General features: G+C 40.4%; 3 protein-coding genes across 10 annotated transcripts; 1 reads left to right on the top strand and 2 right to left on the bottom strand.

The window, feature by feature from the left end:
* Positions 1-40,502: 40,502 nt before the first annotated feature.
* On the top strand, positions 40,503-68,055 carry FRMD1 (FERM domain containing 1). The gene is made up of 13 exons (XM_066545636.1): positions 40,503-40,598; positions 45,317-45,407; positions 54,128-54,207; positions 56,294-56,370; positions 57,981-58,167; positions 60,350-60,505; positions 62,788-62,853; positions 63,062-63,130; positions 63,320-63,494; positions 64,357-64,692; positions 64,833-64,961; positions 65,691-65,770; positions 67,768-68,055. Exons 1-13 carry the CDS (start codon positions 40,503-40,505, stop codon positions 68,053-68,055), a joined length of 1,830 nt encoding a protein of 609 aa, XP_066401733.1.
* A 15,650-nt stretch (positions 68,056-83,705) lies between these two features.
* KIF25 (kinesin family member 25) lies at positions 83,706-124,749 on the bottom strand. 2 transcript variants are annotated; one of them, XM_066545635.1, is made up of 15 exons: positions 124,660-124,749; positions 123,867-123,932; positions 119,916-120,032; positions 117,930-118,068; positions 113,088-113,191; positions 111,792-111,874; positions 110,242-110,284; positions 106,436-106,503; positions 101,379-101,453; positions 96,938-97,087; positions 95,693-95,869; positions 90,502-90,653; positions 87,854-88,051; positions 85,296-85,451; positions 83,706-84,104 (listed from the first exon to the last, which is right to left on the bottom strand). In XM_066545635.1, exons 1-15 carry the CDS (start codon positions 124,735-124,737, stop codon positions 83,947-83,949), a joined length of 1,764 nt encoding a protein of 587 aa, XP_066401732.1. In that variant the 5' UTR covers positions 124,738-124,749; the 3' UTR covers positions 83,706-83,946. The 2 variants fall into 2 exon arrangements, with proteins under 2 accessions (XP_066401732.1, XP_066401731.1); XM_066545634.1 differs by lacking the exon at positions 124,660-124,749 and adding an exon at positions 122,050-122,177 and having other exon boundaries at positions 123,867-124,262.
* Positions 124,750-129,484: 4,735 nt separating this feature from the next.
* On the bottom strand, positions 129,485-244,646 carry AFDN (afadin, adherens junction formation factor). Of its 7 annotated transcripts, XM_066546699.1 has the most exons (35): positions 244,452-244,643; positions 210,694-210,889; positions 209,061-209,176; positions 207,365-207,528; positions 206,764-206,924; positions 205,630-205,787; positions 201,144-201,255; positions 200,574-200,741; positions 199,170-199,214; positions 194,970-195,064; positions 193,977-194,239; positions 192,403-192,472; positions 190,167-190,282; positions 185,361-185,422; positions 184,221-184,426; positions 180,510-180,530; positions 179,622-179,767; positions 178,485-178,579; positions 176,307-176,572; positions 175,676-175,819; positions 174,350-174,548; positions 172,649-172,752; positions 171,101-171,187; positions 152,326-152,391; positions 152,078-152,151; positions 151,447-151,565; positions 150,214-150,408; positions 149,857-149,948; positions 149,231-149,419; positions 145,607-146,629; positions 143,752-143,787; positions 139,101-139,235; positions 136,617-136,908; positions 132,399-132,477; positions 129,485-131,640 (listed from the first exon to the last, which is right to left on the bottom strand). In XM_066546699.1, exons 1-35 carry the CDS (start codon positions 244,560-244,562, stop codon positions 131,496-131,498), a joined length of 5,550 nt encoding a protein of 1,849 aa, XP_066402796.1. In that variant the 5' UTR covers positions 244,563-244,643; the 3' UTR covers positions 129,485-131,495. The 7 variants fall into 7 exon arrangements, with proteins under 7 accessions (XP_066402796.1, XP_066402797.1, XP_066402799.1 ...); XM_066546700.1 differs by lacking the exon at positions 143,752-143,787 and having other exon boundaries at positions 209,061-209,173; positions 244,452-244,644; XM_066546702.1 differs by lacking the exons at positions 143,752-143,787; positions 180,510-180,530 and having other exon boundaries at positions 139,101-139,229; positions 209,061-209,173; positions 244,452-244,645.
* Between the last annotated feature and the right edge of the window lie 43,712 nt (positions 244,647-288,358).

The raw sequence follows: 288,358 nt of genomic DNA, 5'->3' as shown, positions 1-288,358 counted from the left end.
GTCTTTTGACCATCCTGGCCAGGAGCAGAGTCTTATTCATATACCTCTATTTCCCAGATGCACGTTAAGATAAACATCGGGGTTTTAAGGTAAGAATAGAAGCTTCCAGGCCGATAATCGCTGGTTTCCCCGGGTCGCCTTGCCGATTACATCTGCCAAGGTAACTGACAGAGCCACCCTGATGCATGTGAATACATGGCTTCTCTGGAGTTGACTGACAACATCGAGACACCTGGACTGAACCATTGTCTACCTCTGCACATGTATAGCCACGGTTATGCCTGTGAAGAGACACAAAGAACATTCGGTCATCTCTGCCTCGGGCAGAATAAACTGTATAAGAACTCGCTGCGCGAGGCAGCATTTGTGAACAGGGGGAGACTCTGACATGCAGAGGTCAAATCCATGTGTTCACCCAGCGCCGATCCTGGGCTCGACGCTGACCCTTGGCTGTGGTGGTTTCGGTGTCCGAACTTTGGTCTCACGGACAAATTAATAAATCTTTGCTAAATTTTCTTATAAGTTTGGCTCTCAATTTGATAATTTATAACAGGCAATTATCACAGAGAGAAAATCTGAGAGAGCAATACTCTGCCCCACTCTGCCTATCAGCTACTTTTCTAGTCAAGGCCTGTTAGCCTTAGCTGTTCTTACCAGCAGTACCAATGTGTGGGCAGACATGCACAGACCACATGGCCTTGACAGAGAATTGCTGAGTCTTTGTTATTTGGCTGAATTCTAAACAAGAGCAATGAAAGGCAAAAAAAAGAGCATGAGGCAACAGAGCTGGATGGATATGGCTGCAATTCTCAGTTGCAGTCCCACAGCACAGAGGGTGCCTGATCAGCTGTGGATGCTCCCAGTGTGTCCTCCCAAGCATTGTACAACATGCTTCTTCTCCCTTTCTTGCCACAAGGCCTCATTCCTGCAGATTTGTTGGAAGTAGGAGGTAAGCAAGCTGAAGGTGCCAACTGGATGTACACAATAGCCTTTAACCAGTTTCTTGGCCCCTAGCTATGTTGTAAATACCGCAGCAGCATGGCCACATGATGCTTGGAGATCTGCCAGTAGCTGAGGCTCTTACTGCTGACCACCCGTTATGGACAGCTTAAGATACTAAGCTGTAACACGAACTAAGAACATGAACCAGGAAATGACATCCAGAGCAAGTAATCCCTCCCACTCCTTTAGTTTTTGTGTAAATGTGGTAAAAGATGCCAACTGGAAAGCTGCAGAGATGTTTCTGAGACAGCAGCTAGACACAGTGAAGTGTGTATAAGTTAATAGTGATTTTAAAATTACTGAAGCCAAGTTTTCTTAACGTGCAGTGGTGGTTGGAGAGAGCATCCCTACTCTACATTATGCTTTGCTATCTCAGTCAGGTTTAGACCTGGTAGAAAAACTTATCTTTTGAGGTTTATCAATGAATGACTACTAGCAATAACTAAATACAACCCCCCTTTTGGTAGTAGAAGGGCACTTAGAACAATCATTTAGAATTTCTGTGGAAATTTATCAACTCCATCAAAGCCAGTTATTTATGACTTATGAATAAGACCTCTGTTTGCAAAAAAAACCCCAAAAGACCAAGAACCTTAGCTTGTCTGGCAACAAGCCTGTAATTATTCAGAGCTTTGTGTGGGTGTGGTGAATCAGTGAAGCATACTCCCTGTATTTATTTAACAAATAAGTACACCTCCAGCATATTTGGCTGCCAACTCACGATAATAATGAAGTTTGCTTCTGAACTTACTCATCTTGCCTAAGGAAGGGCAAAAACCAGATCAAACATACTTGAATCAAGCTGCCCCTGCACATTTTCCAATGTGCCCTTATTTCAAACTTTGAGTTCCAGCCATCTTTGGGAGGAAATGCCTCACACCATTCTGTGTGTAAAGATGCAATCTGTGAACAAATATGCTGGTTTCAATTCCAGGTGAGATACTTTTAACACCAAGTAGCTGGAACCCAGGATTAGAGCCCTCTGGGCAGTAGCCACATGGCTCTGGAAGGCACACCACAGAGATTTTGCCATAGCAACAAAGTGAAGAGCTTTAGCTTTTGAATTCCAGAGGTCAATAACAACTCTCTTTGTCTCCCACAAAATTCCTCTTTCAATATATCTACTTTTAGTCACTCAGCTTCAGCCATGGAGGTGGGAGATAATGTTTTAATGTTCCTGGTCAACCTTACTCCATAATGAATCAAAGATGTTCTTCTTAAGACATAAAAAACCTTGGCAAAACATATAACTACACTCAGATATAGAAAAGAGATGCTTTATTTTTTTACCAAGCCAAGACATGTCATTTGCAGAATGTGCTCACACAGGAGTTGCACACATATGTTGACAGGTTGTACAAAAATTATCAGATGAGTGAATCAGGGACTTGAGTGCAAGTATTGCTTCAGCAGGTGTTCTGTGCCTCAAAACATGTGTTGCTGCAGTTCATTAAATTCTAGACACATTACATTTGATAGGGAGAATTTCCACACAGATCATCAAATCACAGAATTGCCTCGGTTGGAAGGGACCTTGAAGATCATCTAGTTCCCAACCTTGTCCAGTTGTCCTGGGCAAGAAAAACTTTAATTAGACAAGGTTGCTCAGAGCTCCATCCAACTTAGCCTTGAACACTTCCAGGGATGGGGAATCCACAACTTTTCTGGGCAACCTGTTCCAGTCCCTCACCAACCTCAGCAAATAGTTTTTTTTATATGAATAATCTAAACCTGCTCTCCTTCAATACAAACCATTCCCTCTCGTCTGTCATGATATGCCCTTGTTGAAGATAGAACCATTCTTCAGATTACTGGGAATGCCTACACATTGAAATTGGGAATGCATACACTACTGGGAATGCCTGGTGTGAGGAGAGGAGATCTGGAAAAGTTGCCCACAAGTTGCCCACATTGTGGGAATGCCTCCTCCAGAGCCCCAAATATTTTTTAGTATATTTTGAGAAGGAAAATATTTTGAAACATTCAGAAGTCACACCTCTTGAGTTTTACTCTTATTTCAGGTAACGCCTACAGTAGAAAACGCATTACCTGTAGTGGGAATTACAGCTCAGATTTGCAGTCATTGTCAGATAAAATTTCTATAGATCAAGAATGTAACCACTTGTAGTTGTCTCCCTGCCCCACTGCTGTGATCAAATGTAAAGCTTGACCTCTGCTTCAGGAAGCTGTGATTGGATATGATGATACAAACTCCTGGAGCTTGTCCCAGTCTCTTGGCAATCAGTGTTCCCACAGAAGGAGAGCTGGCAGAACAGGTAGCCTGTCCTTGCTGAAGTGCCCCATTCAGCACTCAAAGTTCAGTCAATCACTATTGACAGAGCCTGAGCAAGGCTGGCTGAGGAGCAAGCACAGCATCTGTCCTGCCACTGCCCTGGAGGGAGGGATGCTCTGCAGGGAAGGTGAGAGCAGGCAGCTGAAGCCAGGGCCAGCTTCAACAGGGGACATTGAGCTCTCCCTTGTGCTCATGGGAGTGATGAGTTTGGGCTCCCAAGGTCAGAACCAGTCCAGATATCACAGAGGGGACTGCCGGCTCTGTGATTGCAGCAGATTGTTTCTCCTGGCACAGCAGTGTGCTGGCTCTCCTGTCTAATCTTTTCCATTGTTTTTCTTAAAGTTTGCTACTGGAATAGGAAAGGTCACAATGTACTATCAGACACAGACAGGACATTATGAGTGTTTATATGTAAGCTGGAGAATGTATTCTCTGTTCATCTTGGGGAAATCTGAGACTGTGTCTATTAAATGTCTCCTTTTTGTACTTTTTCTTTTGTCTTGAAGTATGTACACGTGTTTTGCTCTCAAAGGCTGACAAACGTTGGTCTCAGTCTGCTTATAACTCTATTCTTTGCCAGCATGCCAACACCATCACAGAATCCTTCATCCTAACCTCCTGCTGCTTATAGTATTGATGGAAATATATGGCTACAAACTCACCCTAGAGACATATATTATTGCCTAGCCAGTTTCAGTTTGTGTTTTAATACAGATAGGACTTAAGTTCTGCTTTTAAGAGCTGATTTCAAATTAAGACTTTAGTTCCCTAACTATTTCAGTTTAAGTCTCTCCAAGGGATCCATTATTGTGAGAAAGCTGCTTAAAGTATTTAAAGATAAGATTTATTGTACCCAAGGCAGCTATGCTTTCCTTGTTCTCTTTCTGTACTGTGCCTGTCTGGCATTTTATTACACTTCTTTATTCCTTTTTATCTTCTTCCTTTACTCCATCTCCAGTAACTGAAATGGATATCAGATACAGCACAAACACCACAGGCAACACAGAGTAGTTGGGATTTCTGGGATTTCTATCTCCTCTTGCCTGTCCACCAGCTATTTCAACATGGAGCAGTGTTCAGAGTGCCACTGAGAGGCATGTTTGCTCCAGTGCTCATCCTCATGGGCCCTAGCTGTGCAATGCTCATTGCCTAGGCCGGAGCACAGCTTCAGGTCACTCTCCCAGCTCCAGCACTGCAGCACAGCCCATCTGCCCAGGGCTCATTCAAAGCTGGGAAGTTTGTTGTGAACAGGACTGCTGGAGCCAGAGTTGGGCTGTCAGTCCCATAGATGAATGGGTTAAGTGGCTCCAAATCCTCCTTATTTTCAGGTTTGCCTCTTCTCTTTTTTCCTGAGATATTGCAGGTAGTACAGATACATTTGAGAGGTGATGTGATAAAAATACTAACAAGATAAACCCACTGAACCATATCGTCCTGAGTGGAAAACAACTGGCCATTGTTTCAGCCTCCTCCTCTGCTTTCTTATCTTGTGTGAAAAGTACCTGTGGTTCTCAGAGCACAAACATGAAGGATAGAGTGAGGCCAGGTCTACAGCACAGGCTTCTGTTCAGCAATGATACATCTGCCAAAGTTGTGAAGGGCAGTGTTCCCTGACAGACAACCGTGCTGGTCAAGAGCTCCTCCACAGGTATGGCTATATCAACAAATCTGCACTTTCCTTGATTTTAACCACAGAGTTTCTGACCAAATTTGGTGTGTATTAGTGCTTTAAAGTACTGGTATTATGACTGGATTTACCAGGGCTGCATGGGAGGCTGTCACCCCAGTGTAGTGCCACCAGAGCATGAGGCTGTTGACTCCCACACCAGGCCTGGGAACAGACTTGGGGGGAAGGTGGGGGTCTTCATCTCCCCTACTTCTCTCTTTGAGGCTTTGGAGAGAAAGCATTTATGTCTGTCCTGTGTAAACATCTGCAGGACTGAAGACAGATGTGTGAGAAACTGGGATGGCAGCAAAACCAGGGTGTGATTCTGAGTCTGTACATCCTCCTCCCTGACAGTGTGCACAGGCACATGTGTGGGGTCACATACTCACATTGGGGTGACTGTCTGGCTCACAGGTTTACAAAGCCTAGTCCTTGCTCTCACAGATCTCACCAGCTGCCAGCAATGCCCCTTCATTCCACAGAAGCTACTTTTTTTTCTCTCCTTCTCTTCCACTGCAGCCCAAGAGAGTGTTGTTCAGCATGAAATGCATCAGCCCTGTGCCAGGCACAAATCCCAGACATCTGTGGAGAGGAGCAGAACAGAAAAGCCTTCAGTGAAGACTGGAAAAATATTTGTATCTTTAGCTGTACTGTAAAAAAAAAGGAAAAAAAAAAAAAGGAAGATTACAGTTTTGACAAAATTCAGGTCTGAGCTTCTTGCTCAGACTTCTTGCACATCTTTCTGAACTCCCAGGACTATCGCTGAAGTCTGTGAGTGGACACATCTTACACATGTAAGACTCCCAGACAGATTTGGTAGCATAGTTACCTCAGCAGCCAAAAATTAAAGAGCCCTATCTCTTGCTTGTAAATTGTGTCATTTTCATAACATCTTTAAACATAATATTGTTAAATTACTTTTATGTCAGTTATGTCCTGAAGCCGCATTTGGGAAGAGGCTGTGTGTAACCAAGGAGGGAATGTATAGGGAATAGAAATATATGAAGAATTCAATTACACCTGTACACAGCATATACCCTGTGCATTCACAATGTACACAGATGGGAGAACTGGGTATGCTGAGGGGCTGCTATAAGGTGTAACCCGGAGCCCCTGCCATGACCATTGCAATGGCTTTTCAGTGTTTTCTTCACCATCTGTCAGGAGGGACTGAGGGGTGCTTCTTTCAGGGATGCAGAGCTGTAGCACTGCCAGTTGTACCTGTCCCAGTCAGATCCCATTTCAGCCTCCCCAGTGCTTCCCACTCTGCCCCTGGCACAGGACCCCATGTCAGTCAGTCCTGACAGTCCCTGCAGCAGGACTGGTCTCCAATTCCCTTCAGTCCTGCCTGCCTGGCCATGGACCTCAGACATCCCTAGATATAACAGCACAGTTAAAACTCAAAGGCAAGTTTCACACCTCATTTCACTCCTGTTGACAAGCACACTCAGATTCTGCTCTCATCCTCCTCTTATTCCTGACTGAGCATCTGGACCACATCGAATGCTGGATTCACAGAATGTGGTGCACCAGCCCTGGAACTTAACTGGCTCAGAAACTTCTGACTGCAGCCTTATTATCTTTATACTCTTTGGTGTCTGAAAATTTATCACAATGTGGCTAACAGGAGCTTTCACACCTCTCAGATGACAAGGAGCTGAGATAACCCCAATCCAAATAATTGTCATTTTAACAAATATGTAATTTCAGTGAGGCTCAAATGATTTAGATTTAAATAGCCAGAGGATTGAAAATTGTGTGCTTCAATACACTGTGTAGGTCTTGGAAGGCTCCTCAGAAGTATCACAGATAATAAGAGTTCGATTCTAGGCAAAGGGAACCAAAGTTTCAGTATCACAAATTAGTCATCTTGTCTATTATTTGATCATCTCCAAGGAAAACTGGAAAGTTCTTGGGATCTTTTCATTACACATCGTTTTGTCTGCCTTGTTATGAAATTTCAGCTTCAGTCATGCTCTCTGGTGCAGAGCTTCAGCTCAGCTGCCTGCACGGTGAGCCTATGAGCACTCTCCCAGGCAAATTCTGAACCCAGCATGTATGGATTTGAGCAGCTGGGTATCTCCAGACTGCCAGTCAGTTCCAGGGCAGAAAACAGCCCTGAGCACCCCTCATTTGCAAGAAAAACTATAGCCCCCGAGTCTTCATTGGCCTGTCTGCCATCAGCAAGATTTTCCACAGGTTGAGCAAGGCAGGATTTCACCCAGGGGCTATCCCACAGTTGTGCCAAAGGCTCTCACACTCGCTTGGGATGCATCTGTTCTCTGCTGGCAGGATATCAGTGCCGAGAGCGCTGCTCCCGACCACACATATCCCTGACCTCACCAAACAGGTACCGGGCTGTGCACAGCAGGTAGCCCACACTGGAGGCTTTTGCCTTGGGCTTTGAAGAACAAACAAAAGAAGGGGAACAGAAAACTGTGAAACTTCTCCATTACATAGGATCCATAGCTTAAGACTTTTGTTGCGAGGCAAGGAGGGGTTGACTTCTGTGTTGAATGCAAAGAGGGTTTGGGACAGGAGTGTTGTTTACAGATATTTGCCATGTTCCCAGTGGTCAAACCACAGGTATTTCTTTAACTCTATAGAGCTTGCTTACAAGCTATAGTATATTCACATACTACTTAAGTATGTGAATATATAAATAGCACACTGTAGCCTGGGCTCAGCAAAACAGATATTCTCTCCAGCACAGCTAAAACCAGTTGTGACTCTCTTCAGCTCCACTGATAAAGTATGAATCACAATGAAGCAGCACAAAATACCTACCTTGCTGGTTTTGAGGTCTGTGACTATAAAAAGAAATGTTTTATTCCACCTCTGCAGAACCTAAACTTTATACAAAAATCTTGAAAAAGCAACTGAGTGACACTGGCTTTTAAAACTTCATAAAAATTTGGAAACATAACTTGATAAAGTTTTCAAAAATACTACACACAAGGGGTAAAAGAAATATTTCATACAAGGTGAAATCCTTGGTTTAAAGGATTTCATGTCCCCAGGCATCCTTCAGTTCCAGGCCAGTAACAATTGCCCCACATATCTTATCCTCCACGCATTTCCTTCCTGTACTACAGCAGAGCAGCATCCCTGGACTGATTGTGTGGAGCAGGGCCTGCTGCAAGCTGATTGTCATCCTCTTGCACCTCACTTTTCATATTCATTCAGCCCTCCAGTCTGGCATATGATGGAATACTCATTTTGTAGAACCATCTCTGTGTCATGAGAGACCCAGCCACTGACTGAGCTTGAAAATGCCCAACGCTGGACTGTGGTACTGGTCAGGCTCCTGGAAAGCCTTCCACCTTCTCTGTAACTTTCCTTCCATCCTCACAAAAGCCCAGGAAAGTATCATGTACAAAACATCTGAAGGACAGTCCTGTTCCTCAATCAGTAAAAAAGAAAGCAGCTTTATCCATCCTCTAGGCATCAACACTTCTTTAGCCATCTAAAAAGGTGTTAATCTAGTTACCTGAGTTTCACCTACAGTCAGTGGAGACAACATTAAAAGCACCTCAAAAGGACAATTCTTCCCATATTTACTAGACATCTGTTTTAACAGGATCAGTTGCCCTCTGGAGAAGGTTTTTGTCTTCATTGATTAAAAAGACAGACAAGTAGCACGGACCAAGTGCTTAACTTTTAGAGGACAAAAGTTAAGCAGATCTTATCCCTGATCACATGTTTTCCTACCTGAAGGGAGGCACAGAGAAGACTCCCTATAAAGAGGGATAGATTAAAACTCTGAGGTATAAAAAAAGTAAAATCCAAAGATAAATCTGTTTGATGCCAGTGGTGGACCAATCAAATCACTAGCAGGCATAACTAGGTTGTACCAGGTGGGGACTGAGCAAGTCCAGGCCCTGTGATTGTATCACAAACCCTGGAAGGGAAGTCTGAGAGGTAGGTGATTACACCAGGATGGCTGGGATGATTTACAGCCAAGGTAACAAGAGCTTTTTCTCATTATGTCATTTTCTTATGGCAATCATAGACAACTTCTTATCTTAATCATTAATAGAAATTGGAAAAGCAATTCTGTGATGTAAGAAAGGCTTTTAAGCTGGCACAGAAAATTCATCACAAACTGGTATGACAGCAGTGAAATGGGAGAAGCAGGACAGAGGTCACTGCAAGTCTTATTGCAAGAGCCACTACCACATCAGCTGGGATTGCTGCAGCCACTACATTGTCAATATTCTGGCTTTGGTGATGATGGCCTCTCATGCATGGATGAGGATGTGTAAGAACAAATTTTGCTTTCTAGAGCTATGTTGAGGACAGATCTGGTCAGATCTGGTCAGATGTTCCTCCTCCAGGAGGGCAATCATCCTGTGCCAACAAACCCTACAGGTCTTGCACTCCTAGAGAGAAATTCTAGACTGCAGAATAAGGACTTTGGCAATAGTCACAAAATCTACCATTCATATAGGACATTTGCTAAGAGGACAGGTCAAGCTTGTTCACTCAGGTGAGGAACTAATAGTCTGAAACAAGCCTGTCATGGATCCCCACTCTCCTTCTCCTCAGGGCCATGAGAACCCCTGGCAATCTCTTCACAAAAGCTGGTTACTGAAGAAGGGATGCCTGGAATTCCTGCAGCAGGGCCAAGGTGTTCTTTGCCTTTTCATTCCTTGCAGGAGATAAACATAAATGGGATATGATAGTAGAATAATTATGACAGTAGAATCATTTGCAGTCCTTGGTGTTTGAACCAGTATAGCAAATTCACTGAAAATAAAAATTGGCAAGAGAAAGAGGGTCCATCACTGGCAGGAAGAGATCTCTTTCCTGCTCTTTACTGTTTCCAAATACCACATAAACTCTTTACTCTACAGTAGAAATTCTGGAGTAACCTTTTCAAAGTGTTCTTGGCCATTTTCCTGAGTATTCTTGTATCATACAAGGAGGAGTAAATGCTTGTCTGTATAAGGAGAGATGAATTTCAGCTATACCTTGCTCTTCCCATGCCTTCCTTGCATGCTGCATTCCTTTTCCACTATCTGGCCATTCCCTGGAAAAAATTAGTTTCTTTACCTCTCAGTCTCACTTAAGATGTGTTTCCCCATGCATAGCTGGATTTCAGCAGGGGGGACCTGTGTGGTGGGGACCCGTGTGCCAGTCACAGCTGGGCCAGCCATTTCTGACACCAGTCTGTGCGACCACCACTCACCAGAGCTGATCCAGGCAGGCAGGGGGATCCCACAGCATCCCACCTCAGACATATCTTGGGAAGATTAGCAGCCATTGCAAGCAGGAGATACACAGATAACACTTTTAGGGAGACAAATGAAGACAGAGATAATTGTGGGGACATGGAGCTGGGGACACACTCCTAGAAGGAAGAGCTCAACGTTAAAGGGAAGCAGCCTGTGGCTTATAGGCAACCCAGAGTGGGCAGGGACAAGCCTGTGGGACTGTGGCAATGGGTGATGAACACTAGGGAAAGGACAGTTCTGGGGGACTGTGGCCAACATGCAAAACTGTAAGAGGCAAGAAGGACAGAGAAAAAACAATAAGAATGACAGATGGCCAAAGGAATACCACTAAGGAGTGTGGAAAGGCAGCAGACTAAACCTACTGTGTATATGGCCCCAGCCTCTGGGATTATTCAGTGTAACCCACATCAAAAACGGGGGGGGTGAGACTAAGGAGGAGAAAAGGTGTTTTGCTGAATAGTGCCTGGGGAAGAAGAGTCAAGAAAGATGCTTACCCAAGTGTTTGCTTAATTGTTCATGGTTTCTTTTTCTCAATACCCAAATCAGTGATTAGAAGCTTCTGTTCATTGGCAATAAACTGAAGCAAGTAAAAATTCTCTGAGTTGAGCCTGTTTTGCCAGTAACATCACACACGGCATTTTCTTTCTTTGCCTCTTTCACCTTTAGCAAATAATCTTGCACACACTGCCCTGGTGACACCAGAGGACCAGTTTTTCCACAGATCCACCTTTTTCCTACCCTCTCTTGCATCTGACACTTCATCCATATTTAGTCTTTGTTCCACCTGGTCTGATCAGCTCAGCCTTGTGAGAGCCTGTGCTTCCAGCTAACAAAAGACAAAGTCACAGCAGGAGTCTGGTGAGCAAAGACCACCTGGACACCTCAACAAAAGACGGTAGCTTCATCTCTGTACCCTTGTTGTGAGCCCAGCCAGCTCCAACAAAGGACAGTTTGGACTGAGGGCAGCTTGTGGCTTCCTGTGTGATGAGTGACAAGCTGTTGGAGCCCATGATGCTTTCTTCTGAACTGAAGCATTACATTCAAGTAATACAAACAGTATTAAATACAAATAGGAAGGAAATGGTTTGCAATACTCTCTCTGCCTGCGGCATCTCTTCTTAGATTTTTCACAAACAATTTCAGTATATTAGACTCCTCCTGACCTTTAAAGACTCCTGAACAATTTTGGTCCTTCTGCTCCAGAAATATTTGATAGCTTTACCTGAAGGTGCTTGAACTTTCAAACATGCTCTTTATTTCCCATTTGAATTTATCTGCCTGCTTTTTCCATTGCTGCTCACCTACCACTCTGTTCAGAAACTGGGGAAGAAATTTCAGGTGGTGTAAAATGCAGCATTGTCTCCTTACTGTTTAGCCAGAGTAAAGCACTACACTGCACTGCTGTTATTCAGACAAGAAACAGAACAAGCAAGAAGTAGTGGATTGGAATAAAGGGCAAACAATGGATTTCACTAATATGCAGAAGGCCAGCACAAGTCTTATATATTCATTACATGCTGGTTGAGAAAGAGTCTGAAATCTGTTTGGGATCCAGGCAGCATTCAGCTTTGTACTGGCTGCTACTCTAGACTGTGAGTTTCACCCTTGCAGCCCCTGCCCTTGAAAAGAGTGGCCCCTTCCTTGTGAAAGGCCACGGGTTCCCCCTGTCTGGTGAGGGTGGTGGGTGCCCAGCCTTGCTGGGATCTGCATGGAAAGGCAGGGAAGGAGGAGCTGCTGAGTCCAGTAGTGAGATCTGTTGAAAGATATGAGCAGCCCGAGGGTAAGGAGACGCTGGGAGAGACAAGAAAACTCCTAGGGAGTGGTCGAGCTAAACTAACAAAATTCTTTCCCATGCACATGCTTAATACTTAAAATAATAAAACACCTTTTGGGGACTTCTGAGCCATGGGAAAACCAAACAAAATCTGTTTTGGATTTACTTTAGTCAGCAGCTCAGGAATATCAGAGACCCTGCTACATGAACTGGATATTTAAATACTACAAAATTCCAGAGAGTGCGATAAAGATGGGCTTTTATTTGGCAAGAGGGGATGTGCTTGTGCAATGTTCTCAGCAACAGTGCATTTACCCTCACCACTGGAGTAGTGCTTATCCCAGAACTGGTGGGATTGCCTCCTTTACTCAGGCATTCAGCCCAGTGCTGAATCCCTTAGCAATAACTTGGCCATAAAGCAAATGGCTCAGCTATGGCCCAGCCCATTCTCTCTCTCTCCAATCTCTGCCACATTTACACACACAGCAAAGCAGCTTCTAAATTTTGCATTAAATCTTGTTTCTAAATTTTGATGGGTTTTCTCCAGGCTGTCCCTACTCCCTGCAGCACTGCAGTCAAACCTGGACATCAGAAATGCAACAGCTGCAGCAGCCAGCGGCTCCCACTCTAGGGTGGGCTGCATAGTTGGGTCAGCTCTGTTCTGTTTTTTGCTGCAGTGCTTAGGCAAAAAGGCCATGGTGAGCAGATGGGCCTCAAGCTGAAAACCCTGGTGTGGTCTCCCAGTCACTGGGGAGGATTGCTCATCAGAAGGATACTTTGTGTAGAAAAGGTGTTCTTCAGTATGTTTGCCTCTCATTTGGCCTAGATTAGAATTTGCCTGATGGTACACCTGGGCAGATGTCTTCAGGCATTCCTTTTTCTCAATGCGAATATATTCTGGCTCTTTGAAAGACTCCACATTTTTGCTGATTGTGGCTTAGGTAGTGGCGTGGAGACATCCCTGTGGAGACATGGTGTGGGACTGGCAGATGGACCCTTTGGTCTCTGCCTGCCCTTTGAACAGGATAAATTCTTGAGGGTGAAGGTGACTGGGGGCAGACAATCTGGAGGACTGGCTCCCCTTCCATGCTTTCCCCTTCCATGCTCCTCCTTTTGCTTTGGGGAGTGCTGTGAACACTGCAAAGTACTCTTTGTGTCTGCCTCCACCCATGGGAACAGAATCAGACACAGTGGGGAACACGATATGGGGACATCTGAAACTGTTAACTCAAATTCAGTGCAGTGTAAATATTGCTGGGCTGCTTCCAGGCTGGTTGCAGAACATCTGTGTACGGCTGCACACAGCCAGGCTTGGCCTCTCACTGCTCACCAGTCTTTCTGTCACGGGGAAGGCAGCCTGCAAAGATGTGCAACCACTCAGCTGAGGATCAACTGGATGAAGAGATGTGTCAGAAGGCGAGGAACAATAGCAGTATTCAGTCATGACCAACACGGTTTGAAAGCACTGAACTAGAGATTTAAGGGATTTGCCACAGATGTGTCCCCAGATTCTTTGGGGCCACAGGAAGGATCCAGGCCATAGCTTGATGATGTTGTAAATACACCTTTAATTCTCTGATTAGGTAAAAAATACTGCATCCTCATGCCAAAAAAGTTCTTTAAAAAAAAGGATGAAGTAGAAGTAAGCCTTGTATCTACTAACCAGCCTACTTATTAAGTGTAACACATTTACAGACATATGGCACAGCAATTTCTCCCCTCAGATGCTGTGTGAAAGCAAGATATAAAGAATCTCAGAAGAAGACTGAAGGGGGAGGAAATAGCTGAACTGACAGTGCATAACATCATGTTTACAAAGTAAACAAACTGGGAAGACAAAAGCAAGGTTTCTTTCAAATCTTTAGTTGAAAGAGCCTTTGTATAGCATGCAGCTATTAGCACCAGCACAGCACAGATGAGACAGAGAGATTTGAAACTGATGTTCCTTTAAAGAGCTTGCCATGTGGTGCTGCAGCATTAGCTGCCTCTTAAAGTCCTGATTTAGGAACAGACACTATTTACTGGATTATCACCAAGCAAAAGCCTGTCACCAAATTTATTTGCAGCAGTTGAATCAATGGGCACTGAGTTGCAGGATCTGAGAACCACTGTCAGTGGTAGATTGAACCTGCATCCCCAACAGCCATCAACTGCAAACCAGCTACACAAACCCTGCCCATCACTTCTCCTGAAGGTGCTTTTTGAACCAGCCATGGAGGGGATTTGGAATATTTCAGTGCAAAAGGATGAGAGCTGCCTTGTGCAACTGCAGCTTGCCTTACACAGGGGATGTTGCACGTTTTTCTGTGTGTAGAAGAAAAAATCCACAGGTAAGTGCTGCACATGGATGCCTTGAATAATTAGAGGTCCATGAACAGTGTAAAAACTGGGCTCACTAATGCATCCTGCTAAGAGGATCTCCACATCATTGTTCCTTCTGTTACACCAATGTGCTACAGAGACACAGAGGCTGTGCCTTGAATTACTTACTCAACAAAGTTACTGTTTAGCTTCTTCTTAAACAAAGATGAGTCAGGTTTGCCTTTGCTGAAGCCAGCTCCGCCCGTAAGTGAGGGCTAAGGTGAGAACTCCACGCAGTCCCATACTGATGCACTCTCACTTAGTGAATCCTGAAGTAGGAAATGGCCCTCAGTGCCTTCCTTGGTCTCACTCGTTTTTTTTCTCCACAAAAGCCTTGTGGTGATATCCAGAGCTACTGGTAAATATCCACTGCTTCACTGTGGGGAGGTGGTCTGGGGGCAGCCAAGCCATGTGCTCTTATTGCAGGTGATAATCTGCAGGAAAAATAAAAAGGAGGCTTGAGAAAGGCAGGTGGCTGATCATGGTCAGACAGTGTCCCAGCCATCCCAGATCCAGGTGTTAACCTTCCACAGGAGGGCCTGGCCAAGGATGCCTGGGTGCCCTGGTCTGAGAGACTGTAGGAAATTACTCTGTAGGCATTCAACACTAAGGCCATTCTTCTCCCAAGACGTGGAAAATTCACTCCTGGATCAGAACATATCCTTGGTTCATTTTATTGGCAAAATACCCTGGAAATGAACCTCCTAGCTCTCAGACAAAGGCCCAGAGAGCTTTGGTTTCGGGGGGGGGGGGGGATGAAGGCGGTGGGGCGAGGGGTGGGGGGGATTATGCCTGGCTGTTGTTCTGTTGAAAGTCGGTTTGTTTCTGTCTCATAAAGTATGCAAGAATGTTCCCATGCTCTGCCCGGGCCAGCCCCCAGCAGCATGCTTTGCACATTAGCAGCTGATGCTGGAATGCGGCGTTCCCAGGGCAACTGGGAGCCCCCCATGGGGCACAGCCAGCCCCCAGCATTGTGCAGCCCCGGCTGACGCGGCTTTGTTGGGTGAGGTAATGCTGTGTGTATGCAAACCAAGCCGGGGCACAAATGGCACTTGGAAACTGTTCCATGACTTCAAAGTGCGGGCTGCCTGGCCCCCAGGAAGGCTGCCTCACTCCAGCCTGCACCTCTGCTACTGAATTTCACCTCCTCTCCAGCCTGCTGCTGCTGTCACAGTGACAGAATCCTGGGCTGCAGCATTTGTACAAACCTTTGTGGTGTGGTTTAGTGGGCACACTGGAATTCGGTCGGAGGCTGGGCTTGATGATCTTGAATGTCTTTTCTACCTTTGACGATTCTATGATCCCATGAAAAGAAGGGAAACCAACAAGTTAAGGGAGTGGTGTCTACTCCACTCTGGTGAGAGCCTACCTGGAGTGCTGCATCCACCTCTGAGGCCCCCAAGCATAAGAAGGACATGGACCTGCTGGAGCGAGCCCAGAGAAGGACTGTTGTGGTTTAACCCCTGTCAGCAACCAAGCTGTACTAGCTACTCTGAAGAAAATTAACTCTACCCCAGCTGAAACCAGCACATTGGGCCACTCTGTTGATCACAGGGCTGGAGCATCTCTCCTATGAAGGCAGGATCAGAGAGCTGGACTTGTTCAGCATGGAGAAGGGAAGGCTCTGGAAACACCTTAGAGCAGCCTTCCAATGCCAAAAGGGTACATGAATTCTGGAAAGGGACTTTTTACAAGGGCATGTAGTGATAGGCCAAGGGGGAATGGCTTCAAACTGAAGGAAGATATATTAGATAAGATCTAAGAAAGACCTTTTCTTTAAAAAGCAGGTGGTAAAACACTGGGACAGGTTGCCCAGAGAGGTGGCAGATGCCCCATCCCTGGAAACATCCAAAGTCAGACTGGATGCAGTTCTGTGCAACCTGGTGTAGTTGAAGATGTCCTTGCTCATTGCAGGGTTGTTGGACTAGATGTGCTATAAACCTTTCCAACCCAAAATATTCTGTTCTATGACAGGCCTATCAGAAGTGTGGCAGGAGCTCTGCAGTGGACAGGACTCAGGTGCTGCTATCAGTTTGTCAGCCCCAACTTGCTCATCCATGTCTCCCCACATGGACCTCTAGCACACAGCCAGAAGGCTTTGTTCAGAATAGTTTTATTTCTAGATGCTGGAGTCCCCTTCAGTGTGGGACTGAAAAGAGTGTTGCACGGTAAGAAAGAAGAACTGTCCTCTCAGATCCATATTCCAGCCATGGACACAGCTGAATTCCTACCCACTGCCTTCAATAATTCAGCTAATTCTACTACACTGTATCCTCAAGAGATACAGCTTCATATTGATTAGAGGCTTAGGCTCCAGCAAGCAGTGACTTGTTGTATATCTAATGCTGTGTAAATGTTAAGACATTATTCTTATCCCCACAACTTTGCAGTATTCTACAGGTAATGAATATTGAGAGAGGAATTGGAGGTTTGCCACCAGATACAAAAAAGAGAGGGCAATGTTATTGTTGCACTTAAAACTCTTTTACTAGATAGCTGTCTAAATTACATGCAGAAACAGAACATATCAGGCCATTAAAGGGACAAATCAATTCCTTAACACTACCTTGAGCTTAACAAGGATGTTGGCATCAGACCATGCACCTGCCACATTGATTGAGAAACAACAGAAATCTGCCTGTTCCGTGAGCCCAGTTTCTGTTCTCAACATGAAAGTGGAGGAGATATTTCAAAGGATATTTTAAAAAACTCCAAGTGGAAAATATGCAGTGATCAAACCAATCTTTATGGTATTCTTTGGTTGTGCAACAGCAAACCAATATGTAACTACAACTAGGACCGAGAAAACTACTGCCTGGGAACCAAAGGCATCCCAGTTCCACACCTATTTGCAGACTGCAGAGAGCTTTAGCACTGACATTGTGTCCTAGTACATTTTGGCCCAGTTTTTTCAAATATGCATAGGATGTCAGAACATGCACATATGCATCAGTGAATTAAGTGTCTAAGACCATGTGTCTTTTACTACTTTGACTTTGTCAAATTCTCAGACATTTCTGTCGCACTTCTGAGAGGCAGGCAAGTCAAGTGCACCCAGCACAAAATCAGTAAGCAAAATGGCTAGCACTTTGGTCACTGTCAGTGACAAAACAGAGACAAGACATCCTCTTGATTCCAGGAGGGTGAGGGCCAACATTGCTCCCTCAGCTTTCTAGCTCACCTGGCATGCATTGAGGTGATTTCATGATCACACAGTGCTTCTCAAGGGAGCGAAAACTGAATTACAATGTTCTCTGTAATAAAGGCAAAGCAAAATCAAATCAAACTACATTCTTGAAAGCCAAGAAATTCAAAGATACTCTTAGAGCAAACTTATAATGTGGAAATAAAGATTTCTATAAAGTATTTAGCTTTCCAGTGTGTTCTTACCAAAACTGCAGCAGGAGGGCTTCCGCATCAGTTATCCAGCTCCCTAAAAATAAAGCTGAGTAGTGAAACTTCCTGACCTGCTCTAGTGGGACTCAATTCTGCTTCTCTTCAGCTTATACAAAGCTTCCATTACTTTCAGTGGGAACAGCTTAGCAGTTCTAGTAGAGTGAATGGATGCATTATAATGTCAGTAATAACAAATGTCATGCACATTCCATGATTAGCTAGAAAAATGATTCCAGGGTTAAATAGGCATGTCTTATTCAGATGCATGTCACTGAGCTGGGCCCATCACCTAGGTACTGGATGCCATCTCTCTCTATTTCTCCTTCTCCTATTGCTAAACATGCTAATCCTGGGCAGCAACCAAACATCACTATTGCAGGCTTGTCCAAAAACTATGCAGGGACAATTAGCCTCATTGAAAAAAGATATCAAAGACCTCACAGTATCAATTATCTGTTTCTCAGTGCACACACACACACACAGGCATCCAAGGGATTTTAACCATAGCTAAAGACAGTTCACTGTGAATGGCAGTGACTTCATGCATTAAAACCTCCGCATCTCCCCCTGTGATGTAATGCCTGCGCCCTGAGATGAATGGCTTTGCTGCAGCTTTTTGTCCTGAAAGGCTAGGAGAGAGATACTCCCAGTCCCAAGGGACACTGCAGCTGACCGTGCCCTGTTACAATCACACTGGCAGCATCTGTCGATTGCAAAAAGCAGGTGGCAGCATCCTCATCAAAATAAACACAGGGATGAATCAAACACCTCAAAGTGGACAGCATGGAAACTGAGAAAGGAGAACTTAGAGGAATACCACTGTTTTAGCATCTTCTAGGGTGTAAGTAGTCTGCAGCAGTAGTAGTTTGTACTTGCAGACTGCTTTAGTAGTATGAGCATCCACAGTGCTCCTGAAAAGAAGAAATGACATCCTATGTTTATTTCCTTTATGTTATAAAGGTAAGAAGCAGGAGGTGTATTCAGTTAAGATATTCCCAAATGTAACTCTCAGCATCCACAGAATCTGAGGGGTCAGAAAGATGCAGTTAGGCAAGGGGGTGCAATAAGGATCTAGATGTTTGCAGAAAACTTTAGGTGATCTGATGTGGCTATACGGTTGTGCAGCAGTTTCCACATAAAATTATATTATTTAAGGAGTATTTCTTCCTTAAAAAATGTTTTTAATGTATTTTGAAACTGGTTTTTATGACCACAATGAATATATTCTGTGGCATAAATTAGTTATTTTCTTGTTCAGTGTATGTTTATTACAAGCATGTGCTGTAATACAGTTGTGACAAAATGCCTGAGCCACTAGAGTAAAACTGAGTGAATCAGCCAACTGAACAAAATACTAAATCACTTCTCACTTTTTCTTTGCAAGAACTTGTCAACAGAGATTGTGAAAAATCCCACAACTATGGGGAACTATTACAGCTGTAATTTTTGTTGAGGACTTGGCAGAGCAGTCACAGGTCCACCAAAGTCATGGAAGCTGAGCAATCAGGAGCAGCTTACTCTCTGCAAACCTGCTGAAGAGCCTCTGGACCTAAAAGCTCACTCACTTTTTACAACTGTATGAGCTCTTAATGCCACATAATAGCCTTTCTCTGGACCACCGAGGCTGCAATAGTCTCAGTGCTGCAGCTCTTCAAACAGGTGCCTTTCACAGGATGATCCGAAATTGATGGCCATAAATAGGCACAGCCATTCTAAAAACTTAACTCTTAAGTCTGCTTGAAAAGAACAAAACCAAATTTTCCCAATTTCCTTTAATAAAAATATTTACATGCTCTGAAATAATTTACAGTCTACTACCAGCACCATAACAGCCCTGTGGAAAATCACTGTTATTCCAGATAAGTACATTTTTACATCGAGCTGCTTTTTAAGGGCAAATTAAACCACACTGAAGAGGCTGTCCACAGCCTTTAGGAATCTGCTGTTGTTAATAATTAAACTACACACCATTTCCTAAAGGTGGTGCTGCAGCCAAAATGCAATTCATAGGTGGGCAGTAGAAACCAGGCAAAGTAACTGTTCTTCTAATAAAGAACGATTACTGCCTTCAGGCATAATGCTTTTGACAGGCTGCTCTAAACTCTTGTCGGGGTCACAAGGTTAATCTCACAGCAGCCACAGGCCCCCTCACTGCTGAGCGTGAACAATATGGTTAACATTTTTGGAATGGAGTTAAATTTCTTTGTCATTCCTAGCCTACACCTGACAGACACAGCCCTCTTCTCTGCTTTCATAACCTGCCATCTGGAAGATAACAAATTCTTATCTAGCCGGTTGATCTCTCCTTCAATCACTATGAATGTTTCCCACCACTGACCAAAAGGCCAGAAAACAGGGTTTACCCACCTGAAATAAACTCTGAGCTTTCCTGAGGCTAATTCCTTCAGATCCTTCGAAATACCGGAATGTGTGACACAGCAAAGAGCTCTTAATACCAGCAGCATTCCTCCGGCTCATCACCACAACCACCACAGCTCTCATTCCTGGGCTACTGACTAAACACAAATAAATTTTGACATTGTTTTTTGTCCACTATCTCATTGTATTTGGCTTCATTCACCAGTTTATCCCATGAAAGGCTAAGTTAATACAGGATGGATGATGTTACTTAGTTTACGTCCTAACAAAGAAGAGGTTGCACTTTGCTTGAGCTCCTGCAGTGACAGTACAATATTTGCCTTTAGTAAATAGCATGTAAACAACCAGTTACTGACAATTTCAATAATGGAATGTACCTGTCCTCATAAAGACTTGTGTCCCAGTCAGGGGGAATTCTGTGGATCAAGTCCTTGCAAACATCTACAAGTGTTATTTACAGACATAAGTTTTACCCAAATGTATACATGGCTCATCGTACCTTGCACTTGGCCAAACTTCTAATCCTCAGAACTGAAGGTGTCACAGACAATGTTTCATATCCCAACCTCTCTCATTCCACCTACAATTAACCAAGAAATTCCAAATTTTCTTTGCTAGCAGTGCAATCAAGTAATTCAGGTCCAGACAACTGTGGCCTTATTTACATGTTCAAATATATTCAGGTGATTGACATCAAGTGCCTATGCAGACCTGGACTATTGAGAGCTATTAATGGTGCCCAATTTTAGGTGAGATTATCTGCACAGTAACAGAAGAGAAAGGGGCCCCCCATGGGCAGTCAGAGATAGGGGTTTTTGTTTCTTTATTATACTGGCTGATGTGCCCCATCCAGGGAAGAGGGGAAGAGAATGTACACTGGGAAAGGCAGGTACATATGAAGCCCCAAAACTCTTCCAGAAGAGGCATGGTATGAAAAGCTGGAGAATTCCCTCTGCTAATATCTTCTCTGTTAGAAACATGGATCGACTAGCTCCCAGTTGCAGCTGCCCCAGCAATCCATTCCTCTTCTTCTGCTTCACATCAGATCTAGAAAGCAGGAAATTTTAAGATTTAGTCCTTTTCTTTCTATGAGTTAGGTGCCACTTGACATTTCAATAAACCCTAGTAAGCAGTGGATTTCTGCTGAAAAGACAGAAAACCATAAACTACAACTTCAACTGCAGTTTTTGCCATCCCTCCCTGCATCTTGTTGGAGTAAGGTTCTTCAATTCAGCACAGAGTTAGAAAAATAGATCAGATTTTCTAGGGTAGGCCAAATGGACCAATTCACCCTGCAGCTGTACAATCACTAGAGTGCACTCCAAAGAAGCAACAGAAGAGGACAGAGAGAGGGAGAGGAGCAGAACATTGTTTTTGGCTGGACCAGTTTAGCTGTAACCTGAAACCATATCATAAATTAGGTGCCATAAAAACAGAGAGCGGGAATTTGCCCCTTCCCACCCAGGAGCTTAGACCACAAGGCAGGGACAGAGTCAGCCATGAGTCTGCCCTCTCTGCTTCCTCAGCAGGTCATGACATCCCTGCTTTCAGGCTCTCTGTGGGCACACAGAAGAGCCATCTTTACCATGGGCATCCACCATGCATCAGTGCCAATGATGCTTCCCTCCTTTGAAATGGAGGATAGGCCTGGATGCACATGGATATGGACATTTATGGATGAAGTAAACTGATCAAGTTCAAGTACTTTGGGGAATACTATTTTCTGTTTCAGAGAGGTGAGCTTGCAGGGGAGGGAGCAGCTAGAGAGCAAAAATGCTGTAGATATGTGAAATGACCTTACGCCTGTCAGTCCAGGGACACTGGACTGGCTTTCTACACCTGACATGTGACTGAAAGCATGACAAAGGTATCTCTACTTACTTAAATGCATTTACGCTACTTATTTTTACCCCTGCAGAGTCACAGTAAAGTAAAAACAAAAAAAAACCTGATGAACATAGATGGCCATGTAACTGGCACGTGCATGGTGATTGGAAATAACTACCTTCTTCTAATTTCCTGATAATTCTTTTCAACCAAAAAAAAAAAACCCACAAAAAAACAAACAAACAAACAAACACAACCCCCCCCCCCAAAAAAAAAACCTGAAAAAAATGTATTTGTCACCTGAAAGGAAGAAAAAGACTAAAAGAAATTGAAAGAAATATGAGATGGGCAATATAAAATGCTAGGTGCCTTAGTATGAAATTTCTCAGTGGCCTGAAAAGGAAGATACTACAGCATAGGATGCCTGGTTGAAGTGCTTTGGCCTCTTCAGAAAAGGCCTCTTTCAGCAGCTTGCTCATGTCTGCATCACCAAGAGCTATGTTTGGGGCAGTGTCCAGACCCCATTGCACCCCCTGAGGATGAGACCCACCCCCAAGGAACTTCAGTGCCAGCAGGACTTCCCTCTACTAGAGCTCAGCTTTACCACTGGGGATGGCAAGGAGTAACTCTAAAAGCTGCTTTCAATGTTACTAAGATGAGTATTTCTTCTGTCATTTTAATGGAAGGAGGAGAAACAGCTATTTTTAAAAAGTAGGACTCCTCTGTGGGATCATTTCCAAGAGACTGTGGACATCATCCCCATGGAAAAAACAGTCATACAAACCCCCATAACTCAATCCTCAACCTTGAATTAAAAGATTTCAAGAATCATTAACAGTAACAGTATTTACGGGACATGCAAAGAATTAGAGAACACTTCCTACCTTTTACAGATTTTGAACAATTTTACATTTTGGAAGTAACTTTAAGTGAACCAGGCTGACTTGTGTTTCTCATCTTTACTTGATGTATGATGACAAAAGGAGATAACCTTGGTATAGATAGCATGATTTATTCAGAACTGAAGTCAGTGAGACATGCTTACCGTCATTGCAGATTAGCAACCCCTTGTGTACATTTTTTATTACTTTCACCTTTTCTCCACTTACCAGCCATCATCTCCAGCTTTTACTTTGTCTTTGCCTGTCTCAAAGTAATGTCCTTTCTAAAGGACAGAAACCAATCCCACCAGGGATTATATTTCACAGTCACATTCTTTATTTACAAGAGGGTTTCAGTGCTCCAGACTTTTTATACTTGTAAGATACTTATGTTGTTTTTATAACTTGATGAAATGTTTATAATGTGATGAAATAGCTTTCAATACAGAAATAATTTAATGAGATGAGTTCCAGCAGACATTTTAACACTTCCAGGCAGCCTCTAGACCTACTGAAGTTTGGTGAAACGCGATTATTATTTCTTGATATAAGCTTTCATATCAGCTCTGTTTATTTTCAGGAAGAAAACATTTTTTTCTTCCTGAAGAATGACAGGTTGAAACACTCAATTCTAGGTAAATTGTTTTGTTCTGGCAGTAGAAGAACCACCACCCCCTGCAGAGACAAGAAAAATACTAAAATAGGCAGGAGCTCTTATGGCAGCTGAGCAAGCCTCTGACCAGAGTGGTGCTGGTGTGAAGGGAAGGGGCAGAGCCCTCTCTGTCAGAAAAAGGAGGGCTGTGTGGAGGTTGTGGAGCACCTTTAAATTTGAGCCCTATTTTCAGAGGAAAGAGCAAATCCGGACTAAGTCCACCCTTGGGCACCCACCCAACCACTCAGCAGGAATTTCTCAGGAATAAGGGGAGATCTAGATGCCTCTTTTTCTACTATACTTAAAAGCATACTCTCTGGGTGGAATAAATCCCATACTTGAGGCACTTTTCCTAATCTCAGCTCCTGTATGGACAGGTTTCATAGCACTCTTCCTGGTCATCTCTTGGCTTTGCACAGGAGCTGGGAATTCATTCAAACCCCTTACTCAGTGCCTGGTAAGGTGATGAGGAAGAAAGCTGACAGGACCTACACATTAGTAATTTTATCCAGAACATGGTGGAGAGAAGAGTTTTTATGGAATGTGTCTGTGCAGGAGATTCACACTGTACAGCAGAAGATAACATTTCGTGAATTTCAACAGCATTTTAAGTCAGGTACAGGCAATGACTTCTCTTTGTGTTTGCATCTGTTTTGCCCCAAGTAATGCAAAAATTGGACTTTTTGGCATTTTAGCTAAACTTTTCACATTTGACTTCCATTTGCATTGGCATTGCTGTAAATTCAAATTATTTCATTCTAAGATCTTAATTTGCTAGAACATAACTGACTTCTAGTGACCATTTTTACAAACCTTTGTTTACCGATTTCACTGGTTCTTTCCTGTCATATATTCTGCTTCTGCTGCCTAATTTCAAAGCTCTTGCTGCTTTGACACAGCATACCAGTGTTAATACATAACTGATGCATTTACTAAATGGGCAGGAGGGAAAAACAGATGAGCAAGAGCACGGTAAGCACTTGACTGTAATTATCTGTGAATAGGCTTAGGTTAGCAGTGATAATGGCAGAAATAGATTTTACACGTCAGGCTAAATTCATCCTGTGGGTAATTCAAATCATCTTAGTGCCATTACTTCATGGAAATTTTCAGCCTAAATGTGCCCCTTCTCTTTTCTCCTTTCATCCCCCATTTCTCATTAAAGAAGCAGGATGACACAGCACACAAGGGTATCCCTTTGCTTCCCTTTAAATTGCAGGATTGTACGCTTATTTTTGGCTTTCTCTCCATTTTTTCCCCCAGTATTTTCTTTTCTAAGCACAAGATTTCCCAGGGTAGGGAAATCTGCAGCACTGCCTGGTAGCAGAAGGTAGAGAAAGGGCCCGCCGGGGCATTTGCAAGCGGTGGCCCCTGTTCAGCCAATTGTTTCCTGCACGTAGGATTTCGGAGCTGGTGGAGCTGCTCCCAGGCACGTTTCCCTTCCCATGCGCTCCAGCCCCCTCCCCATTCCGCCTCCAGAAACACCAGCTCTCCTTTGTGTGGCCGTGCAAGGTGCTCCCCAGGCAGGGGGCGGCAGGCAGGACCCCAGCGGCCAAGATTACATTTCTTCCACATCCCAGTTTGCTGGGGGGTGGGGATCAGAGGGAACATGCAGAATTTTCAAAAAAGAGGAAAGGCCGATGCTTTGGGCATGAAAAAATCTGTGGTTTTGTAGAAAACTCTTTCCTGGCCCTACTGCCTTTGTAGCTGGATCCTTCCTGACTCTACTGCTTTTTTATTAATACTCTTAACACTTTGTAATTGCAGACATTTCTATTATTAGATCTAGGGAAGAACAGATAAAAACAGATTTAAAAAAAAAAAGAAAACCTCCATTTAGTATTAGAAAAAAGCTTAACTGTGGAATATTCTTCCAAATATTTCCAAAGTTGATTAATTTATGGAAAAAAATCCATCCTTCCCTATCATCTACTGGTGTTATTCTTCCTTTTGTACCAAGAATATATAAGTCAGCTAGAGAGAAAAAGTTAAAAATAGGAAAACAATATTACAGACAGTAATTCCAATCAAAACAATAGCTGAAAGGAAGTAAAATGAAGTGAAAAGCCTTTGTGAAACCCACATTCAGAGACGGCAGAGGCCATTTACTCCTTTGCAAGGTATGCTTTGGCAGGATTGCTGTCTTTAGGGGTTGAGAGAAGAAAACTTGAAGGGAACAGACAGCCAGAAAGAGTTCTTTATTAAGCAGTGAATAACAATGTGTGTATATGTTTGCCATGCTGAGGATATGAAATTATTTTAGTGTTGTGAAGGAGACCTATCAGAGACATGATAAGCCCTGTGAAATCCTGGGCAGGGATTTAACAGCTCTGGCGTGGTTTCAAAGTCGTCAGAAAGTAACCAAAACTTCACAGTTTGAGTTTCTGTGTATGGTGAAATCAGCAGACAACTCCTGTCCCCAAAAAGGAATTTGTACCAGCAGTTTATGCACTTTGTGTATATTTAGCTGCAGATACCAACTTGCCAGAGCACCTGTATAGGCAAAGATACACCAAATGGGTTCTGTCAGAGAGAATGTGACAAACTCACTTGGTGGCTGTGCCACCACCAGCTGGGATCTCAGGAGGCTGTGTAATGAACACAGGTTTGGGCTTGATTACAGCTTGGGTTAGGAAATCTTGAAACCAAGGGCCCTGGGAATTTGGTCAGAGTTAGAATAAAACCATAAGCCTATAATGATGTTAAACGATCTTGTGTTACTGAAAGATTCTGTTTCTCTTTAGAATGAAATGCTGCTTGTGACCATTTTAGTAAATACAGTCCCACAGAGACTCTGCCAAGGGTAAGAGTTACAACCTCTGTGCTCTAGGGCCAAATTTGATTTATGAACCCATTCTCCCTACCCAGATTACCCACCTGGTTTTCAAAGGTTGCTGACGGAGCAACATGATGCAGCTGTTCCTTTGCTACCTGAAGGCGTCTCTGTTGAAATGTCAAATGAAAAACTTACTGAAGAAGAACATCAGGATTCTCTGGGAGGAAAGATGCAATACACAGTGACATATATGGCACCAGAGACAGCAGGGTATAAAGGAAAACCTCCCATGTCCTACCCAGTCACATGGCACATCCCTGGCACAGGAGCCAACCTTCAAGTGCCCACAAGCAGTTTATGGCTCCAGATCTGTACCTTGGCCTCACTTGCAGAGTAATGTGGTCAATGATCAGCACAACAGCATTTGACTTTTATTTAATATAAACTGGTGTCTTATACCTCCCCAGTTACACCTATACTTTGTATACGGTGTTTGGTATAATGACTAATTGCTATCAATAATGTAACCAATACTGTACCAGCAGATAAGCCACACTGCAACTTTATTTTTACTGTTTACATACTATTTTAGATAAATTTCATATTTCATTTGTAAAAAAAAAAAAAATCTTGACCCTGGAGCTCAGAATTAAACCTGATTTTGCAACATGTTAATCATGAAAGCCACAGCATGATGAATAGTGCCACTGAAGCTATTGATTATTTTCTAGAAATAAGGCTAGAGCCAGCAAAATCAAGCTGTAACATGCACTAAGAACATTACCAAATACGATTTTGCTTCAGCATGTATGCTAACAGAAAGCAGATTGTTATAATTTCATGTATAACACCTATGATGACTGTATATGCTATGAAAAATACACAATTATTATTCCTGCAAGAGCTGCATCATGGCTGGAAAGTGTCTGTATGCAGCTGATTAGATCTGACTCTGAGAATGTAGTTCTTCAAATAACCTTTCATGCAAGACATTCGAGTAATTTTTTTAGGACTCCGTGACTGCCAGCTCGCTGCAGACACAGTTAGTTCAAACTTTTCTTTAGGATTCATTTCATGCCCTCCTTTCTGCTAATATCCCTGAGATCAGTCCTTTCTCTAATGAATAGCTGACCTATTCTTCTTTGATTTGCCATTGATTTTGTCCCCTTACCTCCCAATGCTTTGCCTGTTGATTAAAGGCTAGACATAGGAATGCCTCAAATTTCTGACTTCTGAGTCATCCTCTCATGACTTGAACAGCTTGAAGCCAGCTTCAGCTCCCCGACATCATTAGTGAAAACTCCTTTTGTTTTTAAACTCTACAAGCAACCCATTTCTCTCCAAGCTGAGGTGCTGCTTGTGAACTAGACAATAAATAGTGGCAACAAAATTATCTCCTACATGCACCGCGATAATTATCATAAGAAAAGGAAAGGGATAGTTTTTCCGAGACAGAGAAGGCAAGCCACAGCTTTCCCTTTTGCACTAGATCTCTTTGCCTACATGCAATGCAGACAAGACCATGAGTAAAGACACCTGCTTATGCAAACTTTTATTTTTGCATGGGGTCTGTCTGACTCCAGAATGACTCTGCATGAGGCATCAGCTTATAAAAGCCATTCTTTTTTCTGAAGACATCAGCTTTTAAGAACCAAACCACAAATCCCTCTCTCCAGCTTCCACTTTACAGAGCAAGCTAGATGAAACTGCTTATCAGCACTGCAAGAAGGAGACCTGGAGCTGATGCTTTGAAAACTTGCAGTGGTATTTCCTTGGAACACAGATATCTTCAGACTCCGACTCCAACACTTTGATGTCTCCTTCAAAAACAAACAGGCTGACACTATCTCAGTTTTCCTGCAGTCCTGATGTTTCTCAAAATGCAGCTTGTTTTCTCTAGGGTGCCACACAATCCTAGAAGACCAGCTCTGTGCGATAATTGCTATACTTCCAATTAAGGTAATGGTACCTGACATTCTGTACTAAATTCCATTTCAATCACAGCCACATTGGGAACACCACCTGCACATGACCCACACTTTTCTCACTCTCCTACTTAGATTCTGTGGGAAGGAAATAGCCTTAAGGATTCTAGTGCAAATGATGAGGAGAGCAGGTTAAGGTGGTGTGCCACGGAGCACACCCCTGTCTCAACAGCCTAGGCACAGTGCTGGCCTCCTGTGATAGCTAAAGCACCTTTTCACAGAAACTGAAGCATGAGCTTGTAAGCTACTGTAACATTTTATTTTTCAAATTATCAAAACCCAGAAGAATACAGCAGAGCTGTTTGCTAACATTTCAAGTTCTCCACTAGCTGTCAGAGTATGACAGAAAGTCCTACTGTGACTGTGCTGGCTCTGCTGCAGGCTCCATGCATGGTACAGGGCAGGTTAAACAAGAACAGGTTCAACAACAGAGCCTACACTTGGGCACTAGATCCTGTGCCCTTGCATTTTTCATGCTGGAAAATAAGTAAGGAACAGTAGGTGATATTACAAGATGCTGACTCCAGCACTGGCTGGACCACTCCATGAGACAATCAAATCCACCAATACAGCAGACTGCTCTTCCAGCAAAAAAACCAAAAAACAACAAAAAGCTGGAATTTTCTGTCCATTTAGTGAGATTGACCAGTTAGCAATCTGAAGTGCTCCAGTGCTGGCTTAAGGAAGGTGCTACAACCATGAGCAAAGGGAGTGAAGGAGAGAGAAGATGGTACAGAATAAAAATGGACAGTGTGACATGTTTCTATGGACAGAAGGAAGATATCATGCCAAGTCAGCTGCCCGTGAAAATATGCATTAGGCACCTCAGAATAGCATTAGAAACAGCTGGCATGCTGAGAGGGCAGCTACATAGATCAGCCTTGGCTTAACAAAAGGACAAGCCCCAATGGCCAAGGTGAAAGATTTCATCTTTCATTGAGAGTTGCCTCTATTCAGTTAGGACCCACAGCCCTGGAACCACTCCTGAAATGAGGTGCCTGTCCATTTGCACAGATGAGTATGACACCAATATTTTCTCTCAAAAGATTGTTGTGGGATGAGATGTTCCCTTACTCACAGAGCAGTCTCACTGTTACAGTCCAGCTGGAAAGAGGCAAAAGTAAGCTGTCCTCTTTATTATCTGTGCCAGCAAGGCTGAGATTTTAGCCAGTTTCGTGTCCAACCTCAAATGCAAGATTAAAACCTGGGGGTCAGTACAGGTGACCTGGTGCCCTGCTCAGATCACCCTGTCAGGTGGCCATACCTGACCAGCAAGTCAGGCTCACTCTTGAAGTTCCTCCTGGACAAATCTCTCTCTCTTTTTTTTTTTTTTTTTTTTTTTTTTTTTTTGCTATAGAGTTGAGCAACACTGTGCAAAAGCCTTTCCACCTGTTTCCCTTACAGCCTGCTGCCGGCCCAGCTCCCATGCCGGCTGCAGCCTCACATGGAACTGGATACGTGGGGAAATCGAGCAACAACCTGCTCGTGAGGGTGCATCTCAACAGAACTTGAGACGATGTCCGCCTTCTTTCAGAAAATTGCTACATTAAAAAGCAAATTATAACACAGAAGAGGGAGGGAAACAAGAGGGTTTATGCCATGCGTGCAGCACAGCACCTCCCTCTCGACCACTGTGGCTCCCAGCGCCTGAAACTCCAGGCGCGGAGTTCCCAGATGCGATCCCGACTCTTACACTGCACCTCTTCACGCTTTGAGCCATCTCCCCCCGCCAGCATCGCCCGCTCAACCTGGCTGCGGCACAGCCACCCGGACCGAGTTCCAGTGACTTGCTGTGGTCTTAACTGCAATTTCCCCTACGCAAACTTCATTGCTGCCCGCACGGCGGACTGAGTACCCACCAAACCAAAGCCGCCTGGCAGCCCCGCCAGCAGCCCCCCATCGCCGCAAGCAGGGCGCTTCCCCGGCACACACCACCCGTCCCGTCCCGTCCCGTCCCGCCCCCGCGGCTTCCCCTCCCCGTGTGCGGCCCCGCCTGGCCCCGCCCCACCGCCGGTCCTGCCCGGGGCTCCGGCGTGCGCCCGCCGCCCGCCCCGCTGCCTGGCTGGGCGCTGGATGCCGCGCCGAGAGGCCGGAGGAGCTCCGCGGCGGGGGCACCCCGCGGTGAGTCCGCGGGCTCCGCTGTGGGGACAGCGGCGAGGGGGTGCCCCAGGGCTCCCGCGGCTGCGCGGGGGAGGCGGCGCGGTCCCGGTGCCGGTGAGCTGCCGGGGGACAAAGGCGAGCGGGACGGGTCCCGGGTGGGAGCGGTGCCGGTGCGGCTGCGAGCGGCGCTGCGAGCGGAGAGACCCGCGGGGCTCCGGCTGCGCCCGCCGCCCGGGGCAGGGAATGGTGGGGCCAGGGCGCCGGGACGGTGGAGCGCTGCCCGCCGAGCCGGGAAGGCTCCGTGCTGCGGCCGCCGGTCCCGCCGCGCCGCAGCGGCTGCGAAAGTCTATTTACAACTTTGTGGCTGGATGGGCGGTGCGAGCGTCGGCCGGAGCGATCTCCGGCTGTGTCACGTTATCAGGGGGCTTTCCCGTCGGAGCCGCCGCCGTGGGTGTCCCTGTGCGTTCTCGGGCGGAGGCGGCGGGAGCGGGCAGGCACAAGGTGGGAGCAGGAGGGAATAGGGCTCTGGAGGAGCCTGGGGTCGTGGTAATTTATCCGTCCCTCGGTGTCGTGGACCGGGCCCCGCCGGTGGGTCTCGCTGGCGCTGGATGATGGGGTGATGCTGGGGCGGGATCAGCCATACACCGGTGCGCTCGGAGCGACACCCGAGGCGGCTGGCCGTGTCCCAGGGAGCTCCCCTGGGGCCGTACGGTGGCACGAGTGTGGGACGCGTCCCAGCTGGTGCTCGGCTGGCTGCCACCTGCCCCGCAGGTGCCGAGGGACGCTGACAGGGACACGGCCCCGTGGGTCCCACCCTGTGGGGCAGCACCTGGGCCGCCTCCTTCCGTGGGGCAGCCTCGGGGAGAGGGGCTGGAGGCATCTCGTGGGGCTGGTCTGGGTGGTCTGGCTACCCTGAGGAGCTTGGATGCACACGTACGGGACAGGACAGGACGGGACGGGAGGAGAGTGTCCCCGCAGGTGTGTGCTTGCGGGAGAAGGGGTGGGCGTCAGCAAGGCAGAAATCTCCATACCTCGTTGTTTCTCCACCTCTTGGAATTGTTTTTTGGTAACGATTTACAGGGAAAGGCTTTGGGTTTCCTGGGCTGAGAAGTCGTCATCGTCTGCATGGAGAGATGTTTCTCCTGCTGTTCGGCAGTGACAGGCTCTCAGGTTAATTCCCCTGTGGCATTTAAAATGCACATCTGTGTTTTTCCACCACACCAGAAAACTAGTACACTGTCTGAACCTTGTTCCTTCTTCAGAGTACCGCTGTGATGCCCTGGCCCTGACAATAAATACTTACTTCAAAAATGTTTTAAAAAACCCAAACCAACAAACCACAACTGTTTGAACATTGGTGACCCATTAATTTGTTTAGCGTTTTTAATTTTTATTTTGTTCCTGGAAAATTTCGAATGACAACAGAATGCCTTGGCCTTGCTGTTGTTTATTCCTCCCATTTAATTGTACAATTAAACACTCTTAATCTAAGTGTTCTGCTTTCAGCACTGGTGGTGGTGGGAGTCTGTGTAGTAGCCTGTGTTTTGGCTTCAGATAAGAAGGGTCAAATCAGAAAAAAATGGAATCTAAGAGGTGAGTGGGGGTTGTGTTTCTTGTAGAGATCACCTTGAGGAAGAAAAGAGGGGAGGAAACAAAAAAGAGTAAGACGAAAATAAGTCTACACAATGCTGTTGAAGAGCATGAGTTGTAGTGATTCTTTGCTGTGCTCTACCAAAAAATCTGTCTGTGCTTTTTGGACATTTTTTTCCCCCTTGAATTTTTGAATTTTTGTTGTTGTTAACTAAATTTTTTATATGAACTTGATAAAATGGGATAAATACCATTGACATCAAAACCGTTTGAATTTAGATATGCTTTTCTCATCAAGTCTTTTTCTGATAGAAGGTTTTAGACCCAGGTGAGGGCCGTATCATTTACATTTTTTTTTTTCCAAAGCTGATAGTACTTTAAAGCTACAGCACTTTTCTCTTCCCAACACTGCAGGTAAAAAACATATGGATCCAATGATTAGCTCTCTATCAGTTGGCTTTTGTAGTAAAGTCGTTGCCCTACTGTTCCTCCAAAGTGAGACAATGTAAATGACTTGCATGCTTACTGTGCTCCAGGGTTACACTTCTTGCAGAAAGTCCCCTGTTACTGTGCTGCTGCTTGATTATCTTGGTGGTGTTAAGCAGTGGTACCTTAATTCCTAGTGTGGTTGGTAACTCTGCACAGACAAACGGTGGGCTTGGCCCAAACAAGATCCTCTGGCAAGGAGGAGCTGCTCCCTGGAGAATCACAGAAGATAATTTGCTTCTTGTTTAACCATTTGTTATGTTTGCCTTTTCTTTTTTTCCCTCTATTTCCTCTTTTTGCACAATTCAGCATGGCCTCAAAAATGCAGCACTCTGTAAGGCTGGGGGTTTTTTTTGTTCTGTTTCTTTTTTTGTCTGTGTCTTCCCCATTGCTTTGCTAAAGCTGATGTCTGACAGTGCTGTGTGCAGTCTCTGAAACTGCATCTAATCATAAAGACCCTGCTGGTTGTGTTAATTTTATCAAGGTATTGGCAGATTGGCATTTTCACACTAGTAACAGAGGCAAGCTGTGTTCCAGGTGGAGTTTTATCTATTCTTTTTGTCCACTTCACATAAATCAGTATTCCTTTCTGTTCTGAATATTTGAAGACTAGCTGTACACTTAAGGCGGAAAAAGTTAGAAGCAAACTGATGCAGAAACTGCCTGGTTGGTCTGGATATTTAGATAGTGATTCAAATGCAATGAGATCAGCAGTGGACTTTCCCCTTCCTCAGGGGAAGCAAGCCAATTTATTTTTTTACATCGTTATTACTGGTAGGGAAGCTATTCCTACTCAGAAGAATTTGTTACATCGTTTAAAAAAAAACCAACCCCATGTCTCTCCTTATTTGTCCTGCAGCTCAAGGTATTGCTTGTGAAATTATAATTACGCTTTGCTATTTATTTATTTATTTATTTATTTAATAAAGACTTTGTAGTCTGCTGCTTCTATAACTGTTACAAGATCTTGGTGAGAATAGCAATGAAGAAATTTTTGGACAGTTCTGCAACAGACTTCTGGAGTCTTAGGGATATTTTCCAAATCAGTCTAGTGTAGCTCAAGTGAAAAAATATTATCCCTGTAAAATAACTTGTGCAAAGACAGGCTTGTAGAAGAGTATCTCTCATCTGTTGTGCTTGAGGCAAGAGTATAATGGATACCCTTGGGAGAAATCCTGTTTATAGCCTTGATAGACTAAAAATGGAATATGTTTCCAGTTGGAGAATTAACTGATAGGCTTTTGGGGCAGGACGTGTCATGCATTTGCAGTTTGCACAGTATAGGAAGGTGCTTCTCTTCTGAGTTGCCAGTAGAGAATCCAGGTCTTGCTGCTGCTCTCCCGCTCCTCCTAAGTTTCCTGACAGTTGCTGTGCCTGTGAAGGAAGCCTGGCTTTCCCTTATTGTAAAGAACTTGCTGCCTGTACTTCGCCTCTCCTGTTTCTCATACATAGAAAAGATGAATGGTCTTTACTAAAGAGCTGCAATTTACAAGGCAGAATTGCCAAGCACTGGAGTGCTAAATTGAAGTATCTCTGTTCTTGTTCTTACACAGATCCTAGACCAGCATTGTCCTTACTGCACTCCTGGCTGTGCACTTGTATGCCCATAAATGAGATTTCCCTACGGGTCCATCTCAAAAGGGACATGTCAGTGTGTTTGAGGGGTGACAAGGTTGCTGTTACTGAATGGCTGTTCCAGCAATTCACTTCTCTTAACTTTTGTAAGGTCTCATGTCACGTGTGTTGGGTATCCAGCTGAGAAAATGGAGCTTGGCATTTCTGACCAGGCTTCCTTTGCAGCTGCTCTATGTGAGCTGTAATGGATACTGAGGCTGGCTGATGCCCAATGCCATATTTTGCTGGTTCTTTCTCATGCTTCTGCAGTTGTCTAGGCCAATTGATACCTTAAATTGCCACTTACTCTTAAAATTTAATTAATGTGCTTGATTTATGAAATATGAGAAAGACTTATTAGTGGTTGGTATTCAATAAACAAGTCCATTAGTAGATTATGCAGCAGTAATGAAATTCATTGCAATAGAAACTGTCGATACTCAGATGCTATAGGGTACAAAAAAAGTACTGTGGTACTATAGTACAAAACATACAGTAGTACTACAGTACAAAAAAAGTACTACTTTTATCAATCAGTGAAAAGGAAGGATCAGTTGATCCATTTATCTTCCCACAAGAAGATTTTTTGTCTTCCCAGGTAAAAAAGTGTGCTGGAAAGGAATTGCATGATCTAGATGCAGACTTTACTGTTCGGGCATTCTTTAAAATGTGTACATTGCGAAGTTTTGCATGTAGTACTGATAAAATAATGTATTTTAAAAGGCTGCCTGTTTTTGCGTACAAAAATTCAAAGCCACTTTCCATCACTTAAAAGTGATGGAAAAACATGATCCCTGTGAGATCCTAATTCGTCCCTTTTTGCCTGAAGCCTTTAATATTCATTGTCTATGTTTTTCAAAGAGCTCCTGAACTCAGTTTTGTTTCAGCTAAATATTAAGCTCATAAAGTGATTAATGTTGTGCTGTCCTCAAAGGGAGCAAACTGCTGAGGAGCTTTCTTCTTCCCATGGGAGAGGTGGATGGAAGCGTGGCAGCTACCCTGCGTGGTCCTGCCATTGCTGCCCTGCCCTCACACTTCCATGCGCTGCAGGAGCAGCTCCTTTGGTGCTCTGTCCTTTGTTAGCATTTTTTCCTCTCCTTCAGGACTAGTTAGTGCACCCAAAACCATGAGTCACTTTTATTTGGCTGCAAGAGAATGCCAGCATCCCTGGGTTAGGAGAGTTTGTTCCTATCTTTGAGTTTAAGGACTAGGGCAGCCTACAGTGTCATAGCAGCATGGTCTCAGGATAGGAAGGGGTGCCCACAGAATTTTGGGAGATCCCTTCTTCCTAAACACATTGTGTGGGGCTGCAGGACAGAAGAGTTATAAGCACTAGAGCGCGTTTCCTGTTCCAGGATTCACTTGTACTGCTTGATGTGGGACAGGAAGACTGTATAGCACAAAGGTGGGGAGCCTGAGCAGTCATGCCTAAGAGCTGCATCTAATCCTGCAATGAAGACTAGTGAGAAAGCATTTTCCTTGCTATTGTTACAGCTCAGTGTCACAAGGAGTGCTGCTTGTACAGGAAGAAAGGAAAAAAGGATGTTGGCTGGTAGCTAAAACCAGTGCTCGGCGATTTCTCCATCACATCTGCTTGGGTTCACAGCCCTGGAGTTTTTGAGGGCATCTTGCCGTGCACCTCTTGAAGAATTCTAAAGGAAAGGTGGGGGCCAGGCCCATATCCCTGTCCTGTGAGAGGACTGTGGTCACACCTGACCAGGTGCAGAAAGCCTGCTGAAGTTGATCTCCCACTTCCTTGGGCTGAAGCCAGCTGTCTCTGCTGTCAGTGTTGCATCTATCAGCCAAACTGCACCAGTTCTGGAATCCAGTTCTTCAGAGCACCCAAGTGACTGGGATGTGTCTTGGTGTTCCTTGTTCAATGGCTTTGAATAGGGGTTTCCTACAAAGTAGTGTGCAGTGTTTGAAGACAGGTGTGTATTTTACCCATAAAGCAGTGTGTGGATACCAAATTTGGTACCTTACCTCCCTGTGGCATCTTTGCCCTTGGATGTGTTGTGCTAGTCCTGGAATGATGCTGAGGTAGACACATTTGAAAAGTCAATGTGCTCCTGGGAGTTTGCTGCAGGATGTGACCTAGTTGTCCTAACTGCTGGTCACAGGTGGCACTTTTCACATCATTTTACAGCCATGACATAAAGCTATTTAGCTTCAATCTTGTTTTCTGCCCTGACAAGCAACTTTGTTTCCGCTCCTTCCTGGCTGATGCATCTTCTCAGAGAAATTTTCATCATTGCAGGGGTTAGTCAAAGGAGGTGGGTGGAGTTTTTTAAAATTGCTGAGAAAGGCTTATACATGCCATCATGACATCTTTTACTTGCTCAGGCTCTTTGTTACTCTCTTTTGCAGATAGTACTCGTGCCTTAAAGTGGGCATCTGAGGGGGCAAAATAGGAAGGTGAGGGGGGTTTTCAGTTCTATGACTGTGTTTCATCATGAGTATGAGGCAGCCCAAGTGTAGGTTGCTGCCAAAGGCAGATTTGTGTCCAGGCAGTTGTCTGTCTGTCTTGCTGCAGGACTGCCTTGATTAAAGCTGCTTAAGCTGTTTGTGAAACTGCAGCCTAAAGTCTAGTGTTCTTAGAAGCCTAAGAGATCTCTGGATGGTGTCTGGAAAATATTAAGAAGAGTCTTAATGTTTCTGGACAATTTTTGATGGGAGGCTGTAGGGCCACTGTGGTAAGGTTTCACCAGGAAGATGCTTGGTGCTCATTCTCTATCAGCTCTAGCAAAAGCAGATGTTTTACTGTAATAAACCTTAAAAAGCATGTTTCCAGGTGTTTGAGAGAAGCACAGAATTACCTGTGCTTTTTTTTCTTGATAGATAAGAACTTTGTTCTGCTTTGCTGCTCTGAGTTGATAAGTTATGGCTCATTCATCTTTTCCCTTTATCCCCCTTGAGATGTGGTTGTAGCTGTACCTAGAGGCTGAAATGAGACTTAGGACCCAATTTGCTGTGGTGTTATGAACTCGTGTGTAAAACAAATGGTTCATTGCAAGTACCCACATGGTGTCTGGATGAGACCTTCTCCCAGACAGGCTGGCAGTGGCATGGCCCCAAATTCAGTGGTGGCAGGACATCCCTGTGCCATTGGGTCTATGGGGGGTGAGGTGTGAGGTGTTTCAGTGAGCCATCCTGCTGATCCCTGAAGCAAATGGCTCCTTCCTTCTCTTTCAACTCCTCTTCCTCCCATGGGGGGCTCTGCTGCTCTTTTCTGCCTTGCTGGGGCAAACCTCATCCACTCCTGCTTTGATCCAGCAAGTGCTGACGTTCTGGCCCTGTGCTAGGAGGCAACCTGAGGGTCTGTGGAGAGAGGAGGGGAAGATTTAATTGAGTTTTTATGACCATGTTTGAGCTGCTTAGTGAGAGAAGGCTTGAAGTTAATGATAGGCATGTTTTCCAAAGATCCTCTGCATGTGTGTTTAGGTAAAATAAACACTGCTAAATAAGCTGTGCCACCACTCTGGGCACTTATAAGCCTCCTGTCTGATACCAGAAGAATACAAATAAATAGTGGCTTTGACTGTTTAATTGATAGACTTGCTGGGCCTTTGACCAAGCAATTGCATCTCAAAATGTACTTCTTCAGGAGCTAAAACATAAATGTTAGTTAAAAAAAAGCAACACAACAAAAACAAACAATGTGTAGGGTGTCCCAGAGGCTGATGATTGACTTCAGCTTTTATTAATTCATCTGCAGTGCATTTGCTGGAGCTTTTATGGTTTAATTGAGGTTAAGAGGTTGGAATTTGTGGTAAACAAAGGAATGGCATATGGGTAGTCTGAAATTGTGTACGTTTAAGTAAGAGCATTCCTTCTGGTCACTTGTTTTCATTGGGCAGTTACTCCTGACTCACAACTTTTTTTTTAAAAAAAAGTAAAGGTGTAAACATGCATTGCTAGCAAGTTAATGATTCATTATGTTTTATCACATCCTAACATACCTCTAAAGAAGAGAAGGTTGAGCTGGGCTTGTGTTTGACCTCCCCCTTCAGATTAAGAACGTTTTTTCTTTAATCCCTTACCTGTTGTGGGAGGGTCCACAAACTCATTTGTTTTGAATCATAATAAAAAAACCACTTTCTCTTCTGCCTTTCTCATTCCCTGTTCCAAGGGTCCACAGCTGTTCTCTTAAAAATTCAAATGGAAAAAGCAGGTGTGGGGAAAAACTCTCCAGAAACTTTTTATTGTAGAGGGTACAGGGAAGTGGGAGTCAGTTTCTTCAGCTGTCCAAAGGAATCTGTGTGCCTGTGTTTGTGTTTTATGGTAACTTTTTTGTCCTACTTTCAGTTCTGTTTTGAGCCCCATGAGTGTCTTCACTGGCTGTGATATCCCTTGTGAGAGGGAACGTGTACTGGCCAGTGCAGCCGTTTGACAATTAAGATAAGTTCATACTGTAGGTCTTTATGCTGTTGATAAAGTTTATGGCATGAATTACATCAGCTGGCAATAATAGTGGTGACCTGTTGCCCTCAAGTCATTCTGTAGACATCTGCAATTTATATACAGCTGTTAATAGTGTGTAATCCGGACCCTAAGAGAGCATGTGAGTATAATTATTTCAATGAGAGAAGATAAATCAGAATTTTCCTCTTAATATTTCAGTTAATAGCAGCTTTCATGTGTCCCATAAAGTCAAATGCCTTTTTCTCACTTGCTTTAGTTTAGAGCAATCTTTAAAAACTCTTAGGTCTTGTTAAACTAAATACTGGTTCTGAAAAAATACTTTAATAACTCCCTTGTCAGCATTTTTTGGTGCACTTCTGTCCTATAAGGAATGCTTTATACAGCTTGAATTGAAAATTGCTTTGTTTAAGAAGCATTGTATATGCTGGCTCTGGGAAGGTGATGCATGGAACAGCTTCTGAATTTGCAAGAGGACACTCCTGGATCTATCTTCTCTCTATCTTGTATTTGCTTTAAAAAATAATTAAAGAAAAAATTGATGCTTGAGCACAGAGTTGAAAGGAGAGGGATAAATCCAAGTTCTATTTGCTGTACTCTACATTATTGTTTGCTTTTCCCGTCTCCCACACAAGAATTTGATTCTGCCATAATTTTCTCCTGAACCAGGACAAACACTATTTTAAACACAAAACAATGCTTTTAAAACTATTTGTAGTGCACAGGCACACAAGTACATGCATATATGTGTATGTGTATACAGGCAGGTATAAGCAGGCATAACATGGCCTGCTTCCCTGCTGCTTGTGATCCCTCATCTTTTATGTGCTGTGGAGGGTGAAGGAAAAGCCCATGGCTCCCTTCACAGCCTGTCCCCTGAAGGTGGGCTGGGCTCTGGGTGGTGGGAGAGGGTGGCACTGCCAGAACCCGTGCATTGGGCTGCCCTTGCTGGCGTCTGCACCTGTCCCCGGGTGTGTGGGGACTTTGGGGACAGGCATCAGCCAGCAGCACCTGTTACTGTGCTGCAGGTGAGTGCTCAGGTGTTGCTGGTGGAAGGGAGTCAACCCCTTTGTTCAGGGCAGTTGGGGGTTGACTTACATCAAAACCTGTACAGGCATGACCCCATGGCTGGTATCTTGCTGGTTTAGGTCTCTGCTGGCATTGATACCTAACCCACCCTTGAGGAGCCTCTCCCCTTCCTGATGGATTCATCAGGTGCCACAGGATACTTCCTGAGAGGAATGCTGAGAGCATTAGGGAGGAGAGGACTATACATAAAATGGTACAAGTTGCTGAGGAAACTGTCTAACCTAGCTGTAAAGTCAAGATGATGTTGGCTTCTCTGCATTTGGCTGCAAAGAAAACTTCCATCTCTTATTTCTGTTAATATCTGAACTTCAGCTGTAAGGTGCTTGTGCAGCCTGTGCTCAGTGCTTGAGAGGAGGGCAGTGCTTACCTCACAAAAGGTGTTATACAGTGGCTGAGTTTGTGTTCCACCTCCTCCTTTGGGCTGAAGTATAGAGGATTTCAGGCAGTGGTTTCCCAGGGAGTAGGGACGGAGTGAGGGGGAGGACAGCACAGATGAACTCCTCTGCACTGACATGTGCCTGTTGATAGCCCATTGAACTCTCTGCTTTGGGAGTGAGTGAGGTGCCTGGCTGAAGGATGGGCGCTCCCCCATGTCACGGGTGTTTTCAGGCAACAGCCCAGGGTGCCACCTGCCTTATCGCTTACACGAGTCTGGAAACCTTGAGTCTGGTTTGTTATTCCAGGGAGACCTCATTGCTTTATGGCACTCTCGTGGGACTTTTGAGCTGTTTAAAAGGTTGACACTGCCTGGTTTGTGCTGTGGTGCTGGTGGAAACACTGACTGGCCCTGGAAAATGGATGACTGTTGGGAGTGGTTTTGTTTTTAAACATCTCATCATACGCGTGCTGTGAGCTGCTCCCAGTACCAACAGAAGCACAGCACTGATGCTCTCGCCTTTTCAACAGGTACATGGGATGAAGGGAGCCTGACACGTGTCTGGAGAGGAGACCCCAGCCCCCGTGGAGCTGCCCACCATGAGCAGGACACTGCTGGCAGGCAGGATGCAGCCAGAGATCCGGAGCGTCTGCGTCTTCCTGCCCACCCGCGAGCAGCTCAGCCTGGCCGTCGGGGTGAGTGGCTGGGAGGTCGCTGCATCGTGGCCACGGTTCAGATTTATTAGCCCCCATTGTTCTCCCAAAAGCCTGGTGCTGGTCTGCTGACCAAAAGGCTATTAGCTAGCTTAGGGTAATTGGTGCTCCATTTTCTAATTGGGCAGCTTCAACTCATTCACAGAGTTTGTTAGAAGTCAGGCCTGTGTTTGTAGGGTGGGGGTCTCCTCTGCTCTTTTTCTGTTGTTATTTACATTTTATTATCTCTGAATGGTTTTGCTGCTTGTAATAATCCAACAATTTTTTAAAAATTTAACTTGAAATACCTTGATTACTTAGCAAGTGTACCCAACATATGACTGTTTGCTCTTGTAAAGAGTCCAGCTATCCCTGGTTTTGACAGCCTGCAGATCCCTTCAAAGAGTCTAAGGCAAACAGCCATTAAGGGTGGGTTTTTTTCCCTCCTCTTGAGCACTTGTACACACAAAAAAATCAAGGCAAGTCACTTCATTTCTTTGATTGCTGCCTCAAATGTCTCAAAGTGTGCGTGAGTGACAGCAGGGCCAGCTCAGCTGGCAGCCCAGGGTGGCACGGTGTCTGCACAGCACGGTGCCTCTTTGTGCAATGCCGGCTGCTCCTTGAACTTGTGAGAAACTGAGCTGACAAGAGGCACTTGGCGTTCAGAGGACCAGTGAGTTTCAAAGATAAGTGCTCTCTTGTGAGCGTGTGCGTGCACTCGTGTGGGCTGGGGGGATTTGGCTTTGTTTTGGGTAGGTTTTTTTCCCCTGCTTTGGGATGAGGAGGGGGAGAAGACAGTTGAGGTGAACTGTTATTTTAAGTACTTGATTGAAACTGTGGCTTTTGAAACTATGCGTGCTAATCTTCAAAATCCGTGTCGGAATTTTCCTACCTGCTGTGTGTAAGTGTAGCGTCCTTAACTGAAACAGCCTCAAGGGTTGGATGGAATAAAGCTTTAACAGAAAAATCTGGGACACTCTGCTTCTAGGTTACTGGTTCAAACCCAGCCCATCCACTGCCCCAGAAGGCTTCTGCAATCTGCTGGCTTTTGTGCAAGGCAGAAAACGATGATTTAATTAAGTTTTGGGCAGCAGGTGTATGGGCCTCGGTAATGGTCTGTTGCAGCTGACCCTAAATCTCACCTTCTTATAGCTCTTATCAGGGAGGCTAAAGATGGGAGATAGCAGAGCTGCTGGCTGTGGAGAAGGTGCAGGAGGGCAGTGCACAGTCCAGGGCTGACACTGTCACTGCTACTTGCTCTGCCTGTGTCTAAGTGGAGCACACAGCTGTTCCTTCACCGCTGGGTCATGCTCTGGTAAATCAGAAAAACCTGCAGTTTATTGTAAAATAAATTTGGGGTGAGAAAGACTCTTGAGTCCAGCCATAAACATGATGCTGCCAAGCCCAGCACTAAACCAGATTCCTAAATGCTGCATCTGCATGTCTTTTTTAATACCTCTAAAATATTTAATATGCATAAGAAATAGTCTTGTGCATTGAGTACTGACAGGAACAGAGGAAAAGTGCTGTGTCCCTTCCTGTTCCCCTGTCCTGTCCCAGCCTGCTGCCACTCCAAAAAGCTGGGGTGCCTTGTGCATCACTATGTTGTCCTGCAGAGGAATCCCCTGCAGCACCCCTCTGTATTCCTTTTAAAGACATTTGCCCTTGTCATTTCTGATACCCCTTTCTTTCGTGTCTGGGAAATCAGGAAAATATGTACTTGGAGATGCCTGTGCGTGAAAGGGAATAGCTGCCTGGGCCAAAACATGAGACCTCAACACATGGTTGTGTCCTAATTGCATAGAGAGTGAAACATGACCTGTTACAGCTGGGCAAGTCACCAGAAACAGCTTTTCATTTGGCTTCGGACCTTACCACAACACTCATTCAAAACAGCAACAAAAATTAAGATTTCACAGCTGGAGAGATCTTTCTTTTTTTAAAGAAACATCAAGGCAATTTTCTAGTGATGTTGGTAGAACCCAAATGTAATTAGCACAACTACAGATGATACTTTGTGCATTTATTAGAATAATAATGCCACTACTAAAGATTTCCAAAGCCTTTTAACCTCTTCAGTGTGGAATGCAAATACTAAACAAGCTTGCAGCTCATTGAGGTAGGTAGAAATAGTTATCTTTCCAGCAGAATAAATTATAGATCCTTCCCATGATAAGCACAGTGTTTATGCAGGTAAGTCCTCCCTCTCCCCTCCCATATAAATTCCACCCTTCCAGATAAGGGTTTACCTGTATGTGTTTTATGTGGTCACATACAGATTGAAGCTTACTCTTTAAAATGTATTTGTCTTACACCATTCAGAGATAGTGCTGTTGAAGAGGGAAGAGCAGGAGCCATTTTACATTCTCTTCCCCCACATTCAAGTATCTCTTAATTAGCTTTGATGTCTGCCTTTCTGAATGTACAGTGAATTTAGGGGGATGGTGAGCAGTAAAACTACCTTCTTGAGACCAGCTGTGGATGTGAGGAGAAGCAGAGCTGTGAGGGGAACTAGGGGGTGCTGCAGCTCATCAGTTGCTCTGAGGAGGGCAAGGCAAAGTGGGAGAAACTTTTGGAGTGGAGGAAGTCTGGTGAGGTCCTGTGGGTTGGTGAATGGCAAACATAGGTCTGAAATCTTTCAGTTGTTCTGTGGACAGGAGAGCCAATGTTTCAAAACATACATATCAAGAAGACTAGATATAGGCAACTAATGCACATGAATATCTGTACACAGAATGACCTTGGAGTAGCAGTTACCATCTGTAAACTTGCACTTGATTTCACTTTGGACTAAATTTCATGTGTAAAGAAGCCCTGAGCCCGACATGGGGCAAAGCTGAGTATCAATGGAAGGAATGAGTCATAACATTTCTGAGATCAATCTTGGCACAGGAACCATATGCATAGGGAGGAAAGTCCAAAGATAAAAAATGCAAAGGGAAGTATTGGTTGCTTTGAGTAGAGGGGAGAGTAGGAGGGAACAGCAGTTGCAAATGTAATTGGTATTGCATAGCCTTTAAGGCTGGGAGTAGAACTTGATACATAAGGGAAGTGCCAAGAGGAGAATGGACAAGGTGCTAGTAACATACCAGTTGTGCAAGAACTCTGCCTAAATCACTGTTTAGAGCTATATGCCACAAAACTGCCACTTGAAGTACTCAGTTTCCTAGAATTAAGTATCTTAAAGCGGGTTTTTCTTCCCTTAGGTATGAAAGCTTGCCACTTAGAAAATTCATCTCATTGTGTAGCATTTACAGAGAGTCCTGTGCTGCCAGTGACTCTTGTATGCCCATAACAATTCTGGCTAGAGGAAGGTCACATCTTTCTTAGCAAATCCTTCCCAGGCAGGAGAACATGCTCAGAGCTTGCTTCTTTGGCAAAGGAGATTGCTCTGTGCCCAACTTTCCCTTCCAAGTGTGTGTTCTGGGTGTCTGACCAAACATTGCATCTAGCTGTAGACTGAAAGGGTGCAGTCTCACATGGAGACTCAATTATAAGACCCAGATGTGGTTTTGGGTCTTATCAGAACTTTGCACTACCTCCTCCCTGCTCAAAGCTTACATGTGTTTGCATTGGCGTAGTGCAGGGCTTCAAAGCTCCTGATAAAGCAGTAGTGAGTGTCTGGCTACTGATGCCTTGTCAAGGTAGAAGAAAATGAGTACTTAAATGACCTCCTGTTTCCCATTGTCCATGTCTAGTGACATGGTACAGCCTGGGGCAGGGAGGTGAGTGGAAGCCAGTTTCTGGGGTGTGTGACATGCCTACACTAAAAGAGCTTTAAAAATTAGGATGGTGATTGGTTTGTAGCAGAGTTAAACAGTCGACTTCTGCCCTGTCCTCTCTGTTGCTCAGTAGGTAGCTCTGCACTGTACCCCTGCCGGCAGCTGCTCCTGGCACTGCTAATTTGCACGGTCCAGCAGTGGGGTAATGAAATTCCAAGGTCTTGGAATTTTGCAGCTGGCTGCACCATAGCCTGAGCTGAGGTTGTCTGTGTCAGTGCTATTCTGTTCTCCTCATCTGCTCTTTCTCTGGACTCCTTCCCCTGTGCCTCTGTGGGCTGGGGGGTTTCTGTGTTTGTCTGTCAGTACTCCTGAGATGGTGCAGTGGGACAGGGAGAAATGAGGCTATGGACAGGGAGATGTTTAGTGGGGGAATCTTCCTATCATAGTACACATCCAGGTCTGCACATGCAGTTAACCAGAACCATGCTCCTTCTGGGGCAGTCTGTGCATTACAGGAGGCAGGGATATCGGAAGGTCTCAGTGTGCAGGGAAACAGGCAAGGTCTTACAGGCTTTTGGCTGCAGCTGCCAAAGATAGAGATGTTAATGGCTGTGTGACTAGAATGCAGCAGGAGACAGAAGGAGCTCCTCTCTGTGGGGTACAGAAAAAACACATCTCTAACCTATGAGCTACTCAGAGTCTTTGTGTTTGTTTGGGTACTTTTGTTCCTAGTTCTCCCGAATGAAAACTTTTGGGTTTGGTTTTTTTATTTTCTCAAAAAAAAAATTGTAAGGGAACAGTATTTTAATTTCTGTAAATATTAATGATTATTATTCTATGGTAATAGCAATAATACTGAAAACAAAGGATGTTCTCTGGTGTGGTTGTGTTTGGGTATTTTACTTTGGTACCCAAAAATGTACTGGCCTGCAACTCTTCTTTAGAGTTCCATCCAGGTGCGTGAGCCATCTGTAATGTTGGATTGGTTGTGTCTTTCAGGTCAAAGCCACTGGACAGGAGCTCTTTCAGCAAGTTTGTGATTTAGTGAAGATTAAAGAGCCTCACTTCTTTGGCCTCAGCATTGTTAAAAGTAAGCAAACTCAATGTACAAGCAAGTGACTTGGCAAACATCCACAGACCCGCTTGTGTATTTACAGTGTGTGCATATATACACAGTGGCTGTGCCTGCAGGGGGAATTTGATTGTAATAAGGTCACAAAGTATGTAGATTATGCAGAGCCTTCCCAGAGCTCTTTTGATCTTTGGTATGTGGGCAGACAAATTGAGTAAAGGGGGGAGCTTTTGTTCTCCACCTTTGTTCTTGGATTCCACCTCTTTGTGGGGCTTTCTTTCTCTCCTGTAGTGGGAGTTGCTAGTCAACATATTTGTTACTATATTCAAAACTATAGGTATTGAACAGGAGGTGGATTTTAAAAGGATTTTGGGGCTGAAAGTGTTACTTGTCTTCTGAAGTCACATGTGAAGAATGTGGCACTGGGGAGGAAACTCAAATGATTGTAAGGGACTGAATGAATGCGTGGGACACATTGGGTTTTGAAATATCACATGGGAAATACAAAACTTCTAATCCATGAGTTAAAGTCCAGTTTGCTTGGTCCTATGGCTTAGCATTGGCCAGGAAATGGTGTTAAGTTGATGCCTTAAAGAAGCAAATTGATACGAGAGATCACATTTCTGGTATGGTGTAAGCATTGACATTCCCTCTCACACCCCAAGTCTTAGTAATTAGAAATGGATCTGTTGTCTTGTTTATCTTGCCTCCCCATATTTCCAGAAGCACTGAAAGACTTGTCTCTCCTCCAAAAACTTTTCTCAAGTGTGTTATTTACTACTGCAATTCCAGATATTTCATTGAAATTATAGTAGTCTTATAGAAGTCCGTCTGAATAAGGTTTCTTTTGCCTCTTTATAAATATGTAGGATAAAATAAGGTGTTTTTTCTAAGTTTGTCTCATTTCCTTCATGCTCTCATTCTGTAAGAATTGCTTTTTTGAGTGCAGCATTCAAACTGAGAGGAGCGTAAGTTTTTTATCACCATAAGGTTTGTAGAGTCTCCAAAAGATTCCTTAAACCTAATATACCTGTGCTTTAAACCAGCATAGTTTTTTTAATGTGAGGAGACCTGAATTCTCTTAACTTTTTTCACAAATCATCTCTGTTTCTGAGGCCTCCCCTTTGCGACATTTTTAACACCAGGTTTTGCCTATTCCACTTGCAGGACGTCTTGGCTGACATTGGAACCCTTGTCCTCTCCTGTAAGACAGGGCAATTTCATTCCTATTTTCTTTGAATTCTTCTGCTTTCCCCATGTTTTTTTCACCTTTCCCCCCCCTTCACATGTTTTTGTTTCGTATTTTCCATACCCTGCTTTTGCCTTCCTTCACACCTTTTCTGTGAAACAGTTTCCTTTACCCGATCAAGCACAGGGCTTCTGGTCCCAAAATACCCGGTAGTGGCAGATACCTTTCAGCCTGTTGGAAATACATTGTAACCACTGCATGCCAAAGAGCATAATAAAGCTGTTCTGACTAGACTTTAGAGTATATTGTCCACAACTTTAAGTGGAAACAGTCCTCTCACTTCATGAAAGTATTCTTCCTTTTCATAGCAGCTAATTCTTCCAGAAAGCTCTTTAAAAGTCAAGGAAAAGAGTTACAAGAGTCCAGTAGTATGAATTAGCATCTCTTTTTTGTTTGTTTTGGGAGCAGTTCTTTGCTTTCCTGAAAGGAAAGACTTTTTGTGTTCCACAACTTGGTTTCTCTCCACCTTGTTTTGGTCAGCAGACTGTTCATCATCTCTCTTGCTGCCCGTGGTAGCTGAGGTCTTGCCTCTGTAGCAAATGTAGCACTGAGTGTGGCATTTGGAAGTAGCCTTTAAGGTTTTGCCTGCTTCACAACAAGCTATCATCTCAGGAAAGGGAAGTGCTCAGGTCAGGTATTGGGGGGGCCTGGGTAAGTGTTGTATTCCCAGGTTACCTTGTGGGTGCTGAAGTCGACTGCCTTGGCTGAGTACCAAGTCAGTGTACATCCCACAGAGGCTGTGGAGGGGGGAAGCCTGGGCCTGGTCCCTCAGGAAAGGCTAGGTGTCCAAAAAATGGAGAGGAAGCATATACATTTTTCAACGAGGTAATCCTCTCCTTCATCATGCTTTCACCTCTGTGCTGCAGCTTCAAAAAGATGTTTTTTAAAAAACAGCCACCCTGTTTTAGTAATGATATCTTTCCCAGTTTCTTAATGTGTATTTATTTTTGGCAGTCCGATACTACCACATGCAAAACAAGGTATTCTAATCCACCTGCATCCATTACTTTGCTGCTAATTTGTCAACAAAACCCTGACTGTCAGCAGTAGCAAGAGAATGAAAATTAAAGGATTTCTTCAGAACTGTAGCCAATCACACTGCATGGATTATCTGGATTAGGAGCCCATTTGACCTGCAGACGTTGTACAGATACACTAATGCTCAGTTGGTCTCATACTAAGTATGTGTGTGGGGGGAGAGGTTGGGGTCCTTAATCATAAACAGAAGTTTAACCCCTAAATGTGGCGAAAAGGGAAATGGCACCACAAAGCACCATGCAAGCTGCAAACCATGAATGCTGTAAGATCTAAGCTGTAGGTCTTGGAGTGTGTTTCCCAGCATTTGATACCTAAATATGTTGCCTTCTCTTCTGGCTATTGTAGATGCTGAGGGCAAGCTTCAGGATTAAGGGTAACAATTACATTGGCAGGATAGCATTTTTGATCCCTTCTGCTCTTGAACTGTTTTTTTTATTCTCAAGAGGAAAACTGCTTTGACCCAATATATCTGAGAAGAAAAAAAACTTGTGTCTATAAGAAGTTGATCACTTTGAAAATCAGGTTCAGGAATGTGCATTAATGGGAGGTCCTACAAACCTTGGGACATGTTGCTCTTCTAGTTTTGTCATGGATCATCAGGCAGGCTATACTTTGTGTGCTCCTGCTGCTGAAGTGCTTGGTTTTTAATTTTTTTTTTTTTTAACTTGCAGTTTGGTCAGTGAAAGATCCTGTGACCCTGCCAGGTTCAATCTGGTTCCATAGGCTTCAGCAGCTGGGTCTTATATGGCAAATCCTCCTGTGGGGTCAACCTTATCTTGTGCCCTGCAGGAAGGTTCCCTCTTGTTATTGGAAAGTGTGTGCAGCAACACATTCAGTCTTCTAAAACAAAACTGAATGTCAGCAGACAAAGAACAGTCAGGCTTCCTTTGTTATTATAACCCAGATCCCTTAGATCCTGAGTTTTGTGCCATGCCTTTCTACGAGCAAACCTTGCTTGACCTAAGCAGATGGAAGCCTTCAATTGGGAAGGAGCAAGACTGTAGCTCCTACACCCTGCCACTGTCTCTATGTCCTCTTAGGAGTTTGTCAGGCTGGCTTTCTTACGTGACCAAATATCTCTGCTTCAGCTCCCCTGCCTCAAGAATAATACTTTATTTTTTTAAAGCTATGGCTGTTCACCTTGCCAGGCCCATGATTCCCAGCACATGCTTACCAAGGAGCTCAGTGATTAACTCTGCCAAAACCACTCTGCCTCCAATTAACTCTTCTGCATCTGTATATCCTCCAGTAGTGAAGTTCATGGAGAGAATATGCTAACAGGTTATCTTTATATTACATGAGTATGTCTTATAACAAAGGGTCTCTTAGGAGACAAATAACAAAAGTTCTCTCAAATACCTTATGATGATTTCTACACACCTTCCTCACTATCCATGCTTCTTGCCTGTTCTCTCTTAAATCTGCTTACATAGTTGAATCTTCTTTAGGAATTTCTCCTGTATTCTAACCTAAGGTACAACTCTATTACACTTACTTTGGTACCTCAGACAAGTTAAATGCAATATAAGATAAACACGTGCAGAAATGTACCGCCTAGAGGGAGTTGCAGGGGCTCAGATGTCCAGAGAGTATAAAGTACTCCTTGAAAGGACCTACATGGTCTCTTCCTATGTAGGCAGTTTTTTGCCTGTATCTGCTGTCAATTGTTTCTCCTTTGGTATCAGTACAACATCCAGCCAAGTGCTCTCCTGCCTGAGAACTGCAAAGGGTTTGTTTGTCCCTGGATGAGCAGTGCTGGAAATGGTTCTGCAGCTTTTCTTGTGCAGAAGAATCCCCCATGGTGCTGCTGAAGTCTGAAGATGTTTGCCTGGGCATGCCTTGTTACTAACTGTAAGATGCCAATGTAAAATTCTGGCAGTACCTATCCATTACCAGGAATGATTGAACCTTTATCTCAGTGTTCAGACCTCGACAGTTCCTAACACCACAAGATCTCAGGCTTCTTGATATTGTCTCCTTTCATACTACCCTCCATAGCCTTGTGTCCATCCCAGGTAAAGTGACCTCAGCCAGGACCTCCCTTGCTTTACTCCCAGCCTGGGTTGTGATTCTTCCCTTCATTGGGATACATGTACTTTCCAGCTAAAGCTAAAAACACAAGGTTTTCCTGAACCAAGTTCTTTTAGACCCTTTACTAAACTGATCAACCACTTATCAGAAAGTGGACAACATTTCTTTCTATTGGCTTGAAAGGTAACACCAGGAGCATTGAGAAGCTATGCAGAGGTGGTGGGAGCAGGTGCCATGTGGGTAGTGATTTCCCAAATCACTAATGCTTGGAAGCTTGGGGAGATCCACATGCAAAAGGGGGTGTGTAGCCAGCTCTTCTTCAATAATCAAACAAAAAAATCCATGCTGGTGTTCAGGTTATGTGAGGGCTACAGCATGTGTTGTGAGGTATATTTTAGTGTGGGTTTTTGTTGTTTTTTGGTTTTTTTAAGCTTCAGCTCTCCCCTAACCCTAGCATCCCTCTGTCCTGCTCCTGCTCTTTCCTGTTACACCTCAGGAGACATAGTGGTGTTGCCACGAAGCTTCTTGAAGCATCTGGGAAAAGTTAAGCGCAATAGCCATGGATCATTTTTTCCCTTCTCTTTTAGGCAGAAAATGATTGCTATGTGGAAATTTGGCTTCACACTAATTCATATTTTATTTGAATCCTATTCTTCTGGACTGTCTAGTTGCATTGCTAAAATATATATGACTCAGCCAAATTTGTTAATGGGATCTTCCTGGCTGCCTGTGGGGCTAAGCACCGACTCTTGGTAGGACGCCTTTGTGGAATTTGTTGGTGCTCCTAGCCCACAATGGGCACAGGAGGAGAACAGGTTTTTGGCATCACCATTATTTAACTTTTATGCAGAGAATTTACTTTTCATAAAAAATGAGATGAGGAGGAACTAGTTAATGCAAAATAATGGCCTTTAGGTTAACAATTACTCAGAATGATTTGACCCTGTATTACAGCCTTAATTTTCCATTCCCATTTTTCCTGCAGTGTAAATAATGCCTATTGTAAGTCTGCATCACTCACTGGAACTGTGTCATTTTTTTCTAACTGGGGACCTGGCACATTATTTTTTTGCAACAATGCATGTGCTATATTTTTTTAAATACATAAAATGTGCTGAGCTGATTTTGCAGAGTAGAAGTGTTTTATATTTCTGGTAACAGCTTATTTTGAAATGTGATTTTTACAGCATAAACTTTCAATCTCATTTGAGAATTCTCAAGGTGAAATTGGGAGAAGTGTGTAAATTTCTTTACTGCAAAGCATCTGGCTGTCCAGATGCATTTCTTGGGATTGCAGTGCAGTGCACTGGTGGGTTATGCCAGGTCTGGTATCTGTACATATGTACATGAGGGAACCTTTCAAGAGAAGATGATGCATTTGTAAGATTACCTGCAGTGCTGAGATGAGATTCATGAACTCAGTGTCAGTAGCTGCAGGTGGATGAGAGTGTATTTTTATGTGTGCATGCTTCTCAGTCAGGTTCTTATTACCTTTCACTTGTCCTTCAAGTGAGGCCAGTGTAAAAATGACGGTTTGTACCTGCTGAGTATCCAGCCCTGTTTGGATCCATAGATCAAATTTATTCTTCCCTGGAAAGGGGGCCATCTGTGCATTTCTATATTGTCCTTTACAGCACTGCTCAGAGATGCTGCAGTTTGGTGCCCTCATATCTGTTAGAGATGCTTATTTTCAAATAGCATCTGGCAAAAGATCTCTTAGGGTTTCATCACTAATCCAGTGTGAGGAAAAAAAAAACCAAAGCCATCCACAAAGCAGTAGGGCTGTGGAGGGAAATAGCTCTTTGTTTTTGTAGATGGAGGCTTACATTGCAGGTTGACATTCCAGCCATATTGACTTCATTAAGGCAGGAATGCAGTGCTGCATTCTTGCACGGGAGGGAGGATGCTGAGCTGGGCTGGGGAGGACCCCAAGAAGAGATGTACATTGGGGTGTCCTCCTGTAGCCTGGCTTATTCTTGTGGTTTATGTGTATCTCCCAGTAGGCCTGATAATAACCTGGAATCCTCAGGTGTGACATCTGTGCCCTCACGAAATCATCTCTAACCTAATTAACATGACAGATAAAGAGGGGCTCTGGGGTGTGGGTAACAAATTGCTTTACTGTGGTGTAACTGTTCTGTCACACCTTTCCCTTTCTGACGTACTATTCAGGGGTGATGGGATGGTTTGGGGTATGTCACTGTGCTTGCTATTGCAATTTTTCCCTCCTGATTAAGGAATAATAAATGTGTTTCTCTAAATACCTCTGGGCATGGGATCATTACTGAAGTAGAAAGGAAAACAGACCCTTCAACTTGTTATAGCCTCTTAACAAGGTGTCAGCTGAAGACCACAGTGCTGGCAGAGCTGACACAGGCTTTACCCACCACTGCTGTGCCATCAGGATCAACCCTGTGCTCTGTGGGGAGCCCATAGTGGAGGGTTTGCCCTGCTGCAGGACTGCCAAAACCCAGGGAGGGACTGAGTGGTGTGTTCGTGTTATCCCACTCCAGTCACTTGCTGTGCATTGATTCCCTAAATGAGCTTTTACTTACTTTTTAATAAAAGCTTTATGGAGTGATGCTTACCAGCTTGGCAGCTGATTAGGGACAGAGACAAGCCTAACATGAACAAGCCCTTCTCTCACTCACTGACTGGGACTTCTATCAGCCTCTTCCAGGCAGTGTTATCTGATCTTAATGGACCTAGAGAAGGAAGGGCTGGAGCCAGTGTAGCCCCTAGCCACCCTATCTTAGAAGTGAAGAGGCAGGTACAAGATGCAATCTCTGTGATGATAAAAACTCTTCCTCTCCTTGTCAAAACAGCAAAAATAGCTTCCATATCATCCTGTGTGCTACAGCACTTAAATTGGCCACCACAGACACTTTCAGAAATTCTATACAGCCACTTCGATGGTGCAGTTAAATACTGGTTTCTGTATGTGATATGTCAAGTAATGTGATAAACAGAAGTGTAGGTATATTAAAAGTACAGCTGCAAGTACTACAATGCAGGAAAGAGCATGGAGACAGAAACAGGCCTTTTTGGGGCATTGTACTTTTTGTATCCAGTGTTACTGCTATTTTACAGGAGGTTTCCTAGTAGGGTGATGTGTGAGCCATTTGTGGATAGCACCAGATGTGGTTTCTTGAGGTGGGAGCTGAAGGAGGTAGTGATAGGAGGTTGTTTTGCTTGCTTGTTTTTTGAAAGCTAGCAAAGAAAGTATTTGTTGTATCTGCCCCTGTAAGGATCTGCAATGCTTTGGAAGGGGTGTGAGGTAGCTTAGAGCCCCCTTCAATGCCTACTATAACACTGCCCATGCCAGGCCTGCATCTGCCATAATACAGACATGAGTGCAGGCTCTCATTTGGAAGTCTGGGCTGGTCTTAAGGAGCAGGAGTTTGTTTTGTGAAGGGTTCTTTTTTCTTTTTTTTTACCCTCTCCTTTTTACTCCTGCTCCTTTCATGTTTAAGGAGCAAGCTCTTCATCTTGGCACTTGTGTCACCTGTCAAAACACTGTCCTAAGCAAGATCAAAGTGTAGAGAGACTGGTCAGGTGAATGTGCTCAGCTGGCATTGCTACTGCAGCCTGAAACACCTGTCAGGTCTTGTCTTTTATTTTTTTCTTAAGAGACTTGAAGACTCAGGAAAAAAATCTTTCACTGGCTGAGTTGTTTGTATTTGATAATTGGTAAGCAGTGTTATGAAACATCAGCTTTGAAAGCAGCACAAACCTCTTTCAAGATGATGTGACATTCAGGCTGTGTCTTGTTCACTCTCACTAGGGTGGAGAGCAAGTCGTGGTCCTTTAGTGTTTTGAGGCAGGCCAGGTTTCCCTTCCTTTCATTCATCTTTTCTCTAAATGAAAGAAGTTGGGTGTGAGCAGGACGCAGCAGACCTTCTGAGAAAGGCGTTTGTGTTTGGTCCTCTTGTTTCTCACCCTTTCAGAGGATCCCCTTCACATGCAGAAGATGAAACCTGTCAAGTACCCAGCTCTCTTTACTTACTTTTGCCGTGTTGGACCATGGTGCTACATGATGGCAGAATACAAGCTTGGGTAGGGCTTGCTCATTTAATAATAATAAAAAACTGAATCTGGTAAGCTGCCAGTACAATTAGCTGGGTAAGATGATGTTTCTCTCTTTTGGAAATGGCTTCTTGATTATAAAGCAGGAATTCTGCATTTCTGGCTAAGATGTCTGGGAACCTTTAGCTCAGGATCTCTTGAAGGAGTGAATGACCTTCCTTCCATGCTGTCTGGAGTCACACATGTACTTAAGAGTACTTTTTTCCCCCCCCCCGCCCTGTCTATTTCCTGGTCAGCAAATGTATTGCTTGGAAATAACTTGTAGAGTAACCTAAATATTTAATGACTAAACATTTCCAATTATTTTATGTTGAATTCCTTTTTTATCTTTCAGATAATGAATATGTTTTTATAGACCTGGAGCAGAAGCTTAGCAAATACTTTTCAAAGGAATGGAAGAAAGAGACCACCAAAGTAAGAGAGGTGTTTAACTTTGGAAGCTGCTGCTTTTTTATTGGACTGCACAGTGAAATGAAAACTCTTAAACTAAGGTCCATAAAGCATCTTTTGAAGATGGTCTGCAGAATACTTTTCATTAGCAGGATGCAGTGACTTTTGCATAGTTGCACAATTAGTTAAACCAGCCCCTTATGCAACTTTAGCTGAGCCATAGTAACCACAGGGCTGTTGCTTGGCTGCTGCAGAAGTGGAGAAGGTCAGTTGGTCAGTTTTCCATTTGAATTTAGTCTGGAGACCTCATTTTTATCCTTAAGCAAAACAGCCTAAAATAACCTTTTGTGACTTGAATCTGGTACATGGGAAATGACTGGAGCTGTGACTCTTCCCAGAGTATGTGCAAAAGGACACTGGAGGGAGAGGAAGGATATTTTGTTTGAGACAAGTCCTAGTTCTTTAAGGCTAGCTAGCCCTGATAAGGGAGGGAAAAACTACATGAAATAAAGACAAGCTTATGTAATTGTTTAATACTATTCATTCAGACCTGATAATGCCTGTTTGTGTGTGTCATTAATAGAGGAGCCATAGTCTAGAGCAAAGTATAGCATTGCTTTCAGATATCTTAATTGGGTCATTGTAAAAGTTGTCAATTACTTTTTTCTACCTTGCCTAAGCATTTTCTTTTGCAGAATAGGCACACTTGCCATTTCTGCTCCTTACAGAAGTTTGTAGATAATTAGTGAGGTTTGGACATCTCTCTTATCCCCAAGCATGTACTCTGCTTTTCCCAAACAAGTGAGAGTTACTTCAGAAACAGCCAGAATCATGTGGAGGGGCTGTCTGTCCAGCCAGTGAGAGCTTCCCAAAGCAGGTGTTTGTGGTCACCTCAGGACCCCAGGATGGGGTATGCTTTGAGGTCTCTCTGTGATTGGATTCTTGCTACACTTTTCTGGTCAGGATAAGTGTTGAACCTCTGGTGTGATGTGAATCGCAAAAGACTCAATGAGTTGCTATTGGCAGTACTACAGTCTGAGATGAGTTAGCCTATTGGACTGGGTTAGTTGACAAGGATTTACTCTCTATGAAGAGGTTTCAGGCGGAAAGCCCAGTCCAGCTGATAAAATAGGGTGGCTATGAACAACTTCCAGAAATGAAATGGAGATTTTTGCATGGTCAAGAAGCTGTCTGCCTCAGATATGGAGGGCATGGACCTTGTCCCAGTGAGATGGATCTGACCAGCAAAGCCTTGGAATTGCCTGTGGGAGCAAAGTTACCTGTGTGAACATGAAAGTGGCGAAGTAGGAAAGATGAGAGAGTGAGCTAGTAGGATGTTCCTTTATTCTTTTTCCCTTTTTTCTTTTTTGTTCTGTTCAAACAAGCCTGTAAGTCGGAAAGATAGGCTGTAGCTAAAACAACAGGACTTCTGCTGGCTTTCTTCTAGCAGCACTCCTCAGTATGAAGCAGACAGCACCACTGCCTTTTGCTCTATGGCTGCAGGAACATGTGAATAACTAACCAGGAGCCCTGCCAAACAAAAGGCATAGAGCTGATACCAGGCCGGTGCTCCTGAGCCCCAGGCAGTGAGCGCTGAACATGGCAGTGTGTCTGTCCGTGCTGGGTGATGTGGTGTGGTGCAGGGCTGGCTGGTTGCTCCTAGGAGTGCCCTGGAAATGCCATGGCCATGCCAAGGTGGCACACTGCACTGCTGCCTTGCCTGGCACTGTGAGAGAGGCTGGGTTAAACTTGCTGCGTTCAGCACGAATATGTTTGTGGTGCTGCCAGGTGCTGAGCTAGGTAATTCTGGGCCAGCCTGGGTGTCCCCAGGCTACTCTGGGACTCTTACACCAGCTCATCCCTCCTATCCAAAAATCTTCTGCTCTTCCTAGGAGATTTTGTCGTTCAACCTGTCTGATTGTTTTGTGATGCCTCATTGTCATGAGCCTCCAAGACAGTCAGACTCCCTCCTAAAACTTGCCAAGAGCTAAGAGTAGAAAATGAAAAGCAGTATGGGGAGTAAATTTCAGAGGAGAGAACATTACCAGATAGGGTAACAGGAATTTTGGATGCTGATCATAATTTAACTCGTCTTCTGTCTTTGCTCTAGGGGACAGAGAAATTCAGCCCTCCATTTGTTGCATTCTTTAGAGTACAATACTATGTAGAAAATGGAAGAGTAATAGGGTAAGTTCTCTTCTGTGGTAATTACTGTGTTTTGAATTATTCAGTGTGTTCTTAAAATGAAAGAAAAAGAATGTTTCTTTGTTAAGCTCATTTCTGTGAACTCATTGAAATAAGCTTTAAAAATCAGCTTGAATTTTTTTAAGACCTTCACAGATGTCCTCACTCAGCTATGAATGTTTTCTGCCTGAATCATACTCCACATCCCTAGGAAAATTATGACTGCTTTTCCATCTGTGTTGAAAGTGCAGGTTGAATGATGACATTATCAAAACACTCTTTTGCTTGTGTCTTTTGGTTGTATGAAAGGCACTGAAAAATAGTTATTTATACTCCAAAGCACATGCTTTGGATCTATTTTTTGTATTTGAGCAGTGCTCTGTGCAGTCTAATCCTGGAAATGGACTTTCATACATGGACAAAACAAATTACTTCATAAGTTAGACTTTTTCATTTGTAGTCCATTCACATGGAATATGGGCTGCACTCAAAACAGCACCACCCTCACCCATGGTACAGAACAAAGGATGAGGTAGTTAAAAATGAACAACTGACAGAGTTAATTTACATCAATGCTTCTGGTGTGGCTCTGTCCCTGGGGGAAGCCAAGAGCTGGGGTCATTTAGGTGGATTAAATCTTTACCAAATTTTTGGCATTCGTTCTTGTCTTGAGCAAAGCTTGTGGTTTTCTATGTTTTCTCTCTCCACAGTCTTTCACTTTTGGTTACAGGGGACTCCTTCTTATGGAGTCTGTCTGGCTGATAAGTGTTTTTTGTTTCATTTTGCCTTTTTTGTACAGAGAGAGATTACATACCATCCCGCCACTCCCAAGTTATGTATCCTACCCCATCACAGGCATATTTCTCTTGCACTAGCAGTTTAATTGGAGAGGTTTGTAGAGCCATGCAGAGATAGTTATCTGGCCCCTTCAAACTATACTTGCACACTTTTACAAGCAGACTGTAGTGTCCAGCACCTCATCTACATGCACATGTCAGCAGCCTGCTTCCCATGATCTCTGAGGGCAGGGGGTGTGTGGGTTATCAAGGCTATGCCATAGTAATTCCTTATCAGACAATCCCTGTTTAGCAGCTTGAGGAAGAAGACAAAAACAAGCTGAGGGCTCCCATGTCTTTTGATCTACCTTGCAGGGAATTAGCTGTTAAGAACCATCATGAGCCTAAGGCAAGGTGAAACAAAAGCAGTGCCAAGTTTAGAGGGAAAAGGAGGACAGGTGTGCAAGAAACAGGACTGGGAGTCCAAGGGAGTTGACTATCCTGGCTGCTACAGGCTTTCCAGGGAAACAGAAGTGCTTGATTGTAGTCAGTCTCCAAAACAGGTGTGATGTGATTTTTCTTTCATCTACCTTCTGCCCTAACTTCTTAGATCTCATGCTTCTCAAGGTAGAAGCTACCATTTCTTGTGTTTGTACAACACTTAGTGGGAGAAGACCTTGATCTTGGTTTGGTGCTCCTTATACACACAACTGTATCAGGGTGGCATTGGCACACATCAGACATGTCAAAGTTTAATCCCTCTTCTCAGCAGGATGATGTTTTTGAGGGTCCTTATCTGAACTTTGTTCTTGAAGTAAATTTGCCTTTGTCTTGCAGCGATAAGGTGGCACGGCAGCTCTACTACTGCCATCTCAAAGAGCAAGTGCTTATGTCTCATTGCAACCACAAAGAAGAAATCTACTTCTTGCTGGCTGCCTACAGCTTACAGGCAGACTTGGGCAACTACAGAGAGAAGGTCCACGCTGGCAAATATTTTGAACCTCAGGCTTATTTCCCACAATGGGTAAGTTTGGGGGGAACCTTTCTGTCAACAGATCATGTATGCAGCAGGAGCTATGCCAAGGTGGTACCTAACTGCTGCCATGCAACTTCCCCCTCTCCTGCTGTAATGATCAGGCAGATGGATAGAGTATCACCCTGAAGGTCCCTCAGGAGATATCTCGTCTTTCCACTGGATGTAGGTGCACGTTCCTGGGCTCACTCATCAGTGAGGTGGGTGATACATCCTTCCTTGGTGATGGCATGTGTAGGTGTCACATGAGTAACTCTGACAGTGCAGATGTCTTTGTTTAATTCTTCTATGATTTAAAGGGTTGTGTGTTTCTAGTGGTACATTCAGCAAGATCTGCACATCCCAAGCTCTCCAGAAGACCTCAGGACTGCAAAGCCAAGTCTATTTCCCTCTGTTCTCCTCTCTGTAATGCTTGCCTCAGTGAGGGATGGATAGATCCAAACCCTACGGGGTAATACTGCAGTGCAGTGCCTCTGGTGCTTGCTTTGTCATTAATCTCTGCCTCAAGTGCAGTAAGAGGAAAGAGAAAGCGTTTGCATGTTTGTTTATAAGCATGTGCATGTGACTTGTGCCCTTCAGGACTTACAACCAAGAATTGATTTAATTATCAAATGAAGGCAAATTAGCTAAGACTTTGTTAGCTGGCTGCTTGTCCCAGGCAAGTTGCATCTCCCCAGGCAAGTTGCATCTCCCCTGTAAGATGGAACTGTCCTCTGCTTTGGGGAGAAGGTTCAGATCAGTGACAGGATTTGTCCTGAAGACCGATAGTACCTTTTATGCACAAATCCTAGTCTGGCTGCCTTGCTGTGCAGCAGTGTGCCTTTCTCCCAGACAACAGGCCCTCATCCCGTACCATTCCTTGTTACTGGGTGCCTGTCAGGAGGTAGCTAACAAATGGAAATGGTGGGTCTTGTGTGCTATTTCTGAGGCAGCTAAAGGGCTTATCACAGACTGTTGCTCACCTGCATTGAGCCACAACCCCAAGCAAGTATGTGGGTGATTTATAACATCATTACAAACAGCAAAATCTGGCAGGCATGGGGACGCTTCTCTCCCTGCCCCTGGGGAGATAGTGAGTAATCTCCTCCTCCAACGCAATAACTTCCTTCAACACGTGCTTCATATCATATGGCCAAGGGCTGCCCCAAGTCTCGTGCCGGTGAGGAGAGGCACTGCTGCCCTGGGCTGACCCACCCAGCTTTGAACTGTGGAGCTGGCACATCTCTTTCTGCTGACACTGCACAGCTGATGGCATCAATATTGTCTTCCACCAAGGCCAGCCTTCCTCGTGGGAGGGCAACCAATCTGGCAGGGCATGCAGAGGTGTTAGCAAACAGTAAGCAAGGGCTTTAATATTAAATGTAAGTGGGAACTGGGTGGTGATGGGGTCTCGTTGGTTTGAGCCAGGACAGGTTGTTTCTGGCAGGATGTTCTCAGGTACCTGGTGCAATCTTAGTTTTAAATGCCCCTGGTGGAGGGGGATGTTGGGAAGTGAATTCAGCCAATCATCCCTCTTACCTTTCACTGCCACTAATGGCCTGAAACGAACCAGTTGAGTATGGGAGAGGGCTGAGCTGCCCACTAGCCTTGTATGGAGAGGGCATGGGGTAAACGTGGGAACTGGGCACTTGCAGGGCAGGAGCAAAAGGCCCAGGGCAGGTTTTTCCTACTGCTTAGTGAAGCCACGTGCCTGCCAGCCACTCCTAATAGATAAAAAAAAATACCTTGAGATAGTGTTATCCACCCTTTGAGAATGGAAATGCTAAATAAGCCTAATGTGTAGTTTCTGGTCTTAAAAGGAAAACCTAGTATTTCTGCCTCTTCAGAGATGTTACTGCTGATTGTGCTGGCATGCAGAGGAGTATTTGTTATCTGCCCATAAACATTTATGGATGCCAAGAGTTAGGAAAACTAATTCCAATACTTAAAAATGAAAAGAGCTGACACGACCTCTGTAGTCTTGGTCTGTTACAGTTTTGCCACTAGGATCTGTTTGGAGACATCAGTGTCATCTGGGCTGCTTTAAATGCTTATCCTCCAGGGAGGCAGAGGCAAACACAGACCATCATCTTGAGGGAATATATGAACCTCCTCCACCTCCAGCCACTGTTGTTGATCACAGCTGCCTCTCATGGGGATTGCTGAAGACCTGTTTGTTTTCTTTGTGGTTTAGATAATTGCAAAGAGGGGGAGCGACTACATCTTGAGACATGCCCCAGAGATGCACCGAGAGCAGCAAGGGCTGAGCGCTAAGGAAGCGGTGCTGAAGTTCATTAAGGAGTCCTGCCTGCTGGAAGATGTGCCCGTCCACTTCTACAGGCTGCAGAAGGTTAAACAAAGAGCTTCTTATTTTGAACTTCTCTCCCATCATTAATTGAGTGCACCATGGCATTTTTCTCCTTCTGTTTGTTTGAGGGACAGTTGCCTCTGATTCAGAGAGGCCAAACAAATCTAAAATGCTCAGTCAAATGAGGGCTGTCCCCACAAACAAATCCATCACCAATGTACAGATGTAGCTGGAATTTAGTTTTGTTCCTCAGCCAAGAAACTGGCCACAGGAATGGCAAAACTTCATATTTGTTCCTGCCTGTCAGTAGAATTGCACCAGGGAAATCAATGAAGTCTCTTTTTTTCCTGTTGTAGTTCATCGAAATTATGACAAGAGGTCAGCCAGCTTTCACACAAATGTCATGTAACAACTGAAGGTGACACTGAGTCCATTCCAACTTTCATATCCCATTCCTTCTCCAACCCTGCCAGAGTGTTTGGTGTTTTTTTCAGCTATATGCTTTTCTTGGCAGTTTTGGATTCCTACATTGTTGCTTGTTAGACTCTTTACCCAAACCTGCTTAAACAGAAGATGCTTCATTTTGACATGCTGAGTGCTTAGATCTAGAAATGAGAAGTTTTCTGTTCCACTTAGGTGAATGAAACCTGCCTATGCAATTAGGAATGGCTTGGGTTTTTTTTCCAAATGGAGATGAACTCCTCTGTCAGACTCATAATTAAACTTTTTGGGTTTTTGTGCTCAGTGGCAATTATGTCTGAGAAGTATACATGTCCTCTGAACATATCTAACAGCTCTAGTTACTGAAGAAACGTGCATTTTCTAGAGAAAATAAGTTTTGATCAGTAGTCCAGGCTTAGTTGCTTGCAAACCAAAGATGCTGGCCTACCTTTCTTCTGTTCTCTGTTTTGATTCTTAATGCTGTTAGTGATGCAGTCATGAGAGAGTTAGTTACACTTTAATGCCATAAGAAGTCCAGCTGGCAGGACATGATACATTTTATATCCAAAAGCATCAAGGCTGTGAAATTGGTTGCTCTTAATATTTAAATTCCTGGTCGACTTGGAATTTAGGCACCATGTACTCTTCCATGTGTCGTTTGATTCTTAATAGAGTCTTATTCCTGCTGTGTGACACAGTTATCTCATTTTGTGGTGAGAGATGCTCCTCCTAGGTGATGCTTGGGTCACCGATTGCCTGAGCCAAGTGCAGAGGACTTGGTGAAGGTGTTGGTGGGCTGGTTGCCCTGAGATTTCAAAAGCAGTCACTTTTGTCTTAAGACCCTCCTCATGGCTTCTACTGAGGTTGGGAGCTAAGGAAAACACAACACACCCCCTATCTCTCATTCAGACCAATACTGATTTACAAAGCTCTTTGTCCTTAGGAGGCAGAAAATATTTCTTATTATTTCTTACTTTGAGCTGAAGACAGGGATGGTACCAGGGATAAAGGGTGGGGTAATGTGATGGCATAAGGCTTGTATCTTGTAAGCCAGATGAGGAGAGACATTAATAAAGATGAGTTGTGACATAAAGTTTGAGCTTTGTGAGCCCATACATTTTTACCTCCAAATTTTCTTTCTCCTTTTCTTCCTAACAAAAAAAAATGTATGCATTCCACTCCCTAACTCTGTCGTGTTAGGAGAGGCTGAAAGAATTAGCTTATGATATTTTTGGTCTTCAAGCAAAAGAATATGAAAAGAGACCAAGTATGTCATACCAAGATGCAGCAGGAGTTAAAAGACAGTATTTCAACCCAGGTAATAAAACTCATGTAAAACCACCTACTCCCAACACCAAGATAGAATGTTAGAATGAAAGCCCCAATAACTGGGCATTGATTAGCTCTCCTCCAGCCAAAAGCAGTTTACCTAAGATCTAGCAAATCCCTGGATGGGAACAGCAGTGCTGTGGCAAGGAGAGGGGAATGGGTTCCCATTCTGTTTTGGGCTCTCTGTCACCTGGAGAGCAAGAGTGGTGCATGTTCATGGGACAGCAGAGACAGTATGTGGTTACAAGAGAGGTTACAAGGTACCCCTGAGAACAGTAATTGTCCATATTCTCAAATCCCTAAAGCTACAGGATTCTCTGTCCAGGACAGCTAGGACATACGCTGGTGAAATGCCTGAGCCTCCCAGCATGAGGGGATTTTAGGTGTAGGTATTTCAGGGGTCAACAAGGCAAGGTGCACTTTACAAACATAATAAAAACCAAATGAGCTGATGGCATCTGTGTGATGAGGAGTCCTGCTACCTCTCCTACAGTAGGTGCCAGAACAAGAGCATGGTCTTTGTAGATTAACCTTTGACTCTTCTGTTCTTTTAGGATAAGAAGGAGGATCGACCGACAGTTATCCTGGGCCTGACCCTGAGAGGAATGCACATCTATCAGGTAACAGACTGCTGTGAAAGCCTTCTGGTGTAGCATTAACTCTGCCCAGTTCCCTGTCCTCCCCCCTCACCGTGGCTCCTCTGCCTCCCCTGCAAACCCCAGGCTCCACATATCTCAAATTCTTGGTTGTTTGCAAATTCTTTGCACATCGCTGATTCCACCCTGTACCTGCCAGTCCCTGTGTCACTCTGGGTTTGATGTGTTGCAGGAGGTGAATCACGTTCGCCAGCTCCTCTACGACTTTCCCTGGTCACACATTGGGAAGCTGGCCTTCCTGGTGAGTATGATGGAATGGAGGCCATCTGCCAGTGGCTGCCAGCCTGGGATGTGGCAAAGCTGTCGGCCTGCCTGTGCTGCTGCGTCATGTCCTGTCACTTGCACGCACAAGACCACAGCTATCTCTGGTAACTGTGTGGCTGAATACGTGCTCCTGCTCATTTCTTTGGCATCTCTCCTCTTTGTGCAGGGGAAAAAATTTGAAATCCAGCCAGATGGTTTGCCCTCTGCACGGAAACTGGTTTACTACACGGGTTGCCCCTTCAGGTCACGCCATTTGCTGCAGCTACTCAGCAACAGCCACCGGCTCTTTCTGAATATTCAGCCAGTTTTGAAGCAGATCCAAAAACTGGAGGAGGCTGAAGGTATGCTAGGGAACACCCAAGTGAGTTTAGTAAGAGGAAGAGTACAGTGTGTTAGTCTCTTCTGTTGTTTCATGGTGCCTACTCTCATCTAATTAATGGTGTTTCTGCCTTATTGGGGAGTCAGTGGTAGAAGCAGAGGTGTTAGGCACCTTTCAAGTCCACTCCTAAGAAGTAGTTGTGGCTCCCACATTGTTGACTGTGATCAGAAAGTTGTTTTGTGATATCACCTCTCAAGTGGTTTCTGTCTTTCCCTTTAGTGGGGTTACAGCAGTGGCCTTGAGCAGTGTGGGTGCAACCAGTGGCATGTGCCAGTCACCTGTAGAAAGGCTCACTGATCAAGTGCCTGTAGGCAAAAAGCCCTCGGTTGTTTTGTGTCTGTTAGTGTCACATAGATTTCTCAACCACCCTCAGCACATACATGCCATGGGAGAAATAATAAATCAGTACTAAATACCAGCCACAGAAATGTTGTTCTTAGCTGACTTGGCATAGTGGCGAGTATTTCAAGAACCAGTCAGCGCATCTGATTTTAAAGATTGAGCACCAAATTTTACTAGGTAATTCCCTTTTTTTGTTTGCTTTTGTTTTGCTTTATTATTATTGACCGTCACTCTGAAACCTACTGTTTTCTGTATTATAACTGCCTGTTCTAATTTAGGAGATGCTGGGTTTACTTCAAGTATGAGTAATTCTTTTACAATTACCTGAGTATATATCTGTTGAGCAAAAAAAAATACAAAGCTGTCACTGTATTTGTTCAGTAGCTGCAGCGGTTGTTTCTTAGTTGTTGGCTGATGCCAACAGAACTTCCTGAATATATTTTGTTACCCTTCCTTAAAGTTCTCGCTGGTTTCTCTCTCAGAGAAGAAGCGCTACCGGGAGTCCTATATCAGTGACACTCTGGACATGGACCTGGACCCATGTGACAAGAACTCCCGTGGCAGCGGAAGCAGCGGGGGCAGCCGCAGGGATAACCGCCTCTCGCGCCAGTCCACCGGGAGTCACGGCAGCTCCCACACCTCGGGCATCGAGGCTGACTCCAGGCACCGCGTGTCCGTGGAAATGTCGGTGGACGAGCCCTTTGGCATTGACCGTGTGCATAGGAAAGAGCAATCCTGCAGCTCAACCATCAGCTATGGGAGCTCTGGCATTGACAGTGGCAGCAAAGGGCGGGCTGAAGATGACACTCAGGATGATGGTAAAGAATTTGGATGTGTGGAGCAACTTCTAAGCCAACTTTTGTCTTCTCCTGCAGGAGAGCAGGGAGTAAGAGACTGTACAGCAGCTTGGAGCACAAGTGTAATGCTAACCATTCTCCTGCTGCTCTCTTCCTCCTAGAGCTTGAGCTGGCAGTAGATGAGCCAGAGGAGATGCCTGTAGATGAGCCTTTAGAGGGAGACCAGTTAGAGGAGGCCACTGTGGGAGAATCTGTTGAATCCCTGCCTCTAGATGCTGCTAGCTGCCAAGGTGAGATGGCTTTCTGCTGCTGCTCAATGCTGTTCTTTAAGGCTCTAGCAACAGGCATGATCTGAGGGATCTACAAAAACTCTTATCTCCTTCTAAACAGCTGTCAGTGCTATTTACTGCCCTACTGAAACAGGATTTGCAGGCAGCTCATCTAGAGTTTACAGGCCAGCATTCTGTACCGTATGTACAGTGCTGCTCTCCTCTGTGCTCCTCAAAGTCTCCCTTCTCTAAATGTGCCAAGCTTATATTCAGTTAATGACAAAAAGATAATTGAGGTAAACCTTTTGTAGGGAAGGAATATGCTTTAATATCTTGTATGCCACAAAACAGCCAAGGGGTTCAACCACAGAATAATGGGATGGTCACAGGAATTCTTAGGTAAAGTTTTGTGGCTTGTGATACAGGGAATGCTAGGCCACAGGGTTATGCAAGAGCTGTCTGGCCTTAATATATACAGCCTTTATAGGAAAGCAAGAAGGGTAAAAAAATGGGACAAGTTGGCAAGAAACTGTTTCCTTGAAAGTTTTCAAATGTTGATCTTTAGAGCCAAAAATGAGTACATAGGAGCAAAACTCCTCGAGCGTTGAGGGTGCTTAATGATGTATATTTGTCTTAAGAGGACACTGTTTGTCACTGTTGGAATGTGACCTGTGAGAACAACTTCCCTTTTCTATTGCCCACAAAACCTCAAACTTGAAATGCTTTTCACTTCCTGCTTCTCCTTTGCAGCTATAAATCAGGAATCTCTGTCCGTGGTGCAAGTCACACTAATCAAAATGAGAGGACAAAGTGTGGAATCCCTTCACCAGGTAAGGGAGAGGTTGCTCAGCAGGATGGTCTGTGTGTGGGCATTGAACCAAGGTCCAGTGTAATGGAGACAGCTGTAAATCAGGACACATGGATTAGTTTGGATTTGACCGATTTTTACATGGTGTAATCAAAACCAGCTGCTGGTCAGCTACTTCTCTCAGGAATAGGATAAGAGCAGCATTTGGGGTCAGAATAGTATAGAAAGGTTTGGAGCAATCAGCAGGGAGATCATGCAAACCGGTTATTATCTACCTTAGTCTTCTGGATGAGACATGGAAGATCAACCACATCAAAATTTTCGGTGCAATACAGAGCAAAAACCATCTATGCAGTTTGGATGTGAGTTGCAAACTTGATAATCTTGAAGCATGAAGTAGCTTACATCAGAGCAAAACCAGATGCTCAAGCTCTAGTTGTTATATCATTTGTGTGATTATAGTCTGTGTGTACGGAAGTCTTTGTTGTCAAGATTTTCTTTTCACCAAACACTTGAGAAAGGGAAACTATATATGGTAAAGTACGTCAGAGAAGAAGATATATTTGGAAGAAGCTCATTAAAATGTCTTTTTAAGACTTCTTTTCTAAGTATTGCTGTACTCACTGGGGTAAAGATGTGGTTTTTGAAAAAAAAACAACCAAACAAAAAAAAAGCCCCAAAAAAGCACCTCTACCCTTTCTTCCCTCTTAATCCAAAATTACCTTATCTGCTGAGAGAATTCTAAAACTCTTAACAAGGTTTTCAGTCACTTCTTAGATTTTGTTTTTAATTTTCCATGTTTCTTTCTGGACCCAGTCAAAAATGATAAGAAATTTTCATTTATCAGCAAAATAGTCCATAAAGTGCTGTAGGAGACTTGAGCAGAAGCTAAAGACCATACAGTACAAATCATAATGAATTTATTCCTCTATTGGAGTGGAAGACTTAAGAGCTCATGTCTGGAAGTGGGCATCTTGCTTAAAGCTGTAATATTTTTAAAGTTACTGCTGTATCATGCTTACGCTGTTAAATGATCATGAGACATCTGTTTTATACAGGAGTGTTAGGACTGTCTATATGATTGCAAAGACCTGGCTGCCACTTTAGTGCATCACATACTTGGTGGCTCCTTAGAAAACTATCAAAATATTCCTTACAAGGCCATGTAACTAAATGCTGCAGGGTTTCATTAGCATTGACCAGACAGTGCAACATCTTCCTGTTTCTGAGAGTACAGCTGAGCCAGAACAGGATTTCCTCAGGGTAGTTTTTTAATTCCCCTCCCATGGCAGTGAGAGAAATTATACTGGGAGTAAGTTTTCTGTGGTGCCAACAGAAGTGTCTTGGTTTCAAAATTATATTTTTGAAATTAGCCTTAATGTTAGCATTTAACAGGTGATTATTAGAAGAGGCAGAGCAAGAAAAAAATATAAGTGTTGAAGCTGGAAATACTCTCAAATGGTCAACAATTCCTTCACAGAGGCTTGTGTAGCAAGATGGTGCCTCTGGGAATTACTGCTGATTTGTTGCTACTCTTTATGGAACAGTGTTATGTAGATGAAACTGTTTGTGGCAGTTACTGGACACTGTAACCCATTAGTTTGCATGGTTGCCTTCTGAACCTTCCTTTCAGCTCATTAGACTTTGTGTTTGAGCACTTGGGGTAGTTTTTTGTTAAGTGCACTTCATCCATTTGAGGACAACTGCTTGGGTCTGCCAAGAAGTGTGAGGTCATTCAGGTGTCAGTATCTGTCAAGTGTTTCATACATTGTACTGGACACTTGAGGACACATGGCAGACAGATCAGGATCCAGCTCAACATGGCATGGCAGCTTAATGCACTTGTAATTTCTGAATTGTACAGCTCCTTGTTTAAGCCAACATCCTTCAGAAGGCTGGTGGGGCTCTTTTGAAAGTGGGGAAGAACAACTTTGAGAACTTTTGGCATGCATAGGCAGAATCCTTAGGCTGTGTCTGAGCTCATTGTTTTTATTCACGTGTGTCTTGCTGAACTGGCAGGTCAGATCGCCCAAAAGCCGGAGCTGCATGGAGCAGCACAGCCAGAGTTTGGATGACATCCGCTTGTACAAGCGCCGGCACCCATCGCTAAGTGCCACGCTGTCTTCAGACACGTCCCACAGCTACACCTTCGGCTGCAGCCTCGAGGACAAGCTGTCTGTCTACGGCTGCGTCTATTCCACAGCGGACTGCAAAACCAAGTCTGCCCTTTACGGGAAGCGATCCATGAACTGCCTCTCCTTGGATCTTCTGGGAGAGGACCAGCTCCCAGAGGAGTTTGTGGTGTAATGAGATTGGAGCTCTTCCATACCAGGAAACAGCTCATCATGGCAATATATACCTCATTAACATGTGTGATGTCACTCTGGTTCTTGCAGGAGATGGTGAGCGGCTTTGTTATTCAGCTCCATATCAGTAATTGGCATCACTTCTATAGAGCTGGCTACAGGGCAGATCAAATGGAGTGTAGCACTTAACACTGGCATTGGTAGTGTCTGTCTGAGCAGAAAGTGGAAGTGGCCTGCACCCTTGGAAGGGACACAACCAACGTAAAAACCAAAAAACAGTGGACCAAAACTGACACTGAGCTAGTAAAGCAAACTTTGTCTAAATGGACTAATCAGAAATTTAAACTTTGTCATGTTCCTGCCTTTCTCTTGTGGTCCATGTTTCTTAATTTTAGTGTACAAATAGTTTGTCTTCAGTTTGTGCTGCTGCAACATTGCCAACAGCTGTCAGGCCAGGATATACTCTAAGCACATTTGGAGTGCTGTGTATGGAAGTGTCTGGCCTGTTTCAGTTGTAATGAACACAAGTTGCTTATTCACTGCACTGGGAGCAAGACCTGCTCTGCCAGGAGTTTCTTCTTTTGTTGTTGTTATTTTGTTGTAAGCATCCAGCCAAATAAAATGTGTGGTCTTTTTTTTTTTAATTGCAACAAATGGAGCTGACTGTCAGCTGTCTACCACTGCTGTGATGCAGATTGGCATTATATCCTTGGGGAGATAGGGAGGAGATAAAGCAAATGACTTGGCTGCTTCTGAGAGTACAGAGGGCAAGAGCATTAATTGACAAGCTTTTGAAAAGAGGAGTGTGACTGGAGAATTTGTCTAGGCATGATCACCCCTTACATTGATTCATACTTTAATGCTGTTCTTTTATTTGTTTTTAATAAATCTGTTCCTTAGATTTTTTTCTGCTTAGGAGGCAAGTAAGGATTGGAGAAAGTCACCTTGCAAGGACAGACAGAGTGACTGTGTCCTACTTAGTCATGGATAGGTCATGCAAATATGTGTGTGTGGTGCTGCAGGGCTGATGATGGTGCAGGTGTAGGGTGTTTGTGTGCCAGACCAAGGGTACTTGTTTTGGTGATCTTGAGAGTGGTGGATCTGGCTGTGCTGGCTCTCACTAGGGAAATAATCATAATTATGCTGTTTCATTCAAGCATTTGGTGTGGAAAACATCATGCTACCTTGTTACACGCAAATGAATATGTGTTTGGTTTCCTCCCCTCATCAATTGCCAGCATTGGGAAGCTTGTACTTGAAGGCCCAGCTTTGTGCCCAGTTTAGCTTTTCACAGCCATCTAGGTGTGTTCTGGCAAACTAGAAGGAAAGGAATACTGTTCTGCTGGCTGGGGAAGTGTGTGTTGTGCAGTGTTGGTCATCAAAAGCTGAAGATAGCCTTATTCAGGAAAGAAAGGAAGCCAGACTATGACAAGAAAGGTTTGAGCTGCTGCTTTGATGGTGGGCAAGCTCAGTAGTTGTCAGGTAAATTGCATTCCCGTAAGTCATTAAATAGCAAATCCTTGAAGTCCATCATCTTGCTACTTGTGTGTGAATGCCATGTAGAGACAGGCCATGCAAGTGCATCTGCATTCACTGAAGTGGGACCAGCTGCTCTACATCCTCTGAGATGAATCCAGCACCAAACCCAAGCTGTGTGCACTGTAGCCATGACTTAATTGACTGTGCCCTCTTTGATCACACTGTTCTTTCTTGTTGTAATGAACAATTAGGAGCTGTGTGTTCACTGTAGCCTCTTTTCCTTTGTTCCAAACAAAGCCAAAATGCCTTTGCAAAGTACTTGAGGTATGTTTACTGCATCCAAAATAAATTCTTCTAAATGGATCTAAATGGGTAAAGGAAATCTGGTTGGCTGCTCTTGAACAGTCCAGCCAAGCCTCCCTCTGTCAGTCACTCCCTGTTACCTGGGTCCTGTTTGGCCATAAGCCACAGGAGATGGGCATGGCCAGGATCCAGGAGGCCAGTGGCTGTACAGCAGGCAGCAGCCTTGCAGCAATGCAGGAGCCTTGCTCTTGCAGCCACCACAGAGCTGGAGGGATGGCTCTTACTGCAGCAGTGCCTGTCCATGAAAAACATGAGAGGGAGGGCTGGAGTGAGGGCCCCACTAACCTGTTGCTCTCCCACCCATGTAGATGTACAGTTATTTGTGGTTCTGAGAATGGTTGTTAACAGGAAAAAAGGTCAAAATTCAGTGGGTATAGTTGTTTGGAAAAGGGTCATAAAATGTGTGTGCACCATGTGCACCCTTCTCCCAAAGACAATCACATCCTTATCTGCTTCAGCCTAACCACATCACAGAAGTGTTTATTGCCACCAGGCAGCTCACTGTTCTGGTTTTGCAGTTAGCAGGCATCCAAAGGATTTGGTGAAGCACTGTAATCCTGTAATCCTGCTGCTGCTGGTTACAAAATGCACCAATGCCTGAAAACAGCGTAACTGACTCTTGCATGAGCATCCACTGCCTTGTACATTCCTGAGTTCTTGTATTTATTCATGGCTGGTAGGGAAGGCAAACTCTACAGGTCTGACTGTCTTCTCTCTGTGGTCTGTGCAGCTCCCTCCAGTACTGTAAGTGATGTATGCATATGAAGGGGAGACCAGACACTTTGTGTATAGACTGAGAATAAATCAGTATCTTATGAGCACTGTGAATATCTATTATGCAACTTTTGTATTCATATTAAAAAAAATCCACTTGTTTCTGCTAGTAATACATTTATTTTTTGTTTGGATTTAGAAGATCTCTTATTTTTGGGTTTGATAGTTTGGTAGATTTAGTGTGTGAGCATTTATCAGCTGATGTTAGAAACTAGCTGCCAATATTTGTACATATTTGTAAAATACTCGTGTTATATTCACTCTATTTTAATGGTAAAAGTTTCTCCTTTCCATGAAAGGATTTTCTTGTTTAAAATAAAACATAAATAATTATATATACACCTGCAATAAAGAATGGATAGAAAAAAGGTAAATGTGTGGCTATTTTTGTGTCCAAGGAAGACTGTGTCTTCCATTTGAGATGGGTTGTGGAAATTAATTTGCTGCCAGACTAATCCATACGAGCTCAGTTTGTGATGACAAACTCAGAGGCACTGCAGTCACTGGAACAACTCCTGTTCCTCCTTGCTATTCTCAGTAGCACAATGCCAAAGGGTACCTTTGTCAGGTATTAAGACACAGCTGAGCAGGTTGGAGTCAGCAGGACACTCAAGGGGGCTGAATCTGACTGAAGAGACAAGTTAAGCTGCTCCTGGTGGTTAGTCAAGAAAACCAAGCGTGAACTCCCAAGGAGGTAGAGAGGTCCTGCCACCATCCTCCAGGGGCTGCATCCAAGGACAACTGCCAGCCCACGGGATGCAAAGGGCTGCTGAAGAGCACTCCACCAGAGTCACCTAACCTGCTGGCCTGGAGTCTGGCATGGATAAAAGAAAGGTTTCTTTGGGTCATAAATCTATGAAGGAGTGCTGCAGAGCTATCTGGATCTCTTCTTGAAGAAGCTTGCTCACTGAGAGCCTCTTATGAATGTGTTGTTTGGTTTTTTTTCATTTTCTCTGGAAAAAAAATACTTTTTATGTACTTTGGTAGGGTAGTATTGCCTCTATTCTTAATATTTCCTTTCTTGTACTTCATATTTTTGTCCAGTACCTGCTATGTTTCCAATACACAAATTTTCAAGGACTTTGGAAACTCATCCAACTTTGGCTTGGGGATGCTGGGAGAGGCTGATTTGATTGCACATGGAGCTTTGTATGGAGATAAAACTAAGTAACAGATCGACATCAGGTCACTCAAATTTGAAGGACATGGTCACTTCTCTTTGTTTTGTTGTTTGGCAAGTAATAGCACTCTTGCCCTCTAGGGTGGAGTCCTGCTGACCAAGGAGTCTGTCTCAGAAGGTGGGGCTTCTCGTGGTACCAGCAAATGCTGTATGGGTTCAGTCAAGTGCTGCAGTGTGGGATGAGGACAATGTGGTTACTTCTCTGCATCTGTTTTGAGGCATGCCACCTGTGGGAGCTGTACGGAGGTAAGGCCTGAAGGTGTGTGCTAAAGCTGATGGGTAAAACAACCCAGGTGTTTTGGGTGAGCTGAGAGCAGTTCTTCAATGGATTTCTTGGCAGCAAATTCTGAGTCACTGGAGGCTGATACCGTATTTTAAAAGTCTGCACATTTTTGAGCAAGTCCTAAAGCCTCTCACTGTAAAGCTGTAGCTCCTTGTTCCCCAGCAAGGTGCTTCCTCTGTCTGGGTCGGGTGATTCCTAGTTACTTTGCCCAGGCTTCTCGTGGCAGCTCTCTTCCCTCATCCCCGCCCTCGTCTGCTCTGCCTCCACCTCGGAGCTCCTGCTATGATGCTTCCCCTTTCTTGGAGCGTATTCCCGAGCTCGTGGTGCCCAAGGCCTGGCTCCTGCCTTCATGTCTCTCCTGGACGCCCACCAGTTGTGGCGTGAGGTGGAGGGAGGGACTCATCGTGTCCCCTGGCGGTTCTGCCCGGCCCGTGGCGGCAGCGACACGCCATCCATGGGGCAGCGCGGCGGCCGGGCCGAGCCGGGCCGAGCCGGGCCGGGCCGGGTGTGCGGCCGGGGTGTGCGGCAGGGCCGGGCCGGGGTGTGCGGCAGGGCCGGGCCGGGGTGTGAGGCAGGGCCGGGCCGGGGTGTGCGGCAGGGCCGGGCCGGGGTGTGAGGCAGGGCCGGGCCGGGGTGTGCGGCAGGGCCGGGCCGGGGTGTGAGGCAGGGCCGGGCCGGGGTGTGCGGCAGGGCCGGGCCGGGCCGCGCGGGGGCGCCCAAGGAGCGCGGCGGCCTCAGGGCCGGGCCGGGGCCGGGGCCTCCAGCCAAGTGGTACCGATTCCCCTCGGGCAGCTTCTGTCAGCATTCTGCGGGGTCCAGGCTGACCGTTTCCCTTGGGACAGTACAGCCCAGGGTGATCGGAACTTGAGTGAGCAGAGCCCAAAGCCAGCGGTGGCCATTCCTCACTGAATGCCGCACAAAAAGCCTGTGGAGTGGTTACAGGTTTCGGTGGTCCAGCTCCTGCAAGGAGGGATGTGTACCCAAACTGCGCTGGGGAGAAAGCTGATGCCCTTTCGCCTCTGGTAACCCTTGGCCGGGCATAATATAGCCGTGAAAGGCTGATACAAGTTCAGAACCTTCCCTCCCTCTGACAAGTTGGTTTAAGAAAGGCAGACGGGTTTAATGGGATGAGAAGTCCCAGAGGCCCAGGAGCTGCACCCTGAGATGCTGTAGCTGGGACAGCATGGAGGTGTGTGTGTGCTGAGCCTTCTGTGTCACACACATGGCCATGGTGGGAGACAGGACGGGTGTGAGGGAGCCCCAAACACCACTCAGTGAAGCGCCTTTTCTCTCCGACTTGGACCGAGCTTCCTTTCTGCAGAACCTCTGCAGTGTCAGAGCAGCACCACTGGGTATTTCCCTTAGGTGCACCCAGGAAATCAGAAGTACTGAATTTTTAATTCCATACTGAATTTTTAATGACATCTGAGTGTTATTGCAATCACTTGCCCACCCTCCCAACTCAGGCTCCATGGCCCCCTGGGTAGCTGAATATTAGGGTTGGGCTGCTGTCTGTTCACATCTGGGCCCTTCTGCCCTTGCCTTCAGCCCATCTGGAGTAGGGGCAGCTGGCACGGTGGCTGAGCCCACAGCTTGGCGAGACATGCACAGGTGCCTCTTGCACAACACCCTCCTGACATGGCACACCCTGGGTAGCCCTGACTGGTGCAGGGCTTCAGCAGGAGTGGAGTGCAGGACGGGGTGAGTCTGGTGTCAGCGAGAATGCCTTTGATCAGCAGGGATGGGCTGGAGGGAGCAAGGAGATGATGGAGAAATGTATAGAAAGGGTCTTGTTTCACTTCTCTCATCCAAACAGCATTTTATATAAAGTAAACCCAGCTCAAAGTAGTTCCTGTCCTTCCTTTGTTGGCACTGAAGCTCATTTTTTTGGCGGCACACTCCAGCCTATGGCCATGCTGTATTTTCATGCTGCCAGTCAGCCACATACTGGCTGTATCTGTCCTTCTGACCCTGAGTTTATCTTTGCAAGCAGGAGATTGTAGTTGCTAGAATAAGATCTAGGTAGCAAGCCTTGCATGGGAAGTCTGTTGTTCTACTGCACAGATGTAATGATGAAGAATCATATTTATCCTTTTTGGCAGTCTGCAGGGGCAGCTGAGTATGGGTTATTGAGGAGCATAGCTGTGGTGTTCTAAAATTCTGCTTTGTTTTTACTCCTGGAAATATAAACATCACATTTTTATTTTAAATCTCATAAATAAATTTATTCCAATCTTTGTTTTTCTTTCTCCAATCAGTGCCGTTCTCATATGCAATGAGATAATTGAATATGGTATATGCTGCTTTCCAATCTGCAGCCTTATGTCTCAAGACACCCTATGGAAAATACCACTTTAATAACAGCAGGAAAAATGTAGGAAAAATCATTTTCAGTGTAGGAAAAATAATTTTGTGTCAGCCACGGAAAGCATTCATCCCCTTTGCTACAACCAGATGACAAACAGTCTGAGCTGTCTGACAATCGTCACAATGGAGACCAATTCCCACATCCATGTTCTCCACCCTTGTAAAAAAGGAAGCCTTGACTATGGGTGTCTGTCAGATCAAGGGCTTTCAGACTGGAAGAGTTGCATCAAAGCAGCCCTTCCCTGCTTTTCTGCTCAGTGCAGGCTTTGGGGTTACCCTCCCCTCTGCACCCTCTCAAACTCAAGGGCATTCAAAAGAGCTCTGGCTATTGGGATGGAGATTCCTGAGCAAAATCTTGCACTGCAGGAAGCCAGGTACTTTTCTCTCCTCCATGTGTAACTTCTGGGGATGAGAGGGAGGAGATTTTGCCCTGTTCTGAGATACCCACTGCTGGAAATAAGGACTGACATGCAGTTTATTGCTGTTCCTGAGAGTGGTATTGAAATCTTCCCTGTATGGCTTATGAGCTGCACTCCTTATCTCTAGGGTGAAATAGCTCTCTGGGTGTATGGGGGAGGCATGGGAAGCCAGCCTGGATTTTACATGTATTCTCCCCTGAAGTGGATCCTTAAACCCTCTGCGTTTGCAGGACCAGTGACACCAGCAGTGTCCCACTCCTCTCCTCTGGTGCACATAGTGCACCACTACTGCTATCAGGGAGGGTTTTGTGCCCATGTGCCCTTTCTGTGGCCAATGCAAACTTTCTGCCTATGGTATTTCTAGTCAGATGTGAAGAGAGGGCTCCCATAATTCCTATGATAAAGTGCTATTGGATTATGTGATGCATTTTTGGGAGCTTCTGTTCTTGGGATGGTCAGGAAGGACGTGCCAGTCACCAGAGTGGATGCATTTAGGCCAGCAAGGCACCTGGGGGCAGGGGATGGAGTTGGTATTGCCAACTTTGTCCCCACATGTGTGCAGGTGTTGCAGTGCTCTAGGTTTTCTTTGGAAACCCAGGTCCCTGAATCATGCTTCTGCATAAGGCTTACAGCTTGTAAGAAGGAAAACAAGGAATGCTTTGCAGCATACCTGGCTGAAGGGAAAATCTGGCAATAGGAGTGCTTAAGGGGCCCATGCCAGAAGGGCAATAGACTGCCTTGAGTACAGGTATGTTTTGGAACATCTAGATCCAAGCCCACACTTACACAATGCCTTGAGACTGGGAGTGGGGACAGCTCCCCTGGAGCAGCTGTGTCCCCAGCCTGTCCCAGCCCAGCCTGGCTGGCAGCACTGGCATTCAGCTATAGCTATATCCTGCAGTGGGATGAGCAGTAGGGTTTGCTGTGGGAGCAGCTGGGTATGACTTTGCTTAACATGTGCTCTGCAAATAACAGAGCAGGTACCAACCATTGCTTTCCAATCTGCTTCAGCACAAACCCATTTGAGCTCCAAAATTTTCAGCATTACTACTAAAAAACATAGGGCAGCTTAAGCAAACTTAGGGAGAGCTCCACAGCCATAATGTCAACTTTAACCTGTTTTCAGGAAAAAGAGGCAGATAGGAGCTCTTACAGACTTCTTTTTCCCAAGGACACAGCTGAGCTTTTGGACAACCCAGTATCTTTAAGATTAACAAACTTTAAAGACTCCTCAAAACTGCTGCCTCAGACTGCTAGTGCCACCACTCTGGCCCTGCTTCATCAAGGCCATCCTTAGCTCAGAGCTGCCTCTCTAACTACAAGCAGGTGCCCACAAAGCTCCAAGTACAATTTCTTCCCATTTCAGCATGAATGCTTAAAACAGAAATCCTAACAAGGCATGGTGACAGCAGGGACAGTGAAGTGGTGACTTCCCAGGTGTGGAGGAGCATGAAGTGGTTTCTGGCATTTCTAAGCCACTCTCTTACACCTGACAGCAGGGACCACAGAGTGTTCCTAGTGGCTCAGGCATTTAACTTGCTGCAGCTGGTAGCAGGTCCAGGAGGAGGGTGCTCCAGAGAAAGGCAATTAGGGAAATCAGCTGTCTTTCTGAGACAAATAGCCAAGTAAGAGAGAAGAGCTCAGCAGAAGCTCTGGGAGAAGTGACCAGAAGGCTCTGTTGTTGTGGTCCTGTGGATGAGCTGCCCAGGAGAGAAGTAGGGAGAGACTTGCTGGGGTAATGGGGTAGGGCTTGTTTGCTTCCTAGTCTTTTCCAAATGTTGTTTACTCTAACAGTCATATTAGTTGCTGGGATGTATCCTGCAAAATGTTTCTACCTTCCTCCTATCTGGTGTTTCCTAATGGTGAAACTGCTGACTCTTCCCTGGGGTGTGATGGTGTAAGGAATAACTTGCAAGGACTACAGGCAGCAATGGCATGGATGAGGGCAGCAGTAACTTGGCAGGACCTTGATAGGTCCTCTGTGTTCACTGTATCATTAGGCCAGGGTCTATTTTACTCCTGATTGCCCTTATGTGGCTCTTGTGTTTCCTGGAGCTTGGGATTCTTGTGTGAGAACAGCTCTGCAGTCCTGGTCTTGTGGGCTGCAGAGGACCTTGGCCTCAAACATGTCAATTGTTGAAGTGTCTTCTCTCAGGGCACTTGTGCTGTATTTGCTGAGTACAAACTGGGAGCAGCCCTGTCTGGATGTGGGCCACAAATGCCTGGCAGCATGAGCAGCTGGGTGAAGGCAACAGCAGGATGTAGCAGTGGGACACCCACAAGATCTGACCTGGTGGCAGTGCCACTTGATGAGGGTAGGTGGGAGACACTGGAGCCCTTCTTTAGGGGGCACTCAGACCTGCTCTGTCGAAAGCAGGTGCCTAAGCTGAGACTCTGGCCAGGATCTGGCAAAATCTCAGCAATGAGGATGGGACCTCAGCTGTGTGGTGCTAAGTGCCAATGAAATCTGATCTGCCGAGGTTGTCTTCAGGACTTCAGTGAGTCAACATTTGTATGAGTCAGTGTCACAGCATCTCCACTATCTTGTGCCTGCCATTACTTTATCAGAGCTCCTTCAGGACTCTGTGGCATTTTCCCTTTCACTCTTTTTGGGAAGTAGATGGTGTCCAGATGTCCCTGGCCTTTTTTGAGCCTGGATACTTTTACTTTCTTGTGTCTGTGGTGAGGTTGCCTTGCCTTCAAGCTTCCCATCACCACACCGCCCTGTAACTGTAACACTGTGTGGCCCAGAGCAGGACTCCTGTGTGCTGTCCATGCCTGGCCTTGTAGTGTGTAACCTTCTCTGGCTCTCCCAGAGCATTTGGGGATGTTGGGATCCTCTGTGCTTGGCTGGTCTCTCCAAAACAATGTCCTGGGCAAAGGCAGTTGTTCCTGCCTTGTGCAGCACCAGACTTGCCTGCAAACAGGCAGATGCATCCTCAGTGGCACTGCCCCTTCCCTGGCTCGGCAGGGATGTTCTGCAGAGGGACCACCTCACCATGCCATGGCAGTGCAGGGCTCTCTTCAGGAGAGACACAGCAGGAGTACTCAACTCTAGTAAGAGGAGGTGGATGGAGAAATATGAGTGGAGAGAGCAGCTGCTCTGTTGGCCTGAATATGGCTTGAGGTAACACCTGTAGTTACTTCTAAGCTCATACAAGGTCCACAACCAGACTGGGTGCAGTCCTGGTGATGTGAGGATCAGGAGCAGTACCTGTGTGCTCAGCTTCCCCAGGTGTTGCATTTCCCTGCTGTGCAGCTTGGGAAGATTTCTTTACCAGGATCCTTCCTGGGACTGTGCAGGTAGCTTGCCTATTGTCCTCTGCTCCGTGTCCCCATGCAACTGCACATTTTAACATTTTTGTTATTCACCAATTCTTCTGCCTTTTGTCTGTATGCCACAGGAGCTGAGCTCATGACATGCAGCATGCAGCTGGGACTGCAAAGGTTTTTTTGCCCTTCAAAATGCTCCCATTTCTGAATTGTGTGCTTTTCCTGAAGCTTGTATAATTTAAAACAATAGCTCAGAGACAGTAGTGGGCAAAGTCTCTGTGTATGTGTGCATGCTCACAAGGAGGTGGAGGAGGCTCATGCTACCCAGACATCTGAAGTGAGGGAGAAGCTATCATCTTCTGTCTCTTGGAACTTCAAAGCTTCTGGTGTGGCTTCCAAAACTTTTTATAGTAGTGGGGTGGGGGGTTTTTTGTTGGTGGTGCCTTTGGTTTATTTGTTTTGTCTTGTTTTATGTAGAAGAGGAACAGAAGTAAAGTCCAGAGGAAAATGAAAAGGAAAACACTCCTGGTGCTGCTTTTAAGTGAACTGCTGGGCACTGACTCATCCCAGGCAGGATAGCAATTTCATGTAACAGAAAGAGTAAGAGGGATAGATGATGGAGGAGATACTTGCAAAAATGAAGCTGGGAGAAGAAGGGGGTGATAATTTGACTTAACTGAAGTTCCCCAGGGAAATGAGCAGAGGTGCAACTTTAGGCCTGAAAGTCTGTGGATAAGATGTGCTAATCTCATGAGATATGTGCATGAATTCAAGAAGGCTCAAAATTAATCTTAGATTTTTTTAAAAATAAACAAAATAAAAAGGGGAAGGTGCATTGCAAGATAAAACCTGGTTTGATAAAGGTGGCTGTACAAGATGGCAAAAATAGTTATAGACAATGTTTCCTCTCTCTTGTGTCCTTCAATTAGATCCCCCTGTGCCCTCCATTAAATGATATGTGGCATTTTGATCTGGCTGGGGCTATGGTTAATGTCCTTGTTTAAATGCCAAGTTGGTTTTGTGAAAGGCTGCAGAACCTTTGGCATCCCTGTATTCTGAGCCTGTTTGCTCCTCCATGATCAGATGCTGCTGCTTCTTCTGGCTGGAAGGGACTTGCAAGCCCATCAGCTTGTGACTGTTTCTTCTCAGCAAGAGCCAAGAGCCTTCTCCAGTAACCGCTTCATTCTGCCTGTTCCTCACATTTTGCAAGGGTTTGGAAAAGTGCTTCATAAAATGGAATCAGCAATTTAATAACAAATTTTTGTGAACCTTCCAATGCTGATTATGGTTTTTCTAGCCGGGCTAAAAGCAGGCTCTCTTTGTGGTGTGGCTGCTGCCAAAACACGAAGCCACATATGGAAATTAAATATATAATTTTCAAACGTCAGCATAGGTCAAGGTTTTGTTTAAGAGTGGGCTAAAGGCACTGTCTGGTTTGATTACTGGTTTGTTTTAACCCCATGATGATATGCAGCTCTCTTAAGCAATGGTAGATCACAGTGCTTCCTTGGGCTCTGCTAAAAAGAGTGTTCCTAGGTGATGAGGAAGATTAAGGGCTTGTCTGGAGGGGGTGCAGAGTGCTGTGAACTGCAGTGTGGGTTTAGCACTCAAAGCTAAATATGGTGAACTGCCCTGCACAAAGATGTATCTTGCAGGTGCCAAGTAAAACATCTTCAGAGGGAACTGGTGGAGACCTGGTCCTGTGCCACTTGATTTGCTCTGCCTCATTTCATACAGCCTCACCCTGTTCAGAAAGCTGGCTGCTGCAAGGGAGCTGGGGCCAGATTTGCAAAGGCTGAAAGGTACATGAACCAGCACTGCAGAGCTGGGCAGGCACGGCAGGGTTCAAGGCTGAAAAACATAAGTGAAAACCCTCCACAGCAGTTGTGTGTTCTTCAAGATTAAGTCCTTGTGCAATCAGTTTCCCTGGCTGTGGCAAACTGAGAGCTGGTGTTCTAAACCCTTTGCCTGGACTCCCTTGCTAGACTATGGAGGCAGAGTTACTGCTGAAAGTGGATCTGTCCTGTTAATCTGTTTCTTTAGGCTGCAAGGCCAAACACCAACCTCAGCTGATAAATTCAGTCTGTAATGATAAATCCACAGAGAAGTGTGGGCACCAAACTGTACTTTTGGGCCAGATTTTGGACTTGTCCTTTAAAGGTCATTGTGTGATTCTAGGTAAGTCTAGATTTCTGCTAACTTTGTGTAGGTTTATGTGTACACATATCTGTGTATATTATCTTAAACAAGCACTTGCTTCTACTAGGCCTTGGGGATTGCTAAATGACCTTCAAGCCAGAGCATCCACATGTACTGGGAGAGACAGGAGCTCAGAGAATTGTCTTTGAACTGGATCCAAAGTTTCTGCTGTCTGGGAGGATGCTTGGCCTATGGGTTAGGAGTGTGGAAGCTGCTTCTACTTTTAAATAAGGTGCTCTGGGGTACATCTGCATGACTGTGGGACCCTGAGCCTCCCAGGCAGGTGCTGTGCTGGTTGGGCTTCACACCGTTGGCTCCTTGGCCTCCTGGACACTAAACCAGGATGCTGAGTACCAAAAATATTCACAAGAGCAAATTCTCTTGTGTTTGCTGTGGTTTCTGCAGTGGGCAGGCTCTTTGAGGAAGGGTTGGAGATTTCTGGATACTGTTGCTGATATTAGTTGCTCAGCTCCTCTACAGGGAGCTGCATAAATTCAAGAGGAGCTCCTGAAGGCCAGTCCCATGGGTAGCTGGGGTTTGTGGTGCCTTGCAGCATCACGTGGATGTGTGCCTGTTTCCTAGGGCCAGCCAGGGGACAGTGTGAGATGTGACATAGGTGAGCACTGACTGAAATTAAACAAGAGAAAGTCAGGGCCCAGGGGAGCACAACGAGAGCCCAGCAGTGGAAGGTTAACATGTTGACTGCCACCAAGGCATGTGGATCATGGATAGAAAACAGCACCCCTCTATACTGAGCAGCACTCTGAGACAGTGACCCAGGGACTTCTCTGAAGCAGGGTTGAGAGTGCTCCAGCTTCAGTGCCCCAAGACACCAGCTCAATGCTGCATTATGCACTCACAGACTTCACTGAAAGGATCTTCTCCTGGTCTATGTTGTTTTTACTCTCATTTGGTTATGCCCCTGCCCTTGAAGAGAGCAAAGCTGTTTTAGCATGTAGACTACATGGGCATTCTTAAGAACAACCACCTTTTCCCTGGTGCTTATGCCCTTCTATCTCAATATTTCACAATTCTTTCAAACATCACTTTTCTTTCTTTCTCCCAGTGTTGCTATGTGTTTCAGCTTGACAGTGCCAAGACAGTGAGGACTGGTTTATCAGGATAGGCTTTAGTCAATGAGGGAAACCTCGAGGTCAGCTCTGTGAATATCTGTCAGATCTGCTTTTCTAAAACAGATGTAATTTCAAAGCATGAAATATCTAAATACTGAAAAATGACAGCAAAGAAGTACAGGGCCTTGCACATGCTGTTTTGCTTGCTCCCTAAGACATAAGTTACATGTCTGAATATCCTCTTTTGGCAGGCCTGAGTGACTCTTGGGACAGAAGGCAGTTTAGCTTAGACACATGAGTAAAGCCATTTCACCCTTACAACTTTTACCCTTCTTCCTTTCTGACACTGGGATTGAGCAATCACATTTCTATAACCCAGGAAATTCCAAACCTGAAAGTTGTTAGAACAAAATGTTAACCCTGGTGCCCTGCATATCCTGTACACTCTGTTGTGCAGGTCAAACAGTGAGCGATATGCTATGCAGACAAGGAAAACAGGAGTAGGGAATGCTGCATACTCTGTTTGGTAGAGTTAACATTAATGTAGAAACTTAACCTTTTTGCTCGTATTTGAGTGGTTTGTTTCTCTGCTTCAATAATAAGTACTGCTGCTTTTCTCCTACAACAAAGATTATAAATAAATTCAAAGTTTTGAAGGGCAGTTTTTCAGAAAAAGAAAAGAAAGAACAGCTCATGCAAGTCGTGCCTCTGTGTAACACTTAAAAATGTCAAATCCTTAAAATACTTGGACTGACTTTTAACTACTGGTGGAATCAGCCCTCATTACTTAACCTCTCTTTGAGCTGTAATCCAGGCTGCTTTAGTAACCCAGCTGTCCAGAGACTAAGGTGAGCTTGAAGCTGCTCCTGCATTTTGTTTACCAGGCTGACATTCCTCACTCTGACACTTTCACCTGAGATTGTTTTACTGACCACTCAACTTCCTAAACTCCCATGGCCAGATTTGTTTTCTACCCCTCTGTTACTGCTGGAATCAGGTAAAGTTAAGGCTTTTTTTACCCTCATGACATTATTTAGGAAAGCAAGTGTTATTACAGCTTTCTGGTTCAATACTTATGTTCTGAGCACTAGAGCACTGCAAGCAACACAGCAGCTGTTATATATTCAAGGGTGAAATTCCAATAGTAGTATGCTACATAATCTCTGGATAAATATTTGTGCTTGTGAAGGTTAAGTGACTTGGAGTACTATAAACTCCAGCTTTTGGGGCAGGCCACTGCAATTTAAGCCTTTTTGGAGTGACCTAACAATGACCTCTCTCCCAGTCTAGGGGCAGAGTAATTGCTGGTGGAAAAAAAATTAAGAGTGGCTCTTGAGGCCTCTGCTGAGCAATAATTTAGTGCACAGAACACATCAGATGTTGCTTGATTCCAGTTGTTCACCTTGGACCTACTTCTCACCTCTAACATTGCTTAACTTCTTGAAACTTCTCCCAGTGTCCCTTCATTCACAAACCCTGCATGATGTTGTCTCACCATTGGTGTAAAAGGGTGAAAGCCTCTTGCAGGTGACAAACAGCATATCACAAGCTGGTGTTTGGTGTTTTATTTGTGTGGTTATCCTTTTTTAATCTGAAGGCACAGCATCAAGGTTTTGATGTGTTTAACTTGCTTCAGAAATGCAAGTGAAACAATAGGCCAGATTACTACAACAGTTGTACCAGTTGGGTCCCACTAGGATCTGTAGTTCAGGGCCTCTCAGCATTCATGAAGCAAAAATACCCCCCAAAGAGGCAAAGCTGTGGGTTTAATGAACTCAGCAGAGCTGGGACTCATTCCAACTATTTAACTTAAGTGTGTTTTCAAAAAGTTGTGTAATCCCTCATTTGCTTTCTAAGCTACATTCCAGAGGGATAACAGATATAGCCTTACTTATTTTTCTCCATCTCAGTAATGCCATTACTTCCTACCTAAAACCAGAGAACAAAGCTCCATTCAGTACAGCTCATGGGTTCCTTTACACTCCTACCTGTTGCTAGTGCATTAGGAATGACCCCATCCATGCAGATGTAGAAGAGCAGTCAAAAAATTATGTGTCTCATTTTAGTCCAAGCTGGGAGGACATATTTCACTTGCTGCTATGAAGCACTGGAATGCTATTTAAACTCCTGACTTCTACTGAGAAGACAGAATGCACCCTTGGCCTGTCAGAAGCAAACCACCCTAAATCAGGGTCCTGTTGACTTAGGACAAGCAGAATTAAAGAAACACATCACCAAAGCCATGTCTTAAAGCCCAGTTTATTTCTCTACCATTCCACGATGGTGGGTAGCTGTTGTCAATACATGCTATTATCTTTGGAGCAAGAACATCTTTAGCAGGTTTAGTGCTTACTAATGCCATGGTGAGGATTGTTTATTTTATCTGGCAGTTGATATGTAAAAGAATGGCTTAAGGACAACACTATACATTTCAGTCTGAGGAACTCATTAATGATACTTTAATCCAGAGGAGTCTTAGGTTTTATTTTCCTTTACTCGGCACTGGGAAATTTTTTTTCTTGACTTGTCCTCTCTGAACTTGCCGAGCACGAGTTCCAAATCCCAGAGACTGCATTGATTCTGTTAAGTACTTTTGGCCAGGAGAAATGCACAGCATCACCAACAGTTTAGCATCACCTCCTAAAAGCAGGGGAAAGACAAAACATACTTATTTACCTCATTATTTCAGTAAGTTATACATTGTTACCATATTGATACACAACAGTGAGCACAAGTTACTGTTGTTTTCATGAAGCAGAAGACTGCTCCTGTAAAGGGCTGTTGAAACAGACAGCTCCTTCATGGGGAGTCTACAAATTGTGAAACACTTCGGGGCAAATATATTGTTAGATATAATGTAGATTTTTTTGCCCTATTAGATTCATTAAATAATCATCATGTATGTTATGGCTCTGGGCACTTATTTTAGTTCTGTCAAATATTTGTAAATTTGGGGTCATGGCAAAATAGCTTGTGTGACAATAAAATGAAACAGACTTGGAGTTTATAGACAAAAATTAAACAAAGGAAGAAATGGCCATTTTCAACACTTCACCAAAGTCATACAACAGATTTAGTTAAAATCAGGCTGAGCACCTATACAACATAGATCTCACTTCTCTTTTTGGCTTTCCCTTCTCACAGTAGGGACTCCAGTACTAAGTGAAAATCAAAGCTTAAGCAAAAGAAAATCATAGTATTTCAGAAACTGAAGAACTGTTATCTCATTCACTATCAATGCCTTGAACTGGAGATTAAAAGCATAGGGGCTTTTAATATTTTCTGGCTGAAGAAAAATGGTCTAATGTACTACACATATGGACACAAATCTGATATTACTGCAGGCATAACGCTTGCTTTAAAACTGCTTCTGCATTGATGAGGAGCTAAAGAAGAGGAAGTGACCCCAACACAAAAGGAAATTGTAGCACAGTGCCATGTCCTGTCTTCCTTCTTTGTCTTGCTGCTACAGGGCACAATGTTAAGGAATGTGCAAGCAGGTGATTATACCCTGTAGTAACAAAGATTGAAGTTTAACTTTTAAACTGTACCTGACATGAAACACAGGTGAAATGCAATTTTTACCCTTTACATGATCCTATTGAGATGTTGTTCTTCAAACTGAGCTTTGGAAAAAGCAAGATTTAGCCTGATTCAGGAGTTCAGAACTGTCAGTGTGCACTCACACTCTCCCAAGCCAGAGTCTTTGAAATAGAGGGCACATTCAAGCAAGGAATATAAGGATCATCTTCTAGTTTTACACAGCAAAGGAGAGGAAAAGCCAGGAGAAGAAATCTATATTGTTTAACAAGAATCAGAATAATCCCTCACCGACAGAGTCCTGAAGCAGGTGTGTAAGTTTGCTGTTCCGATACGGGACGTGAGCTCGCTGCTCTGCTATCGCTCCCAGAACGTCGGCCAGGGCAGACAGGCTGCGGTTGATGAAGGAGGTCTCTCTCAGTGCTGCCCCTGTCACTCCAGACAGACCTGGTACAGTACAAAAAGGCACTGGTAACACTAAGCAAATCTGCCTCAAAACTGTAATGTGAAGGAAAGGTTAAAGAAGATTCAATGTCTACAGATGGTCCAAAGCATCTCATGTTAAAGTTGATCTCTGCAGGTGTACAATGCATTTTTTGCTCCATATGTACTAAGAACAAGGAACCAAGAAAGCAGGAACACCTTTAGATCAGACAAGACAACACTGCTTTTGAAAACACGAGTCCACAATGGCCCCAAAGAGAAGCCTGTTTTGCTCCACCATTTTTTATAATACTTAGCTGCCCCATCTGTATCCCCTTGGAAATAGAGACAAGACACTGATGGTGTCTTGTCCACTCATGGACAAGCTGCAGCAAGAAAACTGTACAGCAGCCACAAGTGTGAAGTGTTTGGCTTCACCAAAGCCTGTGGAGTGGTGTTTTATGGCATGATTTGCTGTAAGGAAATGGATAAAGGAGGTGGTAGAAGGTGCCCTTCTACCACCCACCCACCATGGTTGTACATAGCTATGCTGCCCCTGAACAACACAATAAAGGTTTGGTCTATGCAACACATTGCACCAATTCAAAGAGGTGCTGCAAGCTCAACTCTTTGATCAGTCTGGATGAGGGTGCAGTTAAGAGTAATTAATTCCTGCTCTCCTTACCATTGCCATTTGGGGACAAGAAATTTGCTATTAGCATTTAGCATCATGTTATTCAAATTCAAGCTTTCTTGAGGATAGTGGATGAGGTACACATACATCCTCAGTCACTTCTTACCTAGAGCACATGATCCATGTCAGGCAGAGCTGATGACAGTGGGATCAGATGAGGCCAACAGCTTCCTCTACTGCCTACTCTCCTATCTCTAGACAGGTACAGAGAGTGGCTAGAGATCTTGTTTTCCCCTTAGGCCAGCATTTTCTAGCAAAGGGGAGCTCAAGAAGGAAATGTGAAAAAGTACAGTAGTAGCAAAAACCCCAGAAGTCTGGACAGGGAGGGCTATAGAACTGTGACTGTGGGAGAGGATGAGGTTGGAGTGGTAGAGGCTCCAGTTGTCAGAGAAAGAGCAAAACAGTTTGGAAGACCCTGCCAAAGGGTGGATAACAATCCAAGACAGGATGAATCTCCAGGTAACTTTACTGGGGTCATTATATATACAGCCATCCTCAGGCTGCTTGTATATCAAGGAAAAGTGGACTCCTGGAATAACAGTTATCCCCCTAAAGAAGAAAACTGCAAATAGGGCAGGGGTTACATGTTTAAACTACTGATTATCTGCATTTGGTTAGATGAACTTTGATAAAGCATTTAGCTGAGTTTTCAAAGCGAAACACAATTTGCTAAAAAGGGACAAATTGGATTGTAAATGCTACAAATTACCCAGGCCAGCTGTAGAGCCAGCAGGGCTGGGTGCTGACATGCGTGAGAAGCTTGGGGTACTGCTGCTCACTTAGATTTGCCCACATTTTAAAACAATTACAAGTTAACACTGCCCTCACTTTCAGCAATATGTCCACTAGCACATCTGATGGCAGAGGTCAGTCTGCCACTAACTAACTCATCTAACACTGATGTGAGCACAGCTCTTCTGGCTTCACTGGAGGATCTGGCCTGCTGAGCCCCAAACCGAGGAAATGTTTGTCCTGATTTAACTGAGAGAACAAACACACGCCCTGTTGCTCAATTACATGTTTTCAGCATTTAGAGCAAATGAAAAAATAATGGATTATATTAGGTTTCTCTGTAGAACAAAAGTTTAACAGTGAGCAACAGCAAGAATTCTTGGCAGTAAAGTAAAAGACTCTTTCATAATACTGGTTCACTTTTCAAAACATTATTTCTGGAATGATACATTTGGCTGCATGGTTTTTCTTGGTAAGAAAGCTTGTCCTTTAGGAAATAATCAAGTTTTTGAAATTATTGTGTGCATAGAGGAGGCAGGAGGAAAATGCTTTGAAGAAACAATGAAAACAATATTATCTTTTCAACACTAATTTCCTCCAAGACTTTTTCCACAATAAAGCAGAAAAATCCACACATGGTGATATCAATTATTACAGATATTTGTAATATTTAAATAATTTATGCCCTTTAAACATTTATGTACCAAAACATGCTAATTTTCAGAATAGAAAAACAGGCCTAATCAAAGCAATCTGAACAAACAGTGTATCTATGATAGGGGTAACCGTCCTGGGCTTTTTTCAAGCTTATACAGCCATACTTTGAGTTAAACTGTACCAGTGTAAAACTGGATCAATCAGCCCTCAAAATTTTGTTTATGGGTCTTGGGTTCAAACCACCCCTGTGTGAGCAGCATGCATCCCTCCATAAAGGACTAAGGCATTTATTCTAATCTAGATCCATGAGGATCCATGCCCACAAACAGACATGTTCGCTTACCAACACACTCGCTCCCAGCCAGGTCCACCAGCTGCAGTCTCGTTTTGACTTGCTTCATTTTCTCAGTGGCTTCAAGCTGCACCGGTGAAGAGGCTCTGGAAGAAGAGGTGGATTTATTGTCTCTCATTTTTTGTGGAAAGGTGAAGGAAGCCTCTTTATTTAGTCTCTGACTGGTTTGTTCATCTTCCCATAACATACCTGGTTAATGGAAAAAACAAAAGAGAGATTCTCACTGACACTGAAAATTAAGATGGGGAAAAAATGGAGTATCAATTGGGGAATGTACAGTATCTGTTGCTTCAGGCTATTCTAACAGAAGCAATGTACAAGCCAGAATTCATGGCACAGGCAGGCTGAATGACTTTTTCTATCTTAAAGTTTTACTCATCAAACTGATCGTACCAATTGGTAACAAGCTTTGGTGTAGATTGTGTTGTATCCAACATCCCCATTGTTGACATCTGTGTGGAAAACAAGAAATGGGAGTCCAGTAAGGACTTTAAAGAGGCTTTTAAAAAAGTTTTAGACTTGTTGTAACCAAAATGCAGTTTCGGATGCTTGGGAGCAGTAGGCTCGGAAAATAGATTCTATGTATTTGAAATTACAACTGCTGGTGCTGTGGCAAAAAAAAAAAAAAAATCCTTATCCTGCCTCTTCTATTTTGTCCTTTGCTGCTGCTCCCCCTAGACTTCCTTCTGCCCTCCTATCCCACTGCAAGATCTCCACACGACGAGCTATTTGCCTCAATAGTGTTATTCCCACTTGTTCAGGTTGGTTACCTACTAGTATCATTCCTCAGCAGAAGCCTCTGGCTTTCTCTATTTGCTGGGAAGGAAGACAAATACTGTCTGGGAAAGCTGCTTTCACATTAGCTTAGCAGGAATATATGCAAAATGGATTTCCCAAAGTAGTTTGTTTTTTTCTCTTAGTGTTTTGGTTTTCATCTATCTCTTTCTCTCTCTGAAAAAACAAAAGAATAAAAGGCACATATTCTGCTACAGGTCATAGAGACAACAGACCTCCTTGGGTGTTTACAGAGTTCTAGTTGGAATAGTAGAAAGTTTCCAACTGCAAAACTTGACTAAGGAGCAGACTGACTTGCCTTACAGAGGTCTGTACTTCTCCAAGTAGGCTGCTGCTAAGCCTGAGCCAGATCTTCACAGTGTAGGCAGAGCAGCTGTGTTGGCTTACACAGAATAAATGGCTTCAGGCCATACAGTGTCAAACTAAGTGTTCCCACTCCTCTTCAGTTTTAGACAATGAAATTAAAAAACAGCTCTCCTCAAACAACAGATAATACTGATCAAAATGCTAAAATACTTTAATCAAACCTGAAAAAGTGCTGGCTTGTCAACCTTGGCTTTAAGTGCAGAGTTCATCACAGACTTGACAACTTTTTCTTTAGTGACTAAGGTATCTGACATTGAGGTATTTGACAATGGCATCTGGCTTTTAAATCAGGATCCTTTCCTTTTAAACAAGCCACACTGCTGCAGTGAGGTCCCAGGTGCCGTGGTGCTCTCTCTGTTCCCTTACAGTGCACATCTTCACCCACGTGCTGTGAGTCAAAAGCCAGAGTCTGCATTCAACAACAATTAGCCATTTCTGCAGAGCTTTGCTGCCAGGCAACATGGCACAGTGGGGTGGCTGCAATTAGAAGTGGCAAAGGGGATTATGGACCAGACAAGATGGCTGCTGTGCTAATGGTGCAAGCCCTGAGTTTCAAAAAGTACCATCAGTCGAATTGACAAGAATCTGAAGCTGACTAGAGTTAACATCGGGAATGCTGGAGCTGCAGCTTATAAATTAACTGTGTCTTTTGGCAAGGCCCACAGGTAAGAGAGGGCACTGTTTGTTCTGCTTTTTTTTCTGGTTTAATTTCTGATAGCAGTCTAAGGAAAAAAATGTTAAATATTTCCCACTTTCTAAAATCATATTGTTGTTGCAGAATATGAAGGAGATGGACCACAGCACTGCAAGCAGAGAGCCTAATTATAACATGAGCAAAAGAAAACAAAGTTACCTCAAGAGCCCCAAAAGAAAGTTGTTCCTCAACCAATAAACTGGTAAGTCTTGGTATGGTAGTGGAAAGCAGAAATATCAATGTTGCCATAGTAAATAGGACAAGTATTTTGTCTTTTCATACAGTGGCCTATTATTAACAGTTCAAAAGATTCTGAATTTAAAGGGCATTTTTGCAAGGCAAAGAGTAAATAAATTTAATTCTTTCTCAACCAAAAGCATATGATGATCCCTAAAATGTATGGTTAGCTTAACCACAAACTTTCTATGACATGTAATTATTCATTCTAAGTGATTTAACTACTTTATTTGAGTATGTACCTTATCAAGATCTTTACTATCTTATACCTTATCTTATGACTTTCTGATAACACTTATTCATTAGTTACCTCATGCAATAAAACTTCAACAACTCTGGAAGTCAAGACATAAAGAAAAGTGCTACAAACATGAAAATGGTCTGTTATTTAAGAAGGAATGTAGAAGTTAGAAAAATGGAAAAGAACTGAGGGCATGTATCAAACATTGGAAAAAGGAAGAAAAAGCAATATGAAAACCTCCCAGTCCACAAACTGTTTTTATAAAAACAACTGGCTCCAGATGTATCTTAGTAACATCCTACTTACCAAAGTTATCTCCAAAGACAACTGTGGTTATGGTCAATGTCACTACCAGATGAGAGCGAGAGGAATGAGCATGCACCAGTGTTGGGTGCGTGACTCTCAGCTGTAGGCCTTTGTTGACTAGATGCAAAAATTCAGATACATTTTCAACAGTCCTAAGAAGTAAAGAAACAGAAAGGATATTTAACTGACTTGCAGGAAAAAATCACACAAGAAAGCTGACAACTTGAATGAGAACCTCAGCATTTCCATTTCCCTGCTCTTCTCCTTATACTACTCTCAGTTTTGAGCCGCACAAACAGATTTTTTCAGGTGGGATAAAGATGAAAATTCAAGCCAAAAGCTGTGATGCAGTCCTGAAAGTGCTGCAGAAGTGGCCTGCTAGCCTTGCAGGTCCAGAGGTACTATAGCTCAGCTCTTGAAGCAACAGACATTTCTATATCTCCACACTTTGGAAGAAAAGACACAGGTTTAGACATTGCTGGAATCTCTGGTCTTACAGAAGTAGATTTCTCCAGTTTATGCTGAGATAGCTCATTTTCTTAGGTACAGAATTAGACAAAAGCCCCCAAAATTTCTCTGTGCCTCTGGAAGTAATATTTTACATTTGGAATTAAATCCAGAATCCCTGGAAAAAAGTCCAGGGATTCCACTGTTCAATGAGCACATCATCAGAATAAATAGATATGAATTTCTATAGACCATTTATCTCATACTATATTTTTTCTTTTCCTGTTAAAAGAAGTACTGCAAATATGACCAATCCAAGGGCAAAGACCTAGCACACACAGTGAAATAAACACAGACAGTGAAATAAATTGGTTAGGTAAAGAAAAAACCCACTATGATTTTCCCTATGTTTGCAATGTTTAAAAGAAATGAGATAAGACTGCCTACCCTTTTCTTTCACTTGTTGCCTTCTTCAATAATCATTGAAGGTAGAACACCTAAACAGTTGTTTTTAGGTGGGGGTATAAATGATGACTGTGTATCATAGCCTGGTCACTGAATGCTCTGTAACAGCACAACTATTAATAACACTTATGACAGGCCACAGGCTTGGTTCCACAACGCTGCAGTCAGCAGCAGCTAGCATGTGATAAAAGGCAAGGTCTTTATGACTTAGATTTGGCTGATTTCAGTAAAAGTCACACCAGGCACAAACTTATTTTATGCTAAGAGCCATACTTGAAGAGTTTAGAGACAGAAGAACAAAAGAAAACAAACTATACTCAACTAAAACAATTTCTTTAAAAAAACAAAGCAAGGGCATCTGAAGCACAGAAAAGCATTTGGCCACACCATATCTATAGGCACTTAGGAGAAGCAGCCAGCTAAACTCAGTTCCCTGTGTATCCAGGCCTGCACGAGGTAAACAATCACTATAGACTTCCCCTATCAATCCTGAGCCACGCATGCCAGCCTCCACGGTGACACCTCTACCTCTGGGCAGCCACTGGGGATGCCTCCTGCTTGTTTGACCTGGTACCAGCAGAGAACCAGTGGCTCCAGTTCCTACAGTCAGAGCCTTACACTGGAGTGACCTGACTATTGCCTCACATCCAAGGAGGCACGCATCCTGCCTTCCCAGGCCTTGAACTGCATCTTCCAGTGGCTAGTCAGCCAGGACTGGAAGGCCCGAGGGGGAAGCAGCCTTGGCTAGGATGCAGGACCAGGCTGTTGGATTCTGCAAGCTGCTGCCCCATCCCTGCATTTGCCAAGGAAGACAGGGCTCAGGGTGTGCTGTCAGTGCTGGTCACCTATGGCTGGGAAGTTGCAGCTGGCTTTGAAGACAAGCAGCACCCTCAGCCCAGTGTGGTAAGCTTGGCACAGTAGCTCCCCCACAGGACTGACAGAAATAATATTTTAGTGTAATCTCTACGACTCCATCCAGCCTTATGTGCTGCACGTTCCAGGACCGGATTCTACAAAGAGAAGCCCTGTTGTGGTTACATTAAAAATTTGATGCTGAAAGTTCTCCAAAGTCAACCAAGCTATAAAAGAAGAAAGAGACTGAGGCTTTCATGATTCAGTAAGATGAACATGTTAGCAGGAAAGAGACTACTGTACTTTATTGAATATATGGAGAGGCCAATGAGACCCAGCCGGCCAATATATTCTAGATGAAATATTATCATAAATGAGGATGTGTTTTTATTCAAAGCAGCAGCTGTTTACTTTAGATTTCAGGCAGCTGGGTGGCCTCATTCAATGATTCCTTTACTTTGTTTGGGTTTGTTCTTTCTTATTAACCTATGTAATTATTAATATAATGTGTTTATGAATTGGACTTTTTTCACTGCTTGCATTGTAATTGAGATACAAGTCCGTATTTTTATTTATGTTTGCATTAGAATTTCGTATTAACTGATTGAGATAAGTGGCTTTTTAAGAGTTTTAGTTCAAGGCACCAGGTTCCTTTGCCATAAATTAAAATTTACAGAAATAAACAGGGCAGCCATTTTATTAACTAGAGGGACAAACAAAACCTTATTGCAGCTTCTTTTTTTTTTTTGTCTCTGTGGCACGAGTCCCACTGCTTCTCACCTCTCCCTTTCCCAAAACCTATGAAAAGAGATGGGTCACCCACTAACTATGCAAAGTTCCCTTGGGAAGTGGAACAGGCATTTTTCAGGAATAAAATTATGCCAGGCCAGCATCTTAGTTACTGAAATACCTTAATTAAAAACTACTTGGAGGTTTTGATGAAACAGGGAAAGTTCAACTCCCAGCATGCCCACACTACATGCACCCATCTTCACTATCTAAGTCATATGGCTCCTTTCCTGTCTAGTCAAAGGAAAAAGATGAGCTCTTCCTCCAAGAAAGATTCAGCACACATAGGTTGAGTTCTGCTCCCAGCATCTTCTGGAGTTTTTCATTCCCTTGACAGCAGAGCCTTAACTAGATACTAAAAGTTGGAGTAGAGTCACAGTTGGGAAATACAAGAATAGAGACATAGAGAAACCCAGTAGTCAGCATAATACAGACAGAAAGGGCAAAAGGATTCATCACTTTAAGCTCCAGTCACTTTTCATTCATTCCATGTTCTTATGGAGCATGCAGAGTGCAATCAAGCTTGCAGAATTTCTATGGAAATTGTATTTAACCTTAAGACCAAAGAGCAGGCAAACCCCAGATTCAAATGTTAATCCTTCTGAGAATATTGCAGTGCTTATTATTTCACAGAAAGAGAGTTATATAGCTCCTACAGTGAAGAAAACTACTTGACAATTTCTCTGGGCTCCTACTTTTCTATGAGCAATTAAATTGGTAGAAAGTACAAATCAATAAATGTGTATCACTAGGTAGAATAAAAGTACATTTGCACAATCCTCCAGTACATTCTTGTATTTTTATCAAGGCTTGCTGGGAATAGCATTAAATACACATAAACAAACTACTGGTCTGCTTATGTGACTAAGTCCCACAGGACAAAATTATCTCCACTGATGGTGCATTTTATTTAATTGGCATGGGATGCATTTCATATCTGACTGCTAATTCCCCTTGGAAAAGCAGAGATTAGACCATGACAAGAATTATTATAGAGAAGCAAAGAAAAACATCACATTTCCTCAGAAACATAGAAAACACTAATACTTTTCTAAACATTTCAATAGAGCAAGATGTTTCTTTTCACAAACATTATTTACTTAAGGAGCAGGACACTTCTTTATGTGACATCTCCATAATGCACATGCTCCTTTCTGGAATCTGTTCTCATGCTGGGTGCTCACAGAGAGATGTCCAGTTTAATTCCACTGAGTACCATCACCTCTCTGGTGCCACTAGTACTGCTTATTCTAATTTTTTTTTTTCTAGCTAATGTTGATACTACTATGTAAGGCCCAAAGAAAGGCCACAAAAATTGTGAAAGGCCCAGAAAGGAAGCCAGATAAGCAGAAGCTGAGGTGACTTGGTCTGTTCAGCCTGGAGAAGAGGAGACTGAGGTGAGACCTCATTGCAGTTACAACTTCCTTGTGAGGGGAAGCAGAGGGGCAGGAATCAGCCTCTTCTCCCTGATGACCTGAGGGAACAACCAGCAGGTGTCAGGGGAGGTTTACATTGGATATTAGGAACAGATTCTTCACCCAGAGGGTGACTAGGTACTAGAATGGGATTCTTGGGGATGTCCTGTGCAGGGCCAGGAGTTGGACTCAATGATCTTGTGGGCCCCTTCTCACTCAGGACATTCTATGATAAATGACACAGCCATTACTAAATTGAAGCATCTGAAACAGATTCCCTCTTCTTAATGGATGAAATTTTATGAACATATGATTTTTAACATCTAATTACCCAAGGTAAGTTTTTTATATATAACAAGAAAGCACTGTACATTTGCTTTGTATGCCACACTTACATAATGCCAAGAATCATTCCCATGAGTACTAGAACAAATCTTCATAATGCTTATTAAGTAAAAGAAGGCATTAAAGTAAGCATAGCTGTAGCCTTAAATACCCTAGCTCTCCCTACACTGTCCAGTTGTGTAAATAAGGATCAAACCTGGCATACACCAATGCTGGGGAGGGACATCTTACAAGTGGATGGTGAGAAGCTTTGCTGCTTAGCTTTTAGTCAGAAGAACCTTGATTTTCAAGACCTACCAGTTCAAATGCCAACATAACAATTCCAGCTTTAACACCTTCAGTTATGAAAACAGAACATTATGTAATATTAAGATGGGTATTTGTATTAAAAGATCACTTAAAACCTTATTCTAATTTTTTGTAACTCCAATGCATGAGGGGAAAGCTAACACCATACAGCTGCTTAATTATTTGCAACTGGTACATAAATTTAGATTATAATCTGTAAATTTTATAATTCAATGAGACCGAATGGAAAGTGCTTTGTGCCAAGATTATCCCTTCTTTTTCGACAGCTGACAAGATGCCATATATCTAGCAACAACAACATATGTGGCAATCTTCAGGCATTCTGAGTGGAAGGAACTCAGCACAGGAGTATAACTCAAAGTAACTACATTTATTTCTGGAACTATTTTGACATTTGCAGCCAACTGCAGTCTAATAGACTGGGCTAACAGAAACAGAACTGTTTTTTGCATATGGTAAGGACTCATTGTTTAGAAGCAATCTGGTGCCTAAAATGCAGTTTTGTGACAGCTCTACACAGTGTTAACACCAGATAGCGTTTGCATGGTAGGAGCAAGCTCTGTACTCACTCGTGCGTCAGCAATGGCACATCACTCTTCCCTTCTCTGGTGGTGACAACATCACGCTTGACGCCAAACACTTTTCCACAAGTGTCTTTGGCCAGAAGATCAAAAATTTCATTATTATACACTTCTACAACAGAAACCTCAACCCAGTAACTTCCTGGTGGCTTTTCTGAAATAAGCCTGGCAAATTAAAAAAAGAGAAAAAAGAAAATTGAAGAAAAAAGTCCAGAAATGTTGAAGTCAAACCTCAAAAGAACAATCTGTACATAGAGATCTATTCTTTAATTTTAATATAATTACAATCTGATAAAAGCATTTACTAAGTATCTGCAGCCTTGGAATTGCCTCATCCATATGCTAATGTTAACTTGAAGAATCAGAATATACAGTTTATTTATACTTGAGGAAGTAAATAGAATTTAGTTTTCCAAACAGCTGTGCCAGCTTGTTTTTTTCCACTAGCCTCCCATCTCAGGATTTTTTTTAATACCATTTCTCTGCTGGCAGTTTCTGCACTCAGAGCTCAGAGTATAAAATCTGGCAGAGTGCAAGCAATGAACAGATATGGGAAACTATATCTGGAAGAAGTTATCTGTTCGCAGCCTGAGAAAATCCATAAATTAAGGGCTTCTCTCTTCAGGAGAGTATTTACTATTAGACAGTTATTCTCATACAAAATTGGTTCTTTGATTTAGTTTATACCCTTCTCCAAAACAAACAGGCTTAGCTGGAAAAACTTCTAATGGCTCTTCTACTATACATAGCAGCATATTAGTTCAATCCTATGTTAGGTTCAATTGAAAAAATCTAAGAACTCTTAAAACAAGAACAGATTGTAGTTTAAAATTCTACTATCCTTCTTCCTTGGGACTGGGTTCTAATCTGAATCCTCTTCATCTATTCCAGTTGTCAATTTTCACAGAACTTTTCAGAACTTAATTATCTTTTGGACTCCCACAACTATGGTGGAAACATTTCAGAAGTTTAATTAGAGTCTGAAAGCCAGATGGACAGATAACACACAGTAAAACTGCATAATCTTATTGTATTAGAAAGTTGGATTAAGCAGGAGAGAGACTAGAAATCTATATGAAACCTCAAGTATAAAATGGTGGTCAGAGAAGCTATGAATATCAACCATTTTGAAGCTGAAATCTGTAATGATGAATACACTACAAACATTATTTCATCCTTTCCATACAGTTTAAAGTGACTGCCTCTGATGGCAAGCCTTTACTTCGTTTTTACCTGAACACTTCTTGGGCAGCTCGGGGAATAATTCCAAGTTCTGATTCCTCTTCTATGGCAAATGCTAAGTTCCCCTCTAACTGTGGTCCCAACATTGTGTATGTCTTCCCACTTCCAGTTTGCCCATAAGCCATGATACACACATTGTACCTGAAAAATAGAAGTGCTGTAATTGATTTTACCATTATCAAATGTCTCTGTTAGGTGGCAAGTCAAACTCCAAACAATATGGGAATACAAACAAGAAAATAAAAGCACTGCCCTGATTTCTTTCTGCAGATCTCAAAGTCTGACAGTAATTACTGTTCATAACATCACCTAAATAGATTTTAATTTTTAAGCAGAGTTGAAGGGAAGCTTTTAAGTAGAAGTTTAAAGGATCCTTAGCTTGGAATGATTGACGCTGTTAGACCTCCTTGCCTGCTCAACTTTCAGCTTTTGCACTAATGAGCTGCTTTTTAACCAGCTCCTGAACCACTGCAGCTTACAGTACAGCATTTTAAAGTAAACCATTTCTGGGCTTGATTTGGTAATAGTGCTGTGCTGCAAACCACTGCACTTGTGTCCTAACAGCTGGGGACTCTTCATCTCTCATAGCCTTTTTCAGGCAGGCTCATCAGTCATAGCCCTCAGAGAAGACAGCCCTAGGAATAGGAGGCACAAATTTTAAACCAAGAGCACCAGTTGAGAATGAGCATGCACACAATGACTATTCTGGAACAAAGGTGGCAGGAACTGCTCTGATAAGGACAAGTAGAAAATGAAAATGTACAATATCAGTACAGAGGAACAAGCACCTATGAAACATCATCTTCTGAAGCAGACAAGTAAATATGTCTATTGAACAGAACTCTGAAAATGCCTCTTGCATTGAGAATAATAGAAAAAGAATTGTTCACAGCTGTGAGCACTGTTGTGGATGTCTGTGCCACAGGGATGTGAACTGAAATGTATGTATCCTATCTGGAAAGTGTGTTACTAACACAATCAGATCAAAGTCAACATCTTAAGCAAAATAAGTGGGTGGATACAGATGCATCCAGCCACAGTACTCCTCTGTATGGAGGACCGACGCTGTGCTGTGCATCTGAAGTTTTGCCCCTCCTTGGCTGTTCCTGCTCTGCTGCTCCTGCCAGAAGCTGGATGTTGACCACAGTACTGTGCCAGCCAAAGCCCTGGAAGATGTGCATTTATGCTGACAGGACTGCTCTATCCCTGGACTATCCTGTTTGTTCAGAGATACGACATTAGCACAACCTTCATACACAAGAAGTGCTTCACAGTTTTCAGAAACTTCTGCTCTGCAAGAGTTGCAAGAATGGGCTTGCTCCTTTTCTGCCAGGGAATAAAATTTCACTGCCTAAGCTACCTCCTCTGTGGGCAGACCTGAAACAGCTGCTTTTGATTATCTGATGCTTTTCCTCATATCAAAAATGTAGTTTCAAGCATATGCCAGCATATTTGAATGAACACCCCTCATCTAATTGTTTTAAATGTATGGTTTCAAGTCATGAAATACTTACATGCTTATTAAGCATGCCTAGAAGCAATTAATTCAGGAGGATTATTTTGAAAGCATTCACTTGTTGGAAAGAGATGTGGGCTGATAAGCCACATGGAAAATACTTGGGTACCCTTCCTGGGAATGTGAAGTCAAAGTTGCAGTCAGTGAATCTTTAGTAAGGTCCCTCCAGATTTTAGCATGCACTGCAGAGTATAAAATAAGAGTCTAGTCATATATTTGATGAAGTAAAGGAGATGATATAACTGTAATTGAAAACAAAGAGCACTACAGTAAAATTAAATGTGACAGCAATCAGGGCTGTAGATCTGAAATGAGGGATTTCTTGAAATATTCACTGCTGACATAAATCAGTAGAAAAGCTCACACTAATTTTGGTAGTTTTTAGCTAGACTAACCATGAGTAATTTTCACAGTTCCACTCCTCATGCGTACTGCCTGGCCAGCCTATAACTTACTGAGACTTCTAGCCCTGTTTCAAAATTAAACAGATCTTTGGAACCAAAAAAGGAGCCAGATGTTTTTCCTTAGGAAAAACAGAATTAGTCTTCTTAGAAGTCTCTCCTAAAGGACTTTCCCATAGTCCAGCTGTTTAAATTTTCCTTAATTGCTGCTAGTTATAAGACAGTATGCATGATGGACAAAATAGTTCTGACAAGATACAAATGATATGATTAGAAGTTAAGTGGGCAGAGGATTGGAACATTGAAGACAGGGTGCAAGTCATATATCAATCAGTGGTAACTTCTCTGCCAAAGCCAAAACAGTGTTTCAGTCAGCCTAAATGACCCAAAACTGGCCAAAGCAGTATTGTATCTAAGCAGGTACAGGAGATAATGAATTGTTGGGGGATTCAACAATAGGACAAGCAGCAGATTACTTTATGTTTATCTATATAGTAGTTATTTATTATAGTTTACTTCATTGGAGCTCTAGCTCCAGCATAAAGCTTTCAAATAGAGAAATCTGAAGATTTTTTACTATGATTCACCTATGTGCCCTGGTATTTTTCCTTCTCCACTTTATTATAATATGTAACTGTTATAGTCTTCTTTAGAAAAGTTCTTATTTTCAAGCTAAAATACCAATAATTTTGTAGCACTTCTCTCCTGAAAAGAGCGTGGCTGTTCACTCCAGCAAAGTTACCCCTAGGAGAAAACACTGTTAAAGGAAATGAAAGGAGGAGAAGTTCATTTGTAAAATAAACAAGTTGGATTCTTCAATGCTGTAAAGAAAAGAAGTTATCTTACTCCACTGTTGACCCTGTATGGCTAATGGTAAACTTTAAAGCCTGCTATACTTTGTCTGGTTTACAAATGGAACAATCTTTTCTTCCTGTATATTTGTACTGAAAAATGAAACAATCCATTAAGAAAGAAAAACAGAAAAAGTATGGAAAAGGAGTGAACACTCCCTTCTACTCGAGCTAAAAGTTGTTACAGACCACTTTGGAACCCAGACTAAAACAATCAGGAGGAGCAAAGAGGTTCAAGGTTCAGACTATGTCTGTTTCCCATTTACAGTGGGAAGGCTGCTGTGCTCATATGCACAGACTCGCCTTTCCTGAGAATCTGCTTCTGTTTAAACAGCACTTCTGGAAGAACAAGACAGGTCTATTGTTTTCAATAACAGAACATTTCCTAACTGAATGCAAAATCTTAGCTTTTAGGACAGGATTCTCCCCATGTAAAAATTAGTAAGTGGGAAGTACAGCAGATCAAAGTACAGATCAGATGTGTCTGAAGACACTTAAAGGACCTGTTGAACCAAGGCAAAATTATGATCATTGCAAAAGGAAAAGTAGGGAGAGAAAGCAGTAGTATTAAGACTTCTTTAAACGCCTACAACATAGTGGTCCCTAGGTTGGTCAGCTAAAGAAACTGTGGTTACTCATCACTGGTAAACAAGAATAATGCAATCTATGACTTCCCTCAGCCAGGGAGCCTTTGGGGGCCTCTCAGTGGCATATGGTATTCCCAATATTCACAGTATCTTTAGATACCTCTTCTAGGATGCTTTTAACAAAAGGAACTTGGAAACTTCAGTGTGCAGGCTGCTGGGAACAAGGATTCCCACTGTTCAACTGTGAATAGAAAGGGACTGTATTTTCCTCTCCAGGGAGTGAAAGGTCCATGACAGCCCTACCATATAATTAAGTGGTATTGGAACAGGGATGAAAAAAGGAGCAGAAAGTTATGTATAAAACTCAGCTTAAGCCTCAAGGATTATAACAATATGCACATCAAAGCCTCTTTGCAAGAGTAGTTTAAGTTGGCTCAGTAGTTATGAAAAATCACACTTCATGAGCTTCAGTAGCTAGAAGTAATTCCATGTATTTGTTAGTGCTTGTTACTGATCAGTTTTATATTCAAACCAGAATTCTGTTTTACCCCAGTGCCTGAAGGAGCAGTACAATGACTGAGAATGCTCAGTTCTGGTTCAACCAGGAATCAATTGCACCACCTCCTATGGGCTGTGCTGGACACAAAACCAGAACAGAGTGGCCCTGGCAGGCCTTTCACATTGCACACAATGTTCACAGTGAACACACTGTTGGAAAAGATGTATCATACAATGTCTGCAGCTGGAAAAGTTATAAAATATAACATAAAGAACACAAAGAAATAATACAACATCTTCCAATCGAAGCATCAGTTTGACAGAAGCAGATCAGAGGAAAAAACTGGGATTTTTTTATATTTTTACAAATTTGTCTGCTCTGCTAAATTTTGTAATCCCTATTTTTACTGTTTCTACAGAGAAACAGCATTCACTTGGTGCTGAGTAGAAAGAAAACAGGAAAATGGAACTGAAAAGCCATAAAACTTGACTAGATCACCATTATTAAGTATTTTTTTAATTGATAGATTTCAGTAGATTATTGTGCTTTAGCTTTCTTACTGCAACCTTTTAACTTACCCATCCAGGAGAGATGTTAGCAAAGGGGCCACATCTGCAAATACTGCATCTTGAGACTCCAAATCATTGTAAACTCTGAGGAACAAAGTGCAATGATTAACCAAAGAAAAATATAAATGTTGTCACAAGAACACAGACCACAGAAACTCTAGGCCAGTGACATATAATCTGGGACCTGCTGACATTTCTGTGACACAGAACTGAAAATTTGAACTCCAAAGTCCTCACTCACATTTTGGGAGCAGCTGTTGTGCGTTCTGGGGAGAACAACACATAGGTGTACCCTCGTGGATTGAACTCATCCTAAACCTCCTGCCTGCCCCTCTGGCACTCAGTCTTTTTTTAGGCTGTACTGGATCCCTGTAACTTTTCCACACCTACTAGAATGTGAAATATCCCTGCTGCCTGGGATTCCTTTGTATCAGTTTATGGAAGACAGTGGCCTGGTTGTACTGGCCCATGGATGCGGGTGAAGTTTGGTGGGACGTGGTGGGGGGTAGGAAAGAAGCACAAGAAGCACAGAGACTGCAGACTTGCTGAGGACTTGTCTCAGAAGACTCAGAGGCACAGCAGAAATCAGAATGCTCCTGAGGGTAATGTTTAAGGATGCACTATCTTTGTGGGCGATATCAGCCTAAGGTGTTTCCATCCCCAGCCCTGATGAACTACCTACTCTGAAATCAACACTTCTAGACTTTCTTTTACATAATGAGGTGGAGTGCAGACCTTTTTAAACAGAATGGAAGACAATTAAATTGCATGAGTTATTCTACCTCTTAGAAAAGAGCAATGACATTTCAATATGTGGGCCAATACAGTGATGTCTGAAACAGCTCCATATGTTTTTTGAATGCAAAGAGGAAAAAAACCCAATAGTTATCTTCGAAGAAATCTTCCTTCCAATCCTCTCAGGTCTGTACAACATAAAATCAAGACCTGAAAATAGGAAATCATCAGAGAGAGGAAATTCTGATCATAAAACATGGATATCCTAACTCATTCATTTCTTCTGTAGCACACCAAAAATGTATCCTCCCCAAGATTACAGCCTGCAGCACCCATTGTTTATACAAGATGAACAGAATCTAAAACATGAATGTCTTTACCCACAGTTAAATATTTGAGGTATGAATGTTTATCTTTTGAAAAAGTTTCCTTTTCTGGTATCTTTCTGTGGTGATTTTTTTTTTGTCTAGCTCTGTTTTCCAATACGTGATATATGCTCTTTATAGCTCACAGCAAAATGGCTAATTAGAAACAGGAATTTTGGTAGCAGCAAATGTTACAAAGTGTAGTCACTCCTCTATGTATACAGTACAGCAGTACACTTCAGTTAACAGTATTCCACAGATTGTACAGGATACTACAGGGTTAACTGAATAAAGACAAAGTGTGCTCTTCAGCATTTACTCAAGCCTCTTTGTATATCTGACCATGATCTGTCTGGTACAGTCTATAGACTGCACAAATAGAGTTTTTGTATTCATGCTCTCCATAAATAAGTTTATACAGAGGGATCACTGATAAACAGATACAGAATTGGAGCCAATGCATTGAACTCAGCATTTTTCCTGACAACAGCCAGAGAAAGGAGCAAGAAACAATTTGGTTGTCAGCGACACAATAATTCATCTCTGTGTTTCATCCTAATCCTTAAAAGCTGTATACTGGCCTCAAAACTGAAATATGAGTTGAATCTCTGCTTCAAAAAAAATATTATTAGAATTAGCATTCAGTTTCTTTCTGCATCTTGCTAAATTCTTGGCCCAGAGCAACATCCTGTGGCAATGTGTTCCACAGACTAATTGTAAGTTGCTGGAATATGTACTCTCTTTAATCAGGGAAGGAGCACTTGTCTGGCTTGATAGACAAATACTGCTTGTATTGCCATTCCACTGATGTGCCATCATAGTGCACTGAGAAACCAACAAATATGCAGGGATGTGGCACAGTTCAGACCAGGAGGACACAGGCACTGAATACTCTGTCCCTGCTTTGCATGCACATGAGCATATGCTTCAGTAAACTTTGCACATCCAATCTGCAAGGTCAATATAGAAGAGCAAAAGCACTTCCAAACACTTTTCTCTGCTTCATCTATCATCTGCAATTGATGAAATATTCATTAGCATCCAGTTCTCCATCTTAACCACCTAGGTCTCTAACTCAGTATGTGTTGAAATATTTTTTCTGTGCACATCAAAACATCTCAGAGCTACTATGTAAATTTTAAAAAAAGAGAAAATGCTAAGAAAGGCATTTTAAAGATTAAAACATTCACAGCTGATGACTTTTGTTGCCTAAGAAAGCAAACACATTGCTACTGGCCACAACCCAGGCTAGAATCAATCAGTCTTAGCAGTTCATTTGCACAGCCAAGTAGAATCACAGAATCAATTAGCTTGGAAAAGACCTCCAAAGCCATCAAGTCCAACCTTTAACTGAACGCCACCTTGTCACCTAACCCAGCAGGTGCCTCATCCAGTTGTTTCTTGAACGCTTCCAGGGATGTGTGTTCCACCCCCTCCCTGGGCAGCCTGTTCCAGAGCTGAAGCACCCTTTCTGTGCAGAAAATCTCCTTGATGTCCACCCTGAGCAGAGGCTGGAACACACCTAAGCCCTAGTGCAGCTTGAGGCCATTTCATCCAAGGACAGCCACAGCTGGGGTCAGTACAGCTATGGCAAGGTCAGGCTCCGGTAGCTGATCCCAGGAAAGGCACGTGATTCCACGTTACAGTAACTACTCAAATATTTACTTGACTTCCTAAAGGGGTTTTACTGCCACTACTTAGCTGCTGTGGTTCAAATGCTATCCATACTGAAAAAAAGTGGTTTAAAGTAGTCTTGAACTAGTTTATGCTACACTGTAACCACAGCCTTGGCTGAAGCATGGACACCCACTTCATTAGCTATCTGAAACCATGAAAGATGCTGCAAATCCAAAGAATCTCTTTCTAAAACCCCATGTATTTTTACCCAAATGATAGATTTGTCCCTGTGCACTGATTAATGTGAATTTCACATTGAAAATTCTGAGCTTCCTTTTTATTTTGCTAACTGATTTGCCAATAAAATTATAAAAGCATAACATGTTGAAAGCTGGAATTTTCTTCCTGAGCTGAAATCAAATATTTTGACATTTATTAGTTCCATAAAACATTGCTAAAAAAATAAACATTCTAGAGTTCATAAGAAACATATGCTTTTCTGTTTATAAAAAATAGCTGTACTGGGACACTAAAAAAACATTCCTGGAGAGCTGCATTCTTTGGGGGATTTACATTTTTTAACCCTTTTCCTGATTACCAGGATCTACACCACATTTCCAGAATCACAGCACCTCTGGAGTAGTGGGTCAATACCATTAACTGGGCTGCTCTACAGAGTTAATTCCAGCATTATTCTATGTTTACTTCAACTGGTATGGCTGGGTTAGGTACAGCTGAAGAGTGAAAGGAATTACTTTGAGTAGCTTAGCAGCATCTGAGGGGGCCATGTACCCTAAGAGAGCTCACATGCCTTGAATCAAAGAAGTCCTATATCAAAGAAGTCCTGTGGGATCAGTAAAGCTTCCCCAAGATCTGCATTATCTCAGGATTTTTCAGGTGCTTGGTGGCCTGCATGACAGCAGTCCCCATTCTCCTGTGAGTAGAAAACTGCAGCACTTTAAAAGAATGCCTTGAGGAAAGGGTAAATGACTAACAATGGTTAGCAAACCTACAGGAATTTCAGCTGAACATGCTCAGACATTAAGTTTAAACCAGGACAGATAATTCATGCTGGATACATCTGACTTTAAATCAAATTTTGCCTTCAAGCAAGGAAGCATGAAACTGTCCTCCTGTATTCTGTTTCCAGAAGGTTTTCCATCATGGTTCAGGGTAGACAGCCTCCTGAGTCATTGCAATATACAGATTCAAAGTTTGCATTAGAAAGAGGCATTGGGGTAAAATTTTGTATTTTGTCATTTACAGAGTTCTCATTGTATTATTCACTCTTCATTCCTGTTTTCAGAGGTCCAAGTCAGCACTATTTTGACAGAACAGAAGGCACCCTTCAGCCTGACTCCCAGCAGTTCTCTGTGTCACTGAGACTGGTAGTGACTCTAGTGTCCCATTAAATTTTGAATGCACCTCACAAATGGTGCATTCAAAATCCAATTCATCTGTGTGGATTTTTGAGCATCTTATATGGAAAGTAGTCCCACTGTAGCCTTTCCCTCGGGGAGCACTGATTCCCATGCCAGTGCTCTTCCTTCCTGCCTCTGGTCAGGCTGTTTGAACATCAACTCGTACAAGTGCTCAGTCCAGTTTCTGCTGGAGTCATGCTCTATGTCTAATACTGAAATCTTGCAATCCACCTCAATTCATAGAACCATTGAATTGTCTGGGTTTTAAGGAACCTCTAAAGGTCACCTAGTCCAATCCCCCTGCAATGAGCAGGGACATCAACTAGATCAGTTGCTCAGAGTCCCATATCACCTGACCTCAGATGTTTCCAGGAATCTGATATCTAGTCCCTCTTTAGGAAACCTATTCCAGCTTTTCACCACATTCATTGTGAAAATATTCTTCCTTATATCTAGTCTCAATTAACCCTCTTTTAGTTTAAATCCACTACTAATCCTGTTCCTATTGCAACAGGCCTTACTAAAAAGTTTGGCCCCATTTTCTTAAGAGCTCCCTCTAAGTACTGGAAGGCAAACAAGGCTTCCTTACCTTTAAAACATTCTGCTACATTGCAACATGTTGCAAGGACCAGGACAGCTATTCATGTTGTGAAAAGAGTCAAGTCTCTATAAAGGTTTCAAACTCAGCCCTATCAGTAGTCTTTACTGAGAGGGAAGACTGTTATCCATTCTCTGAAATGCATTATTCTGTCCTGAGAAGAACATAATTATCACACTAAAAAAACCCCAAGAATTTTCCTCTTGCCTACCCTACTCAAAAATCCCAACCAAAAAGAGCATTATCCTCTAGCTAATGTCTACTAAAAATATTAGTCTTCACAAATCTTCCAGCAATTAAGATTTCCATTTGTTACACAGGACTACTCACCTCTCAAACTGAAAAGTCTTGTTTACTGAGGCATGACCAGGACGGCTACACTTGACAAGGACAGTTTCCTAAGAGAAAAGAGTAAATTAACTATAGTTAATATCAGAGGCACACACAAAACCAAATATCCATCAATCTTAATGCATCAGCTGACAGCTTTAAAGACCAGGAAGTCCAAGCAGAAGTCACCAATTCATGAGGCTTTAGAGCATGCATAATGCAGTGAACTTGCAAACCCATAAGAAAGGCTCTCAAAACCCATTCAGGTTATTAAATAATGACCAACACAAAACATGCACTAAAGTTCAAGAGAAAGATCCAAACCTTTACCTGAACTTTTTATTGTACCTAGAAAGTCACAGGCAAGTAAACGCAAGCTCCGCAACTACCACTACCGGCACAAAAAATTGCAAAAATGAGGTTTTTTTGTTATTGGGCAAATTTTCACAGTGCCTTTTCAGATTGATTTCATAGATAGCTCTGTCTGGAGCTAAGTAAAAGATACACATTTTATTAAATAACATGGTAGTCCTCAACTAAGAGAAAGAGCTGCACTACAACAATCTGTAGAATTCCATGAGTTTTTAGTGGAATGCACTTTCCAGATGAGTTATACAGTAACTTTGTAAGTCTGACAAATATGTAAGCAGCCCTTTAAACTATTACCAGAGTACAAAAATCCCAGCAGTCTGATGTGGCTTAGCTAGCAAATTCTGTTGCTGTTCTGCTCTTCATAGCCAGTGCTGCTAAATTGCTGAGAAAAGCAAAGAAAAAGAAAACAACAAATTGTGTGGAAGCTCTCTAGCACACAAAATACTTCATCCAATTCAAAGATATTTTCTAGCTTACTAACCTGTGGTTACATTACTGCATTTGATGGGAGTGCTGAAATTCCTAATGTGCTTCAGACAAGTGGGTTGGAGTGCTGAACTAGTGGCCTCAAATAAGTATTGCCACAGAATGAAGTTATAAAGAGCTGAGCAAATAACGATCACATAACAGTATGTCCAGTGTGCAAAAGGCTAATAAACACCAAATTTCTTCCTTTGAGTTCATGAGTATTTCTGCCTCTTTGGAGAAGAGAAATGTATAATTATCAGACTAATGATGACAAAACACTTACTGTACAGAATGAGCTGTTACCCACCCCAGTACTGGCAAATTTAGCTGAGTACAGATTCAGTACAACACCGCTACTAAATGGCCTGACACAAAAATTCTAATAGGATCAGTAACCAACAGGCTCCAGGGGAAGGAAAAAGGAAAAAAATCTGAAAAATATATAGAATGACAGAATAAATTTCTGATTCAGATATCTAATATACTTGCAGACAAGCTTTCTCTAAGGTGAGAAATAAGAGAAAAAAACCTCTATTTGCATAATATAGAAACAAAAGAATTGACTGTTAACAGGCAGAAGTTTCATATGAGCATTTGTAATGGTCATGTCCAGTCAGGCTTTGAATGTCTCTAAAGATGGAGATCCAAAACCTTTCTGGGCAACCTGTGCCAGTGTTTGACTACCCTCACAGCTTCTTCTTGTGTTTAGGCTGCATTTCCTATATTTCTCATTCCCCCTTGGGCTGTCACCACCAGAAAGAGTCTGTGCATTCAGTACCTCCTCATCTGCTCATTTTCTCAGGTATTGACAATACCAGCACTGCTCAGTGTCCTATTCTGTGTGGAGTGGTTCAACCTGATGTGTGCTGTGTACTCACTCTCCCCATTTATTGCACAATAAGCTTCAGAAGAAAAGCTCAGACAGTTGATAATGTTATGTTGCGGAGCTGAGCATACACAGGACAGCAAAAAGGAAACTTCAAAAATCTTCAAGTAACTCAAAAACTGAAATACAATACTCTTCTGGTACACTTAGTAAAATCTTAAGCCTTTTTTAGACTTAAAAATCAGAATAATGTTTCTCTAGACAAGATGAACAATATGTTAGAAAAGACCACACGTCTTAAGAATTATATGTATTTCTAAACAAGCAAACAAAAAAAAAAAACCCACTCAGAGACTAAATGGAAGTTATGTAGTCTCTGTGGATCTGGTTCTCAAATGCAGCTCTGCTTTCTAACACAATCATGGCAAATAACTGCCTGGTTATGCCACACACAAAGTATTTTCAGGAAAAAATTCTGGAGAGGCAGTCATGATTTAAAAAGCAAAACTAATAGACTCAGTATCTCTACCACACACAGTCTTCCTTCACCCTGATCTAAAATTTCCTTTAAATCATTATGTGGGAAATGGTTAACTTGTTTCCAGAAATACAATCTTTGACTGTGTTGCAACTAAAAGCTCAACACAAGTCAAACCCCATATTTTAATCTGAAAATTGCACATTTATCCTAGCCACTAGCATAACATCTTCAGTTGTTAACAGCAAAGTAAACAGGCAATAAAATATTACTTTCTTTTACTTTTGTAACATTAGTTTAAATTGACTGCTTTTAGTAAGGATTCTTGCAACATTTTTTTCTTAAAGAAAGATAAATTCATATTAAGAAACTAACAAAGACTTCAGGTCTGGAAAGTATTTTAACTACATAAATGTCCAGGCAAACCAATAAAACATTTGAAGTCTATGTTGTCCTTTCCAAACCAGGAAGTTAGCATTTTGCAAATTTCATTTCTTAATCCTGTGCTTATATTTATATTCCTTAAATATTTCATAAGATTATCATATTGAAGGTCACTCTTTCATACAAAATAAAACTAATAAATTGGCATAAGTAAGCCAAGACTGCCTTGCCTGCAAACATATCAATACTGTAATACTTCATATATCTACATGAAATAATCCAAAACCTAAATATTCCTATATATGCCTTATTTCATCCTTATGCAATAAAATTTAACAGGTCAGAAATGGCTGCAGTATTTTATAGTACAATAAATGTGTCAAGATATCCAGAATACTACGTCTACCATTACATGTTTTTTATCTCCTGATATATTTACTTTCTTCATCTCTTTATGAGCTCCATTAGCTACCTAATTGCACACATATACATATAGATACAGATATATATATATATATATATAATTATCCATATTATACAAGTGAGATCTGCCTAATGAAACTATAATTTGGAAGATTTAAATGCATAACATATTGTAGATCACTTCAGCAATATTTTAAGCAGTACGCTATAAAAGAGAATTTGGCTCATCACCATGTAACAGAGAGCAGCCAACTAAGAACTATGGCAGCTATGAAAATTAAAACCCAAGTTAATACTTTGACCTTAGCTCACACTACTGGGCCTTTTTAAATTTTATATCTTGGTAATGGCCTCAGTTAATGCTGAAATGTCATTTGCAACCTGAATGACCATTCTTCCTCCAATGGATCTAAGCCAGGATGCTTTAACATGCTTGACTGCAGCACCACATAGGCTGCTGTGGTTCAGGAGGTATCAGATTTTTGTCCTAATGCATTAGCTGTGCTGCAATAGTAATATTTGAAAAAAGCCTGACGTAATTTTAGAAATAGCTACAGCACGTACAGGTGGCTCAAAGGGACTGACAGCAGGAAATCAGCAGCAGTTTGACTGTTGCAAGCATTCAATCTCCAGTTAAAGGATGGCTGATCTGGCAGAAGCTCCAAGCTATTACCACTACAAAGAGTCAGGATGAAAATAGCACAAACCACCTGCTATGGCACCCATGGGTAATCAAATCTCAGTAGCACCTGGTCTGGTTGTTTTGGTTTTTTAAACTCATGGTTCTCATGTCCCTTTTGTTTCTTCTTCTACCATCTATGAATGTGCTGTTGAATTCCACCATCAAATACTTACATCATCAGCTGCATATGCCACTTTTTCTGAAAAATTTCTTTGCCTGTAAAGGTAGAAAATGGCATCAGTAGAGGAAGAAGAGGTACCTTTCAAACCATAAATGTTCCACTTAGCTGAGGAAAAACTGTGTTTAAATGTGAACTGTCTGAAGAGTACTTTTCAGAATTACCACTATTATTGTACCCTATGTACATACTAACACCACAGCTAATTTTGAGTAAATAACAAATTAAAGTGCAATCAATCAAAATAATCTGCTTTAGAAAACACATTTAGAACAAACCAAATTAAGATGAATGCACATGCAAGCCATTCTATTATTTTGTGATTGCTGCATGAGCTTGTAACAAGAGGCTTTCACTTTAGAAAATTAAAGTGAGAAATACCCTCTTTTCAGGAATTTGTCCCTGAGCTTGAATCCATGATTAGTCCAAACACTGACTAGGATTACTGAGGTGTATATATCTATTTATGTGTGCAAGATTTTGGACATTCAGTCCATAGTTTTAAAGATAAGTTTAATTTAAATTACTTTTTGATACATTAACAAAAGTTACCCTTGACAATTGTTTGTTTGGCCCAGTCCATCCTGTTTTACACTGTAAGTCAGCACCTGATTGCACTATTTCATACTGCAACAAAAAAAGTGAGTGGGTTCATTCCCAGGTGTACAAAGCACAGGTTAATGCAAGTTTCAACTTCAGGCTTCTTGAAATATCTTGTCTGTTATTTTTGACATTGTTTTAATTAAAACAATCTCTTTTTTTAAGATTTGCCAAAAAATAATAAACTTTAAAACACTGAATGTACTCTTTTAGAGTTACCAGGCAGTAAAAGTAAAAGAAGCCCCAAATCAGCTATTTACTGATAAAGCAAATGATAATGTTATTGGTTTCTAGCCACCCACCTAGTTTTCCCTTTATTTCTTTTCTTCCTTGTATATACTTCAATCCCTACTTTCTTTCGTGTTAGTCATCTATGGAGAATTCAGCCTGTTAAGCAGATACTTGCATCTAATCCCTCTTTTCCTTTTGGATCTTGGAATGTTTTGACACATCAGTTACAGTAAACGTTTTATAAATTAGGGCTGCAGAGCCAAATTAGACTGAAATAGAATTACCAATGTTTGTGGTGACAGCCAGTGTGTTCTATAGCATTACAAAAGAATTGTAACACTGAGTGTGTGTCTCTACCCACGTCTTTTGGCAGCTCTCACATTACTGCATCCCAGAATTTGTATAGGATAGTGAATACACTCTAAACTGATTGCAGCTGTGTTACTTCTGCCAAGCCAAGGATAATCCTGGCTTGGCAGAGCAACTATGGATTTCTATTGAGATGGACATACTTTTAGACAGGGAGATTGGCTAGAGCCAATTTAGCAGGAGAAGGAAAACAGCAATTAGTTTTTATGATACCATCATTGTCTCCCCACACACATAAAACCAGAAAAATCAAGGACACAGTTGTTGTCATACAAACATAACTATTGTTTTCCCTGTATTTGAATTATGAGTCAGTTAGGCTCTAACACAATCAAAACAGATTACCTGTCTTGTGAATGTCCAGCAGCATCATCAAAAGGTAGCAATGGTCGAATCCTGCAGTGGACTCTGATATTTCCTCTCAGTTCCTGGGATAAGAATATTGAGCTGTATTTAACACAAGTTACTGGAGAGGATAAATACACTGAAATTTGTCAAATAGACATGAACATGTTTAAGAAAGCCAGTATTTACCACATCATAGCCCTAGACTCTGTGGGGAAAAAATAGAATCAATATAATTTGTCTTAGTAAGGTAGGACAAAGTAGTTGAGGAAGTATGAGCTCTTCAGAGCACTGGAATGATATAGCCCTCTCAAGATCATATAGACAAAAAAAAACCCTCTGAGCTATTTTTCTTTCCCTTCCTTTTTCTCCTTCCTCCTTACATGAGCTTTTTCAGAAACCTGTATTAACTCAACAGACAATTTTACACACTCCATTTCTCTTCCACCTGTCCTGAGGAGGATGGAAGATGTGGAATATAAAGTATGTTGTATATTTTCCTCTTCACTACAGTCCTACATGATTAAAAAGCTGTTTTTTTACTGTAGGTCATTTTAGACCTGTTCATTTCTTCCATTTTGTTGGTGATCAGTTCTTCTCATTTTGTACGACTGAACACAGCTTGCCTGTGAAGACTATTGACCACTGGTATTAACACCCCATACCTCTGGGAAATATCCTTTCAGTAAACTGCAACACAAAGCAAAATTTAGAAGGTAAGTACTTTTAAAGAGATTTATTGTCCCAGGTAGAAAAACTTAAAAAATTTTTTTGAAGGAGGCTTGTGTTTCTAAAAATCAGGTCCTGATTCAGGAAACCCAAAACCAGTCATTTGTAGGGAGGGGAGGAAGAGTAAATTTAAGTACAAATAGGAAAAATTTAATCCCAAATGAACATCACTAATGGCTAAGTAGGATACAGCTTGAGATATTTGGAAAAACAAAAGATTACTACTTTGCAATATCAAGTTAATAATTTTAAGAATTTCAAAACAATTTCAGAAGCTGCAAATTTAGAGAAGAGGATAAAGAAACTCAGCTTTTGTCCACTATTCAAAATGGATGATACTCCTTAGGGCAGTAGGTCATATGAAAGCATTTGGAAGATTGTGTGTAAAAAGAAAGGAGCGGGGTTTATTATAAGACAAATGTGCCTCAGCCAATAAATACATCATACATAGACAGCTGGGGCAAGTGATATATCCATGTGAAGTATATTCTTTACTTATATTGGTGACAAAATTATGGGGATAATTTCAACAAAATAAGCCAATGTTCTGTTATTAAACATACTTACAATTAAGCTGTTATGTAGAGCCTTCCTTTTCTGCTTTTCTTTCTCATATCTCTCTGTCACCTCTTGTAGAGACTGCTCAAGATCAAAAGCTTTTATCTGAAACACTAGAAGAAAGCAGTTTCAGAGATATGAACTCCATGACTTTAGACAAGGAATTGTCCAGTAGCACCTCATGAAATATAAGCACAAACCTTCTCAACTTCTACCAAATTTAAATTAGGAGGCTTAGTTTCTGATTTATTAGACATCTATGAAAAATCCCATCATAGTTCTTGTTATGTGAAGCTACAAATTATTACCACAACTATACATGTGAAGTCTTCAAAAGCAATCAATAATGTAAGATATTTAAAGGCAGCTCAAATGTGTCAGTTTAGTCAGAGTGATGTTACCTGCCAGTGAAGCCTGAAACCTACATTTGAAGCAGCCTGCTGCTAGATGGGGATTCACTTGCAAGGCTCACACCACATCTGCACTTATTAGATTCATGTGGGCTAACTTTACAATAAGTTAACCTGCCATTTACCCTCAGTCTCACAGTGTTACTAATCCTTTACAACAGTTGTAAGGTTCTCCTTTAAGATAGGTCCATCACTCCATGAGGAATTCATAGGAAAGATGGATCATTTGAACCCTAGGGAGTCTCTTTCACCAAACTGAGAAGACTTGTATGGGTCATTATAAAAGCCTTCTAACTTCACAAATGGTTTTATTTCAGCCCAATTACATTAACACTGAGCAGGCCTAAAACAAACATACAGCCCAGAAGACCCATTATGCGACTGTAAGCTTGTGTAAAAAGCAAGCTTTTAGGAACCCCAGTGGGAAATCAATATCCCCAGCAATTAGTGGCCAGTTTGGAAATGCAGAGCATCAAGAAGTCAAAACCAGGGTCTGAGAGCTGAATTAGCCAGATGGCCACCAGCCTCAGTATGTGCTACCTTGCAGAGGAAGGAACAGACTCAGTATCTCACAGCATGGTCACACATACAATTTAATCTCTCTGGTATAGACTAAAAATCAGATAATTTCAAGGGACATTTGCATACACTAGAGATTTCTCAGATCTCTTTTTTCTAATACCAGTGCTGTTCCCCTCCAGCTCACAGTGTCCCTCCACAAGTGCATGCATGCAGGGGAAGCATGATGTTAATAGCTGGGGAGTCAATGTCTAGGAGTTTCACTATGAAAAATTCTTCTTTTGCATCCAGCATGTGGAGTAACACTAGCATACTTTGGTTTGCAGAATCCCATGCAAATATGTTACCATAAGTTTTCAAAAGGGCCGCTTACATTCACTGACCACTAATTATACTGTGATTTTTAAAACACAAGGTTAGATTCCATTGATTATGTAAGTAATATTCCATTTATTATTTAAGTAACTTCCACAATAAGTATCTTCATTAACATATTTGTGTACACACACTTTGAAGTCTAAGTCTCTGAAACAAGCAGTAAAGCAAAGCAATAGATGCTGAGGGTACTCTTCCATTATTCCAGTCCTGAAAGAAAAGTTTCCTAATGCTTAAATTAGTTCTGAACTTCTATTTTTTTTTTTCCTGAAAGTAGAATTATGCAGTTACACATATAAACACTCATTTAACATTTTCCTAGTTTTCTGCTTGGCATCAGATACAAGCAATACAGGTGTTACATTTTCATCCTTAACCTAGGGGTAGACATTGGGTACATCTGTTTTAATAACACACTCTTCATTAGGCAAGAGAAGTAGTCACCACATGAATGCAGCCATTACGGACATCCCTCTTCCCCATCCTTTGTCCATTTCATTGATTGATATGGAAATTTCCTGGGAGGTGGGAATGCCAGCAATTTTTCTGTTTAAATGTTACCAACCACAGTAACATCAGTCTAACAGTTGTGATGTCTTACAAGCATATTCAGGACTGTAACCTTTACAGTCCCAGAGCTTTTTATTCCCTCCCCTTCAGTGCTGCACCGGACGTTCTGCTGTGCTCACACAACTGCTTCCTCAGTCACACAAAGGTCTAAAAGCAATCCCTCCTTCTGAGCAAATTCTGTCCTGGCTCAGCTCCCTGATCTGTTCTGTGTGTGGTTTCACAAAGAGTTACACAAACATAACAGAAAGGTCCATAAGAGGGACATGAAAATCAGGAGCAGCATAACCTTGCACAGCCACAGCACATCTGAGATATGGATGTGTAGCAGTCCCCATAGTCCCCTGGGGTTTTTAATGTTTCTTGCCAGTCTGAAGTCCATTTTTAAAAAGAAGATCAATCTAATCATGTCTCCTAGGACAAGCAGCTATGATGCAATAGACTTAATACTAAAACTTCTTTTGAATTCAGCTGTATTTTATGTTCCACACTGTAACATTATTTTTTCCATGGTCTGTTATAATAAGTCAGTAGGTAATGGTTTTAAACTGAAAGAGGGCTGACTACATCAGTTATAAGAAATGTGGTTTTCACAAGTGTGGGTGGTGAAACACTGAACAGGTTGTGCAAAGAGGTGCTGGATTCCCCACCCCTGGAAACATCCAAGGTCAGATGGGCCTCTGAGAACCTGATATAGTTGAAGATGTCCCTACTCACTGCAAGGGGAATGAAAATAGATGACCTTTCCAGATCTCTTCCAAACCATTCTATGGATTATTCTTTGGGCTGCTACAATATTTCTGTTACTGGACCCAAGGTCCTGCTCCTACTTCCCTACTCCACTAAGGGAAATGCTCTCAAAAGGCAGCTGAGCTGGTGAAAATCACCTGTGGAGTGGAGGATAAAAGATGATGGTAGTTCACATTCCACCAATACAAATCATTAGCACAGTGCAGAGTTCAGCTTTCTCCAACAAAAGCAAAGAACATAGGTTTTAGCTCATGGACAAAATGGGAAAGCTCCTTTTTTAATCTTCTCCATCCCAGAGAGAAAGTGTCCTAGAATTCCAAAGCATATCTAAGTCACGAGGCTTATAAATCACCACAATTTTCTCTCACTGATAATATCTGCATGGTGAAGCAATCTAAAAGCTAATTTTAAATTTTTATGATTTCCTACCTTTGCAAAAATCTGCTGAATTACTGCATCTGTCTCAGTAGTATCATTTGCAGTTCTGTGGCCAGTATTTTTTTAGCAAAAATGATATCAGCTTTATCCCTGAGGGAAACAGACCTATAACAACAGAAAAATGGGCACCTCTCTCTCTTATGAACTTCTACTGCTTAAATTCAGTGGGAAAGGTGGCATGGCCTGGTTTTCAGATTGTGAATAAATATTTCTAAGCAATGGACTACTCAGTTATTATAAAAAAGTTTTACAGTTTGTTGCATGTCAACTACTACCTTGAAATTTACCTACTCAAATGCTTCTTCTGTCATTTTCTCCCTTGTGTTCAATCTCTATTTTAAGATTAAACTGGTAATATATACTGTCTCCAGAATATATACTTAGGGCTTTCTGTCTACAAAAGATTACATGTAATTTAAGGATGGCAATTTCAATGGTCATATTTAACCTTAACAATAGAATCCATCTAAAACACTTGACAGAGAACTGAAAACCAGACAAATTAAAACAAAAGTCATCCACCAAAGTGGATACTAATTTTGTTATAGTTAGGGAAGTTTCTCCTGCTTATGATTTCAAAGAACAATGCACCAGGAAATGCAAATTGAGAACAGTCAACACAATTTTTCCAGGCCTCCAAAGGAACACATTTATTTACACCACAATAGCTAAGTGCCAAAGTCAATCTCATATCTGCTCATTTAGCCCCCTGCTTCAATAAGACAAAAGTTCCTTTTTTAGATAAAGTTAATTTTCAACTTTGGGATTTTTTCCTTGAAGGAGCATTTTCTCTACAAGAATAATACAGAAATCAAATAAATTTTATTTATAACTTAGTACTTAACATATAGGAATAAGTTCTGTAAACACTCATCACCAAGAGTGCTGTTTGTTGCTATTGACATGAGGAGTCCCAAAATGAAATAATTCAAGAAAAGAAAACATACCTCTTAAATGGTAACACATGGCTTTCAGAGCATCACAAAAAGCCTCTGATTGTAAATTTGTGTATTTGTTGTAGTTCACCAGGCTGCTACAGATCAAACAATTTAAGTATTGCATGTGTCATGTGATTCTCAGGCCTGGTAGGAGCTTCACCAGAATCAAGGATATTGGAAGCAGGTGCAGAGATCCACACCATGGGATCCAGGTGTAGGACCAATGCACTTAGTCCTCAGGGATGAGGGCAGAGTGCACTGGCTCTCTTTCCTATGTATACATGAACAAGAAAGTGCCTGAGTTCCAAAACAGCAATCCATGTGCAGTTAGTATCTACAGTCCAGAAAATGCAACTGGTTTTTGACTATGGAGTAATTTCTTTTTTGATAAATACACAGAAATATTAAAAATCAAGTCTATCCTAATTTCAGGAAGTATTTTCAGAAACCTCTGAAATAAGCCAAGTCTTTTCCTGGTACGGTCAAAAGGAGACAAATTTCAGCTTAATAAAGCAATGCATTCTTTATTTGGCTCTTCTAAAATAGCCAAGATAACAAGCCTGAGAACTTCAGTTTAAAAATGTTACAGCTGAGCCAACTCAGCAGCAGTCTAATAGCAGCTGTAATCCACACAAAAGACAAATTCAAATTATCAGTCATAACCTCTGCAGATTTATTTGTACTTCTTCTAATGCTTCAGAACTCCTTGATGATTTAATGTCAAACAAGAAACAAATGCTACAATTTCAGTGATACATTTCTCAAAAATCAAACTCAACCTTTTAACATTAGTAACATTGAACAATTACATTGTTGATGTTACATGTTTGAAATCTAAGTGCAACGAGCCTTACTTTGCATTGCTTCATTCTGCAGCTGTAGCCCCTGGACTGCTGCCAGAACTTGGTAAAGACAAGTCTTGCTTTGACGTTGAAAGTCTTTTGAAAGCTCAAGAGCAAATGAATGAAGGCTCTTCAGGTCTTGCTTAAGCCTCTTCTCAGCAAGAAGAAAAATATGTTATAAAGACACAGAACCAGCAGTTAAGAAGAATCAATATAACAATGCAAATTATTATGGTGAGACATCACAAGCAGGAAGAGCCCTCTACTTGAAGGAAGGAAGCCTTCAAGAAAATACCTTTCAGTATGTTTAGAGAAGGATCCTGCAAGACATTTAGCAATGTAATGTCCCAAAAGTTTCAGCAAGACTTTATGGATCCTTATCATTTTATTGTACTTATTTTGACTGTAACACAGCTTCAGGTATAACCCAGTCTCTTTGTTATTTCATCAGACAAAAATAAGTGTGTGTGAGCATGTGTGGGCTCTGTCCACTTTTAAGTCATACCCAGAATTAGCAATGAAAAATTGTGATCCATATGTCCATTACTTTCCTTTTTCACACTTTGATCAGAAGGTATTTGCTAAGATTCACAAGGCATTTCTTGTATGGGCTAGTTCTGTGTCTTCCTGTGAGAACAAATGTATTTTGAAAAAAAAACAGAAACTGATGTTCATTAAAGTATTTGTATTATGTATGTAATTCAGTGTAATATACATGATGAGGCTTTTAAATGTTTGTAAGATCAGCCTATATTCACTTACAAGTCCACCTAAATAAAAACAAATTTACCTAATTTAAGGATTAGTAAAGTTCTTGACATCCAAGTCCTGAAATGGACATGTAAAACATCTCTAAGGTGAACTCAACAATACCTTATGTCACAGAAACACTGCTCTGTGACATTTTATTTTTCTAACTGTGGTACTGACCTTGAATTAATTAATTAGTTTCAATGATAAGAAGGCAATCTAAACTAAAGGGACAAAATCATTGCATTTCTCACTCTCAAAAGCCATACAATGTAAATGGGAAGGAGTATCTTTTGGTTAGTATGGGTATAGGATGACTGTTCATCTAGACTTGTATTTAGAGAGCTTTGCTCCCTCCTAGTCTTCATTTACATCTGATAGTTTACTACCTCAATCCACTGATATTGCATCACAAGCAGTTCTGCCATTCTAGCTAATCAAAAATGTAAAATACTACTACAAAATGTACAAAGCAGAACTGCTATAACTAGAATAAAACAGTATAGTTATATTGGAAGAGACGACAATCTACAACAATCATCTAGTCCAACAGTGCTCCAGTTAAGCTGCATCCTTCTGTCTGTTAAGAATCAGATTTTTTCCCGAGATAATTTTTGGTCATTTTATGCAGGCATTCAGTGCTGCCCTGAGAAAAGCTGGAAGTGTCCCTATGACCCTAGAAGGAACTCACTACTCTGTGGAGTAACTTCACAAATAAGTACTTCAACAAAGGCAAATATTATGGTACTGGCACTAGGAGAACAGTTTCAGTCTCTCTGATGCAAAATTAAAACCTGAGTGAGCATACAGCAAACTACTCTTCTTGTGAGATCTGCCAGAGAACTCTTAGTAATCAGTGGAGCTCTAAAATGCCTTTTTCAAAGGATTTGCCTATGTGGGTAAAGTATATCACAATTACTGTTTCTAGGGATGTCTATATAACAGTCACATGGGGAATTGTAAAGTTTTGACTTCAAAAATATCTGTCTCAGGTATTAATAGCACCCTATATGTAAGATCCTGGAGCTCAGGACCATCTACTTTTACCAGGCTCTCAGGTGACTTTGCAGCCTATTACAACTACTATGAAATAAATAATTGTTACATCTCACTGTAAGCCCTGTGGTGAATACAATAAAGCCACAGATCAGGTTCATATCACACCATTTTCTGGGGTTTACTATATTTGATAAGCATGTAAATGTTTAAGGCATTGATTATGTCTACGTTATCACTAAATGCCTTTACCTTTATTGCTCCATGCAGCTGGGTTACAACAGAACTCCTCTGAAATTTCATCTGCTGGCCATGAGCAGCATAGAGCTGCAATACTTCCTTAGTGCTTCTTCCAGCCAACCCTTGGTACTATTAAAAAAAAAATCACAAAAAAATCACTTAAAACACTCATGTTTCCTCTTGCATTCTGTCCCCTTTTTCTCTGTAAATATTGGTAATTCCACTATATGATAACTATATGATAACTATATGATAGGATGTTGCTAATACTTAATTTCTTTGCTTTTACCTTTTTCTGAGTTATGTAAAGAATCACCTCATGGTAACAGGCCAACATCACAAAATTCTACTTTCTTGGGTCATAAACCTGAGCACCAGATTACTAAAATGCTTTTGCAGTACCTAAACTCTCTTACTTATGCTTGATGTGGATCTAAAGGGTTATAACTGTGCCTTCACTTAGGGAAAAGGGCTGGTTACACAGCTGGATTAAGTGTCTCTGGAAATGAGACAATGCAGAAAGCACTGTGGAAGGACATGAAACAGAACAAAGACAAACATACAGGTGTTAACCACTGATGTCCTGAATACACAGCCCCCAGCTTTGTGCCCCCTGACAACACCAACTCCACTGTAACCACTAGGGTTGCAATGGTGCCAAGTTGGGCCAACAAAGCCCTGCTCTGGGTCTTCAGAGATCACAGCAACCAAAGCAATTTTTAAAGTTTGTGGAGGGAGGAGAATGCCTTCTAACAGTCTAAAATTACCTATTAGGCAAAAGCAATTTTTATGGCAAACTTGAGAATTTTTTGAGATGTTGAAATCAAAAGGAAAATAGAAATAATGCAACTTTAAATATTTACAGGCATGAATGCAAGAAAAGTCATCTCGGTAGAGACTTCTCGTGAAATTCTGCAATATAGAAGAATCTCTAAACCACTAAAAAATGCATTTTTGTAATTTTCTGACAGTCCTGGTGCTTAAAATGAGCTGCAACTTCAGCTCTTTCCCCCTGACACCTGTTCACATCTATCATTCATTAACCAGTACCAATTGTCTCTTTATTTTTGAAATGCACTTGCCTGTTGCACAGACTTATTTCCTTTTTTATTCACATCATATATTCTATGACTGTAATTCCCTGTTATTTAAATTAGCAAAGCATAGAAGAGACAAAAGACATGAAAGAGCTAAACCTACCCACACAATGGATTTGATTCAATTCCAATAATCTGATAACAGCATTTATCAGATGATAAAAAGCAAATTTTTAATTGCAGTTTAACTACAGGCGATATCGACAAAAACAGTACAACATCCTGGAGCTGTTAGGATAAAGACAGATTGTATTTTCAAAAAAAGAAGTACTTCACTTATCAAAACCAATATTTTCATGTGGCTTTTTCACCTTCACAAACCATGAATCTTCTATTTACAGATGCAAGTGGAAAGTCTGTAGAACAATGCACCACCTTAGCACTATTAGAAAAAGTTCTTATGAGAAATAGCAGGAAGAGGTTTGTTTTTATTAATTGTTACAGGCTTTAAGGTCCCAGATATTGAGATTGATTCTATACAGTGCTCAGAAAAGCTAAGTGTATATATATATATAAACAATTGCAGTACTCAAGCCTTGTTATTAAGTAAGCTTAGGGTAGCTAAAACCTCCTTTTAGCACCTAATCTGCTCCATCTGCACAGATTCCCCTTGACCCTCCACATTTCTCAACACTAAGACAAAAGCAGAAAGTTCGATGCTACTGTCATTGCAGCACTTCGTCTATTCATCTTCATTGCAAACGTTGCCTTGATTTTGGGGTTTTCTCCAAAATATTCTCAAAACTATTTCTCTAAAATAGTTTTAACATTCACCAGAGTTGTTCATAGGCCAGCACTTGCAAACCTGTGCTTGAGCATAGAAGCAAAAAATGCACTAAAACATTTTTATAGTCAGCTTTATTACAAGCAGAAGTGAAACAGAACTATTCAATAGTGTTCTCCAAAGTGAAATCTCGGGTTTGCAATCAGATCCATTCTGGCAGACTTGGCTTTACGTAAAGAAGGCTGCAGGGTTAGGACCTCAAAGACTGCTAATAAAAGATAAACAGACTTCCAAACAGGAAAAAGCAGGGCAAAAGGAGATCTACCTAGAAATCTGCCTGCCTATGTGCAGTAACAACTCTTCCAGGATGCTGCTGGGATAACAATACACCAGGCTGCAGAACACAGGAGAAGTGCTGAACTTCATCACTGTCTCAAGGATGTATGGGAAGGTCTGTAGCAGGAGATAACATTTTAATAAGACTGATGCAACCTATAGACAAACATTTACACTGCAAATCCTAATTTATGGCAATCCTCATAAGTTTGTCTCCAAAGCTTCCCAACTCACTTCAGACAAAATGAATCCAATTAGCTTTTACAAGTTAAGAATGAGACCTCTGTTAACCCTGGTCCCTGTGACTGAACTTGTTACAGCTCAATCACTCAGGCAGCTCCACTGTCAGATCTGAAGGATCAGGGATACACAGTCAAGGGCAGCAGCTTTTCTCACCAGCATAGCTGGTAGAATATTATGACATATGGTGGAATATTTCACAACCTTAAATAATACTCATTTCAATTAGTATTGTTTTTAAGAGAGGGTCTTCAATTAAGGTAAAACTATTTCATAGATGTCAGTTCAGCTTGTATTTTCAGATTGCTGGGGCAAATTTTTAAAGTGTATTTAAATAACTGCCTGAATCAGTGCAAGAACCATTAGTGCAGGGTTAATTGCAAAGGATTTCATTTGACATTGTTTCTGACTGCTGGTGGTAACACTGCCCACACTCCTTGTGTGACTGTAGGTGCCCATTTCTTCCAGCACATTTTTCAATAAAATGAAGCAGTGCTCTATTTCAAAAACAAGGCTTCATTCTCTGATACACAGACAACTCCTTCGTACATCTGATATACCTTACTGACTAAAATAATTAATTTCTTGTGCTTGTGAGGATAAAAAATAATCAGCTGAAATACTTAAGGCTTTCAATGAATATTGTAAAGAAGAACAAAGACAATAAAAACATTTCCTCAGAATAAATTAGTGTTCTTCTGTATACTTAGCAAAACTCATTTCAGATATACCACCTGTTTCCAGTTACACTTTGAAAAATGTTAAACCCACTTTTATCCATGGGTGTTAGCAAACCCACAGGGAGGGCAAATGGCTTCCCTGAGGTCACCCAACCAGTTAATGTCTCAGCCCAGATTAGAAACTCTTGGCCAACAGTTTCCATCACCACTAGTACTCACAGCTGGCTCTGCTCTAGCAGCCTAGATCTATATTCAAAATTCTTTAAATCTCTGAAATCCCCTCCTTTGAAGGCCCCAAACATTATCACAGGCTGCTCCTTATTTCAGTGAGGATCTAGGAATAACCTATGCTTCTGTAGAAGGATATAAGGCAATGAAAGCATCCAGTTATTGCTGTATGCTGTGTGACAAGGCACACATGCAACAATACCAGTACTAAAAACACAGCAGGGTATCCCTGGAAAGTCTACTCCTAATGAAATGTCTCTCCTGCACTCTGTGAACAGTTCCTTTCAAAGCATCATCCCAATTGTGTCTAAAAAGCATTCCTGAAAAATCTGCATTGTCTTTTAGACAAACATATTCCCTGTAAGGAGAAAGAAATATTCCACATTTAACGCTTCCAGAGTCATTCCCTCAGTTCAGCTTTCTAGATTTAAAACAATTGCAAACATTTAAATTCAAGCTGACTTCTATTTACTTTATCAGCCTATAATTACTGCTACCATTCATTATTTTAAAAAGAAAGAGATGCTGAGCCTTAATGCTTCATAGATTTTCCCAACCGGCAAAGAGGGCAAAACCTGAAAAGTGGAAGGAAAATTTCAGTGTCTTTTTTTCTATTTCCACATGAATTCTTTCTGAAAAAAATATAAACAACAGTCACCTCTGCAAGTTTTAGATGAAGAACAGCATTTTCAGTTTCCAGGACAACTATTCTTTCTTCTTTGGTCTAAGGAAGAAAATCCACCCAAATACACAAAAATGAAAATTAAAAAAATATGAGTCTGATTAATATGATTTCATTATGATAGCCTTCATTACCATATTCCACTGTTTCTCAAATTTCTGAGATCAATGGACTATCTACCCCCATCTCCTAATCACAACCATATTTATATATAAGCATACAAAAATTAGGATAAACTCTTAACATTCCTTTATTTCCATCTTTCCTGTTACGTTGCTTGCTTGTGTGGGAACGCATAGGTACACAATTTAAAGCGCTTTTGCTTTGCGAAACCACCTCCTCCTGGCATTTTCCAGACCCGTGGTCCTTAGCAAAGCAGCATTTTATTTATTTATGCATAAACACGTAAGTTTCCATTTCCAAGGCAGCACTATTAGAGGTCTTTAGCGTCGCCCCCAGACGCTCCCTCAGCCCAGGGGCGCCTCCCGAGAGCCCCGAGCGCCCGCCCGGCCCGGCGGTGGAGCCTGAGGGAAGGAGAGCTGCTCACTGCTCTGACACTGCACTCCTACCCCAGCCCCAGCTGGAGCAGGCTCCCCGGACACGTGGGAGCCTAAAAGCGGCCCCGCACGGCGGGATTCGGGACGCCCGCCCAGGAAGGAGCCGGGTTCGGCAGCGCCCCCCCGGCCCTCCTGCCCCTCCCGCCGAGGCGCGGCCCCGCAGCACGCGCCCGCCCGCAGGCCCCGCCCCGGCCCCGCCCCTCGCCCCTCACGCGCAACCGCTGCTCCAGCTGCCGCAGGCGCTGCGCCCACACGGAGCTCGGGTCGAGCCCGCGGCGCGGCCGCATCATCCTGCCCGGTCCCGCGCCGAGGTGGAGCGAGAACTGCCCCGGCTCCGGCTCCGGCCCCGGCTCCGGCGGGGATTTAACCCGGGACGCGTCTGGGGCGGTGGCGCGGCTGCCATGGTGACAGCCCCGCCCTTTCCCCGCCCAGCCCCCTGCGCTCTGCGCTGCGATTGGCTGAGCGAGAGCCACGGCCTGCCAGCCGCTCCCCGTCCCTGAGTGGCAGGGCAGTCAACCAATCCGCGAGCAGGGAGTGGGAACGGGGCGGAGCCACGGCGGGCGCCTGTGACGGAGAGCGCCCCCAGCAGGGAGGCTGAGCAGGGAACGGGCGTGCTGTCCATGGTAGTGGGGCCCCTCTGTATACAGCGTCCCGCGGGACATCTGACCTCAGAGTTCCATACCCATTATCCAGAGGGCTGGGAAATCCCTTTGCCTGCAGCGTCCCGCGGGACAAGCCACCTCAGAGGTCCATACCCATTATCCATGGGAGTGGGGGTCCCTCTGCCTACAGTGTCCTGCGGGACAAGTGGCCTCAGAGGTCCGCACCCATTATCCAGAGCGTGGGGGATCCCTCCGCCTGCAGCGTCCCGATCTCAGAGACCATGGCCAAGGATTAGGGCAGGGAGTGCAGGAATAGAAGGAAAGCCTGGAGCTCCCAAGGCCAGTGTAAGGCTACCCTGTTCCTGGGCTCAGGGGCACAAGCCTCACATCAGCGCAAAGGGCAAGAAGGAGAAGGACAGAGTTGAGAGCTCTGATATTGGCTACACGACTTCCCCCTAAGCAGTTGGTGATGTGTGCTCAGGCTAAGGCTGTAAGGCCACAAAGAAGATTAAGGGATAGGAACATCTGTTACATGGAGTGTGCTGGGGGAAGTGCAGCCCGGAGGAAGGGAAGGCTGAGGGGGAACCAGACAGTATGTGCAAATACCTGATGGGGAGTATGAACACCACAGACTGTGCTCCGTGGTGCCCAGGGGCTGGGGCAAGAGGCAGGAGCCTAAGGACAGTGTGAGAATAGTCAAACAGTAGTACAGGCTGCCCAGAGAGATGATGGAGTCTCCATCCTTGGAGCTTCTCAAAGACCCAGCCCCATGCAAGCCGCTGTAGCTGACCTTGCTTTGACAGAGAGCTGGATGATGCCCCACGGGGGCTGCTCAGTAACTGCAAACACAGCCAGCATTAGGGCTAGTCTTAGGACAAGCACAAAGCCTGTGGGTTCAGGTCATGTGGGACTCCTGAGGAGCTGCCCAGAGCAGGAGCTATTCATCCAGGCTATGGCTGGGGGTCTCCCACTGAGGTTTCCAAGGTGAAAATGTGACATGCATTAGCAACATTACTTGGTACTCTACTGTATTGCACTGAAAGATTTACATGGTCTTGAAAGCAGTCATTATACTATTTGGTTAAAAATATGTAAGTATACCAGATACAGACATGTCAGCTTCTTGAAGTGGGAAATAGCACTATTTTTGCACTATAGTTGTTTGGGTTTCTATTTTTTTTTTTAAAACCAAAACCAACATGATAATTACAGAGGAATCCAGTTCTGCAAAATAGCAGTTTCAAGTTACTCTCTACTGAACATGGTAAATGTGCTCTCATGTGGACAATAGAAAATCCAAAGACACAGAGCAGTGAATCCCTCCATGTTTGGCACAAAAGATATAGTGTTCCTTTCCTAAGGAACCCAGATACAGCCCAGCTATCACAGACCAAACCAAACATCTCTGTGCAGCTCTATCCACCATCTTCTGGGATCCTGCATCTTCAACAAATTGCTACAATCTATAGCCTTTGTTTAAAAAAAAGAGACCCATCTGGCTGGTTGCAGTTAAGTTTGGCACACAAAAGTGTAACTCAGCAGTTCCTCCTTGCAACTAGCTCTGCTCTGATGGAAAAATGAGAACTGACAAATGGATACAGGCTAAAAAACAGTTCAAAAGTGCTGCAATGGTGTAGATGTTACAAGATGTTGGCACTAAGTAAGGCAGACAGGATTTTAATCAACAGGATTTTATTTTGGGGAGAATGATTTAGTTGCTTGCAGGGTGTGACTCACTCAATTCTTGACAATGAGCTGTGATTTTATATGTAATGCTTATCCTGCAGGAGCAATCAAGTCAGAACAATGTTATTTACCAGCGAAACTCAGCTTCATCCCAGAAGGATCATCTCTGAAGTGTAATGGTTAATCTCTCCCTCACTGTGGATTTTACCCACAATTAATGAGATTAAGGATCTTTGTAGGCTGTAACAGACAAGACTTAATTTACTAGCACTCTTTGAAGTAGTAACCTAAAACAGCATCCACTACTCCTATTTAGTCATTTCTCTGTGCACCTCTGAAGGTCAAATAGTACTAAAAATTGTCCCATGAGCAGAAAACCAAAAAATTTCAGTATGATGTGTAACTCTTCATAACAGCAGCAAATCTCCTTAGGGATCTTCCTTCTATTCCCAAAGCTTAGGAGAGGTTGCTTGATGAACCGAACAGCCTGTAGGTGAGACCTGGGAAAGAAACAACATCCAGCTATCTTCTAGAAATGCTGCCAGACTACTGCAGCACACCCTTCTACACTAATTCTCTACTTTGAAGAATAATTTTTCCCCCAAAAATTCACCAACTTGATCCCATATTCCCCCTGCAGATGCAAGGCCCTGCCATATCACAGATCCTTCTGTGGAACTTCAGGGCCAGAAATTTAATGGAACAGTCTAAATCCACATTTAACTCTTAATTTTAGCTTCAGAGAAATGCCATATGTGGATTATAAAATCTGTCAATGGATTACAAATCTTAGGATACTATTAAGTAAGCATTGTCTTGAATACTTCTGATGCATTTCACTTTAACCCCAGTGGTGGAACCAACAAGACCTAAGAGGTCCCAGCTCCATAAACTTCGGATGAGTTGTCCATTGCAACATTCCTAAATGCAGAATGGATAGAAAAGCATTTGGGGAAAAAGCCCAGGAGAGAAGGCCATTATCCCTCTTCTGCCAAATACAGAGAGATTCTGCGGTACGCCCCTGCCTTTTCTACTGCCTCTGCAAGGTGACATTCTCCACACTCAGCAGATGGTAACTTGAGACTGCTGTACTGCACACAGCCTGTAAAAACATTATTTGATGAAGCTGTAATTATGTCATTGCACATTTTTTGGTAACTGTAGTTGAGTTCTGAGCACCTGTCAGTAACAATAAACAGATTCTCTGGGCAGGTGTATTGCACTGTGGTCTCATTATGTTTACCTGCTACTACAGCTGGGAAAGAAGTCAGCCAGCTCCAAAGTTTTAGCCTGTGAGGCTTTGCCTTCTGGAACACACAACCAGTAACTGACCCCGAGACAGCAGTATCATTTGACAAAACAGGAGGAAGAGCCAATTCTTATCATACATGAGTCACTGCATGTGTTTTAAGACTGTTATTACTGAAGCTCATTTTTTACCAGGACTATGTTTTGTGTTATCTAATTGAATAAGGAGGTAAAGAACAGTCTTGTTTATTCTGCTACTTGTGTACTCATTGCTTGACATATAAACAGCAATCTGTATGATCAAGTATATTGCTTATTATTTCAGGGAACAGGATGCATACTATGGACTTGGCCAACATCTTCATTTCACTGCCTTTTCCTCAAATCCCATCAAGATTGTAGTACAGACTACCTGAAGGAGTTGAAAAACAGTGTATATGGATGACAGGAGCAGAAGGGAGAATTTAACACAGATTTAAAATTATTTGTTTTGTAGAGAGCTGACTGCATATGCAAATGTAACTTCACAGTTATCACTCTAAGGGCCATCATCAGTAAAAGCACAAAGAGCTGTGCTGCCAAGGCTGACAGCTCATGTCCCTAAAGCAAAGCAGGTGCTGCAATGCCCAACAGCATCACACTAGTATGCTCACTGAGCAAACCTGACCTGAAGGCATAGCCCAAAACATTTTTCCCACTGAAAATGCATTACTACTGCCCATCACACACAGTTCCTCTCATAAACCCTGGAATAGTTTGGTCTAGAAATAAAAGTTTCTATGACAAAGTTCACAGCTGCAATAACTACAGACTCAAATACACCACTTTCTGTTTGTACTGGCTCTTTTGTTTAGACTCAGGGACTCACATACAGAAGAGCAATGGATTGTTTTCATTTTCTTCTAGTCTAGACAGTCTACATTCAAAATGAAAAGTTGTGTTCTTTTGAGGTTATAGGTGTACATCTTCAGCAGATGTACACCTACAGCAGAAGGCATCTACAGCACTTCACTGGGGCAGGCTCCCTCCCCAAGCAGAGTTTGAACTGCTGACTCCCATTAACCACAGCAATCACAGTGGAGACTCTGCATACACTATTTACTTTTCCAAAAGATGCCATGTTCTAGGTTCCTCTTTGCTGTTAGAAAAACAACTTTGCACTTGAGGAAGATAGAGATACAGTGTGACGAGTCTGTATGATCAACACCACTGGTATTTACAACTTCATAAACTGCTGGTTAAGCTGTAAAAATCACTTCCTTCGTGTCAGCACTACAGGTATCAAACAGGCTAAGAAATTCTCCGCTCTGATTAGTGAAGGTCAGCCTCTGTTGATTCTCCATGTAAAATTAATTTGAAGTTGTCATATGAGATATACTGACTTTGCTCATAAATATGTTTTAAGAGGGCAGGCAAGGCAAAACATATTAAGAGCCCCTCTGGTATATTGTTGTTAGTAATGCAGAAATAAATAAGAATACAAAAAACATTAAATGCAAAGTTAAATACAATACAAACTTTATTAAAAATAGGTTGCAAGTGAAATACAGTAGAAATGGGAAACTACAGCAGTTTTGATGTTTTTTTTCAAATAATGCACAGACAAATATGAAAAGCACTTTTACACATATTCACACTTGACCTGAATGCCCAATAGCGGCCAAATCCACTCAACTGAAGGTTATAGGTACTTTTTTGCTAAGCCTTTTTCAGAGTCTAGCAGCAACAGTAAATTCAGCCACAGCATAAGTTTTTTTCTTCAAGAAAAATGTGTCACTGTAAGGCTGCTAGTGTTCTCAAGATAAATTGGGAGAGGCTTGCTTTTGCTGATGAACAGACATAGCAAGCATGCAGATCCTTCATTAACACTTTGAACCAGTTTAATCTTCTACTTCATATTCAACAGGTGAAACGGTAAAAGCACACTTTCAAATAAGAAACCCGAAATACGTAAAAAATATTTACACTCCAATTTTCATTAACTTGCATTTATTTATCATACAACTCTTATTAAAAGTGATTTCTTTCCTAAGGCAGTGAAAGTCTACCCCTTTGTATTTGGAAGTGTGCACAAATCCCTAAATATATATTTATAAGAGAACAATATGATACAGGGAAAAAAAATCATCTAAAGCCAGTAAAGGGCTTTGTCAAATAGAAAATTTGTTTGGAATCACAATATATATTGTCTTAACATCACACAATGAGAAAGACTCTGATGAGGTCCTTATTCCCAACATCATCAGCCACATAAGCATAGCTGAGGAAATAGTGGGAGGAAAAAGATTAACAATTAAAAATTAAATAAGGCTATAACAGTGTGAAAAAATAGCTTGAACTGCCAAAAAGGCTTTCAGTACAACCATAATAGGATGTCAGTAAAGCCAGCTAGACGGAATGGGAGCTCGCTAGCACTGCTCCTCAGCATGAGCAGGGATGGTTCCTTGCTAGCACACCAGCTCTGTTAATGACCTTATGAACATTCCCACTTCCAGAATGCAGTACTGTATTTGATGCTTTGCTCTTCAGTCTTCTTGATATCTCCATAGAAAAAAAATCTATTGCTGAACTGATAATAACAGACTTATCAATGCTGTTCCAGGCCTAATTGCCCAATAACTTCTAATATGAATTTCTCAGAAAACATACCCACGTGTTCTGCTCACCTTCTGTAATCCTTGCCTTTAACACACTACTAACATTTTGGTCCTAGCTGATGAAGGGCCACTAAGTGTAGCCTACTATCTATTGCTTATGTAATTTTTAGTGAAACAGTTATCCAAAGGTTGTTATCTTCAAATTTTTTCAAAGTCTGAAGCACATATAATGGGGATACAACAACGTAGACTTTTCCATAACTACAGATAAAATCTTAGGCATCCATTTTAGACCCAACAAATACATAGGAATAGAGACACTTTTATTCCGAGATTCTATCTAGAGAATGCATGTTATGCCAGTACTAAGTAATGGTAAGATCTGTATTGATATGCTGATTCTTCTATGAACACCATACAGTATGTCACACTTGCATATGAAACCTTATTTAAGGTGGCCCAGACATTGGCTTCTTGTCAAACAACCTAAAATACTAATTTCTAGTGCACAGTTTAGTTTAGGCAGTTCAAGCTATTCTCACTCTCTCTGCTCAGCAGCTAAAACAAAAGTGTGTCTGTAAAACACCAGGAAACAGAACTTATCTTTGACAAGTGCTACTTGGTCTGGTGCAAAAGAACTTTACCCCCAAAACAGAAAAAAAGTTACCTTCACGTGATTCGCATCTTTAAAAATTTACAGTGCTTTCATTGTATAAACCACAAGCTCCTGGCAAAGTAATCAGTTTTCTTGCTATTGCAACATCTCTAAGTCTTAATTAACAGTCTTAGATATAGAGGAATCAAAGTCACTCCTTTCAGAAAACATTCATTTTCTGTTCATACTTAGTAGTGTGCCCCCAATCTCAATCCCTCAATTTGGAGATCATCCATTACATCTCATAAGGTGCTTTAATCTTATTTTGTGTTCAACTCATTTTCCAGTTCCATTAGTTTCCTAGAAGCTTTTACTTTATTGGATACATCCTGACCCTGTGAAAAAAGTCGCTGGCGTTCCCTGAATGTCAGGTTTTCTGGTGCTCCAGGTAAATCTGCATCTTGACTGCAAAGGAAACAAAAAATATTTTTTATAATTCTCATCTACAAGATCCTTAAACATAATCATTCTTGATGACACATAATTAGAGTTTCTTTGACTACAGCAAAGCAGTCTCCACTGTGTTCTGAAAGGTTTTGTTTCTCACACATACCTTTAACTCTGACATTGTGCTATCACTTGAGAGAAATTCATAACTTGACCATTTATTCCATGTCAAAATAAATGGAAATGCTTGCCAATTTCAACATGAACGGCAGGTCATAAACTAAGGCTCTGCCTGTGTTAGCACAGCATTACTGCTTTGGCTAAACTAAAGCAGTTTTCTGTGGTGGCACATTTCTAAGAAATAGCACTGGAAGTGCTTTTCTTGTCCTTTTCTTGTCCCATCATCAATATGCTACATGGTAAAGCCTGTATGAGATGTATACACAGCTTAAATCTTTAATGCTTATTACAGGTTTTGTAAGAATCCCACTGCGGAGGTACTGCTCAGATTTATAAATACACCTAAACCAGGTGAAGTTGCTCATTTACAGTGATCATTTTGTTTACTTGTAGTGCCAAAACTCGTTGCTATTCAGCAGTGCTTCAGATCATCTAAGGGCTTGTGGAGAGAACTTAATTGTGTTTTATAGTAACCCATAACAGAGCCAACAGCAGAACTCTGGAGTAGCCCCCAGAGATACAACGACGACAACAGAAAATACTGCAGAAGCTAGCCAAGTTAGTTGTATAGAAGTCAATGGACTCCTGTATATCACCTTTTAGATCTTTTGTCTCTTGGATCCCGATAAACATCCCCAGCAGCTGCTCCTGTAGATCCAGTGTATGAATTTATTCCTTATGCAAAAGAAAGAACTAAGTTTAAGGACAGCAGCAACAACACAGAAGTTTTATACTGTATTCCTTCAAAAAGGTGCAGTGCTTCTTTCAAGAAACAATTAAAATGAGAATCATAAATAATCAGAGGTCATGTGACCTCTAGACTATTTAATCCCAGTACTATTAAATTCAAACCCTCTTCAAATGGGCTATTTTTTTAATTCCTAATTTTGAGTCAAAACCCATTTTGTTTAGATTGTCCAGCACATGCCAAATCACAGTCTTCTAGAAGCTGTTCAAGAAGATCAACAGAAAGAACAACACTCTTCATTATCCTGTGACAAACTTCACAGGAAGTAAGTTAGCTGTAGTTCTTTCTGAGGCTAAAAGTAAGCAAAGATTAGTATATACCATCTTTGCAATTCAGCAGATTCAAAATTTTAGTCCCTGTTAAGTCTGATACACAAACTGTATCACTGAGAAGATGGCCCCTCCCTCCCGCCTCTGAATTTAAATTTCAATTCCTGTAGCACTGCACCTTTAAGTTGATATAACACACAGGTTTTACACATTATATTAATTCCTTGTAAAGGCCACAAGACAAAACCTTTTATTTCCAATCAAAAGTTTAATAATTTAATTTACATTTAAGACCATATTCTCTTAATAACTGTCATGAAAAGACTAAAAAGAAGTGTAGCACACTACTCAGATTTGTCTTCAGACAGTTATGATCTTAATATTGTTCATGTTATGTCTTGTGAACCTTCTTTGGTACAAAAGGAGATGTTTGCTTCTTCCACTGGTATATCTAACTTCTCAGAAATATTCAGTAATTCTGAGTGAGGCTAAAACACATAAGCCAATTTAGCTAATGTGTTGTAGGCCAAATTTTTTCCACCAAAAATTTGCAGCAAACCAAATCATACTAGGTATGCCAGGCATATAAAGATTTTTTTTCCTCTTAGTTGTGAGTCTTACATTCCTGTAAGTACTGCCTTCCCTACTTTGAAAAGCTTGTGGCTGGATCCACAAGGTTTCATTTGCATTTGGATAGTGGTTTTCATTTGGGTGGTGACTTTTTCCTTAGTGAGCTGACAGACCCAATGGTCCCTAAAGACCCAGTGGAAGAAAGCACAAGAGCAAAATTTGCAGAAGCATGGTTCACTAGAGTTAACACTCAGAACAGGAAAGAGCTGTAAAGGACAGGAATGTAACAGAGTCAGCGAGATGGGAGATGGTCAAACTGCACAGTGAATTCTGCATTTTGTGCAAACGGCTTTGTACGTTACGCAGGCAGTCTTCAGAGAAGCTTGAGCAATCAAGTGAAGTTAACCTGTTCTCATGGCTATTTTAAAAATTATGAAATAAGAGTATTCAGAATTAGTTGTATGGCTTATGAATTAGGCTATTAAAGGCGAAGCATCATACTACAATATTCCTTAATTGTTACCAAAACCCTAACAAATCTTTGTAAATTGTCCTTTTGATTGTTTTCCATGAAAAACAAATGTGCACAAACAATACCACTGAACATTTCACTTTCCTGAGATTCATTTTTCAATTAATATTAACAGAAAGCAGGATTAGAAATGCAATTATATACTAAATAGCATTCTGGGTTGTGGATGATGGGAGGCAGGGAGATTGGTGGTGACAACTAGTGACTGATGGTCTAGGGTTGCCTAACTGATTACATGTACAGCCTTCTAAGTGCCAACTAGGGAAGGGATGCAACGGCTTTTGCAAGCCTACATGCTGTGATGGAAGGCACATTTTACTTTTTATTACAGTCAATTTTAAATAAGAATTCCTAGAAAATCCTTTGAACGAAAAAAAATTAAGTACAGACATAAAGTACCCATGTTTCATGTGAGAAGCCTGCCCTTTCAGAATAGTCTTAATTCTTTGTGATATCTGGTGTTCAAAAGCTGAAGTTCTTCTGGTACAAAATTGGCTGTGGGTTTATCAGTGATTTCAGGTGCACGGTAGTAGGCATTATGATAGTACACAGCAGGTAGAGTCCAGAATTATCCTCCAGTCTAATGAAATCACACTGAAAAGCTAAAACCTTCCCTCACTTTCCCTTAAGATTCAGAACCTATTACAGAGCCAGAGAGGAGTGACAGTGGGTTTGAAAAGAGAGGCTATTATCACAGAGACAACTAGGTCCTGAGATCTCATAGGCCACTCCAGCATAAATTACCAGGCTTCCCCTGACTTTACAGGAGAATCACTGTAGATACTTTTTTTTATGCAACTTGGGTGTTGTGCTGACCACAAACAGTGGAACTACTGATCATCAGCTGCACCAGTGGGACAGTAATTATAACTGAGCTAAACTGTCCCTTCAGTAATATTAAAAACTACACAATACAGTGCAGAGCTTCTCTTCAGCACTGGAAGCAGTTCAATGGTAGCAGAAGCTAATCTGCCCTGCAAAGGAAAGGATGCTAATTTTCATTGCTGGAAAATGATGACTTGAGCCTCAACTGAACAGGATGTGGACAAGCAGTTCAGTGGCTTTGTATATATCCTAAATCAGATTCACATATTATTGCAGCTGGATTAGAAGTGCTTCTAATAGATGGAACCTATTTGGAGGCTCATATCCTCCCAATGCCCAGGGCACACTGCTGAATAAAGCAAGCGAGTGATTTTCCCAATTTGTTAGGTGGCCAAAAAAGTGATGAGGGATGTAACACACTACAGGATTCCATCTGTGCCACTGAGACTTGAGTCCAGCAAACAAGTTGATCATTCAGCTAGAAGCCAGCATAAACACCTTCCCTTGGGATCTCAGGTGACTTGCTACCTTTCTCAATTTAAAAGGATGAATTGATCACATAGAGTTGGTTGTCAGGCACTTGTTAACTGCCAGTGTAAGTAAAAAGAATAAACTAGGAGAATGTCATGGCCACCACCTTCAAAAGAACATAGAAGAAAACAAATGTAGAAGTACCAGCAGATGCTGCTGTTTAAAGACAAAGTATTATATCAATAAAGTGCAATCTTATCAGAGTGAGACATACTCAAATAGTTAAGTATACAAGATTACTCCTATACAGCATCAGTTTAAAAAAAAAGTCCCCAGACTTTGGACTGAATTAGCTTTGAATTCAAGAGTATAGTTCAATTAGTACTCTGCAGGTAAAATATGGTGCTGAAGTTACTGGCAGCTAGAACTTTAACTGAAATTAAACTTCATTATGGTTAGCTTGGAGTTATACAACAACAAGAAGATGAGGAGTCAAAGAAACATAGAGGTAAAGAAGAGAAGGAGGAAAACAAACAGCACTAAGATGAAATTTAGATTTTTGTCTCTCTGCAAGGAAACTGCACTGTACAAACCAGAAATTCAGGAATGGTGCCTAATACATGAAACTAACTGCAAGACCTGTATTTCTCTTGGTGCTTGTGTATTTAAGATCTACATCTACAAATAAAATTTTTAAAGCCATTTGCACACACTATTAAAAAGAGAGAGAACCCTGGTACCAACAACAAAGCAGAAGATAAGATCTGTCCATGAACCCCTTAGGAGAGATTTCCTGTGTTCAAGAAAGGTGCACTTTCAGATGCTCTGAGTAAATAGCAGTCATACAAAACAAATCACTTAGAGATACAGAGTGAAAGCCAAAACCAACAGTACTTCAAACTGATTGAGTAGCAGTTAAAATAATTTCTGATTCATACATGAAAGATGGAATTTTTGCTTTTGAAAAGTTTGGGTAAAGAGCAAGAAAATTTGAGAGATCAAAATAATTAAAAATTGAAGGATTCATATTAATATCAAGATTTAAGTTAGATCACCAGAGTGAAAACAGTGATTAAGGGAGGGGGAAATCACAAAATAAGTGATTAAATCTAGAGCCCTGGAGTTGAAAATACAAGGACAGTTTTGAAGAGATGACTTATTTCATTGTTTCTACCTTTAGAGCTGCTGGCATGGATGAAACTTGGTTTGTTTGATGGGGGCGGGGGCTGGCTTTTTTTGACAGTAGTACTGTTGGCATTGACAGAAGATGACTGGAATGAGTTGGAAAGAAAGATGCCATCTGAAACTGGGCGAGGCTGGCGGGAGGGCTGCTGTGGCTTAAGGGTGGCAGGAGGAAAGTCACCATAGGATTTTCTTGTGCTGGAGTACTTATCCTGACCTGCTAGATTGGAATCCTCCTCCTCATCATCATCATCATTGTAAGCAACAAACTTGGCAGTATAAATCGTGTCAGGGGAGAGGACCTGTGTTTTGAGGTAAGAGGTGTTTCGCTGAGGTGGGGGAGGAGGAGCGTTAGATGAAGGGGTTGGGGATGGGAGTTCATATTCCCGTGGAAGCGGAGGTCTGTACAGACCAGGCTCGTCAGGTTCCAGCAATCTTCGCTCAGCTTCATCGTGCTGCCTGCGCCTTTCAGCCTCTAAGCGACTGTAATACTCCTCTTCCTGGCGCCTCTGAAAGCCCAGAGGAAACAGAAACACAGTGGTCAGACATTTCAATCCATGAGATTTAAGTTTTCTATCACTTAGCTACAAACATCCTCCGTCAATCTTTTTTGTCTCCTTTTCTGGCTATAAGCAGGGCATCTATATGGGCTCGTACAGAGAATATTTACTACTAAGAGTGAATGATTTTCGTGGGTGCACTGGTGTTTGGCCAGTGGTCAAACTGTCACATTTGCAAAAAACGAGCAGCCATCCAGTAACACAGTGTAGCTGTTATTTACAGATTTACCACTGCCTGTGGTCACTAAAGCAACTGCCTGCATAAACTAAGGGCATTCCAACATTTATTACTCAAACTGTAACTACAGTTAATAAGGTGCAGATTTACTAAAGTTGTAGAGAATCTGTGGGAGAGGAATATAACCAAAATTAACTACCGCCTTAAAAAAGGAACTTTGTGATTTTGTTTCATGCTTATACAATGTAAATTAGTCAACAGAGCCTTGGAATAGATGACTCCTAACCAACTTTCTAGTATAAACACCAGGAAAACTACTTTCACACAAAAAAATTATTACGAAGAATTTTTCCAAAACAGGCATCAAACAAATACTGTTAAAGGCATTTAAAACAGAAATGATGGTAATGATATCTACATGAGGTTACTGACCATTTAAAAGGTCATTAAATACCTTCTGTGTATTCTTCCGCTTAAAAAGACTGTTCTGTTTTTAAACTAAATAACATTTAATTCTGTTCAGCTCTTGTCTCAGACACATTGTAAATTAATACAAGGGTTTATTCAGTAGTTCGATAACAAATGAGGTGTATTTGGGAACTGTATGTACATTACAAAACCCTTTGCGCATAAGCATAGAATAATTTCTGCTGAGAATATATGGCATCTGAAATAACCATAACTTCTGGTTTTAATCCACATGTTTAAAGAAATCCACCTCAATGTTTATCTGTCCAATACTGAGTCAGTTATCCTGAAAAAATAATAAATAGCTCTGATCTTGTTCATCTGCGGCAAAGACATGAAACTCATCTCCTTGTACTACTCTCTAAAACCATTTTACTGATGGTACTGAGTTCTGAGTTGGTAGAAGTATCTTAGTCAACATCTGCCAGTGAAAACTCTTTCAAGTGTGATCCAAATGTCATTTGGCTGCATCGTTTTCAGAAGTTAAGAAAGCCATAGTTGTTTTCTCTTGGTTGCATTTTTTTAAGGTCTCTACAGTCTATTTCTAAAACCTTTCCGCACTCCAGATACACCTGCCTCACTTCTCTCTTATTACCACCTCTTCCACTCATCCAACCATACTGTTTATGGAAACAATTTAACAAAGCCTGAAAAATAAATGAACAAAGTTAATGTATCTAAAGTTTGGGGGCTTTTTAAACGTATTTGCTCAATCTTCCAAGATGAACAACTTTAAAAGCCAGCCTTCTTTCTGAAGTCAGTGTTACTAACAGGCAAACTGAACAGAAGTAACTGCTTTCTCTAGGAACAAAAAGGTCTTAAGAAACATGCTGAGTCAAATAAGTTGCTTTGTCTTCTAGTTGATCAGTTAAGCTTCTCATATTTATGTATAATGTTTCGCAGAACCTACAGCCCTGAGTTTTTATAATTTGACTGCACACTTATCTGCTAAAATTATTTACTTGCTTTCTAGAAACCACTTCCCTCCAAACAGTCCAAACATAAAAAGCAATATGGAATATTCATCACTACTCCATCGCATTTCACGCTTCTCTCTGTATCTATATTAAAAAATACTACAGAAATATGTATGTGTCATCTACTAGGACATAGGAAAACCCAATAGCACTAACTGAGCCATGATAATAAAAAAGGTATGCAATTTATGATGGGAGCTGAAGGGAAACAGGAAGTACCTGATTTCTTCCATAATTTTCAGAAAGGCTCTGAAGTTAAGAGCCTCGCCCCTGCTAAGAACTGTCAGGCACTAAGCCTGCAGTACTATTTCTGCAATACCAGTCAACTCCAGCCAGCAGGAATGGGCTGTTTCTTTAATTCCTTTTTGGTTTGGATAGACAAGTTGAAACCTTGGGCCATGATCCCTATCACCAGGGCTACTGTGTTTAAACCCTGCTGAACCAACACTGAGCTGGTACTGGGCAGGCTGAAGAGGAAAGGCCTGCAAGAACCCCTGTGGCACTCAGAAGACCACAACCTTTTCTTCAGCCTCTCTCCTGGTCCGCTCCTCCTCTTGCTGTCTGCGCTCTTCTTCCTGCCTGGCCCGGTCTTCTGCTTCTCTTTTCCGCATTTCTTCCAGTTGTTGCTGCCGTCTGCGTTCTTCATCCTGTAACTAACAGAGACACAATTTTAATTGGTCACTCACATGGGCAAGATGGGTCAAAAAGGTAACTAAAAATGTAACTAAATACTGGCATCTAAAAATAACTCATTCAGCAGAGAATGCTATGCTACATATCCATCAATACAATTTCCAGTCATTACAAGTATGCTTTGTTACACTGTTGCCTAAAATCCCTAAGGAAAGAAAAAGCAAAATAGAGGTGCACAGTACTACATACATAAAAGCACAAATTTCACAGGGAGACATTTTTAGCAGTCATGTATGAACCCCCAGTAAAAGACTGATGTGACTCATGCTCCAGAGAGCTTCAACAACCATAGTCTCATAGGTACAGTAAAATGAAATTAAATACTTGGAACCAGAAGTCCACAGCTCCAGCAGTCAATTGGTTTTTTCTTTCTGGATTAGAATTCAAGCACCGGAAAATCATGACTCATTAGTCAAAGGGTCAATCCATTTAAAGTAACAGGCTCATTCAGCAAGTCTGCAAATAGTCTCAGGAAATAAAATCTCCCACTATATCTGCAGCAGATGGGTTTTGGAAAAAGCAGAGAGTGAAGGAAAGAAAACGTTTGACTACTGGGATGAAACAGCTCACAAGAACAATTCATGTCCAACAGACAATACTGGTTTATATATGTGTGTGATGCTGCACAGATAGGAAAACTGAGCACTATCCAAACTTTGCATGATTCTTTAAAGCTAGCAGTATATAAGCCCTTGATGGACAGGAATATTCACTAGCACAGTAATACAAGTAGAAATTAGACTACATGCTGTGTTATTTCTTACTGTTGCATATGTTTTAAAGTAATTTTTTTTCCCTCCACACAATTTTTTAAAAAAATCCTTATTAGTATAAATCAACAAATGATTTGATCTTGCTATAAACTGCATGTAACAGGGATACTTTTCTACTCCTGGATTTTATGTTACAATCCAAATTCACTTATAGAAAAAGACCCTTAAGACACAAAGCAGTACAAGAGAGAAAGAGAAATTAAATCTTAATAGACTTTGTGAGGACAACCTTCATGCAAGTATCTTCCTCCCCAATTAATTAATAAAAAAGTATAAACAGTTTGGCTAATTTTCTTCCAATTATTTCTCCACATTATTCATTTTTGAACATGAAAGCTAAAGAACAAAATTAATTTGATGAATGTATTTTAGAGGATGCTATTTCCGAGTAAATTCCCCTTATTTAGGGCTAAAACTTTGTCATTCCTAACTGAAAACAACAAAGATAAAGATCGAACTCAGTTTGCACTGCAGAGCAGCGAACAGAGTAGTTAACCAACTCCCTGCTTGGATTAAGACTTCTTGTCTTAGTTATTAGAAAAACATTATTTTAACAAAGGAGATAATATTGCTGTCAAAAGGAAATACAGCTACTAATTCACAAGAGTTTATACAAGAAAAGTCATTTCCTCTTAATAATGAAAAAAAAAAAGAAAAAAAAAAAGGCAAGCAAAAACTGCACGGTGAGAAAATACAGGAAAATTCCTGTCCCAACTATATTAGAAAAACACCCTGAACATGGCAGTTACTGCTCCCAGGTTATGGTATGGATGCCTTACTGCTTAGCAGCAAATATTCCTATTCAAAAGCACTTAAATGGTAAAGAATTTCCAACCAAATTATAGAGAAAGTTAGGACTGGTTTGTTTAATTGTCTTCTGATCATAACTAAAGAAAGAAGGCAAAAGTTACCAAGCTGCCCACCTGGTAATTGTTGTTAACATCGGAATCATAAGAATTGTGAAGACAACTGTATTCAGGTCAGAGGCTATTCTAGACATAATATATCTATAGGAAAATGGCTAAAAATTGTATGGAAGGCAGAAATGAGAATACAGAAACTTAAGAGATGACATTTCATTTCCTGATGATCACTAACTAGTTTCTATTTTGGAGCATTCCCAGACCAAGGCACGGAGTGGTAGGATGATGAGATATGCCAGAGCACTTGCAGGCATGTGTCTGTAATTCTGTGTGTTCAACAGTACCCAGTTCTAACTTCACTCCAAATTTTCAAGATGCAAAGGAAAATCAGCTTTGCATCTCACTTCTAGTGAGAGGGCTGTAAGATTCCCAGGTTGAGTATTTTGATTGGATGCTTCTCTATCCAAATCAGTTTCTCTCTTGTTTAAAAGTCATGTTTTCACATGATTTACTGTACTTCCACTATCTCCTCCAAAGCCACGTGCTTATATTTTAACAGGGAAGAACAACTAATTTGTACAGCCAGAGTGATGGAGAAGAGCATTCTCCCAGCTGTAACCGAGCAAAGCAACTGAGCACAAAGCACCAATTCTTCTCCCCTGCTTTGACCCAGCTCTACTGCAAAGTGCCAACCATTTGCTCAGTCACACAACTTTGTCTCCCTATTGCCAACATCACTCGCAGCACTACTCCTACACCTCGGAGGGCAGAGAAGTCCACCCTTCCTCCGAGCTACTGCTTCTGGTAAAGGGGTCAGTGGGCTGATCCTATCAGGAATGTTAAGATATCCACACACCTGGCAGGCCATTCTCAAATCCAGGAACTCTCAAATTTCAAAAAACGTTAATTTCTCCAAGTACTGCTTATAACACTCTAAAAGATGCTCCAGGAGAACTTTAAGTTTATACCTATTTATTTAACGACAGCTAAAAAGCTGTGTCAGATCTCATAGGTCCTGGGGAATTCAAAAAACAAACACTATCTAATACAAGCTGACAATTCTTGTATTAACTGTTCATCACCTTCCTTCAGCCTTGTAATTAGAAGAACAGCTATCAACCATGCTCACTCTAGACATACAAAATAAGCATCAAACAAGACAAAGTTTTGTTGTTGTTGGTTTTGGGGTTTTTTAAGAAACAAAGTAGCAATTACTTGGGTATATGAAGTATATACAATGCATTGTTTAGATGCATTTATGTCTCGAAAGTCATGTGAATAGGATAAAAATCATGAAAATATGAAAAAGTGGTATTTTCTGGCTGTAGTGTTCAACTATTTTAGTATTAGCTTGCTGCCTTTTTTTAAAGCTAATTTTATGAACATCATAAATCATTGACTGATTCAGGCCATGCATCCATCTAGCCCAGTATTTTTCTGTCTCTGACCAAGGCAAAAAGAGCTGCACTTGAGCCTGGCCTTTTCTTCTAGCATTCCCCTGGCATTTAGCACACTACTAGAGATGTCAGCTGGTACAGCCTTGTCTAATCCTCTGAGCAGCTGTTTGCAGGCGTGATGTCTATGTATTTGTCTAATCCATTTTTCAAGCTGGTGATACCATCTGCCTTCATCAACCTGTTGCTGAAAGATCCAGATGTTTGCTGTCTGCTTGGAAAAGCTTTCTATCTATTGAGTTGCAGCTCCAGGAATCAAGGTTTGAGCAAAAAAAATATAGGTAGTAATTAGAAAATATTGATAAGATACTAAGTCTGAAAAATCCATGACTCCTGGCTTGTCCTTAAATTCAAGAAGGTGAAATGCTTCACCTGTTCCACTGCTGTAAACTGTTTAACACTCACGTAGCACACAGATACAAAACTGAGCACCTTAGATTTTATAAGAAGTATGCATTTTAGAAGGTGATTTTTTTTCATAAAGCAGTGCTGAATATTCAAATCCATATTTCGAACCGACACACTGACAGTTTTTCCAAGCAGCACAAATTAAATTTTACTAACATCCCCTTTCTTTTAGAACTGGTACACTAATTACACAGAAATTGACTTTGAAGGGGATGTATTTTTGCTATGGAAGACTACAAAACTCCTTTTCCATGCCCAATGAGTGCAATAAAATACAACATTAGCTGGAGTCATAGCAATTACTGTTCCAGTTTGAAAGCCTGTCATGTTTTAGATGCAAGAGAACAGTATTAACCAATTGAAACTGAAATTATATTGTAATTTAATGATTGCATGTTTATGCAACCAACTTGGAAATATCAGTTTGGAAGTGATTTCTGAGTTTACAATCCATTTTTATGTTAATCTGCCAAAACCAAACACCTGTAACACCTGCAAACAGCAGGGTGTCAGCATGTGCTGAAGAAGTATGCTGTATTATTAGGCTCTCAGTACAATCTCCCTTCAAACTGTAAAGGAAATGTTCTTAGAGCTCTTCTAAAACCTGCATGGGTGCAAAAGGGAAAGGAAGCAATCTTACCTCACAGCCTGTTCATTCAAAGTTATTAGTAAGATTTTGTAAAAAAAATTGCACAAATCAATAGATACAGTTTTTATGTTAGATCACTGCTGCAACAAACAAAATCAAGTCTGCAAGCAGAACACAACATCTAAGAGGAAGGAAACACAGGGAAAGGAATCACCATATCTGAAAACATTCAAATGCATGCTTGCAGTTAACTGACTGCTTACAGTATCATAATGATCTCTGAACACCTAAAGATGCCAGATCATCATCCAAAGCACATAGGGCAGTTATTAATAATAGTAAGGAACTGAAATGGGAAAGAGATATTGAAGAGAAAGAAACAAACATACCAAATCTAGAACAGAGATTGCTGGCACAGCAGTCTGCTGCAGGTAGTAAGAAAGGGGAAAAAAAAGAAAGATGCACAGTGTAAATAAAGATATGTTAGACATGTGTTATTTCAAAAGCATTTTCTTTTATTTGTTTAGTTGGCTGCTTTAGAATGAGGAACTGAATGGACATAAATGTGAAATACAGAAATTAAAACAAATAATCCAAAATATCCAAATAATCCACCTCAGTAGTACTGCAAAGATGCTACTTAACTGCATCTCTAAAAGTGAAATGTAATCAAAATGAAAACATGAATTCAGTTCAATACAACTGTTATTTTTTAGTTTCAAAATGTTCCAAAAAGCTGGAAGAACTTCATGCACAAATAGTGTTTTAAAGCCAGCACTTGCAGAGAAGACTAATATTGTTATGCAATACAACTGGCTTTTTTTTTTCATTAACACGTGGCTTTCTTAGCCTCGCCACAGTAAAATTTCAAAGACACTGTTTGTTAAAATGGCAGTTACACATTAATTTTTTATGCCCATAGGTAACTGTCTACTGTGCCACAAATTGCCTGTTAGCAATGCTGGACTTTAGGGAAACCTGTTTGCTGAATACATATTTAGCTTTTTCTTTCTTCAATTTCCAAGTTTGAGGTATCTATTCTTTTACACAGTAATAAAGTTAGGCATAAGGGAAAAAAAAGGAAAGCAATGCAGACTGCAGCGAATATGAGAAGAGTAAGTTTAGGAAATGAAGCTGCCAAAACAATCGTGAACTCAAATCCCACTCAAGCCACCAGCTATTTCTGAATGTCAAAACAAGCATGTCCAAACATTTCTCAGGAATTAAACACTGCTTATCACAGAATTAAGTCAACTTTTCAAGACAAACACACAGAAGACACTGAACATATTACAGAGCTAGCTTTTAAGCCTGGAAAAGCATAGCTATTGGTATGTAATTTTGGAATCCATGCTGTTATTCAGGAAAGAACAGATTTTCCTATAGACACCTTTTCTCAATAACAGTAGATTTAGCAGAGTCTTGGGAGACAACAGCCACCAGCAAGAATGGTTAAAAATTCCACCGAACCAACTGTTCAGTTGTATTATCTTATTACAAATATTATGAGCTTTCACAGAACTGAAGCTAAGGTAAGCAAACCTCAGATGCTGATTAAACTGGACACCATGAAAAATCCAGGCCTCCGATTACAGGAGCTGGAGCTCTAGACAGGGTGTATTAGCTATTACACCACCCAATACCACACAGCTCAAGCAATGCTCCCTCCACTGCTGTGGTCAGCACTGAGGGGTGTTAAAGGTAGAGGCAGCAGCTGTATCAGACCAGCAAGTTGGAATGTCTGTTCAGCTCACTACTCCCTGGAAACAGTATGCATTCAGTGTCTGTGTTCATGACCCAAGACTGTAAATAAAAACTTTTAGAGGTAAATACACTGGGGAGGAGAGGGAGAAATCACACTATTTTTATTCCTGATTCTCCTACAAACTTTCATTAATTTCAAATGTTTTTGCTTACCTTTCTCCAAGCAAATTTTTAACATATTTTACCCTCTAACCATACTCGAGGTACGTGGCAAAAAACCTTTATCCAAAGGAAACTTTTCTCTCCCCAAAACCAGAAAAATAAATTCAACTGCTAAAATTGAATTCTATAAAAGGTAGCTTCAATATTTTCACAATATATTACTTAACTGATGAAACCACTCTAAGTTACTAATTCTAAAATTCAAGCCATTTAAGAAAGTCTCATCCTCCTTTACTGTCTAGGAAAATCAAAACACTCAAAGCATGAAAACCCACCAAGCTAGAAATTTACAGTATTTTTTTCTAGAAAGGATTTTACCCTTGCTCTTCTTTCTGCCTCCAGTCGCTGCATGATGAGCATAGTATCCACCTCATCATCCTCTTCTTCATCATCATCCTCATCCTTTTGTTTTGATTCTTGCAGTCGCTTTTGGAACTGCCACTCAAGCATGAGTTTGCGGAGGCGGTCGTTTTCTTCTGCTGTACGATCAGGTTTGTTCTGAAGGTCCTGAATCTCTTTACTCAGCATGTCCACGATGTGCATCTGTTGCTGCTTTTCCAGCTTCTCCTTCGCATCCCGTTTCCATGGATCTGGAGAGAGGCTATCACCAGAGGACAGTTCTTCCTTGCTGATGGTAATGTACTGCAGGTCTCTCCGCTCAATAGTCCGTGGCTGCTGCTGGGGCTGCAGCTCTCGAATAACTGTTTCTTGAGGCCTCTGTAAAGTTGAGGGCTTTTCTGATTTCACTTGTTGAAGTGAGACAGGAGGAACTACAGGCTGAGCAGGAATTAGTGGCTGAGAACGCATTTGGCCCAGTTTTCTCTCCTGCTCACGACGTTTCCTTTCTCGTTCTTCTTCCAAACGTGCCTTTTCCTTTTCATACCACCTCTGATGCTCTTCTCTTTTTTTACGCTCAGCAGCAGCTACCTGGGAGGAGGCTTGTGCTCCTACCTGATTTGGAGGAGGAGGTGGAGGCAGAGGCAAATCCATTTGTAGTTCATCAAATTCAGCAGCATAATGCACTGGAGGAGGTGGCGGTGGAGGGGGAAGATCTGTTCTGATGGGCTGGGAAATGGCCACTGGAGTCGGCTGGCTAGTGGCTGGAGTTTTCCAACGGCCAGGTCCACTTTTAGTTAAACAAGAACCAGGTGACACTGGTTTGGAGGAATGGTTCAGGTGTTCCTGGCTAGATGTGCTGGAATCCACAGATGAATTCATCCACTGATCGCTGTCTGACTTCCGATCAATGTACTCCACATCCTTGCGTATGACAACTTCCAAACGATTCCTCTCTGGCTGGAAAACTTTGTCTCTGAGCTCTTCCTGAGAACGAGCTACACGCTGAAAAACATTAAACAAGTCATGTGTATCACAGTCCATCCACATTAAAACATATTTGAAAATGGCTTACAAAACACATTCTTATTACTGAAGGTAATTACTTTTAACAAATTTCAGCATTTCCATAACCAGTAGGTTTCCCAAAACCAACAATAAAATATTTTTCTCAGTCTTCTTAACTCATTCAAGCGATGGAAGACTTAGTAAGCTCCTGGGAACTGCCTGGTAACTGGACTGGGAGGAATGATGAATGCAAAATGGAGTTTAAGCTGAAAACCTCCCCAGCTCGCTCAGTTTCTCAGGACTATCCCTGACAGCCCCTCCCCCATGTGTGAGTATGAGAGTCCTGGTAGCTCTGAGCAGTGACTCAGTCATACCAGCTCTGCCATTCAGACTTCAACTGGCTTCACTGAACATGTTTCCTATTGGGAAAGCAAACACAAAGGCTGCAGACAGAGAGAGAGAAGAATGCCTCTGCCTACCCTCCTCCATTAGCAGGAGAGATGCCCTGAAGAAAGCTCCCATTACTGACACAATTCAGGGTACAGAATCCAGGCAGGCAATCTAATTCTACCTGCTCCTGGAACATGAGTATAATGGTTTGAGATTTTTGTCACTTTAGTGCAACACCAAGTCTTTTTCTATAGAAGCTCTGGGTCCCATTGCACTGAACAACCACCTGAAAAGGAACACTGGACCATAAACCAGGATTATTAAATCTGTTAATGATTTTCTTGAAGCAAATATTCATACTTTGAATGTTAGGAACTGCTACGCACTGAACACATAATGCACCAATTATCAACAACTGAGAGAAGACTAACAAAGCAAACTCCTTTTATCTTCCTCCATCAATGACCTTAACTATGACCTCTAAAGAATGCCTTCTTTGAGAGGAACAAGTGTATTTTTTATGCTCTATTAGTCCAAAGGAGCTGAACACAAGTTATTTGTGGTAGATTTGCTGTAAAGATGCACCTAGCCAAAGTTTGCTAATGCCTTCAGAATAGAAAACAGGCATTTAGCAGCTTTTTTTTTACAAGCTCAGTTTTCTCTGCAAAGATTAAAGCGTATTTTTTTTATTTTTGTAAAAGTTTTTCTTCTGTTTTCTTCTAATTTTCAACTTAAAAGAACTATTGTCTGGCAGGGAAAATCTATTAACACTTTCAGTGCTAGTAAGGAGTTAAACCTTCTATTTTGCTTTAGCAAAATCCTTTTCTGTCCTGCCTTCAGCCTTAAGGCTATAGCTCAAATTCAGTGTCTGTCAACAACTTTAATAGATGGGCTTCATCTTTACCAGTTTTAACCACCTCATCTAAGCTACTCACTTAAACTTGTTTTAAGCAGGGGAGAGATGCATGTCCAGGCAACAATTATCATAGAATTCAGTTAAGACAAATGGGTAGGAACCGTTCTCTGGAGACACCCACCTCCCTTTCTCCCATAACTGACAGAGAGCATGCAGATGTTAGCTATGCAGCTAAGATTAAGTGAGAAGAAATAATGAAATGTGTAAGAGTTAAGCATGGAAATTCAGTAAAATATTTCTGTATCTTATTTGGTAAAGTTGTTCAACTTGCAGCATTTCCCTTTCAAAATTACTGTCTTACTTTGAGCAAAACATCTATTTTTTTAACAGCCCAAATATCAAGAATTTACTCTCTAGAATACTAAAAAAAACACTAAAATAAAAGTGACTTTTTACTGAATACTCTTGCCCATGCATGTGTGAGCAACCTATAAACAATTCTTTCTTTGCTTAGTTAGACAGAATCTCAAGCTAATTTACACAACACTTTTCCAAAAGTAAAAGATAAGTCTGGTGTAAGGCTCTGCTCTTATCACTAATTAAGAAATAGCAAGGAAAAAAAAAAGTTCTCTATATTTTTAAATCTGGTAGATTAGAGAAAGAAGATGATCCAGTAACTAGATTTAGGAGATCTAGGTTTAATTTCCTGTATGGATTTGAATGAAGTTCTCACTACAAGGAGCAGAACAGCACTGTGTTTGAATTTCTAAAAGTACAATGGGTGTAAATTCATTCCATGTCAAGATGTATCCACACTTTGATAATAGATATGATTTGAAATTATACATTTCTTTTTTTAACTAGGAAAAGGGAATGTGTTTCAGTGAACACCTTGGATAGGTCTTAAGAACTGTTTTATTTCAATTTTAATACTTTATCATTTAAATAACACACCCTTCAGGCAAACAATTTTCCACATAAACCTTCTTGGAAGAATGGAGATTTAGTTTGCTTTTCAGAAAGCCACAGAACATTTTACATGATGAACCCTACTACCACTTACACCCCATTATCTCCAACAGGGGGATTAAAATATCCCAGAAAACAGGTCTGCAGAACATGGTAACAAATTCTGTGAAAGGAAGGAGTGGGGGGGAGGAAAGGCAAAATGTGAAGGAAAAAAACCCAAACCATAGGGTTCCTGAACTCAAGCCCACCTTGGCAAAAGTACAGTTGCCATCTTATGGTATAGTTGTAGAGAACTGACTATTCTGAAAAAAGTCTCTAGCAGCCCAGGAATGGAAAGCAAGCAGTGTCCTTCTTTCCTCATACTGAAAAAAATTACTTCTCACCTGCATGGTAGTATTGATAGAATGATTACTTTCTGCCTGAAGCTGTGGTTTTTCTTCATAACTTGGCCACTGACTCTGAGCTGGACCCATTCGATCCTGCGACTTTGAAGCTGGAAATGTGAAATATTCTCTAGTATAGGTCTGTGTTGGGATGGGATAAGCTTCAGGTCGTGGTGGCAGAATCTGTTCCTGAAAAAGGGAGAAAAAAAACCAAGGTAGGATTCTCTAATCACATAGATCTGTATTGAAGATTGTTCTAAACATGCTTTTTCCAAATATTTTCTTTTGGCTCCTAAGAGCATTACTCATCTGGGACAGGAGATGAAGAGGTTGCCTAGTATCAAATATAACTGTGGCTATGACTCATGTTTTTATGGTCTCAAAGCGAGTATGCAACATTGTACAAACCTAAAAATCACAAGGACAACTTCATGAACAAAATTTAATGAAATCAATGAAAACTTTCCAAACCTTTCATTAGCTGTAATAAGCAAAACTCCACCCAGTCACAAGCAACAGCATGGTGGTCAAATAGTTCAGTAAGACACTGATTTGACTCAAGCCCACTGACACTACTAATAGATAAAGAAAGTTTAATAGCCAGCATTTTGCTTGCCATTTCTGACCTCTGTACAAAGATTTCCAGTAGAGACTGAGGTTATTTTGGTGGTAGTTCCAGATGCATAAGCATTCTTTCCCCCAGGGCTTGGAGGCTGATCTGTTGGAAAGTTAAAGGAAGCATTTACATGACTGTTAATAATAATTTACAGGCCTTAATAAAGACTTAATAAAGTAACAGTATTCACAAAATAACTATTTTGTCTTTAAGTAGTTCTAGCAAGAAGCTTGCTCCAAATGTTACCACTACACTGGTATTTTAAACTTAATTCATTTTTAAAAACAGTCACCCCCTTTTGAATACAACAGCCTCTAAAACTACTGCAGGAGGAATCTATCCCCAAAAGAAGGATAACTTTTCTTACTTGCTACATTGGGACTGGAACGATGATCAGCCCTGTTCTTCATCAATCTGTCATCCCCTGGCAGCTTCTTTGGTTCACTGTACTCCGTCCAGGGCAGCTGGGGACTCTCAGGTGATCCATTTTGCGTGGAATTGTTATACAGCTCAAAACCTTCACTCTTTGGTCGGGGTTTACCTGAGCCACGGCGGTCAGAAACTGTAACAGTTGGATATGTAGTTTCTCCTTTTCCCTTAACTACTGCCTAGCGTATTTTTTTTCAAACCAGAGCTACCTTGAGCTTATATATAAAAATTAAGTTCCCAGTAAAGCAAATGCTAGATTTAAAAATCTTTTTTTCTTCAAATATGTAATCCCAATCTTCTATCAAATGTACAGAATTCCCTCCATCTGTATTCTTCAAAAGAACTTCTGACAAGCTATCACAACAATTGGAAAAACTAAATATGTTATACTGAGAGGTCTCTGGATGACTGGGACATATGGCATCTGGGATGGTGGTGTCAACTGTGATAATAAGGATTTGTTCTTTTAACCCATTCTTTCCTATACTGGTACTGTATGTAGAAAATGTCTTCATTAACAAAATTGTTTCCTTTACAATACTATTTTATATTAGACTTTAATATGTCTTTTGTTAGTACCCTGAAGTAGGATGATAAAATAAAACATTGGAGAAGCATCCAAGAACTTCTTATGATCAGACACTGAAACTTAAGAAGATACATTTCAACATTTCTAGTTTAAAAAAAATAATTAAAATTCAATGGCAAAATACATTTCAGGGCTTTTGTTTCCATTTATTTCTCTCCTACTAGTTACACTGCACTCTGTGGTTACAAGGAAGACATATTCTGAGAGGAGAGAAGCTCTTATAAAAGGGATAAAAAATGCCATTGAGTTTAATGCCCTTTATATTAATTGTATTCCATTTGTTAAAACAAAAATTAATTCTAATCTGAATTGTGTTTAAATGCATAATTAACTTTTGAAAGGTGCATGTGCAAAGGATTTATTCATTATTAGACTAGGAAAATTTCAAGCAGTATTTAAAACTAGATGAATTTCTGATAAGAAAGGAAATTTCTTTTTTTCTGTGCAATTACATTTCTTTTCTGATTTAATATTATAGTAATGCTTGGTATGATACTGTAAATGATTATATTTTCTGCATTCTTATGAATGCAGAAGACAGACTTACGAAGCTGTTATTAACATCAATATTAGTATCTTTACCTCTTTGCATCATTGGGGATGGCTGATTAAGCAGGGTTGCCAGGCCATGGTAAATTGCTCCTTGTTTTGCTACTTCTAGTGTTACTACAGAACCTGTCCTAGTCATAAGTTCTGCTGCCCTGCAAAAAAAGGCAGAGAAAATAAAACAAAATTAAATTAGGCACTGCATTACTTAGTTACCCTTATTAACAGTAATCTGTTGCTTGACAAAGCACTCTTTTTCAGATTAATACTTAAAATAACTTTGAAAAAAATTACAATATAATGAAAGAAGATAGGCTTATGCACGCAGACAATACCTACTGGCAAGTACTATTTAGTCCCAGTTTCTGCTTCAAAGGTCAGAAGCCAAAGTATTTAAAATTAGACTGAAATAAAGATTGTTCAAAACCAAAATCCAAAAGTATAATACAATCTTACAATCTCTTTTATATAAATAACCCATACTGCAGGAAAAGAAGAGAAAAATAGTACACAAACAGTTGAATTTGTTGCCAAGGTTATCCATAGGCAGTTATCAGACACCAAGACAAAGCCTAAAGTGTAAAAATCATGAGCTTCTGCCCATTTTGGTACATTATTAGGCTAACATTTTCTTTGTATACAAACAACCAAGGAAAGCATTCCGTACCTCTCCTGGGACAGGCCCACCAAACTTCGACCATCCACACTAAGCAACTGATCCCCCGCGGCCAGACGACCATCCTAAATACGTATTCAAGAGAAGCAAATTCATACGTCAATGCTAGCATGATCTCCACTAAAACAATCAATCATTCACAAACTAGTGAATCATACAAACTAGGAAACAAAGGATTTTCAAGCATTTCTGAAGGCTCTTACTACTTTTGAAATTGATGAATTAAGAATATTACTGACCACATCAGCAGCACCTCCTTTCACAACAGACTTGACATATATTCCAAGTTTGTCTTGACCAGCACCCTACAAAGAAAGAGGCATTAATTTAGTTAATTTATATTTGATCTCTTAAGCACTCCACAAACTTTAGAAAAGTTTACATGGTTAAGTAAACCTTTACTTTCTCATTACTTTTATATATTTTCAAACTGCAGAAAAACCAATTATGCAGAGAAGAGTTACATTCAATTAAAGTCATATGAAAAATTTAATAGTAGGCCTATTAAAACTGCAAGCTTTGTTAGAAACAAAGAATATTTGGTCTTAATGCAAGTTGGAATAAAAAAAATACATTAACTAAAACTTATACTTCAGAAGTTTGCTCTAGTCTCCTTCTAATAAAAAATACTTATTTGCACTTTTACACACATGTTAATTATAACTCTTTGTATTATGTTTTTAAAGAGAACACTGTACCCCAGTGAAACAATGTAAATTGCAGATTATATGAAAAAGGAATAGAAATGTTTTTTTACATTCATTAGGACTGTAAAGGAGCCAGTGTAAAGGAAGAGAGAGTGCCTTTAGCTTTACATAAACAAGTAAAGCAGACATAAGTATTTTAGAATTGACAGAGCCAATATTTAAGTCTAGTGCAAAACCATGCAACTTTGTTCATAAAACATCTTTCTCAAAAGTGTTCTGCTACATTTTGAAAGGATTGTTAACAATGAACTTATTGCAAGACAGATACCAACAGATACCAAGATACAAGAATGGAAGCATCTATTCAAGCCATGCTGTTGTGTCATCCACATGCTCCAATGTACAAGACACCACACAAATCAGTCCAAATGTTAGTATCACAAACCTTTCCATTGTCTCTTATAATGTAAGACTATTACTTGTCATTTATCTACTTCAGCAAATGGTGCCATTTTACTCTGCAAATCACTTAGGAGAGTGCTAAAGACATTTTCAACAGAGCACAGACTTAATTGTAACATCATTTTTCTAGTACAACCCCCCAAATTGCTTTGATGTTCAACATACAGCTTACTCCCTTTTTTCCCTCCTCCTTTGCAACTCTTGTTTTGGCAGCAAAAGCATGCATTGCTCCCATTGTTTTAATAGAGTAAAATAAGAACCAAGGTGAAGATTATTCCAAAGCTATTGTTACACAGACATGGTTTTCTACACAAGTGAAAGACTTATTTTCATTAAGTCTTAGGTTAATCCCAAATGTTTACAGGAAAGACGCAGAAAAATAATGCCTTCAAGTCTTATGATTCCAGATTAGCATTCGACGTGTCCAAATTTTCATAATAATTGCTTAAGTCATACTTATGGATAAAAAGGAAAAATGCAAAAAATAACTGAAATACAGATACTTTCTTTGTCTAGAAAGAATACAAAGAAATTAAGAGAGTTCAGTTTCTTTTTAGTTTGGTTTTTTTTTTTTTTTTAAAGCTCTAAAGAAACACTGCTATAACTGCAGAATAATTTTAACTTTATACCAGGAAAATTGGCTAAAGTTATGAGAAACGCAAGTCAGAAGATAGCTAGATATATGTAATGGAAAATGAAATCATGCTTCACAAATCTCTTTGTTTTTCCCCCGAGGAACCAAGATGCATATGAGGAAGGATGATCTAGCTGAACACCTAGACTTCCAAGATGGACATCACAAGATCTTTTAGCAGGAGTTCTTCAAGACTTCAAGGTGACACGCAATAAGAAAGAACCTGTCCTTGTGTATTAATAACAGGTTCAATAATGAATCAAAAGTTGTTAGTTTTCACAAGGAACAGAAGTTTGCAGAGGAGCCCTAAATGTATGCGCTGTTTACCATGCTCCTACGTGTTCCAAAAAAAGGGCAAATAATAGTAATGTAACTAAATGTACCAAATAGAAGATTCATCAAGTAAGTCAAAACCAAGAGCTGCAGATGGATCACCTGATGCTGAACACTGGAGCAGTAATGGGGTGAAGATGTACTTCACTGGTTCAAATGTGATGTAATGTTTCAACCTTCTAAGGTGCTGGTTCCCACCAGGGCACTGTTGGCAGAACCAGTTACCACCTTTCCTAGCTGGGAACTGAAAATTAAATGACAGTGTTTATATGTCCCTTCCTATGCCTCCAGCCACTAAGCATACCTGAAGGCAAGAACCTTGAATTCCAAAGGGCAAAATAATCAACAGCAACTCACCCACCCACCCTTGAGTTGTAACCTCATGCATCACATCTGTCATTGCAGGAATCAAACACCAGCTTTTTTTGGAGGCCACACTGACCAAGGATAATCAGATTCCTCTTAAGCCACCTGGAATTGACAGCGTTTTTATTCAGTACTAACTTCAAAGGATGCTAGCAGGAATCTCTTCCCCTTACGTCCAGAAATTCAGACAAAGATCTGTCTCATACCATGATTAGGTAAAAACAAGCAAACCTTTGGAAGAGCACTGCCACTTAAAACAGCGCACAATTAATCACACAACTTTGGTACTCATTTATTGCATTAGACGCTACATTCATCCATATACATCACCTTTGTCATGCTTGATTACGACTCTTAGGCACATTAAACAAAGTTGAAACCTTCTGTATAAGCCCATGATAAGTGGCTTATATTGGATTGCAGATAATGATGAAATAAACATTTTCAATTGCACAAATACCATAAAGAATGGTTTCTAAACTGACTTTAGCTTCTGAAGTTTAGTCACTGTTTCCAGAGCCATCTTATATCAGCTCAGAAATCTGGAAGCCAGCAGAATAGAAAAGAACAAAGCAAAAACCACCATGGTCACTAAAAATCTAAAAGGGTCACATTTAGAAAACTGCTTATAATTCTGATTACTCCCTTACAAAATGACACTAACAGACTCATCAGAAACATGGAATACCTTTCTTGAGAGAACCAACTAAGCAGACACATTGGCTCCTCAGCTCAGCAACAATCAAAGAACTGAAGGCCAATGGGATTATGAGTTGCACTGATATAATTATTTATCATCTCTCTGATCAGCCAGTAGAAAACACGTTCTTACTTCTCCTATCACATCTAGAATGCTTTAAATAGTAAAACACAAACAAAATGCAACCAACCTCCACCCTGCAAAACATTTTCCATAGGATTTCATAATTAAATTGGGAAACAGCCAGGAACAAGACTGCTGAGAGGTGCCAAAGTGTAAACAGAAGCCAAGATTCTCGGTAGAGCTCTTTGAGGCTTTAGGGAAAAAACCAACCAAACAAACAACATAAAACCCCCCTCCCCCAAACAGATACAAGGCACTCTGAAATTACAGAAAGCTAAAAACCAGGATGAACCACAGAATAGTCGGGGTTGAAAAGAACCTTAAAGATCATCTAGCTCCAACCCCCTTTACACAGACAGGGACACCTTCCACTAGAGCGAGTTGCTCCGAGCCCCATTCAGCATGGCCTTGAATACTTCCAGGGATGGGGCATCCACCACTTAGCTGAGTAACCAGTTCAAATCCATCACCACTCTCACAGTAAAGAACTTCTTCTGACCATCTAATCTAAACTTACTCTTATTCAGTTTAAAGCCATCCCCCCTGGTCTTACTCTTCTAACAAGTCCCTCTGCAGTTGGCTGGCTGGCACCCTTTAGGTATTGGAAGGCCACATTTAGGCTACTCTGGGGTTTTTACTTCTGGCTGAACAATCCCAATTCTCCCACCCTTTCTTCACAGGAGAGAAAGATCTTACACTTTTGTTATGTTCTTTGGCTAAAGGCACCACAGCTAGAAGATACCATATCAGTCAGATTTTTGCTCTAACTGCGCCTATAACCCTGACAGTAATTCTTCATTATGATTCAAAGGAGATGGCATTTTACTCCTCATTGCTTCTTTTCTAATGTTTTTATGATATCTATACAGTTTGTCAATCTCTTTCCTGTTCTTTTAAAGGAAGTTATGAGCAGATGTATTAGCTCCAAGTCATCTCACTTAAATACAAAAATAATGCATTTTGAAAGCATAAAAATTACTTAAAAATAAATCTCTGTTCAGATTACATGACAAGAAAACCTCTATCAGTTACCACATTTACTCATCTCTTATCAGGACCAGCAAGCTTCTCCTCTAATTCACATGTCATTTAACATGTTTCTAATGATACACATGTACAAGCTTGGGAAGACTTCTCACTAAATACCTTAAAATCAACTCATCACCTTCCCTTCAACTTTCACCCTAAGCTTTACGGTAACTTGAATCCAAATTCCTAATTTCTATTGAAATAGACTTGATTTTGCTTTGTTTCTACCTTCCAGAAGGCTGCATTAGAAGAAAATATACAATTTTTAGAAACATAAAAAGGTTCTTAATATGTAGTCAGCCATACTAAACTCCAAAGTGAATAAAATTCTCATATGCTCCACATGGGTTTTCCTGTTTTCATTTAAGGCTTCACAATTAAACAGATTTCTTAGTAAACTACTTATTAAACTGCTTTTCTTTCAAAGGAATGTGAAAGTCAACATCATTAAAACTATTCCCCCACAAATAGAGCAATAACATGTATGTATCAGTAACAAAAGTATGATAAACCTTCTTTTCACTTCATTTTATTTTCTCCAATCTTTAATACCAGAAGCATGTGCATCCATATGGCCTTTAGTCCAAACAGAAGAACACAACTGTAAAGGAGTCAGATGACTGTGGAAAGCAAGAATGCAATAAGCATAAAGAGATGGCGTATTCCCTTTCCCCAAGATTAACATACTGAAACCTACAGCATATTTTCTCAAATATACATAACCAAATACAAAATCACGAAAACCTTTTCAAGGATTTTTCAAAAAATAATGTAAGATATTCTATATTTAAAAAAGCCTCATCCGCTGTACCACACTTTCTAGTGCTACCAATCTACCCATTTTCTTTCACACTTGATGCAACTTCTTCTCATTATCCTTGCAGAAAGTAAAAGATACCCTTTGAAGGAAAAATTTGGGAAATCCTCCCCTTTAAGTAATAATTTAAGGAAAAAAACCCAATAAACTGCTAGTGCTGCTTCAGTTCACCTGGGTGACAATATTCTTGAACTGAACTGAGTATAATACAACTCTGAGGACTTCTAAGTGATACCTACTTTTACAATGCATAGCCAAAACAGGTCCCTAGGGGAAAAGAAGTTCCACAAGGAAGATATTAGCTGAGCAGAATTCAACAAATAGTGAACTGGGGACTGAAGAAGGGAATATGGTATTTACAAATGCTCATACCTGATGTACATCAGACCTAAGGTGCAATATGAGAAACACTTCCATTCTGTGCTTTTACAATCCACTTAAATAATCAATACACAAAAACCTTTATACACAAATAAAGCGCATAAAGCCAAGAGAACTAGTTTGGAGGCCAGCAATGAAGCACTATCCACACATTTCAGGATTTTAGAAATCCCCTAATAATAAATTAATTACAGTGACAGTAGCAGTGTACTTATACAGTGTCAGGAAGAAACCCACCTGTCTGCTCCCATGCTGTCTCACACTTGGAGCTGTGCAAGCACTACTGTGTTGTGGCAGGTCCCATGACAGACCTGGCTGGAGACTCAGCTGATCCCTGTCTCCAGTTCCCCTCCTCCCAAATACAAGCTTTGTTTTCAACTTAATCAGCTTCCCTAAATTGTTTACAGCACAGCATGACTTGTTCATAACAGTGCAGGAAAGGAGGTTGCTAGGAGGGGCCTGAATCATTAAGGGAGGTCAATTCCTTTATTTTGTGAATAATGTTATTTTCAACCCAACAACTTAAACCATTTGAAATTCCTAAATCTTACTATGGCTCACCTATTAACTTTTCAAGCAGCTCTGTGCAGTGCCTGCAAAACAACCGTATTCTAGTGGGAGCTGAGCCCCCAAACAATTGCAAAACAAACACCCACATACATGCAGGTTCCCACACAGAGAAGTGAAGTACATAGTGGAAAAGGTCTTCATTTTTAAGCTTTTGAATGCCTCCATGGCAAATGCACTGAAAACACACTTTCCAATTTTGCCAAGTCCCATCCATTCCCCTTCTAAATGTTAAAAATTTCCTAACTTTAGCAAGGGATGGAGATGAATGACACATGTAGAACTGACGAAAATGCATCTGGATAAAAAGCACAATGCGCTTTTACTCATGTAATTGCACAATGGGATAAAAATGTTATGTTCCTGCCCTCCTCTTTTTCCAGAGAGCTTTATTAGATCTCTGAGGCCAAGCATGAAAAGATTCTTGAAAATAATCTTCTCCATGCTTGGGGCTTATTCATCTTTAAGATCCATAAAGCCAACACATGGGGGAAACTGAGGCAAGCTATTAAATCCAGTATCCAAGATGAAGCCACACATTTGCATGAGATACAACACCTGTATAACGATTTTCTAATCATCTCACACTCATCTTAAGAAGTAATTAAATGTTTTAAAAGAGCACAAGTTGAAAGATGTTAACACATTGCACTTGGGAGTTTAGTCAGAGTATGAGAATAATTAATCCTAAATTTGCTGTGGTTTACAGGTTGGAATTCTATGACAAAGGACAACTTTTCAATTTAACTGGAATTTTAATAACTAGAACTCTAAAAGATTTTCTAATCCTGCTTGGGAGGTAAAAATAAAGACAGGACACTTCTGCATACAGATGTCTGCTAGAATAGTAACTTGGGTCATTATTCTAAACCTAAATGAAGAAAATCTATGGGAAAATGTTTAAGTGACCAAACTACCATGTAAACCATGTAATAACAAAATAAACAAGGAGTCCTCCCTTACTGATAGACTAAATGGAGCTACAAGTCAAGAGGATAAACGAAAAACTGAGGTAAGAAACACTATCAATAAATCCAGAGATTAAAATTCACTGGGACTTCTACTTTCCTTAGACCTACCTTTATCTCATCTGTGGGCCCCTGTACAGGGTGTGACAATATTTAAAGTTGGACTGAAGGAAGATAGGGAACCCTTTAGAAAAGTGGAGTAGCTCTATTTTTTACAAGGCAGGCTAGTTTGAAATAGTTCTTACCACAGAACAAAAACATGTTTAGAAAAATCTTACAAGATGGAGTCTGAAATTACAACCAAAGGAAAATAAAAAGTAAGGAAATAAAACACAGAGAGGGTTTAATAGGCATCTGGCTGATGATGACTGTTGAGTTTTCTATTAGTACTGGTCACAGGCCATGAGTTGCAGAGTCCATACAAATCTAACTTCACTTGAATATATGACCAAAGACTGGAGCAGAGAACAGCTAACCAGCTGGAACTGCAGCAAGAGCTTCCAGTTCTTTTTAAAAAAACACTACTATTTATCATGGAGATGAATGAATTCAGACAGACTGAAGCCAACAAAAGCCCATTAAAATCCAATAATTAAAGTCGACATTAAAATCTCACCTAAGAGAAAACTTTTTTTTAACATACATAAATAACATTGGTATATTCTGACAAATGTACTCTTATACATGGACACATAATATATTCTTCTCAACTAATGCAGGAAAAGTGCTTGCTAAGTACTCATATTTGGAAAATTAAGACGTAATGAAGACTCTGTAAACTTTCACTTACAATTGTCTTCTAAATAGCAGTAGGATAACTGGAAAACCTGAGCTGGATCTCAGGCCATATCACCTTTCATAAAGAAATTCAGTAAAGAATTTATTGAACAAACAAACAAATAAATTAACTGAATTGCTTTCCTGTAGGGCCTGAAAGATTGGAAGAGTTCCGAGAACTCATGTACCTATGGCAATCCATAGGAGCTAAAGACCCAATTTTGGCACCTCTGATCAGCACAACTTCAGTCTCTATAATGCTGATATATTTAAGATGGCACTGACACAGGGCCGGGGAGCAAATAACTAACCACTACAGTACCTCACTAAAACAGAACCTGAAAGATGAAGAAAATAAACAACCTCCCCCCAGTTTATAGGATTTTCATTCTTCAAGTCAAAGACTTCAATCTCAAAAAACCCCCAAAAAACTACAAATTCACTGAGAGCAGGAGGATGGAAGAAAAACTAACTTGATACAACAGAGCCAAGTCAATTTAATGCATTAAAAAAAAAAAAAAAGCTCAGCTGAAACAATGCTATACAAAGATTTCATACCTGTTGTCCAAAAGGGTATTCGCCTCTTTTAAGCCTGGTACAATTTTCTCCTTAAAAACTACAAAAATTCTGTCATATTAAAGAAGCCGAAGGACCAAGCTGGATAATGGAATCTAACTTAAGTTTTTGAGATAGCCTAACAAGAAACAAGTCCTTTCCCATCACATCCATTTTTAATATATTAGTACACAGTAGCCTATAATTGTTTGCACAATTAGGATTACTTTGCAAGCCCCTCCTTGCTCTGAAAGGATTGTCCCCAAAATACCGCATTTGCTTAAAAGTATCACTATGAAAACTGTAGAAATAAAAGAGGCAGCATTAAAGAATACCTGACCAAAACAAACCATTACAGTTACTTCTATAGAATATTCAGACTAATGAAGACAAGAACAAGATAAACTACAGTGATCTAAAAAAAGAAATTGCTACTCCTACATCAGGAGGATGTAAAATTGAGGATGTACAAAAGTACCACAGTAACAAATTAATAAACATGACAGATTTAATCAGAAAAGTTAAGGAGAACAGATTTTATTGCTAGTCTCAAGATGAGTTTTATAAGACTTCCTTGACAGTAGCAGACACAGGGAACTTTGTCTGACATATATTCTATTGGCCGTTAAACCAGAAAACACCATACAGTGTAACTGTATAGAAAAGTCACAGTTTGAGTTAACAGGAATATCCAACAGACTTCCTAATGGCAGCAGCACAGCTATCCATGAGCTGGTGAGTCACCACAGAAACATTAAAAGCAGGTAGAAGAAATTCTGCTTGCTCCTCCTTCCCATTTGGTATTTGCCAGGACAAGCAGCCATAAAGGCATGGTGAAAACAACAGCCAGCTCCTTCTAGTGAGAATCAACATGCAGCTTCATTCCCAGGTGAGCCACCCATGCTGTGACACGCTCATGAGGACCTGCCACGTGCAGAATGATGGCTTGGAGGTACTGAGACACCACACAGCCCCACCAGCATCCCAGTGTAAAGAATGAGAGGGAGTGAAGGTCCATCTGTTGACCAGGTGCTAACCTCTTAACAGCTGAACCACTCCCATGCCCACACATCCCCACCCAACATAGGTGGATCACAAACCAGCTGTACTTTCTGTGAGGTTAGCAATATTCCTGCAGTTTTAGGAGACCTGTAAAATGACCTGGTTATTTCAATACCTATCATGAGAACTAGAACTACAAAAACTATTATAAAAACAGTTTTGTTTTTATAAAACTATTATAAAATCAGTTGTTAAAAATAACAGAAGATTTGTATTAAGTAATTAAGGAAAAACTATGCATCTGCAGAGCAGATCTGCAGTGGAGCACCTAACCAAACCGGTGCTGCTCCAGACAATTAACAGGAAGGTCTTGTCATTACTTGTTCTGAAGCCTCTTTTGCCCACACCCGTTGAGCTTCATATACTTTATCACTCTGATAAAACTAAAGCAATGAACAGCTTCCAATGAAGTCTGGCAAAATCATACCTGATTAAAAACATACCCTTCAATAACAATTTTTTTAAAAATGTTAGATGTTTTAATATAAAGAAAGTTTTAATATAAAAGCTGACTTTAATTTCCATAAAATGTCAGAATGTCTTCCTAATGATCTTTCAATATAGAAATGTACATTTCTGTCTTAAGTACATATACATGTAAATGGTTTCACATTTCACATAAACAGTAAAATGAAAAAGTAGTACTGAACTGGGAGTATCTTCCCTCTCCAACTATACTTTGAATCCACAAAAGTGTCATACAGTCACCAACCTTTTTAAGTAATACTCCAATTTAAGTGGCTTCAGATACCAAGACTGTGTCAAAACATTAAAAATTAAACAGTTTAATACCCAACAAATCAACTGCAAATAACATGTGTTTAAAGAAAATAGCATAGAAATGTAGCTTATCAAGCCTGATACCAGCTGTCATGCCTTTTATCTGACTACACCCAGAGTAGATTTCACTGATTTTTATCAAGGCTAATTCCTGATTCCAGATTCTTAAGCTTCCAGAGAAGCTCTCTGCAAGTTGTAATAAACATCCTTAAAAGCAAGTCTATGGAACAGAATCAAGTCTCATTCTGACTGCCTTGGAAAGTAATTCATCTAGAAGCAATTAAATAACCCAAGCTTGTAAGCATTTTAAAAAATAACAGTTTACTAAACTATGCAGCAAATTTACAAATTCATTCTCTAGGAGGCAAAAGCAAAGGTTTTTGACCACCCACCCACTCACATTCCATAAAGCTGCATGTGTTCCTTAGGTTATATCTGGATGAGTAAAAATTTTAATCTTCATTAGGTACTAAATATACTAAGTCTAAGACTCACTGAACTACTTGCTGCAGGCTCAGAGACAGAGAAAGGCCAACTTTGTAGCTACTGGTCCCACCTCTAGCAAGTGCAAACTTTTCTGGACTTGAAAATCAGAAAAAGCCCACTTTGTCAGAGAGAGCTAAGGTCTGTGTTGTCTCAAGACCAATGCAGACACTTCAGAAATCTGTCATCATTAGAGAAAATACTTTTCAAATAGAAATGAGGTGAACCAGCCTACTGTATCTAAAACTGATCTGTTAGCTGTGGTTAGTTACAGCTGCACTGAGTCATGTTGTACCCTGACTCAAAAAGAATTTTAAAACTGACCCATGCTCTACATACAACATACTTCTGCTTTCCCCTCTCACATACTCCTCCATGTTGAGGGCTAAAACCCAAACGTTTCTGGAGCAAGAAAAAGTACAGTCACAAGTGGGCAAAATATTTCCAATTAAACAAACCAAAATATTTCCAATCAAACAAACCAAACAAAATGTTTCCAATTAAACAAAACAAGCACAAGGTTATCACCAAAACTTTGGTGAAAATCAGTATTATTCAACAGGTAAAGATACTAGGCATTTAACTGCTATGACCAATTCCACAGCAGCTTTAAAATGCACTGAGTGGGAAAAACAGATGAGAAGTGCCTTAATACACAAAGGAAAAGAAAGGCAGATTGGCAGCAGTACACCCAACATCTGACACATCCAACAACCTAGAAACTTTATGTCTGGTGTGTCCGGATGCTCTACTTATAAGAAATCTCTAAGGGAGTAAAGAGAAAAGACTGAAGAGTTTTGTTGTTATTTTTAATGGAATAAGGGTTACATGTTACTTTTTAATAAAAGAATGTTTGCAATCAAGATTGACTTGCACACAAAGCAAGCAAGTGAATATACTCTCGTCTTTGAAATGTGCTTCTCACAGGACAACCCAGGATGTTCTGAAGTGGATGTCCTGAAATGGCATTAATAAATTATCCTTTACTGTACTCTCGTGCATATGTGGTTGTATGGGGATTTTAACAGTGTTCAGCATGGAAAGCAGGTACACTGACACAAAGAGCTCTAGCATCTTCTGTGCTAAACAGAAATACATAAATTTACAACAGCATAATTCCTCTCTCACTCCAGGAATGTAACTGACCTAACATTCAATCCTAAGATTGGAATCAAGTATGCAACAGTTCCAAACTTACTTTACTTTACTCTTACTCTCAAGAAATGGGAAAAGTGGTAAGTAAATGCAAAAGGTTTCATATACAACATTTGTAAAAGACTAAGCAAATTTTGTTAATTAGTCTGTCTTAATCCTTCGGGAAAAAGTAATCTTCTTTATTATTATAAATGCTGTAACTTAATGTAATATACTAGAAATGCATTAAAGGCACTCTTAATTAAAAAAAGAAGAAATTAAATACATGAGCCCGTTTGATTCCACTTCTCTTTTGTTTCAAAGAAAAAACCTTTCACTGAGCTCAAGGAAAATATATTGCTTGAGCTCTATTTCACCAGACAAGGGTTAACTTTTTCATGTACATTTGCTATAAATACTGCATGAGCACTGACACACTAATAATACTCAGAGTTATATATGAATCTACAAGTTGTGCTGCAGATTCTGTGATGGTCTTCCTCGGTAAGTCAATTCTGATCCTATGGTTCAGCTTAATTATGTCTGCATTAGGCTTCACAGGCAAGACATACTAGGCAATTTATTTTGGAAAAAAAACCACCTTGTATCTCTGCACTTTTTCAAACAAACGGCACTTGCCTTTATAGCTAAGGATAAATTACAACCCAAAAAACCCCAGAGCATTAACTTCCACATAATGCAGGCTCTGCAGTTTCAGATGGATACAAAATAATCCTGGATCAGTGTGTACACTAACACATACTATTAAGCACCTAAATTCCTACTCCAACTGAGAGTATTACTCATACAGCAAAAAGTCAACACAGAACTTACTAAATTCCAAAAGTTTTTTTCCATTAATAGGAAAAAAAAAAAAGAAAAGCTGTATTAACATGTATCTAAACAGAATTTTCAAAGTTATTAGAATGCCAGAATTTAAAGAAGCCTGGTACAGGAATTCTAACTACAGTGTATGTGCGCTACAATTTTAGCAGGCATGCTAAGAAGTGCCTGCATACACACATACAGGGTATTAGTGCAATGAGGAAATGGCACATGAATTTTAAAACTCACTTTCTTTCAGAGGGCCTAAAATACATGTCTGGGTCACCTATTTGCAGTATCAATCTAAATACCGGTGAATAAATAAGACAAAACCACTCCACTTAAGCAGAGCTGAGGTCTCACAGCTACTGAGAAGAAAAATCACACTGTGACAGTGTAACCTTCAGATTTTACACAGTACATAAAAGCATTAAAAAAATTTTGTACAACATCTCCAGGGCACCAAAATGTAAGCAAAAACTCTGCTGGAAGCTAGGAATCAACAAAAACCAAGCAAATTGCTAACACACAGCTACTTATTTGTTCATTATAAAAACTAATCTGGCAACCTACATACTATTTTATTTCTCTGAGACTGAGAAATCTGTTCTGAAAACGAGAATTATACACTGTATTTTTTCCCTAAAGTCCTCCTAAGAAGCCTGTTAAGGCAACACCAGTAGTTTAGTTTAGCAGTTTAGTACTGAACACTAAAAAAAAAAAAAGAATAAAACTAATAAAAAAGCACCTCCACAAAATTTTAAGTCTTATTACAGAAACATTTAAATTAATTCATGCTGGGAGGAAAGGCCAGAAAATTTCCTTAAATGCTTAGAAAACACAGTCACAGGAAGGCTTTAAATGCTGAGGTATTTGAAATCTTAAGACCTAAAACCTGTAAAAAGCTGAGAAAGTAAAAACAATCCTATCAACTGTCTGTATTTGCAAGGACAAGCTAGATCCACATTTGTACATTATTACCAGTATAATTAACTATAAGCATAATTTTCAATTTTGGGAAAAAATAATTAAAATCATGTTTAAACCTGTTCCTTCTACATGGATCTCCTACAAGATATTTGTCGGAAAAACCTTCATAAAAATTTTATTTTAAAATTGATATTCCTGTAGACTCAAACCCTCCTTAAATTTAACACCTTGAACTGACTGCTAAATATAAAATGACAAACAGTGGTTTAGAAATTAAAGCAACGTAGAATCATTTAACTTATCCTTAAGAACAAACAAGGTTGCCAAATAATGCAAATTATTTCTGGGTAAGATGTTACAAATTTGTTTTTAGAACAGTAATACTGCTGAACTGTCATAGTCATGTTTAAAATGCTTCTATCAAAAAAGAAACACCTTATCACCTCTCACACTATTTCAGTAAGCACTACTTAGTCAGACTACCTGCTAAAAAATCCTAGAAAATACACTCTGATTTATGTGCCAGTGGGGCCACATACATATGCATTTTAAGGTCCTTGTATATATCTTAAGGTAACTTTTTCTGTTGATACTACTACAAGGTGACTGGACAAGAAGTAGAAGTGCGCCATACTTTAAAGAACTAAATCACAATATACTAATGAGTATAACCAACATGCAAAGATTAATCAACAAAACTTCCTGCAGGACATGGGAATCCTTTCTTTCGTGCAGTAGGAATCTAAACAGAATTTAAATGCCTCTCCTCTGCGAACTTGTTCAATAAGACACCCTAACTGCAACAAATTTGAATGTTCTCATCTTTTCAGAAGGGTCTAGAGAGTATTAAAAATCTTACACTGCTTGGGACATTGATTTTAATTATTCCACTAAGATTTTTTAAGAGGAAAACAGACTTTTAGAGGAACCTGAATTAAAGCCAACTAATATGACAAGTAAACAGATCACAGGTCATGCTATTCATGCTCTGGCACAGTAAAACAGTAGTTATCACACCTGAAACTTAAAATATTAATAGTCACTTCCACAAATTTCATATGAAGAGGAAGCTATAAAATTAGTTTTTTTCTTTCTAGATTTTAGAAAGTTAGCTACTAACATCTGACTATATTTAACTGCATGCTGTATTACATAGTTGCTACGTGAACAAATAACTACTGGCAGGTTTAAACAGGCAAGAGAGCAGGAAAAAGTACAGGGATAGTAAAACTTCAGAGAAAAACAGTCCCAACAGAAACCTGAACGGACTTACCATGGATTCTGTTCTTCCAACAACAGAAAACCACATTTTGATCTCCGGAACTACAGATCCTTGAAAGAAAAAAAACAATTCTCCACTTCTCTTCCAGCCCTCAACAGCAACCACCAGCTCTAGTCTGCTGGATTTTCCAAGATACCCATCGAGATAACTCGGAGCTCGATGCTATGACACAGTGTAGCATTTATCAACACCAGCTATAACCAATACAATATTCAGACTCTTACGTAATCAGTTATGCTGTTCTGACTTCCATTTACTTTAGAGGCTTTATTAAACTCTGAAAACTGCTAGAAAAAACAAAAAGGGAGCCCTTTTGTACTAAAGACAAAAAACCTCCAAATTAAACAGGAAGTAATGTGCTGGCCCACAGATGGCTAAGAAGTCACATGTGAAAGCCCCAAAAAAAGTGATATATTTTTAAAGTAAACTGCATGCACACGAAGCTTCCAAATCATCTGGATTTCATAAAAACTTAACCACAATGTGGTTGGGAGTCTGGCAGCTTTTAACATCAAAACATCTTTCAGGGTTAGAGCAACCAAAGTCAGCACACAACCTCAAAAAGCAACACTGTTCCCCATTCCCTATGCACGACCACTCCTACCAACTACATTTCCATATTCCATTACAAAAGCTATTGCTAATAAAGCTACAGAGTATTACTGTAAGAAAACATGCAATATGTACCAAAGGGCAGAACAGGAAGTTATTCTTCTGGATCAGATATGAAGCTATACACTTTAATTTTAAATAAAAATAAAAATTGTTTTAAAGCATTCAGTTTAAGAATTGCTGTTAGGTATTTTCTCAATTTATAAAAAACAAAACAAAACCCAAACAAGCACAACACTGTTTACAGTGCTCTGGAAGCTAACAGCTGTTTCATAAGTAAACCTGTTTTCTCTGCTATGCTTGCATATAGCATATGCACTTAGTGCATATTTGCTCAGAGGGACTGTCCTGCCTCAGATAACACCAAAGTGAGGTGAATTAGGTGATGCACTGAATTTCTGCTCTCTCTGCACTCCTAGCAGGCCTTTAAAACTTCTAATTAAATAAAGTATGAGTAGTTGTGATTAGAAAGTGAAAGAAGTAATGCACTCAAATATTTTACCTGTCTCTATGTGGGAAGATGATCCAACAGAGGGTTCTCCAGGGACCCAACACTTTCATATACTCCTTGACTCACCTCTTCAGGTTTCATTTTGGTTTTAATTATATTAATGTACACATGTTTACAAACACCTAGTATCCCAAAGTAATACTTCTATCATAAAAATAAGCAGGTGCACAGCATTTTAATGCAAGCTTCCTTCTCTGCTTGTACAACCTTTGCTTCAATTCTTTTTTTTTTGACTGCAGAAGAGAAGGCGTAACAATCACTTGATAATTAGGAACATTTGGTGTAAAGGTATTATATAAGGTATGATTTCTAATTTTGTCATTAGAAAATTCTTAACTGGCACAGACTTTAAGCCAATGAAACCTCAAAACTAATAAAACCTCTATAATTATATTACAAATTTTTTAGCTGTTTCCTCAGAGATGGACAGATTTACTAGGAAAGCACACTTTTTTTTTGCAATGGATGGAAGAAAAACAGTCCATTGGTATTATTTTTCTTTTTGATCTCCTGAGAATCTGCCCATTTTGTCAACCTCTAGAATATCATCAAGCTGCATGTTAGCAAACTCAATCCAAAGCCCATGACAAGTATGAGAAGCCCCGTAACACGTAACAAGAAAGGCAGGTCAGCACTGACATGCAAAGGTATTCTCACAACATGTTACTGAAAGCAAGTATTCAGGAAATACATCACAGGAAAAGAACTGCTTTCCTAACAAAAGCTAAACAGATTCAGGGTTGTCCTTCACTGGTTGGAGCAGGGCGTGTTGACCAGCTGCACTTTCTACTGCTACAGCCCCTTTTGAAGCATAAAGCTCAACTTTATGAGCACCTAATAGCCAACCTTTTACTATTAGAAAGTTAGAAAAATCTGAATCTATTGTAATACTTGCCTCTCCCTCTCATTTCAGGCATTCCATCCAGTTAATGTTTAGAAAATTTTAACAAATAGTCTATTGGACTTCTTCCTACCTTTTTGAAGTTAAAAATGAGAATTTCAACTTTTATGCTGCTAAAAGATATACTACTTGAGACACGTAGAAATATATGCTAGTAAATATCACCAATCTAAGGAATAGAAAGAAAAAATGCACCAACTCTTGCTAGCTTCTCAGTCACATTCACTCAGTTCTCTAAGCTGTTCTGCCCTGACCAGACTGAGAAAATTACTGCTTGTGTATTCTTTGTATTCTTCTTTACTCTTTTTTTTAATGAAGCCTATTACAGGAAAAGCAACGCTGATAATTACTCACAGTAAGCAACTTTGAACCTCTTGAAAATAATCCTACTTAACTACTACAGCAACTTGTTTCAAACAATGCATAGAATCATTTCTATCCAATGAACATTCTAATGACTTCATATTAAACAGAATTTCTATTGTATATACACCAAAACTAAAACAATCTGTTTCTTGCTTATTTCAGAGCAAAATTTAAAACATTACTGTTTTTATATCAGAATTCCAATATTAGGGCAGCACACAGTGGTAAGATAAAATGGGACTGCCTGAACCAGTGTTTCCTGCAACTGTGCAGATGAAAACTGTTCCTTCCATGACTGACGAGGTATTCCTTTACAGATGTCAGAAATCATGAAATGTATTAAATAACTTGTAAAAAACTTTCAGATCAAGCTTATGCACTGACCAGTAGCACTCTTGCATACTGCTAATGGAAGCTAAATGTCAGTTGTTAAATCAACATCTAGAAGCCAGCCAGCTCCAATGAAAAAGGAAACTTTCCTCCCTGTACTATGCTGCTTCACTCTAGATGAGAAATTAGATTTCACAGAGTAAAGTGAAAAAAAATTACTTCCATGGCACATTTTGAAACATTCAACAGAAATGCAGATGGCAGTCAGAAGTCCAATACATATTTAATCCAGTGTCAAGAACAAGTATTTGCTTCTCAGATTATTAACCCACTCCACTAAAATCAGAGCAGAAAATTGACTTTCCAGATCCTGAACTGTTTCCTCAATAATTGCTAATTGTTTACAACTATACACCTGACACCAGGTATTTCTTACAGATGTCAGAAATAATTCTTATAAGCTGATACCATGCAAGATTACCATTTCAAGAACAGACTATGAAATGAGTGAAGGTTGTAAAAATAACCAAAAAACCAAACAGTGCTGTTTAGAAGCAATTAACTATGTGAGGTAACTTAAAAGTAAAACAATCATGTTTTCAGCTCATGCACTAAGTGCCAAGAGTACCACAGTATTCTGAAGTTTCACATACTACACAGTGAAGAGACATTAGGAAAGACTTATTCCGTCTATTGTAAACCACCTAACCACAACATAGACTTTTCAGTATCACTGTTGCATAATTTATAACAAGTTTTAAATACAGAAGATTATGCCTGCTATTTGATTCAGTTAATAAAGCAAAACCAACCAACTAGCGGAGTCTTCCATCTGGTGGCAGGAGCTGTATGTGCATTCTATACATTACTATGTCATGCTACAAGCTACACTACACCCTAGCTACTAGCTACAGATACTAGCTACAGCATACACCCACAATTTTAGCTATTACACTGTAGGTCTCCACTGTAAAGAAACAAAACCGAATCCATTCTTGCACCTCTATTCTGTGCAAAAGAAAAGGTGTTGTGTTCATGGCGGAAAGTATTCCAACTTTAATGTATACATTTGAATTGTTTTGTTTATTCATCAATTAACCCACACACACATTCTTTGTGTTTACTTCTTTACTTTCAGCAGAAGTGCTAAATACACCTGTTTATTAATTCCATTTAATAACACTGCTAACTTTCAGCTCTGAAAAAACAGAATAAACCTGTAGCAGAGGTTTGAATCAAAGTGTTGTAATAACTACATCCATATTATGGCTTCCCTTGTATTGTCCCCATCTGTGTATTTTACAGAAACATTCCCCAATCAGAATAGAAGCGTGATCAACACAATGTGCACAAACAACTTAAGGGAAACAGACTTTTTCCATTAATATTTTCCACAGCAGGCTTTTCTCAGTAAGACTTAAACAAACTGACTTCCATACCTTGGCAGCAACAATGCTCAGTCCCATTCCATTTTGTTTTTTTAGTGTTACAGTGATAATTTCAGGTTCTTTTCTCAAAGGCTGAGCCTATCAAATAGCGAAGGGGAAAGAAGAAAAAATTCAGAAGTTCATATTCACTGCCAGGCTAGTAAAGTAACTAAGCAAAATAGTTAATTACAAACAAAACTATTTTGTTAGAGCAGCAGGTCTCACATCTTAAATAATATATCTAGTATCTATTTTATAGGTAGAAAGGTAGAATAGCTAACATTTAATTAATATGGATTCATATTAAGTACTACACCTGTGTTATACTACACCACTGAAACTTGAGGTCTACTCATTGTTCCTCCTTCTTTAATTCAGTAAAGAGATTATTAATGAATCACAAATCAAAATGTAACCGCTCTATAAAATTGTAGTACCTTTTAACGAAAACTGACGTTCAGACTCCACAGGTGCCTATTACAAAGGTAAAGGGCGATCTACACAGAGAGCTCAATTTTTAGTGCTGCATCTAGAAAATGATATTAACTTTGCAGAATTATTAAGAAGCCAATTAATTTCAAAGGCAGAATTAAACCTTTGAAATAAAGTTTGAAAAAATTTCACTTCTGAATACTCTTGAATACAGCCGGAGTCCCCAAACACGTTTGGTAATTTTTTTTTACATATCTTTTAACATTGCCAGTTCCTCAACTCAAAAAGTTGTCATCACAATCTTCATTAGCTGAAGAATGTCAGTTGGAGCACACCAGCTTGTATTCATACTGAAACATAACTGCAAGTTCCACAAGACCCATGACAAGTAAAAATATAAGCCAAGGAGAGTGATTTAAAAAAATATTAGTACTTTCTGATTGAGTTCAAGTATTAGAAATGCAAGTAGTTTTTAAGCTGAAAATACTAATTAAAATATGATGCTATATCTGTTCAGTTGCTCTAAAAATTATTTCACATAAAGCCACCCTCTTTCCAAAACCAAGCTGTTCTGTAACTTTTATATTCAAACAGACAAGCAGAAAAAACCCACCACAAAACAAACAAACAAACAAACCCTTACAACAGAAAAGAAAAAAGCCCTTACCTTGCACTGAAGTGAGACCCTTTTTAGTAAGTATAAGTAAAGGAAAACTAAAGCTTTTTTTTTTTTTTCAGGAAAAAGTATCAGACTAGAACTTAATATTAAATATTTGGTTGGTAACTGCCAATTTATAAATAAAAGCAGCCTGCAGTTCCATTAGTTATTTATAGGTCCACATCCATATATTTTTTTGCCTGTGTTTAGAAGAAATTTCTTCACTGTTTATTCTCAGATGGGGGAATATGACAAAGTTTACTTATGTGAAAATTATAATCATGCTACAGCCTAGAAAAACAGTGACTTAAAAAAATCTCCAAACAGTTCCTTAAATCCACCAAGTCACTGATGAACTACATGTTTAACAATGAAGCCTATTCTTCCTAATAAGGGCTAAAACTGATTACATAAAACTCAATGCCTTGCCAAGACTGCAGTCAGTAATTATTCACTAAATCAATACTTACCAGCTCAGCATTCTCATGGGACAGGTGACTTTCATAATCTGCACCCTCAAAGTATATTGTCCATGTGCCTGGTGACCGTGGATGAGGTGTTAGTCTACAAAAACCTAAAAGAAAAAGTAATGTCAATATAGTCACGGTATTTTTTCAAGGTATTAATTAAAATAAAATAGTATTCATCTTTTTATGTTCATTAACGTGTCAACTCTTATATCTCAGATGCCATTATGGGCTTTGCCACAATTTTATACTACTACCTACAAAATCCTATAGTTCTATAGCTGTTGCTTCTCAGAAACATACTTATTTAAAACCACTGCAAGCTCACAGAAAACTCCAGGGCTGCAAAATATTGCTTTTACCAACCAGATTCAGAAGAGACATGAAACACCAAATCATCTTTTAGAATATAAACTACCAGAACTCTGATTAAAACAGTGCTACAGAAATCTACTTTGAAGAGGGTCTAGCTAAGCAGTCTCAGCATAGATTTAGCAGAGGAGAATGCAATATGGTTTTAAATGCAGCACTGTAATTTACAGGTATTTAGCTTGATTTATTTTTTTATTTGAAAAACTCCTAGAATTTTGAAAAAGAAGCCACAGCAGTTCAATCTAACATTTTCTCCTAAATCAGGGACATTGAGAACACACATCACACAAAAATTATTAATCACTCCATCCAAATATATGATACTCTCCTCCTCATAAAAACCATTTTTCAGCAATTCAGTTTACACTGTTTCACTTCAAAAAGTCCCTCAGCATAATTTAAGGGACACCCAAAAGGCAAAATTTTGAACATATGCATTTAAAAAGCCTTACTTGTAATCAACGTACAGCCACTTATATGGCAACTGAATTATACTTACTAATTAAATAATTTATTCTACCAAGCTCCTTTAGTCTCAAAACTACATTCTCTGTTACTAACTGGACTTTCAAAACAGTCAGTTTCCTACTTTTCTTTTAAATGCAAGAATATAGCTTTTCTATAACTAAGTTGGAAGCAAGAATTGCAAAGGTTCACTGTAGTACAGAGTGAGTCTGCTTTTTCAATAGCCTCCTTTGCTACAGCCCCTTATTTACCCTGACATTCCTGTACAAGTTTTTTTAAACAACTGCTTTTAAGCAGAAAATCAAGAAATTCTCATAAAATTGAGGAGCACCAAATAAAGATTTTAACTTGCTCATTTACTGAAAATGCTCAGACAGACCCCCTGCTTTACTTCCACAGGTTTAAGTCTATCATCTACTTGTTGTCTGAAATTCTGTTGGACTACAAATGCCCAAACCGTAAGTTCTTACACTGATCAACAGTGAAAGAATTATTTTAAACTCATAGGGTTTTTACATGCTATATGGAAGCAGCTGATGAATAAAGAAAAATTAGATTCTAACTATTCAATTCACAATAATTTTAAAAATCAAAAAAGTTTTGGAGCTAAGGCAAAACAGTATTTCAGCAGGCTCTAGCAACTCAGCACTGCTTACTTAGAACCTTGAAACTGAAAGGAAAGGACAGGGAGAAAGGGTAAGGATTAAAAACCCTAAATTTTAATGGCTTGCAAAAGCAAACACTTGAAGAACATAGTATAAAAAGACTGAATCATACGCAAAGAAAAAGAGGCTTACGCTTTACTAAAATATATTCTGTATTCTGTGTTTGCTACACAGATCATTGCAAAACAACAAAAGAACTAACCTCTTTGACAGAGTGGATCTAAAAATTCTTGCAAACCACTTGGAACATTTCTGACAACATCACAGGAATAGCCATCTTCTGGTAAGAGAAAAGGCAGCTGTAAGTCAGGATCCTCTTCCAGCTGGACTTCTCGGCCATCGCTGCGAGCAAGTTCATCAGCCGTATTTTCTGCAACAGTTACTACATTCTCTATCAATTCCTGGACAGAAGGCAGAAAGACGTTATTACTACAAAGTAATAATTTTATTAAGTTAAAAAACCTTACATTAAGAAGATGCTAAGATTGCAAGAAAAATCAACTTCTTTGGCTCTGCTATGTACAGTCCGTACACTGCATTGCTTTATTTTATGAAATCCCATAGATAATTGTATTAGCAAATGAGACAGAAGCTCTTATTTTTACTTCAGTATTTTCCAAATCCGTGGTGCATGTTTTTAATTTATTATTAATAATAATAAAAACCCAAGCAACTATGGAATTCTACCTATGTGTAAACAGGTAATATGGGTTATGTTCTTCAGCAAAAGACTTTTTAGTTGGGTAGCCAATACATAAAAATATTTCCAAGCTACATGTCCTTCCTCCCATTCCCCCAACACCTTTTGAGCTGTTGCATTAGTGCTTCTGACTTAATAAACAAATGCATCCAAAGTTAATAAAAGATGGACTTTGTAGATAATGCATTCAGCTATATAAATATTAGACTATCTCTTCCTTTTTTTGGGGGGGGATCAGTGAACTATCAGAGTTTACTCAAGAGTGTTTTTTACAATTCTGCAATAACACAGCTGTCTCTTGAATTTTGCCATGGATAAAACTTAGAATAGTCAGTCATCTTAAATATCAAGAAAAAAACACAGTCCCAAAAACAACATTATACACATATATACATACAAATTCCAGGTATCAATATGTTAATCAAAGGACAATCTGTCCGCTGCTTGTATGGAGGGATTCAAGATCCCTCAATATTTACCTCCTACATGTCAAAAAGAGTAGTGTTTCTGATGCTTTCCTTTGATTTCTATAAATTAGCAAACTTTGTTCCTTCTAGTTACACAGAACCAGATTTTAGGGGCGCTTTGTTCTCTCTTCTAGCACCTTTCTGTATTTCATTACAAATGGTGTAAGATGCAGTGACACCTCTCTGAATATGTGCAACATGGAATGGTACCTTCCTTTCCAACTCAGCATAAGAGATTCTTGTTAACACCGTGCTTGAGTCAGGGAAGTACATCCACCAAAGGTAAGATTGCTATTGACAGCCAGTGTTTTTTTACCTCCAGTATGTTAAAACTGGACAATGAGTGATAGAAGAGACTTACTGTTGGGATGAGTGGTTCATCTGGAGCACAGTGGTAATTCTGCAACAAGGCTTGTAACTGCAGAGAATTCAGCTTAAAGCAAGTACTGTTAATATTTGGAACATCTGCATGTGAGTATTTGTCCATGGTAAGCAATGTGGTTGCCTAGAGGGGAGAAAAAAGTCCCAGATGACATATTAAAACCAGAATAAAACTTTAAGCTTTATGTCTAAATGCTCTTTAGATATGGGAAAAGAGAAAGCAAGAAGACAGATCTGTAACAGAAGCAACATCAATAGCCTCCCCAAAAAAACACTAAATAAAGATAAATTAATACTAAATCTGTAATAAATTTTTCAGCTGCTCTTCCTGTCTCTGTTCGGCATAGTTACAGCTCAGTCTTACAGCTCAGTCTTCTTTCTAATAAATGGAGATTTAACAGCCATGTTCACTATTAATTTCACTTGTAACTTAAACATTAACAATATTGAAAACATGTTTTGTGTCTTTACCTCAATGCTATCTCAGCATTCCAGGATTAACTCACTCAAGCTATGTTTGTCCACATACTATTTTCTAGGAACACAGCATAGGCAAATATTGTCTTTGAATATACGAATATGTGAGAAGTGTTAATCACAAATACACTCACCTGTACTATTCTGCTCAGGTGGCAATCAGCAGCCAATTCCAAACCCTGTTTTTCTGCCCAGGCTTCAATGTGGCCAAGCTGTTGGCGCATGATAGCTCCCCAGTAATGTGAACATAACCCTGAATCTGGGGCTGTAACTAATCTGTTAAAAAGCCACATGTTGATAAAATGAAAGAGCTGGGAGAAGAGCTGTATGGTCAGAGCAGCATTTACTCTGCATCGTCGCAACAGGGACATGGCTCCAGTCAAGGTATGCAGCACATCATCTACAGAGATAAAACAAAAAGTCACTCATGTTCACAAACTGCAGGGTACACGTGGTTTAGGCAGTAACACAAAGACACTCAAGGCAGGCTGGTGAATGCTAGGCGGAACCTATGTGTATTTAATTACACATCTTTCAGAAATACACTTACTGGTCCATGATTTTAAAGATAGAACAACATTCAAATGCTAGGTGGAACATAACTCCTGAAATGAAAATAAATTCTTGGGGAAAATATTTATCATGCATGTAAATAACTAACTATACCCAATGTTTAAATCACATTCTCACTTCAGTAAACTGATTTTTCTATTAGTTTTTGTAACAAGTTCATATTCTGTTCTTCTGTGCAACCTTTATATTTTACTGTTTCAAATGCATATTCTAATTATTCCATAGCTTCTTCTAAGTATCAAATTGTACTCAGAAATTTCAGCTGAAGTTATTTGCACTGTATGATGCAGTTAAACTATGGAATGCACTTTCTTTTCACACATCAGATTTTTAAAACACTTCAAAATCCCATTTTCCAATTACTCCCCTGCAATATTACCTAACAAGCAAGAGGGACTTCTATTAGCACCACCAAGAGCAAACACCCTCATATGCTTCCCAGTAGAAGCAACACATTTATCACCAGGTCTTGTTTAAAGCAATACTTTTAATTGGAAATCTCTTTTGAAGAGACCATTAGTTTTTTTAGAACTGAAACTCAGAATTGTGTCTGAAAAAATATCTATAATGGTTATAAGAAATCTATAATGCAGCTCAAAAATAACTGAAATAATCAACAGCACCTGCTTTTATTCCAGTATCAGTTTGCTACATTTTCTGGGTTTGTGTCCCCAGAAGTACTCTCACAGTACATGGTCCTACAAACATAGCAGTGCCTCTTCAGTCTGCCTTAAAGGCTCAATGCAGGAGAAAAAGCAAGAACAGAAAGCTTAATATCTAAAGTACCAGAAAGTATCTATGAAATTTTCATAGCTCAACAGAATGCTCTGTTTAATTGCTCTGCAGATCACTTTTCTTTCAATTATTGAGGCATTAGAAGTCTGAGCAGAGTCACTGAGCCAGTATAACAAACACAGGGTGATACAGCACACATTGAGCAGGGTGCTCTGGTGGCAAGCATCATGTTTCAAGTATCACAGCAGGGAAGCCCGGCAGGAATCTACATGGCCAGCCAGCCAGACCTTAGTAGCTGGGAGGCTCTTCATCAGGTTCTCCCATAACATCTCTACAGTTATGGGAGGAAACTGCCAAGGTGAGGACTGGATAAACTGATGGCAACACATGGTTGGACAACAGGACTCGGTGGATTTGCAATGTCCAGTTGGCAATCACAGATTAGTGGCTTCCCTCCTGTTTTGAGGGGAGACTGATACTGTTTCATTAACGCCTTCAATTAATGATCTGAGCAATGTGATGGAGCACATTCTCAGCAAGTTCACAGATGATACCAAGAGGGGCAAAATACTGATACACTAAAGAGCAGCAGCATTTTTCAGAAGGGCCTCATTAGGCTGGAGGAATGGGCTGACAGGGATTTCATGAAGATCAAAGGCAACTGTCAAGTCCTTCACATACGACAGAGTAAGTCTGTGCAACAGCACAGGACAGGTGCCACCTGAACAGAAAACAACCCCAATGAAAATTATGGAGAGATCCTAGTAAACATCAGGATGAATGTGATTGAACAGTGTGTTGTGGCTTGAAAGGTATCCAGTTGCACACTTAGCTGCTGAATCAGCAGCAGGGCAGCTGGCAGGAGGGAGAGAGGGAAGCAATCCTTCCTATGCACTCAGCATTGCCAGACTGCCTCTGGAGCACAGCATCCACTTTCAGAAACCCCGGCACAAGGAGGATACAGGTTTAAGGGACCAAATTCAGCAGAGATCAAGTAGTCTAACCTATTTTAGGCCTCTGAGGATTATTTTCCTCTGGATCATCCAGGAATGCTGGCATGTAGTTATTAAGCTCTGACTGCAGACAATGAACCAGGTACCTGGAAGGGAATGGGGAAAAAAGTGAATTTTAAATCCTCCATGTGTTCATTACAAAGGTTCTAAAGAAAAGAGTTCTATCAAATTACAAGATTCCTGAAATGTCTGTGTTATGAATGTGATTATAGGAAACCCAATAATACTTTTTAAAAGGGCTGAGAGACCAATTTTCCCATAAATTTCCTAGAAATGTTGCATGAATAATTAGGTTGTCTGGGAACAAGCAATATGCATTTACATGCAATATTGCCACCACACTGGTAAGAGACAGTCATATGCTACACAAAGAGATGCTGTCAGGCTAATCTTGGGTTCCACCAGCAGTGGCTTGGGGAGAAGGAAAAAATCTGCACATAAACAAAAATTAAGCCTTTATTTTGATTAATGTTGTGCTCAGCCAATACTGTTATCCTTATTCAAGAACACTTTCCTCCTAAGGGTTTCCCCTTCCCATTTGGTTATTTAATACAATTTTTCCTTTAATCAGTACTGTAATTGCCTAAGCTGACAAGTATAGCTTGATTTTTTTACTCCAAACCAAAACCTGTCCTTCCTTTTTTAAGAAAAATCTATGCAAAAAAAAACCACTGTGAAAATTGCTATTTAGGAGAATTATGAAAGTAGATTATATTCAGAAGCCTTTAAAGAGCACAAGATTCATTACTTTAAAGACCCAGGAATATTTAAGCCTATGTATTTACATACTAACAGCAAAACTAAACTTTCCTCACAATTTCACATTAAATTAAGAGAAAGTAATCAACATAAACTAAATTTACCTAAAATTATCATTGGCAGCCTCAACTATCACAAGATCATCTAAGAGATAAAACTTGTGCACAACTCACTGATCCATATTCACAAAACAGGGCATCTGTCTAAAGAACTAAGTCTAGGCTGTTCTTTTAAGTTTTGCTCTCAGGTATTTAAAAATACTCAAAGGATATTATTGCAATATCTAAAATTTGGCAGAAATGTGAAGTTGTTCTATAAATCAGAGAAACAAAGAAAGTGGTAATTGAAACAGAAGTTTGATAGCCTTACTTGAATGCCATTTGAACCAAGTGTGCCAAAACATCTTGTGCATCCACAGTAATTCGGCTAAGATCTCTGTCTTGCTTTATGAAATTGAGTAGTTCAGATGCATTTGCCATCCAAAAGGCAAGGGCCCCAGCAATATTCTTCTGTTTCTGTAAGTGGAAAGAAGCAAGAAATAATACAGGGAAATAATTTTCTGATAAAGCATGGCAGCTTAAAAAGGCTCCAAAAGATAGACCAGTACCTCTTCCCATTTCACCAAACATCTCTCAGATACCAGATATTTGCAAAATGTTTGTACGTAATACCGCAATTGCTGTAACTACTACGTTCAATTTTAACATGTTCACTGAACACATGAAATGTTAATAAATTGCCAATAGCCACATCAATGAAAGCCACAGTGTAAGCATCAAATTACACAGTGCTAAGAACTTAGCAGATGCAGTATCTGGTAATCTGTGCACTTTTAAGCGCATATTCACTACTGCCCACTGCCACACTGATACTGCGCTCACTGGCTTTGATACCATGTGATTCAGTATCAAGTACTGATCTATCTCACCATCTCCCGACCACAAATGCCAGGCCAGGCAACCTCAGATGAAATCCAAAGAATAGGAACCACAAACAACAAAAAAAGAAAATAAAGGGAAGAAAAAGAACTTTGGTCATTTCATATCCACATTGAAGTGCGTTAAGCAGAAATTATGGAATGCCGTAAAAGTTGCAAAGTCAAAAAAGGATTTTAGTACTGCATGTTCCAGTTGCTGAATGAGTGTTATGAACTGTTCAAGTCCAGCTGTTTGAGTATTGTATTTTGATATGGAAGCAGCATGAGAAACTGAGCTAAGCCAACATAGCTAGGATCAGTTCCCAGCAAATATATCCTACCTGATCAACCTGGTCTACCTCCTGGAGAAAAACGGACGAAGGAAATCAAACAGAATAGAAGAAAGAAACTTGTGAACAATCATGAAAGCTTTAGAAATCAAACACTAAATATGAAGGTACAACACATGTTCACAGTTATACACAGATGCATTAATCAGTAGCTACAATGCAACTGAGCTTCTTCTAAAATATTAATGATTTTACTAGGACCAGTAGCACAACAGCTATGAACTGAAGTGCCTACATGTCACAATTAATTCAAGGAATTAATGTCTTAAACTAGTTGCCATTCCAGACTGGTTATTCCATGCTCAGTGTGCTAGAGAAACCTTGCAGAAATTTTTGCAGGCAATGGGGTAACTAGCCATCCAAACAACAGATCCTAGGAGCCATTTGCCCACACTGCTGCAATAGAGACAATATACAAACACACACAAAGAGGGAACAGAAAATCCCCATCCAAAATGGAAAAAAACCAAAACAACCCAACAACAACATTCAAAAGCAAACAAAATACACAGAACACCTAGGACAGATTTAATACATGACTTTTCAATTAAAGAACAAAAAGATTGTTTGAAACAACAGAAGAGTCAAATGAAATACCATACTAAGTTTCTTAAATGTTGGTAAGTATAAAGCTACACTGAGTTAAAAGGAAAAAAAGAACCCACCAGATGTTTGTCTGATTATTTAGAACTGAGCTCTTAATTATTTTTTCTTTCTGTTCAGATCACTCTCCCCCACCTGCAACACAGTGAGCTTAGATGCAAATATTTGAGGTGTTACTATTTTAATTTTAGTTAGAGCTCAAAACACCAAATTGCTGCTTTTTTGTTTCCTCTCCCTTTCCAACCAAAGCACTCTTAACTGACTGAAGATGTGTTGGCACAGAACAAAAGGAAATGCTCCTTCTACAAACAAATGTTAAAATTTAAAAAGGATGAAAAATGCCACAGAATGATTTGGGGGAAAAAAATAAGGATACAAAAAAAAGGGATTTTTAATATGAACTAAATTTCTAATCCTGCTTTTTTACTGAAAGCACTGAGCCTTCTCATACATCTCTCCTATTTTATACTTATCTCATACAAAGTCATCTATAATATTTGGATATAAATACTATATATGAAGTCACAAATGTAATTTGTTAGCAAATACTTCTTGAGTTACTTCACAAAGAGACTTGATAGCTTTCTGATCTAGTCAGGCAAAATTAAGATCTCAGTCATTAATTTACTCCCACAATATAGCACAGGATTTTGTGCACCTTCTCATTCCTGTTTTGGGTGCCTCTCTCCGCTTGCCACTCATGTGTCTTCTGTGTCTCTCACACCATCAGATCCCCTTCCGTGCAGGAATGCTTTACACTTGAGACACCAAAAAAGCTATTGTGATACAATTTATTACATCGTGATCTGACTGTGACAGCCATAAATACAACCACTTATGTTACACCTTATATGAAGTAATTTGACTTAGCTAATCTTGTACTGCTTCTACTCCATTAACACAAGTCCAAGCTAAAGACATTTTACTGGTCCCTAGAATCAATGTATTTCTTTGCCTTCAGACTATTAACCTTGAAATTCACTAATGTTTTTCTCTTTTGTCCTGGGTATATTTTCCCCCATTTCCTCTGGCTCCTTTCACCATGACATTTGAATGAACCTCCTCCCAATTTCTATGCAACCTCTGACTCCTTTCAGTTAATTTCTTGCAACTAGGCAACATCTTTCACAAACCACAAATACTGCTTCCTTGCTGATGTATTCCATAATATTTAGGTTGGAGATTAGAATGCAGCTGAAGTTACAAGGCTGTAGAAATAGTCTTCCACAAAGGACAGTCCAGACAAACAGCTGGGTTTAACAGTTTTGTAACAGTATTAGCAGGATTATAGAAAATACATTTGCTTACAAACACAAGGATGCATGTGACTTGGGAAGCCCTTCTCAGTGCAATAAATGAATGTTTTTCACAGTATAATATACTTTCGAGCTTTGATTTGTTTTCAAATCAAATTCATGTTTGAGTCCATCCCTCTACTATCTTCTAGCAGTCACTTCATCAGCCATTCAACTAGGAACAAAAAACTTTATCTCTGCTTTCCCACTGTACCTGCCTCTGTCACTACAGGTCTTTTTAGGTTCATTATAACTAGTATACATTAGTTCTATAAACTGAGTGACTTTCTTTGATTCAGACTTGTAATTTCAAGTTCATATTTGAAGCCTACTTCTCTCTGTTTACTTTCCATTCTAGCCACTGAACTGCTGATGTGCAGGCTCTTGCTAGTTCATGTTCTCCCCTGTAGTCACAGTCTCCTCTCTTACAGAGACAGATTTCTTTTTTTTTAATAAAAGAGCCCGATATTAATTTTTGATACCATTTCCATTTTATCAAATATCCACCGACTGTGCCATCAAGATTCAAACAACTGTGACAGCAAGATTCAAAGCAACATACTAGTTCTTCACATCAGAAGCAAACTGCCGTTATGTTTCTGATCAATTTTGGAATGTACACAAATCTTTCGTCTTGCAAAGTGTCCTCAACAACAGCATTTCCTCCCAATCTTTCTTGTGAAAGGTAGGAGCTTGTTGTGTAAGATTACACAAGTGTCTAGAGCTAACATTCCCTTGCTGAAAACTTCACTAAATCTTTCCAAAACCTGAACAATTTTGGTTTGTTTTGAGTTTCATGCCACTCCTGTTGATTACTTTCCTACTCTCCCTTACTCAAGCTGTTGTGTAACACTTGCGATGTAAATACGTTAAGCAGGACTGACACATTTATGTTTATGCATGTATATTATGTTATGCCTGTACAGCACTTAGTGCAGCAGGGTTCTTGCTGCTACTCTGGCAGCACTATTTGCAACAAACACACCTGTTTTAATAAACACAGATTTCAATTTTTCTTCTAAGAAAAACCTGCAAAGAAGCTTAATTAATTAATTACTGAGGATACATGAACTAGTACTCCTTTTTGAGAAAATGACCAGTCTGTTTTATCAATGCTGTCTGTCTAATATCACAGACAGCCCAGTGGATCTTATCCTGAATTTTTACACAAAACAGAATTTCCCCTGTGATTCTGTAGAAGTCTTGCACATATAGTAGCAAGAGTGTTAGACTACATATAAAACATTGGAACATTTGAGAACCTGTATTTCTCTTTACAAAGCAGTTGTGTCAGCTTGGTTCAAGATGTCCAAGTTTTACATCCAGCTTTTTGTTCAAGATGTCAACCATTTTTGTGGTTCCAAAAGTTGTAAAAGTGACAAGGTGGGAATTTTAAAGTTGTGATTCTTTTAATACATTCATTTCAAGTATCAATCAGTGCAAACAAATGCTACCTATACAGTATTCTTTAATAAACCAATCCAACTTGTTTTACAAGGGTTCACAGCCAGAAATGTTTCCAAAGACCTTACCTTCTAGAAAGGAGTCACCTCTTGTCAGGGAACAATCTTCAGAGCAACAGCCACTCCCTAACTTCCCACATTGCTCAGAAGAGAGTTTCTTACCACAGACATTATTCACTGACATAAAAGCAGTGACTGCCCCTCATAAGGGCAGTCAATGCAGGTACTACTGTTTAATCAACTACTGTTAAGGGTCAGACTAAGGAAAAGGCTAAGAAGCTTGTTCAATTATCAACAAACGGTAGGTAATTCCCTTGACATATTTTGGCAGACTAACTCACCTGTATCACTCCTTCCATCATGTTCACCATCTTGTTGACTATTGCAATGACTTTGTGAGTACGCTCAGCAGGAGTGATGTCAGGTCTGTATTGGCTGGACAATACATACCGACATGTCATATACAAGACATATGTTGGTGACAGCTTAAAATGAACTGTCGAGCTATTTGTGTAATTTATAATGGCAGATAAGAAGGCATCTTCAGCTGCAGACAAAGAGGAAAAGAAACACTATGCATTAATCCAAAGACAGAAAGAAAATGAAAGAAAACTATTTCCTAACTTGAGGCTTAAAGGATTTTTTTAGGGAAAAGAAGAGGAAGGGGGAGCAACTTACAGGCACTTGAACTCTAAGTTGTCTATTATGTACTACAGTTAGTTAGACACACTAACAAAACACTTCCATATAAAGCCAGAAAATCTGATCATCAGGAAATATTTCTGTACTGTTTCCTATCTACTGAAAATTTGCATCTTCAAGGGAACAGGAAAATGAAAGATTTCTCTTGCACATTTTACTCCAACAAAGCTCTCGTACTAATAAAAATCAGTCTTTGCTTGCTCACTAATCTATTTAGTTTCAGATATTTGAAGTATGGGCAATCTCTAGTATGTTATTTTGCTACCAGATCTGAGCCTTAAAAGTCTGGAGAACAAGATAATAATAAATTAACCTCTAAATGACAATGTAAATCTAATCAGACTTTATAGAAAATGGATTTTGACCAAGATGCAATCTATTACAGAAGGCACAGAGAACTATATAGAAGACAATGAATCCAAGGTACTGAGATGGAATTAAATTTTTTTCACATTTAATCTGAAAATCTGAAGGTGTTGAAATGCCATCAGAATTAAGATATGCATGAACACGCCTCAATATCTAAAGTATCTGCTCACCCTCCCAACAAAACAAGTTATACTGTCTAGCATATAGACAGTATATATATATAATATATATAGACTTGTTATATATATATATATATATATATATAACAAATTATACTCTCTAGCATCTGTATAGTCATAGTTTCTTTCAATGTTTACTTATATCACCCTTAAGTTTTCAAGCTGACTGAAATATGACAGTATAGAAGAATGCATTAACAGGTTAGTATTGTAACTTCACAATTTACTCACAGCTTTCCCTGAATTCAATACTGGCAGGCAGTATCAGTTCTGGTCCATGGGTATCCTGAGATCTAAAGAAATATGAGAAAAATTGAAACAAATAATCCACATGGGTGATATTAATTACTGTAAAACTACATATTACTCCAAATACACTGGTTCCAAATATTGACACAACAACCTTCCACAGAATGACACTTTTTTTACCTTTCCTCCAGAATCATTCAAGCTGTATTTGCCTGCTTGAACTGTGGAGTCTGCGATATTAATGAGCACCCTCTTGTGTGCTGCACAGCAGACTGATAGGATCAGTTTGCCATCTGCCATTTACAGCATTCAAATAACAAATTATTCATGGACACATGAAAGAAATTGAATGAAGCTTTGCCTGAAACATCAGCTTGGTTACAACAAATGTACTTTGCTGCCTTCCATGCCTTCAAAATTTATGAAGACTTTAGTCAACCTATTAGACCTTCTGGTAAAGAGGGAAAGGAGGTCAAACCCAGTCCCTACCTAGCTGTTGCTACATTACATCAAAAAACAGCTATTAGCCCCAGAACTGTCCTCACTGAAACTGACTGCAGAGCTATTTCTCACCAGAACCCATCAGAGAAATCACCAAGTAGAAAACTGAACAGAGATTTGACTTTTCTGGTGCCTGCAAAAGGTTAAGTGTGTATTTCACAGAATCACAGAATATCCTGAGTAGGAAAGGACCCATCAGAATCATTGAGTCCAACTCCTGGCCCTGCACACGACACCCCAAGAGTCACAACATGTGCATGAGAGCATTGTCCAAATGCTTTTTGAACTCTGTCAGGCTGGTGCTGTGAGCATTGCCCTGGAGAGTCTGTTCCAGTCCCCCACCACTCTCTGAGTGAAAAACCTTTCCTAATTTAATAAATCATTACTGCCTTAAGCAAAGACATTACCTGAGCTGTTCTCTACAGCTGGGCACCTGTTTTTAGGGAATGAGTAAAAGCTTAACATCTTCTGTATGCAATAACCATTTTAACCACGTGTAACCACAACAGGCAGCTTTCTACTTCCCCAACAACTTTGACAAAGAAAGGAATGTAATATATTAACGTCATTGTCCTGAAGATTATTAGTTATGCCACAAGGCAGAGATAACTGAATAAAGGCTTTCAGTGTCGTATCTCCTGTAGTAAAAATCCACAATATAATTTTGATGGCTGTCAAAAGATCTAAACTAAATTTTAGCATATTGAATCCAAAAATCCGGGGTATCTCTGGGTTTTGGTGGGGGTTTGTTTGGTTCCTTGCTTTTTTACAAAGTTGCAAAAACCTTAAACCAGCAGAGAACTCAGGTTATGCCACCTAGATATTGCATTACTAGAAGTGTTCAGCAAATCCAATTTCTGTATAAGTTGAAAGTTAAGGAATAGCAGGCACAGCATGGCAGTATGTACACAAGTTTCTGCCATTTCAGTTACATTTCAAACATGACAGCACACTGTCTTTATGAAAAGCACCCAGCTGGTGTGTAAATTGTAGTCTTTTCTATCTTTTTATTGCTATAAATTTAAAATTAACTAATTTGTTACTACTCCCGCACCATCAAAAGTGCTCCTCCACTGAGAACTTAATGACTTCTATAGAAAAATTACTAATACACAGTATTATAAAATGGAAATATAGTGACAACTCCAGAAAAATTTTTAATCTTTCATTATTGGAATAGTAATAAGAGCTAGAAATAGTTCAGCAAACTGGCCAGTAAACCAGTGACAGATTTCAGCTGATGATTTATTTTCTTTTCCTTAGAACAAAATGATATTGATCAGTTTCAGCACACAAACAGAGAAACTGGATTCCCAGCCAATAAGAGACACTGTGGCATGAATGATGAGGCCTGATATTAATGTAAGATTGCTCACAGACTTCTAGAAATTGGCCATAAGAGCTAAATTAATACAAAGTATTCTTTAAAAACTTAAAATTTAATTCTGTCTGTAAATTAGTTGCCCAGGAAGTGATGCCGTAATCAATTATTTAACTACCTAATAGGAATTCCCTTCAACAAATCCTGGAGCCATAGGATGGTCTGGGTTGGAAGTGGCCCTTGCAGATTATCTAGTTCCAACCCCTGTACCATCTTCCTCCTTTCCCTAAAAACACACAAAAGAAATACTCTCTAATTAAGCCTTGCACACTAGAAATCTAAGTTGAAGTCATTCTCTGTGCTTCTGATATAACAGATTTTAATGGACACATTTTAAGTGTATATTGTCGTTATGCTATTGCTCCTATAGATAAAGCCTCTCTGTGGTGATGAAATTCTTTGAACTAAACCAGTCTGAAAGTCTAGTTAGGTTTAGAAGGCCCATAAATATTGATTAGGCGTTGTCTCCTTTGTCAGTATAGTGTCAGGTAATATTACATTTTAAAATCACATTAAAAGTAATAATACATTCTCCTGATATTTCGGTATTCCCCTAGATTTTGTCTCTGATAAACCACATAAAAAAAATGAAACATCCTTGTGTGATTGTTTCTGTCAGCATACTATGCAAAAATTTTTAAGGGATGTTAATTTTTAAGGCAAGGAATTAGGTAAGCATCTGCATTCAGTTAACACCACTTATATATCATCACACTCTTTTCCAACCCAACACACCTTAAAGAACTCCTGAAAGGCATCCAAGGCAAAAAAACTCTCTTTTCTCATTTTTATTATATTGTAGTCAGTTACCTAATGGATCATGGATGACCACAATCCTTAACTGAATAGTCATTATGTCTGATTTCCAAGAATCATGTTACAATCAGAACAAGCATACCCAGTAAGTAAACTGGAGTTATGCTCTCAGATGTCAATCTTTTTCTTTCTAGAAATGAAAAAAAATATGGCAGCCAAGCTCTAATCTTCAGTCTCAACCTATTCAGCGAGTTACTAGAAGAAAGTCTTATTTGTGTTATTATTCACCTTTATAGAGCAGTGATGAACACACAGACTACCCACAAGAACATTTATCGTGGGCTGGAAGTTGTACAGTAACAAGAACCTGAAACTTGCCAGTGAAGAATTTTTGTTTTTTTAAACTAATAAAGCAGTTCACAATTACTGTCCTTAGAGTTCACAAAATGAGACCAGAGTATCCCACAGGAAACATAACTAAAGGTCCACAAAATACATCCATAAAGGGGAATTCCATGTATTCACTGTCCAATTTGTCAAGTCCTAATCTGACATCCTGACTTTGCTAATTTGTTATTCTCATGAATACAGCGAATGTATCTGAGAAAGAGCACATGATAGAAGGGCTGTATCTGGATGAATACGACTCATTACACAACATATACTACAGACATTTAAGACATATACAAAAATAAAATATTAATGTCAGGGCTGGTGATGAAGATCTCTGAAGTTGTAGTTGTCACATATTTAAGTGTGATCTAGATGCCTCTAAAATTAATTTCTGCACACAGGAACCATGGCGAAAAAACCTTTATAAAAACTAGCAATGAGTACTGTCTTTAAAAGGAATTTAAGACGTTAAAAAAAACCCATCAAAATGAATCCAAGCAAGATACAGCTCACAGATGGCTCTGTGGTTTTGAAATACAGAACTACAGCACAAGATAATCCTCTTCATAGAAATTTAATAAACTTCATACACATGCAGAAGCACAGTTCAAAGAATATTAAGAACAGAAGCCTCAAGAACTTCTGACAGGGCTATAAAAAGTTCAGACAGAAGTTTTTGTTAATCTTTTATGAGGAAAATTGCAATTAAAATACTAGTATTCCAAGAAGGAGTTAAATCTTCACAATCTTAATAAAATTCTAAAAAAGAATTTTTTTAGAAAATTCTGAAGATGGTCAGACACTCTAACAAGGGAGTGTAGAGTAGAACTGAGTTATATTCTAGTCTAACTTCACTGAAAGTATTTAAAATATGGCCCTGCTATAGAACACTTGAATATTCAAATTCAAGTGGAAGCACAGTTTTCTGCCCTTTTTTGGTATTTTTTTTCCTATCACTCACATCTCTGAATTCTCTTTTCTGTCTAGTGAATAATATATCAATTTAAAGATAAAAAAAGCTTCATACTGCAAGCTTTACAACTTGGATCACTGCACATTTTAACCCTGCAGCACATTTACCTTACCTTTCATCCATTTATCACAGCTGTTCATCTAAATTTAAAAGTTGATTTATGTAGACAGCAATACAATCTTGTATTTTTTGAAAGACTTGAAAAAACTTCTATTCACATTCTCACTGATTTGCTGAGGTGTGACAGAAGACACTAGAGATCATCTGATTCAACTTCCCTGCTCAAAACAGGGCCAACAAGAGCAAGTTGCTCTCTACCCTGTCCAGTCAGGTTTTAAGTATCTTTAGGTATCTTCAAGGACAGACTCCACACCAGCTGACAACAGCACAGTAGACATAGCAACGACCTTGTTATTTCACTCTCCAGAGTAAATCACATCATCTTGCCACTGACAAATGAAAGTTTTACGTAATCGTACTTTTCATTTTATATGACATGCCTAACCAGAAATCAACAATGATGTGACACGACTGTCAGCCTGACTTTACAGAAAGAGAACCACAAATAACTGAATATTGAAGCAAAGGATTACTTTTTTGGGGTTTTTTAAAAATGGTGAAGTGTTTTGCTTTGGTTGTTAATCCTGGGGCTTTTTTGAAGAGAGATTGCATTCTCCATATGGAAAACCAGATAATTTAAAATATTTTAACATAGCACTTGATCCACTGGAAAAATAAATCCATTTTTTCGATTCTGAGCAGTAATGGATGCCACGTTTCCTACCTGCTGTCCTGTCGGCGGTAATCCTGCTGGTCTATCCTAATCATTGGCTTCACCATTCCTCGCTCGGCTGTGCTGGATGCGGATGATGCCCTGTCACCGTCCAGCCTGCTGGTGCTCTAATTCAAAACAGCAGGACAGGTGCTTAGCATGCAAGCACTGCATGAGCCAGTATTTATGCCTAGCAGCACTAAAATGAAGCTGAGGTCTGAGGCTTGAAAAGAGATGGGGAAACAGAAGAAGGGAATATGGCACAGAGAGCGACAGCTCAGCAGGCGTTTTCACCACAGTGAAGCACTGAAGAGCCTGCTTCCAATTCCACAGACAACAACAGCCAGCCAGGAGCAGCTCTTTGTTAATGCACTGCTAGAATTTATAATGCAGCTTGCAAACATCTTTAATCAAAAGTTGCATAGCTACAATACAAAGTAAGAATGAGTTGGGAATCAAAACTTTAGGTAAGAGACAAAGTTCAATGTATGTACAAATTTACAACTGGTCATGCTCCCACCCTCTGCTTCTGCAATAGTTCCAAGTGCTTGCACTGCTGATCTGTAACACAATTTATCCTGATCTTAAGGAAAGTCTGATCTGGTAGGCAGTACATTTCCAAGACAAGAAGGGGCAATTCAAACTGTTATGTTTTTATATAACATTTGATTTGTTTCCTTTTGGTGTCTCATGCTCCTTAATAGGAAGCTTTTAATTTATGATTTCTAATTCAATCAAACCCTATCAGGAATGGGACAAATACACTGCTTTAAGCAGCAAAATAAATAGCAAATTTTTTCAGCATAAAGAGTAGAAAATAAGACATCAGTAAAATAGAAAGTGTTTCAACATTTCATAAGAAATTTCTAGGACTAAATAATTTGCTTCAGGAAATAGGAAAACCTGCCAACAAGTGCATCTCAAAGCAAGAGATTGAACTAAATCACTTCTCACCACCATGTCTCAGAGAACTTTCATTAAACTGTCACCCCTTTTCCAAACAAAAGCAAACTTAGATGAGAGCAAACGTTAGAAAATGAATGATTCATCAGTGCTTTAACAAGATGATGTACACAGTCTCAAACAGCACAACTGAAAAAGAAACTAAATTTTCCCATTAATCCCTAAGTCCACTAGAAGTATTTTTCTAATGACTGTGAATAGGATATGAAATAAACTATATAATACAAGCCAGAATTCTCTTATTCTGAGAAATTTTAAGACATTTTATTAGTTTACGAAGTTTCTGTTCTTCCTTCTAAAGTATCACTAAAATTCCTATCAGAAGTAGGTGAAGAACACTTATAAGATAAAAGCACTACCCAACAGTACAAAGAAAGTAGAGAAACTGAATCAAAAGACTGTGGTAAGAAAACAAATAAGACTAAAAATACATTCAAAAGCTATCAGAGTTATTAATACCTACACTGCTACATTAATATCACTAAATAGTTACAAGTATTTCAGTTGTGTAATAGCAGAAATAAAACACAAAAGGGAATGAAGTTCTGCGAAGATTACTCCATTTCATACTGCTGAAATAATTCATTCTCTCATTTCATGTGAGGCATGTGATCATAGAAAGTAAGGCATTAACCATTGTGTCATTTACTCTGTTTGCTCTTGGAAAATGCAATTCTGACACAAAATCTATTAACAGAAAGTGCAGAAAGAAAGCATGAAAAGATTATCACCTCATAAAATGTTTATAATTATGACTGCAGAGACTGTTTAGTCAATGTGTGTACAGGAGCTCTACTGATGTCTAAAGTCACATCCATTAAATTTTAAAAGCGTTGTTAAATTAAAAGTGAACACCCTTTCACATTTTATATAAAACATTTATTTACCCCATCACAAATGACAACAGCCATATGCTACACACACAAGGTAACAATGTACCAGTTCTAACAAGAATCTCTACCTGCACGTAATCTGCTTTCCAGAAGTCAGTTTGAGGAGAAACGACTTCATCTTCGGAGAGTTTCTCCTTCTAAAAAATGTTACTACCCTTGACATGAGATGCATCCCCAATGCCAATACAAATGTAAACAAAAGGGTTTTGGGGAAAAAAAAAATAAACTAAATCTAAAATAACAATGCATATAATGTCTAAGCCCATCCACAAGGAAAAACAGCTGGGGAGACTGATGAATTGGCCACACTTCCCTAAATAGTACTGCTGTTGTAATTTTGATTTAACTTACACATGCTGTTATTTATTGCTAGCTTAGCCATAATACAATACCTTGCTTGCTGGTAATGCTGTTCCACTGTGAATATCTCCCTCCAGATCAAATGTGGTTTCCTGGACAGCTCTACAAGCAAGATAACATTTCCAGTATGTTTTAGAGATTATACTGTTCAACATTTAATAAACAAGGAACAGAGTAATTAAAATTACAGTTCAAGAATTATACCATGTGTCCAGTTAATATTAACTTTTTTTAATACTATTACTTCTTCATATCAATAAAACCTAAAAATATATATACAGACAACTTCATTTGCAAAACCAGATTAATAGCTAATGATCCCAGTCAAGTGAGAAACCAGATTCATAGCTACTCTTCCCAGTCAAGTGAGAAAACAAAAATACACATTGCATTCACTACAATAGACTAGCTACAATTTTTTACTCAGGTCTTTAGTATTAAATGTACAACATAATGTAAATAACTCATAAATCATAGTCATGCATATTACTATCTCCTTATTCTAAAGATTAAAAAAAAATTGATTGTTCAAGCTGCAACAGCCCTTTGCCATAGATTTTATTGTCCAGATAAAGCTCTGCAATAATACAGTGCTTTCCAGTTGACTGTAAATCTGCAAGAGCACTTATCTATTGATGTGCAGGCTAAATGCAGGATGAACTCAAGATTTAAGCAAGAATATTACATGACAGCCACATGGCTGGAGGTCTTCCAGCAGACAGGGCCTACAAAAAGTACAGTGTCCTTCCATAAAATACAGTGGAGTAAAAATAAAAATGCTTAAAGCATACATCTATATTAATTTAGCAGATAAGCTTCTTTTCCTAGGTATCTTTCATTCATCTCCAAGCCAATTTGTTACTTTTCTAAATAACATTATACAAAAATGTGTATATTAACAATAGTAGCCTCAGTTGGACTCAGAGAAGATGGAAAATAGGATGTTGCTTTTTCTCCTGCTATACAAACTGATTTTAAGATTGTTTCTTCTGAGTATTTCTATAGCCATTGAACAAAACACCTGAACCCCTATGAGTCACAATATCCATGATCAGTATTTTTATTATGTACCTATCAAAAATATAAATGAGAAACAACAGGGTACACTTCTGGACTGTCAGTCCTTGCAACACAGAAACCAGTGAGTAAGTAATCACACTACAAAAAGTGGTTGTTATTTTGAGACATATAGTTCCCTATCTTAACAGTCTCATTTCATGATTACTTCAGTTCCTAATCCTTTCAAGTGGAATTTTGAAAGTTGTTATCTGAGAAAAAACAAAAACCAGACTCTCTGAAAACATTCAGCAACTTCTTGACTTTCCCTGGAGCTTGGATGAGCTATGAAATACATGAAAATAAGGCATTATAGTGTTTTTCAGACAGAAGTGAGCATGAGGAAAACTTGTTTGAATACTTCATAATGAAAAAGACACTTGCTAATCCTACATAAAATCACAAGGTGGAGCTCAAGTATTAAAAGTATATACTTAACACTTAAATGAGTTTACACACTAGTCCCTGGCCATTTATAATGCTTTCATTATGTATTTTTTCCCAAGGCTCTCCTTCTAACCTCAATAGGATGAAAATAAATTTTACTCACCCAGTTTTGTGTCTTGGACCTTTGACCATAAGACTTGCATCAGTAGATCTTTTGGAAATAATATGGTCCTGAGTAGGATCCACAAACTTAAATACATGAGAAGACCCAAACTGAACCTTCATTCCACTTTGCAGCATGGTGGTTTCTGAAATACGCTGACCTTCCACATAGGTTTCAGCATCAATGCTTCTCGGGGTTACAGTAACAACTCCATCCATATTAGTGAGGTCACAGTGATGAGGCTGAATTCCTGGACCAAATAACTGGGAATAAAATTAATTAACATAGAATAAATTTAATTATACTGCAGCAGAAATAAAAAACCAAAGACTAAGACGTAGCTACACCTATTTACAGACTGGTTATTTAAATTTGATTATGAATTTACAGAGATAAGTGGTACTAAAATCAGTGAGTTTCACTTCATTTTTCAATGCAACAAGAATAATAAAACATATTTAACTAACATGTGCAGCAGACATCTCTTAATGAAAAACTTTTCACTGTTTCGGTCATATACTGTTTTCTTCCACTTGCTGTTTTATATGCAATCTCACAGTAAAATTAATTATAAATCAACTAAATGCACTGACATGGACCCAGGCTACTGTAAGAAACTCCCTGGCATGAACTTCATACAAATATGCTTGCTTTATACTCTTAAAAAATCCTACCTCAATGGGATTGAGACTAGGACTTGAAAGCCATTAAGCAGTTACAATAACACTGATACGTACTTTTTGATCCAGTTACAAAAAAGAAAACCCCTTAAAAAATAAAAATTTGACTTAAAATAATAAAACCCTCCTCTTAAATCAAAAGTGCAACTAAATTAAAACAGATAATTATTACCATTAATACAAATTTTCAGCAATATTTTACCCTTCAAACTTTGAAGCATATTTACAGCATATTTTATTAAGACTCCACAATGACACCTAACACAGCAGAGACCAGATCAGTACTGTAATGTGAGTCTGCTTTTTTCCATACCTGAATGGAATTGTCGTCAAATTTTTCAGTTCCAACTTCAGTGACACTTAATTGTAGACGATAGAGCTTTGGTTTATCTCTGGAGTCAGAACCATCTGTACAGCAAGTGATAAATATTAATTTGTAAGTTAATAAAGTTCAAATATTCACACAGTATTTCTACATTTACTGCAACTTAGTCAGAATAGCAATGTTTGCAAAAAAAGAAAACTCGAGTGACATTCTTTCAAGATTGTAGGGAACATGGTTGTTCCTCACAATATAAGAACCCTGAAAGTAGAGAAAGCCTACTTGAAGCAGCTGTTTACTACAAATGCAAAGAATAAAGTAATTAAGAACTACTATTCTGAACATACCGTGAAAAACCTTTTCTATTTCCTTAGTACTTTAAGCAATGCAACAGTTTTTTTGTATATCTCTAAGATTTTATATGGGTATACCAAGTATGGGTTTAGCAGATAAAGAAAATAAAACACCTCCAGATCCCACATTAATAGCATCTACTGATCTTACTAAAGTGCACGTTATCAGCAATATCTGCTGTCAAGTGATCCACATACCAAACTTTCTAATTCATCAGATACTGAACTAGAGCAATATTAAAAGACAATCCTACAAAATGTTTACCTATGATAGTCTTATGATATTTAGTCTTAATATACAGGACTTTAGCACTTCTGGCCTTATCTTTATAGTTCCATTGACCTATCTTTTAATCTCACAGAAGATTAGGTAAAAAATAAAGTCCAACTTCCTACTCCCCTCAGAAAAATGCTGGACATACAAAGTGTGCACAATTTAGCTGGTGCCTTCACAGGCTAACACAAGTGGGATTTGTCATACATATAAATCCTCCCCACTTCCCAGAAAATCCTACAACTTTAAATATGAGCAGAAACTGAATTAATACTGTCATTTCTAACTACTCTCCAATCTCCTCTCCAAAGCAAAGTAAAAAGACAGGCTGCAAGACAAAGAATGTCTTACCTGTGGAAATGAACAATGATTTTAAGTCATTTCCAAAAAAGCAATAGAGAATATTATTAAAACCATGGCACATACATTGATATTGTCTGCAGTAGGCTACTAGTTATCTTCAAATTTTTATGTGAAAGAATATAAACAGAAGCTCTATAAATCTAGTTGTAAACTCCCAGAACACCTTGTATTAAAACCACAGCACTAGATACAAATGCAATTTTTCCTCCACAAAAAGGAGAAAATTTTAAGGAGTTATTCAGAGTTATTTGGGTTATTTGTTGTACTCCATCAGTATTAAAAGCCAATTTCTACAGTAAAAGGTATCTTAATCTTGAAGATAATTACAACAACTCCTAAGAATAATTAAAGGTCTTTTTGTTCCAGGGGAGAGACGCAGGAGGGAAGGATAGTTGTGTTATACTACAGTGTAAAGTGTATTTCCTGTTTTCCAACAGCGGAAACCTCACCTAAATGGTATTTGGAATGTATCCCTTATAACTCACTGCAGCAGGATAGATATTCTGATATACCTATGGTGAAGGCCCTACTCCCTAGGCCACAAGAGTCCACAAAGGCTGATCTTAGAAAATGATGCACTACAAACAGATTTCATCACTTGATTTATGCACTTAAGAGTCACCATTCACATTTTAAATAGTAATGTTATAAAAAAAGCCTGCAGTGAACAAAAGTGAATAATCACTGTAAGGACATCAAGTTTATAACACAAACATGTATTTTTTAAACAATAAAAAAAAACAAGACAGGGCACTATTCATGGATATATATTTTCAATGTGTTACTTCACCACCAAAAGGTGAATCCTACACCACTTTGAAAATTATAACTTCAATTGATTTCACTGGTCCGGTGCTTGAAACAATGCTGGGAAATAGTACTGACTTAGCACAGACCAAAACAAATGATGACGATCAGCTCACAGAAAACAAGTCAGCCCAAAGTTGAACAAAAATGGTCACACAATGGACTTTACCTATTGAGATAGAATAGTTTAGTCTTAGTTTAAGTCTACACTTTTAAAGCATATTTCCTCTACAAGTTCCTAACTACTAAGGGTTTAAATACTAATAAGTTTAGCAGATGGTTGGGCAGATCTGAAACACCATGTTGAATTCAGGAGATAATTCTACTCTTAAATTTCAGACAAGATATGCACTTCCAGCAGAAAGAGCCAATAGTAAATTTTTTTTTATTGTAACAGACAACAAACTCATGTGAAAAAGTATTACACATACTACAGTTCTGTTCTCAGAAAGAAGCTTAGCCAGGAAAGCCCCCTGGTCAAGGCTTTCCACTTCTCCAACTTTCTGCAATTCTTCTGTCCAAGTTGCTATACCTCGATTTCCTCCACATCTCCCACCGCTATTTGTTCTACAGCACAAAGGAGCTCTTTTTTTGTGATGAAGCAAGGAAAAAAGCCTTATGGGGCTGCCTTTTTATTTTTTATGTATGCTTTAGAATTTTAATTTCAGGTTTGTAGAATCTGAGGCTCGCATCTGAAAATACGGGGGTTTGCTATTTTTCTCAGCCTTTAAATATTATGGTTGTACAACTGAAATTATTAACATTCCTGAACTTATCAAAACCATATTCACAGATAGGACAGACAGAATCAGCTATTCAAAGTGCTGCTGAATGTCATTTCAGTCTACCCAGTCTATTTCTATTACTATCAGATTCATCTCAGTTTACTGTTTCATTCACATGACTCGGATACAGTGACAATGCTGACTGCCACATGTACAGCCACAAGCTACTGAAGTGCATCATCTACCATACAGAATCTAATCTTCAGTCAATGAAACAGTGGTACAAACAGCAACATCAGCAGCTGTGGAGAAGTGGAAAAACTGGACATAATTCACTAGCAAACTTCATGAATTTGTGCAATTGCACAGGGCATGAAAGTGAGTCTGCTAGGTTCTTCTGCAAAAATATAAACAGCCTCTGTTTTGACAGGAGGACATTTCTACTGGAGTTATTTCTATAATAAATAAAAGTATTCTAAAGTGCTTTTTTTCCAAAGACACAGTCTGACTCTAGAGTATGAAGTCCTCTTTTTCACACACTGAGATAAAAATTTAAAAAGCTATCTTTTTTTTCCCCTCCAGTGACATGCAACCAAATTTCAATCTTCCTAGTTAATGGTCAAGTGTTCCTGCAGAGCCCATCCATGATTTTTAGTTCAGCACACTCTATGAAATCTTTCTGCTCTCTGGAATAACAATGTTAACAAAATGGAAGTCCAAATTCAATTCACATCATGAGCACTGGACACAAGTTTGAATACAGTTCTTTAAACCCCAGTACTGCACTCCACAACCGTAAAGGAAAGGGTGAGCAGTGCTGAGAACCACAAATAGTTCTTCTACAGCAGTCTAGAAAATAAAGTGAGGAAACAGGGGAAAAAAGTAATAAAAAAATATTTTGGCAGACATTTCACAATGAAAAGAGAATGGCTTTGTATTCTTGTTTAATCGGTCAAACCAGAACACCTCTGCACATTACTCTAAACTCTAAGGAGAATTGAAGATCCATAATGATTTGTACATTAGGCTATCAATTTTGAATACTACAAAAAATGAACAAGTCTCTGCTGTCTGAAGTGCTAAATCTTTGACATACACCATTAATGTCAGACAAACAGGCATCAGAAACACCAAAGGATGTTATGGAACACCATAGAGTAGAAAACAAAGTAATTTTGCCAGGGGTCAAAACACTATTTCCCATAAAAATCATCACAGACTTCATCTACTGTATCAACACAGTCAAATACTGAAAAGGACAGCTAAGTTCCATGCCATTTACCTAATAACCATTTTAACTATGAATTCTGCAAGCAGCTGGATCAAAGAACTTTTAGTTCTACTACAACACTGCTTGTAAACCACCCTCTGAAATTTAGCTGTTAACTATAGCTGGAAGGTTGAACTCTGGATAACAGCATATTCATGACCTAGTTGATGTTTGTTCACCAATCAAATAATTAAAATAATTAAATGGCAACTAGCAAACAATTAAAATAATTAAGCGGTAACTAACAAAATAGATAACTAAATCACAGAAGCAATCCCTTGGAAAAAAAACCCTTAAGATAAATAAGATAGTCCTTCATTTGTCATAAAGAAACTCAAGATTTATAGTCAGAGAAGTTTTTAGTGGCTAATGAGAGAACAGTATCAAATACAGCGTTACCTTCGTAAGTGTGATAGTTGTAGTAGGCAAAGTGATTCCTTCTCCCTGGGGTTAGAAACACATGCAGAGGACCCAGGTGAAGGCAGCACCAGCAGGACAGATACCATGCAGAACATGCGGAGGAGGGCAAGAAAAGAAAAGACAGGAAAGGGTGAAACTGTAGCCAGACAACACCTATTCAATTTATAAGGATGAAGTTCATTAAACTCTTTCAATTTTAGAAACTGTGCAGAATATAAAGACATCAGTACTACAAAGCTACTGAATGAAACAATCCTTATTGTTTAGAGAAGTGATAACAAGCTGTTAGAAGAAGAAGATGAACAACAGGTCAGTCCCACAGGCAATGTGTGAAGCTCAGCACACAGCACTAACACCTGCAGCACTGCAGACTGGGTTTACTCTCTCTGTTAATGGGCATCTCGAGCCACTGCCTGAGAACAACATTTTAATGATAAAGCACCAAATCCCACAGAGTAAGAGAATAAGAAAAGAAATCAACAGTACTATTAAAAGAACTCAAAATATTAATATGGAAACCAAACCTCAATCTACAGAACATGACAGTACGTTTCATATATTCTGTGTACTGATAATTTCATCTGGATTTAAAACAAACAAAAAAAAAATTCCCACAGTATTTGACCATAAATTTAACCTTTTTTTGCAGTTCTGATCCAGCAAAGGTTTCAGCACCAATTTCCACCCTTGCTTCCCAAAAGGTATGCAACCAGACTTCAAACTGTAACATTTACTTGAATATCTGAGTGTACTCAGGTTACACTTAATAGGAAAAAGAGCTGTATCTAACTCCATCACCAAAAATAAAAGTCCATATCCAAATCTATAAACATGAGGATGACAGAAATTAAGAGCATAAATCATGTATGTTTTATCAGTAGCTATGTATACACAATCACCCCAGCTGTTCCTAGATCATAAAATTAATTGCAAATTACCACAAAGCCCAGCAAGTTCTAATTATGCCAAAATAAAACTCAGCTTGGTAGTGATTAGAAAGTTCTATATAGGCTGAAAAATGTTTCACATCTAAGTTTGATTCATGTTCTTGTCCTGTTAAAAAATGTGATTTTCCACGTATGGCACTGTCAAGTACCACGTACGCTACGATGTACTTGTGAACGTAAACGGAATCAGATCTAAGCTTAGTAAATAATTTCTCCTTTTTTTCCACTCCAAACATTTGCTGCTAAGATTTTGATATTACAACAACATGCACCTCTACCTTTAGAACTGTAACCTCCATTCAGAATCTGACATCAGAAGAAGAACTCATGTGGCACAGACTTCTTGCCACACAGAGTTCCTTGTGTTTACAAAGAATGTCTTATTTTTGAATACACAATAATGTAACTTAGCTTATTAGATAGCCAGAATTCTTACCTGGGCTTAATTCTACCAGGTATGGTAGTTTCTCAGGAGGAAGGCAAGAGCCATAGCCAGACCCGTCAACTCTTTCCTTCCCCTTCAATGGCTTTCCATCAGCTATCTTCCTGGTTTTCTTTGGGACATAATCAGGAGGCCGCCTTTTCAACTGAAAGACCAGTATTCCTAAAACACAGTATTAATCATCCTTTGAGTCACACTACCACTGCACAGGCACACAACCAACATCTATTAATCTGCAAGTGTCCCGTAGGATTACTTTCAGCTTACTAAATTCCTGTCACTTCTTTAGAATAGTTTTAACTTAAAAATAACTACACACAGATTAAAAGCATACTACAGTATAGTGAATAATTTAGAAAATTTGGGACAAAATGCAAAGCCTTTCTACCACCTAATGGTGTAATAATACAAACAGTGCATAATGAAACAGTGAATAACTCTAATACTCCCTAGTATTTTAAGTGTCCAAAACCAAAACACACTAAAATATATGTTAGAATTTCTTCCTTTACAGGGGCTCCACAACACGGATTACAAAAATATCTTAAAGGTTTTTGGACATACCTTTATCACTAGGCCACTCCCTGAATATCTGCAGTGGACACTCATCATCATCAAGAATAGTTTCTTTAGCACCTTTATCATCAGAGTGCTGAGCACCAGGAGGCAGCATGACCTAAAAAAGAATTATCAGTTTTCAGAGCTGTTAGTGGACAATTAGAACATTCAAGGGTATATTCTCTGATAACTTTTTTGCATGTGTTATTTATAACAAGAGATAAGGCCAAAGAATTCAGTAACTTGGAATGTATTTTGTTTCCAAGATTTTCTAACACTCCTCTCTCGCCTCTTGCTACAGTTAAATTGCACTTCCTAGAACACCAAGTCTAAAAAGCAAAGAACAGCAAGTTACACTTAAAGTATGCAAGATTTTCTTTCAGTAAAAAAGTTATTTCAATTTCTCATCAGCTAAGAGAAAAAAAAAATCTGTGGAGATGATAAGTCAAAAAACAAAACGGAACTCTCCATTATTATTTCACACACTGGAATCAGCATTTCATTTTGCTAATGCCATTCTGCTATATGTAACATATATATCTTTAGAAAAGACACAGCAAAGACTCTGTTACACCTGCTGCATCCTTGTCTTACCCAAAATTTACCTGTTCTACACAAGGGACTAAGGGTACAACTGGAGCACTTCACACAACTGCTTTCATGCTGCCTAGCTCTAAGGAAGAAACAAAACCAAGAATACTTTTGGGACAGAACTGCAGACTGTTGCTACCTTTTCCAGCTATATCCTTACAAGGCAGAGGAAGGGGGAAACTTTGATTCATGAAATCTGATCTTAGAGGAGACACAGCTTGTAATTTCATGCATTACTGCTCCCCACAGAGATCAAGAACAAGTAACAATGACAGGCAGTATTACAGTTATTAAAGACAGATCTTTCAAAGCTGAATCAAAAAATAAAATAAAATATGTTGTACTCCCACACTTGTAATCCTAATAATGTTATTTAAATTCATAGACAGTTCTATTTTAAACAAACTACTCCAAATTATTCCCATCTCTGAACGATGACCAAGGTAAGGCCTTCTGAAGTGATGTAGCCATTGGCTACAGCATCCTACTACACTGCAGCCCTCTAGAGACTTTGCACTCTCATTTGTTCCCTCCTTTCCACACCCATTTCTGTGTTAACCGAGTTCTCACAGATCTACCTCAAACATCTTTTCATCTTCTTCCAGGCAGGAAACAACTACATTTAAGATTAAAAGTATGCAATCCCTAAACCATTTTCTATGCAAAACATGGCTAAACATAGGACTAATTAAATTATCTTTAATTAGATTTTCAAATAGACAAGATATTATAAAAGAAGGAAAACATTAAAATGTATAAACCAGAGGGAAACAGAAACACATCTACACTCAAACCTTATCCTGCCAAACTGCTCTATTTCACATCTCAGATTTTAAAAACAATTACACATACAGGATAATTAGGGTAACACTGTGTTTCAAGCTATGTTCAAGAAGCACCAATCTTAAAATTCCAAAGCCCTTGAGACAGAAGGTAGCTAGTTACAAAGCACGAAATACATGCAATACCAGGACCTGACCAATACTGTAAACCAAAGAAAAACCAAATGCAGGGAAACATGCAGAAAATACAAGCTAAGAAATTTAAATGAAGACCACAGCAACTTCCGACTTAACTTTCATAACATTTGTTGGAATAAACAAGTAAGAGAAGGCATGTATTTGAGTATTAAGACTCCTGTCATAATAACTAGAGATCAAATTATCAGACCCATCCTTAAAAAAAGTCTCACATGAGAACACCCCATGCTGCAACAGGTCTTCAATAAGCTCTTCTGGAATTCTAATGTTTAAGTAAAAACCCTCATATCTATAGTATATTTGAGTATATCTGCTTATCATGATTAATCTACAGTTTTCCTTACAAGCAGGGCATGCAGGCTCTGTGCATGCCCCTACTAAAACAAACAAACAAAAAAAAAAACCCAAATAAAAGAAAACCTAAGAAAACAACAGCAACAACACCACAAAAAAACCTACAAAATCTCCCAATGGTTCTTGCTAAAATACTTAATGTCTTATGTCTGTAACAACTAATTCTCAAAAAAACCCAATAAAACTACTCACCAAATGCATAGTTTTGCTTGACATTACAAGAAGTTATTTATGCCTTACCCTCAAGTCAAAAATAAGTGCATGCTAAAAACAAAAGTCTAATCAAGATTCTGCTTTCAAGAGTTAACTGGTTTGCTGCATGCCTGGAGTCTAACGCCCTGAGGGAATATGCACAGGTAGCTTGGAAGACTGTCTAATTAATTTGACATCTTCAGAGAAGTGCAGTGAACCCCACATTACTCAGGGAAACTCAAACCAAGCAAACTGAAACAAACAAAACACACACATTGGAACAAACTGGTGTCTACTTGCTTACACAGAAAAGCACTTTAGAACCAGGAATAAAGGTACAGCCTGATACACTGCAATCCAATGTATGAAAGCAAATAACCAATAGGAAAATGCCATTTACAATAGAAGTTGTCAAAAATGTTATGAAAAAGTCTTACAATGTTTATCTTTCAACTGAAACTTCAGGAGTGATCTTTTTACAGGTATTATTACTTATACAGCCTTATAATGGTCTTGTCCTGTAACTTAAAATTCATCTTAATAATTAAGTAAATGTCAACTGCTTAAATCTTCAGAGAAGACACTGTACCTGGCACTCAAAGAGAACAAAATGTTTCAAAATCCTAACCAGTAAGAAACTGAACTTGTATGTTCCACTGATAATAGCTGAACTTAGCAAAATGTAAAGAATAAGAACATGTGCAGGACCTGTCTAACAGAGAGTACCATAAAGTGCCAGAAGAACAGGGGCAAAAGCCAACCCAGGGACAGAGAATAGCTGTGAGACATCAGTACAAAGGGAGTGCCGTTGGATAAATTTAGTGTTGTGTTTCTGAGTTTCCAAAAAAGACAACAGTGATTAAAGACACGTCAGGCTAATTCTTGGGTATTTTTATGTTTCAAGCAAGGAAAGCAACTTTATAAAACATCAGGAAAAAAGTAGATTTTAAAATCTAGATTTAAAATACTCAACTTGATGAATAAAAGAAGAATTAACATATTAAAAGCCAAGCACTGTATCAGCAGAGGATGGCCAAGCAGATTTTATCCAACTACAAAACTTACTGTGAACAAATAAGGTCTCCTATACTTAAAGAGAAACAGATCTGCTATTGGTCAGTGCAGACCATTCCTGTATGTCAAATGTAAACATAACCACACAACTGACACCAGTTCAGACACACTGTATGAAGATGTGTTACTCAGGAAACACAAAATATTTTCCAGAAGTACTTCCCAAAATACTAATATAAAAAAAAAAATTTTGCATCAATGACTTCATTAACCTTTGCCAAGATCAAAGCAAGGTTCCCCAGACTATTTTCTACATTAAACATCCCCACACAAGATCAGAAAATAGGATCTAAGGGGGAAAAGCACCATTACAAAAAGAGTAACTTTCAACAGTTTCCTGGGTAAAGGTGCAATTAGTCCAATAAATTCCCTAATACTCAGAGATTTTTTAATTTTTTAGCTCAGGCATCGTAAGTCTGAACTAAGCAGAATGAAGTAAAACTATCTTCCAAATTTAGTCTCAGTGTCTCTGCTGTAGCCGATGATTCTCCCAAACCACCACAGTATTGCAAGAAACAAATTTTTTCCCATTTTTCCAACATTTTAAGGAGCAAAAATGCAAGTTTATTAGACAAGTCATAGCCAAAAATGTAATCAAACACTGGACTCAAAAAATATTGTTTTCAAGCCTCACTGTTCTCCCTGAGAAGACAACATGGTCAGAAGTTTGTAATCTTTAATCAGTACTGCCCATGGGACTTTTTGATTAAAGCCACATCTCTAAGAAATAACAATTCTATGCAATTCATTTAGAACTCCTAAAATAATTAAATTCTGAAATTAAGAGCGTCACTTTAATCTTTTCTGATTTGTAGTGAGGGTCAGCTACCACTTCAAGGTTTAAGGAAACAGCACACAACATACACCTTTTACAATGGAGCTCACCTCCATTGTTCAGGGAAATAGTTTTGTTCAGGGAAATACTAGTTCAGAGAAATAGTTTTGTGCACAAGTTTAGGTAACCACAGGATGAACTATTAGCTTATACATCCGTCAATCACCAGCACATTTAGTGGTATGAAACCCATAAAAGTGCCCAGTGAAGAAATATGTCATTTTCAGTATTAATGTTTTCCTGTACAGCAAGCAAAACAACTGGAAAAATAAAGTTTTAAAAACAAAAAACCTGATATATCACTTCACAATTCCTGAGGCTGTTAGATTTGGGGGTGGGGGGGGGGGGGGGGGGGGGAATTTAGTCACAGAACTCACTGAGTCATTCTATTTAGCTTGGAAGCTATTGCAAGAAAAAAAAAACAATCAAACATGAAATGTGAGAAGATTGTGTTTTAGTAACTTACACGAGCAATACAATAATCCTTGGGATTTTCTTTTTCCAGGCCATATTTTTCCAGTGCTTCAATAACTGCAAAGTCTGCAGTATCTGTAGTGGACAGCAGGATTGTCTTGTACGGTATATTTGGTTTTAAACTGTCTGCATAAATTCTCAGCGTCCCACCTTGGAAACCAAATGGAATTAACAATGCAACCACAGAATAAAACGACAGACATGGAGTAATTCATTATGTTTCTAACAGAATATAAGAACAAACCCTTTCAGAAATAACTTCATTACTCTACTAATAAAAGACAAATTATGTAATATCCCCAAAATAGATTTATCTCTCCACTGGTAAAAATCTCCAGTGATATTTCTGTAATTTACCTAATGAAGTGTTTTCCTAACGTTTCACCATGCTTAGTATTACATGAAGTTAAAATGAAATAATGTCAATGACTGGGTGATGAACAGACCGTTACCATCTTGTCAGGAAGTCTGTGCTGACCTCCCCTTTCTTTAAAAAGCCCATTTAAGATTTGCATCCAGGACAATGCTTTCTACACCTCTAACTCTTCCTTCACTACTCTTCCATGAACAGATAATAATTTCAGATTTTAGCAGTTCTAACATAGCTTCACTTGTTGTTTTCTAATGGTGTGTATACAATCATTGTTATGTCCCCATTGCATGAATGAGAAATACTTAATCACTATTATTCACAAGATCTACCAGAATCCCTTAGGCAGAACAATCAGTCCTTTACATCCTTTATTTACGCTACTGATTGAATTTTCTATCAGGTCATTCAGCTCATTCTTAGTACAGGGAATGTCAGTTATCTCAGCCAACCTCCTCAGTTTGCCAGGCTAAGCCCATCCTTCCTTTTTCCCAGTTTAGCACTACTGTAAGCAAGCTCAAGGAGCACAGTCTCTCTCAATCTGCCCACCACTGAAAGCTTTGACTTGCACTCACAATGGAACATCCCCCTGTGGAATCCTACCTTCACAAACCCTTTGTTCAGTTACGCACCAGATAAACTAGCCATGTGCAAAAAATGTTGGAGAAAGCAAAAGTCAAATTTACAGGAATTGCTGGCCTTAAGAATATGCTCTTGGTAAAATGTTTATAACTTAACCAGAAGAACTTCAACTACCTGAGTCTGGCCTGCCATCAGAACTGCGAAACTCCTGCATTCTCTTCTCTAGTTTTTGCTGTCGTCGCCGTTTCATAACCACCTCAGGATTGGATATTGTGCGAGTGAAGCTAGTCTCAGGCATATCTTTGTAAACCTCAGCTGCAAGGCGAAAATTCTCACTGCCAAGTTAGTTTAAATAAAAAGAATGTCATTAAGAGCTTAAAATAGATATATCCTTATTATTTCACATAGGATAAAAAAGCAACAGGATTCATAGATGCAGGAGCTCATTTAAGTTATTTTAAGATGGTTTCTACATGAATTTCACTTTTGCTACAGTTAATGCCATTCATATACCCATGCTCACCTGATATAAATTTAAGGACTACTAGCTGCTAGTTTTTAAAGAAAACAAGAAGTCTTCTACCTCTTAAACACGGGGACAGGAGGAAAGACACTAAAGAAACTTTACATACTCCTAACTTTATTATGATTTCCAACACTGCAAAGCATGGGAAAGCTGAGTTAGCATATGTTTGCAAGTCACACTTTTTCTTTTGCAAATGCACTTAAAAACAACTATCATTTAAGTTTTAAAAAATAAGTTAAAGCCACTTACATATCATCCCCATGAAGAAGTCTATCATCTTTATCTGATGCTTGTCGCAATGCCTCTTTTTCACGCCTCTTTTTTTCCTTTTTTTCTTTTTTTGAGAGAGTTCGCTTGAAATTCTGAATTACTCCCTCTTTTTCTTGTTTTTCAGGCCCATTACTCTGAGCTTTCTGAAATAAATGAGTTTAAAACAGCTTCCATCAATTTCAATCCAAAGAAAAGTTAGCATTGGTTTTAACTTTGCAGATGAACCTGTTTAAGATACAGTATCATTGACCCAAAGCCAACACTCCAGGCAACAACACTCCATTACACAGTGATAGGACTAATGCTCTCAAGGGAAACACAGAGAAGGCAAATGTAATGTCACGTTCCCAAGAAGGTATGAACTAATTGTACCCAACCAAGTGAATAAACTGCAGATTTTTACTTAAACAATGCCTGCTATCTACTTGGCCTCAAAAGATTAACTGAAGCTGCAAAAGAAATTTTTGCTTCTGAGTAAAAATACTCTGTAACAGTGCTGTGCTTAATCTGCTTTCAAGGCAACTGTGTTGGAGCACCAGATAAGAATAAACTGCAGACGGAAAAACACTACAGAAGACTTTTGCCCAGTGGTATATTTTTCCAAGTTGTCATTCCAGCATTGTCTTCTTCAATTCCTGCTCCTTGCATACACAAGATACCTGTAATCCTAGGCTCATTTGCCTTCTGTAAAGATTACAGAGCATGAGAGAAAGAAGATGCAGATTTTCTCATTTCTATCAGGAAGCAAAGAACATAGAGAAGGAAAATTGCAAATCACTTAATTCAATTAATAGGAATAGCAGGGTTGGTACACATAGTGCAAGGCATCATTAAGTTTCCCTTCCGCCCTGTAACATGGATGTATCCTGTAGTCAAATGCCCAGTACAAGCTCACATCTCTATACCCAAAGCACTTCTAAAATTAACAAGCTCCAGTTCCAAAAGCAAAGGGAATTTAGTGCTAAGCACAAGATCAAAAACTTGCCTTAAGATAGCCCACACTGAATAGCATGTTTTCCATAGCTATAGGCAAACAAGCTACATATAATATATATAATTATATGACTTCAGGAGCCAAAGTCTAATCTAATTTAATGTTTAAATTGCTAATATTAAAGCAAATTTTTGTACAGCTGATGTCGGCAGCTCATTCATTTTGCATTTGTAAGAGAAAAAAATAATCAAAAACCAAAAAAGCAAAACCAAACCAAATCAAAAAACCCTGCACAAAAGCAAAAAGTCTTCCATCATTTTTTTCAAGAAACAGAATGTTACCTAAGGAGGTAATAATTTTTAGCTCTTTAACTCCCCCTGCCATTCCCTTTTAAAAGCTTTGCAAGAGACAGGATTACCTCCTGGTATGTGGCACCATATACTATTTGAGGTATTTTTCAAGTCATCATAATAGAACAAAGCAAGCTCTAAGTTCTCTTAGCATGCTCCAGTACTAGACAGCTACATGGATCACAGCATCACCAGCCATCTAAAGATAACAAAAGAGCTGTGTTGCAAAGATGCACTTCAAGTATTTAAAAATACTTGCTCCAGATATTGAAGGTCATGAGCAGCAGTTGTTTTCAGGAATTAGAAAAGTGAAAGTTATGTTTTCCTATATAAGCAAACCCCAGAGATTTCAAAAGTGCTGTTAGCACTAGCATGCTCTGTAGAGACCCACCTTTGGAGGAAGTGTATCATTTTCATTCTTGAGGACAAACCTTCCCTCGCGATCATCTTTGTTCCAGTTTAACTGTACAACAAGAGGCTTCTCATCCACATCTAATCTTCTTTCTTCTTCAAAAAAATGAAAAGCAGAAACAATTACTTGGTATCTCAAGAGCAAAGACAGTTTGAAGTAAGTTAAGCTTTTAATAAAACCAAAAGGTTTGCTTAACAGAACACATCAGTTGATGTTTCCCTCTTAAGTACAGGGACAGAAAGCAAGCTTGGGAACGTAGAATTAATTACATGTCTCCTTTCCAGCAACAAGCCCAAGTGTTCCATCTATTGACATAAGCTAAATGTCCCCATAAAGTAGTCACACATAACTCCTTTGTCAGAACTAAGTCTTGGAACACAACATTACCACTCTGGAGGAGAAGTTAGATTTAGAGTTGAAATGTTTAGCATTTTGAAACATCCTGGACCTTGTAAATACTCATTTTTCTTATTTTAAATTTACTTTTTAAAGTAGACCACAGTCTGGTTGCAGCCCGAGAAATACTATCCTAAAAAGACTGCACAAAAATAAACAAGATTACAAAATTTAAACAATAAAACAAATCAAAAGCCCCCACGACATTATTCAGATCCAAGACAAAATTTCATTTAGAGTATTGCATCTATTTTAAGTATATGGAAAAACAACTGACAGAGTGGTTAAAAAACTTAAGCAAGTCTTGCCATTTGATTTTCCCTTTGAAAAGGAGGAGACAGTACATATGCCCAGGAAAACAACGATGTCTTTGTGGTTAATTTTGTTCAGTAAGAAACACTCCTATTGACCTTGTATGCCTCAATCATCTTTTAAAAATCAGGAACTTGTTCTGCAAAGAAAACAATTTCATTTTGACTATAGGTACTAAGAGACTTTTAAAGAACTCTAAGGCAGAAAAAAAAATTTATTTTCAGTCGTTCAAATGCAGTATTTAAGGTTGTTCAAGCACTTGTGTATGCTTCTGAAGCACAAAAATAAAAAACACAACCAAAAGATAGTTTCTCCTTCATCTGTCGCCACCACCACCACCACCACACACTATCACCTTCTGATCTGAAACAGACAAATTTTAGCAGCACCAAAGACTATTTAGATATCCAAGTTCTCCACAGGTAACATCAGAGGATCTGTTTAAGAAACACAGTGGCTTCAAAGAATATTAAGCTGAACTTCCCCCAGTTCAGCAGTAAAAGAACATGAGTTACAAGGCTACCATCACAGGTCCACAATGTCAAAGAACAGAAGGTGTACTCTCAACTGGTCAATTTAACAATCCTAGTCTGCCATTATAAACTTAGTCTTTACCTACTAATCCTAAAAACAGCAACTCTCTCACAAATGTCAACAAACTAACAGGATGTCAATCACAGCATTTTACAGATCATAATCAAATCCTACATTAACTGCAGGCCTAGTATGTATAATTAAGTTTTGAAAACCACTCCCCAAAAAACAATTAATAGCAACATATTTAAGAATAAAAAACCCAAGTCTCATGTGGTTCAGAAACTGAGGGCAAATATAAAGATACTTAGGCTGGGAGTAGATATGATGGTGGTGAGGATGCAGGAAGGACTTAATGAATAATACAAACCTCCACTGACATGCACTTCATAAAGTGAGTATTTAGGGGATGACAACATTCGCATGTCTGGTCGAAACTTCTCTGCAAGAGTTTCTATGACATCTTGAGTTGTGGCAGTACTAGAGACACGGATACATTTTGTTGCAAAATTTCCAGCTGCTTTGTCTTGAAAGTAGAATCTCATTACTCCATGAAACTCAAGATCCTGTAAAGAAATAAAAATACAAATCTGAGTGCTGGCTAAGATTATAATGTTCAGAGTTCTTTTATTATTTGTTACAAATTTATTATGAAAATATCAGATCTCCAAATATTACATTGGTTTTCAAAATTTTCATAATAGTAGAATTAAAAACCAGGAAACTATAAACTTGAAAAGCTATCCTGCAAAAAGAAATTAAGGACTATCTATTATTGAAAATACTGAACTTAAATCTTTTAAGTATTCAAATTTACATCTGTATTCATGAGAATTAATAAAACCTCTTTTCTAAAACCTAGAGACATCTTGAAGACTAACTGAGAACAGGCCCCTGCAGCCCAAGTCCATAAAAGTGCATGCTCAAGGAACAGCAGCATGTCCTGATGAGAACAGCTTGCTGTCACAGAACTCACAGGATCATCTTTTCTCTCCTTTTTTCACCCCTTCATGCACTCCTGTCTCATGGTGACATCTGTTTGTCCCAGAAGCAGCCTTTTAAGGAAGCTAAACCATTTGACTTGCTTGTACTTTTTATTTTAAGAAAGGTTGGTCTTTGGTACAGCTCCCTAAGCCCTCTGTGAGGGAAAAAAGCTTCAGCACCAACACGAGGTGAAGAAAGGGACTGCAGCTGTCAGCCAGGTGGCTACACTACAACTGCAAAGGCAATTTGTTCAAACTATTGTAATTTCACATCCTCAAGCAATTTCCTTTGCCACTGGAGCCTGTGGCTCTACTGCAGCACACCAAACTTCAGGAGGATACTGTCTGCTTATGCTACTCCACTACCAGTCTGAGCAACAACTCCAAATTCAAATTTTAGTTCCCCAGTGGTCTCCACCTGGCCAACTTTTGCCCCTTGCATAAACCCCAGCAATCATGGGGCCCTGCACTCAAGGGAAATCAAGGATATTCAAGTCTCCAGTTGACTTTGTCAAGTTTACTCTACAGTTTGATAATCACTGCTCCTGTCTTCACTCTCCAGAGGCTCTGAAATAGGCAAATCCTTAGGTGTTGAGCACAGTGATAGATTTTATGCTAGGCACAGCCTTTTCCAGTACTACATCTGATCACAGGACACACATTGCAATGCTTCTTTGAACAGCAAAGAATCAAGATATTTACTGAAGCTACTCTATCATTCAGAAGACCTTTGCAAAAAGAAATGAAAAAATAAGAATATTTAAAAAGGAATTAAGAAGTCAAATAACCTACACTTAGACAAACATCTGAGTCACCTAGATACATGCAGAAATAAGAACTGTTCTTCTCAGGATATTCCCAAGCCTACACCAACAGAGCAGTCCAATGAAATGCACTATGGACCACAACAATAGCAAATTGTGTTTTCTCTGTTGTTATCTGAACAATTTACAGAATTAATCTTTCCGAGCCTGCACTGCTGTTCCCACAGAACTATGTATTGTACTTAGCAATACAGTATTCCTTCCAGCGTTCCTTCCTGCAAGTTAGTTTCCACATTCCTCACTCCAGCTAACTCCCACCTCTACATACACTCTGAACTTAACTACAGTTTATACAACCATGGGTATAATTCTTCAGCTGTGAACATTTTTGTAACAGCTACTACTCACCTCTCAGAAGTATTCTGACTACTTCATTTCTTGTCTTTAATTATATATTTCGAATTATTAACTAATTATCCATACAAGGACTTAGCCCTCTCATGCAGAAGGCTACTAAATGACTTCTGGAAATCCTACCTATCATAGTGAATTGGAGCTTCCCTTACATGTGCTCTTGATAACTTCTTCAATGAGTTCCAAAAGGTCTGAAGCACAACTTCCTAAGTCCTGTTGACCTTTCCACAGGATATAATAACAGACACCACGCGTCCATGAATTCTGTAAGTTTATGCAGTTTCTTCTCACACAGAACATCACCAGTGAACGCCCTTGTAATTACCGGTTTCACAGTGCATTTGCCTCCAACGACCTGAAGGTGTCCACCTAACAGAGCCATTACAGACCACTTAGAAAATTACTTCATCTCTCACTTCCTTCAGTTATTGGATAAAGATTCTCTAGTTCTAGTAACTTGCTTTCCTGCCTTTTACTCTCTTAACAAATGCTGACTTGAAAGCATTCCTCAATTTTTTATATTTCTTTTATCTCATGCTTTTATATTCTACTTATCAGATTTTACATCCTTACAATTTTCCTCATTTGGATACTACTTCAGGTTTTTTCCTCATTTGGATACTACTTCAGCTTTCTAGTAACTATCTTTGCCTGATGTTCAGTCATGCCAGCTTCCTTTCACACTTCCCTCGATAGCCGGCATGCTTTTGGTCTGTACCTCCAGCACAGCATCTTTAACTCTCAGCAGGAATAGGCACTTGGCTACTTACTTGCCCCTTTTAGCTTTACCAAGCCTTCCTAGGGCTGCCATGCTGCATCTCCAACTGGCTTGGAAAACTCTGTACTTTTTGCAAGAAGAATGAATCTAAGCATGTCATGATCTCTAGAAAGCAGAGCATTCTCACAGGTAATATTCCAAGCCACATTCCATGCACACTTTTGTAAAGATTTGGTTTAAATGGTTGCCTCTCCTGCTAATACTCCTTAACCGTGATGCTTCACTAAACAGCCACAGTATTTTTCTAATCGATTTTAAGTTTCAATCCACTTGTTGCAAAAGACAACACATAAGCCTTCTGCAAAAGTATTATGAAGCACAATCATGTCTCATTTAGAACATTTATTTCCCTTTATACAAGGGAAATAAATGTTCTAAATGAGACCCCATCTCACCCCACCACCATCTCAAGGCACTGCTGAAGCAAGAATTTTAAAAGAGAAAAATGAGCACATTCCTAATCTTTTCCATGCAGTATGTACCATGTGAGTACATAATGAGGTAAGATTCAAGTAGCTTTTTTCCAAAGTTTTTTGGAGGTTTTTTTGGGGTTTTTGTTTTTGTTTTTTTTGGTTTTGTTTTTTTTTTTAGGGAGAGCAGATTATTTTACTGAAGACACATTCTACTGCCAAGAAGCCATGCTTTCAATCTGCAGATTTTTTAACAACACAGTACAGATTGAAGAGCAAAAGATGTAAAAAACAATCCAGGAAGCTTTCTAAACTACCATGTTGTTTGTTGTTGTTAGTAATATCAATAATATTGCAAGTTACAACTTCTTTCTACTTCCAGGTACTAACAAAGCAGATGAGACAAAAGTGTATTCTGAATTCTCAAGATACAATGTCTGCATAAGCAAGTTTTGTTTTCATTTTCCAAAATGAAGTAATGTGTTTTTCTAATATTGGCATTTGACAACCTGGATATAAAAACAACGGAATGCAGTGACCACTGACTGTCCATTACCTCCCCAATCTCTTCTACAGCAGCTTCTCAAGCTGTGTCCCCACAAACCATGTCCTTGTCCCCTCCCCTCTACTTTTTCCAAAGTTTTCTGTTAAAAAAAAAGACTGCACAACAGCATCACAATCTTCTATCACTTCTCCATATAAAAGTCCTTTTAATGTTTAATTTCCATTACATTCCAAACTGTACCTTGGGGCATTGCTCGGACTATTACAGATATAAGTAATTGGTTTCACATTTAAAAAAAATCAGGAAATAGGAGACCAAAAAACCAAAAAAATCTCTTCCAAGTCTTCATTATTTTTTGATATCATGTTTGTGTGTGTGTATAGCTGCAGTTCAAGCCACTTTTAACTTTGCAGCCACATGCTTAGCAGATAAATCCCAACTGCACAGAAACAGATGCCACCACTCACACTCAGACAACAAGGCAGGCACTGCACTTAAATTTCCACTCTGCATTAAAATGTTTATTTTTCAGAGTTTTGTGTTTAATCCACAAACTCATTCACAACTGAATTTCTCTGTCAAGAATGCTAGGCACATTCACTGCAGTTTATCATTTGAACTCATGTCAGGAAAAGAGGCTGAAGAACAAAAATTGCTTGTCCTAAACCAGGCAGATACTTCTGTATCTATTATTCCCTGATATATTCTTGTAAGCGAAGGAATCTCCCCAAAACACTTACAAATCTCTTGAAACTATCTATCTTTCTCCAAAGATAAGAACTGTGATTTATCAAAAAGAAATGAAAATGTTTTCTGGATTTCAAGAGTGACTGATTACTTAAGTGTATAAACACTCCTAAATTCCTCTCAGGAGTTTATATGCATGATAAGCAAGTTAAGCAATTTATTATCGATCGCATGTGGTATTTTATGTATCTGTAGTACAAGTTCATGGATCATGTAGGAATGCAAGGATACAGACCAGTCTTCAGCCACACAAGTACAGTCAATTTTCACAAAATTTTAATTCTGATCATCTAGACGGCAAAACATATTTTGAAGATCATACAGAGAAAGTCAGCTTTTTAGGCTTTTCAAATAATAAAGGCAACTTTCCTCAAATACAAAGCATAATTATTCCTTTTCATTAGTATCAAATGAAGTTATAGTAGTTTCCAAAAACATATCCTACTCAAAAGATTTCAACTTACATAATAGTTGCCAGTTAACCATTGTTTCCCTGTTTTACAAACAGAAGTAAGCTGCACCTCCTCTTCATTAGGCACAACGAAAGAGTTCATAGAAGCACTTCAAATACCTAGTTATGACTTTTTGCATACAGTCAATGACAGGCAGTAACTGCTTCAAAACCAATGGAACAAATGTTCCAAAAGTGTGTCTTCAGAAAACAAAAATACAAACACATAAAAGCATCAGAATGAAACACCTGAAACACTTTCATAAAGTGAAACTACTTCAAAATTCTACAAAATCTTGTGAAAAGCTTCCATTAAACATTCTTAGAAAACTTCTGCCTTCTCAGTGCTATCACTCTCCTCTGACATTCTCCTTGAGGACCTCAGACCATCATTAAATGAAAAGGAGCACTACGAAAGCAGGAAGCAAACAAACTTCAATACATAATGAAGTTAGCCACACAGAGCACCCAAATCACACTTAAAACTGAAGATGTGAGGCAATTTATCACATAAATTCCCTCCAATTTTTTCCATGAGGCTTCACAAAAGTGACTCTGGTTTCTCAAAACAGTTTGATCTTTAAATCTAGTTCCCAGTTACTTACTGTCAAGGGTGGATTTCTGCTTTAAAGCAGTAAAGCATTATTACTTTACCGAGTAATAATCAAGATCACTCATTTGAAGTTATGCTACAGAGAAATGCGAGTAAGTAAAAGATGGAGGGAAGAGCATCTCAAGCACCCCTCTCCAATTACCAAGAGTGGTTATATATACATGTGAGAAGTGTTAATAATTATGGAAGGCAAAGGTGTTCAATACTTTGGCAATCCAAAACAAAGAAAATCCCCACAAAAAAAAAATCACGTCCAAACCTCTCTTTCTGCCAATCATCCCAGGCTTTTTACACAAGAATATAGTAGTCAAGAAGGAATATGGAAAACAAGTAGAAAGAGATAAAAAGACTGCACTGTACATGAAGCTCAGAAAAAGCCTGCAATGTGACAGGGAAACCTGGACTTCCTGAAGAATCTGAGAAGCTTCTGCAAACAAAACAGTAATATCCAGAGCCATAATCTACAGCCATGCTCACATGAGAAAGGAAACCCCTGCTTTAAAGTGTCAGAGATAATGAGAGTATTTATCACAATATGTAGGGCACAGCAATGAATGAGATCAAACTACTACTCCCACAAGCCAGCAAAGAATACCTATAGGCTGTTAAAACTCCTATCCCACCTGTATGCATCACAAAACACTACATCAATACTTAAAGAGTCTTACACACTACCCATTCTGTAAACTATTCAGTCTCTGGAGCAGCAGAGAATATACAAGTTTCCCTTCAGAAATCCTCATCTGCACCCCCTCCAAGAGGCTTTGATCTCTTTCAGCTGCATTGATAACACTGTTTGCCTTGCAAGCACATTCTGCATGACTGCATCTAGAAAATACCGAAATCCAGCACTAAGAACATCACATCTTTCTTCGTGCCCCATTCAAATTCTGCAAGCAAAAATCTACAGAGAGCTAAGCTGCGATTACTATTCAGGTACATGTGCTTGCTGCTCAGGAGTTTTGCTAATAGAATATAAATAACAATAAAACAAATCCACAGTGCAAAAAGTAGAATTAAAGCACATACACGTTGCTTTCAAATGAATTCGGGTCACAATATGAATATAACAGGTCAGCATAGCAACAGTATTATCACTGCAGAATATTCTGAAACATTCATATAATGCCTTTGTATCTGACCTGTTGTCAGTCTACACAGTAAAATGGAACTGCTTCCTTTGCCTCTCCAAAAGCCATAAGTACGCAACCAATCTGTGGAATTCTAATGAGTACAAGAATATTTAAAAAAAAAATCTATGATATTTTAAAACCCATTTAAATCAGTAAGGCAATAAGCACTGTGAAATTACATGAGGGTGAGGTTTCTAGTACTCATTTCCAATTCTAGCACTCAATTCCAATAATGACTCAACTTGAAACTTGAGGACAGACAATGCTATTAAAAAGGAATTTCAAATAGTTGTTGTTTTTTTTTTATTTTAAATCCTGGTAACTGTTATAAACTGTTTCCCATGTAGAAAAGAAACACAGTGTTCTTGCTAAGCTACAGTTTTTGAGTTAACTTCAAAAAGTGCAGCTTCATGGTAAAAGACTACCTTTAATCTAACAGAAGAAAGGAAGGACAATACAGATGAAAAAACAGCTCCTATAAAAAATAATTTTCATCAGCTTTACTTCCTCTTCCAAACCTCTGACACCTGGATCAACAAAGACTTTCCACTACAGAATGACTCATTCTGCCACGCTTTAGACACTGTAATGTTCACAGAAGCAGGACCAACAGCTGACCTTTCTGTCAGAGAGAATTACCAATAACCCACAACACGAAAATCATAACTAAGTGAAACCTCCTCTTTATTTTCCTGAGGAAAATTGCATCTTATGAACCAACCCCACTACATTTTGAAACAAAACCGCAAAACCAAAAGATAAGAGATACTACAAACACCTTCACAATATAAATGTAATGCAATGAAGTCAATGCAAAAGCCACTGCATGTATGACAAACAGTACACAAAATCTTAAACTAAGGCCAAAATTCAAGTCTATAATTATCACATCCAGTAAAAAAGGAATCACTTTCATAAATGCAGCTTTAATGCCCATATGAGCCCTGAATTATCACAGATGTAGATATTTTACTGTATACTTTATATGCATTGTCCCTGCTTCCTGTTGCTTATCTGTCCCCAACAGCAAGACTAATTAACACAAAAACTCTTGGGATTAAACAAACACTATTGTAATCTTCAATACTTTCCTGCTAACTTACATCTCACAGATCAAAAAATTAAGTTTCAAAAAAGACCTATCTACACCAGGTAGATGAAGCGGCTCCTACTGGCTTAAAAATAAAATCAAACAAGGTGTTTTCAGAGTAGTCTTTTACCAGAGCCACATTCTTGGTGCCATCAACCCTACTTCATTCTGAATACACCAAAGTTTTCATAACCTTTTACAAAAGATATTATTAGACAAGCAACATGAACTGTCTTCACATAAGATTTATGAGTCAAAAAGCAGCTTTTCATTAAAAATCAAAAAAAAAATTGCCAAGGGCACTCCTCAAAAGCACAACAGACATTACCTTCCAATCCTTAATTTTCAAACCAACAGTACTGATCAGCAAAATCAGCACAGCACTTGCAACACAGCTGCTGCCTGCCCCCTGCAGGGTGTGCTTTGTTAAGCTGCGGTGGACAGCATTTACACAATCAACCAGAGCACACCCATATCTGTTCTTTGTACAAAATGAAACCTGCAGCCAACTGAAGAAATCAAACAAAAAAATGTTTTCAACAATAAGCACTACCAACAGCTTGGTAACTATTTAATCATTCATCAGCCCGATTACTTTCAAAATAAAAATAAAGCTACAGAAGATTAAATCATATCCCCAAGTTAAAACATACCACCAGTTACAAACTATATTAAGGCTGGTATCATATAGAGACTCTCCCAATACCCTTATACTGAGGGCCTTGCAGCAACTGTCAACACATACTGTGAAAAAAATATACCCAACAAAAGCTTGTTAAGAAAGTTGTTATTATTATGATTAGGAAAATTGTTTGAAGGCGGTGATGTGACATTAAGGAAACAGAAAAGTGATTGATGTACATCTGGTGTATCAAAATACCCTGAAGGTCTCCAACAACAGGAGAGAGGTACAGGCAGAGCTCAATCATACCTGAAACCAGGTAAAAAGCAAGTCAAAACCAAACAAAGCCTCTTTTGAATTAACATGACATATTTAAAAGAGGAGAAATAGCAAGTAGCAATGGGCCTCAATAAAATATTGCTTACCTTTCTACTATTTATTTACAACCTGTCACTGTTGTGCAACTAAGACAATTGCTAAGGAGCAACACCAGAAAACTTAGAGAAGAATTAAAAGTAAAGACAATCCCCTGTAATATTTTTCAGATGCATCTTAAAAACCCACTGAAACAAATCGGAGTTCTCAGTACTATTTACTGTGTTTAAAACTGTTCCTTTTGAACAGTTCCATTTAGAGGAAAAGAAACAGGTTATTACATCCACCTCAAACCAAAATACAACAGGAAAATTGAAGGGTGAGAATGAAAGTTCAGGCACTAGAAGTCTGATTTTTCACTGTCAATGCTACTTGCAGAGCTGCAATCCCTGTATTTAAAACATCTTCAGACATCAATCAGGCCACAAAAAAGACTGCCCTTACTCACTTTAACATTAAAAGTGCAGACACACAGTCAGCAACAGAAACTCTAGTGCTGCAGAAAGCACTTCCTCATACTGACACACTCATTCCCATCTCCTCTCTCTTATGCCAGGCACCAGCATCCTGCAGCTGTACAGCAACATGAATCAGGTTAACTCGGAAGATATTTCCCTTCCCGTCATTCAGTGTGGAGGAAATTGTCAGAGCCAGCAGCTGGGGGAAACTCTCCTGCTGGCACCTTGTGTCAATTTGAAGGAACCATGAAACAGTAACCTCTGCCAAGCTGGACACTTCATTCCCACTTCTGCACCAGCATCAGCACGTACCTGCCTCCAGCACGATAAGCCAGGGGCCTCTTACTGCGTTTTGTCTCAGGCTACGCTGGCTCGGCTGTGAAGTCCTAACACAGGTCAGATAAGCACCAGACCAAAGAAGGCAGCAGAAATGCAGCAGCCTAGCAGAGACTGGCAGTCCTGATGAGCTAAGTGGGAACTGTAGTTTGATACAGGAACGGCAAATCTCTCAAATATTTTAAAGACTTAGTCCACAATCACATGGCATTTAGATAAATTAATTTTCTACAGTCACAAAGTAAAATTTAGAATACTGTAATCTTAAGGCTATTTCTATAACAGGCATACAAACTGTTAGATTCCAGAGTTACATGATAATTTCTCTACAGCTTAAAAATATTACAGTTTTTCCTCTGTAATAAAACTCCAATACAGGAATGTCTTAGGAACAGTCTTAAAACCATAAAAAATAACAATACAAACAAGTAGTTTGCAAATTCATCTGTGAAACTACTAAAAGCTAAAAAAATACTTCTTTTTGAGTGAAAACTCAGTATTTCTAACAGAAATGTCAATCTACTTACAGCAGAAAGCTGCAATACAGGAAAAAATATTTCCACCAGCAATCAAAATCATGAAGCCTGGTTTCTTGTGGCTGTCTTCCCAAAGCTGATCACAGTTTTATTATAGATGGCACAAATAAAATTATTCTTAACATTTCCCTCCCATACAGATTCTCTAGCGTCCAGAAGTACATATACTACTTAGTACAAACTAAATCAAATTTCTTGTCTGTTTCTGACCTCTTACAGTGGCAACTTCACACTCCTGACATAGGCTGAAGATTCAATCAAAGAACCAACAGACCAAATAAAACACAAATTTGACAAGCTGGTACCCATTGATAAGCTGTCACCAGCAAATACATAGAGCAGCTCAGAAACTGCCCACTTCAACCGCCTCACATTCACTTGATAAAACATTCATATTTATTTGCTTTTAGTATAACCTATACCTTTATATAGGAAATAATATAAATAAACTCTCACTACAGGACAAAAAAACCCCCACACCAACAATCCTTTAAATGAGTAACTGTCTGGATTAATTTCTTGTAATTAGCACTGCATTTTTACTATTTTAGTATCAGGCTTTAGAATGATGAGGCTATCAAAGGAAACTATAAAAACATAATCAATTTTACATAATGCAACAAGGGTCATGCCATGTATTTATGCTGACACAGCCAGTAAAGTTTGAGCCAAGTTCTACTCAGTAATGATAAACTTGATTTGTGTTACCCTGGTTTCTCATTCCTGTGGGATGAGCTAGAATCAGCACCATACAGGGTTAAGACATCCAGCCACACTGTCTGAACTAGAAAAACGCTGGTGCTATCTGATACACTGCATGCAGGAGCTTTGGCAACCAGGCTAATTAGTCAGGAGTTTGAAGTAGGAATGCTAACAAGCCTAACAGAAAAAACAAGCACCTGATTCTCCTGAAGTAGACAAACTGCAGCCCAGAATCTGCATGAAAAAAAAAAAAAAGCCTAAACCTCAAAACTCAACATTCTGATTTAAATACAACCTCTGACTAGATTTCAAAAAGTTATTTCCCAAATAAATTATGTTAGTAAATCAGGTTTTAAGTAATATTATAACGTCAAAATGTACCACTAAACACAATTTTACTGTAACAAATTCTAGAGAAATGGGGCAAAGGATCTCTTTTTGAACTACTACTGTTTTTCTTCCCTACCTGAAATACTTTCCCCTTTGCTTTGTAAGGGCAAATCAGCCATACTTCAGGCTATGGAGTATGGCTACAAAAACAGTTCTGAAAAAAACCCCAGACTAAAAATCTGCACTGATGATTGAAATTATTGAGATGATCTGTGTCATAGCCAAAGACACACAACCTCTCTGCTTTTATATGCAGCTTTGTCTAGGGTAAACATACACATACAAGAGCTAAGACATCCTTCTGGTTACTTCTACCACACATTCAGAAAAAAAAGATATTCATTCACTACAGATACAACCAAACACGTTTCAAATTAACACATGAAACTGCCACACAGTTTTCAACATTAGAAAGCATTAACTTGAATACTAAAAAGAAAATACAAGGTTGACATTACAGCTTCCAAACAGGAGCATGTCCCAAAAAGAGCTGTGTTTTTGTTTGTTTGGGTTTTTTTTTTAATTCAGTCACTCAAAAACTCCTCCAGGAAGCCTCATTGTTATATTTAAAGGAATCAGGTAATTTCTTAACACTTACAAAGCAGTTTTTTAACGTCATTAGTTATCTTAATGTTGGTTATCTTCATGTTGGACTACCAAGGCCACAGACAGTTTGTGAAAAATCTATACAGTAATTCTAATAGTTTGGTAAAATTCATCTGTTAATAGCCTTCTCTCTGCAAATCCTACTTAAACCTGTTGTATAATCTTTGGCAACAATTTCATCAAGCACTGTGCTTCGTGAATGACATTCGGCCTCAGTTAGTTGCATTTAAAAACAACTGCTGACAGCTAAAAAAGGGCTTTCTCTGCAGAAACACCATATACAATATCTTCATACTGACAGTGGTTTTGTACTCCCTGTTTTGTGATGTTTTCTTTTGACTGTTCTCAGTCAAAAGAAAACTACAAAATCCTCCATTCCAACACAAAAGGTAGCTCAAAGCACTCCCCAGCACATAAAAAGGTTTATTCCTAAGGCACCTGCACAACCAAAAACATTACCTTGCTTCTGATTTTACTCCCTCGATGCTCTGTTTACTTTTAGATTTGAAAGAGAAGATACCATGTAGCTATCAACACAACAATACACTTTAATGTTTTGTACTTGAGCTGGCACCCTTCTCACTGAAGAAGGATTTTACATTCCAATTACCACCAACTTCCTTTTCCCCAATGGGGTTCCACACTTGCTCCAAATCTACAACAGCATCTGTTTTGCCAGACTGGAAGCAAGTTCATTGGCTGAAAGGTCCTACTCTCTAAACAGGCTTATCTAACAAGAAAATCTCTACATATGACTACTTTCTTCTTTTATGTATCATCTTCCATATTATTATTATTATTATTACAGAACACAGAAGGTATTAGTCACATAGACCTAGAAATAAATTCCCCAAAAAGTCCCTAACTGTTGATTACTGGATGGCTATCTCAAGAAAAAAATTACTCTGTAAATCCCGCTTGTGGCAGCAAGGGAAAATATGACATTAAGCTAATCCAATGGCAACTAACAGTTACATAGGAAGGGGCTTTCCCTATCCCTTTCTACCCCCACTCCAGCTGTGTGTCATTGTAATTGTTTCAACACAAGCATTTAGGTGAACTCTAATGAGCCAGTTCAGAGAGAAAAGCCCAACAAGAACTAATCCTAGTCTCCCAGCTTCCCTAAGAACTTCGCCATGGAGTCACATAAAACCGAATGCCAGCATAAAGGAGGGATTAAAAAAACCCAAACAAACCTGTTCAATTGAAGAAGGGGTGAAGGGAGCACTCTCTTGCAGCTCGAAAGCCATTTTACCAGCTTCAGCTAAAAGTATGAAACCTCATCCACACACTTTTCTCTTGGGTAGCTGTTGACACCCAAAATAAAACCAACAGCAGTAGTTTGCAGAGTCAAGGAATGTTTCTGCAGATCCAGAAATCCAACCAATCGGCTGTATGACAGAGGTTGGCTTCCACAGTGGAAATAAATTGGTTATCTGTGGGAATGCAGGAATTTCATCATCCCTGTCTAAACATATATTTCACTTGCCTAAGGATGAACAAACAAAACATTATGAAGTAATACAGTATTGAAAATCACTATAGTAGACCTAAAAAAGGCTATTAAAATAAAATCAGACTGTAATTCAATTATTAAATCATTTAACTGAGGAGAACTTTATCCATGTTTTTGTTTTAGTACTAGAGGACATAGCAACTCACACCTATGAGTAGCACTACACACAAATATACACAGTTTTCTACAGCTTCAACTAGAAGTAACTAAAGGTATCAAATACCAATGTGGCCTTATTTTCTATTGTAAATAGTATTTTCTCCAAAACATCAGGAGCCACCAAGTGCAAAGTCCATTAGAGCTCAAATCACCAGCTAACTCTAGCCTCCAAATGTCCTGACCATAAAAAGGCAGGGTTCAGCTCAAGCAGGAATGACACAAATGGTACAGGAATTACTCAGCAATGCCAAGAGATCTTCCGCAAAACACTGCTGCATCAGATGTTGTACACACACAAACACTGACAGTCTTTACAGTCTCCAAAGTCCTGCAGAGACCACAGTAGCACCATTCCAACAAAACAAGCCAGAGGAGGAGAGGAAACAAAATTATCAAAAGACAATGAGATTTTAAAAAGCAGTCAATTAACAAAGTCAGTTCAGAGACAGGGTGGGCTACACATTTTGAAAAAGCTCACTTAGATCTGCTAAAGGTAACGTTTCATTGTGCCACCAGTCATTAAAACAGAGAAGTACTCAAAAGCTGAACTGTGGGTGCAAAAAGCTACTTTCTTTCTGTAAGTGCAGTATTCCATAACTGTAGGGCCACTGTATTTCCTTTTTTTTCTACTGCTTCACAGTCTCCTATTCCATGCTCAGGACAACAATGCAAACACAGCGACTGTGAGTAATCGCTAACACTATTCCCGATAGAGGAAACAGCAGTTGACCACTTGATTACATAGGAAGCTCCTCATTTCCTTTGCAGTTCTCTTCATAATAGCAGAAATAATCTAGAGAAAGGTATCTTGTGGTAGTAGCATAAAGACCAACTCCAGCGATTTTTTGTCAGAAGGAATTCAGTCAGAAACCACCATTAGTTTTTCAAACAATAGTCGAGATACACGTACCCCAGTTCAAAAAAATAGTTTGACTTATAATTGTTATCATAACCTCTCAAATATTTTGGAGTTGAGTCCCTCATTAGAGTAAGTGTTCTGTGCAAGACTACTCATGTTTTATGAAAAATTATGATTCTCAAAAAGTAGCAAGGCAGCTCTTTTCCCAGTCGTAAACACTAATATATCATTGCTTCTTTAAAATTATATAAGACATCTTAAATTATCATTCTGTTGCAATATAAGGTAATGCAGAAATCTGGCCTCACTTTTAGACTTGATGAGGGGTTGAAAGGCAAGTATGGGATTCATTCAATTGATTAAGTTCTCAAAATTTGACGCAGTCAAGAATTGCTTCCTCACTTCTCATTTTAGCATCAGAACAAATCTAGTCTGGTAGGCCAGCAACCAGACTAATACTGCCCCCTCATTTCACAGTGCCTTGCTCTTTGTTTCACAAAAGGTTGCCACCGCCTGCTCACAGAAGAGTGAGGAAGTTTCAGAGGGCAGGTCAGTCACATCATCAGTTACAGGACTGGGTGTGTGGAGCTGGGAGGAGATAGAAACAACAAAAAGACAACTGAAAAGCTGAATACTTAATCATCACATAGGCATCCTTCACATTACTACTTTCTTCCTCACCCTTCCTACCCACCCTAGTCTGGAATAAGGAACTTGAAAATAAACAGTGCAATTCTGTATTTGTACATTGCTTACTCTAGGCAGCAGCTTCATTCCTAGAACTGAGAGAGCAGATGATTACAGATATTAGAGAATACAACTCAATAGCTCCCTTCCAGAGTTTGTTCACCCAGCTTTAAGACTTCATGTTGTCATAACCTAGGCAGTCTGCCCTTGCTCACTGCAATGACTGTCTTCAGCAGAGCACATTCCACTTATGAAAGGAGACCATAAGAAGGGTATTTTTCTTGAGGAACTTACAATTCTGATCTCTGAACTTCTGGGGCAGACCAGTCCTGATCTAATGACTTCCCAGGGTGCACAATAAACCTTTTAAACCATGTTTTTTGGAAAGAAATCCCAGAACAGGCATCTGGACATAGGGATTAGCAGCTAAAGGAGTAGTTCAGCTACTTAAGAATGGCTAGCAAGATTGCATCAAAGTAGATTCAAACACAACATGCAGAAAATGTGACTTAAAGCTTCTTTAAACTTAATATCAGCATATACAATGTAATGCTGAGTTTCTCAGATGTTTCTTATTTGCTTTATTTCAGTTTAAAATGCCTATTATATTAATACTGGCCTAAGAACATTTGCAGAATTAACAGTCTAATGCTACCCAAGTTTCAAAATAGCAACTTAAATTTTAACAGTAAAAATGCTCCATTCAAGTAACAAAGTTGTTACAAATATCTGTGGCCAGGCAAGATTATAGTCAACTTTCAAACTTCAGCATTTCTTCCATCAAAAATGGTACACTACCAGCATGGCCTATTTTTCAGCATCACACAGAGACCCATATCACAACAGCAGAATTCAAAACAAAGAACATGAGGCTGAGTATGAGTAATTGAACTAGTCAGTACACCATACTGTATAAATACAGTTTTATACACTAACAATAATCAGGAGTGAAAGCAAATCTTTATTCCCAAAAAACACGCATCAACAAAAATAATCCAGCACAGCTCATTCACTGCAACTATCCATTCCAGTAACTAATACAGGCGTGTCATCTGGAGAAGGAAGAAGCACCGGAACAGAAAATGGGAGCAAAACTGTGTGCAATTTACACAACTTACAAACACTTCCTGTCCTGCATCACTAGGACCTCACCTATCAAGCCTAGGCAATCCATCACACAGGATACATTGACAGAACATAGTTTGTTTAAGTCAAAGGATACATAAAGTGATCCTGAAACATTAAGGTATTTTCAGTCTTGAAGGTTGTGCAGGATGGGTAGAAGAATGCTGTGCTCAACTTCAAGAAGAATCTAAGCATTTCAATATTCAAAGCTTTCAAGTACATGCCTAAAAGCTTTGCCAAAGGAAATTCTTCAAAGTAGGGGTTTAGGTGGGGTATTTTTGCTTTGCTTTTTGCTTGAGATTTTGAGTGGATTTTCAGTTCAACAGAATTCAGCAAGGGCAAAAGTAAAGTCCTGACAATGAAAGGTAAAATGTCCTGCAACAACACAGACTCAAGAAAAGACTGGCTGGGAAGAAGCTCTGCTAAAGAAAACCTGAGGATCTTGGTGAACAGCAAGCTGGAAGATGATTCAGATGCATGCCCTGGCAGCAAAGTCAACATCATGCTTAGGTGCATTGACAGGAGGAATACAAGCTTTAGGTCAAGTAAAACAATTGTACTGCTCTACCCATCACTTTGGTTTTGGTGCTGTCAGTACAGGAAGAACACAAATCAGCTGAAGTTCATCAGAGAGCTACAGAATGTTTAGGAGGCTGAAGAACCATCTTAGGTGAGACAGAAGGAACTGGGTTTCTGGCTCCTGGAGAAGAGCTGGCTTTGGGGAGACCTACAAAAGCAGCTCAGAGGATCTGCAAAGAGGCCAAGAAGACAATGCAGCAGCGATCAACAGGGCATGGTGGGAGGACAAACACTGGACATTAAGTTGGAACAAAAGCAGCCTTTAAACTGACTATACAGAAAACTTTTTTCATCATTAGGACAGTCAAGCAAATGAAGGAGGATGCCCAGAATTACTGCATTTACTGGTCCTTTGGGGGTTTTCAACACCTTATGAGAAAAGCCCTCAGGGGCATCAGGACTGAGGTTTCTTCAAGCAGGAGGTTGGAGCAGAAATCTCCTGATGTCTATTCCAAATCAAATTATCATATTTAAACATCTTTAATCAAAGGAACATATTTAAACATCTGTGGAGGACAGGCTAATTTTCCAAGACTGTTCAGCTACAGAAAACACTAATTGTTACAGCAGCCAGGCAGGCAGATACCCTTAATTTAGGCATGACCTCCAACCAACAGGAGAGCTCCCAATGCTGAGATGTACCAACACGTGTGTCTCAACAAGGGCCATGACTAATAAAGGGATGAAAAAAGCTAAATAAAGTACTCTAAGTGGCAGCATAACATTTGTAAATTTCTCTTCAGGTACAAGCTCAACTGGCAAACAACAGAGACAGTAAAGCCTACATAAGTGGTTATACTACACATAAGAAGAGTAATTAATAACACAATGCAATCCATCACAACTGGAAATAAACTGGAATGGGTATATACACCATAGAACCACCTAAGATTACAGGAAAATTCAGGGAGAAAGGAACTTCAGGAGTTTACAATCCAAACTCCTAGTGAAAGAAAGATCATTTCTGAAGTCTTACCAGGCTCTTTTGCAGCTTTCTCCAGCCTGCTCTTAGAAATCTCCATGGACAGAAACTGCACAACCTCCCAGTGCAACCCGTTCCACTACTTGACTATTCACTGGCATTGGAGAAGTTTTCTTTTGCAGAACACTTTTGTAGTTAGTGAACTGCATAATGATTTCACTTTTAATACAGATAAAATGAACTGTATGCCTGAAATAATACTTCTTTTAGCATAGAAGTTCATCCTTCAAGAAAGATTATATAACCAAAAAGCAATGAAAGATCAAAAACTCAAGAGACACAGAAATTTAAGGCAAAAACTCAGAAGAAGTGGTTTTGAAAAAAAAAAAATTCAGTATTCCCCACCCTCCCTACATCCTCAAACCAGTGAGATTTCCATGGGTTCTACATGTTACTTTTGAAAGCAGCTCAGTTCTGAAGCTCTAGACAAGCATCTGAGTGGAACAAGGGAAGTGATTCATTACCACCAATACACATTTGTTGCTAACCTATAGTTGCTATAGGGTATGTGGGGCACAGGAAAGCAGGAGTGGGTGGAAATATTACTATTAATAATCACAAACTAACCACAGCAAACAGCTTGATTTTGAGAACACCACAAAGCAACAGAACATCAGAAGAAAACAAACTCAGAAAGCAGGAACAAAAGGAAAGTGGGATAGACCAAGATAAAAGAGAAATCAAGAGAGGAATTATCAGAAGGCTGGAGCACCTCTCCTACGACAGCTGAGACATTGGGGTTGTTCAGCCTGGAGAACTGAAGACTTTAGGGAAGCATTTTTATAGCAGCCTTACAGTATCTAAAGGGGGCTACAAGAAACATGAAGAGGGACTTTTTACAAGGGCATGTACTGGACAGGACTAAGGGGAATGGTTTTAAACTGAGAAAGAGTAGATTTATATTAGTTATTATGAAGAAATTCTTTACTCTGAGATTGCCCAGCAAGGTGGTGGATGCCCTATCCTTGGAATAGTTCAAAGCCAGCAAATACATCTTTTCCCCAAAGCCAAATTTTTCAAACATTCTTCTGAATGACAAAAAAGAGAAAGCATAATTTTCTCTGTAAGGATATAGATGTCCATTTCGTAAACTGTTCTCTTCAGACCAATCCATACTAATAAACTTCGATGGAGTCATTTGCAACATCAAAGTCAGAAATGGTAGTTCCAGTTTCCATTCATTTTTAAGCTATGATCAAGAACTAGTGAACTTAGATGTGCCATTACTCCCTGTCCCACAAGCTACCCCCTCTCCATCATCAGTAAGGTTTACAAAAATAAGCACTGAAAATTTTCATGCTTGTTTCAAGAAGCAAGTCATCTCAAGGAGCAGATTTTTACAATAATCAAGCCCAGATCAGATGCATTTTTATTAAAGCAATGCAATTCTTTTTTTTTTTTTTTTTTTTTCCCCTTAAGAAAAATTTGTTCACTATTTAAATTCCCATCCTCTGGAATATACTTCAGCCTTCAGCTTTATGAAAAAAAATGCTTGAAATGCTTTTCATTTTGAAAATACAACCTAATTCTTTCAATACATTGAAGTAAATTTTATACTGCAATTTTATACTTGAAACTGATTTTTTTGTAATATGCCTCAAACACACAAAAAATATACTTTTTTATTTGCATGGAATATTATTATATACTTTTTTACAATATAGAACAAGAAAGTGAGAAGTATTTCCCAAGCCAGGAAAGTAACTTTGCTCAGGGGAGTCTACTCATAAAAATGCTCATTTCACCTTCAAATAGCACATTTGGTTACCAAAGAGCTGTGTTTTAAAAACTGCTACCAGCTCTACTCTACAGATTTCTTCTAGAAGAGAACAAATTACTGTTTTTATCATATAACACTTGTTAACAAAACTGGTCTCTACAGCTCTGTTAGTCAGGTGTTGCCAGAAGAAGGTGTTTGCCAGCGTACTGTGCATGAACTCTCACTTTTAACCAAGTTCTGCACCTCTGCCCAGCAGTTAATTTTGCAGCCAGTGACATGGCTTGTATGTTTAGTTAACTTCACTTAAATTCCCACCTTTCACTTGTCATCTCTACATTGCAAGAAACTATCAGAAAATTAAATGGTTGCTTACTTTCAGGCATTTTCTTGCTCCGAAACACAATTCTATCAAATACCCTTAATTTTATCCTTATCAAGGGACTGTCAGCTGAGTGGCACACAGAGCAAGGACAAGTTACAATGCAAACATTAACGCAGATGATTAACCGTGAACAGGACTATTTCGAGTTTAAACAGGCTCAGATTACAAAAGCATTCAGTAACTTGGTTTGGCTTACTCAGATATGAAAACATAGTTAATGAAGGCATAAATGATACTACTGTACAAGATTTCAAGTACACTCTGACTCACAGTGAAGCAATTTAGACTTTAACTGCTAATATTAGCCAAACAGTCTCTGCAACAAATAATCAGAATTAACACAGCTGAAAAGTGATTCCAATGAGGTCTACCCTCTCATTAGTACAGGAGTATGACACAAGAATATGAGAAGATGACCCAAAACAAAAATTCTGTCAGGAAGCAAAGACAGCAGCATGCAGAAGTGGAAAAGAATTTACAAATCTAAGGAGTCTCTAGCTTCTTTTCCTTTTAATTAACAACCAATAATGCCTCCTAGTGTAGTATGTATCCGGACTACAGCATGTGTGTTTCTCTACCACTGAGGACAATAAACTTTTCCAGACTTATTCCTATGAGCTTATTTGTATAGAAACAAAAACATATGAAACAAAACACCCAAACCTCAAGCAAAAGCAGAGGCACATTCTATATAGTCTTAGTTAACACCATATCATTTGTTCTGTGCATTTTTTATTACTCTCCACAGTGAGACACAAACTTTCCTTATGATTAGATACTTAGAGTAACTCATTCATATAGATTTCATTTTTTTAATTACTATTGCAAAGCATTTGGGGATTTTGAATTTCTTTCTATTCAGTATTCACTTCAAAAATGTTAATAAAACATATATGCTTGCCTTAATTAACAGCTTACAAGATGCTAGAACACCAGAAAGTTACACATGTGGAAAAAGGAAATTGCTGGGGAAAAAGCTAGGGCTGTTCAGCCTGGAAGAGAAGGCTGTGTGGAAATCTCAAGCAGCCTTCCAATATCTGAATGGGGCCTACAGGGAAGCTAGAAAAGGAGTCTGACAGGAACTCCAGTGATGGGACAAGGAGTAATGGGTACAAAAACTGAAAGAGGGAAAATATTAGATATTAGGAAGAAGTTCTTTATTGCAGGGGTGGTGAGACACTGGAACAGGTTTCCAAGGGAGGCTGTGGATGCCCTGACCCTGGCAGTGTCCAAGGCCAGCCTGGATAAGCCCTTGAGCAACCTGGTCTAGTTGGAGGTGTCCCCACCCATGGCAGGTGGGGCTGTAACCAGGTGATCCTTAAGGTCCATTCCACCTCCTTAGCAGTTTGATTCCCCACATTTGGAACTAAAGTTACCTATTTACTGAAGTGAGGCAGTCTCATGTACATTTGATATAGAAGTATTTCTGAAACAAACAAAACTCCAAATATGAGAATTACTCCATTTTTCTAGGAAGATACACAACACTCTTCCTACTGTATGCAGCTCCCCAATAGAGAAAAGGGGCAATCTTTGCTATACCATAGAACTCATGTAAGAGTTAAACCAGAGGTGGTATGATGGTGCTGATAGATGACACTCTAAGTGTGATTAACTCCCTTCCCCTATGTCTTATAAGGTGAAATCCCAAATTAGGATAACCTAGAGAATTGCATATATCCATAAAAATCTAGTTTCTCTTTCTGCCTCTGTAGTAACTAAATTTACAACAGTTTTCAACACATTACTTCATGTATCTGCATCACTTTTCCCATCCCACTGTCCTGGAAACATTATAACAAAGTGAGAATGTTAGCTGTCTTTTATACAAACCAAGACAGTTTATACAGCTATTCACACATACAAGCTAAGCATGATCTAAATAAATATCATCCTAGAATCACAGAATGGCTTGAGCTGCAAGGGACCTTAAAGATCATCTAGTCCCAACCCTGAATTTTGCTAATAGCAACAACTTGGAGAAGCACTCCAAGAGGGAAAAAAAAAAAAGTAAAACCAAGTAATATGGCTCAGTTCCAAACACACTTGAATGACCACTGCCCACTTTCAAGAATTAGACTTGAAATTGCTCATTGCATGAACAAAATGTATCATAAATGTTCTACTTATAAAACTGGTTTAGACAGATAATCAACATAAGGAAAAGTCAGACTACCACATTATTTTGTAATGGCATATACAAACAGGAAAGCTCAGCAATTGAAGAGGAAAGTCTCCTTGCATACAAGTAAGAAGCTCTTCCCAAAAACAAATGCAGTAAGCTTTAGCAAAACCTGAACTTGGTAAAGTTTTTTTTCTTCATTTTACCCAAATTTCACTAAAAATTTCATTATTTTCTATATATGTAAATATAGAAAATAAATGTTGAAATAAACTAAGCACCAATTTTAAACATCATTAAATGTTGACAACAGTTTAAGTCAGATGGACATTGGGGGTGGAGAATAAGGCAGAGAAAGGGCTGGTCAAAGCTGAAAGCCATAGTAAAAAGCAGCATACAAATCTAACTGCTACCACGTACTTGTGGTTGCTGTAAAAGTCAGCATCATCAACACCACAGAGCTGGAAAACAATCAAAGATGGACAGTTCCGCGTGGCAGAAGACAGAACCCCATGACAGCAATCACACGATGGCAGGGATGGCAGGAAAAGGGTCAACACTGCCCACTTCCTTTCTGTGCCTCAGAAGTGCTGAGAGGGGGGTGAAGAAGGGGCTGCAGAACACTGTGTGTGTGTGTGTGTGTGTGTACCTGTGAAAGTGCTCATCCTCTTTTGCAGTTGCTGGGGTGGAAACAGCTTCAGATTACTCACACATCCATCAGCCATGACAAAGAACACTGCTATTCAACATTTCACTTCATACATCAAGGATATAAAGGTATCAGAAATATGCTGGTATCTCACTCTACTACTACTGATAACATCATGATATTGCCATAGAAGAAGACAACAGACACTAGGAGAAAGGCGTGTACATCAAGGATCAGAGAAATTGTCCTGACCCTTTTGCAACATACAGAAACATCTGTTTATCCTCAGGATTTGGATAAATTAAGCTCTACATGCTCTGAGTACCATCCTTATTACTCTGAGGTGGTTAGGAAGGCATTTTTCCCCTTGGAGCAAGATTTCCCTCTCAGCAGCTAAGGAATTCAGTATAAGGTTAATCCAGGAAACTCAGTCTCTCTCTACCTAACAGATACCCAGAAGAGATGACACAAGCCAAAAGCCTATTAAAAGGAATCCTCTCCAAAACAAGGGGAAAGTATCTACGGTTATAACAGTATAGCAAGCAAAAAAGCACTCCCTCCCTTAGAAGAAAACCCAGGTGTCACAGTCACCATCAGCACACAGACTAGCTGGTTATAAACAGGTCCAACTGCAGGGCCACTCCAAACTACAAAGTCCACATGGCAGGCGTACAGGATTTAATGGCTGATCTGTAACCTCGCGGGAAACTCCTGACAGAGGCAGGTAATAATAAGGCTGCTCTCTGAAGCCAGTGCAGCAGGATGAACACATTTGAAGACTGCTGTAATTGGCATTTTTCCCTTAAAGTAGAAGTTTGGAATGTCTGATTTAAGGTTGTGGATGTGAGAGTTTTGGCACAGAGTGCATGTGGGAGGAAATGAGGGGGAAAAAGTCTAAACACAGGTAGGTTTACTGAGAAATCAGTACATTTATAATTACATACATGGATATTTATGAGCATCCAAGAATGTCCAAAGACCTGGAGACAAATGTGGAACACTGAAGATAAGACAGGCACTTAAGCAAGTGCTGAGTTTCAAAAGTTTTTACAAACCACCAGTATCAGAACATTGTACAACACTTGAGTTTCAATACGTGACTGTCTCACATTGGTACACGCTACCAATTTTTGTGCTGCCACTTGATCACTCAAAATGAATGAAGACCTCTTTGAGAAGGCAAAGTTTTCAAATGTGTCTAATCTATCAAAAATTTGAGGTACCAATTTTTTGAGCTCAAGCTTAAACTCAATGCAGGTGAGAAAGCAAATTGTGAAACAAAAGTATTCTGGAGCTTGTAGCAGACTACAAACAATTTATTTACAACAGTAAGAATTAGTGGCTCCTTCAGAACTTCTAATACTCAAGATACTAAGCCAGTATCAGAATGTTAGAGGATACAGTTGATTATTGCTTCAGAAAATTCTACCAGAATTTTTAACACTGTAAAATTCAAACATTCTAATTTCATCACAGATCCTATTTTATAGGATCCTACTTTAGTCAAAAGCTACAGACAGACAGGCAGAAATCAGAAGGTAATAGAAAACTAGATGTTTTACTGTAAATCCTGATGACAAAGGCTCCAGGAGAGAGATAAATCCTCTCTTCTTTCACTTTTTTTTTTTTCCTATTAAATGGACAGAACACCTGAGGCAGACTGCAAACCCAGCTCATATATGGAAAACTTCCCAGAACTGCAATAATGTCACCACTTTGGGTTGGTTAGGTCTTTGGATGCTGGTAGATGGCTTTGGTGAATATACCAGTAGTCAGAGCATAAAATTACTTCATTGTTCTCTCTTTGTTCTCTTCTTTTTTTTTTCCCAGTCTACATATCAATCCTTATCTGTCTGAAAACAGTTTGCTATAGGCATAACAAGTGAATTTATTGAAATAGTCTTTGCTACACTATGGCAACAAGAAAAACTCTCATGAAATACTATATACAGTTTCAGTATTGCTGGAGACTTTATCAAAAGTATTACAATACATCTCACACAAAACAAAGAAGGGCCTTGTTAGAGCATTTCACTGATTTTTAAAGAAGGAAACAGTTGTTTGGCCTTTTATTTTTTAAAGACTTCAAAAAGCTAAAAAACTAGATCACAAAATGCAGTAATCTTAAGTAATTCCAGTTTTGACCTTCTTCACTATACAGCAAACCCTAGACCTAACAGGCAAATCCATCAAAATCAATTAGCAGGCTTGAGCAGTGTTTTCATTAGTAAACATTGGCTTTCCATCACCATTTTCAGATTATTTTCCTTTTCCAGATATGAAAATAAACTATCCTAATCTTTAAACAGTCAGAATCTGTACAGTGAGTATTAAAGAAGTCTTAAAACTTTCATTCTGTCTGCACTGGAAGTAAGTAGCAGCCATGTTCAGCAAGGCTATTATTTTAAGTGGAAACAACTTACATGTTTCCCAATAAAACATACAGCATTCTACAAGAAGTATGCAATGCTTGGATATGATCCGAACGCAGAAAATATTATCAAACTGCACGGAAGGTGAATGCAAACCAGACTTCCCAACATAAAAGAAGTGATATTATGAAAAGCATTTTAGCAATGCAAAGCTTTCTAAAACACAACCTGGTTCAATTCTGTTTGTTTCCACATAGACAATTTCCCATCCAGGAGGACACTGTATCACAGACAGCATTGACCCGATGTTTTTAAAATTAAGAACATGGCATAATTGTCTTTACTAAAATTGAAAACAATAACAAAATGTTTAAAGGGACCTTCTGAATTTCAAGCTGATGTACTGCTCAAAGTAGAGCACCTTCTGGAGGGCCAAGGGAATGAGACCTTTTCTTGTTTTAGACATTGGGGCAGGGTTTCTTTGTCCTTTGAACTCTTGCTCAACCACAGGTTATCCAACAGCCCCTAATTTTCATTAAGAAGTGAGATTCTGATTTTCCACTGGGTTTTGTAAGTAATATAATATATGAAAAAGCAAAATGTAAACATATGTAAAAGCATGACACTGACATCAAGTTGTGTATCTTGCCTCTAAGAAAATAGAAAAGTGTGGACTGACAAATCAAGTGATCTAACCAAGAGAAAGCTCTACTAAACACATCATGGGATGCTTGAAAAGTCTACGCACTGAAATCTTAGTTCACAAATACTGCTCTGAGCAACATACTTTGTCAGCCAAATAAATACTGTTGCCAGATAACTCATTCTTTTTCACTTTTTCACACTACAAAAGGTGCCATGATACTACACAGCAGGGCCATGCCCTGGGACACAATTCACCAAGGGGAAGCCTTAAACCACATAATCAGGACACTATCATCTTTCTCTAGGTAGTGAGTTTTTGTGAGAGCTTTCCTATTTCTGAGTTCTAGTTACAAGAGTGCAAATTATCAAAGTAGTAAGAAAAACACTGACCAAATAAAAAACCCCACCCTGCAGCCATTGTTTCAGTCTGCCATCACTCTATAGCAACTAGTACTGTAGTGCATAAAACCCATTCCAAAATATTTACCCAAGAGTTGACCTGGCAGAGGAGTCATAGCCAAACACATACGCAATTGCCAGTTCCATACGAAGCCAGCCAGTTTTCTAACATCTATGAATAAAATCACTATACTAACTCATATTTTTAAATATTAAATTTTAATATTAAATTTAAATTGTGTACTCTTGTAATACATAAGTAAAATTAGAAATCCATTTATTATTATTATTAGGATATACCAAGCACCACTTAATAAAAGCTTAAAATTTTCAAAACTAATGATGCATAATTTCTGCTCTTCACTGGAAGAGGTGACATGAACAAACTTACAGGAGCGTACACAATTTCATCAGTACAATCAAACTCTTACAGACTCTTCTATTAATATGATGAAATTCAAACACAAATTACAAATTCACATATCCAAGTAAAGTTTACATTTGAGTGCAAATTTGCTCTTAAAACTAATGCCCTATACTGATCTTCTAGATGACAACCCCAGTCCTAGGACTTTTTCCAGTTCTTACAGGATTCAAACTCTAAACAAATTTCCCAGAGTAATGAGTAATCTACAACAAAATTCTGCAAGACAGACTAGGGCAATAAAGAGCCCTCTTCTACTCAGTTGCATAGAGAAATGAAGAAAGTAGTATTTACACAGAAGGCATCTTCATAGGAGACAAGAATGAGCATGAATCAGAAGAATGGCTCCCTAGTAAGAGTATCTGTGCTAGAAGATGATCTGAAGAGGAGCTGTCTAATTTGAGCACACAATGGAAGAAGGCAGACCTAGAAAATTTAATTAAATATATAATAACAATAAGTTGATAACCTTGAGGACAATGCCCGTATAACAGAAGGAGATGACCATTATCCTGAAGCATTACACAAAATAGTTTTAGCAAGTTACATGTACCTAACACAAGAAAACATTAAAGTCATGCATAATAAGAAGGTATGAGAAAAATAGGTGATGGCTGACAAGAAAAAAAAAAGAACAGTGGACTTCATGTCAAAGCAGATTTTTTTAGTCTTTCTAGAGAACTAAACTAGACAGCAGCGAAAGGCAGAACTGCAAGTGAATGACTGAAGGCAACCAAGCACGTGGAAAACTTATCCCTACACTGAAAAAAGTTATGTTACAACGTTATACATCTTCATTATGCAAAAGCTCATGAGGCACAATACAGTCCAGGAAGATAATTTGACTGCTACTGGTAGGTCTGAACTACTACAGAGTTTTATCTCTTGACTCAAGTTGACTCAAGTTTTCATCTTTGATTATTAAGCTTCTAGACAGGGACAGTTACAGAAAAGCAGTAATTTTTACTTGCAATTAAAGACCTGAGGGGAAAGAGGAATCTCTGCAAGAAGTTTAACAACAATTATGAGCCAAGTGACGCATGCATCCAGAACAACTATCAATTACCTCTCTGGTGTATCTACCGAACAATCTTAACAGCAGAAATTAACAGGCTTTAGCCTTTTCACATGATGAAATGAGCATCACTCAATATCTATTTTACATGTAAATATTCTTCCTAGCCAAAAATCTTGAAAAATCAACAATTACCTAAATAGTGCTTTACTCAAATACACTTCAGAAGAGGATTCCATTAGTATGAAGTTCACTTTGAAAGACAGAGCAGACACTTCATTACGTATCTGTAATATCTGCTAAATTAGACTTCTCTTAAGTTTAAGTAAACATTTAGTTTACTAATTCACACTGTGAGTCTCAATTCCACCTTCATCAGAACCACTGATCAAAACAAGGAGTCTTCTTTATGCATGTTCTGAATTTTGCACAGCTACCATTTATTTCCCTTTATTTATAACAAAGCAACTACTCCAACAGATACTGACACAAAATCAGAGTGGTTTCTTATCATCTACAGCCCTCCCACAAACACCAGTTCATTTCAACTTTTACACTTTCCAGCTAAGTTTTAGCTTTTGTTACCCCCTTTAGATGACAAAAGCATCTAGAGACAAGAGCAGAATTTCGTTAATCATAAAGCTAAGTTTTCCTCAAAAATCATGACAGTGTGTTCCATTCATCTTGGTTTAACCTCTCTGAAAGAGAAATGGTTTTGACAGAAAAAACACACTTGCACAAATAAAGCAAATCCCTTACGTGTCTAGATGACTGGGAGTTTTTCAGCTGAAAAGTAATGCTTGTCAATGGCATTTTAGGCGGGGAACAGATCCACACATCAGGAGGGAATTCTTAAAGCCAGTATGTCTGAATTGAATGGAACTAATTTGCCACTGGCTCAAGAAATAACTTATATAAGGAATATTAAAAGCACAGCCTAAAACTTCTTCCTAGAATTATTTTCATTACATTATGATGTCTGTGGACTGTGGTCAATATCTTAATTCAAACTTATAATTGGGACTCTCTAGAGAGCGCTAAGACTTCATTTGTAATGACTATTCACTTTGACTCAGTTAAAGGAAAACTGGTCTCCAAATACTCCTTCTGATGCACATGAGCAGGCCTGAATCTCTGACTTTTTTCCAACCATTTTAATGCAGAACTAGAGCTCAACAGACTCAGTAAAGTGCAGTTAGTAACCCCGAACCTCTAATGCCTCAGTGTTTTTATGTCCTGCTGAACTGTGCCTGCTTAGTGGTAGCAATTATTTGAAAAACATTCTGTTCACTAAAAAGCACAGGCATCAGTCCTCAGGATTCCAATCACCCTTCCAGACTGACTAAATATTAGTTTAAACATTTGTTGCAAAGAGAGTTTACTTTCCACACCATAGGTTTGGCAAACTTAAAAGGACGATACTTTCAGATATATTACCAGCTTCTTGAGGTCTATACACTCTGAAGAGTTGCACTTGCTTAAGCTACTGAAAGTGGTACAATCCAACTAGTGGAGATGGCACAAGTACTTCCACCATTTAGATTGTGTTTCATTAGCTCCAGACTTGCATTTCCACTATCACCCATAACACAATTGATTACCAATTTTAAAAACAGGTCTTGAAAAAGCCTCAGAGACAGATTTTTAAAGGGTGAGATTTTTTTGCGGGTGAGCAACCATGCAGATAAACAGCAGGAGGGTTAAAACCTAAAAATTCCCATTTCTTATTGCTTTAACTAGATTTAAGTAACAAACTTGCATAACTACCATTAAAAGGCTGCAAATCTTATGTCTTCCCTGTGACACTTAATGAACCAGAAACAGATCTGAACCCAAAAAGTTCAGAAGAAGACCAAAATTCCATCAGCCCTAAAATATCCTGCCATACAATGTACTGTGCAATATTTTCTGTTAATAGATTGCTTACCTGTATTGAAAGTCAAAGAAAACAATATAAAACATACTGAATAGACCAAACATACATAACACAACATACGGAAAGTCAATATTTAAAAAAACCAAAACAAAGCAACCCGGAAAAAAAAGCCCTGCCCACATTCTGAAGGGTTATTTCTAACACCTTGTTGCTAAGACTAAGTTTTTTCACATATAGAGTAATCAAATAGCCATGAAGACTTTTGAAATGCCTTCTTTTTTTTTTTTTAATGATGGTCATTTAAAAGTCAAACTCTCAGGAATTATTCTTTAATGCAAAGCATGTTATTTTTTCTCTAAGCTTTTTGATTAGACCTTTCTACTTTTGCTGACACAGAGGTATATTAGTCTAGAAAAACATTCTCCATCAGAAAACAAAACTACAACAGATCAATGTTTCTGACAACAATCCCCCAGCCCTTGGGAAATCGTTATAAAAAAATTCCACTTGTTCTACAAAGTGTCTGTCTCAAAAGAATTAAATGCAATTCATATTCCTAGTCCACAAACCATGCTTAGAAAAAACACAACACTTCTCTTCCTCTCATGTAACACCTATGAAAGCATACACTAAAGAAGAAACCTTATTTTGTCATCAACAATAATTGTAACACCTAGTTCAGATATGGCATCTCATTAGATGCACTCAAACAGTGATAAATGTATAGTCTACAGTACCCCTCCATTCCTTCCTCACACCCAAAACATCCACATGCAGTTATTTTATATAACAACCAACTCCAGTTAGCACTTTTATTAAAGGAGGAGGTTAAAAAAGCTAAACCGTACAAATGCAAATCATTTCCTATCTACAAGTTCCCAAAAAAATTCTATGCACTTATTACAAAATCATTCATTTGAACTTACTCCTTTTTGAAAACTTTACATGCTGTAAGCACCCAAGACTTAAATCAAAATCAAACCATCATTTTATCTCCTACTGCAAAAGGTTTAAGTATTTTTTAAGTCTCTTTACTGTGTTTCTATGCCTGACCAAATAAAAAAAAAAAAAGGAAAAAGCATCCACAATACTTGGACCAAGGGCAAGGAGAAACAATTGAAGAAAAAGGTTAACGTTCTGCTTCATTTTGAATCTGTTAATTTATCTACAAACAAAAACACAATTCACTCCACCTTCCCCCAAAAAGTCCAGTATTTTTTCAGACTTGCCAAAGTGAGCAGCTGCCTCACATAAGTAGAGACAGTAAAGCCTAATCAAGTTTAAATGATGACCAGTATTACAGACATCTTTAGCAAAGGTCTGTACCTAGCAGCAGTCCTGAAACACTGTCATTTAAACTTCTGCTAGTAAACGCAGAGTTTTGTTCTATTATAAGTTTCTCAAGTCACAGAGCTCCTCTGAGCTACTTTCTGAATAAAAAGAATTTTAAAATTTCAGAGTAAAATAGTGCAAATTAACAGGTTTCTCAGAACAGCAACAATGGTTCAAATAGGTAAATATCTAATAAATTTAAAATTACCACTTTGTTCTCAAGCATGAGTCCACAAATTACTGAAAGCCAGTGAAGATATGAAATCCTCACTCCAAAGAAGTCTTTCAGCTTTCCACGTGATACAGAGAGAGGAATACTCAACTTTGAACATGCAACAGGAAAGTTTTTGGTTTTGTTTTGCTGGGGTAAAGCAGCTCTGAATGACTTCATTAACTACTAGAGTCAAAGAGAAGTTAAGAAAAAGTTAGTAACAGAACTCAACATGCCCTATCCAATGCTTTTGCTCTTCAGTGTCTTACATACCTTAACAATTTGTTCCTGAAGTCTCACAAGAGGCAAGTAAACAAGCAGATCTCTAATCCCTTAGGACTAGTCTACTCAATAAAATATTAACAGGAATTCAAACAGATTAATTTCATGAACCACTTCTCCAAATAAAGCCCCACACATTTGAACTACTTTGAAAATACCACCCAACCTTCAAAACAAAGTCATATTTACACACTGCAGTAAAGCGACAAGGATCTAATGGAGTTGGAACAACTGCATCTCACCAAAGAATGAGACCTTTCAAACTAATACCAAGGTACATCAGTCGGTCACACTGAATTCCTTTCACTGTCACTGCATAGTCTATATTGTCAGAACCCTAGTCAATTTACATTAGATTTCACTTTTCCTTTGCTTTACCAAACACCCTGAACCCCACTATTAAGGCTGTGATTAGCCCTCTGGAAAAACCTACTCTCTTACATAGGAAAGTTACAAGACAACTCACTTAAACCAGGTCACTTTCACTGAGGAAATGCCTGAAGAATCACTACAAGGCATCAACTCTACTGATACATCCAACCAGCAGCTCCTGGATGACAGTCTGCAGTTTGGGCTACACAGTTAACCCAGCAGCCCAACAACTGTGCCTGGACAGCTTAAAATGATTCAGTTTGACTCAGCTCAGGCACACACAGCCAAAAGTCATATCCAGGTTACTGCATCTTCACAGATGCCAGACTTGCTGCAGTCCCTACAAAAAGCAAGATATGCCTTATGATCAAGATGAGCCTGGAAAAACAACAGAGGATTGTCAGTTCTCAAGCAGTCTAGTAAAAGGGCTTTCATTTAAGCTGATAAACAGTACAAATGTGAATCACACCATGATCTAGGTTGAAAATATTGCCAAATTTGTGTCAGCTCAGGGTAAGAGTGAAAATAAATGCAAGCATTTGTAAATGTAATTATCTGGAAGGAAAATATACTTTATCTATAAAATTGTTACCTGCTGCCAGTTTGATGTAAACTCACCTGTAGTCTTATCAAATGCTTTTAGAACTAGTAGACTAAAGAGCTCATACATTCAAGGATGCATGCACTTCATTTTTTACATTCAGTAGTTCAACTGAAATGTCATCACTGACAATGGTGAGTATGCTCCTATACAGGTTCAGAGGCTTAAGTGCAGAAGTGTGGAGTGAATGCCAGTAAAATTTTTTCCTTCAATAATATTTATAATGAAGCTGGTAACTTTTGTGCAAACTCTAGTTAACTATGATAATAAATATGCATAGCTGACCTAAAGAAAGTATGATTTGTTAAACTACTTACTAACAAAACCACAGAAGCACAGTCTGCCATAAACACAAAGAAGACAGGCTGGAGTTAGAATGTACTGGGAATGGACAAACACATCAATAAAACAAAAAGTTCAGCCACAGGCAGTTAGCAGTCAACCTGCAATTCCAAAAAGACCGCGCTATGTTCTCAAACACAATCATGAAAGCTTCTTGACACTGGCTTCAGCCCGCTTTTTTGAGACACTGTCAAGCAACGACATTTTTAAAACCTAAGCAACGCAATCAAGGAACTCTAATTATGATAAATCTTGGAAGATGTAGGGAATAATCACAGAAAACCTTCACCTTTGTGTTCAAGAAACTGTCTGCAATGAGCAGAACTGAAAATACCCGAAGGTGTCGTAGTTCCTAATCTTAGAATTGCTTTCAACACTTTTTCGTGGCTCTGCTAGCAGTCAGCACCTAGGTGCAGAACAGGAGCCAGCTCCAAGACCAAGCCAACGTGATTTCTCAGAGGCTTCTGTTAATAAACAACCAGGGCCAGGCCAAGAGCAAGTGTGAATTTCCTCCTTTTCCCCGGGAACACGCACATGATCAGCCTCCACCCTCTGAGCAGGGAGCCCGCTGTCACACACAAACAGGGCTGTAACCTGCGTCCCCAGCCCTCCCCCTACCCCCCCTCGCCGCTTTCAAACCAGACGCGCAGCACGAACCAGCCAAAGGGAACATGACAAGGGGCAGCGGGAGGGTGTGGTTTGACTATTACATTTTTATTTTTTTTTAAAAAAGGACAAACCCCAGCCTCTCTAGGCCATCAGAAACACCCACTTCATTAGGCAGAAATTACCCGCTGTGTTTTTCCAGTACAACATGTGAACTCGGGTCTACGAACCTGCTCCTGGTATTTACTTTAGGCGGCGGGCTGGCAGCCTGCAGGCTCGGAGAGCCAAGGCGCTCCGTCCGTCACGCCCTGGGAAAGCCACTCCGGGGATTGCACCAGCAACCCGGAGAGCCGCCGGACTGTAAGCGGCAGGTTGCTTTGTAAGAGGCGCCTTCTGCACAAAGACGAATATTTAAAGAAACAAACAAGCTAGCAACAAAAAAAGCGCCTAGCACCGGGCTTCTCAATCCTCCTCCACCAGCCGCCTGCATGTACTGTTAAAGTCACAGACAGACAAAAAAAAAACCCAAAAACCCACGGAGGTACCCGGTGTCGGGCTAGGGACGGGGCAGCTCCTGTATTGTCGCCCTTGCCCGCCCCCTTTCGCCACCTCCATCTCCCAGCGGGTTTCTCCCCTGCCTCGGAGCCGCCTGTCCCGCGGGGTCAGGCCGGCATGTGCCTGCGGGAGGGAACAGAGGGAGGAGGGGAGGGCTCCGGCCCTGCGCTCCCTTCCTCTCCCCGGCCGCTGCAACCTGCCTTAACCCGGGCACGGCGAGGGGCCCCCGCTGCCCACCGAGGAGCGGAGCCCCGGAGGCGGACAGCGCAGGAGCGCCCGTGTCCGAGCCGCCGGCCGGGGCGGGGGGCGGCGCGGGAGCCCGGCGGCCGCGGGGCGCGGCCTGGCCCGGGCGCGGCGTCTCACCGGGCCGGCCGGGCGGGAGGCCCTCGCCGGGGTCGCTCACCTCGGTGGGGTCGCTGATCTCGAACAGGTCCAGCCGGTTCGCGTTCCAGTGGTTGATGATGTCGGCGAGTTTGCGCCGCTCCTCCTCCCGGCTGCCGCCGCCGCCCGACATCCTCGCCGAGCCCGCCGCCGGGGAGCCGAGCCGGGGCCGGGGCCGGGGCCAGGCCCTCTCAGCCGAGCCCCGGACGGAGCGGGGGGTCCCTCAGTCCCGGCCGGGCAGGGCAGGGACCGGCTCTCCCCGCGGCCGCTGCCGGCTCGGGCGCCGCGGAAACGCCCCGGGATCGTGCCGCCGACAGCGATGGGCCCCGGCGGACAGTGGGGAAGGAGAGAAAGAAAAGGGGGAAGGGCGGGCAGGGGGCGGGGAGGAAGAGGAAGGATGCCCCGAGTCGGCAGCGCCCGCCGTATCTCCCGGCTCAGCAGCGCCTGTGGCCGCTCGCCTGCCCTGAGCCGAGCGAAGCCGCCGCTGCCGCCGCCTTTCTCCGCCCCGGGATCGCCCTCCCCTCGCTCTCTCCCTCACACACCGGCCGTGCGCGCCCCCGCCCGGCCGCCCGCCCTCCTCCTCCCCTTCCCGGGCGTGTGCGCGCCTGCGCGCGCTCCCGGCGGCCGTCGCCTCCCGCCGGTGCGCGCCTCCGGAGAGTGGCCTCCGTGTCCCGCCTTCCTCTCGCTCCCCTGCTCCCACCGGCCTGGGGGGGCGGCCGGGGCCCGGCGGGGGCCGGGGCGGGGCGAAGCGCGGCCAGGTGCAGCGGGAGTGCCCGCCCGGCGGCCGGGGACACGCGGTGGCGGGGTCAGCGCGGCCCGGCGGGGAGCGCGGTGCCGGCGGGAGGCCCCGCGGGAGAAGCGGCGGGAGCCCCCGGCGCCGCCTTAGCGCGGGGCCCGCGGTCCGGCTGTGCCACCAACAAAGAGCCGCCGCGGCCGCGGGAACAAAGACCCTGCGGGCGGATCCCGGCGCGGCCCCGCCGGAGCTTGCCCGCGCTAAGGCGGGCGGGCGGAATTTCGGCGCTGCCCAGTCCTCCCTGCCCGCGGGCGGAGGTCAGGGCGTACGGCCCGGGGGGTGGCTCCAGGTCAAGGCCGCCCCCTCGCCCCGCGGCCCCCGGGTCGCCGCGGTGCCTTGGCGTCTCCCGGCGCAGCCAGGAGAGCGACGCGCCGCTGCTGCCCCGGTCGCTGCTGCGTTTGATAATGGTTATGGAGTGCCTTGGGAGCGCCGCGTGGACGGAATTGTCTAAAAAGGCTGTATTGACAGAAATTTCCACAGCTTGAGATAAACCTGATAAGAAGTTAAAGCATCAGATACATTTTAATGGATTTTAGACACGTCATTTTTCTGTGGTTTCTCACAAAACGTGTCAGTTGGCCCTACGAGGCATCACCCATTGTGTAGACGTTGGAATTCAGTCCAGCTCTGGGGGTTTGGCTTTGTTTCTTAACCCGCAGAAGTAATGCATCCTGATAGTTCAGCGGTCATATTTGTTGTGCTTTGGGCATCCTCTGAAACTTACTACTTGAACAATCCTCTTTGAACTTGGTTGTCCAAGTGTGTATTTTTTTTGGTTTCTTCGAGTGGTTAAAAAAGGGGAACTACTGTTTCCTTTTAGCATACCTGGCAAAGTATTTCAAGTTCCTCTTTGCTGAGGGAGTTCAGAGGAGTGGGTTTTGCTGATGAAGTTTTGATTTGGCTGGGTTATTTAAAGAATGAGATTCCTCAGAGGCCTTGTCTGCATTAAGCAATTAAATTATTGTTTTTATCCCGTAGTACCGCACCTGCATAGCTACCAGAAGTTCTGGTTTTACAGGTGAAGGTCAGTTATACTTTTGCCCTACATATGTAACTGTGTCATATTCAGAGTTTCCAGTTCCAAGGGTGGAAGGGATTCTATTTCTTGGGTCCCAGATTTTGGGACGTGTTGAAAGCCTGTCTGAGCCCTTGGAGAACTTAGCGGGAGTCAGGGGAGAAACACAAAACCTCAAGTTCTTGTAGTGCCATCATACTAAAACTGTACTGTATTCCTTTTAGATGTAAAGTGTAGAGAAAAGAAAAAAATTCAGACAAAACCCTTCTTACATAAAAGAAAGGGGGGAAATAGCCTGAATGTATTTTTTTCCCCAAATCCAGAGTGTGCTACCAGATAGCATTTGATATTTTGCAATGCCTCCCAGAAACCAAGTATCACATCTGTGATGTGATAGCTCACTACCCAAGGCAGATATCTCCGTGCTCTGTCACAGATGACATTTGCAGAATGTTGTGCTGGTTTGTATGCTTGGTTCTGTCTGCATATTGGTGAAATCGGTTGGTTCAATTCACAGGGTGAGAAACAGTGGCTTGTATTGTTTCAGGATTAGAAAGGAGACTTAGGTACAGAGTGTGCATAGATGGAGGTTTTGCTGCTACAAGCTACATAGATAAAATTGGTTTTCCTGGGGAAAAGAGGTGGTTGTTCTGGGAAAACTGGCTACTGAAAGTAGTTGATTTAGCATTGCTGGCATGCCTGGGTTTTCAAATGCCAGGGAGCACCAGGAATGAAATTATCACTGTGCTGGATCCACATGGTGGATATAATCAGCCGAGAATTTATTTATTTCTATTTTAACTATGTCTAGTCAGCATTTCTAAACCATAGCTAGACTCCAGCCTGGGTGCAAACAAATCCCAGAAACGGAGCAGAATTGGAGCAGGCTAATAATGTTTAGATGTGACTTCTCAGAAATCCTGAGTGACTACAATGTATTTCTGTGTAGCAGAAGCAATGGAAATGCTACTGATGGTCAGATACCAGCCTCAACTATGCTGATGATTAATTCTGCCATGATCTGGTCAGTGCTGAAGCAGCATTGGAAGAAATCAGACCTGCTTGTACTTGCTGAACAAGTTGCCATCAACAGGCAAATGACAGCATCTTTAGTACAGAATCAGGATTTAAGGAAAATACTAGTGTAGACAAAAATTTGGATGTCTGAGTGAACCAGCAGGACCAGCATATAGAGACTATACTGTGGAAGGTAAAACATAAGCTCCGATTTCCTTGGAAAAGCAAGTGTGCAGGGAACTAAAGCATTAAATTACAGTGTACCAGCTAGTTTTCCGTGGAAAATGTGTGCTGTTTCACTTGCAGTCCCTATTTTTTTTCATAGGGCCATTGCAATGAGAAGTAAAACAGCTGCTGTAAAGCCTGGAGAGTGACATGATTCCTGTGAACAATTGTAAAAAAAATTAGAGATATTTACGAATGGAAAGCATTATATGTATAAAATGTATTATAAACAGGATTGTGTGTTTCACTATCATCAAGGCATCTTCTGTTTAAGGTAATGCATAAAGTTACTTGAAACCATTAAATTAAATTCTCTCTATTCTTTGTGAGATTTTTATCATTTACACAGTTAGAAGACAGTCCTATTTGAGGAGTTTCCAATTCAGACTATAATTCCTGCAGGTATGCCCACTGAAGCTGGTGGCAGAGTTAGATTTAAGTCCCTAGAAGATCACATGCTTGATAAGAAATAATAGAGTAAGTGAAGCAAAATAACAGGAAACCAAAACCGCTTTCCTTGCAAGTGATGGTAATTTTTTAAAAATTTCTTTTCTTGCTGAACAGTGTTCTTTTCCAAAGTGCTAAAGATAACTAAAGTGCTGTAAGCTATTATTCTGATTGTTTGTTCAGCACTCAATATTTAATATGCATTTTACAGAACAAATAAGATAAATGCCCTTCCCTGTAGAGCTTGCAAGCTAATTTTTGTCACAGGTGGGAGCACCAGCTAGAAGAGAGGACCATAAAGAAGAAACATAGACATACAAGGAAGGCTTTACAATCCTCTTCATTCCCTGGACATCACAAAGTCACAAGTGCCCATGTGATTACCTGCCACAAGGGTCTGTCTGCTGTCTGTGCAGCTCATCTCATTAATCACACTGGCATATGTTGGTCCCTGTGGGATCTGATGGTTATGAGCAACAACCACGTACAGGATCCCTTTACTTCTGCTCCTCGGCTAGTGCAGTCCATGCAAACAGCTCTCCTGCATCAGGAAGGCTTGCATGAAGGTAGGGTCATGCTCTGCTGGTCTCCTGGCCGCTCGCCAGCTGCCCATATGGTTGCCAGAATGCAGCATTAATTTTCCGAGGCTGCGTGCATCTGATGTATAGTGCCATGCTGTGTAAGTCAGCACACTACTGAAAGTTATAAATTCATATGTAAGACCAAAATTATTAAAGTAACCCTTCTCATGGCTTCCCAAGCGTGTGTGTGTTTTGAGGGCAGAGGTACCAGAGCTGTAATTTGGCATAATGCAGTGCAAAACCTTATGTTAGAGCAGTATTAACAAACCTGGGTCATCAAACTGCAGTCTCTGCATAGATGACACACCCACTGAGAAAAATAAATTATCCAGAATAAGGATTGCAGCTTTGGACACTATAAGCAGACATAAATCAGGGAGAGAAAAGAAGTTTTTTAATGCACCATTATCTCATCTAGAAGAATTGCACACACTGTATACATCAAAGTATCAATTTCATAACCACATTGGTAAACATAATATATACAGGCTATGTGACCAAATTCATGTTACATGAAAAATCTTTACTATGTTATTAGTTCCTGCTTTTCTTACTGTATTAATGCAGAAGCCTGTATTTAATAACCTTGACCTCTTTGAAATACAAGTAAGAGGGGAAAACAGAGGAAGTGTGGCAAGTTATGTAATTGGGTTTTGGAAATCTTTAGGTTTTTCAGTTCAATTATCCTCGCTCTATTTTTAGGGAGGGGGAAGCACAGAACCGTATAAAATGGCAGCTATCTTAATAAATATATCTTACTTTTTGGTTTCTGAATGGATGAAAACTGTCGAGAAACTTCCCTTAAGGAAGATGCCTAATTTTTATTATGTATAGGTCTTTCAAAGTAATTTATTAGTAAATACTTCCCGGATCAAAACACCTAGAGTTATATTTGTACTAATGAAATAGGCACTGTAAGGACCTTTCTCTAGCCCTACAGCCAGCTGACCTAGCTTGACCACCTCCATGGTTTAAAATAGTTTTAGCTCTAAAATAGAGTGGCTGTGTACAGATTGCCCGCTGGAGAGGTCACTGGCACATGCTCTTTCCTAGTCCATGCCTAGGAGTTGTCTATAAGCTATCCATTTCCCAGCCAGACTTTGCTAACCACTTAACTTACAGATAGCTGGGCATAAAGAAGTGGATCTGGATGCTGAAATGGCCCAGGGGACCATTTAGCAGTAGAGAAAGAGCCTGGAAGCTCTTCTTGTGCATCTGGCTTCAAGGCAGGGTCCTCTGCTGGATGGAGTGCTCAGGCATTTTGTTTGTAGGTTCAGAGCACAGATAGCCTTTGTCCTGTCTTTGCTGAGCTGTGCTGTGATCTGTGTTCAGCAAGGGAGATGAGAGTCTGACTGTCTTGTAGCATGTGGGCGTTCAGATTGACTTCAGCAAGATGTGTATTTGTCCTCAGGTAAACAGCTCCTGGAAATCAGAAGCAGGAAGAGAGGTGGGTCCCAGTAAGATGTTACCACTCAGTGTTACCCTAATACTGTAATATCTGCTGAATTCATTTTCAGATGAATACTGACTGTTTTTCTTGAAGACTCTTTACATCCAGGGAGTGTTTTTTTCAAAGCAGAAGTATAGAGGAGAGATTTAATGACTGGTGTACACATTAGATTATCAGATGATCTCTCCTGGCCTTTTCCAATATAATCTAAAATGAAATAAGTTAAAACAAAGTTCAGAGCTGCTGCAGGTATGAAAAATAGCTTTCTGATAGTTTTTATTTTTAATTACAGATCTCTAAACTATTTTCTTGCCAACTGCTGTTGTGAAAGAAGATGAGAAATTGGCTGGCCATAAGAAATAGAGTCTATGTAAAATTCTCAAGTGGACCATGTAAATAAACTGACATCTCCTGTCTCCAGAAATTTAGCTAGTCTCTTTGTGGTATACAGCATTATTTTTTGAAAGAGTAAAGGTTCTTAGGTAGAAGTTATGCATTTCTTTTAAGCTGAGGGTAGTCCTCCAACCAGCAGTCCAGACTAGGCTATTAGTTACAACAATGTGTAATCATTTCAGGGCTCTTTGAGCAAGATGTAGTGGGTGTTTGGTCATGTAATTAACCTCCTGCCATTGGCCTCACGTTTTCTCCACCCTGTAATTACTTGACTGAAAAAATAACACCTTTCAAAGCATACATTGTACAGAAAATTAAAAGAGCATTAATTTTAATCTTCCTTTACACTCACACGATGAATATAACTCCTGTGTACATTTCACTTGTTAGCAGAAGTCATTTGGCCACATCTGAGCAGTTTTTGTTAGAAAAGTTTCATTTGGGAGCAAACTGGGTCAGCAGGCTTTTGGCTTTTTTGTTTTTATTTCACTTTTTTAGAACAAGTCCAAAAGCACCAAAAGGATTTTCATGTAGAAATATCCAGTGAGCTGAAAATGTAATGGATATTCATTTCTTTGGTCCAGCAATTGCAGTTCTTTTAACTCAATATGTGTGAGTTCTGAAAACATTAATGTAAACCTGTGAAATGAAAGCAAAAAAAAAAAAAAAAGAAAGGTCAATCTTCCCCTCTACAAGTTTCCCATACTAATGCTTTGCATTTTGAGGCCTTCATCCTGAACAAGTATGGAGTTTGTATGTACTAATCAAAAGTCATAGTAATGGAAAGCACCAGGGAACTCCTGTGTAGAAACCTGGAGTGGGATTTATATTAGCTAACCTGAATTGTCCAAAACTAACAACAAGAGGGTAAGTATAAACCCCTCTATCTATAGGTAATGCAGACAGCAATTGACACATATCTGGTGACAAGATTAAACCATAATTTTAGAAGGCTACAGAGAAGTGACATGAATCATCCTTTGAGGGTAATTCTGCTATCCCCCATCCATCTTCCTCTGAGCTTTAGTCTGTTGATTTTGGCACAGGCTGCACCTCCAAGCCCTGCATTGCTTTAGCCAATTATGCTATTTTTCTATCAGGTATGGCACAACTGTATTGAATCTCATTTACATGAAGTCCAGTCTCTCCATCTGTGTTAAACCAAATGTCACAAACTCAGTGAAGGACCTGGGTTTCAATTTACAGGTGTCACAGCCCAGCCCTGCCCAACTGGGTAAAGAAGGAAATAGCCATGGAGGGCATGTTAGGAAATAGGTTTACGCTGCAGAAATAGAGCTGCCTGGGCTACATTTTAAAGCATGTCCTTTTCAGGTGGCTAAACTTATCCAGGTGAAGTTCTTTTCTGTTTCACCTCCTGGACAGCTCTCTGTGATATCTGTGCTCAATACTGCATCTGCCAGTGCAGAAATACTCGATAATTAGACTTTGAAATAATGAAGCCTTAACTCTTCTCTGTGAGATCAACCTTTAATACCAGGTTGTGCTTTTTTTTATTGCTATTTTTTCTCAGTCAGACACCCTCACCTTTATCCCATGCCACTCCTTTATTGAGGGAATACATCCAGCCAAAATCACCAAGATGCTTCCTTCAGACCTTTCTAAATTCAGTATAGTTGTGAAGCTTGTCAAGTACTAGCATATGGATGATGTACTTGCTGCAGTGTGACCTCTGTTTGCTAAGTTAACCACAATCCTCACATTTTTACCCCGTTTTCCACATATTTCTCCTTTCTGTTTGGTCATTATATTCCTTTGTACATTACTGTGTTTCAGTATGTGCTGGGATTTGCATATTGGTTTGAGGCAAGGACCAATTTTTTGTGTACATGTAGCAGTTAGCAGTTAGCACAGCTCAAAACAGCAGGGGAAGGTTGCATCACCATGTGATTAATATTAAAGCTTGCTGGAAAGCAAGTGGCACTACCAGACCCTGGTACAATAATCATCAGTATTTTGTATCCTTGGCTCTCTCTCCCATGAGTGCAATTTTGTACAGTAACAGGGAATGGAAAAATCAGACCATCTCCTGGCCAGTACAGTCAGGCTGACACAATAGCAGCTACATCTTGCTGTTAATGACCCTCGTAGGTCAGTTAAGAAATTTGTAAGAATGTCCTTACTCAATGTTATCCAGCAAGGCACTGTGGAATTTATTCACTTAAACAAATCCTAAATCCAGCATACTCTACCTCGTAAGTACCTTCATCAACACCTCCCAAACAAACTTTCCCAAATGCAGTTTTTCTAAGTGCAAAGTTTGTCCTTACATTGTTTTCACATTGTAAAAGTGCAATTAGATGTTACCAGATGAAAAAGAAATCCAAACCATAAATAGTTTGAAGTAGATCTGACACAAAGAAAGTACCGTTGCCAAGGCATATATCCCAAGGAAGTTTATTCAGATCCAACCCTGCAGGCCAATCAAATGAGAAATCAAAAATTCAAAGATGACTATAGACAAAGATTATGGAAGAGTACAGCTCTGTAAGTGAAGGATCTCCTGAATTACATTACTTCTACATTTCAAAATGGGAAGATAGTACTTTCTTGCTTTCTGACTAAAGTTAGAAACACATGCACAGAAATAGGCACCTAGATTAATGACCTGTTTTCCAAAATGTCATAAATTCCCAGTCATCAAAGGCACCTTCGAATCTTCATTTACAAATTTAGACCACGAGGCTTGAAAAATGTGTCCTTTGCCTCCCAACAGCACCTATCTGAATATGGGAATTCAAGAGAAAGGCAAAATTGCTTCACCTGACATGGTTATGGCAGATGGATGTAAACTGCTTAGTGTGACAAATCACCGGTGTCTGGAGGCACTGCTCTGAAGCTGCGGCAGGCTGCCAGGCTGTGAGTTTTCCCTTTCAGGGGCTCTGCCTGCTCAGCCCTGGCCCCAGGGCACAGTGCCCAGCTGCTCTGGGCCCATCGATGCTGTGCTCCCTGCCATGTATTCCCATGGGGCTGCACCGGCCACTTTGCCTGTTGCTAGCAAGGATGCTGTGGCAACAGGGAGCTCTGCAAATCTCACTGAGCATGATGCTGAGCCAAGGGGTCAGTCTGGTAGACCTCTTTGCTGCCAGGTTATGCTGCTAGCAGCATTTTACAGCTAGGACAGTGTTGTCATCCCAAGACATGGGCAGTTCAGTATGAGTAAGGGTATTTTGAAGTCCTAAGCCTGGGATTGGATATTGGATTTCCATGCAGTTATTGACCTTAATCTGACATTTTCTTGTGAGAAGGCAGTATGAAAAGATTACAGCTCCTTCTCACTATAACTTTTGATTTACAGTGAACTAAGTAAGCTTCATCTGCTAAGGAGACATAATATAAAATGTTCTGCTGCAGGCATGGACTGTGGCACAAGTGCCACTGTGACGAGGGAGCAATGGAAAAACTCATCTGTATGAGGGAGAATGAGCAGCAGATTTGTTCTTGCTTGTTTAATGCAAACTGTAGAATTTAATTCAGCTGGTCTTTAGAGTAATTCAGTGACTTCCATTTGGTGAAGTCCCATCTTTCATAACAGCTTGAACTCAAGATGGCAAGAGACAGAGGATAAAGAACCTCATGGGGTTTGTTCCAGCCATTAATCATCCTTGCTGCTGAGAGATGTGTCGTATCCAATGTGCCCAAATCCAACTTCCAGGCACTGGTACTTGTCACGCTTCTGTTTTGTTGAATAGCCCTTTGGTACATTCTATTTTCTCACTTTTAAGACACTCATATCTTACCGCTGTTTTAAAGAGACATCAATTTATCTTCTTTTTAACAAGCTAAACAGACAACCCTCTCTCTCACCATAACACACTTTTTCTAGCTTGGAAGCAAGCACTAAGGTTGTTCACTGCACTTGCAAGCACATTTTGACTTTTCAGAAAGGAGATACTAGCATCTAGCAGAACAACAGTTTATATTTCTGACTGTAGGAGTTGGAGCACAGACCGAGTTCTTCAGGGCCTCCTGGCACAAAGGTTAACTCTGCATATATCATGCTGTACTTCTTGTATCAAGTTCTTCCTGAACTTCCAGTATTGTATTGTTTCATTTGAGAGTACAAAGCATTACCAAATTAATTTTAAGAAGTGCATATTAAGGCAACATTCCTCCATGTGCACAGAAGCATTCTTTCTAGCCATATGTCTCTTTAAAAAACATTAAATATCTTCAGGAGAAATAAATTCCTTCTGCAGTGATACAACCAATTTCATTTCCTAAAACCTGTCCTTTGATGTCTGAAAGTGCAAAGAAGCTTCTAATCACTCACAAATCTCTCTAAATAGAAATAAATATAATGCTGGGATTTTTTTCCTACGTCAAGCTTTTAGGCCAAGAAGTGATGTGTTAAGGTACATCAGGGAGGGTCTGAAGTTCAGCCCTAATTATCTGGTGGGTTGCTTATGGAGGAAAGCATAAAATACGCTAAAATATCCTTAAGGAAAGCAGTGGTGGCTGTTTGCAGTGAATCCCAGATTGTGACTATGTGTGTATATATATATGTATATATATATATATATATATGATAACTCTTCTATTGTTATTGTTAAACACAATCATGCAGGTCACAGAGGACGTGGTTAAAAATTCCTGTGATCCACAGCATTGTTCAGTGGCCAGTTTGGGGGGTTTTTTCTCAGAGTAAGCTAGAGCACATACACTTCAAAAAGGAGAAAAATTATGTAGGGGTATTAAATGTGCTTTCAGAGATATTTACAAAATGTTTCAAAGTCCTAGTTACTTGCATTTGTCCCTGGGAAGCAGATATATCAGTGTTACAGCCTTCAGCATTTCAGCAAGGGTAAGAAAGTGAAACAGATTTCAAAGAAAATAGCAATTTCATACTGTCATATACAATAATGTCTTGAGCTCAAGGGGTTCCATTAGACTGAGCAGAGAACAAAACAGTCTTCAGAAAGTATTATTCCTTTTAAATGTAATTATTTTCCTTAAGAAACATCTTAAAGTGACTGTAACTGCCCAGCCTTGCTCTGATTTCTGTACAGCAGCCTGTTGGATTAACTGTACAGGAGATTTAAAAGGGTTATTCTGGGTTCCACACCACTGGTGGAAAAATAAAATTACACCAGACCCAAACTGAATTAAGTAGTTAAGAACCCAGCCTAACATGTTATAATCACCTTCTTGCTACTGATGCAATGTTTTTCAAGCAAAGCCACCATGATCTTTAGCCCCTGATATAAATGGATTTGCTAGTGACTGTAGCAAAATCAAAATTGAGGCTCATTTTTGGTTCAAGATTTTTGCAAGGTGATTTGGCACACTTAATGCTTAGTGAAAAAGCAAAAGCAACATTGAACCTGTAATAGATACACAGGGAAGGGATGAGGGTAGAATAAAATAAAACCTTGTCCATTTTAGAAGAAAGTTCCTCTTCTCACTCTGCTTTTTCCATTTTTTTCTGTTCCATTTTCCTCCTTTCTTTCTCTCCCTTTCTTTCTTTCTTTCTTTCTTTCTTTCTTTCTTTCTTTCTTTCTTTCTTTCTTTCTTTCTTTCTTTCTTTCTTTCTTTCTTTCTTTCTTTCTTTCTTTCTTTCTTTCTTTCTTTCTTTCTTTCTTTCTTTCTTTCTTTCTTTCTTTCTTTCTTTCTTTCTTTCTTTCTTTCTTTCTTTCTTTCTTTCTTTCTTTCTTTCTTTCTTTCTTTCTTTCTTTCTTTCTTTCTTTCTTTCTTTCTTTCTTTCTTTCTTTCTTTCTTTCTTTCTTTCTTTCTTTCTTTCTTTCTTTCTTTCTTTCTTTCTTTCTTTCCCTAGCCTTACCCATTCTAGAAGAAAGTTATATATTTGCTGAGTATCCTCTTTATGAAGAACAGAGCTCATGCTATGCTTACTGTATCTTTCTTGACTACAGATATTTAGGTGAAGTCAGACCTTAATTAGAATCTTCAAAGACTTCTCCAGCTGATAACAAGATGCTCACAGAGGCTGGGAAAGCCACATTCACTGCAAGTTCTTTGTTGTTTGAGAGGCTCTCACTCACAAAGGGCACTTCAGGACAAGATCTTCTCCTCACTGTTTAGAATCAACCCCTGGAAATTATTCTCTTTCTTAATTTAGAAGCAACAGTAGGAAATCCTTCCCATATCACACACCTCAAGTCTCATCCCATGCCAGACCCCACACCCTGTGTGTGGAAAGTCCCCCACCCTGGAGCAAGGTGTTTCAGTCACTGTTTCTGCTGTTCATAGTGTGCTGTCTCTGGCCCCCATGGGGCTGGAGTGGGCAAAGGAGCCTGGTGCAGGGCAGGAGAGCAGATGATGTGCTTCAAGCTCACTACTACCATATCCCTGGGAGCTGAGGGACACCCAGGCCCTTAGAGTCAGGTCAGCTGCAGCAAATATCCTTTTTCTGGCCTTCCTGGGGAGAGAATGCTGGGTAAAAACTCAGGATGATTAATCCACCACATTTATTATACTATGTTTTCTTACAGGATGGGCATGGCACACACATATGTGTGAACAGTGAGGAAGAGGAGAAGACACAGATGCATGTTCCAGAGTCTCATGTCATGCTGTGGTGAATCCTCCATTGCTTGACATTTTCACAGCTGTGCCCCAATCTACCCTGTTTTGTCACTCATCTTGTTCCTGCACAGAAGTACCCAATGATGTCATGTTCCTGAACAAATGCCTGTACTATTCCTTACACAGGACAGAAGGAAATTCGCCTACTGCAGAGGGAGATCCTGATCCTATCTGATACAATTTGAATATCCAAGTCAGGCAAACAAGTTCCCTTGTGGGAATCCAACTCTTCTCTGACATGCCCAGCCGGGGAGTTTGACTGCATTGTTGAAACTGCCATATCTCAGAGTGGGGTATAAACCTGCCACATAAGAAGGTTCAGTGTCCACTGACTTCTGAGTCTTTACAGAGCTGGGGAAGGAGTCAGATCATGATCTCAGTTTGATTTTCTCTTTGACAGAGCTTTCAAAGCCGTGAGCAAGCCTAATAGCTGCTTATGAAAATTAATCATAATGTGCATCACCTCCTTTCATCCAGCTATCAAAAGTGGGAGTGAACTTAGAAACTCCCATTGTGCGAGAAGGAAGCAGATGCTGAGTGACTCAATGAAGCAGAAAGAGGAAGCAGTCTCCTGACTCCTCCTATTCACTCACCCCCTGCTACCTGTCTTGCTGCTCTTGGCTGTCATTTGTGAGAGGTGTTAGTAAACACAGCTATTCTTAGCTGCCCCTGGGCAGACACCACCCTGCGCTGAATACCTGTCAAGTACCCTAGATATGTTCAGGGAACTAGGCAAGTGCTGATCCAAATAGTTTCCATTTCTGTGGAGAGGGTAGATGGGAGCTGCAAGTGCCTTTCCCATATTCAGCAACAGCAGCAGCCCCAGCACATCACTTGCCTTGTCAAATTCTCCCAAAAAGGACTTCTTGAGGACCTCTCCACTCACAATCTGTTCCTGTGGTGTACTACTTGCAGGTGAAGAGTTTTGTTACAGAGGGAGGTCAGCAAAAGTGTGTTCGAATCTCAGCAGCAAAAGCTCCACATTTGAAGGCAGGACTCCACTACACTGTTGTCAGTTACTCGGTAAAACTTGAGTTACAAGTAAAGTAAAAAACCTCAAATTTAGGCACCAAGCAGAGATGAGATCCTAGAAGTTCAGACTATGCCTGAGAGATCTTGCTGGAAAATGTCTGGTAGATGAGCTAGCAGCTAAGTCCACAATGCCAGCGTGGAAGCCAGAATAGATTGCTGAGGGTCTTAAGGGTTGCTAAGATTATGTGCTCATTTATGTCAGCAGTGTTGGCAATTTGCTTTCTACATAGTGGCAGTGAGTATCAGATTAAATCTGCTTTGTAGCTCTCTAAAAAATGAATGCACTTTCTTGCAAAGCATTAAAAAAAAAAAAAGCAGACTAAATACAAAATGACCTGTCCTTTAGACAGGAAGAAATCAGCCAGTTATTTCATTACTAAATTCAATATAAATAATTCCTTTACCAATACATAATAGAACTCTGACTCTAGCTATCAGATAAGCAAAACCTTAGTCATATGGATGAGAACTGGAAGAACTAATTAGCTGCAGAGAGGGAATTTTAACAGTTTTGTGTTTGATTCCCATGGAGAATTTCATATGCCAGCCACATTTACTAAACAAAAAAAACTTTGGCAGTCCTGTGGAAAGTAGTATGTATACAGATAGACTCGTTGGCTTGCTTTCACCCAAGCTTGTTTTGATACAAAGAGATAAATGCATTAGTTGTTTTATGAGTGTCTTAAATTTAGACTTTCAGCTGGTACAAGTCAGTGGGCTTTCAGTGATTAAGGTCTGAATTAAATTCACCAAAGTCAAGGCAATGCACTGCAGTGAAACTAAACTGATTTACACTTGCTGAAAATCTGGTGCATTTTTTAAGCCTCTTTTGTAGTGATATAAATACAGCGCAAAGTCAGTGTGAAATCATGGATGCATAAGAATTTTAATACTTGGCTGTAACACATATGTATGTGGCTATGTAACTAAAAATGTATGAATATTTGTTTTACTCCCCAGTGTTTGTCCCAGGTTTAATGGAAGGGAGCCCAACTGAGTGACCCAAAGTCCGATTGTTCCTTACAAGTGACACTTCTGGTGCCACTTTGTCTGGAGATAAAGGCAGGTCCTTACACTCATGTTCCCTCTGTATTGTGGGAATTGTAGCTCAGGCAGATGTAGAAATTCACACAGATATGAGCATCAGCTCCAGCAGTGGTCCATCAGCCTGGGCCTCCCTCTGTCCTGACTGTTGTAACAGCCCTAGTCAGGAGCTCCTGGCACATCAAATACCCCATGCTCAAACCTTCTGGTGGAGGAAGAATAAACATAAAGAGTAAAGACTTAAAAATGAGGGACAAGAATTAGGACAAGAATTAGTCCAAGCAAGAGATGCAAAGTAAAGCATTTAGTCCAAGGAGGCATAGGTAGAGATAAAGATGACAAACTCTGTCAGGGCAGAGACTAAAGAAATAAGAATAATTTTTAAGCAATTCTGGAAGAACGCTGCTGCCCAAATCTTGGAACCACAGCTTCGAAACTGTCTCTGAGTCATAGCTCCTGATGGTCTCTCTCTGTTAATCTACATCTGCAGCCTGCGGAGTCATTCCTTCTTAGCACTGCCAGTTTCTGAGCAGTTTTCTGTTTGCTCTTCTCTTCTTATTGTGGGTAAATGATGAAATCTGCCTTGCAGAGACTCTGTCATGGGACAGTTTCCCTGTAGGAGTACTTGTAGCACTAGTAGTTCTGCCAACAGGTTGATTGAGCCCTGGTTTTCAGGACAGACAAAGAATTAGTTGGCATTTATGCTTCTATTCCCATCTAAGAGTAACCATGGCTATAATGTTTTATGCCTTGTTAATCACATTCACCAGCACAATATTTATTTTCCTCTGTTTGCTCTGACTTCAGACAAAAGGTGGCTTGCTGTGGGATTCAAGGAGAGAATGATGTAAATGTCTGTGTGGATTCATGAAAATATCTTCTACTGCTGCTGGCATTGTGAGATGGTAGCATTCCCATGAATGTAGCTCCCAGTGAAAGTGACATTATGGAAGAAACTTCTACAGTATTTGCTATATTTGCAGTATTTGCTATATTTTTCAACCATTCTCTGTTCTCAACAGCTTAGAGCTGTGAAGTTCAGATTTCCAGAACAGGAAGATGAGCTAAGGAATACAAATCTGCTATATACAGTTTATTCCTTTATGTGAATTTCATTCCTGAGCAGCTTTAAAATACTTTTCTCTTGCAAGATGAAATTTCCAGTTGACAAGCAGCTTGACTTGGAACCCATTTGAATGCTAGTAAAACATTGTATATCATCTGTTTCTGGGAAAAAAAAATCACCATAGTGAAACTTACCTTTAAAATAAACATACCAAATATCTCTGATGGGCACATGCTTGGTGATGAATGTTTATCATAGTTCCTTTTTAAGAAGTGACTTCTATTTTTATGCTGAACTTTCTCTACATGATACAATGTTATCTCAAGACCTTTCAGCCAGATAAGACCACACCAGTTTCCTCAAACAGGTCTTCTGTCTAAGGATTTTGTACATAATTGGAGTAGGGAGGCACTGTAGGAAGCAGAACACTGACTATATTTAAATTAAGAATTCTTAAAAGCTGATATTAGTTAGGGAGTTGACCTGAAAGTTTTTGGTAACTGACATTACTTCAAGATAGGCCTCATAAAAGATTTGTCAAAGTACTTTGGACACATACTAGGGAAAGCAAGAAGAGCTGGCCCAAAAAAGAATAAGAAGAAGGAAAAATCTCTGTGACCATCTACCTTGGGTAGAGAAAAGTCACAGCACCAAAAAGTACCCCTACCAGTCTGTGCCTAGGCATCTTGAATGGAGCTAAAGTCTGTCCAGGAGATGTGATGACCAGCAGATCACCATCTGCCTTATTGGCTGCAATCCTAGGTTTTGCTTCATATGAATCCAGAAGCCTGAAAGAGTTGATATGTTCTCAGACTCCAACTATCTTCAGAAATTTATTATTACTTCCCCCCTCCTTCCCCCCTCCTTCCCCCTCCCCATTATTCTGTGCTGTGAAATGCCATGGTCTTTTTATGTTCCCTAATCCGATGTGTGAAAACAGGCCTATCAAATGCATGCATATGAGCACATGGCAGGTCAATCTAGGGGAGGCTTTACTATCCAAATAATATTTTATAAAGTTTGTTTTAGAGTCTATTGTATGTTTGAAAGTCTGAAAAGAATCAATTATCTACAATTCTTGGTAAATAAAGTTTTCAAACTTCTTATCAAATTAATAAGCATCTCTGATGGTAAAGGCAGGGAAAAGCAGCAACTAGATTTTCAAGGTTGCCAATATGATTTTTGAAAGCACAGAGAAGACTGTCTAAGTACTCAACCATTCAGCAACACAATTCTAAGAAGAAAGCTTTAATCATGGTTTCTAAGACAATCAAATTGTCAGATGGTAGTTTTATTTCAGCACACAGAAGATTAACATTTTCAATAACAACTATACAGGCTTCAGCAAATGTGTCTCACTTTCTAAACAGAGGACATCCCTCTTCTTTGATTCTTTTTAAAATGCATAAGGTAAGATCTGATTATTTTTGAATTTGACTAAATTCCTATATAATATTGAGGCTCATCTGACTTTGGTATGGCAGTTGTAATTAGTTCTAAATTAATTATATTGGAGCCAAACCTGCCAGTGTTTGAAGGCAGGATCCCTGGTTGTCCATGTGTCCACTGACATGGCAGTGAAATCACTGTGTGGATGTTTGGGAGTGGCTTAGCCATTTACTTAGTCATTTGTGTGACTTAAAACTTTCTTCCTCACTGCCTCTGCTGTCCTGTTTGTCATGCAGATGCTGGAACTGCTTGTGCAACAGTCCCTCCACTGCTGCCTCTCACAGAAGGATGTCTGGAGCAGACCAAAATCTGCAAGACTTTGCTTTTCACTGCTTGAGTGGAAATCACAGAAGCTCAGACCTGAATAATGAGCAGCATAGGGCCAGGTACAGCATCTAGAAGACATCTAGACATCTAGAGCATTATTGTCTCAGACATCATTCCCCAGGACAGTCCACTCTTAAAACAGAGGCTGAGGCTGTTGTCCTGATTCTGCTCTGAGCATGGTGACAGCTGGCAGAGAGGTGGCAAGAAACAGAAAGGTGGTAAGAAAATCTTCCAGTGACTTGTGAGAAAAACACGAACCAAAATCCTCAATGTGCCTTAACCTGAAGAAAGAGTCTGCAGATAAATCTGGAACAGCTGGAAATGAGAAAGACCTGTAAGGAGGGAGAGCCTTGCTGCAGCCTGCCTGTCCCTGAAGCAAACAATTTTGGACAGCTGGCCCTTGCTTGCTCTGGCAGAGCCATGTGTGGGCACAAGCACAGGTGTGTTTGGTGGCTCCCACAGTGTGATGTAGTTCAGGAGTAGACATGAAGAGCCAAGAGAGTTCAGGTGGCTAAAACCAGGGCATATAAAATCCTGCATCTAAACCAATGTTTAGGGGCTTGGTTGCCTAGAGGGAACACAGGGAAGGATCAGTGACTCAGAACAGGACACAGACCAGCCAATGTCAGTGTGCTGCTGCTAAGTGTTCCTGTGTAGAAACACTGGATGCAGCTGCCTTCTCATATTCTTTCAAAAACATCACTGTACTTGCTGCTTGCAGCTAAATGTTGATGAAGAGTGTGCATCTCCTATGTGTAAAATAAATTGGTGGCTAAGAAAACTATAAAACTACAGAAGGATTCACACACCCAGGGGCTTGCAAGCACAAAAACAATGTCCTGCAATCTGCTTAAAGGAAAATTGCTCAGTACTTTTCATTGGCATGCTGTTATGTCAAAAACTTATCATCTGGGGCATGAGTATACAAGTATTCATTTGATTTTATATCTGTGTTACTGATTTCTGGGATGAAGATTAGTGTTTCTGGCCTACTTTATGAATTCTGAATGCCATCTGTATTCCAAAATATCTAAACAATGACTGTTCATTAGATGCACTAAGAAGATGCTAGTATTTTACAGAAATTGTTGCATACGTTTCACTGAAGTGACAGGCAGAGCACTCTTCTACTTTTTTTGGTCCCCATATGTCATCTACTTTGAGCAGAAGAGGGGGAACTAGGTGATTCACAGAAGTTCCTTGCAGCCTCAACTGTTCTGTGATTGTGTGGCTTGGAGGTTTTGTGCATAAACTACTGGTTGAGGAAAATGCTGCTTTCTAGCCGTGTTTCATTTTAGACTTAATCTGTTTGTACAACTGGATTTGCTTCTGAATCAACAGCAAAGTGAAGATGCTGATATAAAAGAAAGACAGACACTTTCATAATTTCTGAAGAGAGTGGAAATGAGAGAAATCACAGTTGTCCCACTTTGACCAAAAGGAGAAGTAAAAACCACAGGGGAAACCATCAAAACTGATGATGTCACATCTTCCTGTGTGTTATTGTTAGCTCTCTTACTGTTAACTCTCTGTGAGTATCTGGTGCACTTATTTAATCTGATTACCTGTTTGAAGACAGCTTGCAAATACAAACTTCCACAAACCATCTTTTGTTTATGGTGAAGACATCTTCTCTCCTGCTCAAAGCCTAAATTCTACCAATTTGATTAAAAAAAAAGAAAAAAGTAATGCTCTTTTTCATTTAAAAGAAGATAAAAATGGAGATAAAGGAGAGGTAATTTAAAATTTTAAACTACCTTTGTATCACACCTGAACTCAACTATATATCCTTCCTCTCTGGAAAATTTTGCTTCTCCCACCTAAAGTTAAATAATAAGAATGATGAATCAAATTTTGATAATTTTTAATTTGTCAGAACCATGATTTTGATTTCAAAATTCGTGTTGCTGTATCTTCTGAGATCAATTTAAAAGGTAAGGTTTTGGTGTCTTTTTGACCATTTGCCTGCTGTTTGCAGACGGGTGACTGCCAAATTCCTCAGCAGAGGACTGGTGCCTGCAGGGTTCATTGTGCCATCCAGCCACAGTGGTCCCCAGCCAGCAGCCACTCTCTCTGGCCCCTCCAGTGAAACCAGGGTGACCTGCCTGGCCTGAGCAGCCCATTGGTCACCACACCATCCCCTTCTCTGCTGGGAGCCGCCAGCACTGGGCAGATGTTGGGGTTGGTGTAGGGAGGTTTTGCTCTTCCCCTGCTCAGAGGTCTGAGGTGACCTGACTGGGGATCTCTCACATTTTTCCTTTCTGCACACCCTTCATTTCAGCTGCCCCATCTGTGCCATTTCTTCATTAGACATAATTAGTCCAGCAAATTAACTGAAATTAGCACTGTTCATTTGTGCTTTTTCTGGCATGTGCTGGGCAGGAGAAACAGCTTAAATTTTTTATGACCAAAGTGCTGCCTTGCAGCACTGTGTTGGCAAGTGCAGATCCTACTAGAAGAGGAAAACTCTTGGCTGTCTTGTTGGTCACCCATAGGTATTTGCTTAAAGCCTATGAACTGATATCTTTAAGCTTCTGCATGAGAAGTGAAGCTCAACATGGTCTATTTGCATCATGGGTCAGAAGGAGGAGTAGAAAACACATGGACTTGAGCAAGGGTCACCCCCCCTGCTGTCTACCCCTTTCCTGCACTGCACAGGTCAGGGATCAAAGGTTGGACCTTGCTGCTTTGGAAAGGGCCCTATGAGCACAGAAGGTGGATAGGACTGTGCACTTCTGCTTAAAACATGGTCTTCCCTGAAAGTGCCATCGCAGTCACAGGGATGGTACGGATGAAGAAGCACTGTGCTGGGAGATGAATGCAGCCAGGAGGAGGAAGAAATCTGCCAGTCCTTTCAATGTGGCATCTATATAGCACTTCTTGTCGACACATCTCTAAGTGCTTCCCTGCCTTTGATTCCAGATCCTTGTCTGCTCTTTTTCTTTTTTTTTTTTACACCTTGCTATCAACTTTCCAGTAAAGGAAGATCTGCATTATGATAATTTCCAAACCCAAGACTATTTTTAAAGGTTGAAGAACAATATAACTCCTTCTAAGACATACAGGACTGCAAGACCTGGAGCTATTAAAATGAGCCCATTCTTCCAGGTTTTTTTTTGATTTTTGGTTTTGGGCTTTTTTCCCTGAGCATTCTGAGTGTTCCTGGTAGCCTTCCTTTGTTTTCTGTAGTGTCACTAGGACTGGGCACCAGCCAAAGGGGAGTGCTGGGGGCCAGTCGCCTGTGCCCTTTCCTCCTGTCTGTGAAGTAACATTCATGCAGCACATTGCTGCAGTGACAGCCACCACCTGGGAAGGGGACACAGTGGCTACCAAGCACATATGGGAGTGGGAAGGCAGGTGAGGAGATGCACAAACCTCCCTGGTGCTGATCCATGAAATGCATAAAGCTGTGGGTCATGTCTGAACATGCTGTCCCCAGCATCTCTCTTTTGGGCTTCAGCTCTCAGTAGCTGTACCCTGCTGTGCAGGGGTAGCACTTTCTGCACGCTGATGATCAGTGCTGAAGACAGGTGTGCTTGTTTCTGGGCTGCATTCTGGCTGGGCTCGTGTCAAGTGCAGCAGGGCATGCTGGAGGCTTACAGCTCTCAGTGTGTATCCACCAGCATGCTGCTGCCCACAGTCCCACTGGCTGTCATCTCCTGAGGTCACACGCTTGCACCATTACCATGTAGAAGACTGTTCACACTCATCAGCTAGAGGCTCACCACCCAACAGACAATGTCTGCTCATTTTTAGGGTTTTTTTTACCAGGACTTGTGTGCTTATGATGGCAGGTCAGCAAAGGAGTTCAGGAAAGTACTCCCACTCCAAAGCACAGACACTAGCTACCTTATTCCTTGCACTGAAGGAAGGCCTGCTTTTAACTCTTGCCTGTTCTCTCATCTGGTTCATCTGGTGCACCATAACTTGCACAACTCAGCAGAACCTGAGGAAGGGCTCAGGACTGCACATCACTCAGGTGTGGGCTCAGATCCCTGCATTCCCATGGGCTGTGCTCAGTGCCAGCCCATCTGTGTCTCCTGAGAGCTGCTGAGGGCATGAGCAGCAGGGGATGAGGAGAGGCCCATAATACAACACAGAGAGGCTGTGGTGCAGACAGGTGTCAGAGAGAAAGGACACTGTGGCAAGCACAAGTTTCACCAAGACCATGGCAAAAAAACAGGCTCATGATGTAGTAGAGTAGTGAAGTAACAGGAGGAAAAGGAAAGACATGGGCAAACAGAGATTTGGAAGCCAGGGTAAAAGGGGAGCAAAAAAGACAGAAGATGGAAAGAGAAAAGCTGATGAGAAGACAAAGAGCAATAAAGAGTATTATGAAATAAGTAGATTGCAATAGCAATCTGCTCAGGGTACTGGGCAAAGGATGATGAACTTGCAATCAATTAGAGGTGGTGAATATGCTGTATATTAGAGTCAGCCAGCCAGCACACAATCAATCAATTGCAATGCAGAATTGGAGGATGGGGGAAAATTCTAATAGCAGACAGGTAACACATACATTGTCCTCTTGTTGGGATTTTCCTAGAAGGATCATAGCCTTGCATGTCTGGAAGTCAGAGGCATGAGGAGAGAGAGTGTGCTGACAGTACTCTTGCACATCAAAGAGGTGTCAAGCTGGAATGGCTGTCAGGATACTCATACAGATTCTCTGTCGGATTTCAGATGTGCTTTGAATTCATGCCACACCTTGAGGAAGAATACAGAGAATTGTCCATACAGTTTTCTCTCTCTGGAAGGTAGGCCTGGAGTGCTTAGTGGCAAAAGTCAGCTCTGCTAAGTGAGTGGATTATAGCTGGGATGTCAAGACTCTCCTCTACCCCCCACCCCCCAATATATATATATACACAGAGAATTGCAACTACCTTTTTTACTAATCTTGCCCACAAAATAATGTTCAGATGCTACACATAAAATCAATCTCACTGACAGTGGGCAAGAAAGCATAGCTTAGATATCCCTATAACTGCATAATTCTCCCACCTGTTCCCTAAAACTGCTGGCATGCATCCTCCAGGAGTTTGGATCTGAGTTCCTTGTAGAATACAGGGAAGATAATTAATCTGAGAAGAAATATCTGCTGATCAAGATAAAATACAGGTCAAGAGAAATACAAGAGAAATCACAAAACATCTGCAGAATTTTTTTTAATTACAAATTTTATCCATAGGGCTTGACATGAGTGCCTGGTACATATCTTTGAAAAACATCCTATCCCATTTTAGCTTTAATCTCTAACTCCACTGGATTGCTGCCACGCTCCCAGAAGTGTGCTAAGTGGCATATGCATGTCTGTTGCACTATCTCCCAAAATGTGTCAAAAAGACATATTTTATAGAACATGCCAATAGCAACCCGACATCCTATGCCACCCTGTCCTCCTCCCAGCCAGGGCTTTCAAGCTGTGGGATTTGACTGCAGGAGGCACCTGAGCACAGCACCCTCACCTCCTCCCACCCCTCTGCGCACCAAGCCTTGCCATATGTACCATGGCCAATAACGAATGAAGAAGGGATGAGATATATTATCCAAGGAGGCAAAGAAAGCTCAATCCCATGAACAATTTGCCATATGAGCCATAACACATGGCAAACCTCTGCAGAAGGGAGCAGCAGTCATCTTCTCACAGTTTCCTTGCAATGACCTATTCCAGCTCATCTAAATGATAGGGTGAGTGAAGGCTAACTTGAGTTTTCTTGCATGCCATTCATGTTGCATGGTCCTTTGCGTACTGTGCATGCTCACAGGATTGCTTGTCACTAGTTTGTGACTTCTAAAGTGCTGAGAAATGCTGTCTGAATACTGAGCTGTCAGTGGGAAAGAACCTGCGCTGTCAGGCTCTAAGATGCCTTATTGCTCTTTATCATGAGGTGTCCTTGAAGCTGCATGAAACAGCTGCTGCTCAACAGCTTCTCAAGACCTCAGCTCACAGGAGTCACAGCATTTCTGCCTCACCACCTGCACTGGCTGACTCTGGGTCAGCAGCGTGTCTTGGCATTTTACACGGAGCAATTTGAACAGAACAGAAAGCCTGGAATGATGCTGTGCAAGTCAGCAACATGGCTGCTGCTCCCCACAAGAGCCACCTGGAATGATACTAGGGGTACCAGGCAGGGAAAATGCAGCCACCTTTTGTTTGCCTCTGCACCACAGGGTAAAGTTCACCTGTAAAGACATTGGTCCCACATTTCACAGCAGACCTGGAGGCTCCCAGCATAGGTACCAGTCAGCATCCTAAGAGAATGATCCTGGAAGCAGTGAGAGCAAGGAAGATGTGGTCTCCACTTCTGTGCTCACAAGCTGCTGTAAACCTTATCCTGCCAAGCACTAAACAACATGTGAGACCTATAGGGTACTCTTTAGTAATCTGTATTTCACACTGATTGTGTGTAGTTAAGATCAAAAGCAGTGGATCATTTTTTCCTGCTCCCTACAGCTGATGACAAACATTTGTCTTTCTTTTGGGGAAAGGTGAAAAACTCAAATTTTCCTGGAATCCATGGTTTTTCTCTTGATGACTAGCCCTTGAATGTGTGTCCAAAGAAAAAAGAAGTGGTGTTTTGTGTCTTGTCCCAATGTGGAGCTGTATGATGACATATTGCTTATGAGTTATATCTAAGGTGCAAGAAAATACTGGTGTGTCAGTAAAGCAAACTGCCATCCTGGTTACAGCTGCTTGGTGGATGACAAATTGCAGGACCACAGAAGAAAGGAGAAGGCTGTGACCCAGGAATTAGGGGCTTCTTTCCAGTGGCAAAGAAGTATAACAAAAAGGGGCAATCAGTGGCCCAGCACAGTGAGTTGAAAGCCAGACCATGGCCCAGAGTGGAAAGTATGGCCTTGCAGAGAGTTACCATTTTTCAGCTTATACTTTCTCCCACAGCCCCTCAGAACAGGGAGAGAAAGAAGACAAAATAAATCTTCTGTTTTCCCTATCAGAGCCTTGATACATCTCTGCAGACAGCATCATCCTCCTTCTTGGCAGTCAGATCTTTTTTCTCTCCCAATAAAAGAGCCTCTGGAGAGCAACTAAAAGGAACAACTTCACTAGAGCAGCTTAGGACAGCACGTGCCGCCCCACATGGCCAGATTGAAATCTGAACTTCTGCCCCTTCCTTGTGCATGAGTTCATATTTTGGCAAGTCTGTAGAGTTTCTAAACAATTATATGTTTAGTCACTGGTTCAAAAGGGGAAGCCACTCCAGACGAGTAAATAAGATACAGAGATAAGTTCCTTGAGAAATTAGGGTCTCAATGAATACACAAATATACAAAGGATGTATAAATAAATCACATTTATAAATAGTGTACTTGTGTACCATTATTCACACTAGCTTTCCTCTCCAGTTAGTATTAAAAAGAAAATTGTTCCAGAAGCATATTTTTCTTAACTATATTCAAGATGGCCAACATGATGGCTTGAAATTATTAGAACACACAATAAAAAGATGCTGCTTCCCTACAGTAAAAAGAAACATTCCTGTATAATGTGTCTCAATTTTATTTAATGCATTCAGAGAAGTTATTAGTCTTGGTCATCATAAAACAATAGTTTGTCCTGTTTTCCCTTACCAGGGAAAAACCTCAGTTTCCAGTGCAGTTCACCTTCTCTCACTGTCCTCAACACCAGAGCCTGTGCTTGCTGTGAGGACAAACAAGAAAGGAGCAACCAAAATAAGCTGCAGCTCTGCTGTACTTTTCAGCCGCTCCATTAGAAAGCCCAACTCAGAGACATTCATGGGGACATTTGTCTGGTTGTTGAAATATAATCTGGAAAAAAAAAAATCTGTGTGTTATTATGCCCTGTAGACCTGTGTAGGTCTTGCTGGTGAATTTTACATGGGGATGGTGCCAAACTCCCACTCCTTGTGCTGACAGTGCTCCACTGCAGTAGGAGGAAGCTTTGCAGATCCTTTCCAAGTGGGCTGTAATGCCCAAGGGACAGGCCAGCAGAGCACCTCTGAAACACCTCATACAGTTATCTTGCTCAAGGGCACACAAGAAATTGGTAGCAGAACTGATTTTGAAAGTTAGAGCATCTAGCTCACATCCATCTTCCTAACTGGTCTTTTTCTGGCAAATAACAGGGCAACATATCATTAATTGGAAGGAGATGGCTTGGGATTCTCAGAGTACACTGTTCATTACTATGATGTTTCATGGTTTGACTTCCAGTTTGAGATAAAAGGTCTAATGTTCTAATTTTCAGAACAAAATAAACTCGCTTGCTGACAAACAGACTTTTTAGATTGTGTTAAAGTGGATACTTCAAATATGAGGCTGCCAAAAATCAGTAACCTGGTTTGCAAATCTTTCTGCCTTTCAGCCATCATTTGCCTTAAAAAAAAAAAAAAAAGCAAAGAAAAGAAACAGAATTTCATTCATTTTAAGAAGCTTATGATGTCACATGTGAAATGTCAACAGATAGCAACTTAGACTAATCCCTGAAAGATGACCTACTTGAAGGTGTTTGACATACCAGGCAGTCTCTCTATCCTGCATCAATGAATGACATTTTATGAAGCCAGATTTTAAATGCATCAGATTTTGTGCTAACCAGATGATTTACTGCTGGATCAAACTTTGATTTCCTAGTCTAACATTTAAGACAGAGACTGTTAAAGACACAATAATCTCGCAATAACCTACAGACCTGAAGCTTTCACATTCCTTTAATTCATTTTTATCTGATCTGTTCCTTTTTATTACTATAGATATGAAATAAAAATTCTTTTATAATTGCTTTTCTTTCCACAGAGGTCTAACTCCCTCCAGGTTGATGTCATGCTTTTCCTACTATCAAGGGAGTGTTAGCCACAGACTCTGGTGGGAGCAGTAGTATGAGCTTAACAGATAGAGATCAATATTACAATGAAATATATGTCATATAGATAATGTTAGGGAAAAAGAAAATTCCACCCTGTTTAGATCTTTCAAATAATCAGGGAGGGTTTTTTCCTCCCAGCCGAGGTATTTTTGCATGTGGCACCAAACCCAAGAGATTGGAGATTACTCCAAGATAATAAAGATGTTGGCTGAGCAAAATTCAGCCCTGCCCAGAAGGCCAGCCCAAGGTCTTAAATGATCTATAGGCTTTGGGCTGACCCCTGACTGTCTATGCAAATAAAATGGGTAGGCATGCCTGCACTGAGGCTGGGAAAGGGCACAGGCCAAGTGCGGTTGTACAGCCCATTCATTTCATGCTCTTGTCTTCTTAATTTCTTTGTTTCATCAGTGCTGTAAGAGGTCTGCCAATTAAGTACCTGTAAGAGGTCTGCCAATTAAGAGGAATTTGCTCGGGAATGGCTGCATAGATCCCCTGGAGGTGCTGAGAGAGGGATTTTGACACCTGTTAGTGCAACCTGTGTGTGGCCAGATGGGATGCACTGGAAATCAAATCAAACATCACTGCAGCCCCCTGACACACTCCCATGCCATAGGGGTGGGTAGGCATAAATGCTCATTAGCACGTGAAAGATTCATATTTTAGCTGCAGGTTATTAGGTATGGAAACCTGTTCCTCTGTGTGATGCCTGATGTGGAGAGAGTTGGGAGGGGCTGGTTCCAGGACCTGCCACTGATGGTTTAGTGAAAATGGAAAAGGTTGGTGAAAAGAAAAGGAGTACTAGCTTAATGAAGTCAGCACTGAAAAATTAGGATCTCCCAAAAGGCAAGATAATTTTTGGGATTGTTTATGTGACAATGCTATATGCCTAGCATATTTTATAACATTAAAAAAAAATCAAACCAAAAAAAACCCACCAAGCAATCACAATAAAGATGATGCAGTAAATAAAACCTAATTAATATGAGCAAACCAGCTGTATTGACAGTGACTACTACACAGACCAACTTTGTATTCAGGGACAGCTTCCAAACCTAAGTGAAAAGTAGGGGGCATAAACAAATCTTGCAATGCAGAATCAGATTTGTGGAGGTTTAATTTCTTGCCTGTGTCTGTTGGTTTCAATCAAAACTGAAAAGCAAGTGAGAATGGATGCAATTCTTCTTTAAAATGCAGAAGGAATGCAGAAAAATGAGGCCTTCTGGAATGTTACTAGCTCTTCTCCACCTCCACAAAGGGAGAATGCTTATTACACATCACTACTACATTTTTCAATAAAAGTAAAGCCTGGCGCTTTTGTGAATGGTATGAATATTTTATTGATCTTATCCACCCACTGTGGATCTGACAGAAATAACCTTTTAACCTAAAAGAATATTAAAAGAAGAAAAATAAAACTGAAACACCAGATAAGCGATTGTCAGAAAAAATGGGACTTATGTGCTTATCACATTAAATGAAATTATACTGGGTCTTTGCTATGATAAGCAGTTATCAAGGTGGTCTCACCTGCACCGACTTGGATTTTGGATTAATATTTTACAGGCATTTTTCTGCATACAAAGGAAAAAAGAAAATGGGGGACAGTGGGATAAAAAATCTTGTAAGCCTGTAATAAGGGAAAGCTCAACAAATCTTGCAGTAGACAAGCATGGATGAGAAAACAAAGCAGCCTATTTATTATAGCACTACAATTATCCAAACTGCAGGATCAATTTTAGACAGGCTAGCTGGTTATTTTCCTTAGGTCTATAATCCTGTTTGACTTTCTGTGTTATGAACTCCAACTGTTCAAATGAACCAGGGGAAACCTGTTCTGGTGTCTGTGATGATCTGTGTTCTGGGGGACCATCATCTGCAGCACCCTCTTAGTATTCCCAGCACAATCAAGAAGAGGGTATGGATTCTGATTCTCTTCCCTCTGTTCAAATCATGGTGTAAATTCTGGAGGGAGAACTCCTTATGACCTTGTGTGAACTGGAATTTTACTGACAACTCACTTATTTTGGGAACAACAGAGAAAGCGTGTGCTGGCAATTTTGCTTGACTGCAGAATTGTGTTCACCTTTGAGTCTTCTTCAGAAGATATGCCGTTTGGTTTGTTTTGTTGTGCCAATATCGTCTTATGTCTAACAAATAGGTAAAATTTCAGGTGTGGGCAGTGAAATACTATGTTTTGCTAACAAAAGTCTCTTATAAAAATAGGAAGCAAATACAAATTTTAATTGCAGTCTTTCTTTGATGCAAATTGTTATGCAAACTTGGCTTTCTTATATATTAGATTTCTACTGTAAGAGGTAAGGTTTTGCATACCTTCATATATGCTGCAACACTTATTATTTATTTTGCCAGTTTTTGTATATATGTATGCCCATATATACATTCATACACACACATAGAAGACAGATATGTGCATGTATATTTATAAGCAAGAGTAAATGCACAGGACAGTGCCAGTGTGGTCTACTCTCCCTCAGAATATTTATGAACTTTTTAAGTTGTTAAATGAAGATGAAAAATACATGCTCTAAGAAAGGACATGAAGTGACTCAGTGTTGTAATAAAGTTTGGGCTATTCAGCTTAGGAAAAAAACCAACAAATTACCAAATTTCTTTTTTTTGGTGAAGAGGCTATTTTCCAAAATCATTACATGAACTGAGAACCAGTTAAATGAAAGCTTCCTCTCAGTTTTCCTAGTGTCTGAAACCTAGGTCAAAAGAGAATGAAAAGTGAAAGTCATTACTCTTTGGGGTGGAGCCAAGATGGGAGATGTTACTCACATCTCTTGCAGCAAACTGCATGAATTATGACCAGGAGTGAGCCCCTGAGGACATTCTGCATTTTTCAATTCTCTCAGCCCCTGTCCTCTCTGAACAGGCAGAAGTATTGCAGAGATATGCTGCAAAATTTGTTAGTGATGACATTTTGTAGGCAGAATAAAGGATGCTGAAATACAAACCTTTTTTAAAATGTGTGCTTGTACATAGAAACACACATAATGTATAAATAATATTTTATTTATTTATTTATTTACATAAATAAAAGTGACTTCAAAACCGGGCTTTGCACAGAAACATGATAGATTTTCCGGGGACATCATAGTGCAGTTGAGCTGGCCACTAAGGCATCTTTTGAAGATTTGTTGAAAGTTTTCTGCTTTTGTCAATTTAATGTCTTTGTCCCCTGAATGGAATAATCACTTAGATTTTTGAACACTGGGTTTTCCGGAGGATGGTTTGGTTTTGTTATTTGATGCCAGTCTGTGAAAGCTTAGTGGTTTTGGGGTTTTGATTGGGTAGGGGATTTTTTAAGGGTTTTTTTAAGGGCATGCTTCTTGTCCATCTGTTTTAGTTAATGCTACACAAGTTCCTGATAAATCCCTGTCAGGTATGCTGGTTGACTTTCTGCTCTAAACTTTCTGCAGCTGGGAAATGAACAATCTCCCAGCAGCAGCCTCACTCCATCTTTTGTGTAAGTGTGCAATGAGCAGAGTCAAATGGAAGGGCTATGATCAATTGAGGGTTCATAGGAAAGTAAATATAACCTAAATATTTGATGATAAACAAACCAGCAAAGAATATCCAGAAATGTATGGGTGAATGTCCTTGTGAAATCCAACAAAGACTGATTTATTCTAGACTAAGTTAGAAAACCCTATATGTTTCCACATAGCCCAAATATTCCTAATTTCTACCAGGTTTTTGGCCATATGCAAGGCTGAAGATTGTTTCAGAGACAATAAATGAGATTAGGACTCCTTAATAGGAAAAAGATAATGGAAAATGCCTCAAAATGAAATTAATTGCTTTTTTTTTGCTTCAGGAAAAGAAGAGCAGTGACTCTGGATCAGAGCAGGGGTCACCATGGCCTTGAACAAGAAGTCCAGGTGTTTAGGGGCCTGCATAGAGTTATTTTTAATTTATTTTAATAATTTCCCAGCTTCCAATGATTTCTGGTCTTCCAAGAGAAAGAGAAGGTGCATCTGTATTTAATTTACAGTGGAAAGTCCATGGAAGAAAAATCACTTCTTAAGCCCCTTTCTCCCCAGTCAAGGTAGGGCATTATCCAGAGTTGTACATGAGCCTCTGTTGCACACTTTTGTTCTTGCAGTGGTTGGAACATTTGCAGTTCTTGGCAAGGGCCATTTACTCACCAGTGATTCAGCCTTCAGTAATCAGCACAATGGCGAAACTGTTCCATCACAGCTCAGGGACAAACCTACAAATCCTACCAGCACCTCCCTTCCCTGTCCATTTTCTTCCTTTTTATGAGGTGGGAGGAATGATGTGAAGCCTTCTTCTGACATTTAAATACATGATCTGATGAGTTATTTCTGAAAAACATCCAGAATAAAAAAAAAGATGAGGAGACACTTAGTTCTTCCTACTAATCATCTGTAGCAACTTTTTATCTCCTAGCCTTTTCTAAGCTTCTACATTAATATTAAATTCCTTACTTTAGCATTTAGACTAATTATGTATTTCACATTTAACATTTATGTTACTGCATTTTGCTTATGTTTCAGATTTCTTTGGAGTATCTGATCTCTGCTTCTAAAACAGAAGTTGACTTATATTCAGTGGCTCCAAATCAGTTGCTTTGGATTGCTCCCAGGCCATGCTTCTGTCAGTCCATAAATGAAATCTTGGGTACCTGGTGCTGTGTCAGAAATATGTATTGAATTAAAATATGTGTTATTTTAATCCATTTATCAGTCTAAAGAGACTGTACTGATTGGAGTGCTCATGTTTGATAATATTTTCTCAGCAGATCCGCAAGCTTTTTGTCCGTAGGTCTTTGACTGGACCTCTCATAACCTTTTCCTGCCATCTACACACCAATGTTGTGGTCTCTGGCTATTGCTGCTCTGCTCTGTAAGCAGGTTTGGACCCAGGGACTTCCTCTTCTATTTGCACACTCCTGAGGCATGAACTGTGATCATACTTCTCCTTTCCTGCTGCCAACATGCCTCAGTTTCCAGTTGTGTTAGTGCCTGGACTCACACATAGCATGAGCAGTGTAGCTCCACTGCTCCGTCTACACCTGCAGAGGCAGAATCCAACTTCCACATCTGAACTGCATCCTAACTGAACCCAAGTACAGGTACTGGCATGGACATATCAGGACACAAGTCCATGCAATTGGCTGTCACTTGAAACCTATGGAATAATACAGTCTGCCATACCATCCCACACAATTGTTCCAGCACCCTGAACAAACACTGTTGGATTAACTCCCTGACATGACCCCATGAAAAGCCAGTGGCAATGATGTTTGGTACTGAGTGTTTTGCTCCTCTTGGGGCAAAAGAGTTGGACTGCACTACGAGCTGCAACCTAACACAGCACTTGAGTAGGACAATGATGTTTTGTGGGAGCATCTCTTAGAGGCTGCTGAACTTTTCTGAAAAGGAAGGGGAGACATGAGCATGGATGATGGCCATCAGTACATACATTGTCTCCATTTACCTCACTGCTCTCACTACCAGGAGCACATGTGCTGGTTTCACATGCTTTAGCCAGTCAGGAGTAAGGGAAATCAGGGGTTGTGCAGCTTAGCAGGCCAGCAGACCAAACTCAATTGCTGCCTAAGGTGATCCACAAGATCCTGACATGAGGTAGGTATCAGCCTCCTCCAAAGGGTCCCGGCCCTGGAGGCACCCATGTAAACAAGCCCAGGCACACTATCCATCTGTACTCATACCCTGCAAAGAATGTGAACAGAGACTCTTCTGGGCTCCAAAGTTATCTTACTAGTAGTCCAATTTGTGCACCAAAGCAGGGTGGCCACATATAACACTTAAGTTGTACTCACCAACAGACAAGGGATCAGGAAATTTAGCTTAAACAACAGGATCTAAGTGAATCAGTTCTACCAAATGTAAGGATGCAGTCAGGTGTGGATTTATCCTGCTGTTTACTGTGATTTGGAAATATTTTGCTGACAATAATGCTGAGCTTCCCCTGTACACCTTTTGCAGGACCACATTGGAGCTACACATGACCTGTCCTTGGAACTAGAAGGATGGTCTCTTGGGATGCCACCACCAAGCATCCTCTCAATGCAACTGGGACAGCATTCTTCAGTCACATGGAGACACTGAAAAAAGAGGGAGAATGCAACACCAGGGCTGCCAGGTCATGATGATGGTGCAAGCTGGCACAGACTCCCTAAAGTACACAATTACTAACCTGATAGAAATGCAGCTGAGGGCTTGTTCCCGATCTGGATTAGACTTGTACTGCCAGATGATCTGGTAGATAGAGTTGTTATTAATGAATGTTGAATCACAGACTAGGTGAATAATACCTGGGTCAAGCCCACTCCAAGCCCACAAATTGCTACTGCTGCTGAATGTATCCCCTTATGTTACTCAATGAACCAATATGATGAGATAGAAAATATTTTATTATTTATATTGCCTCAGGCAAGAAAGGGGATGCAGGTAAGGAATATCAGAATGGTTAGAGTGGCAATTAGAGCTAATATTAGTCTGACTGACCTACCTTGACATTAAATGCATTGGAGAATTCCCTCTGCCATTATAAAATGTGCTTTTCTGCATAAGTCTGATTAAAAGGGGACAAGTTTCATGCATATGCCATTACAAATATGCAAGGATATCTCAGCAAGTCCAGGCTGATCCTGGTAGCAGCAGAACCAGTGTGGAAGTACAACATGACCACTGCCTTCAGAGGGAAAAAACCATAATCTACACCATAAGAGGTGGGCTGCTATTTAAATGAATAGAAAAAAGGTGACCAATATTAGTTTAGCCTAATTTCTGTCTTAGACAACATAGAAAATAGTTCATGGCAGCTAAATGTGAGACAGATCATACTCTGCTCATCCAAACTGTTGAAAGGATGTGAAGAAATAGTGAAGGGCAAGGTCCCCCTCCACTTTCCAGCATTTTAAAAGATGTGCACTGCTTTCCACCAGAACATAGAAATCAGAGCTCGCCCTTAAATTCTTCAAGTCTATTTTCCACTGCAAAGCCATATCAGTGAGCCCATTAAATACTTGTGCGTATCTGCAAGTTAGCACATGGGCCTGTCAGCTTCTGTGCCTCTGGGGAAGAAGTTGGCCTTCCTACCACCAAGACCACTGCTAAAGTAAAGAGCATGGTTCTTCTCAGGATATCCTATGGGAAAAGTCTAAATGTGAGGTAAGTCAGCAGTGAGAATGAAGAATAGTGCAGGAATTTAAACAGCTCTCAGATTCTGCTCTCCTCTTTTGCAGCCCAGCACCCAGGCTAGTGGGATATTTGGCAAGTGTTCTCATTCTGATGGCAGCTTGTTTATCACAACATTTGAATTCAGCTGGTTCAGCGTGGTGCATATGTTTGCTGTTAAGCTCAGCTGGTACAAAACGTTCAGTATATCTGATGTGCTGGGTGTAAGGACACAGGAAGCAACAAACTGGTCCAGACTCAGAGTGTGTTTAGATATGTATAAAGAGAAGCTGAGCAAACCATTAAAAATGAAAATAACTTACAGGATCAAATTCAGAGCACTTTTACTCTGGTAGTTATTTTTTTTAACCAACTTGCAGTTAAAAATGCATTAGGGCTCAAAATTTATGCTATTTTATAAACAATAAAGAGTTAAAGCTTGTGGTGAAAACAGAATACCATACTGCTGCCATAGCCATTCCCCTGGAGAGGATATAGTGTGGATAGAATGGGTCTGCTTTAAACACAGCAGGCCTCCTGTGTGGCACACATATTCCTTGTCTATACTAACAACCTTGATACAGATGTCTTGGCAAGCCTTCCTGCTGCCTACAACTCTTCAGTATTTTTACAGATGAAAAAGAGGTTGCCAGCAGGGAATGTCGCAGCATGCAGGGAATTAATTATAAGTGATAATAATCCAGCAGACTTATCCTGAGATTGAAATGTCTCACAGAATCGTTTTTGTCCTTGAAAGGTGGATACTGGCTTTTTTGTACAGTCTAATCTAGAGACACGCAGCAAAAAAAGCTCTCTTGCAAGTCCTAAAATGAAACAAACTGTATCAACAAAAGCACTTTCCCACCAGCAAAGTGCCACAGGGCATCAGCTAACAGAGCTGCAGCAGTTTGCTCTGCAGACTTTCCACACTACCAGCAAAGCTCAAAGATGGATCAGGTCCCAGAAGCTTCTGAAGGTTTTCCACAAGTGAAACTATAGCTTTCCAGTCTTTTGGCTAGCTGTGCTAGCTGAGTTTTGGCAGAGGGCATGGTCTAACCAAAGATGATGATCTTGGTGGCCAATGTATTGTTTCTAAATCCATAATAATCCCTTCATCACCTTACCAGCAGTTTGGGAGGCAACAGATGATGTCAGAGTCTCCTGCAAAATGCTTTGTGCCCAGATCCTGCGCACGGGTGCAATACTGTGGCAAGGTGGGTACCAGGTAGCAGCACAGCCCTTCTGGCATTGCCTAACGCAACCCTTAACCTGTATGAGACCTATTTGTGGCATGGGAGGACTGCAGCCTCATGATCACTCCTGGCAGGGCCTGCCCTGGGTGCTGCACAGTGGCAGAGCAAGGGAAACCATGGAGCTGCTGGCCCAGAGCCAGGCAAGTGGCTGGGAGACGCTGGCTGATTCCTAAACTGCCACTGATGTGACCTCTTGTTTTCTCTGAGGCAGGATATGGTTTGACCTTCCAACAGCCACAGAAGGCTGGGGATTGTAGCAAAAAAGGGCTTTAAAATGGCAATTTCCAGCTTCTGTTATCCTCAGTACTGTGAGGATGGTGGCAGGGATGAGCTGGAAGTTCAGTGGGGAAACAGAGCTGCCAGGCCAAGCAATACACCCTAATGCTGCCCACTGCCCTTGGCAGGCGAGATTTCACCTGCAGTCTGAAGCAACTGTGAGGAGGGACCAGCCACTCACTGCCTCCCCTTGCCAAAGACAGGTCTACAGAGCTTTGCTGCTCCTGGGTCTCCCAGGCCCTCTTTCAGCAAGGTATTCATCTCCAGTTAATGCCAGCAGCTACCCATTGTCACACTGGGATTAAGCATGTGTTCATGGTTCTTGTTGAATGGGAGTCTTAATGCATTATGGGGAAAACATTAAGGAAGCTGGTTTGAAGGCTTGGAAAAATCATTACTGTATCTGCCCAGACTGAAAACACCAATTGTTTACCTCTTTTTTTTAATAGGTAATTAACAGATCCTAGTATATGATAACTAACGCCTGAGCTGTCAAATCTAACACTGGCCATTTTTCCTATCAATTAAAGGCTGTAGCAGCAGATGGAGTTTAGAATAGATATGTTTATTAGATTTGGGATGAAACAGTACTTTTAGAGGAAGTATCTGGTATACTGGTTTGAGGGTGGTGATGAAACAGCGCTTAATAGTCCTGTTATCTTACCTACTCATCACACAACAATCCAGGAGCAATTATCTAGTATCTTATGAGAAGCTGTATGAGCTGCCAAACCTGCTGAGCAAGAATCTCAGCATCCAGATGGATGACAATAGGCTGGGAGCTACAGGACCTGCTGGGATATTGTCTGTCCTGTCCTGGCCAGGAGAGCAGCAGCATCCCCAGAGGGCAGCCAGCATGAGGTCTCCTCATGGGGGATCATGCACACCCTGATAAAAAGCCATTTATCTTTCAGAGGCTGGGAAACAGACTAAAAAGCCCAGCCCCTTACAGACTCAGAAGTGAATGACCTTTTGTGAGCACATTCTCCTTTATCTTCTGCTCCTCAGTTTTAGCTTTATCAATTCCCCACAAATTCAACCTACATTTACTCTTTTCTCACTCTCTTCAGACCCACTGCAGGCATTGCAGCAGAATGCACAAAAAGGAGTTTATTCTCTGTGGCTAAGGCTGAGGTGCTGTGGGCATGAGCAACCAGAAAAAAAATTAAAATCTAGATAGCTGCTCAGCTGCATGATGTAACACTCCCATTTACAAAAGACAGGAGACACACCTAGAAGACCTAGTTTGGAAATAACAATAACAAAAGAACGTGTGTCCTATCCACCCTGTTTGAAGGGCAAAAGCACATTGAATGCTTAGGGGAGAAGTGGTTCTGAAACCCAGCTATTAATGTTGTTTTCCCAAAACAGAGTCAATGGCTAAAGATCAACAAGGCTGCGGCAGTTCTCAGGCTGGTCAAGGAGCTTGACTATGGTGACACATTTAGACTTCAGAGCAATAGAAATCTTGATGTTAACCCAGATGTTTAAACTACATGGTGTTCATTGTTGTTGAGATTCACGTTCTTTAGCACACAAGGCAAATAGTGGCTACCTTCAAAGAGCTCAGATTTTGAACAGAGCTTCACCAGTGGGTATTCTAGTTTGCCCTACAGTAAGAGGCTTTTGTCATCAAGTCCTGGAATTCGGCATCTTCTGCCTGTACAAACTTTGTTTCTAGTGTAAATCTGGTTGAGAGCTTTCCCCACATTAGCCCTTCTATTTAAAATGGCAACGTGCACTTCCTTGCAAGCATCTTGGTTTTGCCCACCCATTACAATCTGGGCTATAATGTGTCCTTCATCTAAAAGCTGAGTATGGAAATTTGCAGCCAGCAGGGCAGGACTGGGGTATAACTTTAATAACATTTCATCCAGCTGCTTTCTGAGTTGCCAGAACAAGGAATACATAAAGTACATTTTTCTTAAATCAGGGGATTTGGATTTTCTTCTGGATAAGGTTAGTTGGTGAGTTGTTGGACTTGGAAGCCCCACCCATGCCAAGATTCTGTGGAGAAAGAAGCATGCTGGGGTTCTTACAGAGTCTTAGGGGTCCAGCTCTACTGGGGCAGTAGCCAACTCAAGTATTTAGTCCAGTCATTACTGAGCATCAGACACAGTGCATCCCAGGGGTTTTTTTTGTTGTTTTTGTGAATGCAACAACAATGCAAAGACTTTTAAGGGCAAAACCTCCCTGTAACACACATTGGTTGTGTCAGGAAGGCTTCCCTGGAAAGAAGAATGATTTTGGAAAACATTATTAAAAATCCTGGCGTTATGAGGAATTACCAAACAAGTTTCTCAGTGACAGAATGAAACCCATAACTGAGTTCTGATGCAGGTAACTTTCTGCTGCCTCACACCAGCGTGCAAATATGCGATTACGTGCCACCACCAAGGCTGGGGAGTTGCGTACCTCTGAAATTGCCAAAGAGCTCAATTAGCCAACCCCATCATCACACACCTACCACTGCTTGTTCTGCTTTTACCTTTCCTTTTTGACTCAAAAGGGTGGAGGAAACTAAGTAAGCACTTTGTTTATTAGCAGTTGCCATCTCCAGTTCCCAGATCTCGGGAAAGGAGGGTTCTTGGTGATAACTGGCAACACAGGCCGCGTCTTTGCCCAGAGTCCCCTGTGCTATCCAGCGCATGGTGTGGGCTGGCTGTGGTGAGCAGGCTGTAGAGTGTGCCAGTTGTGCTTGTAGTTTACTCAGTCTACTCACAATGCCCCCTGTATCTCTGGGCAGGGAATCCTGGATGGAAATGAGTGTGTAGAAGACATGCGCAGAGTGTGTTACGTGTCTCAGACCTCTAGTACTTATCCCTCACAAAAATATAATATATCTGAAGAATTTGGAACAAACTGAGCCTGCGTCATGTGTGGTGTACAGTGAAGTGTGGAAAATCAAAGGTGTCTGCCGCATGTGGGAGTTGCTGAGGAAGTGGATGCCACTTTGGCAGCACAGACACAGATGGTCTCCCTTGTGCATAGTTGGTGTAAGAGTGTGTGTGTGTGTGTGTGTGTGTGTGTGTGTGTGTGTATACAATGACTCTGGAGTGAGTGTGAAGCTGTCTGCTGAGACAAAGTGTATTTGACACCTGCAAAATCTGGAAAAAGTCCAAATTCCTCTTCTGTTTCCTTATTGAGACAAAACTTTTATGCTGAAAAGGAGGGCGTGCTCACATAACCCCAGACTTACTGGACCCTAAACTCAAAGTATTTTACTCTCCTGAAAGTGCTTGTATGGGTGGGAACATATTTTAGTACTTGACTCAATTGCTCCCGTGGCAAAGGGAGAATTGTATTTGCTGAAGCTAGTGAAAATATATTATTCAGGCTACTGGTGTCTCTCACACACCTGTGCTGCTCTGCTCAAATTAAGTTGCTGGTGATGGATGCCTAATTGTGTTTGCAGATGTGTATCTGATGGGAACTTGGAAGTGTTTGCTCAAGAACAAAAGGAGCAGCACGCAGTCCACTCCCCTTTGGCTGTCAGGGCTTTGGAGAACTTGAGAAAGCCAGAGCTTTAGATTTGTCCAAGCCCTGACAGTGATGGAGATGGCTGCATTACCTGCTTTGCATTCAGCGACCTTGGAGGGTTAGCAGGGCTGTGACAGTTTGGGGAGATTTTAAGAGGTGACTTTGGACCTGCCAAGCGAGCAATGGTGATATGGGAATGCAGGGCAGACAGTGAACACCAGCCCTGCCCACCCCAGGGGCAGAGGTGGCCACAGCTGCCCTTCCCTCCTGCCCGAGGCCCAGCTCCTGGATCCTCCTCCTGCCTTCCTGCACACAGCCCACCTGCTCATCCCGCTCCTCTTCCTCCTCCTCTTCCTCCTACTGCTCCTCCCAGTCTGACCAGCTGCTCTGTGCCCTCTGCTCCCTGTGTTTCTCTTGGCAATTTCTCACATGCAAGTCAGTGGCTGCAGGCAGCCCGAGAACATTTCTTGCAGGGAAGGAGGAAGGGAGACAGTAGCCCAGGGCTACAGAAAGACAATCTACTGTGCCTACAAAATTAATCTGTTGTGTCAAGGCCAGTATTAAACTATGCCCCTGTTCTTCTCATCACTGTGTTTATCAGGCTACTCTGTGCAATCACATAACTCATTAAGGGCCTTATCCACACCAGGTCCTTCCTGTAGGGCCTCTTCCTGCTCCTTCCTTTCCCCCGTGAAATAGATCAGAAATATTCTTAATTTGAAAGCTGTGACTAGTCAGTAATCCCATCAATATATTTTTCAAGGGCACAAGTGTATAGCAGATTCTGGGCATGTCTGCAAAATCCAATTGTTTTCAGCCGAGGAACCATCATTTTTGATTGCTATGCTCTCTCCACACTAGAGAGTAATTCTCATCTTAACATATTTTATTCTGCTTCTGTGTACTGATTTACAGCAGAGGGAAACCTACTCAGAGAAATATCCACCGTCACTGATAAATTCTGCATGACATACATGATTAAATGTTATTTAATTTTTTAATGATGTTCATAAGTGTATATGAGCGTTCTCCCGGGGAATATAAATTTCCATGAAGCAACACTGAGCAATGAGCTACTCAGAAACCTGATGTGTTAAACAATTCAGAGAGGTCAAATGATCAAATGTGACTGTTCCAGGTTTAATATGGTTCCTGATGAACAGAAAAAATTTTACCATGCCTGAAAAATACCTGCTTTTCCTTATTTGATTTTGTACTACAAGCATCACCTGACAACTTGTTTGTAGCTTTGCCTCTCATCCGAGTACATCCATCTTGATCCATCCTTCTGCAAAAACATTATGCCTTTTACTTTGATATTGATCTGTTTGCTGAGGATTAGCATACAATTGTACAAACCTCTTAAAGCTTTATCATATCTTTAATGCAAAACTCATATAAACCCTTTTCTATTATGACAGAAGAGTGTATATCACATCCCTTAATCTGACAGGCTTCTGCAGGAATGAAAGATGTAGATATGATTGCAGAGTTTGAAAGTCCTGTTCTAAGCTGGTCCAGCTGCCTGGCAAAGGAATCTAAAGATGTATCTATGCATCCTGCTTGCCTCCATACCTTTGCCAGAGTTTTGTAATGCAAGATGCTGGTACATGATGCTTTAAACATCCCATCTGCAAGTGTATCATTAAGTGTATTCTGTATCCTTTAGAATACACTGATAAAAATCTCTTTTTTAAGATTGATTTTACACTCTTTTGCCTTATGTGTACTATCAGAAGCAAATCTTCTTTTACAAAGAATGGAATCAATCATCTGCGATGATAAATATTGGGACCACATTAGCATAAGCTGAAGACCAGTGGAACAACTTTCACGTGCTGCTGAAAGACTTCAGGTAGGTAATGATGCTGGAATCTCTTCCATGGCAGTCTGCCTTCTCTGCTGAACCCAGTACTTGTTAAGTATGCCAGGAGAAGCATTTGTTCTCCTCTTCACTGCAATCTCTTGACCTGTCTTAAGCACCTGTACAATATTGTTATGGCTAACTGGATCAGAGTAAAATGTCAAATTGTTTTAACACATTAAGTGAAATGCATGTGTTGCTATAATGACCATAGCACAGGTGGCAGAAGTAATTTCTTGCCTTGCCTTCATAGACAGCCATGGGCTCTGCTGCTTCCTTTCCCTGCTGTCCTTCCCTCCTACTTGGGTGTCTCCTTCATTTTGCTCTATTGAATACCTATTCTTTTGGTTGGAAGAAGTGAGAGGCAGCAGGATGGGATGCCAATGGAATCATTTAGCTGTCACACTGTAGATACTGGGTTCAAGATAGAATTCTGACAGGCCTCACTGCCTCTCATCCCAGCCTTGACTAGAAAGTTGCCACCTGACAGTTTGCAAGACAGGGACCTTACACCTGAAACCTTCTGAAGTGAAGGTGATGGCTCAGTTACCTGAGTGCCTGGTGAAGTACAGACGTGGAAGCTGGCTCCCATCAGCATACTGCAGTGCACGTACATCCTAACACATGAATTTACTGAATAAATCCACTGATTTACTTGGATGGACTTCAATCCATTTTCTTCCTGTTTACTGGAAAATGAGTCTTACAGAGGACAGAAACTACTCAAGTTACTGTCACATGAATAATTACATCCTAGAGTGCATTATATGTCACCTTCTTTCTCTTTAGTCTGTGAACAGTTAGCTCTTGCTGTTCACCAACGTCTTTCCTTTTTTAGACAAAAGAAATTAATAATGAAACCATGAGTAGTTTTGCCTCCAGTGATTTACACTATAGTGCCACAAACTAGGCAAAACTCAGCTGCAATCACCCTTTTTTCTCACCAGGATATCCTAATAGTTTAGGATTCACAGGCTGAGATGGCCCAGTGTCACAGAGGTACTGGTGCTCATCCAGTGACAGTTAATAAGAGGTGAGAAGGATGTTTTCAAAGTGACAAACTCTGAATATAAATAGGAAAGTCACCCACACCCCTAGTTTCCAGTGAGTGATAATAATGACTGGTGTGGCAGCCTTGCTCTGTGTGGGCTCTGCAGAAGCTGGTGGAGAGGCAGATAAAAGATAATCCTCAGAAAAATCCTCAAAAGTGCAGGGGCTGTGCAAGGAGGGAGTGGGCTGGCACCCATGCAGCAGCCTTGCATTGAAACCAGGCCTGTTCCTGCATTGCCTTTACATCTGCATTTCTCTAGCAGAGAAATCATTCTATAGTGAACTTCCTCTGTAGACCTCAACATGTTTTCCCAACCCAGCGTTATATGTAGGCAGGCAAGTGTTTTGAGTTCAGATCTCAGAGGGAAATGGGGAGAGAGTTCTTTCCTTGAAGTTGGTTCTGGGTAGTGTTGTGTGTCTGCTGTTGCTGGTCTCCTGTATTTCCAGCCTCTCTCTCTTCCACTGGAGCCCTTGCCCCCCATCTGCATCAGGCACACCATCTCTTCAGTGACTCCTCCTGATAGTGGAGCCCTGGAAAATGTTAAAGATAGACTTTGAAAATGTTAGGCTTTGTGTTTTCTCAGATCACTGCACCTGCGTAAGCAGTACAATAAATGATATAATTGTTAGATGTGGTAATTGTTTAGTAACTAAATATAATTATTGTATAATCATAAGAAGAATCATGAGAAACTATGTTAGAAATTTAAGGGGGGAACCATGAGAAGCTATGTTTAGCTGAAATCTGTGTATACAATAGAACAATATAAGTTTAATAATTAACATGAAAGTTATATAACGATAGAGTATAAAACACGTTCACCTCGAATGTATGGTCGGAATCAGATTTGGGTGGAAAACTACCCCGGTTCCCAGAGCTCTTAAATAAAAAGCACCGCATATAATCGCTTATGTGATTATGTGTTTTTGAACGCTAACACTCCCTCTCCGTGAGTTTGTGGGGTCTCCTTTACCTGGGTATTCCCTTCACTGGAGTAGAGTTTCCTGTTTGAGTGTCCCCATTTTAAACTTACAGAATGATGCTTTTGCGCTGTCTGGGGCCAACACTCAGTCAGGACCATGCAGACAAAGCACTGTTGAGAAACAGGAACAGCTTCCCTCACACACACTGTGATCCCCTTAGTTGTACTCCCTGGCCACCTTGTAGGAAAAGGTCATATTTAGCTAGCTGGGTTACTTGCCAAATCGTTTGTAGATCCTAAGCCAAAACCTCTGACACAAACAGGACTGGTATGCGACAAAGTGATACTCAATTATTCAATCAGTCTCTGTTCCAACTCAAGCTAGCTGAGAAATAATAAATGATACAAAATGCTGGCTCCCCAAACATTTGGCTAATCGATCCCTTTATTTCTGGATCTAATCAGTGTTCCAAACTAATATTCATTCAAGTTTGCATTAAATGTTTTTGTTGCCGATCCAAATCTCTTGCTCTGCATATTTGGAAGCCCCTTTACTGATTGCCTCTCAGCAGGGGGGGTGACAGCTGTCCTGGGGCTGAGGGCTGCACCGTCCAGCTGCTGGGACTGGGGAGAGCTCAGCAAATGCAAGAGCTAAATTTTGCCTAAGGATAAAAAAATGGGGGGAAAATAAAGGTGAAATCTGAATATAGGCAGGATCAGAATGAGCCTGGCACATCAGCTCGTGGCTGCTGGGGGAAGGGATAGTGCTGCAGACTGCTGGGCAGCTGCTCAGCACTGCCAGCTTTGCCTGCCAGCACTCAGGCTTTGGATTTTCATTTTCCCTTCAAATCTCTTGAGGGGTGAGATGCTAAAGTGCAGTGAAGAACAGGACTGCAAATCACTGGCCTGTCTGTCTGTAATGATTTGAGGGCATGATGTTATGTTGCAAGTGCTTCCCCATCTGCATCTCCCTCTGGCAGGCACCCCAGCTGTGCTGTGCCCTGCTGTGCTGTGACCTACCCAGCACACGGAGGCCACAGCCTGCCTTGCAGCCAGCTCTGCCAGGGAGGGGAAGGAGAACCCATCCTAAACCCCTCTCATTTGCTGCTTCACACTGAAATCCTTCAAGAAAGGGCATGGGAGGAAAGATCAACATGTTCAGTAAATCCCATTAGCATTGCTGCAGTCCCAGTTAGGAAACACCTTATGTGCTCTCCAAGATGCCTTGACAAAGTGAGGGACTTTTGTCTAAAGGAAAAGTAGGGGATCCCATGCAGCTGAAGTCAGCCTGCTCTTTCTGCTTGGTGGGGGGGAGGCGGGGGGAAACAGCCTGGCACATCACTGAGCAGGATCCACCTCTTGTGCATTCAGGAATTATGTCTGACTCAAAGGCCAAGCAGAATAAGCATGTGAACCTTTCTCATAAGCTGCCATTGGAGAAGTTTTCCAGTTAGTTAGGCATAGAAATACTGGGCATTTGCAGGTGTGCATGAGGTGATAGCTGTCTGTAGCCCCACTTTGGCTAGCAGGCTGCTGCTGAGGAGGGGTGCATGAGACTCCTTGATGCATCAGCAAAACTGGGGACTTTGCACATCAAATAACTTTTCCAGTGTCTTTCCCCTGCCATTTTGTCAGCAGCCAGTAA

The sequence above is a fragment of the Molothrus aeneus genome, chromosome 3 (genome assembly GCF_037042795.1).
Source record: "Molothrus aeneus isolate 106 chromosome 3, BPBGC_Maene_1.0, whole genome shotgun sequence".
NCBI lineage: Eukaryota > Metazoa > Chordata > Aves > Passeriformes > Icteridae > Molothrus > Molothrus aeneus.
The sequence above is the reverse complement of the archived record's forward strand: the minus strand, read 5'-3'. Positions and strand labels throughout refer to the sequence as shown.

What these genes read in the sequence shown, in the direction of transcription:
- FRMD1 (XM_066545636.1), top strand. Translation starts at nt 40,503, where the DNA reads ATGAGCAGGACACTGCTGGCAGGCAGGATGCAGCCAGAGATCCGGAGC. An exon ending in AGGCTTATTTCCCACAATGG is followed by an intron (nt 58,168 to 60,349) that starts GTAAGTTTGGGG and finishes TTTGTGGTTTAG; the next exon opens with ATAATTGCAAAGAGGGGGAG. An exon ending in GTGTGGAATCCCTTCACCAG is followed by an intron (nt 65,771 to 67,767) that starts GTAAGGGAGAGG and finishes CTGAACTGGCAG; the next exon opens with GTCAGATCGCCCAAAAGCCG.
- KIF25 (XM_066545635.1), bottom strand. Translation starts at nt 124,737, where the DNA reads ATGATGCGGCCGCGCCGCGGGCTCGACCCGAGCTCCGTGTGGGCGCAG. An exon ending in AAGACTTTTCAGTTTGAGAG is followed by an intron (nt 101,454 to 106,435) that starts GTGAGTAGTCCT and finishes TTTGTTCCTCAG; the next exon opens with AGTTTACAATGATTTGGAGT. An exon ending in CTAACATCTCTCCTGGATGG is followed by an intron (nt 97,088 to 101,378) that starts GTAAGTTAAAAG and finishes TCTATTTTTCAG; the next exon opens with GTACAATGTGTGTATCATGG.
- AFDN (XM_066546699.1), bottom strand. Translation starts at nt 244,562, where the DNA reads ATGTCGGGCGGCGGCGGCAGCCGGGAGGAGGAGCGGCGCAAACTCGCC. An exon ending in CCCATGAGAATGCTGAGCTG is followed by an intron (nt 171,188 to 172,648) that starts GTAAGTATTGAT and finishes GCTATTTGATAG; the next exon opens with GCTCAGCCTTTGAGAAAAGA. An exon ending in CAATCTCTGTTCTAGATTTG is followed by an intron (nt 139,236 to 143,751) that starts GTATGTTTGTTT and finishes TGTCTCTGTTAG; the next exon opens with TTACAGGATGAAGAACGCAG.